The sequence below is a fragment of the Apteryx mantelli genome, chromosome 12 (genome assembly GCF_036417845.1).
Source record: "Apteryx mantelli isolate bAptMan1 chromosome 12, bAptMan1.hap1, whole genome shotgun sequence".
NCBI classification, from domain to species: Eukaryota; Metazoa; Chordata; class Aves; order Apterygiformes; family Apterygidae; genus Apteryx; species Apteryx mantelli.
In genome coordinates, this window is record NC_089989.1 from 3,879,419 (window position 1) to 4,095,825 (window position 216,407).

Sequence of the window (216,407 nt, forward strand, 5' to 3'; positions counted from 1 at the left end):
ACTGAAAAAATTATTTCTGAGGAACATTTACATGAGATCATTAGTAATCCAAGGTTCTGTAAACTTCCACATTACTGAAACAGACCTTTTGTCAATTCCTACTTACCTCTGGTTTTGTGTGCAGAGTTGATAACAAAATTTTGGACCACTCATGAGATTTGTCCTCTCACATCAATCATGTGATAGTTGGGACAGTTGCAAGATTTATGGGCTTACTCACTTTTTAGCCTTGTGTGACCTTTGAATCTAAATCTGCCTGTTGGCTTTACCAGCAAGGTATTTTGTCACCATCAATTTGTTAGATGCTCAGATACTACAATAACAAAAACCAATAACAATTTTATCAGAAACAACTTAGAAAACACTAAAGAGCAGAGGTTTACAAGATCCTGCAAAGCATCATCCCTCACAGTTGCAGCAGGTGCTACTAGCAAAGACAGGAGCAATGACCCGCAGCACTATGCCCCGTCAAAGTGAATGCCTGTTTTTAGTAGTGCGTAAGCTGAGTTTGGCGAATCCCAGCTGTAAGCGACACTTCACCAGATACGGTGGAGAAGTGTGGTTAGTTGTGCAAGCACAAGATACGCAGCTTTTATCAACCTGGTGTGCCAGTCAGTTTGCACAAAGACAACAGTTGTAGCTCAGTCACAGGCTTAACTATTCCGAGCTTTTCCATTTTCATTTGAACTTAGTTTTCAAAAGCAGTTAATATAAACTAATTGTGGGAAAGACTGAAATGAAGATCTCAGTGAAATTTTTTTAAACTAGAATTTTGCGAGTTACAGTATATTGTATTTTCTGAAAGTATACAACAACCATTTAATGTCTGAATAAAGACTGCAGCAGAAACTATTTTTTCATAAATTGAGAATTTTTTGGTAAATGTGAACTCTTGTGAAGAGTTACTGTTTGGTTATGACACTGACAAGCCCTGCCTTTGGGAAATAATCCCATTTTAGAACTCTGATATTTGTTTAAACTGTTGCTGCTTTGCTGGTGAGGTCTGATAGGATTTTAGGATTAAAAATATGCCAACTTGTGCGCTGTTCCAATGCCTTTTGCATTTTGTCCTCAGTAAATATATTTTTAGACAAAAAATTAGCCAGAGTACAGAACCATGGCTCTGTGTTTTCACATTTCCTATAAAGATTGCCCTTATCATTCTGGCTAAACAAAAAATCTGTCAAATGAGATGTTAAGGACAACAAGAAGGGCTTCTTCAAATACATCAGTAGCAAGAGGAAGACTAGGGAAAATGTGGGCCCTTTGCTGAATGGGGTGGGTGCCCTGGTGACGAAGGATGTGGAGAAGGCAGAGTTACTGAATGCCATAGTGCTGCCATGCAGAGGGACCTGGACAGGCTGGAGAGGTGGGCAGAGAGGAGCCTCATGAAGTTCAACAAAAGGAAGTGCAGGGTCCTGCACCTGGGGAGGAATAACCCCATGCACCAGTACAGGTTGGGGGTTGAGCTGCTGGAAAGCAGCTCTGCTGAGAAGGACCTGGGAGTGCTGGTGGACACCAAGTTAAGCATGAGGCAGCAATGTGCCCTTGTGGCCAAGAAGGCCAATGGTATCCTGGGGTGCATCAGGAAGAGTGTTGCCAGCAGGTCGAGGGAGGTGATCCTCCCCCTCTCCTCAGCCCTGGTGAGGCCACATCTGGAGTACTTGCGTCCAGTTCTGGGCTCCCCAGTACAAGAGAAACATGGAGTCATTGGAGTGAGTTCAGTGGAGGGCTCCAAAGATGATTAGGGGACTGGAGCATCTCTCTTATGAGGAAAAGCTGAGAGACCTCGGCCTGTTTAGCCTGGAGAAGAGAAGACTGAGAGGAGATCTTATCAACGTGTACAAGTATCTGAAGGGAGGGTGTCGAGAGGATGGGACCAGGCTCTTTTCAGTGGTGTTGAGTGACAGGACGTGAGGCAATGGGCACAAATTGAAACACAGACGCTTCCATCTGAACATGAGGAAAAACTTCTTCACTGTGAGGGTGACAGAGCCCTGGAACAGGTTGCCCAGAGAGGTTGTGGAGTCTCCTTCTCTGGAGATATTCAAAACGCGCCTGGACGCGATCCTGTGCAAGGTGCTCTAGGTGACCCTGCTTGAGCAGGGGGGGGTTGGACTAGATGATCTCCAGAGGTCCCTTCCAACCTCAACCATTCTGTGATTCTGTGATTCCCTTTTTCCGCTGGTGTTGTCAGTTTAGTAACGCTTAAGTGTTCATACTTTTGCATGGGCATGTGCAGACAGTCCAAGCTGTGTATCCCTTAACAGCGACCACACTGCATTTTTGTATTCCCCTTCATCTGCTGCTGTGCGAGTACTTTGCAAATGTTGGCAAATACTAGGTGTGTTTTAGGATTTAAGAACATCTGTCAAGTCAGAGCAAAGGTCCATCTAGCCCAGTACCAGCTCTCTAACAGTGACCAATAATAGATATTCAGAGAAGTTTATAAGAACCAGGCAAACATGTTTTGATATTTTCCCTAAATACACTCTCAGCTACTAAGAGTTTGCGACTTAGGAGCCTTTTGAGCCAAAGGTGTTATTTTGATATGTAAAAGGCTTTAATGAATTTTCTTTCATTTACGTGTCCCGCTGCTTTCTGAGCTCATCTGAACTTTTAGCTGATAACAAAACAAAGGCACGCAAAGTTCAAGTTCTTTTCTCATTTCACAGAAAACTAGTCGGATAAATTTACAGAGCAGCTGTAAATATGAAGCCAGCATGAAATATTTTCTCTGCGTATCTGATCAGATCTCAAGCATTTCTTCACTACAGGTTTTCCCTCAGGTAAACAAGAATGTTTAATGCACTGCAGTTGTGTTGTAACAGACCTCTCCAGCTGTGGCAGGTAGTCAGCGTTCTCCTTGACCAGAGATGTAAAATGTGGCTTTGTTTTCATCAAAAGTGCTCGGAGTTAAAACACCGAAATACTAAAAATTGTTTTTCCAAGCTCCTGGCTGCTGAAATTGCCAGGAGTAACACATTTGCAAATAGGAGAGGAAGCACAGAAAATGTGAACCAGCTTTTGGTAAAAATCCATGAGTCTTAAGCTGTAGATAACAACAGGTACTTGGATCCACTAACTCTTAATTACCAGACACTGCAAGGTTGCTTTAGTTAAAATTAACCCAATGATTTATTTAAAAGCCATTTTGATGCTTCAGCATAACTAAAACTGTACATCTGTTAGACATTTGGCTTCTAGTCTTGTGTTGCTCAAAATTTTCTGGATGTTTGGAGTAAAAAATGGGGGAAAGCACATCAGAATTTGGGATGTGGATATTTAAAATAAAAAAACAAAGCAGCTTTATTACTTCCACTTTTCAACACTTCTCTTTAAATCTCTAGGATCAGAATTAGTTTCCTCTTAAGAACTGTAATATATTTTGCTGGGCAGCTTCTGCTATTTTGGATTGCAGACTAGTACTTTAAAGCATGTAAATGTTCTTTATACATTCATTAAAATACACATCTAGATGATGACAGTATAGGCGGTTTGGACCAATTAAGTGAGCATCTAAAAGATTTGCATAATAGTCAACAAAATTTAACTGAACAGATGGGTGATGCAGTGAATGAGTGTGCACAGACCTGCTGTTGTGCTAAGTTCCATAAACTTCAGTGTAAAGTTTATGTTGGAAAAAACAATGCCAAGATGCATTCCTTATTTCCACACTGTGCCACTGATCCCAAGGAATCTAGGGATTTGCTCACAAAACCTGAAAGATCAGGTCTTTATTTGGATCATCTTAATACCCAAAGTCCATCTCTCACACACTGAGGATGAGTCAAAAAAGGAGATTTTCCATTAATCTAAAGCTCGGCCGCAAAATGAAATCACCTGTTAACAAAGTAAGAATGTAGATAAAACATTGTTATAAAAGATAAAAACAAAATATATGAAAATATATTCTGAAGTAATCTTACATCTGCTTGTTTCTTTGTTCCTAGAACAACTTGCTTAACATCAGCAATGTATTTTTTTAATTATATCATTAATTCCAAAAACAAGAGAACTTTCTGAATTACTTTATTCTTGCTAAGCAACAATATTTGTTATTCATTTTAAACCACTGTCCATGTGTTTTTTACCAGCTGCAGTAGGCTCTTCCTGTCCTTAGTAACTTAAAATCATGTGCTATTACTGGATAGGGGAAAGCGCTTTACATATTTACTAAAAATTACAATACTTCAACTGTGCTAAATTTCATATTAAGAAGTCACTGTGAGATCCTATAGACGCGTGTTCTAAAGTTTTTCAACTATTCATGCAAATAACCCCAAATCAATTTAGATATCAATGTGTTTATCACAAAATCTTTCAAAGGACATTATTTTTACCCACAAGGTGCAATGAGTCTATAACCAGTAAGTGGAATGGTGCAAGCACTGCCTCTCTCTCATGAAATATTTTCACATGTGTATATTAATGGGACACAAAAGATGCAATCCTTTATAATTTCTCAGTACACAAAATCTTCACAGCCACTTCCTGCTCAGCAGAGCTCACAATCTAAGTGCAGTATGCCACAACAGAAAAAATGAATAGAAGAAAATGAAAGTTACCTCCCACAACAACAGTTCAAGCCAGTTATGTGCTTCCTATAATCATAGGCACGAGTCTCTTTTTATTTGAAAATAATCCTTGTGTTAAATTCTTCAATAAACTAAAAAAACCTCTTCCACCATCCTCCCTCCCCTTAGCCTGCAATCCCTTAACATCCTCCTTTTGCAGAACTTATCTTAGATCCCTTTCCAGCGTCTCTTGAGGAAACAGCTCCCCGTCAGCGGTAGCATTTCTTTAAGTCCTGCCCTCAGAGAAGGCTGTGTGGGCTACACATCAAAGCTGGCATCAGCGCACGTTGGAAGGGCTCCGGTCAAGTAGTGCATTCAAGACGTGGAGCAAGACCTAGCATGCTACTCTTGCTCTTTTAACAGGTAATACCTGTCCAGCTCTGCTTTTATTCAGAAGTATCAGAGCTAGAGTCCTCCCGCCAGAAGGCACTCAGTCGTACAGAAGGCTCAACCCTACAGCAGACCTACAACAGGAGATCTCACACACACACACACACACACACTAAAACAAATTATTGTTAGCAAGTTATATAATTATGTCTCAAGGCTATCTGAACATGGCTGTAAATCACATCTCCTGGATTTGTCCAGAGATATTTTAAAAACAGGACTGTGATTTCCACATTAGCATGTAAGGCAGAGGTTTGGAAGTGTTATTTTACATACAGGTACCTCAAGCCTGTTGTGAGCACATCACTGGTTTTTAGCTTTATTTCATGGACGGTTACAAAACCAGAGAGGTTTTGAGTTACCTTTTTATTCCCCTCCTTCCTTAACACTTTTCTGTTTAAATACTGAGAACTCTCCTACTAGCATACCTATCTCAGCTGATTTGTCTGCAGAGGCATTACAGCTCTGCTTGCATTTCTTTTGCCTCCTACAATACGCTTCAACAGGGAATTCAACTTGATTTTTTGCACTAGTAATTTAGGGCTTGTTTTGCCATGAAAGACACCAATAACTGGAAAGAAATCAAGTGACAACAGTGACAGAGAATTGAAAGGGGAAGTTTATTAGGTGAAAGAGGAAGAGCTAGCAATACTTTGTTTTCAAACACCGTATTAGTTTCATATGGACTAACGATGTAGGGAAAGATGCTTTTTACTGATTCATACCCTTCCCACACATTAAGAGAAGGTATGGGTAATATACATATCCCAATATCCAAATATCTTCTATGAAACAGGAAAGACTAGACAATTTCTAGGAGGAATAAATACAGCAAAAAAAAAAAACATTAAAAATTCAGGCCTTCTTTGTACATCATAGAGGAACAAAATAGAGCAACTTTGATAAAGGTTTGCAAGTCACTTGTGTTTCTTTTTAAAGATTTAGGCATGGGTAGCTAACACATCACATCATTAACTATTCTGCCCTCCCCCTACCTGAAAAGAGATTATTAAACTGAAATTATAAATTGTTAAAAAGCTCCCTCCCATCCAGAGTTAGGAAGCTGTCCCAAACTTTGGATGTCTTATATTGGTAATGACTAGGCAACAGCAGGAATAGATGCTCAAAATAAATGTAGCTTATATCTGCAATCAAGTTTTAACCAGTGCTAAAATTACCCTAAGGTATATTAAGTGGGCAAGAAAAACATTTCCAAATCCATTACGATCTTGAATGTAATGTGTCTGATTTTGTTGAACAAGTCTATTCACTGATAATTAAAGAGCATCTTTTCAGAAGGTAGTAGGTACAAGCAGATTGATCATGCCACTTACTAAAAATCTAGACACAGTAATAAGTAAACAGGACTCCTTATATGCCTGAACTTATTTAAAAGATTTGTCTTGTCATGACAGTAGTTACAATGATTTTGAATCAACTAAAGCCACTTCTTTTCAGGTTCTGAATTTGGTTCTGAATTAAACAGGGTTCAGCTTGTACAATCTTATAAATCAGATTAGATTCATATATCTTTTTTAACAAAATAATTTTTAATCCTTTAAAAACACCTATAAAAAAGGTATATGATAATCCAATTTTCAAAACTCCCCGTCTTAAATATATTTGTATTTTCTTTTAGCATATAAAAAGGGAAAGGAAGAGTTGTCATGCAAATATTCTGAACAGTCAGATAATATTCAGTAGAACCAATAAGCACATGAACTTTTCAGTAATCATTCTAACTCTCCTCTTTAGTAGCATGTAAGCCAGGGTGCAACTTCAGTTTCCCAACAGTAAATTGATTTCTTGTTTGAAAACCCCCAAAAGCACCATACAAATACTGATCTATTTCCACTTTAAGTCACATATTAGTGCTATATGATCAGAGGGATGTGAAACACTTGGCAGAGCCTGATGGGTTGTTACTTCTTCGTGACTTGGCAATGGAATGACCTGTTCAACCTCTAGAGCATTTTTGTCAATGAAAATGTAGTCCAGACATCCATGAAACCCACCAACATAGTTTGTATAAGCAGGCTCTCCACAAGCACTTTGCAGTTTGAAAGGATGACTTAAAGTCATATTGCACCTTTCTTCTTCTCCGTTAGAGACCCAGTCTTCATGATCTTCAGCAATACTACCGCTGTTAATAAAACTGTAAGCCCCAGATGACGGTGTACTATTAAAATCTCCACAGAATATGATTGGTATGCTAGGATACAAATCACATGCTATATGCTTGATGTGAGACAAGGCTATAGCGATTTGGATGAGACGGATGTTCCCACCTAAAAAACACAAAAACATATTACTTAGAACACTTTGTAGTAGCACTGGAGGAATTTTCAAAACCACTCATTTAAGCATATCTCATATATAGCTCTGAAATACTAATCTGGCTTTAAATCCTCCCTGCACTATCTTTCAGAATAGTTTTCATAAATAAAGAAATCTTTAAGATGCGTGACTATCAACATTTTACAGAAGCAGACTAAGTTTTAAATTAGATTCATGAATGCAAGAACTGTGAACGTTAAGCATCCATATTTCGGCAACTCTCCTGCAACATTCAGATTAAGATCAAAAGGCTACATGATTTAAGATTAAGGGCACATTTCAATATTATTAAGGCCTCCAGTCAGCCCAAAGCATAAGGTCGATTGACTGCACACCACTCACTTCTTGACAACCATGCTAATAGTGTTCCTGAAAGGTGTGGAACTAAAAGAAAACCAATTTAGAGAAGGAGAGGAGAGCCTCTTCCAAAAGCTTCTGTAGCCCAATTTGGTTTCCCTTTGGGCAGTACTCCCAGTATAGCTCCTTCAGATACAAGGAGATGCAGCAGCCATGAGCACATGCAAGTAAAGTTTCATTTTATGGTCTACACTTTGGGCGGATTGCATGCAACGTGACTGCCTTGCTTTCAGCTATATTCTACTATTCCCAGGCAAACTAGAACGATCTTGCTAAAAGGAAAAAAAAAAAAAAAAAAAAGTGTCTAGTGGCCTGCTTTGACCCATCAAGATAAGTGAAGAAGCAGAAAGTCTTTAGTTCCATAAGAAAAGAATATAGCTGGGAAAGAATAGGGAGAAATCTATTCAAAAGATGAAGCAAGAATGAATGAAGTTCTCGTTTGAACTTCTGATGCAGCAGAAAGAAGGAAGAAACCCTACAGAACCCAGTTATCCTACATACAGAACTGTGACAAAGTTACCTTTTGGATGCCAGTACAGATGAGTATTAGCTACACAAATCTTCCTGGAAGGATCAGTTGCAGACTGAAGAACTGAAACCTGTATAAAAAAATGGAATCTTTCGTAAGTCTTAAATGAGATTATATATTTAAAAAAATGTATTAATAGCTTGTGCTTTTGCGGCAATTCAGTCCAAAGAATCCAACGCTTATAACTAATGAATGGAACAGCTCAGAAGCTGAGTCCATTTCTCCTCCATATGAAGTCAGGATATCAGCCAATATATTACCAATATTACCACTACAGAATTGCACTCACATCCAGATATTTGACAAGTACTCTTCTGCCTCCTATGTCTCTTGTTAAGTAAAATATTTTCCTTCAGTTCATTCCATAATTTTTCATAAGATGCTGCTAATGCTCTGCTATTCTTAACTACTTCTATTTTCTGTCCTCCCACCTCTGCAACATAATTGGAGCTGTATTTCCGTTTCTAGCATGCAAACTGGAGAATCCTATAGTTGTGAAATTAAGCTTAAATGTTGAGCTTGACCTCAGTTACCAAGGAAAGCTTGTTATTCCTACTCAGCCCATGAGTAAGAAACCTTGTAGCAGTGAGTGTCCCTGAAATTCCTGGAACAGGCCTGATCTTGCAAGTGCTTACGCATGCTTGGCTCCGCAAGCAGTCCCGCTGGCCTCAGCAAGTTCACAAACTCGTCCAACCTTATTTCTTTCCCTACTGTCACTTTTATAGAGTGGCATTATTCAAGCAAATTAAATTAAGTTAATCTTGTTTAAAACTGGCAGGTTAAGTTTTATCAAATATGTATTCTGAAAGACAGGAAAGACACATAAGTAGTGAACAGCTAAGAAGTCTGAGGAACTGTGAGATAAGTGAATACCACAGACCAGCACTCAACACCTGACCCAACATCTCAGCAGCTTATTTTATCTTAAAATGATGAAAATCCTTTTTTTGCTGCTTTTTTTTAATCTCCAATTTTTAAATGTCATTCCATAGATTGAGTTGGGTGAAGTCTCACTGTCAACATTTTGTTCTTTCCTGTCCCCAAGTTGCTTTTCTGCCCTATTTGCTTACACCCCCCAACCGAGAAGACGACACCGCTGACTCCTGCCTCCGCTCCGGACCGTTCCTAGTTTTCCTGCCTCCCTCCTGCGGCCTGGCACTCAGCACACCTAGCTCCTTTGCCGGAGGTGGCGGGAGGCGCGCGCGCAGAGCCAGCACCTGCAGCACGGAGGATCTCTGGAGCACCTTCTCCCGCACCAAGGGGAACTCGGCCAGCTTCTCCCGCAGCTCCCGCTGCGCCGGGTCGGAGAGCAGCGCCTCGCTGAAGGCGACGTCGTGCCGGCTGAGGAGGCCGAGCTTGTCCCGGCGGTAGAAGGTGGCCAGGCCCTCGTGCTGCTTCTCCTTCATCCTGAAGAGCCCCTCGAGGCCGAAGGCGTCCAGCGCCGGGGCGAGGCTCTCGGCGAAGGCGGACCTGTCGACCTCCTGCAGGCAGACGAGGTCGGCGCTGTAGCCGGCCAGCTCCTTCTTGAGCAGGTTCTGGCGGTAGTCGAGCTCCAGGGCGTAGGGCGCGCAGTAGGGGTAGAGCACGGTGCGCGAGAACTCCGTCTGCGCGTACGCGTCCGCCAGGATGTTGTAGGAGACGGCGCGCAGGCGGCCGGCGCCGCACACGCGCCGCGTGTAGAGGTGGCGCGCGTCGAAGGTGCAGGCGCCGGGCCCGGCCTCCACGGGGCCGCTGCTCTCCACCTCGCGCGGCGGCCCGTAGCGCTGCGCGCCGTCGCCGGGCGTGCAGCGCAGCTTCAGCCGCAGCCCCACCAGCGCGTTGCCCGGCGTGAAGACGCGCTCGCCCGCCGCCGCCGCCTCCACCCAGGCGCCGCCGCCGCCGCCCTCCGCCCCGTCGCCGGGCGCCGGGCGCCGCTCGCGGTACCAGCGGAAGAGGCAGTGCTGCGGCGCGGCGAACTCGGCGCTCAGCGTGGGGCACACGGGGAAGCCGGCCAGCAGCGAGCGCGGCAGCCGCAGCTCCGTGAGCGCCGGCGGGTTGCGCTCCACGCGGTACTGCGCCTCGCCGATCTGCAGCACGGCGCCGTCCTGCCAGGCCGCCGCGTTGGGCACCTCCTCGCCCACCGCCTCCCCGTCGCGGGAGAAGAGGCGCACGGCCGGCGCCGCCGCCGCCGGCTCCGCCGCCGCCGCGCCGCCCTCCGCCCGCGCCTTCTTGCTCTTCTTGGCCGCCTTGGCGCGGCCCTTGGCGGCGTTGGTGGCGATGCGCGCCAGCGCCCGGCCCAGCGGCTCCGCCTGGTCGCGCTGCATGTGCTTGGCGCTGCCGTCGGGGAGCACGAAGCGGAGGCTCAGCTTGGGCTCGGACGGCACGCACCTCACCACGGCCCGCTCCATGGCGGCGGGCAGGCTGCCGCTGCCGCCGCCCGAGGAGGAAGAGGAGAAGGAGAAGGAGGAGGCGGCCGCTGCCGGGCCGCGGAGCGCGGGGCCGGCGCGCAGCGTACGCCACATGAACCGGCCGCCCGGCGCCTTCCGGGGGGCGCCGCCGCCGCCGCGCGCTCCCGGAAACGGCGCGCCGGGCCCGCCCCCGCCGTCAGCGCGGCGCAGGCGCAGCGGCGATGCCGGGCGGTGCCGCCCAGTGCGCCGGGGCGCGGCGCGACGTGCCGTAACGTGACGTACCGTGACGCACGGGCGGCCTCCCTCCCTCCCTTCTCCTAAACGCGCGCGAGCGCCGCCTCTGGGGAGTCGCGTCAGCGCCTCTGCCGGGCTAAGCTGATGCCTGCCCGGGTGGTTCTGCCGCCTTGTGCCAGCCCCTTCCTCCGGCTTTAGCTTCTCCCGTCGCTGCGAGTGGGGTTGGCGGGCGAAATGTTGCGTTTTGTGCCCTTTGCGACAGAATTCTCCTCGGGAAGGGCCTTCTCGGCCTGATAAACGGCCGTCCGCAAGGGCACTGCTTTTCCGAGTGTCGTGCAGAGAGGTGAAAACTTCTGGATAAATCTGCATAACCCACTGTTCGTACCGAAGGCTTGGCTTTATTTTCTGTTTGGTCAAGAAGGTTAGATGTTTGGAGTGAGCTAAAACAGAACTGTCACCAAAATGTGGTACCTGTTAGGAAGGTGCCTGGGATTTTCTAAGACGGTCCTAAGCAACAAAATTCTGCCCAGCTTTTGCTGTTGCGATCTCTGTGCTCAGAGGGCTCTACCCACGCAGATCTAAAATTAGGGCATTAAGTCTCTTCATCAAATGTAGGCAGGTGGGTGGTAAGTCTCTAGAATTTCTTAAAATTTCCGTTTGTATTTTTGCAAAGTAAGTGGAGGAGCTTAGCAACAGGGACAGCTATTGAGGATATTATATATATTTTTTTAAGCATCCTTGCTGTGATCCGAAACAAAAAGGTTTTATGTGCTTTGTGCAGACAGAAGACTGGAGGAGAGGGACTTAATGACTTTGATTAGGCTAGATTTAAGCCTGTGTCAGGCTGGGAAATTTCAGGTAAGATTTTTCCAAGTCTCTGCCAATTTTTTTTTACAAGAATTTGTTATTAATCTGCTATTGTGCAAAGCATAATGAACATCCTTTCCATGGAACAAATAGGCCTTGAATCAGCTTCTTATTTTAGACAGGTGAACCTTGTTAACAGTAGGGATCTAGGCAGGCACTACTCACTGTTCTAAGGCCTGTGTGGTTAATTTTTTTCAAGAGATGAGTGCGGTCTGCTCTGAAAGCAAAGGGGACATGGTTAAGAGTCTGGCTGTTAGCGAAATTAATGGTTTTGCACGCAGGTCATCTGGTATCTTGGAGCTGAGATAGGTCGTGATTAATACCCGTAGCTGTGCTAAGGGCGCTCTAGGTCGTTAGTGGTTTGGGTGCTCGTTTACTGTGAAGGTGACTGGCTGCACTGGAACCGCAGCGTACAACTAGGGCTTGAAACGGCGCGAGGGACGGCGGCCGGGCTCCAGGTGGGCAAGCGCCTCGGGAGAGCCACGACCGCGGGTGGGCCCGCTCTCCCACGGGCTTGCTCACCTCGGAGACCCCCGCAGCCCCGGGCCCGGCTGGCTCAGAGGGGCAGGCAGCCGCCGCCGCCATTCCCGCCTTCGACCGTTAACGGCCGCCGCGAGGCCTCGCCCCCGCCGCGGCGCCCGCCCGCCCTCGTCTCCGCGGCAACCGCGGTGTTGTCCCGAGCCGCGGCGGCTCCGGGCCCGCGGCGCCGGCAGAGGTGAGGGCGGCGGGGCCCGGCCCGGCCCGGCCCGGGGCGGCGGGGGGGGGGGCTGGGTGGCCGCAGGCGTTGTGGTTGCCGAGCTGCGTCTTTTTCCTTTCCGCCCCGGCAGGTCCGCGGCGCCCGTCCCGGCTGGGCGGGGGAATTGCCAAGAAAATGGCACGTCGTCTTGGCTCTCTTTAGCTAATCTTTGTTTCTGTCTGTATTCCTCCTCCCCCACCTCCCCCCACCCCCGTTTTTAATTCATTTCTAGGACATAGCACTAATTTAGGACGTAGCTTGGTCCTTCTGTTCCCCTGCAAGAACGTCTTGAAATACAGCTGTGAGTTTGTAGAGGCTGTGCATCATGTTTCCTGGAGGATGCTCCAGTGAATCTTTTGGGATCATAAAATGTAATTAGTCACACTCAGCAGGAAGCAAGACTAAGCTGCTAGAAAGACAGTTTTTTAGTGCACCGGAGCCTAGTCAAACAGCAGTTTTTCTGTTTCTCTCTCTTTAAAGCAGGGATTATCAAACTTTGCTTGCCAAATATCTTTAACTATGGTCACCATTCTTTCTTTCCCCTATTACCTGCTGCGTATCTTCATCGGGCTCCCAAAACAGATTTCCTACTGCAAACACATACCTGTCTCCACTCTCCTATTGCACAGTCCAACTATCCAAAACCATGATCATAAAGCAAAAATCCCATCTATCCCTCTGATACACAGCCTAGCTTGAATCATATGTTTACCCCACTGAGTTACCACCCACCCTTTCACTGGGAACCCTCTGCATCTACAAGCCAGGACTTGGTCACGTCCTTTCAGCCACATTTAAACCTCACTTGCCTCATTAGTCTTAGTTATCTAATTTTATTCTTAGCTCACGTTAATCTTGCTTCTGAAGATGCACATCCTGGCATGCTATGTGTGTTATCTAGGGAGCTCAGAGCTGCTACAGTATGAAAAAGTAAGGTAGCGTCAAGCAGCTGCTTTGTAATTGCAGAGGCACTTGCCCCTGTGGCTCAGATAAGTGCTTCCAAAGAGGCAGCTGAATTGTTGTATCCCACTGTGCCTTAGATAAATAAATAAAACACTATCACTTGGGACTATGGATGGAATACATGTTTATATGCTAGATCGTCAAAGTGCTCAAGAATCCTGCTAGATTCACCACAAGACTTTTAGCATCACAAAATTACTCCTCAGAGGTGTCCAGTTTTACATTGTTTTTTACAAGATGATCATGCTGTTCCTTAGCCTTTCCATGTGTGCAATATAACTTCTGGTGACTATGTTACAGGTAGAAAATAGGCTCAATGCTTTTTTGCTTGAGAAATATGAAAGGAGGAACAGGGATGCTGTTTTGTTTCTTTTCCTTTGAAGCTTTAATCTCTGTCTGCTGCAGAATTTTAGGACCTCATGTTACTTTGAAAATTGGCAGCAGCTTTATCATTTCAGTAATACCCACACAAGTTTGCTTTTGGACGTTTTTTTCTTCACAGTTTCGGAGGCCAACGTTGTCCTAATTTCCTTTCCACATTATTAGCCTAGGCAGACTTAAGGAGAACGAGAAAAAATTTTTTTTATTAAGTTACCAGACAAGAAAGGAGTAGGTAGTCACCCACACCCTCCGAATATGACTTTATATGTGTGTGCATGCTTTTTCCCGGGTGTATTGAATCCACGTTCCTCCACTGATTCCATCACTCTGGGGAGGATGGGCATTTCTTTCTTTCAACAAAGGCTCAGTTCTCTCTTTCCGTGCTCCCATTTGCTTCTTCCCTGTTTGGAGCCTGGATCCTGCACTGAAGCCATAGAAACAGCAATGCTGTTTTGGGCCCTTTGAGGAAATGTTACACCTAGATCAGGGCCAGTCTGGCGCAGTCTACTGGGTGGGTTTAACAGACTGCTTTGCTGGTGTCTTCTGCTCCGTGTATAGGCACTTGAAGACATTTGTAATAGAACTTTATTCTTACACAGTACGCTAATCTTGATTTAATAGAACTGTACCATTCTTTTCTACTGTCTGTTTCAGACTTTGCATGCACCTTCTGTTGAACATGTACGGTATTTTTCTGTTTGCTGAAACCTAAGCTTTTGTAGCTAGATTCTGGAAATCCCTGAGGCTACCTCATTTTACTGCTTATGTAAATTCAGCTTAATACATGCATCTGGTAAACTGCTTTGTGGACAGGATTAGTTGTGTTCTAATACCTTGTTTTTGTTATGGTTTTAGATGCTGCACTCAAATGGAGCAACATCCCCTTCTAACAAAAAGACTTCGAGAACTTTGTTTCTTCCTATTGTTTTACCCTCAACAGTCACATCTGGTTTCTCACCATTGCAGAAAAAACTACTGACATACCGAAGAGTCAAAGAACAGCAAAAGATGCTTAATCAATTACTGTGAGTTTCATGTAATTCAAGAAATAAATGATGTTGAAATTCAAATTAAAGCAATACTGCACTTTTGACCTCTGAGAAATTGTAATGGTATCTGTTTATTTTAAAGGGTTTTGAAGTCACTTGCATAATGCTGAATGTTTTCCATCTAAAATCAGTAATAATAGAAGAGTACTTGATGGAATCTCTGATGGTTTTTTCTTTTACAGCACCAGGAATCTGCTTGAGGTATATTTGTTGGGGTGGGCTATGGGGGAAAAAGTGACTTTCACATTTTGAATGTTGTTTATGATAGGCTGAAAAAAGTCCTTTCTCTTTATGAATACCTTTTTCAAAAAGAATCAAACTTTGGATAACCTGCTTTCTTTTGCATGAGCGATCCCGTCTGAGTAGTCTGAGACTACTCTTAACAGGCTTCTTTGTCTAATCTTAACACACTTCCTCCTAAACTTAGTGATTTGTGTTGCTTGCAAAGAAACACTGCTAGCAAGATGATTGATAAATTCACATAAAATTGTCTTTCAAGAATTTTATTTACAAAGGAGGAAAGGCAATAGTAAAGGATTGCTTTATATAATTATTGTAGATCTAAGAGAAAATTAAGTGTTTGGAGGGGGGAGGGGTTGTTTGTTTTTTTAGTAGATAGGAATTTATTCCTGAAATATGTACATTATTTTCTGGAACTTACTGAAGAATCCCTAGGCATATTGATTATCTTGGCATAAATGTGAGGATTATGCAGGCTAAGATTGCAATGTTTGTAGTACTATCATGAAACTTAGAGCAACTTGCTTTTTCAGTCAGACATAAGATTAAAAACAGGAGGAAATCTAATGGAGTTTAATAGGATTAAAGAGCACAGAGAAAACTTGGCCTCAGGAGGAAGAAATGGAAGTTAAAGACCTAAAAACAGTCTTAACTGAATGCATTTTAGGTATTGTCATTTATATCAGTAAGCGTGCATATATTTTGTTCTGTGTGGGTCTTTAGCAATTTCATGTGCTGTGACTAAATTTAGTGATGGTAAACAATTACTTAGCAAACTCCTTTGCAGTTCATGTTTCACTTCAGTGGCTAAATTAAAGTATTATAGATTGATCTTTGTGGAAAAAATACTTTTATGTGTCCCAAATTCATCGACTTCATTGGAACTAGGCAGTGTTCTAAACCTAGGTTGCAGGATCAAAGCCTAAGAAGTCATCACAAAAAGGGAATTGGATCTGTGCCAAAGAGGAGACTTTTTTTTTTTTCCCCCATAACTTAGCAACCATCCGTTATACAAAGCAGTTAATTTACACAGGCGTTAAAAAGAGGAAGGCACCTCACAGAATCACAGAATGGTTGAGGTTGGAAGGGGCCTCTGGAGATCATCTAGTCCAACCCCCCACTTCCTTTAATAACTTAAAGGCTGTTACAATACAAATTTAACAAACAAAAAGTCTTCTAATATTTAGCTCTTAGAAAGTAAATCCTGAACTTTCAGTGTAATCAGCAGTAGCAGAGTGCAGTTCTTAAAATGCAACTGTTCAACATGCTGGAAAAAGACAACTATGTCATTGTAATAATTTATTGTATTATATGATGACTGCTGACCAGCATTCTGACAAACAGGGAATATTCCTTTGGAACATTGATTCACTTATGCTGCCTTACAAAATGAACTATCTTTTAAATAAGATGATTGTGTGATCAAGTAATTCAGGTACTGTGAATATCTTTCAGAATTCTACCTGTGTACTGATTCTTCAAACTTCTTAAACAGGTTTCAGATACATTTAAATTCATTCTTTTTAGACAAAAATGTATTGTTGAGAAAGACAACTCTGAGCTGGTTAAGGGAGTGTTGTCAGTGTGAAGTTTAGAAGGTATTTTAAAGAATTACAGTAATTTTGGTTATTTTTCTGTCACTAGTTTTTCTGTAATTGCTCATTGTGTTTGTGCAATTACCTTTCCTAGATTTGCAAAAGCCCCCATATTAAAGTAATAGTGAAAAGGCTGTCAAAATGAAAAAGGCAAAACGGATGATTTACACGCTAATGTTATTTCTAACAATAATAGATTAAAACAGTTTGCATTATAAATGTATATAAAGATTTTGTTACATGCATGTATATATAAAATAATTATATAATAGCTACATAAAAAGAAATATAACTTTATTCCAGATTTTTCATGTGGTACCTGCAATGATCTTAATTTAGTTTATATTCTAATTCATGTCCAGGCTATTTATCATCAAGTGTATTTTCATTTTTAAATTAGAAAGCTGATTATTATGTTAAATTTTCTGATTAGTGTATGCATAAGAATTAAAAGTGTACCTTTACTAAAGGTACATGTACAGTGTGAAACCAAATAGTATTTTAAACAGAGTTATGGAAATACTATTATGTAAAGTCTTTTGGTAGTGAGATTGACTAGTCAGTATAACTTTGCTAATGTTCATGTAGAACATTTCTGTACTATATGTGCTGATGAATCAATTATGCCTAGTTCACTTTCATGGATGTAGGAGTTGCAGTCTTAATTTCCCTGATCAGATAAATTAAAGATCCTGTAAGAAAGGTTCACTTTGTTGAAAGTAAATAAGTATATTTTTTACATATGTATCTGTTCTGTAAGCCTGTTGCTCCCTTTCTGGGAGGACTTTCTTTTAAATATGGTAGATCAGAAGGAATTTGCACCTTGACCCACCTGACTGTCATTCCCATGAAGTAATGGCAATTGTGTGCATCTCTGAAGTGGGTAGTCTTACTTCTACTTGGGAGATTTTTAGCTGTGTTATACTAAGATGAGGCTGAAATACTCTTGGCAAAATATGCACAAGCTGTATCCCAGAAGGATGGGATGCAGTGTTTTAATGGGTAAGGCCAGCAGGACATTCCAACATTAACCATTTAAAGTATTCTAATAGTTATTTAGCAGTTTATAACCTGAGGCAGTAAAAAAGAAAAAAAGATGTTTTTCAAATAAATTGCTTTAGGAGTTCTATTCTGTGCTTTTTTTTTTTTTTTAACATAATACATTAGATAGGGTCTGTTGTAGCTGGTTGAAACAAAGTAACAGGTAATGCCAACAGCAGAACTGGATAATTGGGTGAGGTGAATCAAGCCAAATATATATTGTGATTATAACCAAGGTAAATATGGCCCTTTATACAGAAGAAGAGAGAATATGCAAAGAGAGAATATGCAAAGAGAGCGTTGTTTTAATTTAGAGATCAAATAATAAACATGAAAAAAGGTTGCCTCAATTAAAATGATTGCATTATTTTTAATATATTTTAACGTATTTTATTTGTAGTTTTAAGTTTTATTTGTAATTTTAAGCACTTTAAGCACTTCTGGCTATATGTTTTACTTTAGAATTGATCGAGCTTTAAAAGTCTATCAGGTATCCATGGAAGAAAAACATCAAAGAGCTCCTGTACCTCCTATCCCAGAACTACCTTCAACTGTGAGTGTACAATTCTTCAGGTGTTGGGTTGTTTTTTTTTTTTAAATTTAAATATTGCCTATATTGTTCTTTGTTATTGGGGCATTTATGCTTTTACTTCTTAATTACTTAAAGATACTTACCTCAATCATTAATAATTCATAAATAGATTTATATGTGGGAATATTCCCATTGAAATTGATACCTACATATCTACAGAATAAAGTCTTTATTTAGCAATAGTAATTGTTAAATTTAGAAAGCAAAAAAATTTTTTTTTGTAAATTCTTAATACATTGGAGTTTTCTTGTTCCTTTTTATGCAGATGAACAGCGAGCAAAAAAAACGAAGAGTGAGTTTAAATTCTGCTTTTTTAGAGTGGAATACTGAATGATCTCTCTATTCAGAAGAGTTGTGTCTGTTTTATGGAATTAATGGCTGTTAAATAAGAAAAGCTTATTGCAGCTGTCTTGAGGGGGAAAAATGGGTTAGGAAGCAAAGCTGTGAATCTTTTTTCATGGTCCACTAGGAGGAAAGTATTTTCCGTTACAGAAACGTGTAGGTCAGTAATGTAAGATTCAATCTAAACCTTTCTTAAAGGTCATTACTAACAGGCTTCAAAAGGTTTTCAATTGAGCTCATTAATCACACATTAACCTGTACAAAAAGCAATCTTTGGCATTGTTCACCTGATGTGAAGAAGGAATGGGCATGTGCAAATCATGGAATTTATGTGCATAGTTTTTAACATAAGAATTTATCTCTGAGAGTCACTTTCAACCCAAATTTGCATTGAAGTACTTACATTAAATATCCTGAGGGAAATTTGATTACAGTTTCCTAGCCAATGTGAGAAAATTCATCCTGAAGACTGCAGAGATTCAGACTGTTTTTTGTTTTATAAAAAACTCATTGCTCCAGAGTATAAATCCCTATTTCTTTGGCTTTTTGTCCAAAAAGCCATTTGTTCTTACACTCTGCCAGATGAGTGTTTATCCACAGAACAATAATATGAGCTTTGGACTGTTTTGTTGTCAGTCACAAAAATTAGCAGAGAAACAAGGAAAATGCCATACTAAAAAGGACAATACTTTGTACCTGAGCAGTGAGACAGGGAGACCATTTTACCAACCTTAGAGTAGCTTTCAGTATGCTAGTCACTGCATACTTAGAAGATCTGATTATGTCACATACCAATAGTTATAAAAATGATGAATAAGGAGAGACTTCACTGTCAAACTAATGCAAAAATATTTAAGTAGCCAATTATTAGACCTATAACAGCATTGTCTTTTCAGACCAATTATCTCTTTATGAAGAAGTGTGTGCTAAGTAATCCGGTGGTTCCCATTCAGCAGGAGTGGCTAACGTCCATGCTCATGTGGGTGCCGCACTCGCTCATGGAAGGCAAAGAAAGAGAGCTATTAGTTGAAAAGCTTTTGGGGGAGGTAATAAGGGATTTTGAAATGACCATGAGGAGATGTGTGGGTAAGTGCCACAAATTATGTAATTCTAATATTAATATGCTAATGTATACATATGATGAGCTGTTCCATGTGTGCCCCCTAAAAATAATTTTTCTAACTTGTACTTTCAGCAAGACATGACTTTTGTCATAAGCAACTGATTTTTCAAATCAGTGGTTTCAGCCACTCATTTCTCAAAAACATTTAGGGCAAAAACCTCTAGTTTTATTTTGGCTAGTGAAAAGTTATCTTAACCAGCTGAAGGTAAAGTTCAAGCAGACAAAGGCAGTTGGAGACTCATTCATGAGACTTCAAATTCTGCCTCTAAAAACCTTGATGAATAAGGGACAGAATGATTGGAAGTGAGCCACCTGATTCATTATTGGTATTCAGCAAAAGTTCCAATTTCTGATTACTTTGGGGGAAATCTGTTTTGAAGACTTGGATGATATAATTACATTTCCATCATACCATGTTCTTGGTCCTATCTGGAGAAAGACTGAGGAAGTACAGGACCTATTGAATATGGCTTAATATTCTTCTAATGTTCATATATTTATTAATTTCTCTAGTGCGAAGCATTCTTATTAAACCGGATGTGAAAGGGCTTGAAGATGAAGAAGAGGCACCTTTGCCTGTATCACCTCTGTGAGTGGATTAAGCTAGCAAATAGCTCACAGGCAAACACATTCAGTTGCATCTGTGAAATTCTTGTCAAGTTGCATGAGCACAATTATGGCATAATGCCGTAGTGCATTAATGAGAAATTATTTTTTTCTGTAGAGGATATTCTATCCGAATGTCTTGTATCTAAATGCTTCACAAAGTTTTAGCATGGACAATGTTTTTTATTTTTTACTGTCGCACTCACTGAGTAGCATTAATGCCTGCAAATGACACTTCTGGCCCTGAATGTTCAGAGACTAAAAGTCATGTTGCAGCTACCCGTGGAATGAAGTGGGGGGCCGTTTACTGGAAGACAGCAGCATTATGCAGTAGTATAACATTCTGAAACTGCACCCACTGTCAAGGTTTCATCTGGCTTTCATGCTATGGGATGAAGCCTTAAGACAGAAAGCAAAAATTTTTACGCTCTACTAAAATAGAAGAGGAATTCCGGCAGTCAGAACATAATTATCTGCTTTGCACAATTTGTTGAAGCTTCAGAATTTCTGTCGTCTAACTACTGATGATAGATACTTTTTGTTAGCAGCTGATGAAGTTAAAAGTTTACACTGATAGACCTTCAGGAAGAGCAGGTGATTTGAAAAGATCCTGGAGTGTAAAAGCATGGGTGGTTGGACAGATTTTCATTATAGCTTCCTCTGCATTATACTGGGGATATGTATATGACACTTATTTAAGTGTTCGTGTCAGAGAATAACCTTTTTAATAGAGCATTTTATATTTAAAAACATTTTATTTAAATACTTTTTGAGCTTTTCAATTGTTTGTATTCATTCATTTATTTTTCAGAGGCCTGGACTTTTCTAGACCATGGCATAACAGTTTTATCCAAGCAAAAGCGCAAATCCTTTCCAACTTGCACATTCTTCACCCTACACTAAAAACTTTACTGGATATTGGTTATACAGCATTCTCTAACTTACTTATAGTGGATTTATCAAGTTTCAGGTAAAGTCTGTTGTGAATTATTAACAAGTATATATATATTTCTGAAGCTGGTAAAGAAAGGAGTTTGTGCAATTCTATTATTTAGTGTAGTTATAAATTTGTTCAATATGTCATTCAGTGTTTTTTGAGTGGATAACTTTGTATTACAGCACACTTATTTTAACTTTTTTTTCTCCCTGTTATGTATTAATAATTTATTTGCCCTTAAATTGCTGGTGTTATCAGCCCTTTTGGTTTATGCTCTGAATTTAATTCTATTAAGATCTCCTCATTATTTAGTTAATCTCAATGCCACAATCCCCATAGAAGTCTGGTTGGACTGGGGTTTGAAAGATTGTTTCTCTCTTTTTTCTTTTTTTTTTAAACTTCTGGTAGTATTTCTATCCATAGGGAATCCTATGGTAATTCTAAAGATCTAATTTCTTACTGTTTTTCGTCAATTAATGAATTTTATTTTCAGTCTTGAAATTTTATTTTCTGTGTCTTTTTGCTCATCATTTTTGCTAGTGACTGTTCTTTACTTTCTGGGGTTTTGGTGTTTTCCCCCCCCCCCCCTTTTAAGACTGCAGAAGTGATGCTTTTCTGCTAAGGAAGAATGAGTTTGTGAGAATGCGTATAGCATTAGTATTACTTTACCTCATTTTTGTTTTAATTTGGTTTATACAGTTGTCTGTAATATTCTTTTCTAGATCGAAAGGTCCAATTGACTGTGAATCTTTAAAAACTGATGTATCTTTAAGCTGTTCAAAATCAGAAGAGAAATTATTGAATACATGGTATCCAAGAGTTATCAATCTCTTTACTCGGAAGGAGGCATTTGATGGTGTTAAGTTGGATAAGGTTGACTCTTTCTATAACAGTGTGGCTACACTTATGTCTAATCAGGTAAAAATCTTCCCTGCCTATGGAAAATTTATTGTGAAATTAAGGTGATTTTCATGAGTCAACACCTTATATTATCTGGAGCCTCTTTAATTGATCATTGTGAGCTGTCCATTGCCTATAATACAATAAACTATTTAACACGTTAAATATTTTTAACTTCCCTTATTTAAAATACCTACATTGTCTTGTCTGCTTTTTTTTCTTGCAATTTTTAGACAAAGAATCTACCATTCTGCCAACTAGACATTCAAATAGCTTAAAGAAGGAAATATTTTGGTGTATTCAGGACCTTTCTTATCACTGTTCTTAGCACTACAATTGCATGTCATATATTAGTAAGCAAAATGAACAAAAACTGCCTCTCCCCTGAAAGCAAACATACCTATGCAAACAGACCTACCAATGTCCAGCCCTACCAATGTGTATGCAAGTGGCTATAGTTCAGCAAAACTAGCAAACACAAGTTTTTTCTGTGAAAAATTATGCTTTGTGAGTTAATCTTGTTTTTTTTTCTATTTATTCTTATCAAGATGACAGTCATTTGAAGTGTTTATCACTTAATTTTTTGTTTTAAGAATTTCCTGTGGTTTTATTTCATAATAAAATTTAAACATGCAAATGAAGTTACTGATTTCAGATTGAGACAATTTTTTTCAAACTTCTCAGTTTACTGAAAATGAAAAATCCTTTTCTGTAACTACCGATGAACCAATATAATCACTTGTTTACATTGTTCTATTTATGAATATAATAATCACTGGGAATATATATTCCCAGCAATTCAAGAAGACATTTTTGGGATCAAGGCTTTACAGACTTTATAGAAAAATACTGGAATAATATTCAAAACAAATCATTGTCATATGCAAAAAAAATCATTTATACTTATAGCATGTATTAGTAATAGGTTTACTTTTATAGCAAGAATAGGTGCATGGACTTGACAGAATTTTTTGTTTATTTGTTTCTTAGTTTGTGTTCTTTAAGGGTTGGATCTAAAACCCACTGAAATCATTAAGAAGTTTTGCACTAATTCAGTTATTCATGAATCAGGCCAATAGCGCTAAAATGAATGGAAATCCTGGTTTACTGAATGAAGGGAAAGAGAAAGAGGGAGTTTTGTGCTTTCAGCTAATAGGTGATATATGTTATTGTCTAGCTGAAAGAATTATTGAGAAGAACTGTTGAAGCTTTTGTGAAACTTTTTGATCCTGAAGACAGAAGTTGTCTGCCTTTATTTAAGATGGAATTGACTCTTGATGATGAAAAAATGGAATTTTATCCAAGCTTCCAAGACCTAGAAGAAGCAATTCTGTTTATAGTGACTCAGATAGGACAAACTCTTCAGGTGTGCTTTTATCTTTATTTAAATATGTAAGTGCTAAGTTACTCAGTGTGTGAAGATACTAATGTTTTAGGACCCTGATTACAATGGTAATGGGAAGCAGAATGCTACTTGAAGTATTTATTTTCCCTGAGGATTCACAGCTCACAACATGATTCTTGATGGCTACCAGAATCTCAAGTTCTGAAACTCATTTTGTTATTCCTTGTTCATGAGCAGTTTGCACATCAACTACCGATTGCTTTAATCTGCTGTTTTAATCTGCAAAGCTATATTTGTTTTCGCAAACAATTGTCTACTTGTTCATTACTACAAATAGAAGCTAGGCTGAAAATTTATCCAGGAAAGAAAACTAATTAGAAGATAACCTTTTTGTCTTCTTGTTTGCTATCTTTAGAAAGCCTAAAAGTGCATTAAATGTATAAGTAGCCACATAGTCTACTTTATTTATATATTTATTTATTTTTAACAATGGAAATCAAGAAGTGTGAATTTGCTATGTATACTCTTTGTGGATTAACATTTTGCATACAGATATCTCTAATTTGCACCTTTAATTACAAGTACGATAATTTACAATAAATTTGTATTAGTAATTAAAGTCCCCAAAGGAAAAAACAAGGAAAGTAAGAGCTGATATTCCTCTTCTTTTTAAGAAGAAGAAAAACCCTGAATCCCTAACAACTAATTATACAAAATGTAAAGATTTATGTCTTAGGAACCAGCCTGACTCCATGGAAGACAGCCTTTCTGTGGGCTTTAGGTGTATCCCTGTGAATCGGACTCTTGGCCTTTAATGATATAGGATGGTGCTGTACTTTCAGGGAAGCCTTTTGGGTTTAATTGTGTCTGCACATAGATTAGAAGTCAGTTTTATGTAAGCCAAGGTAATTTAATTAAATTTTGTCTGTCTTACATGTTTCTTATTAAGCTATTTGAATCAGTAAGAGTTATTCTAGGTGTATATGAAGCATCTGGCATTAGGCTTGATTAAGGTCTCATACTTTTCTGATATAGTCTCTTTTGGAGCCTGGCTGCAGCTTACTTTTAGAATAGATATATCCCTCTATTGCTTTTTTGTTGTTGTTTAAATAAAATATTCATGACTTGCACTTCTGTTAGAATATCCAAACAGTACATTCTTGGCTAACGGGAGGCACTACAACCCTGGACACTGAGCTTGCTAATCATGTCATAGCATGGGCCACATCTACGCTGAAAAAGTCCATCAGGGACAACTTAGAAGGTCCAAAAGAATATTTTGAAAACTATGGTAAGTGGTAAAAGAGTGTATTTTAAATCCCAACTCTGTTACTTTTTGAAATAAGTAGCTTACTGTTACATGTATGCATTATACTATCAATGTGATTATTGAATCGTAGTTGAAAGATATGGCTGGCTTGTAGATGGAACTGCATGTGCACGGATAGAAAGATTTGAAGCAGAAGAACACAATTTTGATGAATACACTGCTGTAAGTTTTAATTCTACATTTTATGTATTATATTTAATGTACACAGAGTATAATAAAAATGGAGCAGATTTCCCTGAGCACCAGGGAAACAGGTGCTCAGCCTTAAGCTAAAAAATTATATCAACTACCTGCAAATCTACACCATAAACATGTTTTCCCTGTAAGTGTATGTGGTAAATAGAACAAGTGATTACTTATTTTCCTGATGTGTAATACTTATTCGCTGAGCAAAGTATTTAAATAATAGCTCTGGAGTGTAAATTCTTTAATGTTCTTTTAAAGTTCATAGATGAATTCTTCACCCTCTCTAAGGAAATCATGAGTTTACCACAGCTGGCTAGTTTCCCTATGATCCATTTGGACTGTGATGATTTAAAGCAAGGTTTGGCTGATAAAGCAAAAAACTTTGCAAAAATTCTGATGGAGAGAGTAGTTGCAAATCACAGGGAGGAAAATGAAAAGTAAGTAGACTTTTCTGCTTTTGAATGCTGTACATGTTAAATGCATAGCAGAAATATGTAGAAGAAATGTAAATATACCGTACTTCTGTTTAGCAAAGTCTCCTGGCTAAATGAAGATATCATGCAAGTTGTACTAGCTGATATATTTTTCTCTGTATTCCAGACTCCAAAACTAGCAGAGGAACAGTGTTATTACTGGACTTGGATACTGGGGGAGCTAAATGATCAAGGGGCTTCATTACCGTTCTGGCATTTTAAGCATGAAATGCAGTACTCCTGCACTGTCAAAGGAATGACCAACTTGATTCTCTTATTGTATGATAGCTACCTCCTAAGTTTTCATAGATAATGACAGATAATAACACTAATAAATTCTAAAGGATAATTTGCAGGTATAGAGTATATTAGTGAAATGATATTAAATTGTTAGGTTAAAATTTACAAGTTATAGTCCAGTTTTATAGTGATTCCATATAATCAAAATGGCAAAATGTTTACTAGGGATGTGTTTATGTGTATGCTAATGATGGCTCTGAGACTGTGCTTAAGTTTTTGTACTTATTAACAATAGTTGAAACATTTTTTGCAAAAGAATACCACAAAATCCAAACCAGTCAATTATTGTAGGATATGCATAATGAACATTATTTTACTAGACTTTCTTGTTCAGATTCCTATTTAATTTCATAAAGTCATGGAGCTGTGTAATGGTGATACTTAAAAATAAAATTTGGACTTGAATTCCATGAAAGCTGAACTGGAAGACAGTCAAAACAAAATCTTAACATTTTGGTATCTTTTATGTAAAAATAAATTCATAGGATATGCAGGGATTTTGAAGCAATTAAAGAACGTGCATTAAAAGTTCCTGAGACCACAGAGGAAATGTTGGAAACAATGGCTTACATCAAGAAGGCCAAAACCAAAGGTATTCAGGAACTGTTGTTAAGGATCAAGGTAATTGACTATTCCTTTCATTCATAATTTTTTACCAAACATGCTGGCCTGTGCAAATACAGAATTCATTTGGGAGTGCAGACACCATTTGTCTGTTCATGTTGCATTTATGAATAAACTGCCCTCATTGCTACTTCAGACAGAAGTGGAAAATCCTGCTTGTTCTTTGCATAGGCCTTTCCTTGAGAGACAAGCTAGGCTTCTTATTCTGCGCTCCCATGTGTTCTGCATGTTGGCAAGAAGACATGCAGAACGTGGCACGTCGTGTGGCTTTTAATAGTATAAGAGATTATAAGATGCTCAGGCTAGTGATTTTTACATTCAGATTTACTTTAGTGACTGAAAAAAACCCTGAAACAAAACAAAAAAACTGTATTTGAAAATGCAACACTCAAATATGAAGTGGATTTTATGTGTAAAAACAGTCATTGACTATCGTGACCACTTTCAGTGCACAAAGATTTTGTTAATATTTTAAGCTTTTACTGTTGCAGCCAACCTTTTGTGATTAAAATTTCCTCTGTAAGTGTCAAGAATCAATTTATTATTTGAGTGGGATATAGATGAATGTTGTTAAATTAGCGCTAGTACTTTGTGCGTGCTTGGGGATCAAAATTGGAAAATTGTTTAAGATATGTCAGCCAAAAATATTACTGGATAAGAAACTCTGCTCTATGTTAAGATGATATGTATCAGATTTTCTTTTTTGATAATATGGCTGAAAATATAACATATTTATGTTGTAGAGTGATATTAAAGTAATAGTCAAGTTTCTTATGTAGATTTACAGGCCGTAGAAAGCAACTTTAGAGAAAGAAGCTTACAAATGGGACAGAGATTTGACTAATTTTTTAAATGTGTTTTTATATTCATCTTCAGATGACTAAAGATTATTATACTATATATATGTAAAGAGTATATTAATTACACAATAATATATCTAAATAATGAATTAATTACAGACTAATTGTACTAAAAAAGTTTCAGAGAAAAGACACACTAGTAATCTGAGTAGAAGTCTTCAGTGTGTCCCATGGTCTTTCAAAGCGAAGAAGTCAATCCTTGATAACTTACTCATGTAAATATAAATATTATTTACCCTTTCAGAGGTCAGTAAGAATTTTTCTGAATGCGTCATTGAAGCCCAAATACTGAAAAATGGAAGGAAGTAGGTCTGAATTTTAAGAAAGTCCATGAAATAATGACTTCTCGTTTATCTTTGTAGATAGTTTTGTCCTTCCCTACATCTTAAACAAATGTATGATATCTAAACTTTTGTGAAATGTCTTTTATAGGAGTGCTATCAGCGAATTAATTACTTTTTAGATGTTTTTCTGTTTGCTCCTGAAGATCTTGCACTGAATGCAACAGTTATTCTGTGGCCAAAGAAGATTAATGCTATTTTTGATGAACATGATGATGTAAGGATGTTTTCTTTGTCTGTGGTATATTCTGACTTGTTAGAATTTTGACTTTGCTTGAGCTATTTATTTTTGCAGCAGTGAAATGTACCTAACCATGTAACATGCAACCATATTAATTTAGAAGTGCTTAAATAATGTATTTCCAGGTTTTTGTGTCAACGGAGGGCTAGTACATTTGTGGAGGGATTTAAAAATACAGAAAATAGTCACTGTAACAGAAAAACCTTCAGGAAGTCTTAATATCTTAATTTGTTTGTGGTCAGTACTAGGTAATTCATAAAAAGGTGCATATTCCCTGTAGCGCAGTTAGCTAGTACTGAAAATATATCTGCCATTTCCTTACAGGAGTTAGTCCTCTGAACAGAAAGTCGTTTAGTTAAAATGGTGTTTTGTTCTATCAATAAATGAACAGTGGGAATTGAATTTCTTAGACAGTAATCATTAATAGAAAGCATGCAACATTTTAATTTTCTCTGTGTGACTGTATATTAGTTCCTTTTCTGCCACTTGTCCATATTCAGCTTGCTTGCATTCTTTCTCTCTGGCTATGATATAGTGAATCAGAAGTTTTGGTCTTCCCTTGGTTCTTTATAGTAGTTCAGTGTAGAATTTGTTCTTGGATTTAATATTGACTTTTTAAAATGTTTAAGAATTATCTTTTTTTTTTAAATAAAAATGTCAATATCTTTTAAATATCAGAATTTAGGATTTCTCTTCCACTAAGTCTTGCTCATATATCAAGAAATATGTCCAAGGGTACTGAATAAGTTTCTGACTTAAAATATACCCAACTAGAGACTATTATGTCTAATAACACTCAAAATGTTTTACATTCTGTAATCCTAAAAAATAAATGTTTGTAATTTATTTTCTGCTTGTACACAGTGAGTTCATGATGCCTGTTTAAATTATTTTTAAAGAAGAGGTCACTGTAGAGTGTATCTGACTTAATGATAATCCCTCAGAAGTATTTCTCTCTGTAGCTGACAATATCTAGCAACCTGCATAGCGCTAGAGTTGGAGGATAGGAATATTTTTACATCTAGTCTCTGAGTCTGCATCTTTCCTTTCTATGCTGTCAGATATGAGTTCATTCTTATCTTAATGCTGTATTAAAGGCCTGGTTCCTCCTTTGGAGAAGTTCTGATTGTCTGCTTCACTATTTTTGCACAGCAGTAGGTGTCCCTCTTTGCCTAGACCAATTTCTTGGTTAATAGCCTTGAACGTAGCCCTTCTTTGAGCAGCCCGTATGCTTTAGAGTGGGGTTATGTTCTACAGTTTCTGCCTTTGTAACTCTAGAAACATAGGGAATAGTGCTGGCCTTCAGCTGTTGTAGAGGTCTCCTCTTTTGGCAATATAATATTAAATGCAAAGATGAGAATTCTTTTTTTAATACATCCAGTCTCTGTCATGTCAGTGTTTACACCTCATGCTGTACTGGTTGGAGCTTTCCCATCTTTTGTCTGGTTGCTGAAGGAGGTCTATAGGCAATCCTAACTGCTACAACTAGTGAGTAAAGGATTCCGTGTTCACACGCAGAGGCTGCACACACTTAAATAGGACATGTTGGTAACTCCTCCACAAAGAACTTCAGTTACTGTAAGGATAGTAACTTCTTACTGTAAGGATAGTAACTTCTGTTGTTTATTTTCTGTTTGTTCTCAGGATATTTAATTTAAATAATATTAGGTATGTTAACCATTGAAAGGACTTACAAACATTCTTTTTGGTTGTTTTTACCCTAAAAACAAATTAATTGTTTTGTAGCTGATTGAACAGTCTAGGCTTAAAGGAGAATTTGAACTGACGCAAACAAATGAGAAACTGGTTACGGAAATAGCCAAGCTGGCGCGTTCGGTGGCAGAATTAGAAGAATGCTCAGAACTGGATCGCATGCCACAGGTCTGATTAACATATGTAAAATTGGTACAAATGTTTTATATTTTTAATACACATGTTCATGGAAAGAATTTAAAATTAAAAATAATCAGTTCTGTTAGCAAATGTGAACTAAAATGTTTATCTCTATTATCCTATTGCCGCAGTGATAAAACTCATAAAATGCCCTCCTTTTTTTTTGAACTAGATTGGCAATAATATTTTGGCTGGATGGAAAACTTAGCATAATGTTGCCTAAATTACCTGATAATTTGCTGAGTTCCAGTAGGGATTAAATATTTAAAATACATAAAGTGATACATAAAGTGATTTTTTTTTTTTTTAAACTCTGGTTTACATAAAGCATATTAGGTGAAGTTTTGGCTCACATGAAATTAATGGAAATCTTGTCAGTAACTTCAGTGGGATCAAAATTTCATCATCTGATTTTGGTAATTTGAGGAATTGAAGGAAAAAATAGCAAGTTAGAAAGAGTGATTGTTGGAGATTTGATTTTATATGAACCTCAAAAGTTCCTTTTTTTTTACTAATGAAGAGCTGACCAATGGCTCTAAAACTCTGCAACTTTCTAAATGTCCTTTATAAGCACTAAAACATGCCCTGCATTTAAGTGTCAGTATATCACAATTTTACTCAGTAATTTTGTTTTTTAAAAACAGAACTTTTTCAGAGCATAAAACCGAAATCTTAAGCTTGGAAATCCCAGCTGGCGTAACTATATATAACATATATAAAACTGGCTATGTCTGCCTCTTGGAACAGTGAAGTTTTAAGGCTTAAATATTCTGAAAATGGTTTTGTGCTATTAAATTCAATAAGCATAAAAACAGTTATTTTTCATAGCATTAATGTCATTTCACAGTTTGTTTGCTTCCCAATAAATTACTGCTTTTTTAACAGAAAGCAAGATGCATCCAATTTTTTAACTCACATTATCTAGAATTTAAAAAATCCAAGCGCTTATTATATTTTGATATTTTGATAGCTGTTTAGAACTTAACTTAGATATCTCTCAAGACATAAAATTATTTGATTTCAGTATGTGACTGACGTGAGAGCGTTACAGAAATGCATACAAGAGGCTGATGAAACAATCACTTTTATTAATAAAGAAGAGACTCTCTTCAAATGGAAACTGACTGAGTTCCCACTCCTCAGCCGTGTAAAAGTTGAGATTGAACCATATCAGAAGCTTTTTGGTCTTATACTGAAATGGCAGCGAACAGAAAAAAGGTAATTCAGTATTACATACTCTTGAAGCTAAATGAAGGTGAAATGAAGGTGAAGAAGATAAAACACTCATGCTGGTTTTGTTCATGTCAGATATAGAATGTGGTTTGTTACTTCTAAAGGTTTATTAGTTATTAGCGATGCAAGCATAATAATAATATAATTTATATATTAGGCTGAGTTTTTTTGGTTTTTTGGTTTTTTTTTAGTTCAGCTAGAAAAATTGTCAGTATATATATAATGTAAAGGAGTATAGCCACATGCTTGGTGTCATTCATATAGTCACATAACTGTATCATTCATATTGGTAAAGCCCATAAATAAGACAAGAATCGTATGACGAAGAAAAGTTTGGTTAGGTATGAGCCATTTTGTATGCAAGGAGGGGAAGAAGTTTAATTACCAAGACTATAATCTATATATAATGAAAAACATATTTAATCTAACGGCTGTCCAAAATATAACGTAGATGTGCTCAAATTATTATGTTGCTCTCTAGTGGCTAGATTTTACCACAAAAATTATAATATGTCCGAGTCTAAACTAAGTGAGATTGTTTACCAATGCATGTACTGTTTGGAAGTTGTGAAATCTGGTATGACTTGGCACTGTGGATTTTCTTGAAAATCTGAAAGGCTATTATGTTTTTGACGACATATGTTGACCTCTATCCAGAGCTTAACTTAAATGTTTCTGAATACATGCTGTTTGATTTCAGTATGTGCAGGACTTGAGAGCATTACACAGAAATACGCAAGAGCCTGGTGAAACCACCTTTAGTTACATAATAGAATTTTGCATAGAATGACAGTACTTGGAAAAAAGAGCTTTGCTGTAATTTAAATAATTATTAAATTAATCTAAATCTTGTTTATGTTGCAAATAAGGTGTCAAATACTTGTGGACTGTATTTGTTCATCTGTTTTCTAACTTTGCTTTTTTCTCAGATGGATGGATGGAGACTTTTTGGAACTAAATGCAGAAAGCATGGAGGCCGAGATTGATGACTTTTTTCGAGAGGTATGCAGAATGTCAAAACTCTTTCAGCAAGAGCAGAAGAAAGTTCAGCAAGAACGGAAAAAGACATCACAACTCAGAAATGCAGTAGAAGAGAAGACAGAAGAAGAAAAAAAGGCAAATCCAATTCTTACAATGTGTTCTTCAGTTTTGGAGCAGATTAAAGACTTTAAGGTAAAAAGTGGTGAGGGTGGGGGATGTTAATAATATTTGGTGCTAAGGGACAAATGCTGAATTCAGTATTCAATCTGGGTAGGTGCTCCAGTGTCAGAGACACCTATTTTTTGTTAGCTTGGGGGACTGATATTTCATACTTCTGAATGATTGAATTTTGTAGGAAGTTGAATGATGTAGAGCCAGATTGGGTCTGGTCTAAATGGATGTCCCAGGCAGCAGAATGGCAGAAGCTTTCCACCTCCTTCTTGTCCAGTAGGACCTCAGAGGGACGACCAGAGGTGCAGATAGCAGAAAACAACTGCTCAATTCAGTAATAATTATGGCCATACAATTCTTTCAAATGTCTGTTAAGCTTGCCTTGGTGAGACCCTAAATGCGAATAGTAAACTACTGTACCAAGATTTCCTCTCTTGATACTATGTTTTCAAGGACATCTGAATTCTGCCGCAGGAAACTAAAGAGAAGCACTCGCCCTGTAAATATCTAACTGAAGCACTCTGAAGTGCTTGGGAACTCTCCTCTGAGAGTTCTTGCTTCTTCCTGTTATTGACTACAGAGAGCTCTGAATTGCTATTTCCAGATTGAACTGTACCATTGATTTTAATAGAATAAGATTACACTCCAGGTTTCTTTGCAGTTTTAGGGATGTGAATAGTTAAAGAGTGAACATATACATGGGGATAATACTTCTTGGATTTAGAGAATTGCTTAAGGATGTAGTTGGGAAATTTGAAGCGGAACTATATGTTAAATGGAAGTCTAATTTAACATAGCATAGTGGAAAATTTGTTCCTTTTCACAGAACCACAGAAGAGTTGGGGTTAGAAGGGAACTCTGGAGACATCTGGTCCCTCAGGCAGGGTCAGCTAGAACAGGTTGCCCAGAACCGTGTCCAATTGAGTTTTGAATATCTTCAAGGACGGAGACTTCACAATCTCTCTGGGCAACCTGTTCCAGTTTTCAGCCATCCTCACAGTGAAGAAGTGCTTTCTTATGTTCAGGCGGAATTTCCTGTATTTCAGTTTGTGCCCATTGCCTCCCGTCCTGTCGCTGGGCACAACTGAGAAAAGTCTTGCTCCATCTTCTTTACACCGTCCCATCAGATATTTATAAACATTAATAAGATCCTGCCAAGCCTTTTTCCTGCGCTAAGCAGTCCCAGCTCTTGCAGCCTCTCCTCATATGAGAGATGCTTCAGTCCCTTCATCATCTTTGTGGCCCTTTGCTGGACTCACTCCAGCAGGTCCGTGTCTGTCATGTCCTGTGGAACCCAGCACTGGATAGAGCACACCAAATGTGGCCTCACCAGTGCTGAGTAGAGGGGAAGGATCACCTCCCTTAAACTGCTGGCAGTGCTACTCCTAATACTTCTGGATATCATTTGCCGCCTTTGCCGTGAGGGTGCATTGCTGGCTCGTGTTCAGCTTGTTGTCCACCAGGACCTCCAGATCCTTCTCTGCAGAGCTACTTTCCAGCTGGTCAGCCCCCAGCCTGTACTGGTGCGTGGGGTTATTGCTCCCTAGGTGAAGGACTCTGCACTTCCCTTTGAACTTCAGGAGGTTCCTGTTTGCCCATTTCTCCAGCCTGTCAAGGTCCTTCTGAAAGGCAGTGTAACCATCTGGTGTATCAGCCACTCCTCCCAGTTTTGTATCATCAGCAAACTCACTGAGGGCGCATTTGATCCCATCATCCAAATCACTAGTGAAGAGGTTAAACAGTATTGGCCCCAGTATTGACCCCTGGGGAACATCACTGGTGACTGGCCTCCAGCTGCACTTTATGCTGTGGATCACAACCCTCGAAGCCTGGCAGTTTAGCCAGTTTCAGTCCACCTCAGTGACCGCTTGCTCACTTTCCTGCCAAGACACTACTTCATAGTTTTGTATTTCTTCTTCAGCAATTTACTGCAATTATTTAGAAATTAAATACATAACTGAATGGATCCATTTACGCTTTTCAGAAAGATTTTTGTCATCAGTTACTACAGGAGAATTTTAAACGCGTATCAAAGATGACTAAAATGAATGATGCACATCACAGTTTTTATCACATACAAAACTTTTGTACTGATGTAATTAAACCTTATAATTATTTTCGCTCAATTAGGAGAATATTCCTACTGTGACTGTCTTTTGTAACCCTGGCATACGAGCTCGTCACTGGCAGCAGATGTCAGATATAGTAGGATATGATTTAACACCAGACTCTGGAACTACCCTGAGAAAAGTTTTAAAGCAGAATCTAGCCCCTTATTTGGAACAGTTTGAAGTCATAAGTGTAGGTGCAAGTAAGGTAAGCATGGAGATTTGATAGTTAAAATATATGTCTGGTCTTTTGGTGATGGCTTTTATGACTAACTAGATTTTTTTTTTTTTTTGTCTCTGCCCTTATGCAATAAGAGGTCTGATGAGACTTTGGCCCATTAGATGATGACAATGATTGTGTAAACATTTATATCTCATGTGACATCATTATTATTTCCTGAATGTATTGTTTTCTGTGCACTAGAAAATTCAATGTTAAGAAAAATAAATTAATTTATACTTTTAGATAAAAATAGGTTATGCAGATGGATAGGCTTATATATTAAATTAATTAAGTGGACAAAATTAATGCAGTGGCTAAAATAAATTGTTTTGGTTTTCCACTGTAGGAATTTTCATTAGAAAAAGCAATGCATGCTATGATGGAAACCTGGACTTCAATTTCCTTTAATACAAGTGTGTTTCGCGACACTGGTGTTCATATTCTGTCTGCAGTGGATGACATTCAAGCTATTCTTGATGATCAGATTGTGAAAACTCAGACAATGAGGGCATCACCTTTCATTAAACCGTTTGAGAAAGAAATCAGGGTATGATGAGGAAAAACATATACTTTTTTACCATTTTTATTTGTAGGGTAGCTATAATTCAAGAGTGAGCTAATTGTATTGCAGCAGTATTGTTTCACTTCTCATTAGTGAAATGCTTTAATTGATTTTCAGCATGATAATTCAGGCATAGTAAGTTCTTGTTACATTATTTCTAAGTGTTGCAAATCCCTCTGCATTTCATGTTTTTGGTTCCTCTTTCTTTCGCCATTCAGATTCAAAAGCAACCAAGAGAACATGATTATTTTTCTGTATATTTTGAAAATCGTTATTTCAGTTTATTATCTTCAGCTTCTCTGTTTGATCATTTGAAATTATGTTTTCATTATCATTAATAACATATAGTGATTTAGCCCCTGAGCTTTGGAATCAAATTCTGAGCTACAGCATTTGCTTCTGGGCAAGGAAATTTCTTGAGGGCTGAGAGGAAAAAAAAAAAATTACTTTACCCAGGCTTCAGAACAATGATGGGATCACTTTATATCTGCTTTTCTCTTTTCAGGACTGGAGTAGTCTTTATACTCTTAGCACCCTGACTGCTGCCAAGAGAGTAGCTGGTGAATTTGCTTTACAGTAACCATCCCCTTGTTCATTTATGTAGGAATCCCTCAAATACAAGAGGGCTCAGGGAACATACTTAGTATTTACCCTTTTCAAGCAGCCTGTCCAGCCTTCTCTAGAGGCATCTGCTACCATCCACTTCAGAGACAGGATTCTGGGATGGCTGGATCTCTCCTCAGATCTAGTGTGGCTTTTCTGGTATTCCTGTCCCCCTGTTGTAATTCAGCTGCAAGCCAAGAGCTCCTCACTGTGGGAGATGGGACAGAATTTGTTACTGGTAGCCTACTGAGTGTTACTTAACCATTATGTTAGTAAAAGATCATAGCGCTAGAGTGATCTGAAAATAGATTAATGGTGCTAACTGCATTTTGGAAAATCAATCTCCAGGTAAGTTAAACCTTTTGAACTCCTTTGGTCATGTGTAAATGTGGAAGAATCGAGATATTCTTAAATATTTTTCTTTTATTTTGCTGACTACTGTAAAAACTTATTTTATTTTCTCCTTGGACACTGGAGCACCATGCTGTCCATAGTGTCTGCTTTTCTTGTATTTATTCTCTTTAACATCATTTGTGTGGAAATACTTAGGTAACTTTCTTTAAATATTTGTTAAGGAATGGGAAGGTCGCCTAATTCAAATTCAGGAGATTATTGATGAATGGCTGAAAGTTCAAGCTCAGTGGCTTTATTTGGAACCCGTTTTTTCTTCTGAGGATATTATGCAACAGATGCCAGAAGAGGGGCGTCTCTTTCAGACTGTAGATAGATACTGGAGGGATATTATGAAGTATTGTGCCAAAGACCCAAAGGTGAGGAAAATGCTAAAAAGAAATAATAGTTTCTCTCCATTTCATGAATGCTTTTGTGTTCAGAATATATATAGTGCGCTACCACATCAGTTGTTTAGGGTTTCTAAGAACAAAGCCATGTTGTACATTAACTATTTGAGTGACTTTTACTGCAGAAACAAACAATTCATAACTTATATTTTGCATATATTTGTTATTACAGGTTCTTGTTGCTACTTCTTTGACAGGGTTATTGGAGAAGCTTCAGAACTGTAATGAGCTTCTCGACAAAATCATGAAAGGGCTAAATGCTTATCTTGAGAAAAAGCGTCTCTTCTTTCCCCGGTATGATGTGTTTTGGCTATTTCAAAAACAAAGATTCTGAATGCTTATTTTGTTGCGCAGTAAAGTCAGCCTTTAAACTAGCCTGATGATTCAGTTGTCTTTTTTCTCTTTTCTCTCTCTCTCTCTCTTTTTCTTTTTTTTTTTTCATGAATCTTTTTCTAGCTTCTTTTTCTTATCTAATGATGAAATGCTGGAGATCCTGTCAGAGACTAAAGACCCTCTCAGAGTTCAGCCTCACTTGAAGAAGTGTTTTGAAGGCATTGCTAAGCTGCATTTCCTTCCCAGTCTGGATATTAAGGGAATGTATAGTTCTGAAGGCGAGCATGTAGAACTGATTTCAAGTATTTCTACGTCTGAAGCTCGAGGTGCAGTGGAGAAGTGGTTAATTCAAGTAGAAGATATTATGCTGAAGAGTGTACATGATGTTATTTCTAAATCAAGAATGGTATGGGTTTTGTAGTATGTGTTTTGTAATAGTTTAAATGCTATGGCATAAAGAGAAATAGTTCATTCTTTATTTTAAGGTTTGGTTTCCTAAAATTCTCCTTGAACACAAGAGTTTATGCAGATGAAGTTATGGGTTTGGGATCAAGTTAATGGCTTGTATTTACAGACCAGTGAGATAAATAAGAGTTTAGTTTGAATAAGAATTGAGTGTTTTCCTGTAACAATGTATATAAATTTTAAAAAGCCTGGCAGCAATACTGCATTTCTAGGATATATCATTTGAATTAAATGAATTATTCAGTCTTTTTTATTTACTTAAAAGTTAGAGATAAATAAAAAACTTGTAATATGTTTCCTTCCTCCTAAAAGAAAACTGTAAGCCAGAAAAGGTTTCTTTGTGTAAAGGTAGGAAGTTGTGAATATTTCCATAACATGGAAAGATAATGACTTGAATTTTTTAAATTATTTATCAAATAACAAACAAATCTAGAGGGGGAGTGGCTGGAAGACATTTAAAAATGCATTTGGATTTTGCATTGTTAACAAAAATATTAATAGAATCGCATTATATACTTCTGTATTACATTATGGTATGTATGCACTGGCACTGTCTTTATACGCTGTATTTAACTCTTCCAGGCATATCCAGAGACTGAGAGAAAAAGTTGGGTTCTGGAGTGGCCTGGGCAAGTAGTATTGTGTGTGTCGCAAATGTTCTGGACGAGTGAGGTACACGAAGCTCTCTGCAGTGGACAAGAGGTACTATATAATGCATTACCTATTTTTTATTTTATTAATTTCTCATTTCAGGTAATGTATTTTCTTTAACCAAATAATTTATCCTTTCCACAATCAAAATAAGATTCAATAAAATATCATCATATGAGTTTGATGTACATGAATTTTGGTATAGTGATTTACACCTTTGATTCCATTACTTGAATATTCTTATTTAGAACAAGCATAGATTAAAAAAATTGCTGTAGCTTTGCAACATAAATATATAACTGCGAATGAGAGATGAGATGATGTGAAAAATGACAAAGAATGGTTTAATAAACAATCTCTGAGACGTTTAGTTGCCCTGTTAAGAAGTCTGGAACCCTTAAAACTATCATATAGTCAGTTTTATAATTACCTTTTTTTCCCAGGGTTTAAAGGATTATTATGATACACTTCAGCTTCAACTTAATGATATCGTAGAGCTGGTAAGAGGAAAACTGTCAAAGCAAACAAGGACTACCCTGGGTGCCTTGGTTACTATTGATGTTCATGCTAGAGATGTCGTCATGGAAATGATTGAAAGTGGTATGTATCTTTTAAAAAGTTTTTTTCATGTGCTTCTTAATACCTTAATCCTGAGTTAATTAAAAATTCCTTACACCATCTGAGTTTGCTGCCTAAAACACAACAATATTTGGATGTGAGCATCAAATGTATGAGAACATTGATAATTTCAAAGTTGTTGTAAATGTGAACCTAATAGAAAACCCAGTTATATAAAATTTCTATCATTGCTGCTAATTCTGTATTTATCAGGTGTACAGAGTGAAACAGACTTTCAGTGGCTTGCACAACTGCGATATTATTGGGAATTTGAGAACATTCGTGTCCGCATCATTAACTGCAACGTAAAATATGCCTATGAATACCTTGGAAACTCACCACGCCTTGTCATTACTCCTCTTACAGACAGGTGTTATCGCACCTTGGTATGATCTTTTACAATGAGTGCTACTAAATACGGTTTTTACTGTAGTATGTTATTTCTTGCACTCTTCATTATAGCCATACTTTTAGGGCTTGCAGTTGCTGTGATACTCATGGTATTTCTGTTAAAATGCACAGTTTTCAAAGATTCTAATTTCTGTATAAATATATAAGGTGAAGCAGACTTATAAAAAACCTGGACAGCTCACCAGCATGACTGAAAGGTTAGTGGATTGTTCTGTTGTGGATGTGTGGTGTTTGTTTGCTTGTTTTGTTTTAAATAAAACAAAACAAAACAAAGGAAAAAAACTCCCAGCAAGTTTGTCCCTGTCTAGATTACGAGAGTGCAAATTCCTTCTCTGATATTCTGTAGTTGCTAAATGAGATGAAGAAGGATCCACTTGTGATCATATTATTCCTAGAACTAGGACAAAAGTTTGACAACTTTTTTTGTCTCTCTTGGTTAAAGGGGTTTATTATTGTACTGTTCTATCCTCAACTAATTTAACAACTGAAAGTTATGGAACATATCAGAAATTATATATTGTGAAGGGCCACCTCTCAAACAAAAGCACTGAACTAAAAACAGAGGAACAGAAAGCTGTAGTTGAAGACTGAGGACAGACTGTTGGGTGATATTGCCTCTGGAGAAGTGTCCTCTCAGATATGGCTTTGCTGACCATCATTTGCTGCAACTTACTTGGTGGGAATACAGTTTCAAGTTTTCCTTGGCACCACCCTCTTCCTGTTGTTGTAACATGCTAATTTTCATGCTGTGGGTATTGAATCATCAGCTTTGTAGGGTTTAAGAAAGAACTCTTCTGAAAAGACCTGACTGATATGGATATGCATGTGGAGATTGTTTTTGCCCTGCTCATAGCTTCAATTTTTGTGATACGGTCCTAGCTGATGCTTGGCACCTATTTGTCACAACGAAGTTTAGAGCCTGCAACTTATTTTTTCTGTCAGATTTTTCTCCTACTTCATAGGAGAGACTATAGAATAAATGGTCAATGGAATGTGAATGGAACAAAGGAAGACTGTGGGAAAGACAAAGAAAAGAGGAAATAGTATATTAAAGGAAAAACAGAGGTAGAAAAGAGAAGCAACCAAGCAATTGGGTCACTTTTACTTTGAAAGCTCTATGTAGGCAAGAACTGAAAGATTGGATCCAGTAAAGTTTAAGTAACTAACCATGGTCATGATGATAATGAATGAAACTAAACTCTTTTAGGGAAAGCTGAATTCTCTTGTCTCTATTTCTAGGTAAATTTAAGATTTTTTTGAATTAGTATAATTTGACTTTTTTGTTTCATACAGTAATTTTATCTATCTAATGCAATTTAACATTATTTTTCATTAAGGGCAATTTCATATGAATTAAGTTGTTATAATTTCCGTAAACTATTTCTATTCCTTAGATTGGAGCTTTTTATCTAAATCTCGGTGGAGCCCCAGAGGGTCCAGCAGGGACAGGTAAAACAGAGACCACCAAAGATTTGGCTAAAGCTCTTGCTGTGCAGTGTGTTGTCTTCAACTGCTCGGATGGCCTTGATTACCTGGCAATGGGGAAGGTAAATAGAAATATATGTTGAGCTTTGTGCTTTATTTTTCAGGATGAAAACTGTTGGTTCCCTGCTTTGCAGAGATGCTTAAATAAATGAGCATCACCTGTGATCTGCTACCATTGAATTTCAATCCAATGACACAATATGGAGTGTCTTCCACATATGTTTAACGTTGTATGCTTCAGGAAATCCTATTAAGTTGCTAACTAATATATGCAAAGTAACAAGAGTTTGCAGGATCAGGATCTTCTGTTTTAGCTTCCTTTGGAATCAAGAAAGGAATTTGATATATATATTTTTTCCCCCCTCCTTGAGTACATCGCTGACCTTTGCTCTAAATGTGCTTAGATGTTATGTAAGTTGTATCTTTCATATCATTAAACTTCAAAGTATGATACTCTTAATTTCTTTTGAATCCTCTTTAAGATTCTGTTAGAAATATGACCACTGATTTACTTTCTTTATTTGTAGTTTTTCAAGGGTTTGGCTTCGTCAGGTGCATGGGCTTGTTTTGATGAATTTAATCGCATTGAGCTGGAAGTATTGTCTGTTGTGGCACAACAGATCCTTTGCATCCAGAGAGCCATACAGATGAAGCTAGAAGCGTTTATTTTTGAAGGAACTGAACTGAAACTCAACCCCAACTGTTTTGTAGCTATTACTATGAATCCAGGTTACGCAGGACGTTCTGAACTTCCAGATAATCTGAAGGTAAAGTAATATAATATTAGTATTAATAAATAATTAATAATTAATAATAAAGTAAATGTCTGTTTGAGTGAATTCTTCAGGGAACTGAAGGACACATGTATTGCTGATGTTAACTCGGACTGTGCCGCCTAGAATGTAAACATGTACTGCTTATGTGATTTACACATACTAAGCCTTTCTTTTTTTCTAAATACCTTGTTCTTTTTGAAGGAATTTAAACCATTTTTTAATTTCTTGTATGTATTACTCTCTTTCATCATTATTTTTCCTGGTCAAAGACTGCAATACTCTAATGTAAGCTGGCAAGTGTCACATTGTGGGTAGATTATAAGATTTGGATGCTAAGTTCTTTTAAGATGGAGAGGTACATTGGAACAAATGATTTAAGAAAGTATTTTTACATTGCTTTTAATGTCATCTTATTTAAAAGAAGTGTTAGTGAAATACATCTAATACATGTAACGAGTTTGCTTAGATTATCCCATTAAAAAAAAATCTTTGAGATGATTGTTTTGACATGGTTAGCTATTTCTCTGGAGAGGCCTGGTGTCAGCAAAGTGAACTGGAGCCTTCTAGGAGTGTTACAGTGCATCTGTCCATTGTAAGACTCAACTTTGGACAGAGGTGGGCCAGAGCCGCTGGGCCGGAGCAGGTCGCCTCAGTGGGAGCTATAATATGAACGCTAACTTAAAGCAGAGTTAGTGCACAGTGAAGGGTGTACCAGCTGCAGGTTACTTCAGGAAAGGAAGTGCGTTCTCTCACCTGCCGTGTATGCCACCATTCTTTGTTCTTTCTGCTGTGTTGGATGTATCTGGCTCTTGAATGGTATAAATAAGGGGCAAACTGTGCTCTCGAGACAATGGTGAGGGATAAGAGCTGGCCGAGAGAGTGTCAAAGAAGGGTGTGTCCTGGACTTTTCTGCATTGGATTTTCATGATGGCAGCTTTTGTTAGCTTCCTAGTGAGTCATAAGCTATATCTGCAAACATTGGTAATTCTTTTATTTCATTGGCTCCCAGTGTTCTGCAGACCACTGCTTTCCAGTGCGCCTGTTGTAGGTGATCCACAGCTTATCTACCTGGTCATATTAAGCAGTACTTTATTTACAAAGCTGTTAGTGTTTTCAGTTAAAAATGTTGTGATGGGACGAATACTGATCCAAAGAGTTCTGAATGACTTTCTATTTTTCATTTAATCATCTAAAAATATTTCTTTGGATATGCATTTCAGGTTCTTTTCCGAACGGTAGCCATGATGGTTCCTAACTATGCTCTGATAGCAGAAATTTCTCTCTATTCATATGGATTTTTGAATGCTAAGCCATTATCAGTGAAGATAGTAATGACCTACAGGCTTTGTTCAGAACAGCTTTCTTCACAGTTTCACTATGATTATGGTATGCGAGCCGTTAAAGCTGTGTTGGTGGCTGCTGGGAATCTAAAATTGAAATTTCCAAAGGAAGATGAAGATATCCTGGTGAGTTCCTGAGGGAATCATTCTTAAGGAATTTCACTGATGCATGCAATTCCAAGTTCTGAAGGCAGTTCTGCCACATCTTCATTGTCACATTACTGATCTATTTTTCTTAGCTTCCTTATTTGTGAAAGGAAGGTAATGAATTACATGCTACTCTTTCCGGTGCTATGTTAATAATGACACAGTTTGTCTTAATTGCCTATCAAAGGCATCATATCTTAAATTAGTCTGTATTACATATTAGATTGTTTTAATTGCGGAACAGTTTAGTCTTGTTTTTGATAAGAGCCATAAAATGTATATTTGTATTCTTTAGCTTCTTAGATCTATTAAGGATGTGAATGAGCCCAAATTTTTGTCATGCGATATCTCTCTCTTCATGGGTATAACTAGTGATTTGTTTCCTGGAGTCAAGCTTCCTGATGCGGACTACAATGTAAGTACACTTGTAATTCTTCCTTAGTCATAGTTGTTGTTTTTTGCTTTTTGTTTTTTAAACTGAGTGTAATTAATACAGTGACTTGTGTATAATTGCAAAATGAGGAAAAATGCAGGATGTTTGCAATGGAAAATTCTTGGGTTTGTTGCGAGTGTGAGCCCCCTCCTGCACAGCTGAGTTCTGTTACATCCAGAAGGGCTACGTAAGGCATCCTAGAGATCAGAAATTCACCTGCATGTATGTCCTAAGTGTTGGACGTGGTTAAATGAGATTAACCTTTGTGCTTATGTTTTCTTTTGTTTATAACAACAATTAAAGCAGCGCCTCCTCCTGCTCCTCTGTAGTAGGATGACTGAGGAAAAGGTGGGCTTGTTGGAAAAGACAAAACAGGCTAACTTTTTAAAAATTTCCAGTAAATCCTAGAGTCCTGTCAAAAGCAGGTTGTTGTTCCAAAGCACACTGTTGTTTTTCTGACACAAATAAGCCTTCCCCTCAAGATAAAAATTACAGTTAATTCCTGTTCTAGCATATGAAGCAGAAGATTTATTTTTTTTAATGGATGTTTGATCTATTCTGATTAACAGTATTTCAGTCATTCGTTAACTTGAAACCCTTACTGATCATTGTAAAGAAACTGGTCTAACATAGTCCAAGACAGTAATTTGAATAATATGATATAATGACTATTTAATGTTAATTTATAAACCAATAAAATGTAATTAAAAGTACTCAGTCTAGATTTACAGTTTATAAATATCTATTCTCATGGTTACAAATTAAAAGCCTGTAACAAATTATAAGATTATGATTTATTTTGATTTTAGGATTTTCTGGAATGTGCCAGTGAATGTTGTGTTCGACATAATGTCCAACCTGTGAAATTTTTTATAGAGAAAATGATACAGACATATGAAATGATGATTGTTAGACATGGGTAAGATTCCAATTACTGTTTCACAAGTAGTATTTGTTATCATTTTGGCTTATACCATAGACAGTGGTTATTTATATAAAGTATAAAAGTATAAAATCCTAAGAGTGGCAAGAGAAGTGCTAGGAAAGCATTTCTGTTTGTATTGGAACAGTTACTAAGACTGCATTTAAATGTACAAAGATTCTTGTGAATGTATGTCTGATGAAATTTAATACTCCGCTTGGATTTCAGAAGCAGCCTAATAACAATTTTATGTTTGGTTCTCAGTATGGTGAAGACTTTGTCTATATTAAAATATTAGTTACCAGATTTCTGCCATTTTATTCTTAGTTTTCACTTCTGAGCCACAGCTGCCTGGAGAGAATATGTACAATACTGTATTAGATTTATGATTGTTAATATTCAGCTCATCAATTAGTCCTTCCAATGTGACATTGTTATAATTGCATCCCATTGCCGGGTGACTAATAAAATTATTTTGTATTGTGACCTAGGAAAATTGGATTTTTTTGCATAGGACACATTCCTAGTGTTTGTCTTCCTCCAGAACTTCATAACCTCTACCTAGATTGAAAAGAAAACTAGAAAGTAAAGTTTATGTTTGATTCTGCAAATAAATGAACTGGTGTGGTGGTAGATTTTATTTTATTTTGGTTTTTGTTTTCTTAAGAGGACAGCTCACTTACTGTGACTCTGCAATCAGATTTGCATGTGCAAATCAACTGTTTTTGCCTAATGATATTTTGTATATATAAACCACATTAGTCTCTGATTTGTGCAAATTAGGTTGATGATATAAGTTTGCAAGTTGCATGTACAGTTTTGAAGGCGCCTCTAAAATGTAATTCCTCCAAAATGTAAATACATATATTTTTTCCTAGATATAAGGGCCAGATGTACCAGAATATTTAAGCATAAGAATGATGTCATTGACCTGTGGACTGTAAAAGTCAAAATTTAAAGACAAATCTATAAATAATAGCTTTTTCTTTTTTCCATCTAACAGCTTTATGCTTGTAGGGGAATCTTTTTCTGGGAAGACCAAAATTCTCCATGTGTTGGCAGATACACTGTCTCTTATGAAAGAACGTGGTTATGGTGAAGAAGAAAAAGTAATTTTTAGAACTGTGAATCCAAAATCAGTCACCATGGGTCAACTTTTTGGGCAATTTGATATGGTATCTCATGAGGTAATGTTTATTTTTAAAAACAGTGTATAATAATTGGTCATCTTCATCTGTTTCTTCCTCTTGCCCATGGTGGCTTTCAGGGAGTTTGTATGAGTGCATTTTCTGTAAGTATGTTCTAACTTCAGGTTAACTTATGGTGTCAACCCACAGAGGTTTTCGATGGCAGGAAAGGCAGTTTACAATTATTTTACTTCTGGCTTCTAAGTCCCACTTACGTACAATAATTCTTCATCCCTTCCCTGAACTCCATACAGTGTTTTCAGGGCTGTGCTGTAAATTAAATTACTGAAATTATCTGGGCTTAAGAATGAATGAGCAAGTGTACCAATATGTGTTCAGGGACCAGGAGCTAATAGTCCTGGCTGGTTTCTTGGAAATGTTATTTGTGGGGTTTTTTTCCACCTACTTTGCAGCAGTTCTACTGTTCTATTTTGGTTTTTCCATTATCCAGTATATGTCAGACCTCCATTATTCTGGATACTGAACAGCTGAATTCATAGTTTTGCTATTTTAAATACAGATGAGAGCACAATTATAAGTATCGTTTTAACTAATACTTGGTTTGCTGGGTTTAAATTAGCTTATAAAAAAAAGTGTGGCTCCAAGTATGTATGTAGGTTTAAATGTGTAAAATAAGCAATACCATGCTAGGGAATCATACCAAACTAACTGAATTGATTTCTCTGTCTATCTTTTGCTGTCTTTTCTTTATCACATTTTATTCAAAGTAATGCAAAACAATCTAGAAAAACCTGAGGACTCCTGGGTCCCCAAACGTAAAACTTAGTTGGGAGAAGAAAGAGAAGGAAGTGAGGGTGAAACAGTGAAACTCTGGGTTGATTCTGGGAAGAAACAGGTATAAGACAGAGAAGAAGCACTTTTACGTTTCTGTGAAATGAATTGCCTGTATGATGTTTGCTACAGCCTTTTTTTAAAGGGAAAACACCTTTGTCTGTTTTAAAGTTTGAGATGTTGCATGACCTTCTGTGAAACTGCAAAGCTGTGTTCTGCTCTCCCCAGTAAGAGAAGACTGATTAAACAGAAATGAAGGATTTACTCTTTTTTGTCTTGTTCATTAATTAAAACAGTCTACAGCGATACTTATCAATGGGATTACTTGCAGTTTAAATTGAAATACATATACTGTGTTTTTACTTTTCATTCCTACGTTCTCCCCCTCTAGTGGACAGATGGTATAGTTGCTAATACTTTCAGAGAATTTGCTTTATCTGAGACTCCTGAACGCAAATGGGTTATCTTTGATGGCCCCATTGACACTCTGTGGATAGAAAGCATGAACACAGTTCTGGATGACAACAAAAAGGTATCAGTTGGTAGACGTAAATGCCTAAGTAAAATGCTGTGATATCTTGAAAATATTATTCTACATATAAAAAGCACAAATGCAAACAGTCATTTGAAAAGAACAAGTGCAGGGTGGCTTTGGAAACAGATTGTGGTTTTGTGAGGTATTTATGTTAGAGTTGTTTGGGGTTTTTTTGTTTTATTTTGTTTTTTACTTTACTGGAGTCATAATTGGAAATCAACTCATTGGTGTAAGATATTTAATCTATAGTATTCCCTTAATGTCATATTGTAAGTTTGTAAAAAAAATAATAATAATAATAATAATAAAAATAAAATAAAAATAAAATAAAATAAAAAATGACATAATTCTATTCAATGTAAAGCCCACAGTTTTAAAAACTTGTCCCTAAGTGTAAGTGCCTAAGTTTTTTGCATTCCCAACTTAAGACAGAAGGAAACATTTTTGAAAATGGGTCTTAGAAATCTCAAAGTGAATGAAAAAATTAGAGACAATATCTTCAGTTTAAATTGTGGATGATAATGTGTCAAAATACTGAGACTGGACTATTATTTTAATAAGCAGGAAGGGTAGGTCTCCAACCGGAATGCTACATTATTAGCAAAAATAGCAGCAGATATTCCTTCTGCTTTGCACAGATAAGGACTTGCTGTCTTTTCTTTATCACATTATATTCAAGATGGGTAGATACCTGTAATGACCCTATTGATAGATTAATGTTGAGTGTTACAGTTTAAGCGAAGAATTTAGGTAAAGTTAAAAAAAAAAAAAAAAAAAAAGTTGCTCCAAATGATTAGCATCTTATGTGGTTGGCCTTGCCTTTGGTTATAGTTGGCTTTGCTGATTTTCATATAGAACTATCAAGTGACAGGGAGGTTAACTTACAAATAAAATTTTTTTTCCTATCACTTACAGTCTTGTTTGTGATTTCTTTTAACTTAAAGCTTTGTTTGATGAGTGGGGAAATCATCCAGATGTCCCTTCAGATGAGTCTTATTTTTGAAACAATGGATCTTTCCCAGGCTTCAGTAAGTTCTTTAATCAAAATATTTAATCAAAATATAATACAAAATTGAATATATTAAATGTATGATAAGAGTGAATTTGCAATTCTTTCTTAGCCTGCTACAGTCAGTCGTTGTGGTATGATTTATTTGGAACCGTCACAGCTGGGCTGGACACCACTTGTTACCTCTTGGTTGAGTAAACTGCCTGAACCTCTTAACTTAAAGGAATATCAAGATCTTCTGCAGGAACTATTTAACTGGTTAATACCACCAGCATTAAGACTCCTTCAGAAACAGTGCAAGGTATTTTAGCTATTTTTTCTGCATTAGCTATGTAGGTATTTCTGTTCTGTTACGCCTGAGTAGGGAGAGACTGTTCTCTTACAGCAACAACAGCTACAATGCATGTGCAACAGCCTCCTGTTGTTTTGAGAGGGCAAATATTGTGTCCAGTTTGGAGAGTTAGACCAAGAATGTTAGGTAGGACTTAAAATTCAATCATAATTTTCACCTTATTCTCATCAAATTAAGTAAGATTCAAATGGAAAATCTTCTCAAGAGATTTTTTTTGTTGTTGTTGCTGTGCTTATTTTTTTCCTTTAAAGATATCCTGTTAATAGGGAAGTATTTTTTCAATGTCCAGGAAAATGCATTTGCAGTGCCTTGCATACTTTATATGATGTAGTGTTTAAAATTTTGCTCATTTATTGTTGCAGCTGATTTTTTTTTTTAAGATGTATAATTACAATTGTCACGTTTTAACCATAAACTTGGTTAACGAACTCTACATTATGAGGTTGTTTCAAGGGTAGAGGATGGCAAATGATCTTTTGACTAAAAATCAGTGTAAACCTTGCCTTCAAATATTTGTTCAGAATTAGCATACCATCTAATTATTTTAGTACTTTAACTCCGAGAGATAAATGAAGATTTACAGTTAAAATATAATACCCATCCTTTTGTATCTCTTAGGAATTGGTACCTACAAGCAACAGTAATGTCGTAGTATCTCTTACACGGCTTTTTGAAATGTTGATTTGTAAAACTGTGCAAGAAGATCCCACCAACAAGAACATCCGCACATGGATTATGGTTGTTTTTTTGTTTGTTTGTTTTTTAACCTATAGCAACATGAATATCTGTTTTTGTATATGCATGTCTTCAAAACTAATTGGACTAATCCAAAACAACTTCAATAAGAGACTTGAGAAACAGTTTTGTGCCTTCTCTCCTCCTCCTCCTCCTCCATATTTTGGAGGTGCTCAGATGTGACAAATCAGTCTTATACTTAACTATATTTGTTACCTGTTTTACTGTCTTTCTAATTAACTTGGATAACTAGTGCTTTTGTTAGATATGCATTTTAATTAAACAAGTATTGAAGGAAGTGTCTGGTTTCCGTTAAGGGAAATAAGTGTTCATGTAATACCAATTGACTTGTTTGAGCAAAATTTTCTTAGTATAGGAAGACTGTTTTTTATGAGCGGTATTAGATGAACATTTTCTTTGACCTTGTAGGGCTGTTCTTATGAAAAAACTAAAGAATGCTGAATGTAAAAGTCTCTATTTAAAATTAAATTTAAAAAATTCCTAGATCTTGGTTTGCAGTTAGAAAATCCCTGAGACCACATGAATCGGCATTTCTCAGGCTTTGCCATGTGATATAATGTTGTGGTCAGTGGCCTTTATTTTTTGCTATATATATCCTTGAACAAGGTTTTTATTTGCTCTATCTTTAACCAGATTTATAAGTTTTGTTAGGCCAGCCTTCCTGAAGGGCAGCTTGCAACATCTATCTGTTCAGCAGTATTTTTCAGAATTATATTTGTTAATCAAACTGTACAAGGTTCATATTATATGACAGCTTTAGACAGTTGCTCGTCTTCTTGCTCTTGCAGGGTTGCTTTGCTTTTTCTGCAGTCTGGTCCATTGGTGGAACTTGTGATGGTGACAGCAGAATCCTTTTTGATACTTTCTTGAGGGAAACTTTGTCAGGGAAATCTGAAATAAATCCAGTACCAAAGAGTGTGGGAAAATGGGAGTGTCCTTTTGATGAGAAAGGCTTGGTCTATGACTACATGTATGAGGTATGGATTGCTTGCTTCTAAAAGGAAGCAAATGAAAGGAGAATGGGGCTAGAAGGGTATTTTAACTTGGCAAAGACTATTAGATGTCATTGAATGTTGGCGTAGGATTAAATCCCACAATGCAGTTTTCATTTATTAGTTTGTTTGTTTTTTTTAAATTAATGTTCTGACCAAATTTTTTTTAGAAAATATCAAGCTGCACACTTTAGCAACATTTATAATGTTGCCACATTACTGTTCTTCTGTAGCTAAACCTGTGCTGAGAGAATCAAATCTGATTTCATACAGAGGGAAAGATGTCTGCTTTCTAGAAGAAAAACAGGATATTGAGGCCATAGGCAGCTTGTTATAATGTTATTTATATGTTATTGTTTTGTTTATGGTATCCATTAAAAATGTTGGATTATACTTAACTTTTAAAGTTAGGTATATGTTTTTCTCTCTCTCTTTTTTTTTTTTTTTGGCCTGAAAAAAATCCTTAAGCGCTAAAGAAAAGGAGCTTATGCTTAGATGTGCACTTTAACACATCATTACTGCAATGAAGCAAATTGAATATATGAGCTTATGAAACATTTGATATTCATTAATTCATTCATATTAATTAATTTCATCTTTCAGAAGTGAAGTACTAAAGAAAACCTTTCAAATGTGTAGTGGTAATGCCATTCCTTCCACAGTACTGTACTTTACATCTGTGTTTCTTCCTAGATGAAAGGCAAAGGACGTTGGGTTCATTGGAAGGAATTTATTAAAAATATTAAATATAGTAATAACAAAAATGTGAAGATTCAAGATATCATAGTTCCAACAATGGATACAGTGAGATATACTTATTTGATGGAACTATTCATTACCCATGGAAAGTAAGTTATTTTAATTGAATGCACGTTTCTGAACCATTGATCATATGTAGACTTCTCTTACTCTTTCCATTGACTTTGTTTTTTTTTAATCAAGCCTTCAGTTTATTTGACCTGTTAAAAATAGACATTTACTACAAAGAGTGCAATTCATTGCCTTAAAGCATGTTCTGTCTTTTATGAAGTCCTATTATAATTCTGCTGACCTGTTAGCAGAGATTTAACTCCTTTGTCCAACACAGGTAAGCCAGTAGAATGAGGAAATAAGAAAACTCTTTTCTACTCCTTCCCTTCATCTTGTTGCTGGGAACAAACTAAAATTATTATTTTAGTTATTTTCTTTTTTTTAATGTATTTAATGTTTGCAAAGGTAATGACAAGTAGAACAAGTTTGCAAAGCATTTAATTTAATTTATAGTTGCAGTCAGTTTATAGTTTTTAGTTTTCTGCAATATGTAAGTTTTACTTACTTACTTATTTATTTTTGCTTGAAGACCACTGCTTTTTGTGGGACCAACGGGTACTGGGAAATCTGTATATATTAAAGACAAGTTAATGAACAACTTGGAAAAGGAGCGCTACTTTCCCTTCTTCATTAATTTTTCAGCACGAACTAGTGCCAGTCAGACTCAGGTTAGTAGAAATAGCCAGTTTGTGTTTGATAAAGACAACATATTAATATTTAATCCATGTTATGAATGTTCCTGTCTACATTATAGAACATTATTATGGCAAGGCTGGACAAGAGACGCAAAGGAGTATTTGGCCCTCCGATGGGAAAAAAGTGCATTATTTTTGTAGATGATATGAATATGCCTGCTTTGGAGAAGTATGGTGCTCAGCCTCCTATAGAACTTTTAAGACAGTTTTTTGACCATGGAATTTGGTAATTATTCAAAACACAACTGAAACTTATAGTAAATAAGTTGCTGCATTGCTGTTATGATTATTTATTCACTAGAATTTTATTTTTAAAACTTTATTTTTAAGAAAGTGTTTTGTAAATGTTATGATAGCTTTGTTTTATATAAAAATATTTAAAGTTGAAGCCACTTTTATGTTGTTCTTCAAGTGACTTTTCAATTTAGGAAATGGATCTGCAGATTTGTTTTGTTTAGCAAGCCTTGTTGCTGATCTTGAGCAATATTTTATATAGAAATAAAATCTTTTACCCAGGGAATTTTTTTCTGTCTGTAGTTTTAATTGTTTTTCTAGTGAAATTTATTCTTTTTCTTTCTTCTTTTCCTCCTCCTCTCAGAGTAAATTGGCAGACCTGTTTATCAGAGTGCTGTTCTATATAACTTTTCATTTTACTCATTGAATTGTTTTTACTGCCATCCAAGATTCTGTTAGTCATCAGAATTTTATTTTTTTGTTAACATTTTAAGATAGCTTTTTTGAATAGCAGTTTATTTAATGAAATCAGATCTGGCAATAGGCATCAAAAGAAATTACCTAAAGGTCTTTCCTGCTTTTGAGATGTTTTGGCCCTTGCAGCCTGAATTATTCTGTGATTTCAAGCACTTCAAATATGTGTTGCTCTTGAGTAGAGGTAATATATATTGCCACATTTTAGTTTTAAACATTTGTCTCAGAATTCTATGTTAGGTTTTGTATAATCCAGTTTAAACAAAAAATCTTTTCTTCAGGCCAGCATGAGGTGCTGAGATTACCTGGGGCATGGTTATAAGACTAGGGCTTTAGATCTTTTTTTATATATTTGTTTACACATACATTTATATATACATACATTTAATTATATATAAATGTACGTATGATATTTATCACTTATGTACGTATTTATCATTTATGTACGTATCTAATCTATAACAGGTGTTATATCTGTAACTATCTAAATGTCACATTGTAATTTATTTTGAAGGTATGATTTAAAGGACACGTCCAAAATTACACTAGTTGATGTACAGTTGCTAGCTGCTATGGGACCTCCAGGTGGTGGGAGGAATCCTGTTACGCCTCGGTTTTTGCGACACTTCAACATTTGCACAATTAATTCTTTTAGCGATGAAACAATGGTCCGCATCTTCTCTACTATGGTCGCTTTCTACCTGCAGACTAGTGAATTTGCTCCTGAATTCTTCACAATTGGAAATCAAATCGTCACTGCCACTTTAGAGGTAAGAGGCAAATACCTTAATGGAAGTTTACTTTAAGTTACTTAGTAAAATTCCACTGGCTCAATAGTAGTTTAATTGGTGAAGTAGGGGTTTTAGATATTTTGTTCCGTTATTACTTTTAACATGCAGTTTCATCTGTTCTGATAAAATTATCTTAGTTTTATGCTTACAGTAATCATATTCTGGGAAAATTGTCTTTGAGTATATGTTAATGTGGACACTGTGGTACCTATGCGCATATGTCAACTAGATGAGACTGGAATTTCTTTAGGGTCTGACATACCCAAAAGAAAAGCTGTCTAATACAAAAGCAGAAGGAAGATACCAGTTACAACCCTCCCAAAGTTTCTTCTTAGAGAGACTAATGATGAAGTCATCCCCCTCTCCACTTTCCTCCTTCCCCTCCCAGTGATGATGCTAATTATGGACACATCACAGCAGATTAAGAAAGCCATCATGAACATGTAGCTGTATAGAATCTGAGCCCAATATGACAAAAGGCTTCACAGAAACATTGTGAAACAGTCATCCGATCCAATTCTGTGGAATTTCTGTATGTTTCGTGAAATTCCATGTTGCAGATTTTGGCAAGTATCACATTTGCAATACCTGCCCTTCCCCCGCCCTCCTCCAAAATAAAGGAGTAGGAATTCATAGCATCTTTGCCAGGAAGCATCAAGTTACAGACATAATATCAAAGAATACCTTTGATGGTTGCTACCTAGCAGAAATCAGTAACAATGCGGACAAAACTGTTGCTAACTGTAAGTAGTCGTCATTGACGAATGAAGAATTCTGACAGAAAATCCAATCAGCTCCAAAGGCAAAATCAAATGGCTGAAGTTTCATAGGCGTTGTGACTTTGGGGTTATTAGCAGGTGACTTTCTTCTACTGCAGAACTGAGGCCTCTCTCAGACTTTTCTACTAGTTCTGCTCATTCCCAAGGACATATTCAAGACTGAATCCATCTCACTTCAAGGACTTGCAGATCTGATATTTCAGAACTATTGTCAGGTAATGCATGCAACACATGAAGCATGAGCCTGACTGATTACTGCCACTAGAAATTGTTTTTTGTAGGTTTGTTTCCTCCTTCAACAAAAAAGGAAGTAATCTGCAAGGAAGTTTTGCTTCTTCAAGCAGATAATAGTAGCAGCCCAATAGAGCCTGATTCTGCTAGCTGTTTGAAACACATCAGACTGTATATGCTCTTTAAAACTTTCAATTTCGTCAGGATACATCCTAGAGAAATATTAGTGTTGTCTTTTAATACAGCCATGCAGCTGCTTCTCATCTGACAGCATCAAGGTTTCTTTATACTACTAGACTCTAATACATTTGCCTGTTAGATAGAAAATCTTTTCCCATATCTTATCTCGTCCTGGTAAGCAACACCTTCCAACTGCTAGGATTAAGGTACACTAGAAGAACACTGAACTTTGGAAATGGGCTTTGGATATGAGGCAATAGGCCAGCAAAATAGACTTGTTCTAAGTACCACGGGTATAGTCAACCCTGGAAAGTGTGATTTATTATATGATTTTTAGCAGGTTAATATTTGATAATTGTCTTCATGCATGACTATACTGAGACAGACAGAAAAGTTTCCTTTGAAATTGTTCACTTCAGCATGTTACATACTTCCAAGAAAGACACTATTTCTGTCACATAGCATGGGCTAATGACAGCTGATGCGTTCCAGACCAGAGTAAAACATAGTCAAAAGATGCTTTTCTTGATCTGATTAATCCTTTGGCATCTTTATGGGCTTTCTTCTTATTTTTGAACCATTTATAGGTATGCTAAAAAACAGATTCAAACAGTGTCAAATCCAGGAAAATACCATTACATATAATTCAGTTTTTCACTTGAAATAGGATATCATGTAATTAAAGGAAGTCAAGAGACCTGAGTGGTATTCCTGGTCCTGCTACAGATTTTCTTAAATGTTTTATAATTTTCCCATTTGTGAGTTTAGGTCAGTAATATGTGTATGTTCCAGAACTCCATGAGATATATCAGATATATTCAAAGGACTTTGAGATCTTTAGACATTATTAGGATTTTTTTAGTGTGAAATGTTTTTCTTGGAAAAATACAGTTTTGGAAGACATTTTAAAAAGTGTGTGATGATAATGCAGTCAATGTTACTGTTTTGTTGATTTGTTCCTTTTTTTCTTGTCATTGTTTTAAGGTATATAAGAAAGCCATCAGAAATCTTTTGCCCACACCAGCCAAATCTCATTACACATTCAATCTGCGTGACTTTTCACGTGTTATCCAGGGCTGCTTGCTCATTAAGAGCAAATCAGTTGAAAGCAAGCATGTAATGATTCGTCTGTTTGTACATGAGGTATTTCGGGTCTTCTATGACCGTCTAGTGGCTGATGATGACAGAGCCTGGTTGTTCAAATTAATGAAAGATATTGTGAAAGAACATTTCAAAGAAGCATTTGATTTGGTTTTTGCACATCTGAGACAAGGAAATACACCTGTGAGTATGTCATTTACCACTTGCAAAATAATTGTTTTCATTATGTATATAAATGATAATTTAGGACTAGAAGGTGCTCAACAGTAAGTGAAAATATGGATCAATTATACTTGAAAATTTGAGCTGAATTTGGCAAAATGCTTTCTTTGGGAAAAAAACAGTAAAAATGTTTGGAAGGGTTTGAGTGCCGTATGTAGACTTCCTTTTCAAACCAACGTTTAATTTAAAATGGGGGTAAAGTTATTTTTCCATGAACAATTACATGTGTCTGAAAAGAAAACAAGTTTTTTTTGTTTTGTATTGAATAAATAATTTAGTGCAACATACTTTAGGTTTGGCCAAAAAAAAAAAGAAAATTTTCATATCAGGAAATTTCTTGTCCAAGCGTTGTCTTCCGTGAAGCTCCTGAATGGTTACATGTGGAAGTAAAGCATACAATTACTTAGTAGGTAAACGAAGCAATTTTTCAAAAAAAATCTTCATCACTAGTTTGCCCTTCTTGGAGATGTAGCAACACTTACTGAATCTTTGGGCAGTGAGAGATAAGATAATAGAGAAAAAAAAAAGAGTAATTTACAAATCGCTACCACAAAAGTAGCCTGGATGTGCCCATAGTATAGTACCTGCAAGAAGAAATATGCTTATGAATACTCTGAAATGATCTTCCAGAGACCTGATTTACTCCATAAAGAGACATTCCCTCTTTAGGTTTAGCCTGTGACTGAGTTACTGTGCAGTAAACTGCTTTCTGTAGTTGTGATGATATTTTAGTATCTTAAGTGTTATATAAATCATGCTATAATGTATTGTGACTTCCTCTTCTTTTTTCTTCTTCTGTCAGTTCATTGATACACAGAAGAAATAACTTTGTGGTCTTAGTTGACTGTTTCATAGTATATAGAAAATTGCTAAACATCCATCTGTATAAATATGGTATAATCTGACAGTCATGACTGAAATCGTTAATCACTATTTGAGCCAATTGTGTTCCATGCAGAAATTTAAAAGAAATGTATTGCTTAATATGGGAAATACAGAATTTTGAGGTGGGTGTTGTTTGTGAAGTAAAATATTTCAGAGTGCTCATTCTAGTGTCTTGAATATTTGTCTAAATTCGACTTTGTTTTCTGAAATTCCAGTTGAGGAATGTATTAATTAAACTTGACTTCATAATTTATTAAATATTTACCATAGGTAGCAGAAGAAAACATGAGAAGTCTGGTGTTTGGTGACTACCTGATTCCAGAACTCGAGGGAGATGAGAGACTTTATAGAGAAATTCCAAGCATTCAGCTGTTTGATGTTGTGGAGCAGTATTTGGATGAATATAATCAAACCCACAAAACAAGAATGAATCTTGTAGTTTTCAGGTACATTCGCTCTGTATTATTAAGAACTGTAAGCTGTAACTGGTAATCAGTATATCTAGTTTTGCAGGGTGGGGTTTTGTATGTCTCTTCCCCTTTGCATGTCCACACCAGTGTTACTCTTTGATTTGTTTTTTCTCTTATGCTTCTGTTGCTTTTTTCAGCTAGCAGTTACTGTGAAGTTTTTCTCCTAAGGGAACCTTTGAATGCCTTTTTGGTTGTCGTAAAATCATTGCACTGCGTCTGGCTGGTGCTCTGCTTCTGCTAGGCCACTGTTACCAGTGAAGATTGGTATCAATTTTTCCTGCAGCTGTTTCACCAAAGAAAAGATTGTGAGGCCTTGAGGTGTAGCGTGAGAGATGTGGCACAATCGCAGCCTGTCTGCACTGCCATGCGTCACAGCTTGCTGCTGCAGCTCATCCTGTGGAATTCGAGACTCTGCAGGCTGTTACTGTTTCCTTAACTTTTGATTAGGCATGACTACAACTGAGAAAGATTAGGATGTCACAACACCCTCCTTCTCCCTCCTACTGGAGATTACTGTCTCTTCATATCTGCCGGTATAATTACACATCTTTGTGAAGATGATCATAGTTAGTCTACACACATCTAATAGCAGGTTATTTTAATCTATGTCTTTTTGACAAACTAGGCTTGTGAATATCTGCATGTACAGCTATGCTGAGAGTATGAAGAGGTGGCAGCCTCTGATCAAGGACCACTGCCTGAGAGTGGAAGCAATATCCCACTTACCTGACTGAGAGCAGCCAGGAGAGCATATCTGACTGTAGTCTTAGAGACCAATCCCATGAATTACATCCTGGCTTGAAGTCTTTATTTTTCTAACCAATACAAATAAATCTTCTTTGAAATGTCTTAGCTTTTTTTTTGAAGCCACTTTTAACTGCTGCACTGCTTATCTTCTTAACTACCCCATGCCCTGTGCCTAACCATGCTGTTTCCTGTAGACTTTGCTGCATATTTCAAGATAAGTATACTTGTGTTTTTACAGTAGATGGGGTTCTCAGTGATGTGCAGATACTGCTTGCTGAAGACATTATTCTCATCTCTGTTCTGCATAGAAATTTATGAAATGCTGTTGGGGTGGGGTGTGATTTGTGGATGTAACCCCTCTCTGCCCCCACCCCAGTCATTCCTTTCTAAGATATTTAAACTGTTTTCAGTTCTGACTTTCTGGAAGTATAATACTGCTATGCCTTACAGCCTTACAAGTAGTTTACGCATTACTTTCTTATCTGTTCTTTTGCTTTATTCATATAGTACCCCTCTTCTCTTCTCCCCATTCCTTTCAGTAATTCTTAGTCATTTGAAATTTAGTTAAATACTGATATTTGTATAATAGAAGAGTTATGAAAGAATTATTTTATTTTGTGGTGGCGTACATACCACCCCCTGCACACACACAGCCCTTTGAGAAATTTGTTTTGGAAATACTATTTCTATACTTGTTTCACAGACTTACAGGTGCACAAATGTATGTATATTTTTGTCATCCTGGTAATCAACATATTTCAAATTTAGGTATGTGTTGGAACATTTGTCTCGTATAAGCCGTATTCTGAAGCAGTCAGGGGGTAATGCTTTATTGGTTGGAATGGGAGGAAGCGGACGTCAGTCTTTGACTCGTCTAGCAGCATTCATGGCAAAAATGTGTGTTTTTCAACCAGAGATTTCTAAAAGCTATGGTATGAATGAGTGGAGAGAAGACCTGAAAGTGAGTATTAATAACCTGTTTGCATTTTGACTTAAGTCTGAGAAAGGATGTTTTGGAGTGTAAAATATTTTAAACTGTTTTGCATTTTTAGACTCTTCTGAAGAATGCAGGTGTAAAAGGCTTGAAAACCGTATTTATAATCATGGACACACAAATTAAAGAAGAAGGTTTTCTGGAAGATGTTGACAGTGTACTCAACACTGGAGAAGTACCCAATCTTTTTGCAGCAGATGAAAAACAAGAAATTATAGAGGTATCTTTTTAAATTCTCTTAAACGTCATCTCCCTTTTCAGCTATTTTGTCAGGTCAGGGTAAAGTATGCCTTAATTAAAAGTGTTTTTTGGATATATGCACCTAATTTTGTGGCTTTTTCCAGACCTTAGATAAATCAGCTAGTTATTAGTAAACTGAAGTAGCTTATTCCTACAACAAGCTTTAAATGAAGCTTTTGGCTTCATTCTGTTCACAAACACATTAAGCTGTGCACATAGGGAACTTTGATTATTTGCAAATATCCTGGGGTCCTAATTATTGTTTTGCAGTATATTGTGCAGAAGAAGAACTTGCCTCAAATAATGTTTTCATTGATCACTTAAGGACAAAGAAATTCTTTTGAGACAACACAGCCTGCCTTTGTCAGTAGACTCCTGCCGCCTGGGGCACTAGGGCGTTGTTGGACAGCCTTCCGTGGTCTGACATTTCTGCTCACTGGAGAAGCTGGGGGAAGCTGCTCCAGGAATTCAGGCTCAGAAGTAAAGTTGCAGTGTACTTGGGCAATGGCGTCTTAGTTTCTAATCAGACTCGGGCATATTTTTTCAAAATGGCAAACACTGTTCGGGAGGGAAGGGCGCTAGTCTTTGTGTATCTCAGGTTGGGAACTTGATGTTAGTTAACAATATTTGAAAAAGTATGTTGTGCTTACCTCATAGCTTTATAGTATGTGTACTAATGAATTACCTAGGTATACTTCTAGTTCTCATTCAGACTGCTTCCTAGTAAATACACAAATGTGTTCTCTGTTGAAATAACTATGTCGCTCATTTAAATGTTGCTGTACTATTTTTTTTTCTTATGGCTAATTTATGGAATGGGTTGATATCTGTATTCCATATACTTTGCAGAGCAGCTAGATTAGAATTCTCATCAGCTTTCAGAACTACTGTTTCGTTCTTTACCAAGCATATAGTAACAATTTTAAGCTAATATGTCTTTTCCAATTTTACAGTTATTTTGAATGTATTTAACTTGTGTATGCTAAAATTTGGTAACTGTCTATATAATATGTCAACTAGGACAAAGTTATTTATTACTCATTTGAATCTGCTTCATCAAAATAATCCCAGTTCTACTCTATTGCTAGTGATCTAGTTTTTGTCATTTATTTTATTTGCTGGATTATGTAAAGTAGACATGCTCCTTGTGGAAGAATGGTCTGAGCTTTAGGGATTAGTGGCCAAGCCTAAGTGTTTAATGTGGACTGTTAATTAACTGAGGATAGTATTTTTATGAAGTAATCTTTCATTTCAAATCCCGAGGTGGTTTCTTTTTCTGAGATAATTTTTTGTAAATGAATGAAAGGAATATGTTTTGATGTTTGAAACTGAAACCTTCCTCTCCAGTTAGGTGAAAGCAACAAATTTTAGTATAATATTAAAGCTAAAATAGCTTTTAGTAAGTTAATAACTTGAAACATAGGTTAGGGGATGGATATGGCACATAAAACAGTTGAGAAGAAGAACATTTACTTTTATCATAGTAGCTTTCCTGTAATGAGAGTAGTAATCTGCCTCATCTGTTCTATATCTCTTAAAGCTCTTCTATGAGTGATTGAAGATTGATTGTAATTAAGCCACATAGTTGTATTTATCGTTAAAAGGCTTTGGTTCTTTATTTCCTGAGGGAGATGATTTTGAATTTTGACTTTCAGAATGTGTCTTAAACATCTGTCAAGAGAACTTCTTCTTTGGATAGACTTTTAATGCCACTTCTGATGTGTTCTCAGTTGTTCAAAGCAGCAGGTGATCATTTCTAGATTGAGTTGTTAGGGTCATACAAAAATATCGTAATACTACCCTAAACTACTATTTACTACTTGTTCTGTTTTTCTAGTTTATTCTACTTGTTTCATTTATCAATAAAAGATTCTACTCCATGGTGATGCTACCGTAAACAGGACTGTTAAAGCACTTCAGAAGTGCTTAATGAGAAACTATATAACAGCTTTTATTTCCAAGGGTGTTCGTGCAATAGCTCAGGCTGGCAATAAACATGAAGAGCTCAGTCCCTTGGCCTTGTTTGCTTATTTTGTGAACCGCTGCAAAGAAAATTTGCATGTTGTGGTAGCATTCAGTCCAATTGGAGATGCTTTCCGCAATCGTCTGAGGCAGTTTCCATCTCTCATCAACTGCTGTACTATTGATTGGTTCCAGGTATGTAAAAATATTTATATTGTTTCCTTAACAAATAAGTTCATGTTTTTTAATGACCTCAATATTTGTGTGTCCTGTTACGTTTTCCTTTCGTCTGCTGTATAGACATACTCCTTGTTTTTCAAAATTTTAAAATAGCATAGCCATTTTTGGTAGTATTTTGGGAACTCATTGGTGTGTACTCACAGTATTTCTACAACTAAACAAACTTCTTAAATATGAAATATCTGAAATATCTAGTAGTCTCAGTTTGTCTAGGGTAATTTGTCACTTTATGACATAATGCGTTTGTCTTAAAGGATTAGTGTATTCGTTTCAATGGGATTGTAAAAGCCCGTTAAGCAGATCATGGATCATGGGAATGATTGGCAAATACAAGTGCTGTAGGAAGACTATAAATAAATCTTCTATAGCAGAATGAAACATGGAAAATTGGTGTAATTAACTGTCCTTAATATAAGCAGTCACCCTCAATTAAGTATAGTTAGCTCTGTAGATTGGGCTGGTGCTGAGTTCAAATCATTTATCTGCCAGTGGAAGACACATTATCCAAGCAGTTCTGTGTCTGTGGCAGTATGCAGCTCTTAACTAGAAGATCAGCAAGGAGTCACTGGAACAGATCCTGTGGGTAGTGATCAGGCTGCCTGATCTAATCCTTACATCACCTCATTATATTTGAGACATAGCTGGGACTAGTGTGTCCCATACTGGTGTTCTGAATAGTAAAGATTTCTTTTTAAAATATGAAGACTCATAGCTATGTTTTATAAATTCCTTCTCTCCCCATTTCTCCTGCAGCCATGGCCTGAAGATGCCCTTGAACTTGTGGCTAATAAGTTCTTGGAAACACTTCAGCTCACAGACAATGAGCGTCAGGAGGTTGTGCCCATCTGTAAATACTTTCATACTTCAGTTCTGTCACTCTCTGTAAGGTCAGTTTGTTTCTTCTAAAAACAACCCATTAATTTATAGAAATATAAAGCAGGAAAATGTTTAAAGAGGTAAAATTAAGGGAAGTGAACTAAAAACAAAGTTTTAGAGATAAGAAACAATAAAACAGGTGATTGAATTTTATTACTACTCATTTCTGTCTTATGATTTTATAACTTAAGATACAAGATCTGCTTGCTTTAAAATATATAGACTGTGGAAACTGTTTACTACTGTTATTTGTCAAACAGTTTATTTTCATACCTTTTCTAATAACAAGAAAGAAAACAAATCTTGAAGGTACTCTTTTTTTTGTAACAGGTTCTTGGAAGGTCTGGGCCGGCATAATTACGTTACTCCTACTTCTTATCTTGAACTTATTGCTGCCTTTCGGCAACTTCTGACTCAGAAACGTGACACTGTAATGAAAGCTAAGCAGGGATATGTGAATGGCCTAGATAAACTAGCTTTTGCTGAATCACAGGTGAGTTAGGACAGAAGTGGAACTCAAAATACAAAATGATGGGCATAAACAGATCTTTTCCTAGAGAGATAAGCCAAAAGCAGTACTTCAAATCTTTAAAGATGTGGAGGCTAGGAAATAGATTCACATTCCTATAATTGCAAACAGCCTGAATTTTCTAGTTCCAAGTCTGGTTGAAATTAAGAAGTGATTTGTATTCTAGACTGAGCCTGTGTGGCCAAAATATGCTTTTTGTTAAAGATTTTCATAAGGAAAAATTTATTCTTATGGTGGAGGTGTGTGTGTCTGTTTCTGTAAATACAAATGTGGTCCATACAGTTACCTGTTTTTTTGGCATATGATTTTTGTCTGTTACACCTAATAATTTGTTTGATTTTAATTTCAAGTAAATTGCCTGTCTGTTTAGCTCAGTCTTAAATTGTAAAACTATAATAAATATGTTTGCACTTCTGTTTCCTACGGTCATTATTGATGTAGCTGTTGGGGTAGAGGCCACAGGCCCCATTGCTAAGCAGCATACAAACAGAGGTTCCCTTTCCAAAGTAGTTAAGAGTTGAGTATAGAGGAATGTGATTCTTTAAATTAGAGATTGTAGAAGTGAGGAAAAAATAAGTCTCTCTGCAATTTTTTGATATGAAAGCAAACATTATTTCCTTCTATTAATAAACTAGTCATTGGATAGAATCTTGATCTTACAGAAATCATTGGAAATTTTACTTGGGAATTCAGAGCCTTACCTGATTCTTTTGCGTGTGTGTGTGTCTATCTATCTATATCTATATATAGGTTGGTGAGATGAAACAGGAATTAGTTCAGCTGCAGCCCAAACTGGAAGAGGCTAAATTGGATAATGCGAACATGATGAAGGTAGAGTTATACAAATACAATATTGCCTTCTTAATGTAAGTACGTGCAGACTACGGAGAATACTTTCATCTTCATGGTAAATAGTTTTGAATGAGGAGTCTTAATGGTACAGTGTAGTACTATGTATTTTACTTCTGCTTCAGAATCTCAGCTGATTGTAGACAGGTTCTAAAGAGTATGTCTCTCTAAAGTTGCTGATATGTGATCTGTCTTTCCAAAAAAAAGAGCCGAGCTGAGGTTTTTGAGCTTCCTTCTTGTTTACTTGCATTTGCAATGTGGTGAAATTTGTGGATATTTATGCATATATCCATTGAATTGGAAGAAAATTGTACTTTTTGTCTGAGTTACTCTGGATAGACAGTCCTTGCCTAAGCTCCGTGCTGAAGGATGTTAGAGGAACATTCATGCTAATAGTGGTTAGATTGGGTTTCTGAGAACATTCACAAGCATTGTGGAGACCCTGAATAGTTTTTCAGCATACAAGCTAAACATGAGGAGTTTGCACAGTCAGTCTTTGCATGCACTGGGATTATACATTTGGATTTTAAAAGGATCCTAAGAAAGAGTAACTTTGTAGAAATTCAGTGGGACTTGGGGAATCAATCTTTTAGGTTTATTTCAGAATTACAATTTGAGAAAATACACTTATTTAGTATGTTACTATTCCATCACAAAAAAGCAAGGTTTTATTGATGTTTTTGTGCACTGGTTATGATTTTTAAGTGATAACTGTTCTACAGATACAGTGATAACTGTTCTACCTACTCTTACAAACCAAAATTCCAGCTCTACCACTATCACAGAATAAGCTCTAAGGAGGCTAGATGTCACTTCTGTAGAGCTGCAGAGGGAGTCCTTGAATGAAGGGTTGACTTGTCAATCAAAAGAAAATGAATTGTCTTAGTCAGTTTTACAGGCTGGGGGAAAGGGGGCTACAAAACTGACTATAATCTAGGATATTTTTGAGTTGCAACCTGAATACATGAATAGTTTCCTGTCTCTTGAACTTTAAACATCCTTTAAATAGCTTTTATTGACAGTAGTCAGATTTCATGCAGTGCACTCACTCTTAAGGCTTCATTATGATGATATATTGCACAAGAAACAGGTGATTTTCTTAACATAATTTGAAAAGATATGAAAATACTGAAATACTGAAAAATATAAAGAGAAAATGGAAGTATTTCATAGCTGTTACATTTGATGATTTCAGTTGATTTAATCATTCACCACTCAATAGGAAGCTCACCAGTGTATTTTTCTTTAGATTATAGAAATAGAATCTGCAGAAGTAGAACAAAAAAGAAAAACTGTAAAAGTAGATGAAGAGATTGCTACAGAAAAAGCTGAAGAAGCTCAGACACTGAAAAATGAATGTGAGAGTGACCTAGCAGAGGCAATCCCAGCCCTGGAGGCTGCACTTGCTGCTCTTGACACTTTGAAGGCGAGCTAATCTAAACTTCTATCGTTCTAAAGAATTATTTAGTGTGATGACATTCATCCGTTTATTTGGCAGAGTGCATTAAGATGAAAAGATTTGAAAAGTGCTAACTCTTCTGTTTTTTGAAAAAGGAGATATAATATCTGTGCAGTCATGTTTCAGTAGGTCTTCTCTTAATGTACTCAGAATACAAGGGTTTTTTTGTGCATTTAAAAATTTTGTTTGTTTATTTGCAGGAAAGCCCAGTGCGGGGGGAGGGGGAAGGGATAGGATAACCGATACCCAAAATAACTAGCAATGGTATCATCTGAATTTCCTCTTTCAGATTAGCTTAGGGTTGACCACTCATGGTTAACATGGTATGTGTTTATGGCTAAGAACTATCTGGATCTTCAGAAGGTTTCCTTCTAATCATGATTTAGACATGATCTGAAAGCAATATTGCTGAGAAAGTCCTACAGGAATTGTTTAGTAGGAGTTACAAAGTATATGAGATGTTTTAGGTAATGCATACAAAAGTGAATCAAAAAAATCTTCTGACCTATACTTTTTTAAATATAATTTTAGTTAATTGTTAATTTACAGTTACTGGCATTTACTTCATTTTTATTTCCCTTGAATGGAATAAATTGATGGATGTTTTTAATTGTGTCACTAATACTGTATTCTTAATATCCCCTCTAAAAGCCTACTATAATTATATTATTTGGTAATACTGTTATAACTTCCTTTTTTTTCTGTTAGTACATTTATCTTACAAGGGTGAGAAAGGTATAACATTTGTCATAAATCTGTACATTTTATTTTTTTAAATTTGACTTTTATTTCAGCCTTCTGATATAACAATTGTCAAATCAATGAAAAATCCTCCATCTGGTGTCAAACTTGTGATGGCTGCTGTCTGTGTCATGAAGGACATAAAACCTGAAAAACTTGCAGATCCTTCAGGCACTGGAGGCAAGGTAAAATGGCAGAGAATGAGTTTCAAATAAGTGTAGTTCATGTTCTGCTCAACATAGAGCAGTTGTTCAATAAACGATACACCTAAGGTCCAGTAAAGCAAACACATATTTACAGCCTGCACCCATTATCTCAATAAAAGCTATGTGCCTCAGACGTATGCCTCAGACATCTTCACTGTCCAACTTACATAATTTGGAGTTCTGGAACATGCAAAGAGAACTCATTAAATGTGTTTAACTTGTATGTGGAGGTAAGTCCTCCCTGAGTCACTGTTTTTTCAGTTTGGAGGAGAATATTTGGTCTGATGGACTCTTCTATCACTACTTTATTGGTGTCTCATGGAGATACCAGATCTTTAATATTAAATGTGCAAGAGTTTATTAGAAGAGATTTGACAATTTGTATTGTTCTTTTGTTGTTTGTTTTAAGGTTTGAAAAGTTATTTCCTATTGTGTTTTGTAGATTTTGGATTACTGGGGTCCTAGCAAGAAACTGCTTGGTGACATGAATTTCTTAAAGGATTTGAAAGAATACGACAAGGGCAACATTCCAGTAAGGTTTTTGTTTAATTTTTCAGTGATTTTTACCATAAAGAAATCTTCTTCCAGAAAACAAAGTTAGAAAATACTGTATCACAGGTCACATTTGCCCCAAACTTGTCAATTCTGTTACGGCCAAGGATCTTCACAAGTTTGTAGACAGCTCTAGCCAGGGTGAATACGGTCGTGACAACTGAATCAAACTTCCTCAGGGTGATCCTCGTACCTAGCATTTCAGAAGGTTTTAGAATCCCCTTTGGGAATTTTCTGAGGCTTCTGTACTGCCTGCCTTGTGTTTGAATGAAATGTCCTTCTGTGCACCAATGTATCTGACTTCGGAACTGATAGGTAGTATCTCTTCAAAACAGAACAGTAACACACAAAAAAAACTGTGTAAGAGTAAAGGTCTGTCTTGCCCAGTATCCTGTGTCCAAAATGGCCATAAGCGGGTGCCTTGGAACGAGTAGGAACATCATAAGCATAAACGATCTTTCTCCAAATATTCTCCCAGCCTCCTCCACTTTAAATGAAGGTTTCCTAAGCTAGAGAGAGTTTCTATGTATTTATTAGCTTTCAGTGCATTTCTCTTCTGTAATTCTGGTCCCCTTAAGCCCGTGTAAACTTTCAGTATCCACAACATCTTTTGACTAAGCATTTCAGAAGTCTACTGAGTTGTGTAAGGATCTATCGCCCTTTGTTTGGTCTGAACCTGGGTCCTCTTGGACTCATTTCATGTACTCGTTTCTTTTTTCTTTCTTTTCTTTTTTTTTTGAACATTTAATCCCTGTCCAGCCCTTTTGCACTGTCTTTTTTTGTGCTAACTTTTCTAAATCAGTTACTTTGGCATTATAAACTTTATTCAATTTTTAAATGACTAGCCACATTGGTGCTCTTATTAATGGTTGTTTATTTTTATAATGGTGGTATTTTGATTGAATGAGTGCTGACAAAATGGATAATGTTTTGTTAAGTATGCTAGATGATGTACTTTACACCCAGAGGTGTAGTACTTAACATAGCTTGAAAACATGTCTTCCTCCAAAAGATTTTACTAAGTACATGATTCTTGCAGTTTGCCAAATGCAATGGAAATTTAATATACTTTGCCTTTTATAAAACTGGTCCCGAAAAGTAGACACAAGCAGTGTAATTCATTCAGATCTTGTCTTACTTTAGTAAAATACATATTTTATAATGATATCAAACAGTTCTGTCTTGAGGGGAAAGTAGAAAAGTAGCATGTTTTGCAACAAGGGACAGTGTAAATTAAGGCTTCCAAATGACTGTGATGCTCTTAGAACTTAGGTAGATGCCACTTGTAAGGCATATACCAAATGCCTGATTAAAGGATAAAAATAAATAGGATTGGAAAAACAGGAAGGACCACAAACAATGATAGGAAAAGCAAAAGAAACATATGAGAAGTGGATTTTGCCACAGTTACTACTGAGTAGTTCTTTACTATTTCAGTGGGTCAGTGTGTAGAGAAAGGGCAATCAGCGTAAATAAAAGTGTCAGCAGCAAGCCTTTGCTATATAAAAGCTTTGAACTATAATGATTTTGTTATCCAGGCAGCTGTCATGCAGAAGATTCGGGCTGAATACCTGACTAATCCTGAGTTTGACCCGCCGAAGGTGGCTAAAGCATCCTCAGCAGCGGAGGGCTTATGTAAATGGATTATGGCAATGGAGGTGTATGACAGGGTTTCAAAGGTGTGTTTTTGATCCTAGTCCCTCAGTGCTATAAAAGCTTTTCTTTGCTTTTTCTGTTCACCCTGAGCACTGTGTTAAATAATAAATATGTAAAAATGTGCTTTAAGCATTTGTGTATTGGTTGTAATTGAATAGGTGGTTGCACCAAAGAAAGCCCGTTTAAGAGAGGCACAGCAGTCCTTAGAGGAGACACTGGCCCTCTTGAATCAGAAGAGAGATGAACTTGCAGCAGTGGAACATCATTTGGCTGCTTTGGAACAAACTTTTATTGAGAAAACTGAAGAAAAGGCTCGTTTAGAATTCCAAGTTGATCTGTGCGCTAAAAAGCTAGAACGAGCAGAGAAGTTGATTGGAGGTCTTGGTGGAGAGAAATCAAGGTCAGATAAAAAGCTCAAATTTCTTATATTGCATCCGATGTAGAGCTAGAGCTTAAACTTCAGTTTTCTGAGCCTTTAATGCTGTATTTCTGTCTGAGGGCTGTAACACCGAGGACTGTGATAATGTGGACCTCCGAAAGATTCCAGATTATCTGATTATCTATAGCGTAAAAATATGGGCAGAAGCATTGAGAAAATTTTAGAGAATATCTTCCAAATGAGAACAGTATACATAAACATGGTGTTCTTTTTCTCCCCATGAACAACAAAAATGGTCGATATATGCTGTTAATACTGTAAATGTGGAGGTTTTAGCACTGTTTTATTCTGTATTTTCTGCTTGTGATAGATGGAATAATGCTGCAAATAATCTTCAAAACACTTACGATAATTTGACAGGAGATGTTCTGATATCAGCTGGGGTGATAGCATATCTGGGAGCTTTTACTGCTGGCTTTCGACAAGAATGTACCAAAGACTGGAGTAAGCTGTGCAAGGTTAGAAGGTTATCTTAGATTTAAATAGTGGAGTTTGGGTTTGGGGTTTTTTTGTTTTTTTGTTTTTTTTTCCCCACAGTGATCTGCAAAAGGCCTCATAACGTGGGCCAAAATCTAAACTGCCTCAGTGTTTATTAGTATTAGCCTAGTAAAGCTCATTAAGATCAGTGAAATAAATTCTGCTGATATAATATTCTGTAAATCTGAATTTCATTGAATCAGTGAATTTACTCCAGACTTAAAGTAGCATATCAGAAATGAGAGCATGGCATTGACTTTGTGAAGCTTGATTATTACTTAAGTAAAATCACAAAATTTTCTCTATTTTGCCTTTAAATGAAAGAATTAACTTCATAGACAAAAATGTAGTTACGCATAATGTGGAAAATTCTGTAGTAATGTGCACTGACACATTTGGATTACTAGTACTCAGTTGATTAAATAGTTGATTATGCTGTTGGCAAAGGGACGGTTCCATTGTAGTTATCCTGCTACCATAATTCACAAATCAGTGATCTGTGAATCACATCACTGAGTACAATTGTCACGTGAATCAGTGACAAATCAGCATTGGAATTCTGCATTGAGTTAATGAAAGGTACAGTGATTATACAGTTTCCAACTGTTTGAGGTTTTTTTTAAGATTATGCATTGTGTGAATTATGTAATAAAAAGGAAAACACATTTAGAACATACAAAAAGATAGAGACAGCTCCCATAAAATTTGGAGCGTATGGGGAAGTATTCATTGCGGAAAGATATTTAAATATGCAAACTAACATTTCATTTTTCAGAGTTTTTTTTCTTATACTTGGTCCTAACCCAAACAATTAAAAGGAAATATATGTTATCACATTGGATTGAAGTGGAATTTAATAAAAGATATAAAGAAACATGGAATAAAGGTTAATGTTCTTTTTCTCCTTTTTTACAGGAGAAGAATATTCCTTGTTCTGAGAATTTCTCTTTGAGTAACACTCTTGGTGACCCAGTAAAGATAAGAGCTTGGAATATTGCTGGTTTGCCAACTGACATATTCTCTGTAGACAATGGGGTTATTGTTGACAATTCGAGGCGTTGGTAGGTACCACAGTTGAATTTTCTAATCTGAAGGAGATTTCACTTAAAAACAAAAACAAACTCCACAAACCAAATATGTAGAAACAATGTAACTGAAAGCAGAAACAGTAGTCGCCGTCTGTTTCCAATCCTGTGAAATTTAAGCGGGCAGTGACACTTGATAGATTTAGGTATGTAGTTGCTGAAAGCTTTCCTTTCAGGAGATGCAAAGCCCTTGGATAATTACTTTTAATTTTTTTTAATTTTTTTTTTTTTAATATTGCACCTAGATGTCATATTACTGGCTAATAAAGCACTTAGAAGAAGTAGTTTTAGAACTGTACAGAAATCATTATGCTTCATATGTTTCGTGATAAGATTCAGGTTATATAAACTTCAGGTTCCAGATGCTACAGACCACTTCAGGTTATTTCATACTATTATAAGGCTATCGGATGACATTCTTATGTTTTAGAGATATTTACTGTACTGTATATGAAATTCACATCTGTTGTTCTAAGATTGTTCTAAGACCTTTAAGACCTTTAACAATTTCTTTTAATTCCAACTGAAGTTGATGATGTTGTCTGTTATATGACGTGAACGCTTGAGATAGCTGTCTGCCAATAATCTGCACTCGGTAGGACTATCAGATTATAAAATTTTCTAGTAATACTCACATTCTCTTAAGAGTTACTTTTAACTATTAGATTCAGATTACATTGAGATTACAGTACATAATTCCATTTTTAGCAAGTTCTCTGAAGGATGCAGTTAGAGGTGAACTTAGCAAGTTTGATGTCCTTCATGCCTGACTTATTAAAACATATATTTATGGACCAAATCAGCAACTGCAAATGGGGACAAAATCTGTTGAATAGAATTACAATAATGTCACCTCACTACCCCTGCCCATAGTTCTAGCTTTATACCAGCTAACATCCTAACCTCTCAGACTTAAATTCCAACTACTTTTTTTAGTGCAAAAATATATATTAAAAAAGTACTCTATCAGAATTTCTAAAAAAAAAAAAAAAAAAAAAAAAAAGATTCTAAATACTGGGAATTCCAGTGAAGGTGCAGATACAAGATGTTAAGCAGAAATCTGCATTCTGATGTACTTCATGAAAAAAAGTTACAAGCTTTTTTTTTTTCCCCCAACTCCTAAAACTATTTTGATACTAGTTTTCAAATTATGATGAAACGCTTGGGCATCCGTTTGTTGCTTGTATCTTAAAATAATGGAATCAAAGCTATGTCACTTTTTGGCTTGACAGCCTGACCTGGAAGTATTTTTAAATAGTTCAAATTTTTGAAAAACTCCTGCAAGCACTGAAAAAACAGTCTTGTGTGTTCTAGGCCATTAATGATTGATCCTCAAGGTCAAGCAAATAAATGGATCAAGAATTTTGAGAAAGAAAACCACCTGAATGTTATCAAGGTCACTGATACAGATTATATGAGAACCCTGGAGAACTGCATACAGTTTGGAACTCCACTTCTGCTAGAAAATGTTGGAGAAGAACTAGACCCATCACTTGAACCTCTGCTACTTAAACAGACTTTTAAACAAGGTACATGGAAATTACTTTTGAACCCAGAAAGCAGATTACATTAGTATTCATCTAATAGTCTATGGTATTGTCCAATATTTTTCTTCCTACTTTCTAATTTACTGCTGCCCATGATTAGAGGAAGGTAATTTCACAACAGCCTTAAGTTTTATTTTATTTTTTAATAAAGCTCACTAATTTCATATGATAGAGGTTTTAGTGAAAACCTTTGCCATGTCACTGTAGGAGACTAAACAATAACACTTGATTCTGCAAGGTGAAATTCTTAATTAAATTGAATATATTTTGCTTGTACATTTTAAAGTATTTTAGCATAGTACTAATATTTACTGTGCTGAATTTTGCACAAATCAAGAAAAGCTGCCAAGGCATTTTGCTTAAGGCACAACTTTTTGTGCTTCTCTGAAACTTGCTAAATAGCTATGAATTTGATTTTCAACTTTTCTTTCTTTTTCTTCTGGGAAAAGACAGAAAAAAGTGTAAAGATACACAAATATATTTTCATTCTTTCTTAAATAGTTTACCTTTTCTGGTTATCATGTTCATACTAAATAAAAGGATTGAGAAAAGCTTAAATTTTTGTTTTGTTTTGTTTCAGAGAGGAAATTCAAGGAAAAAAATCCCCCCCCTTTTTTTAATTAATGCAGTTATTCATGGGAAGGAGCAGTCTATAAGAATATGATACTTGAGAATAATTCCACAGCTCTCTGTTACCTTCTCCAGTATCATATATGCACACAGAAAGCATGATAGAAATTGGATTGACTCAGTTATTCTCATTTCCTAAGAGAAAAATGTGGCCTCACTGAAGTCTGTAAGAATTTTACAGTGTATCAGTTTTTTGATTTTTTTTTTTTTAACTTTTTCAGGAAATTTGACAAGAGTTATTGACAAGAATTTTGCTTCTAATTAATTAGAAAAATAAAATGTTTTTGTAAGCAATTGAAGTAGACAAAGTTTTTCTTAATATTTCTCCACTTTAGGAGGCATGGATTGTATCAGGCTTGGTGAGACCATTATTGAGTATTCCAGTGATTTCAGATTTTTTATTACCACAAAACTGAGAAATCCACATTATATGCCAGAACTGGCTACAAAAGTTTCTTTACTCAATTTTATGATAACACCAGAGGGACTCGAAGACCAGTTGCTGGGTATCGTTGTAGCAAAGGAGAGGTAAGTCTCTGTTCATGGCAAATAGCCTTTTAAAATATTTTCTAGTATCATTGCGAGTAAATGTGAGATGGATTTATTGTAAAGCAAAGTGAATGGTACTTGTTCTAAGTGTTGCTCAGTGACAGCATTAAAAATGTTGGTTTTCTAGTTGTCATATCTAAAGAACTTGCTGGTACTTCAGTAAAAGTTAAACAGGTTGTGTCATGTTTAAAAGTGTGCACAGGTTACATTAAAATAGCTGATATTCTGTCGTTGTGTTTTTCCTGGCAATTTTCTCCTGTAACTTTCTCTGAATGTTAGAAAACTATCCTAATATTATTCAAAGTTTAAATAATTATTGTAATATTTTGATTTGACTGAGTTGCCAGACATGCATGCAGAATTATGAGAATTTAGTTTTAATTTCCTATGAAGAAAAAATCAAGTAACTCTGAAAAGATCATAGGTCCTATCTGAACCTTCATAGAGGTGCAGGGACGTAGTTCTTGTGGTGTATGCAATTGTGCTAAATTCTGTTTGCTAGAAAGCGTTTCTAGCAATAAACTTACTTGGCATATCACATCATGTTTTTTTTTTTTCTCCACACACCAAAGATGAAATAAAAGAAAACGAAGATGCACTGACATTTGCGATACACTAGCATCTTAAAGTTTAGGTCATCATTTCCAAATACTGAACTGAAGTTGTGCAAAGAAATCTATACTCAGGGATATATGGATATGCTGAATAGTACCAACGCATTTAAAATGAATAGAGTATTCACGAATATTACTTGTAGGAAGAGGGAATCATCTTCATAGGATTCCTTTATAGTCAGTGGATTATGAAGGTAGACTGTTTCTCTTATATGTGTGGGGTTGTTTTTCTTTATTAGGCCAGAATTAGAAGAGGAAAGAAATTCTCTCATCCTTCAATCTGCAGCCAATAAAAAGCATCTAAAAGAAATTGAGAAGAGAATTTTAGAAACCTTACAGTCATCTGAAGGGAATATTCTGGAAGACGAGACTGCTATCATGGTCTTAGATTCTGCTAAAATAATGGCTAATGAGATCACAAAAAAACAGCAGGTAAGGAGCACTAGACTTTCTCCTTAACGATATGTAGAAATTAAATGGTAAAATTTGTGGCTAGCTGAAGGACAAAGCACAAAGAGGAAATCTTGTGCTTGTGAAATGTGAAAAGAAATACAATTCAGACCTTTCTGGAAACTCTACTGATGGTTTATTTAGTCTTCAGTTAACATACATTTTAAAGAATGTGTGTCTATCTATAAGGACTGAGTAAAAAGTAATAAATTCTGTAGTTAAGATAACATTAAGGATATATTAAGATGAAGAGTTTAATTTTTAAAACCACCAAAAATATTCAGGGAAATGGCAGTAATCTGCCTGACTAATATAGGCATGCAAGCCCAAACTCTTTTGTTATGCTTAATGTACAAAATACCATCTAAAGTCAATGGGAGCTAAATATCATTGATGAGAGAATAAAGATTTTTTTTTAATTACTGTAGACTTAAATCAAATATTAGTGATTTTTTTTTAATCTGGTATTGTCCTTTCTGCTACTTGTTAATGTCTATCAAATGTAATCTCAGACTGTGTTTAATGGTAGGTTTGAAAAGCCTTTTTATATTCAAAATAGCCTGTTTTGTATAAAGCTAATTCGTAATAGAAAAACTAGAGCATAAATACATAAGCATTTTGAAATTACATGTATTTCTAAATATTGCAATGATTAAGATAGATGATGCTAAATGATGCATCAAAACTGCTCTTCCTCCTTTTTCTTTTGTTTTGACTGTTGCATCCTCCAGTGTAAATAAATAGATTAGACGGTACTTCATTAAGGTCAGGTGCTCCTTTTATTAATGTAGGCATCACCTACTGTGATTGTGCTGTATAAAAGTATTTTAATAATGTTATCAAATAGTAATAATTTTGTACAAAGAAAATATTGAAAACTTTTCTTTAAAATAAACTATCCCCAAACTATTGTTGATGTTTAGATTGCAGAGAAAACGGAACTTAAAATAGCTGAATCTCGCGAAGGCTATCGACCTATTGCAAAGCATTCATCAGTGCTGTTCTTCAGTATTGCAGACCTGGCCAACATTGATCCCATGTACCAGTACTCCCTCAGCTGGTTTGTTAACCTCTTCATCAACTCTATTCATGACAGGTAAATGCAGTATTTCTGATGTAAAATAAGGCGTTTTTCATTCTCTTTTTCTGAACAATTTCCTCAGTTTTTTTGGTTTGGAGTTTGTTTTTTGTTTTTTTTTTTTTTAACTGTTTACTTCTCAGCTCTCTTTAAATGCAAACTTTTAAAGGAAAATTAACTCCTTAATAAAAGAAATACTCTCTTCACTTTGGGTGAATAATGAACTGTAAACATGCACTAGAGGTTGCTTGGTTGCGTTTTTTTATGTATTTAAGAATGTTAATTTTAGAAAGCTTAAAATCTGGTTCTGAACTAGGCTCTGTTATGAACCCTAGGAGTGCTGCCACCTAACAATTGCGATTAATTTTGGTTTGTCATTTTGCTTGGGACTTTCAAAAGAGCTTTAAAGCATTGAGTATAATTGAAGTTTTGGGGAAATGGGTATCTAAATCCTAATATTATTCCTTCAGAAACTTAAAAAGGTTTAGATTTCTTAACTTATTTGCCTATGTCACTCAATATAAAGACTCCATTTATCACTTGTTTTTTCTTTTTAGTAACAAATCCAAAATTTTGGAGAAGCGCCTTCGATACCTAAATGACCACTTTACATACAATTTGTATTGCAATGTATGTCGATCACTGTTTGAAAAGGACAAGCTGCTCTTTTCCTTTTTACTATGCTGTAATCTTCTAATGTAAGCTCATTTTTCTGAAGACACTTAATAATGGAAACTGGTGATTTTCTTATCTCGGAAAAAATTATTGATGAAAGAACACGTTCGTGTGTTGGTTTGCCTTTGGAGTAAGGTTGTGAATGTTTTTTTGTTGTTAGTACTGATAATATTTACAAGTGAAAGAATATGTGGGTGCATGTGTTGCTACTACAGCCTTTGGGCATGTTATAAAGAGAATGTTTGTATGCTTCTTTAAATCAATGGCTTTGTCACTGATGCAAGGAGAAAGGGAAAAGTTCTTTTGCATCTTCATGACTCTCTTTAAAGGGACTGGATAATGCTACACAGTGGCCTTATGTTAAGGACAGCTGCTATTATTTAAGAAAAAGGTTCTCTCTCTCTCTCTCTCTCTCTCTCTCTCTCTTTTTTTTTTTTAAAGACATCTAAGACAATGCTGTGCCATCCCAGCAGCTTCTGGGCCTTTGTCTTTGTTTTTCTTTTCTTCCCCCTCCCCTTTGTTTCTCTTTTGTCCTTTTGCATATGTCATGAGATATCAGTTGCTGTCTTCTCTCTTCTACTGGTTTTTTTTTAGTTTCCTCTTCCTGATTTTTGTTTTTTGGGGATTTTTTTTGTAATTTTTTGTGTGTACTTGTGAGAGGAAAAATGAGTTCAAAACTTCAGGATCACAACCATAATGTGCATGTTTTTAGTACTTAGTTACGACGTGTATACATCTGTATACTGACCATCCTTCTTGAGCCAATTTGTAAGGCTACTATTTCTAAGGCCCGGAACCCACCTTTTCTATGAAGCCTTTAAGAATCATGAATAATATCACTTTAAATCAGATGTATAAAATTTACCTTTTAAAATCCTTTAGTCTTAATCAATCATCTTTTACTATGCAGTTTCTTAATTGCATAGAGTACTGAGATCTGATCTCAACTGTTACTGCAGTAGAAATATTATTAAACGGCAGTGAAGTATAATTCATTTAAAACAACTCTTTATGTAAAAATATATCTCAATAACTGGATATTATCCATCTTTTTTTTTAATTTAGGGCTAAGAATGAAATAGAACGTCTAGAGTTTATGTTCTTACTAACTGGGGGTGTGGGTCTCAAGAATAAATACAAGAACCCAGATCCATCTTGGCTACCAGATAAGAGCTGGGACGAATTATGTCGTGCAAGTGAAATCCCAGCTTTTAAAGGACTGAGGTATAGTAAAATGTTGTTATGAAATAGCCATAAATGTTTTTGACTAAAGTATATGTAATATACTGGAAGAAATATTTCCAATGCATTTTCAAAATTATGCCAGAATACCACCACAGTATTGGTATTTCCAATACATAAAATTGTGTCTCATCTTTAGAAACCAGTTCTTGTTTTCATCATATTCTAGGCTTGCTCCACTTAAATAAGTCAAAAATTAAGTTGACTAATTATTATTTAATTAAACTATTTTCCTAAATTAATCCAGGCATTGAATACCATATATTTATTTTTATTTATTTTTTTTTTATTTTTTCCTGGAATGGGCTGCATTCTTTTCTTTGAGAATACCTCCATGGTGGAGAAACAGTGTATTGAAGGGGAGTAATGGAGGCCAAGGAAGATGGTATATGTAGCAAAATTCCATCGCAGTTCTGGAAGAGGAATTTTTCTGGTGAAATCTAATCTCTGGAAATCAGGAGAATTTTGCCTTGGGTTTCAATAAGATTTAACCCTAAATTCTGGAGACAGTGTGGCAATACATGTCTTCCACATGAATGGCTGACGGAGCCCGAAAGTACTTGAAGGATTTGGGTCTGATTGTGGAAACATGTGATAGCAGAACAAACACTGCTCTGATAGAAGAAGTTTTTCTTTGGCTGTTTTGAGGTTTCTCATCTGTTATAGTTTTGGTAGTGATGTAGATGATGATCTAGAGTTACTAGTCCAAGAGATGTCATATCTCAGAGGAACATATACTGCAAATGTTGCATGAAGGATATTAATACAAGATTTTTCCTTGGCTGAATTTCCTCTTAATTCTTCAATTGGCAAATGGAGTTTTTCCAAAATATGAGAAGCAGAAAATTCACACCCCGCCCTAGATCTCTGAAACCTCCAAGGTCCAAGCAGAGCTGGCTGCTGGAGTAGGCAGAGCTTATTGTCAAATCAGAACCATTCAGATGAAGCCGTATATGTCTGCACTAGCATAGTGGGAAAAGATTCTCAGTCTTCAGCACAGAGAAGCTTCTGTAAAAATTAATGCAACTGTAGGATTATTTGCTAATGTAGATGTGAAATGGATTATACTGGTTGCATTGTGTAGGACATTACAACTTAACTGACCTTTTTGGAAAACATGAAAAACTGGAATCCAGGCATTTACAGTAATTGCAAGTGCTTTTTCCTCTAGGAGTCACGTCTCTGAAAATGCAGGCGAGTGGCAAAAAATTTATGACAGCAAAGAGCCACAAAGCTTTCCATTACCAAAACAATTCAGTAGTACATTAAATGAATTACAAAAGATGATAATCCTTCGATGCTTAAGACCAGACAAGGTAAAATGATACATTACTATGTGTTTGTAGACCGTTCCATATCTTGTAGCATACTTTGATATAGCTGTTAAAATAACTAATCTTCAGAACATTTTATTTAGAAAATAAATGATATTCTTATTTTCCACTTGAGCAGTTCAAGCATCAGAGGCATCAGCTGAGATCCTTTGTCTGATGTGATTTAATGCGTCTTTCAGAATATACTCATCTTTCTAGTTTTCTTCCAGTGCTCATTCATGTTATTCTGTTCTTTGGTGCACCCCACATGCTCATGGTTAGGATATATTAGCCAGAGTATCCAGTATCCAGTACCGTGTGCTTTCCTACTAAGGGTTACAAGGCAAAGAGAGATCAACTGTGTTCACTTGAACAGCCAAAGAGAACTTTTAAAACATTCTGCCTTTGGTGCATTCAACAAATCATATCGTATGTTATGGACAGCCAGTGCTAGGATTAAAAGTACATGTTATAGTTGCTCATTAATAAATACTAATATAATTGCTTTTTAGTTAATTCCAAGGGGAAATACAGACCCTACACATTAGCTAAAGACTGCATTAAAGTCTTACAGTTCAGTAATTATCCTTCCCGGCTATGTCATTTAGTGTTGTTCATATGAGGTATTTAATTTGATATGTATATATTTTTAAGACTAAAGTCATGGTGGAAACCTTTGCTTCTGAGGCATTCAGCAAGACTAGTCTCAAATCTGTGTAGAGAGGTGTCTCTAGACATTTTGCTCAGGAATTTAAGTGATTTTGAGTACAGTATATGTTAAAGATGCTATAAAATATGCAGCTATGTTTAATTTTATGTTACTGGTTTGTATTTACTTTTTTTTACCAGATTGTTCCAGCTATAACAACATTTGTAACCAATAACCTGGGGAAGAAATTTGTAGAGCCACCACCATTTGATCTAACAAAAAGTTACTTAGATTCAAATTCTACAATCCCACTAATATTTGTGCTATCTCCAGGAGCAGACCCCATGTCCAGTAAGTATAAACAGAAAGAAGAAAAGGCCCAGCATAGCTTTTCGGATTAGGGACCTGAATTTCCCCTTGCATACGCGATGGGGATGATTTTGCACTTGTGCAAGTAGAATTTGAATGCAGCCATTTCAGACTGATAAAATTCTGTGTTGCAGAATAAAATGGTAACTTTTTAAAACTGACTAAGTTTTACACTGTACATCAAAGCTATACCATCTTGTATGTAGGTTTTAGTAAAATAGTAATAAAAAAAATTCTTTTTTTTTTTCCTGAGCTACGACTTGATTTTAACAAAGAAATGCTAAAATATTATGCCTTCTGTTCAAGGCCTCCTGAAATTTGCAAATGACAAAAAGATGGTTGGAAATAAGTTTCAGTCCATCTCGCTAGGACAAGGACAAGGACCCATAGCTACAAAAATGATTCAAGAAGGGATGGAAGAAGGAACCTGGGTTTGTTTACAAAATTGTCATTTAGCTGTCTCCTGGATGCCAATGCTAGAGAAAATATGTGAAGAGTTTAGCAGTGAAAACTGCCATCCGTTCTTCAGACTTTGGCTTACTAGTTACCCTTCACCAAAGGTACGTGTATTACTGAACATCTGTATTCCATGAAAAGAAAAAGTCAGTAAAGTTTTAACCCAATTTTCATACCTATGACTGAACTGATAATGCGGAACTTCTCTAAATTGCTTAGAGGCTGCTGAAGAGAGAACTTAATCAAGAAATGACCTTAAAAATAATTGTAAACAACCATACCAAAATTCCTCTTTAATATATTGACATCAGTGAATGGAACTGCATTTTTCCAGGACACACATTCATGAAATTTATGATGCTGTCCATAAGTTTTATTCCACATAAGTTCAAGAAATTAGTTTAGCTATGTATGTTTTATTTAGAAGGTGTTGAACATTAAGAAAATATTTTAAAGTACAAATAAGTTTATATTTTATAGGAAGGTTTTATTTTCTTGATGGTCTTGAGTATTTTTGAAAAGCTGGTGATGTTTAAAATGTGATTTCTTAAAGATAATTGTTAATATAACAAATACAATATAGCAGGATATTGTTATAACAATATCAGTTCTTCCACACTTTCTGAATGCAGTTGTGCTATTTATTATTTCTAGTTTCCAGTAACCATTCTGCAGAATGGAGTAAAGATGACAAATGAACCTCCGACTGGTCTCCGGTTAAACCTACTTCAGTCATTTCTTTCTGATCCTATTTCTGATCCTGCATTCTTCTGTGGGTGCCCTGAAAAGGAGCTGGTAATTTGCTCGTCTTTTGACAGCTCTGTTCATGTTTCTTCACAGATGTACTGATTTCTGTCCAGTGAATATTATAAAGCTTTTACTATAGTCATCAGTTTAGGTTTTGCAGTCATAAAAATGGTTAGTAGAGAATGACTCTGCCAGGTAGTTTCATGTGGTAATAGTTAAAATTATCTCTCAGGCTTTATTAAGTCACATAACACGGGAAAGCCTCATGCTCTTTGCCTAACGTACATAAACCCCCGGCACTCATTGATCGGGCATACCTGTCAAACTCGGAGAACTGGGGGGCAGAACACGGCCTTGATGCTGTTCCAAACAGGAGCACACCTGAAGCCACACCTAAACTTCTGAAAGTTTTCAAGAAATATAAGCCATAAGCATAATCACTGTTGAGATGGTAAACACTGAGAAGATCTTTTCTCGCTCTCAGGGACTGATACTGCAGTGCCCATACCTCTTACTCATAAGCAAGGAACCATTTAGCTAATCATTACCTGTGAAAGAAGTGAAAATCCTGTGGGATTACTCACAGTTTTAGGCATTGTAATCATTCCACATAGCTGTAAGTAGTTGCATCTCAGGCCTTATAATATTAAACAGTACATCAATATTTATATAGTTATCTAGTTATATCTATCTATAATCTTAAAAATAAATATCACATGCGATTTGAATATGGAAGAAGAGAAAAATCTTGTAAAGTAGTACTTGAGAATCCTGCTAAGTGTGCTTCTGTACGTTGCAAATATGTGCATACTTATTCACAAGTAAATAATCACTGCATACCTAATAGCTGTATGTATTTGTACCCCAAAATGGTATGGAATAATAATCAAATGGTTTTGTTCTCTATGTAAATTACAGAATAGCACAAGCATATGGGCCAATTAATGATACTTTCTTGTTTTGCTTTTTCAAAGGTATGGGAGAAACTGCTCTTTGGAGTTTGCTTTTTCCATGCTCTTGTTCAGGAGAGAAGAAAATTTGGACCTCTTGGCTGGAACGTACCCTATGGATTTAATGAATCAGACTTGCGAATCAGTATTAGACAGTTGCAGGTAAAATCTGCTGCTTCTGCCTGCAGCACTGATCTTTTGAACTTTGGTTCCCACTACAGGGAAACAGGCTGGTCAGTCAAAAGATAGCAATACACTTAGGTTATAGCAAATATTCACAGAATTTTAAGCAAGTTTCTATGACTTCAGTCACAAAGCCAAGGAGTGTCAATCATGTTACAAATATTAAAAAAAAAGGAAAAATTAAATAAAAAGTTGTTCTTCGTGAGATCTAGATACATACTTACAGAACTGACTGTAGTAGAGTTAAAATCATTGTATGAAAAAGCTCATTCTTCTACAAGTAGCACCATGTAAGTGACGATCACCTATTAGGGTGGCTCTTTTGCTTAGTAAAAGGAGCTTTGTTTATGTTCATACTGCTAATTAAACAAGCCCAAGACTATTCTCTTGCCCTAAAGCTAAATGGTGTGCGCTACTTGATCTTCAGTCTTCTGCAGGCCCTGTGTGATAGACCAAAGTCAGAAGAGCTAAAACTGTGAATTGCAGAGGTTGAAGTTGAGCTGTTGGAAAAGTTAACAAGCAGTCAATGAAAGGGATCAGAAGATTCTAAGGAAATTTCTATGAAACACATATTTCTTGGTACAAGAAAGAGAAGTGTCCTAGAAAGTTTAGGCTGAAGAAACTATCCAGTTGCAAATAATTCAAGAATGACATGAGTCATTTGTTAATTTTGGTACTCATGAGAGGTCTTCACTACTAACTCCTGTTAATTTTTAACAGTAATTTTGTCTGAAAAAAGATTTCAGAATTGAAATTTCCAACTCTTGAGGTGGGAAAACTCCATAAACTGCAATTGTTACAGCTCCTACCCCTCTACTCTGTAGGTCACACTTACTCTGCAGATCCTTCAAGTCTCTGGAGTTACTCATGTTTTCTATTTCAGCTATTCATAAATGAATATAGCCATGTTCCATTTGAAGCTGTATCTTACCTTACTGGTGAGTGTAACTATGGAGGTCGAGTGACGGATGACTGGGACAGACGTTTACTACTGACGATGCTGGATGACTTTTATAATACAGATATAATTGAAAATCCTCGTTACACTTTTTCTCCCAGTGGCAACTACTATGTTCCACCAAAAGGCACGTATGAGGACTACATTGAATTTATTAAGGTAAAAAAATAGCATCTATTATAATGATGATATACTAAGAAAACAATTCTCAGGCTTCTCTGCATTAAAAATAGTAGTTTTGCAGCACTTTTAATTGGGTGCTTAGCTTCTTGCCTAACATCCTGTATTGGCTTGTCGTGATCCAGCATATGTTTCTGGGAGGGAGAGGGAATTGGTAAGTAGATAGAAGGACCTAGCATAAATAACAGAGAATTCCTCGGAAATGGCTTTCTATGCATGAGTTGACAGCTCTATAGCCAGCAATACTGTCTGCAAATACACTGTAAAGTCCTTATCCATCTTCAGCTGAAGTCAATGGTAATTTTTCACTCAGCTTCTAAAAGCTTTGGATCTGATTCTTAGTGTGCTGCTTTATTTAATGCAGATATATATTGTATTTTGCCCTAGAATCTTCCTTTTAGTCAGCAACCAGAGATATTTGGTTTGCATGAAAATGTGGATATTTCAAAAGATCTTCAGCAAACAAAGATCCTCTTCGAATCTTTGCTTTTAACACAAGGAGGAGGCACGCAGGGAGGTTCTTCTGGAGGTGGTGACAGCACTCTTTATGAAATTGCGGATGATATTCTCAGCAAGGTATTGCAGTATACAAAGGATTCAAATTTATCTTTTCACAAAGTAGAAATTCTTTAATCTGAGTCTTCACTGAAATTTACTTCATATTGGGGGAAAAAATCTACTGGGAGGACTTCAGTGCAGCATGAAAGTAAGAACTCTCTGGCTGTGGCAGGCCACAGATGCATGTAGGTTGAATGAAGTTTTGCTAAATAGGTAGCAATCAGGAGACAGAGAGAGAAAACAGAGCAAACAAAACTTGGAAAAGCAGTTGGTTCACATGAACAGTGTTACAATTAATGAAAAGTGAAATGCATTTATAATTTTATATGGTATGAAAAATTCTAGGTGGATTTTAAAAAAAATAAGGGTCACTTGGATTTGGATTAAAATTCTAAATACTGTATTGATGAGATACTCATTAGAAGTTTTAGAAGGTTTAGTGGTATATATTACTCTGCAGCTTTTTGTATCTGCTTACTTTTAATGTAATATTAATGTATTATGATATATGGAATGATTTCCAAGTATGTTGTCATTTACAGCTTCCAAATGATTTTGACATTGAAGGTTCCCTAATTAAATACCCTGTGAGATACGAAGAAAGTATGAACACTGTGCTGGTGCAAGAAATGGAGAGATTTAACAAGTAAGAGAGTTGGGGTTTTTTATTATTATTATTGAAAGTACCCATAATCATTCCACTTACAGAAGGCCTTTTCCTACCACCCATCCATTGTAAACTGTTCTGGGAAATATTTTATAGTTTATTTCATTCCACTCTGTCTGCAATGATATCTGCAATCCTAGCACCAGTCTTCCCTTTGGAAAGGCAGAATGTAGGATGGATTTCAGGAAAGAAGATCTAATGGTGAAATGAACTGGGAGAGAAAAATAGGTGATAGAAGAAGGGAGTCTAAGCTGCTTTTTGTTTGTTTTCGTTTTTGACTTTCTTCTTTTTCTCTTTCACCTTCTTTTTCCTCAGTTATATTTTATTTTCTTCCATCATATTTCAGACCTGCAGGATAAAGGTGGTAGAAGCTGTAATACATGTACAGTTACAGCTTATGAAATTCTTTTCCTTGATATTTGGAAATATTTCTGCTTATTTCTGTACTGTCTGATAGGCTTCTGCTTTAAATTTTTCCCTTTTTTCCCCTTTCCTGAAACCTCTTTTCTTCCTATGACTTCCTTTCACAATATTTTTCGTGGGATTACAAACCTCTAATCGCTTTTATTTTTCTCTTTGGGTCCCACTCTCTCTCTTTCTTGATTTCCTATTTTTTTCCTATCTTTGCTTGCTCCTCCATTCTTTCTTCCATATTTTTATCAGCCCTCCTCCTTCTCTATTTGTCTCTTCCCCTCCGCCACTTCATTTTCTCCCAAATTTTTAATAATGCCCTCTAACCTTCATTCTCCAAGTCTTCCTTTGTCTCTGATTTCAATGTTCTCCTCTCTTGTAATCTAAAACTTTTTCTTCCATCTAGTATACCGTGCGTACATTTGGAGTTTCTAGTTCACCTTCTTACTAAACAGAATAGAGTATTTCACAAAGTCAACAAAAGAGTACATTAAACTGTTCCTAGTCTTAAAAAAAAGTTACGCAAAAGTAGTTTTTCATGATCAGAAACAAATGGGTGTTATTGCAGTTATCTCCTCAGAACCACTCCCAACACCCCACAATATTGCCTTTCAAAAAAATAATAAAAAATAGGTGTGAACTGCAGTTCTGCATATCTGTTTGAGCACTATATTTAAACATGAAATTTCCCCAAATTTTGGAGCTCTAAATCTGGAATTTGTTTTCCCAAAATGAGGAGTCAAGCCACCTGCAAAATTCAGATACAAAACTCTCCTCCAGTGTGTATTTAGTCTGGTGTTCTGGTTTGCTGTCTTACAAATCATAAGGAGTCAAGCCTCACATATGACTTAATATTTGGAAAGTAGGATGGGGGAAAAAAGGGATATAGAACTTGAATTTCTGGTTGCAAAAGGAGTCAGTAGCAGTTTTTTTGAAATACAGATCAGAACTCCACAGTCTCCCATGCTCTCACCTTGAGCCATCTTAAAGAAGAGCACCTCCGCCCCGATATCATGCTTTCTAAGTACAGCTAGCTTGGCTGGGAAAAAATGTGTACTGGAAGATGACAATACGAGCACAAATCCGTAACTTTATAAATGTGGCTAGTTATGCTGGTTATATAGAAACCATCTATACAAGTTCCATAATCCACTTTTCTTTTTTCCAGTGAGGATGTGGAATCTTACAAATCATGCAAAGCTTGTGAGAATTGCTTGTTTGTTTGTTTGTTTTTAATCTTTTTTTTTTTTAAACTCTAGTTTAATACAAACTATCCGTATCACATTAACTAACCTGAAGAAAGCCATTAAAGGATTGGTTGTTATGGATTCTGAACTGGAGGCTCTCTGTGGCAGTCTGCTTATTGGAAAAGTTCCTGAGAGTTGGGCTAGACGTTCATACCCAAGCCTAAAACCATTAGGCAGTTATATCCTGGATTTTCTAGCACGGCTGAAATTCTTACAGGTAATGTACAAGAGCCAGCGCCACTAGTGCACTGCTCTTTATGTTAAAAGGGTATTTGGAAAAGGAATGATAGATGTTGCTAGATTTTCTGAATACAGTTATGTAGAAAATGACAAGAATATGTGAGTTGTCTCTTTTTTGATTACTGAAAATGTCATTTTCCTCTCTCCAGGATTGGTATGAATTAGGGAAGCCCACGGTTTTTTGGCTGTCAGGATTCTATTTTACTCAAGCTTTTTTAACTGGAGCTATGCAAAACTATGCTAGGAAGTACACAATCCCTATTGACCTTCTGGGATATGAATTTCAGGTATGAATACATTATAAATGTATATGTCATTAATCTGAGCCCTGATATTGCAGTAAGATGGAATAAGTTAATTCTGACTGGAAAGTTCATCTTGCAACTAACTTGCTGCAATCTGAAGACATGCATTTAATTCTTTGGTAGGGTAGGCATGTTAGATAACATCTGTAAAAGAGATATATTGAAAGACTTTTATCACTGGACCTCAGAAAAACAGCTTATATAGTAGTTTGTTTGTTTGCGTCATTAAAGTCTTTTTTTATAACGTACAATAAAGGTAACTAACACACCCACAGAAAGCTGCTATCTTAGCAGTTTTGTATAAAAGTAGTGCTGAAAAGAAATCATTACTACTTTATTCTTGTTTCGGAGTGATCTTCTGAAGATTGGCTATTGGCATAATATTTCAAAAAGCAAATGGTATGAAAGCTTAATAACATGCAGCACTTATTATTTCTTGTAGGTTATTCCTCAGGATACCTCTGATACTGCACCGGAAGACGGTGTTTATGTCCATGGATTGTTTTTAGATGGAGCTCGCTGGGACAGGACCAAGTCAGTACTAAAGTATTTTGCTACAGTTCTTAAAAGGTTTCTTAAGTGCTTACGCAAGATTTGTTTAAACATTTTAGCCTTACTTTCCATACTGTTTCAATAACACCTTCAGAATGTTTTCCTTCATCCCGTGGGCTAAAGATAAGAAAATAACACAGTGAATCTTTTAAGTGTTATTGTACTGGAAAAGTTGGAATGTGCTAACCTGCAGTAAAATGAAACTCACAGAATTGTCTGACAGCATGGGCCACGGGAGGATTCAAGCAGAAACTCCAACGTGTTTTTAAAGTAACCAGTAATTCTGGAATGCTTAATTCTTTGGTGTCCAGTCTGAGTTATCTTAAAGAGACTTGATTTTTAGAGCAGTTTTTTTATAGAACCATTTTTATTCGAAAGGTTAATGTTTTCTTTGAAAACTTAAATTTTCTAAAATCTAAAATTTTATTAAAATTTTTAAAATATGTAATAGATTTTTAGATAAGGTTTTGATTTGCAAGCAGGTCTCTCTGTCCTAGCTCTTAGGTAGCTATGGAGCTCTGGCATCCTCTTGCTATAGCCAGCCAGGCCGTTCTCTAGTGTTTTTTCTGTATGGAGAGCACTCACGCAAATTACCCCTGGGTCACACAGGACAAAGTCAAGATTTGATTTAGAGTGTTTTAGCTGTTTGTTCAACCATTATTCACCATTTTTAAGGTATCTATCATTAATTAATAGCTAAGATATAGGCACCTTAAAGATAAAGGTGAATATCATGGGGGAAAAAAATAGCAATATCAGATTTTCTGAGATTTTTTTTTTTCCAGCAATGTGAACAAAATGAGTGAGCAGAGCAGCTAGAACTAACAAACACGTGGGGCAATAGATAGGTTTTGCAAGGGGTTAATTTCCTTGGTTTACTTGCCCAAAGTGATTTTTGTCTGATGTATGGTTTTGTGCACAACTTTGTCAACTGAGAGTAATGAATTTGCCAAGTTTCAGGAATACAGTTGGATATATAATAACCTTTCCTTCAGCCATTTGCACAAAAATTAAATTCTAGAGTGGGTTTTGTTTTCATTACAATGCAATAAGGTTGTTCTTGTTTATTATGGTAATTTAAGTTAAATTTTTGTCTCTTAGTCATTACCTTATGTGTTTCTTTCATTGCTTGCTTGGAATTCTTCTGACGTTCTCTCTTTTATTTTTTCTCTCTGTCCTTTTTTTCCCTGCATGTCTTCTCACCTCCTTCTCACCTTTTGTGCACCTTCTTCCCTAATAATTAATATAAAAATGGAAAATATATTCTATTTCTGAAATATAAAATGCAGCCAGAAAAGCATTAAATTAATTATATACTTGTTTAAAAATAAACTTCTGAATGTGCTGGAATTATCTGTGAATTTGTATTAAGTTCATCTATTAGTTTTGGCTGGAAGAAAAGGTTTTCCATGTTGTGAAAGGAGGTATAGCAGTTGTCCCCTTCATTCAAGGACAGTGTGGGGGCCATATAGTTTGTTCCCTCCCATATCTGAACTTGCATGTTCTGCCTGTTTGGGGTGGGGGATCCCTTTTCACCACCAGTGACTGGAGGGTGTTCTGGTGCCTGGGGCTTTAAGCTTTTCTGGTTGATGCTGATCTACTTTTTAAAATTAAGTTAACATTGATTGGATCAAGAGTGAAATCTCCTCCCCTTTTTTCCCCAATGTGAATGCTTTACCCAGTGAATGACAGTGTCGTTCTTACTGGCTTTCCTGACCATACAACAATTTTATACAAAGTTGAGCTCTCCCTCCAAATGATCCTACTCTTGTGGTTAACCACTCATATGTTGGAACCGCAAGTTCACATCTGCTGTAGATGGAGGAAGATTTTTTCTAGCCTAGTACTTTTGTGGCTGTAGTCCCTCATTTCCTTTGTTTTTCTTACAAGTACCTCAAGGAAATATTATATTGCTAGATGAAAGTAAGTTCATGCCAAATGAAATACTGCTTCATTTATGAAAAAATGAAGAAGAAAACATTTTTTTACCTTTAAACCTATTCTTTTTTTTTCTTGCCTTGGTTTAACACCAAGCCAAAAATAACTGCTTTGTTACTTTCTCTCACCAGAGGAATGTTAGCTGAACAGTATCCCAAATTGCTCTTTGATGTGATGCCAATCGTCTGGATAAAACCAAGTAAGTAAAATTGCTCTGAAGTGTGCGCTCTTCAGCAAGAAATTTCAGCAATGAATTCCACCGTTAGAGAAGACCAATCCTCCTGCCCCTCGCCAAAGTACCCCAAAGCGCACAGAATTCACATGCACCTGACTTCTGACTTTTACATTAAAAATTATGCTTGTTAGTTTGACTTAGTATTTAATCTGTCTTGATTCAGTACTTCATCTGAGCAGTAGGCCTATTCCTCTCTCTCTGCAGAGATTTATAGTTACACATTTGACAAAAGGACTAGTTAGATGAACATTTTTTAAGTAAGTTTAATTGTTTCCCAGTCTGTTTCTCAAACAAAAGTTAATTTTGGCAGGGGGGCACATGGTGTTTGAATTCCTCACTCTACTTAAGTTGAGAATTTTGAATTGACTTACAGAGACTCAGTGTTTTACCTCACATGATTTAAACAAGATTTGCTTAGGTTATTTTTTGTTGCTGCTAGTTGCCTATGGTACCAGTAAAATATTTTCCATAATTCTTGTTTTCTTTGATCAGGACCAGTAAATCCCTGATTTTTATTTAATCATTTAAGCAGGACTCCCTACTGTGATTGTTGCAACTTGTATGCAACTAACTGATAGGTAGTCCTACAAGGCTTCCACTTTTTCTGCTTGTGCCTTCTGCTGATGCTGGATGAATTTGTTTTCATACATGCATGATTTAAGAGTTTGCAAGTTGTATGTGAACAGTCTAGGCATATGAAATTTTCCTGTGGAGTTGTGTCCTTGCCTTTCGGGTGACTTGGATTCCCATGGAACTGTGAAAAGCTAGTGTATAAACTATAACCCTTATGTTAAAGCAAAACACTTTAATTATATAACTATTCTGATCTGAATATGTCTCTGAATGATTATGAAACTGATAGAATCACAAATTGGCATTGAGTCCTGGAAACAAATTTCCAGGTTTCAAAATAGTTTAATTACTCTATTTAAGTCTGTTAGCTTATTTAAATATAGGTTGTTATGTTTAAAAAAAAAAAAAAAGTAATTTCATTCTCTTACACACCAAACAATTCTTCATTTTTATTTAGCTTTAAGGATGTTACTGTAAATACTTAATATCTGTATGTAGATTAGGTTCCTATCATTTAAAATATCTGCAGTAAATAATACATTGTTTTGTTTTCTTTAAAAGCTGCAAAATCAGCCATGAAGAAGTCTAACGCATATGTCTGCCCACTCTACAAGACAAGCGAGCGTAAAGGAGTCTTATCTACTACTGGACATTCTACTAACTTTGTTATTGCCTTAACTCTTAACACGGATAAACCAGTCCAGCACTGGATCAAGCGAGGTGTTGCATTGCTCTGCCAGCTGGATGACTGACTTTGGACAGTTCAGATACGAACTTCACCAGATGCCTTTCTCTTCATTCCCTTACAGAGGGAGTGTAGCATACTGTGTCAAAGCAGCATCTTGACATGCTCTTTGTATAAGAAGGCGGCATGCAAATATTTTCTGATCCTCAATATTTTGCCTTTCCCCAATTATTTGCCCCAAGATTAGCACCTTTGCAATGTATAAAAGATACAGCTAGGATTTTAGCCTTTTGTAACATTATTAATGTGTAAACATCAATTTTATGTGTTACTTGAATATCACAAAATATATCTTAATGAAAAATGAGACTTGTCTGCTCTCTCTGTGAGGAACATTACAATTAATCAAATTTTGAAGAATTGGAGTCCTGAATCATGTGAGTGGAAAGCTAGTAGGTAGTAAGTTTGGGGATTTTTCATATATAGCCTGTAGTCTGTCAAAGCAACGGTGAACATCTTGAGAAATTGTTCAACCATCTGTAGAAAGTACTTTCAAGTGCCTTGTTTGCTCAGAATATTCGTCTTCTCAGGATTTACTTTGCTATACAGATTTTGTAAGTTTGTTTTTCAAATAGTTTCCATGAAGAAATGGTCAAAATCTCCTTTATGGCAACTTGCCATGAAATGTTGTGTGTTTCCCTGTTGCTCCGCAGAGGCAGTCCGGTTTCAGTTCCTTCACTGATTCTGTGCTTTTTAAGAAAACCGAGAACTTACTCAAACGTTCTCCTTAGATCTCCTCTATCAAAGAACCTTTTCCACCTTCCAGTCGGACCCAGCCATCATTGTTTTGTAAAGACGCGTTCACAAAATAAGGTAGGAGTAAATTAATACAGGCTGCCACAAAATGAGTTAAAGTACATGAAAGTCTCACTCCATCCTACCTTCACCATTATAGTTAGGCATCTGTGTCCTTCATTTCCCTGCTTATTGTGCATTACACCTAGAAGAGTTTTAAGCACAGGGCTTTTTTTCTTTCTGAAACTGTTTTTTGCCCTGTATAAAGTCTATATGTTTATCTGTCATTTGCTTTTCTATTTATATTAATATGAAAATTGTTATTAGACAATGAGTAAGTCATATTGTATTTTTATTTAAATAAGGCTCTTTTCTTTATTGCTTGTTTATATTTGCTTTTATTGTTTTTATTGTTTTCTTTATACACAGCCTTACTCTTTAAGCAAGCTACTAATGATGCCTTCTTTACTTTATTCTCTTATGAAAGCACTAATGAATTTTCTTTCGGTTAACGCAATTGTTACTACTTATAGATCTTAAATTCTCTTTCCAAATGCTTCAACTGGAGTATTTTACCAAGAAACTGAACTTTTAATTCTTTCTTTTGCTGACACCATTTGTCAGGTCAGATTATCAAACTAACTAACTAACCTGTATGAAAGAAACATGGAGAAAGTCCCAGAGTATCTTATGATCGGGTATTTATAGTGAGCTATTAATGGACATAGACTCTGCTGAGATCACTTTCAATCCTGAAAATATCACTTTCAACTTAATAATCACTTCATCAAAGTTTGAGGTCTTCCCTCCTTCAGAAGGTGAGGAAAAACTATACATTTTCTCAATTCATAGAGAAATTAGTAATCTTCTTACCAAAAAAAAAAAAAAAATCCAGATTTAAAATGTTTATATACTGTAGTATAGATTTAATCAGATTCTAACAGTATTTGTTCATGTATTTTGTTAATATATTTTTCTTTTGCTATAAGTGCAATTATGGAGTGAGGCCTTGCTACTGCAGATTAGTTGGATCAGGTAGCAAATTAAATGATGGAAATATTTCATGAATTACTGCTGCTCAGTTTTAAGACGTGTATAGAATTATACCAAACTAAGTGTTGTGGTGACAACTTCTTTTGTTTTTCTGTGCTTATTCATTTTGCTTATTTATTTATTTATTTATTTATTTACCTTTTTTATTCATTTAATTTTATTTTGCCCTGTTTTGGGTGGTGGTTTTGTTTTGTTTTTTTCAGACCAACTCTCTTGAAAGACAGAAATGGAAGTTTTGATGAGGTAAAAATGGACTAGTGGTTTGAGTCTAACAATATCTTTGATTTTAATCTATAATAATATATAGCTGAATATACAAAGGAACAGTGTGATAAGATTGTGCATGTAAAAGTATATTTCTGCAAACATAATTTTTAATGATTAGATAGATTTGATCATTAACAAGAATTGTTTATGAAACTTTTTAAACTTGAGCACTTAAACTTTACAAATAGTATCAATGGGATTTATTTTTATGCTCCAATGTTTTTTATTATAATCTTCAGGGATAAGAAAAATTTTAATTAATTTAACCCTTCCAATTTGACAAACGTTTTTTCACTAATGCCACTCTTAAGGTTTTGGGGTTTTGTTTGCTTGTTTTTAATTAAATCCATTGTGCTTACACCAGCATTTTTGACTTCTGGTGTATTTGGATATATACTGTTGCACTAGTTTGTATATATCCCACACAGCTATTAGAAAAATATAGGCAGGCACACACTGATGAAGAATGCACAATTACAAGTTTATCTGTTCCCAATGGATGTAGAAGATGCATATAAGGTGGTAGATTTAGTCTCTTTTGAAGTGTGCCATTTCATGGTGTTTCAGTTGGAGGACTGAAGCACGTAATGTTAGCACAAATCTACAATACTCTTTTGACTATAAAGTATGGCCCTAACTATATCTTTGCTGAAACAGTTTGATCAAAATCATATATTTAAAAAAACCTTTGTTCTTCAACTGCCCTTCACTACCAGAACCTGTTTGAACAAACTAAAAAAAACACCCCAAAATTTTATTGCACATCTGTTTTCCTATTATGGAAACATCTAGAGCACAATTGAGGAAGAAGTAGCAGTTCTAAATGTTCAGTCTGTGGAATGGAGATAAGAATTAGCATGTGCTATTGGAGTAAAATACCTCCAATTTGAAGAACAGCTGTCTTTGCAGTGTTGGGAGAAGGATAGAGCTTGAGATGGAGAAATTCTGATTCATTTGTTTTAAACTATGCTTTCTTTCTCTTGATACTTAAACAGCAGTCGCTGTTTCTATTACTCCAGATTTAACCAGAAGATTTAACATCTGCTTGCAAATAAAAAGCATTTTCCCAGTAAAGGTGACTCAAGTTGTGCTGATTTGTCATGTATAATTCTACATATGTGTTTGATGATGACTGTGATGAAATCCCTACCCAGCACGCTATTCAGGAAAGCTTATGGGATATGCATAAAAATGAAACAAGTGTGGATGTAGCAGAGAATGAGAGGTAATGGGTTATTACTTCTATATTTGACATTTTCATGACATTATTATGTGCATGTAGGAAGTTCATTTTCCTTTGACTTGTATTGCTCAGTTGTGTATTGTATTGCTACACTAGAAAGTGTAATATGTATTATAGACTGTTGAATATTTAAACTAAGGTATAATTGAATCATGAACTTCTCATTAATTATAGCACTTTATTTTTTTCTGTTTATGCAGTTTCCAGTTTGTTCCAAGCAAAGAACGTGGAAAGATAATCGCAGCTATTCGGACAGTTAAGTACAAATGCACTGCACTAAGCCTATCCCCCTAGGAATCACTAGGTATTGCATTGGTGAGCAGTGCCTGCTTTTTAGATGTCTGGTCACCTGAGTTAAGTGCCTATTTCTTTATATAGTCCTGGGGAGAGTTAGGCAAGTAAAAATGGGACACGCAAAAGCTAGCTTATTAGATAGGAAAATGATAAGAAAGAGGATGGGTTCAAACCTCACTCTTCTCTGTGACTCCAGTGCTTCATTTTCTGGAATTAGGAGCCTCTATCAGTCCTTTCTCATAAAATAAGCAACAGAATGGCAAGGTGCCCAATCAATCAGTGCTGTATTTGGCACTTTGAGTTACCCAGATGAAAATCCTTTCTCTTCCTGAAAAGTGTTCCAGAATTGTTCCTTAGCTGCCAGACTTCAGTGTATTTCTATATGGAATGCTCTTAGTCTGCTCTCCTCTTGATACTTCCACTTTTTGTGGTGTAACTGTCAATTTATATATCCAGTCACAGAGAAAACTAAGGAATGAAAATAACTAGGACAGTTGTTAGGACAGTGGTCTGCCAGTGGGAAACCTTCAGTTCAGTCCTTATATACATCATAGTAAGTAGTCACAGAGGTATTTAGTAAAGCTGGAATCAAGAGCACAGGTCTCCTGGAAAAGCAGATTCTAGCTCGGTGCACTAAGGGGAACGTGCCTAAACTCTAATTAGGCTTTCTGTCTGGCCTAATGAATATATAATTCTTCTATATGAAGGAAAACTTCAGCAGCAGATACTGAGAGCAGTCAGTTCTCTTATTCTATAGTTACAGCTTTCTCCTAGGAAGACAGACTGCCTTCTCCCAGAAATAATGGGTTAAAAAACCAGGAGTAGAATCCAGGCCTTTACTGAAATGGGCTTTCTAGCCAAATGAAATTTTGCTGCTGCTTGTGAGAAAGCCTGAACTCTTCATTTTGAAAAAACTTCAGTTTGAGGGACAAATTGAACAAGTCCTGAACAAGTTCTGCCTGGTAGCTGAGCAATCTCCCAGGCTGCAGCAGGAGCACAGTTCTTTCGCCTCTGGGGGAAGCTGTCTAGTAATTAGACTTGCATAAAAGTTGAGCAGTGGTGGTGCTGCCTTAGTCTCGCTTAGTTCTGTAGCTGTCTCCTTTAGGGGGATGCTATTTGTTGTTGGACAAATGTTTTCCTGGACCCTGTGTCAGGCAATTCAGCCTGCAAGGAGGTCTAAGCATAACAAACGGGGAACCCCTAGTGACAGGGGTAACTCTAGGCACCTTCCTTCTCAGCCTGCTGACAAGTTTGATCTCGCTCTCAAGTGAGTAATTCTCCCCATGCAGCTCGTCTGTCTGATGCGGAGTCCTGCATTCCACGGTGGGAGTGTGTGTTTAATTCTTTCAGTGAATCTAGAGCTGAGCAACTAAGTAAGCAATATTTTTTCCCTTTAATTATAAAAGTTGAACCTAGGGCAGCATTTGCAGAATTTGGCTGTTGACTGTTTCTGAGATACAGAATTGAAGACCTGATCACTTGTGTTGATTAAAGTTCCAGTAGGATTTTTAGTAAAAGCAAAGATAATGAAATACATGTCATATCCCAGTTAAATCAGCATCATTCTACATTTGCCAACCTAATTCTTCTTCTACAGTTTCAATAGGACAGTTGTTTACTTCATATACTAAACTGTCATGCAGTGTTCTCTTGAGAGGGTTGTAGTTTAAATTTTTTAGTCGTGTTAATTATAAATAAATGATTTCAATGTGTAATTCAAAATGCTCTGTGAGTCAATGTAGATCACTGATTGTTCCATTCATAGAACCACCCTTTGATCAAAAATTGCTTTGGCAAGATAAGTTGTTATACTAGTTATACTGATGGGATAAATGGCCCTCAAATATATCAGTTACCCTGAATTTTGTTTTATGATGAGTAGTTGGATAAGCGCGTCTCAACATATCACAGGCCAAGAGGAAGCCTTGAAGAAGTTGGTGAAGCACAGTTCTGCTTTTGAAGAAGCAGACCAGCAAGGCTGGCTTCCTCTGCATGAAGCTGCAGCACAGCTGAATAAGAACATCCTCGAAATAACTTTGAAAGGTAGGGAGTCCTTCTGTTTTTCCACCAAAAAGTTTTACAAAGTCAGGTCTGATGAATAATCCAGCTTCAAATGTGTTCTACTTTTCTGTATTCCAGCCTCCAGTGCCATTACGTGGGAACAGACCACTCTAAAAGGGGAAACGCCTCTTTTGGTAGCAGTAAGAAACTGCTTTATAGATAATGTCCGCTTTCTCCTGCTCAATGGCTGCAATCCCAATGCTAAGAATGAAGAAGGAGATTCTCCTTTAGTTACAGGTAAATACCTTACTTGGAGGAGGAGGGGAAATGAGGTGAGATTCAAAATCAGACATTTTAGGTTTCAGTTTGACATGTTTGACTTGTTCAATACCTAAAGTATTTTGCTATTGGCAGCAGAAACTGTTAGCAAACAAGCAAAAAATCTGAATGTGTCTGTCATCATCTGTTTTTCTTCCCAGAAGATGGTAGGGCTTTAAATGAGCTGATATTCCAAGTTAGGGACTGTTACCACAAAGTTCTTAGCATTATTTATTAAAGTATTGCCCTTCTTGATCTTCTGAAGTATGGGAAACAAAGAGAGAGTTTGGGGAAAGATTTTTTTTTTTTTTTTTTAGCTTTTCCTAAGTCTGTTCCAATGCAAGGAGTGCCAGATGACACCCGTTTTCGATCCCTCAGTTGCAAAGAGGTTCAGATTGGACATGTATCTTTTTCCTCACATAATCAAATAACTTTCACCATGAAGTGCTAGACTATCTTCTTTTACCCAGTTGTGCTTCTTTGTGCTATCACTCTTCAGGGCTGCATGCATAAAACATTCATATTCTCTACTTGCATAGTATTTTTTTTCATTACATCAGTTTCTGCTTCTCTAAAACCCAGAGTGATTGGTTTTGATTTTCAAAAGTTGTAGCAAAACAGCCTGATTTAGCTACATTGCATTTTATTAGCATAAAACAGTATGTTTGCCCCCATTCAGGCACTGCTGGAATTAAACTAAATATAACAAGTGAAGAGTCTAATCAGGCCTCCAGATTCTCAGTTCACTTCTGTTTGAATTTTTTAAATCACTCTGTGTGAATTCTATTTTAAGTTAAACATGCAGAAGAGCTGTAAGCCTTGATTTCTAAAGAACCAGTCTTAATATTTTGCCAAGATAGATGATTTTCAAAATAGTTCTGTGTTCATTTCATTTGCTTCCCCCAAGCTGGTCTGTGATGCTATTGTTCTTACTCAATCCTGTCCAATAGAAGGAAAGCGGATTGTCATCATCTGAGTTTCGCAAGAGCCCTGTAAGTTTCTTGAATGAACCTCTAAATTTCTCAGTGTTGGAAAGCTGGCTTTTTCAAAACAAGGGTCAAAAAATGAGGGGGAAAAAAACAATCAACCCTCTGTAGAACCCCCAACCCATCCTTTTGAGATGACTAGACCTTCCAGTCAGGGTCACCAGCTTTAAAAATGCAGGGAACTCCTAGGTGCTCTTGAAGTACACTATACTAAAATGCACCATCCCCCCAGAAGGGGATGTATGCGATATATATAAAGCAGCCGTGTAGGTTACAGATAATGAAACATCACAAGTTATAGTATGCTCTCAATCTTATTTGAAGCAGCTCTGTCACATGAGGCACAGCTCTATCTAATCTGTCTCAGTAAATGGCACTCGCTGTTCTACCCTGCCCAGCCTGGAAGATTGGAAAGGAGAAGAGGATGTTGCCTATTCATTCCATTTGCTGGAGATCTCTTCAGCCAATGCAAATCACCCTTCTAAAATCCTTACTATCTTAACAGATCACACTTATTAAGATAAGGAGGCACATGACAAAATCATTTTAAGCTTTGTTTCTATTACAGTAAGTGCTTGTGAAGATTATATATAGCTCCCTGAGCAGGCCAGCTACTGATCACTCCAAGCCCCCGTCTATCATCTCCATCTAGTGGCAGGGAGGAACTTTACCAGCTGCAACAGATTACAGAAAAAAAGAAAAGAGGAAAAAATTACCATAAAATTATTCATTTGTATAATTAATATTATGCTAGAAACAAAGAACAGACTTGATGATAAGTTGAAAATTTCAGTGTAGTGTGACATTTCTCAGTGTATAAATAGCACTTCAGGGAACAGCGTGAGCTTTCCTGGACTGCCACATAATAGAAATTAGAGCGCACAGAATAGTGTTGAATAACATTCTGGCTAATACTTCACATATTGTCTTACAGCAATTAAACATGATGCATATGAGATTGCCTCCTTGTTGATAAGTTTTGGTGCAAAAGTGAATTTGCAGTGTGTCCACAAGAGGACTGCTTTACACGAGGCAGCCAGACTAGGCAGAAAGGATCTGGTGAAGCTTCTGCTTCGTTCTGGAGCAGATCCTGATCCTCGCAGTGGATATGGACTCACACCTCTAGCACTGGCTGCACAGACTGGACATACAGAAATTATGGAGCTTTTACTGCAAAAAGGTGAGACTTCTGTAGAGAATGTTTTACAGCTCAGTCGGTTGATTTAGTAATGTGCAGTTTCTAGAAGACCCTTCAGTGTGGTTCTTCATACTAGTAGAAATTGTATAGCTATATGCTTTAGTACCGAAATGTTTAAATCCAAAACGGGGCAAACACAGTGAATCCTCTTTCTAAAAGGGGAAACTCTTTCTAGCTGTAGAGGCCAAAAATTGTTAGCTCACCAGCCTGTAAAACTTTGCATTCCTGAATTGAAAGGAAATGAAAGGCCTATGATATTGAGTGTACAGTCTCTCAGATGTTAATAGCTTTAAAAAATACATTTTTAGAGATTTAATTTTTTTACAGCAAAGAGTAGTAGTCACCAATGTATGCTTTACAAAACTGTAAGCAAATGTGATATGTCACTGAAACTTTGTATTTTTTGTATGATCACTAAATGGCATCTTAATTTATTTGAAGTATTTAACTCCTAAATCACATAGATCGAGGTCTGTTTTTTTCTAAAGAATTCTCTGTATCCAAATTTCATATTATAAGACATATTACCTCTGAAGTAGTTATTTTATTTACATGCATTTTTGTTAATCTTTCCAAAGTTTTGTGAGTGGAACTGATTATTGTAAGACATGCCTTCTGTATACAGCAGAAATAACATTCATTACTAAAGAAAATGCTATCTGCAGCAAGAGGATTGTTGTGATGTAGTTAAGGCATAATAAACACTGCAATAGTATTCAAACAAAATATTAATAGTTTAATGAGTATTTGCTACATACACACACACACACACACACACATATATAGGCACAGTAGTGCTGCAACTGGAATGTAGGAACTGTTTTGATACTAGTTCTCTTCCCTGATGAGAGGACGTAGCTTCCTGTTACAAATACTCAGAGAATTTTTTTGTTGTTTTTTTTAAAAGAAACAACTTTGTTTCTCTTCTAGTACCTAACTTTCACATATTCCTATATGGAATTAATCTCATCCATCTTACATTTCTTTATGTATTTCATATTTAGTTATATTTGTTTGAGCATTGTAAAAAAGAACAGAAGTGCATTGTATGTAAGACAAAAAGAACTGCATGTATGAACAAGAAGTAAACCCCTCGCATGCCTCATTATAGCATTAAGTCTTATTGTGTGATTGTACACAAAGCAGTTTGGACCTTCTCATTCTCAGGATTACATGAACACAAGTAATATCAAGGATCTAACACAAATGGTTATGCCCATACTGGTTTTATTTGGTGAAAAATAGAATTCACAATTCCTTGTCATTGGAGGGGTCAGAGATATTAATTGCTGCTAGATATTTATAGTGATGCCTGTGAAAATGCTTGATGTTTCTCTCCAGGTGCTGATGTTCTTTCACAGGCAATGGATTGTGCTTCTGTATTATTTGAAGCAGCAGGAGGAGGAAATCCAGATTCGCTGAGCCTTTTACTAGAATATGGGGCTGATGCTAATGTACCAAAGCACTCAGGTCATTTGCCGATCCATAGAGCTGCATATAGAGGACACTTTCTGTGAGTTAATATACTTGAAAATCAAGTAATAGTGACAACAAAAATATTCATTTTGCTAACTTTGCCTTATTCAAAGCAGGCAGCAAATCTGTAGTTTTGTAGAAGTAATTCTTTTTAACCATGGAAATGAGAGTTTTGTGTCTGAATGCAAGAGGCCAGTCAAGATGTAATCTGTTCTAGGATGAGCCTACTGATCCCTGTAGTATTTCCCCATTTGTCACAAATAATACTATTGCCCAGACTTGATGTTTAGGTGCTTGGGACATCCTTATTATTTTCTTCAGAATGTGCTCATCTCCGCTCTGTCATAGGAAGGTAGACATACATACTAAATAAAAATATACGTGGGGGTAAGGGTTATCCCCATTTTAAAGATGGGAAAATCACTGGAAGATATTTGTGTTAAAATCACAAAGAATCAGTGAGGAACAACTCTTTCACTACTAGAAAAGTTGCATTGTGCTTAAGAATCCCAGGAACCTGCCCTAATTCCTATAGGTTAAGCAACTGCACTGTGTTCTCATCATTCAAGAAAAGTCTATACTGAGAAGGAATCATTAGTTTTCTAGCTAGAAGTGAGAATGTTGATGAATGACGGCATAATTGGATATATTGTAAATATTTCATGTGTAGTAAGTGTGAAGTCATTGCTGGCTAACTATTTAATTGTTAGAAATTGAAGTTATAGCATGTCATATAGCATATGACATGACATATAGCATGAAGTATAGCATGTCATGGGACTGATTTGGTAGATTAAGACAACTGTATACAATCATGATGAATTCTAAAGCCCAGCAAGAGAGTTCAATGATTGATCTAAGTGAACCACCATACTTAAGATTCTCAAAAATCTTTTTTTCTTCTTCTTCTTCTTCTTCTTCTTCTTCTTCAGAGCCTTAAAAAACTTAGTTCCAGTTACTAATTTTGATGCCATTAAAGAAAGTGGGATAAGTCCAGTTCACTCAGCTGCAGCAGGAGCACATCCTCAGTGCCTTGAGTTTCTCCTCAGATCTGGGTTTGATGCCAACTTTATGCTGGATCAGAGAGTTCGCAAAGGCTACGATGACCACAGGAAATCAGCATTGTACTTTGCTGTTTCAAATGGGGATATCTGTTCAACACAGTTACTGCTGAATGCTGGAGCCCTGCCAAACCAAGATCCCATCAATTGTCTCCAAATAGCCTTGAGAATGGGCAACTACGAGCTAATGAATCTACTGCTCCGGCATGGAGCTAACGTCAATTACTTCTGCAGAGTGAATACAACACATTTTCCATCAGCTCTACAGTACGCGCTGAAAGATGAAGTCATGTTAAGAATGCTGATGAACTATGGGTATGACGTGCAGCGCTGCTTTGATTGCCCTCGGGGAAATAGTTCCCATTCCCAGTATGTGACTGATGGATGGACTTCTACTGTTATCAAAGATACAATGGTAAGTATAACAGAATGCTTCATATGTTGTTTTACTGGCAGTATCCTCCTTAAAACTGAGAAAATACTTGTTAATGTATTCTTTCAGAAAAAGAAGTTTTGAAACTGTGAGGCAGTTTACATATAAATGTAGGACTAGACAAGGCTTTAAAATTAAATAGGTGTCACCATAAGGCCTGATTCATGATAGCAAATCATCATAACTAATATTTTTCAGTGTTGAAAATATAGTGAGCAATATGGAAACAGTACAAACTTGGCTCTCCAGGGCAGTCTTATCCACGCTGTGAAAGCAGGTACTTGCATGCTAGCCCACTGGGTCACCTTGTATCGTGTTCCTAATGCTGAAAGCCCATTGCAAGGACTCCCTGAACCTGGCGTGATAAATGCTGACCAGAAGTTAGCCAACTTGGATTGACCAAACAGGTTCCTAGAGACACCTGTCAGTGTCATTGCTTTGACAATTGTAAAGTCCACTTGAAACTAATAAGCCGTCCGTAACCCGAAGGTAAGGGTGTGTGGCACAGCACGCACGGGGCTGGCGGCTCCCTGCCCAGCGCCCTGGGACACATTCTGAAGAGCTCTCCTCTGGTGCTGTTTAAAATTCCTGACTGGGGGTTCCGAATTACACTGTGGAAGACTAAATGCTTAAAAAGAGGTGCTCAGCTACCTAATACAAAGCTGCTTAAGTTCATTTTTTTCATATAGTACAAAATAACCAGATCTCTATATTCTACTGGTGAGGTTTAACATAAGGTGTGACAACCTAAAGCTCCCCTGACTGACAGAGCACTAATTCTTTCTGGCATTTACAGAAATATTGAATATTATTCTATTAAATGTTTTGTTTCTATCAGTTCTGTGAAGTGATCACTTTGTCATGGCTGAAGCATCTGTCTGGGAAAGTAGTGCGAATAATGTTAGATTATGTTGATCACGTTAATATCTGCTGGAAGCTAGAAGCAGTTCTCAAAGAACAGGAACTCTGGCCAGAAATCAACTCAATTCTAAGTAAGTATCTGATGTTTAGATAACTGAAATGAGAAACTGTTTGGGGCTTTTTTGCTGTCTCACCTTCTTACTTCTAGCAAATCCTCGCTCTTTGAAACATCTTTGTCGTCTGAAGATACGGGAATGCATGGGCCGGTTGCGTCTCCGTTGTCCTGTCTTCATGACCTTCCTTCCACTGCCAAACTGCTTGAAAGACTACATACTATACAAGGAATATGATCTTTATGGACAGGAAAACTTCTTAGGAACCTACAACCTCAACTGCACATAACTATTATTTCTATATTTTGAAGGGAATGTTGAAGTGGGTAAGACTTTTATGCAGCTCCTTTTCTCTTCTGGGATTTTATCTCCTATATGTGTGTGTGTGTGCACGTGCATGTGTGTGTGTATATATATCTCTCTCTATATAAAGGAAGACCAAGTCTCATCATGTGCCCCCTCCACACCGCAGAAAGTGGGGATCTAAGTACTGAAATAGGATTAACAGCTACAGAAAACTCTTGCTTATCACAGCAACTAGTGTGATATACTGACGTTTCAGCAAGAAGGCAACATGTCTAAAAGACGTGTTTGTTCTGCTTTTCCTTCTCAGGTATTAACATGTCTCATCAACTGTGTATTTTCTTGCTCTTTCTAGAACTGGGTTTTCACTTTACAGTGCTATCCAAAGGCATATTTGCAGGTTTTTGGAATTTCTCTTCAACCAGTTTCAGCTTAACCTTTTGGAACACTTACCTAGCAGTAGTCACGTTTTGTTGTCGTACTTGGGAGAAGAAAGAAATGTGCAACTGAAACTGTCACGTTCATTACATGGAATAACTTCTACTGCAGAGGCCAAACACTCCAATCATGCTTAGATTCTCTGAATGACAAGGTGACAAAGCCTCCTAATGGCATCATTGGATACTTTCATCGGATGGGGTGATGTTACATTGTCATTCTGCACTAAAAATTTCCAGGTAGATAACTGCTTACTAATCTGTATACTTACATAGTGCACACAGATGCACAGAATACTTACTCTTCTTAAAAATACTACAGAAGAATCCATATATATATATATTTTAAAAAAGTAGTTCATCAACACACTTGGCATTAATAGTATTTATTCCTTCATTATCAAGTAAGCATAGATTTTCATTTATACATGCATCTGTATCACTGAAGTTACATAATTCAAAAGTCTCTTTTCCCGCAGAAAAAAATCTACAAATCTTATAAAATACAAATTTAACTATTATGGAGCTATAATCCATTGCTTCTTACATGGTGCCTATCATATAATAAAGAAAACTAATGAAGCCTGTGAAATAGTGTCAGTAACCATGTTAATGGTTGTGCTGGTAAAGCTTTTCTATACAACATGAATTCTGACCATTAATGTAACCGTAGCTCTTTACAAAGTGCTGCACATTGTCATGTGACTAGAACATGTGCATTAAAACAGCCAGCTAAGACAGTAAGGATTTTCTTCTCTTAATGTTCAATCTTTGATTGTTGCAAAAATAAGTTACCATCGTTCCCAAGTACAATAACTTCCTCTGAGGATATCTATCTGGCTAATATGATTAAAATTAACACAACTGAGATATACTTTGAAAACAGAGGGATTCAACTGCACCTTAAACTTAGTTCAATGGAAGGCATCCTGTTGCCAATAATGGTACTCTCTGGAAATCAGTATTAGGAAAAAAGCAGATGTTTTTTGCATCAATACAAATCCCATCCAGAAAGTTACTATACTTAAGTTCTTATTATTTAACCTACAAAATGCTGACTGAAGCCCTGGCATAATACATTTACTATTCATGTTTCCAAGCTTAAAACACAACTATCAATGTTGAAGTAAGTATACACTTGAGGTTTTTAAATACAGCTCTTCAAGGAAAAAATGTGTAAGTCTCAAACATTGCAAAAATTACTTATACTTCACTAGAACATGACCAGTCCAGTACATCATCATAAGTAGGTGACCACTCCACTGCATTATAAAAATCACCTGAAAGATTGTACAAAATCCTTGGCTTGCAATATAAACTTCATTACGAATACAAATGCATTCACAATGGCACACTGACTTATTCTCGTCTTATTAAACTGGATATCACTGTGGCAGGAAAAAAAAAATCAATCAACTTAGTGCTTGGTTAGAAAGAAAAGCCTTGGAAACTAATTGACTTGCAAGAAATTCTGTAAAATAGAGCAAAGAAAAGAGTATAAAATATCAGCTGTTGTTAGACTAGACAATGTCTCTCTACTAAATTCACTGAGTGTTAACTAAACAGCAGAGGCAGGTTTGCTTTGTCTGTGTGAATTATTTCTGAAATAACATGAGACCTTAGTAGTAACAACACTTTCTCCATTGGCTTCTCTTCTAAATTCTGTGTGAGTACTTCAAAATTCACCTTAAAAGATATGCACAATCCAAATTTGCTTCTTTATATCAATGTCCATAAAGTATATCTTCATAAATAGCTTCAGCTGTTTCAAGGATTGCTCTGGATTTACATCCATATAATGATGAAATATCACTGCATTGGCGGGGGGATGTGATACAGTCCTGTTAATTTACCATTTAACAGTTAACTAATATTTATCTTGTTGGTACAATTTCAAAGCTAAAAAGATTAAGGAAGTAATAGACCATCAAATCACAATTAGTTTATACCACCCACTTGTAACCAGTTCTGTATGGCTAAGTTGCATACAACTCTCTTAACTTTCTTCCAGTTCAGACTTAAAGAAAAGGCATCCATGGCCATAGAGGAGTACTAGCTATTATCTATAATGCAATAAAATGCATACCCATAAGCACCCTCTATAAATTTTGATATTCACACCATTATGTTCATAGAGAATGAACGTAGCTTGAAACTGATGTGAAAATTTGCCATGGTCTGTAGTGTGTAGATCTACATAGCGTCACAAATGTAATATCCCCTTACCTAAGGGAAAAAAGGTGGCAGTAACTATTAGGATGCAATTAGCAACATGAAAATTTAGCCCTAAACAAGACTGCTGTTTCAGTACCTATGCAAAGCCCTTTTAAAATCAGTGTACCTGAAAGAGGGTTTTCAGGAGTTTTTGAAATAATCAGTATGTTAGATTCAGAAGGATGCAAAATAAAACTTAACTTCAGCTGCAGTGCTTGGTAGATCGGTCTAGAAGTAAAGAGCAGTAGGAAATAGCCAAAAGGAGAAATAAATTACAGGAGAGGACACCAACTAGTAATTTACTTTCTTACAATAATAAAACACTCTGGTGAAATTCTACCACAGTAGCTCCCAGGAGGCCGTGAGGTGTTTATATTGTAAGTTATACTCCCAAAGAAAATACTAAGCTCTCTATAAAATTTTGTTTAAAAAAAAAAAAAAAATCCAATGAAGAATTTCCAAACCTCATGAGAAAAAGGGTACCAAATAGTTTTCATTTGGGGGAGGAGGGCAGGAATAAAACCTCAGCAGATGTTCTTTGCCTCGAGGTAATTATGACCATAAAGCCTCGTGCTCCTCCCCGTCAGGAGGGCCTCAATCGTCCGAGCCCCACTGCCGCCTCACTGCCCCGTTCCACTTTACCTTCCTGATCTCTTTTGACCTGCCCTTTGCTCTTGCAGCCGTCATCACTCTCCTGCATGCTCTTAAACAGTTGTGCTCATTTTGCACCACAGACTCTTCTAAACAAGCCAAAAAGCTTAGTTCATTCATCCATCTCAATCTATCTTCTTTCCCTTAAGGACTACCCTCTGCATTCATTTCCCTGCTTTTTAAGGGCTAGGAGAGTCATCTAACACAAGTGATATGCAATTCACGCCTCTGCTGTCTGTTTTAGAAAACTGCATTTAATGGCACGGAGGGAAGGCCGGCAAAACAAATAAATAAAATAATTCCAATCAGCTATTGTTACATCTGAAAAGTGCCATATCACAGAAAGTTCAGGTGCCAGCTTTCTCTCTCCTGCTTTTCTTTTCCTCTTTATCTTTGCAGATTTATATCTAAAACATTAATAATAGGTTTCAAGAAAAGATGACATCTTTTCAATAAGGCTAATACAATAACACGTAGAGAAAACAGGCTACACAGCAGAAATGCTTTTTGATGGGACTGCTAATCTATTAGCTGTCTCCCACATGGAGCTGTGGATATTGCAGCTTAAACTGGTTAACACATTAATCACTCTTACTCTGACAACTAGGTGACTAAATTTTAGAAAGTGGAGACCAATGACTTCATATTCTTCTTGTGCTGTTTCAAAGTTACTTCACCTTCAGCATGTACTGGAAGAAGACAGACCCAACAACCTTGAGCTAAGCTGTCATATTATCTGATAGCAAACAGAAATATCACTAAGTACAAAAAAAAAAAAAAACAAAGAGAAAGAAACACAAGCTGGACCAACTTGGAGAGAAAATCTGGCTACCATGCAACTATTTGTAAGCCTAGATTCAGGCATGAAGAGGAAAAAGAAAATTTGCATTTGTTGCCTCTCTCTACATTCTTGTTGGCAAGAATAAAACCAGTCTCAAGAACAAGAGATGAGAATGCAAAACTACATATGAAATAAAAACGCCACTTAGATAATGCACAAAGCCTCAGATCTGCGTGGTCCATGTGACAGTGTACTGGCCAACCTTGGCCACAGGCCAATACCATCTGGCCTGACTAGGCAACAACAAAAACAGGTACTTCTGCAATTGTCTGACTGACTTCTCTGAGGATGAAAAATATACTGGAGTAGGAGCTTCTAATGCAGGAGGAGAACATAGAGTTTTTTTGTGGCTGAGTCTCCCCCTTCAACGTCTCTCATAAGGCAGAAGCACTGTGACCGCTTCCGAGGCTGCTCAGTGCCCTCCACGTGCTGCAGTGCCAGTAACATCAGCCAAGAGCGCTGTTCTATCTCCTCCTGCAGCAGCAGCCCCAAAGCAGCAAATTCTGTTATTCCTGCAGCAGGCTGGGCCGGCAGCAGCACCTCCCTTGCTCTCCTGTGACAGGAGCCAGATGCAGTTAACCTCTGCATAGAAATTTGCCTCTCCAGCATAAAGTGGAGGAGGAGGAGGAGGAGGCTGCCTTCTTTAGCTTCAGCAAGGCAACTCCCATGCATGAGGACAGTCTAGGGAACTGTTCCCTCTATCCACCTGCAGGCATCTAGTAGAGATACTGAGATTCCTCACTTACTGTCTTATCAGCACCAAGAAACTCCAGCTGTGAAAGATCGGGCCAGCACTGGTGATGGGACATACTCTGAAAATTGCATCTGTTCCTGAACACCAAAAATGCTGAAATACCCTACAATGAACTGTAAAGCACTCATACATGTTATAACATAACTGGGATTATAAGTATATTCTTCTCTTTCTACATTTCCTATTATTTTTATACCACTATTAGAGACATGTCTTCTGTTCCATTGGATTTTAGTATATATAGTAATTAGTGCAAAAATAAATATTTCTCTCACTTTAAACAATTTTCCTGTTCTGAATCAAAAGGTGAATGCATATTTAGTACTATATAAAATAAATATTACACAGGGTATAGAGAATGGAGATCAGGCTTAAGAGCTGTAAACAGATACTGCTTTGAAAAATGCTTTACAGGATTGACTCTAGAATGTAGGATTAGCATAGTCTCTTTAAGAGCTATTTAATTCTCTTTGCAAAATACATTTCCATGAAAAGACCTCAAGAGCCTCAATTCATTTTCAATAAGAGTAGTGAACTAGTGACAAGGCATTTAAGTATTCAGAAGATCCAAATGATGATACTCAAGATGTTCTTGCAACTGTAGGCATGTTTTATAAAACAAGTGAACTCAAAGGCTTACAGTTTATTACAAGTACTGGGGAAAAGCAAGACCATGGCACTTGTGCTACAAGAATACGTACATTATTCTTACCATTTGATAAGGAATGGTTTATTGCAGAAAGATGCAACTGTATCTCTTCAGCTCTTTTCTAGGTTTGACAAAGTTTTTTTTTCTTCCTGTTTGGAGAAATCTTCCAATATTATATTCACCAAAAAACCAAGGCAGTACCATACAATGCAGTATGAAAAAAAAATAAGATCTTTCCATCTAGAACTACTGCACATCTCACTGATGTTAATAAGGATTTTTCTTTCTAAACCTAAGAACGGTTAACCGCAACAACAGTTAGGTAAAGCTTAGCACTGTCTTATTTGGATAGCCACTTTTGTTTCCAACAAGGTGTTCTGCATACTGCAGCGTAAAGAACAAATTTCAGTGTATTGTTGAAGTCCAATGAGAGGTTAATTTTTGCTTCAAGAGCAATCAATTGCACAGCCAGGTAAGTGGAAAAAAAACCCACCACTTTTTCCATATTGCAAAGAAGCCTTTAGAAGCCATAATTTTGTAGTAAGCATGGCAGCATCACCATGCTTGATCTGGCATACAGAAGAGAAATTATGCTGACATGAAAATGGAAATAAGTTAATTAAGAAAGAAAAATCAAGGTATAATAGGGTCTACATATTGGGATGTCTTTTATATAATACAACAGACCCTCCACCTGCATTTTGCTTCTTGTAGATACTGTGCCATTTGACCAGATATATCCATGATTCCAGTTTTAATCAAGCAGGCAACCTTAGGCTTCAGATTCTCTCTTCTTCTTTCCATCTTCTCCTAAATCACTGTCTTCTGACTGGCTACTGCTAAGGACTACAAATTGTCCTTCTCCACTGCTCTGGTTCGATCTGCTGGAAGCAGCTATCAATCGACTTTGCTCCTCTAAGTCCTAATTTGAGGAGAGGGGTGGTGGTGGGGGGAAATCAAAAAAATAATATTCATTTTAAAGTCTTCTACAGTGGTAACAGGATACCATCATTACAATTTGTAAAATATCTTTTAATACTATCAATAGACTTTTTTTTGTAGAGACATTCAATAGGAGACTAAAACATTTCAGCTTCAGTAGCTGGCACTGTTAGAAAGAAGAGCTAACACATGTTAACACACCTGTACCTACAGTCCATAAATACAGCAAGCCAGAACAAGTGTCTTGGCCTGCAGCTGCTCCCTGCAGCTCCCTCCTCGGTACACAACAGCAGCAAACAAAGCGTCCCACTGCTTGGTGGATAATAACTTGCAGTCGCATATGGGGCACATCACGTGACAGAAGCATTTGTATTTGGGGCCTGTGATGGGTATTGCCTCAAGCAGCGCTCTTAAGTGCTCCGATAAGGAGGTTTTGTGGCTTATCTCCTTGGAAGGGTTTTTTAAAAACTGGTATACAAAGTTATACAAAATCTGTACAGGAGATATTTGTAATAATTAACTTAATTCCACAATGTTCTACGCATTTGTGCTAAAGAATATGATACTGTAGCTTGGAGTACAAAACTACAAAGAACAATCTGAAAGTTGGTAAGTAGAAAAAAAGAATATTAAGAAATAATAATGAAATGTACCTTTTCGATTTGTTTTTGTTTATTGAGCTCTTTTTGTTGTTTCTCTTTTACTCTATCTATTTCTTTCTGCTTTTCCGATGCTTTTCGATCCTAAGGACAAAAACGTGAATAAAATAAGTAACAACAGCCTGAGACTTTTGATATGCTACCAATTTATATGAATTTTCTCAAAACAAAAACAAAAACCCACAGTTTTGATTATTCTCCTTTTAAAGGACTGGTATGCTTGCTAAAAATACCAAGCTGTATTCTATCTGGAATATTGTTCAGCAGCTGACCTTGGCAGATCTTTTTATCTAATGTTTAAATTCTGTACCACAGATCCCTTAGAACACTGCATGATAGTATTACTGCATCTGTAAGTATCTTGCAGAATACATTCTATTACACATATTAAACGCATTCTCTCCCTTCCAGTCACAAGGATCCCCAAAAGATTCTTACCAGTTCTGCATGAAAAGCAATCTGTTTTGCCAGTCCAACGGAGTCACAAATCTAAATAAAAATCACATTTGAAATAATCAGTAAGAATCTAATAAAAATGTCTCTAAAATTAAGCCAAATTCCAAAATCAGAGTTTTCATGATAGCATATTAAAGCCCTTGCAGGTATTTGGACTGTCAGTTTTTTGTTTGTCTGTTTGTTTTTTGAGTACATAAACAAAATGCTCTCCCACAGATATCTAGGACTACTTGAATTGGATCTAACATCCTGAAATCCATGTCAGGTTCAACACTGATACAAATATAACCATCATCAGTACCTTTTCCCCTTCATTATTTGATTCAAATATATAGCAGACTGAAGTCTGGCGGCTGTCAACTCTCCCTCCTGAAGTTCTAAGCACGAATCCAAAGAGGCGCTTATTCTCCTGGTGTGTAGCATACAGGACTACATTGGGCAAAGGAAACTGCCAAAAAGGATCAAATATGGAGATATTAAAACTGGTTCCAAACATTTTTCTGTATGAGGTTTCAATATGCTGTAGATGACTTCAACATCATAAATGCACGATCACACCAGGGAAGAAGTTAAAACACGATCAAACATGCATTTAACAAACACAAACGGTGGGTAACAAGGGTAGGATTAAATTATTCAAAACAAATGAAAACATCTAAAAACATACACCATGTAAGAGAACGGGATCACATTTGCAATAAGATTCAGTCATCTTTCTACGTGTGAACAATTTTTTTTTTAAGAGAAATCATTTGTGCAAATTCCATCAGTGACTAAGCTTTCAAAATTTGGTTCCAGGTAAGGGGACTACTTCTCCAGAACTTTTACTGCAATTAATTAGTTCACCTCTTCTGAACTATATAAGCAGGAAGAGGCGGGGGGGGGAATTGTCATTATCTTGTTCCAGTAAAAGCATTTTGCATTCTCATACCTAAAAGAAGTTGTAGCTAGAAATTTCAAATGTGTTTTTTTAAGACTTAACATGAGATAAAGTTTTTAAATTCTGAAGGCCCCTACTACAGCTGATACAAATTGAGGGAATAAAAGTTTTTTTCCAAACCTTAAACACAGATTTAGAATACTGTGAAGGTATTCAGGTGCTTTACTTCACCTTAAAAGTTCACAGCTTTGGGGCAGTTTTGAATTTAATACAACAAAGATAAGGAAAAAAAAAAGCACTGCTTGTAATCTCAGGGAGTTTTCACATGCTAAAGAATTTCTTTTAAAGATATTAAAATAGTTCAGAGACCTTGACAAACTGAATGTCTCAAAAAAAAAAAAAAAAAACAACCCACCAATAAATTAACTGGCAGACCATAAAGTTTTGTGCTAAAAAACAAAACAAAAAAAACAACCACCAAGCAAACCCTTTTGGACTTCTTAACGCAATCAACTTCAACCTTAATGTTACTATTTCTCTATTAATTATAAAAATATTCACTATCAAATATGTTATTAAAATATGCATTGTTTTCCTAAGTATCAAATCAGGAAAAAAAAAATCTGTTTGAAAAGCCTATTTCATCCACTGAAATCACTCCCCTTAAACCGGATTTGCTAGTATTTTTCTATCTATTTCAAGGTGTTTTCATTAGTCTCAGTTTCAATGGAAAATTGTCTGGAAGTCTCATACTGTCTGTGTTTTCTGCTAATATCTAGTAATTTTATTTAGAAAGTAAAATAATTAAATTGCTGAATATTTATCTTAAAATGTAATGTTACTTACTCGTAGTCTTGTAACTTGCGTCTGTGGATCAATTAACCTAAAAATTTGGTTTTAAAAAACAAACCAGAAAGTAAATTTTACCAAAGTGAAAGAAGATCATTCTGTAAATAAGCATCATTTGAAGTTAAGAAGCACACTTACTTTAAACAGTCACAAGTGACTAACAAATGCGATTCTGTCATCCTGAAAATGTTATGAATGGCCCGAGCTGCTAGAATCTGACGCATTGTTTCATAAACAACATCTGGACTTTCATCATATTTCACCTCCATAGAGCCAAGAAATCTTACAATAAATAACTGATGAAGAATGGAATCTAAGACAAACAAAAGTATCAAATGAGCTAACTCTGTTTTGGGTCTTCCATTCAAAAATAACTTTTCTGAGGCTAAAGATTACAGTCAAGAAAACTTCAAGCTTCAAGTTACTTGAAAAGGGATTGCTCATATTTATGAATTACATGTACAATTAGTAAACAGCAAGCCACATATCTCTTCACTTGGTTTAACAAATACAAAATATGCAACGCAATGAATTATCTTAAAAACAGACTTTTATATAGTAGTCTAATTCAACTTGTCTAACATTTTTAATGCAACTTCCAAAACTAGTGTTAAGCTCAGAGAGAAGCTACAGATGAAAATACAAAATTAATTTGCAAATTCTTTTAAAAATTATTTAACTATATCATTTTGCATTGAAGTAAAATTTCTTTTTTACCTTCTGTTTCAGATTTTGAGCCTCCAGTTTCACCAAAAGGATTTGTGCGTCTATTAAAAAAATGAAAGTATTAAACTAGGAGTCAGATCACAAGAACCACTAATGAATAATCTAGTCTCATGCTGTGTCAAATAAAAACAACATATAATGATTTCAAAGACTTGTAATTGGAGGAATAACACATGATAAAGCATAAAATTGGTGGTAAGACATAAATCGATACATTTGAAGGCTCAAATTACAGGAAAAATGCCAAATAGTGTTGTCTTATTGCTGCCACTGAAAGTTTGGCCCACATGATATTTTTTATACCCGAATTAAACCCTGAGGAGTCACAACCAGGTTAAAGTTTGAAAAGGCACAGTTTTAGGGGATGAAGTCTCACTGAACGGCTTCAGGAAGTGCAGCCAAAAGCTAGTCCTTTGGGTACTCAATGGAAGCAGCACACCTCGTGTCACTCTCTCAAGCTGTTGAATTACTTATTGCAGAGAAGTCACTGGTTTTGTTTCAAATGCAGCTTTCTGAAAACATCATGGGGTTTTACTCCTAGAGGGTCAAGAGAAATGTGGCTATTTCTGGCTCTCAAAGACAGAATTTCTATCAATTACAATGAAAAGTGAAAATACTCTAGGCTTCCAAGTCTACATTTTTCAAAAGTAGTAAAGCAATGCTGAAAAGAATATGGAGAATGAGAAAACAGTTCAAATTTCTAAAGAGATGAAAATCTTTTTCTTTGGCTAACTGGCAGCTAAAAAAGCCCTTGTTGAGGTAACAGATAAACTTCAAATTAGGTTTCGTAAGGGAGAAATATTGAGAGGTTACATCTCCATTAACTGTTCTAAAAGCAAATTTCAGAGCATAAATCAGAGAAAAACTATGTGAATCTCTTGTTCATTTGCATATCTTATTGACTGCCATTTTTATCAGTGAAATCCTAATTAAGAGATGTCTAATTCAAAGGAATAACACTGTTCTAGACTGAACTGTAAAGTCAAATTGCAGTGCTTTATGTTTATACAACACAGATTCAATAGAGAATCTTCCCATTAAATGTTGACCTGTGTAAATATAGCAAAGGGAGTTTCTTACTGTTAGCATCTTTTATTGCTTAGACTTGTCCTTTAGGATTAGACCAAACAATACAAAACCTCAAAAGATCTAACAAAAGGCAAAAAAAAAATAATTATGTCTTCAGTATCAGAAACTAAGGAAAGTCTTTTCAAAAAATAGTTAATAGTTCTAAAATAGCATGTTACCTATCTGCACCAAACACTGCAGTTCTTTATTGACAGTGCATGGTTAATTGAAAATACTGAGTGCAACTCTGTATCATTTCTGCTGTTACTATGGTTTTCTAGAGTGGAATTATAATTGATGACATGAATTTAGCTGAAGCATTAAGCTTTCCACTTCCTAGAATACAGTTCAGGCCTATTTTAATCAATATGTACTTAAGGATCTAGTTAGCCATGATTATCCTGCTGTAGCAAAGAAAAAAAAAAGAGTTGAATATATATAATTTAAACTGTTACCTATCTATGAGATACAACTGAAATTTTTAATATTTTTCTAGGGGGAAGAGGGATACAATACACATTATTGTGACTGAAGTCACTGAAAGTAGTTTTCAGCTTTTCAGCTTATTCAGCAAATATGTTTTCTTAACATCTGAATTCTGTACATATAGTTTCAGAAATGCAATGCACATTTACAGGCTTTTTATTATTATTTTTGAATGGGAAGATTATAAAAAAAACAAGTAGGAGAAAAGGTTTTTTGTATTTTGGGTAGATCTCTTAGACAATTTTAACTTTCTGTATACGAGATTACTCTAGAAGCCTAGATCATTTTCACTCACCTTTCAGGTTAAGAGGAGTGTCATCGTATGCCATCATCACCTGGAGGCAGGGCTACCAAATTTCTCTTGAGTTTCCAAGAGGAAATACCCAAGCTGCTGGGTGAGCAAGCAATAGGAAAGGAAAATACTTTGTGAAACCAAAAGATTAAAAAAAAAAAAAAAGCATCAGCTGTTAAAGCAAGAAAAGCTGCTGCAAAAGTAGAAAGCTACACCTTGAATCTATTGTATGTAAATATTCCACATTTTTACAACTGTATTTAACAAAAAAAATTAAAAAAATAAAAAAAATAGAAAAAAATGTTTTGCTTGACTGGCCCCTGCAAATTTTTTGACAAGAAAGTCAGAGCAAAGGCAATGTATGCATTGGAGTTGCAGCCTAAATGTGTATTATCTTTACACTTTTAAGATTAACAACATTAACTTTAGGATTCTTTTACTTCTCTCTACATTTCCTACCTGCCCGACTGCCCTGATGTTTTTGCTTGACCAGGCTGATCTTCACTAACTGGAGATATTATGTCAAATTGTATAGGAGTGTCTGGGGCAACAAGCGAATCCAAAGAAAGTGCCGATAAAGCTGCTGATTCAGATCCCAATGACCCTGTGCTGCTAGTACGAGTCGCAGGAGGACGAGATTGTCTAAAATAAAATAAAACAAAAACAAAGCAAGGATATCTTATATCAAGATATCTAAATATCAAGTGTGTTGATAATAAATTAAATCACATGAGGACAAATATAATATTTCAAGATTGGGATGTAAAACAAGACAAAAACTAAAAAAAAATTGAACAGGAACAGAATGTAAATACAAATGCAGTCTAGGTTCCTAGTTTAAACAACTAAGTTGTTTACACCTTGCTTTAATAATTGAATCAGATTGTTAAAACATCAACATACAATCACATATTAAATATATTACAATCTGAGGTTTGCTTCCAGGAGTTGGACACATTAAGAAAAATCCCTTTACGAATACATACAACAAACAAACAAACCAGATATGTGACATATCTAACAGAATTGCCTAGACAGCTGGAAACTTGGGTCATTTGTAACAATGGATACTAAACAATACAAAAAAAAAGTGAATTCAAGAACTCCTCTAGCTTATCAAAACTTTATTCCTGACCATAGGAGAAAAAAATAAAATAAATGAAACTTTATCCAGGATTCTCTTTATAGATTTGCTCTTCAAATGACCTGTAGTACAGTGACTTACACAGTTGGCCGCATGCTCTCATGCCTCTGTTGAAAGGAGGGCGATGGAGTAACAGCCTCCAGAGCTGACTGATTTACACGTGCAGCAATTTCCTGCAGTACATAGTTGGGAAAAAATAACTGAAAACATTTCCCTTAAAATAAGTTTTAAAATTTTAGCTTTTACGTATACACAGTTGACAGAAACAATACAAAAGATACTAGCTGTATCAACTCAATGAAGACTTAAATAATAAAGACAGGTTGAATAAAGACACCAAGTTTTCAAAGGTTGCTAAAATATATTTTAAGCTGTAGGTGCAAAGACAGAGGGAAAAAAAAAAGACTACTGGACTGTGAACTTTAAAGCTGCAGTCAGCAATTTATGGGGCACCTAAACTTTGCCAAATATATGTTATTCTAACACTCTTAAGACTCTGATCACAACTGACTTAAACACAAGGAAGGCAGATATTGATAAGCATGTTTATATTTTTTAAAATAAGCACGATTTAATACTCTACTGAAATATATCAAAGTACATGTTTCAAACAGGCAACGACGAACATTGTTAAAATGGAAATGCCTACCTCCAAGTTTTGGCCTGCTGAATTTAGGCACCCAATTGCATTTAAAGTCAATCAGAAATAGATACTCAATACCCTTGGCATCTTGAAAAATTCCATTTCAACCTGTCATTAATATCACTAGTTTTGAAGCATCAATATTAAGGTTGATGGCTTCACTTCATGGGCTGAAGCCAAAAGAAAAAGCCTCTGAGAAAAAGGGGTTTCGGAGAGGTAAGGTACAGGAGACAAAACAAGAAACATCATTTTGGGCGCGTGTGTGAGTAAGGAAATGAGACTGAGTGCAAAGCAGTCGGGAAGGGAGGAGAAGGCGCCGATACCAAGGCTCACTATAAGAAGAGTTGGGAGCAACCCATTTTCAAACAACTATTTTCAGAAGATGTTTCCACTCTTTAAAACAAGCTTTATTCAAGTAACCGACCTTTGCGATCTTACTGTCAAATACAATTGTAAAAAGAATGCAAACATCTTCTTTTGACTCCTAGTTGATACAAAGGGGGTCACACAGATTATATTATTGTTCTTTTATCCTGAATTCAGATCCGCTATAAGTGCACACAGCTGCACTGCTGTAATCGAGTTGCAACTGTTTCTGCCAGGGCTAAACAGGACTGCAGCTTTCCATGCATCAGAACATGTCCTTCAGGCAACTGAGATCTGCACCAAAACCATTTTGTTTCTCAACTTCAGGACAGTTAACTTAAACAGTCAACCAGGTACTTATATTGTCTACAACGTTGAGTTCCTAAACTGAAAACTGGCATGACACTCTTCATTTCACCTTGATTTCCCAGATCATCTAGGCACCGAGCAAGAGCCCTACGTCACACAGCTGAATGCTGGATTCCAGGGTTACTCAACAGGCCGCCCGCTGACGACTTTACCTACGGTTCTCGTCTCTGGTACGTGATCACTGGAAAGCTTCCTTTGTAATACCCTGTTACCATTCAGGCCTTCACAGCTATATCAAAGAGTATGATTTCTCTTTCAACCTATTATATATAGACATATGCTACTGTACAAAACAATAGCAACATCTACAAGAACAGTTTATGGATTCTAGATAAGAGAAGAAAAAATTGGGGCGGCCAGTTCCCCAAATTTAGCAAGTAAAATTATTATATAAGTATATATCAATGAGTTGACTACATAAATATATAAACATGTATATTTACTATGTAAAATCACTTGCCCAAACTCTCCAGATAAAAAATAATAATTTTCTAACTCTTCAATGGGCAAATACTCTTTCTTAAAGTGAAAATATAATGTCTTTCCTACAAAATAACTGTGCTAATTTAATTCATAAGATTGACAGTTGGCTCTATTAGAAATTCAAAGTATCCATCCAGATATTCACATTAATTTGTAATGAAGTGTTATAAAAAACTTGGAAGCTTTCAAAATGTTATACCAAATATAAAAGTCACATTTTTGATGCTTTCTATATAAGTATTTAGATGAAAGAAACAATGTACTGCATCCATTTATAAATTTATGAAGTGCTGTCAACACAAATCATGAAAAGCTTATAATCAGACATGTCGGAAGTACCCAGCTTAATTCTCTGCCATGCAATTAGATCCAGCTGATCTCATTTTAATTTTTGTGCATATATATATCTGAAGATATTACTTATACTATAAATTTTATAAAAGTTACCTCAGGATTTTCACTTAGATATATCTGTTTAGATATGTTGTTTATTGTGCATATCCACTGAAAAAGAAAAAAAAACAAAGCCAGAAAGTGTTAAATCTATTGTAGGTTTTTTAAGAAACTTTTACGTTTATGGAATTTGCCCACTTCTTGCAACTATAAGCGAGAATGTACTCCCTGTGCTATTGAAAACCATTTGCTCCCGCTCCTGGCTTTTCAGTTTTTCTCCACAGCAGAAAATTAACTGGATTATATGCAAACAGCAGTGCTGTTCATTGAGCCAGAGCTTGTCCAAAAAACAGCAGAGCAGCTGCAGGCCAGGAAGTCATGAACCTGAGCTGCTGAAGCTGCCTACAAATTCCCCTCCTCTGGCGGGCCATGGGAGGGCAAAAGCTTCAGAATTAGGATTCTAGATGACTTCAAGGGAGCAAAGACCTGGTAATGGACCTGGGCCAACCAGACAAATAAAACATAAATTCTAATAAATAGAACCTTCTTTGTTAAACCAGGACAAGTCTATAATATAGCTTTTAATTTCATTTATAAAAAGTCTAAAGCAGCATTTTATTTTTACTTCAAGAAAAATCTCTAAGCTGAAAATATTGTATTAATCCCCCAGCTGTTTTTTATTTGCTTTACCCCCATATTTGCTACAACACGCAAGTTTGTTGACCTAGTATCTGCAGGTTGGTATTTCTCAGCTGGCATATTTCTTCTGTGCAACAGAAAATCTTTTGACTCTATGTGAAGCTGCTGTAAGCTTACCTCTTCATAATCTTTTTTACTCTCTGCCTGTAAGATTGAAGACCTGAAATAGAGAGAATGAAAAAGAAAGCCATGTTTATTTGAAATGCCTCACAAATACGTTCAGACAGGAAACTCCATTTGCATGTTAATACATTGCATGACAAATTAATAAAGGTTGAATATTCTGTGTACATGCTGAGTGCAGTCAACATTGAATGAAAAAAATTATTTCAATTGAAAAAGAAAGAACACAATTCTAATTGTGCCCATATAATACTTAAGCAACTACAAAATATAGTCTTAACATTTTTTTCTATATTCTCTACCACATTTATACAGCTACAACAATTGAAGAGTTCTTTCATCTTATTAACCTCAGACTCTGAAAAGCCAAATCATTCCCCTAAGGTACAGAAACACATTTCTGTATCACAAGCTTCAACCTTTCAAAAATAAGCAAAGATATACTACAGTTAACACTGAATGATAGTTTTTGAGCAGAAGCTGAGTAAATGTGTTGTTATCCAGTGCACCTGGTGGTCTTCAGAGAACAACAATTCCTATTTCGTGACACCAGCATTGTTTTTAAAACAGACGGAAAATTATGGAAGAGAGAAGACTCTATAGTAAGTGTGGGGGGTTGTTTTAATCATTTTATCTGTATCTACTGTTATTGTTCAGAATATTTTTAAACTCATGTGCAGAAGACTCATTTCTTGAAGGGAAATAGTAACTTACGCTGATATATATAAATTGAAGATTAAGTTATTAAACAATAATTATTTACAAAATGCACATTGTGGTACAACATATATTTTTTCTATTTAGATGGAAAATTAAAATAGCAATTCAGACTTAGGAGTATGTAGGTTCTTTGCTTAATAAGAGCTTAAGGTAGAATTAAACAGAGTTTGATGACCGCATGTCAGTATTTACACTTATCCTAGGATACAGCTGTTTATATTATATTTCTAGTCATAGATATAGTCCATTGAAAAATACTTTGAAATTAATTATAATTCAAATAAATCAAAGCCATTGTTTTGCATTATAAACACTAAAAAATTGGATATACTTTTCATGTGAGGTTTAGACAGAATGGTAACACCATGCAATATCCTTTGCAATGAAGGCAGAAGTATATTCTAAGCCCCAGAGTTTGGTCTACCAATATAAAAAAAAGCCAATGTTCAAAATATCATACAGGAACTGTATGAATGGCAAAGAAGCTAGGAGCTTCCAAGATAGATTTTCTCTAACAGAAATCCAAAGCATTTCATTAAATTCAAACTTGGCTTATTTAGCATTCCCAGAATATTAGAATTTATGGAACTGATTTCATAAAATTATCAAAACTACTTTTAAAATCACAAAATGAATATGAAATTAATATCATATGTTTAATAATAATAACCTAAGGATTATTCCCTGTACTAATATCTCAGTCTCTCAAAATACTTACAATTGTTTTGAAGATATCCAGAAGAGGTGTTCAAATTTTAAGTAAGGTTTTTCACAAATAAAAATCTAAATTTCTACTTGGTAGCTATGGGTATGACACCATTGTAAACTGATTAGGGTAACTTTATTCTGAAGTACCATTCAGCTACATTAGCAGAAGCTCATAAAAGGATAAAAACAGACATCACAAAGTTAAAAGAAATCCCAGTTTTGCTTCTAAAAGACACCCCCAAAGATCTATCAAGCTATAATCCGACCAAAGTTAGACTATCTTTGTTTTCTTAAATAGTGAATACATTATTACTTACAAATGAAAGTAATAAAAGAATACTCACTTTTTACCATCAAAAGATGTTATCTGAAAACAGTACCGTCTGTCTTCGCAGTCCACAGCCATTACCGAACAATTGTCTATATCCATGACGAGTCCCCCCGCTACATCACCTCTTGCCTGGCTCATCAAATTTCCACCTTGAGTGAAGTAAAACTGTCTCTCCCAACTGGAAGATACCAGCCCTGTCTTACTAAAATGTGAAGAGAGATTCTTATTTAGTAGATTAGGAGTTCAGCTGAGCTGTATAAATTAGAAAAAATATATATATGAAAAAAATTACACGAGCAAACCATCTGGGCACTTAAGAAAGCCTTTTTTTTCCCCTGTGTAATGTTTTAGGTTAGTTTTACAGCTAAATTAGTGTCTTTTCATCTGTTGCTTTTTCATCCTACAGTAAACAGTTTAAATAATATATAGCTGGTCAAAATATAGTTGCTTTTTTATATGATATGAAACTTAATTAAGAATAAAAGGCATGAATTCATCAGTTTTGTTTAGTGTTTTTTAGGGTATTGCTTTACACATTATCAAATTAATTCATAAGGCCTCGTAACTCTGCACTCTTTATATCATTAACAAAGACTGAACTTTGGAGAACTTTACTTGTGTTAAGCACTAAGTTAGTCATGCAAGATTTCTCCATTTTCCAAGCACTTCATACCATTCAACAAAATTCCCGAATTTGTGCTTAGAGCATGTTTCTTTTTTGCTCAAAAATAGAAGAACAACGACCTGGAACCAAAATTCACTAACACTTGAAGTTTAGCGTCTGTTTTTGTTAAGATACTCTCTTCAGTATTAATTACTGCAATGTTTTCTACTTCAGGAATTTATACCTCAAATTCGATCAAGCTGTTATTCTAATTGTTATGGGAAAACAAGTTAAATCTCAATTTTTAAACAATTCTGCTTGCATGTAGGATATACTATATAAATTAAGCAAACTTAGTATTTCCTTAAATTAAGGAAACTAAATATATTTATTATTATAAATTAAGGAAAAACATCGGAGTGTCATAACTTACTTTTAACAACTATAAAATTCAACAACTTGACTCTATATACACAGAATAACAGCTCCCCCCAGTGGACCAGAGACTACCTCATTAAATTATGACAGACATTTTAAAAAGTCTACTAAGGTTAACAGAGAATGTTTTTTGTCTTGTATTTCCTCAAACTCTTATTGTAGTTTATTAGCAACTTGAATCCCAAAGCTTTATCGGATATTTATATAACAAAACACAGTTGAAATCCCGGTAGTCTATAACTCCAATCCAGTGAAATAACACTCATACAAATCTTAAAGTTTGGTTTTGATGTGAAAATTCAGGCAAAATTAGACTAAAATCAGGACACCCCTGCTTTGCACCTGAATGACACTAGGTCAATGTAACCTAAAAATTAATACTAACTAATTCACAATTTAAACCTAATAAGTAGAAGAGGCCAAAAAAAGAAACAGAATAGCTCCAATGTGATTTACTCAATTGTCTCAGTATCTAAAATCAGCGTAACTGATTTCAAAAAAAACCACCATTGCTTAGTATTGCGTTTCCTTTTCAAAATTAAGTATTTTGGAAGTTTTAAATAATAGGTAAGTCTTACTTCCTCGCATTGAGATAGCCAGCTTTCCGTGTTAGATTTCTATGAACAGGAAATTTCGTAGGATCAGGATCAGGCAAATACAGCGGATCACTAGCTACTTCCAAGTCCTCTATAGTTTGCTGCATGGTTTCTACTTCACACTCCATTTCCCTGCGAACACTAAGGTAAGTAATGTGTTATTAACAAAGATAATATATTCACAAGCAGAAAGAGAAAAGTAGTTGCTTTAATAATAGTTCAAAATTTAACAAAAATTACTTACTTTTGTACACTTGTGCCAATATTGGTCAAAAACTCTTCCAACTGCTCATTAAGATTTTCTGAACCCATTTTAAAAAAACTTATCTTAAAAAAAGAGGAGGAGGAAAAGGGAGAATTTAGTCATGAATAAAACTAAATAAACAATTAATAGATGGAACCATAGGAGGTTAAAGCTTCTCAGAGATATTTGTTCTCATCCCTCATTCCCACCAATGCCTCTCAATAAGAGGGGCAGAAGGCATCTTTTTTGTCTGCAAGTGAAGGTTGATGCTGACACTGAAGTGGGATTTAATTGTGTTGAGAGGATGCATAAGGAGACACCCCGGAAGAAATACAGAAATATGTTAATCCAGCTGGAAACTGCTCTGGGAAAGAAAGGAAAGAAAGGAAAGAAAGGAAAGAAAGGAAAGAAAGGAAAGAAAGGAAAGAAAGGAAAGAAAGGAAAGAAAGGAAAGAAAGGAAAGAAAGGAAAGAAAAGGTGGCTCTTTAGTGATCCAGAGGTCTCTGTATACTTCTTCCTTAGCTTAAAGCCTGCCGGTATGCTACCTGCTATATTACAGGTTGGTTTTATTTCTGCTTCTGTTCTTTTTTGGGGTGGGGGAAGAAGCACCCTGTGAGGACTGGTCCAGGGCCAGCCTCCAACTTCTGACCCTGCTAAGGGGAACAGACATATCTAACTTAAAACAATTTATTCCATCTTGGTCCAGAAAAACTGCCACTGCATAAACTGAGTTTAGCCTTATGAAATCTCAGAACAGGAAACCACTGGGGGTAGTCCTGCCCTCTGCATTACTCGAGTCAGCAAAAACCCGCACAGCAGGTTGCAATACCTACCTTGTTACAGAAGACATCTAGAGCCTAGTTGTTACATACAAGCTGCAAAGTTTGAAAGGGAAGCCACAACTCTTCTTGTACATGGAAAGCTTTCAGGCACAATATAGGAGTTGATTCCTACACAGGAGACCGCTGCAGTGCCAGGCTCTGGAAAGTTTGCCCCTTGTTTATCTTTTTTCTTTTTCTTTTCTTTTTTTTTTTTTAAACATATTGACTGAAAATGTAAATGAAGTCTCTACAAAAAACTTTTTCAGACTCGTGTTTTCCATTGCACTCATCCTCAAATAAACCAATCATTTACTAATTTTTGTATTAAACAAAAACCAACCAGAATAATTTTGAGCTTTCCAGTTCTTTCACATCCTTGATTGCAAACAGTAGTGACATGACTTTGATGATTACCTTGTCTCAGAACAGTTGCCAAAGGAAGAGTTTAACTGTCGCCAGTACCTTCTGAGAAGGTACGCTTCAATGCTAACCTGCATGCACTGGAGCCTTAATCAGCTATTCTCATTAGTGATTGAACTAAAAAAAATCTAGTACCTAAAATATAGGCAGTGCATTAAATTTAGGCACCTGGGTTTGGGAGTATAATTAGACCTTTATATCTGGCACCCAGACTTTCCCAAAAGACTCTCCCATGGGAGCGTGGCAGGTCATAATGAGATTCAAAAAAACTCCTATATTGAGCAGGAAATGACTAGGGCTAGCTAATGACAAACGTTCATGGTAACAGGAATGACAGCTTCAGAAATGACAAGGTGGTATTTCTTTTTCTCCCTTTGCTTCTTTGGATTGCAAAAGAAATCTTGCAATAGATTTCAGCAGATCAACTTTCATAAAGCATTTTTACATCTTATTCCAGACTTATAGCTTTCAGAATCTGAAGTTACCTGAGCTTGCATGTATCCTAGCAGAGGCTCTAGCATAGCAATTTTCTTTTTGTATTGAAGAGTATTTAATGCACAGAAATAATGCATCATAGTCTGATGCTGTTTTTTCCTGGAAGTATATACATCTTCTGTAACTTCAGCCTTGATCTAAAGAGACATAGACAGGGGAAGGGGGAGGGGAGAAAGAATGTCTGAGACTTGGTATTCATCACATGCCTTCTGGATGGCTTTACAGCCAGCACGGAAAAACAACACAGTAATGTTTTACCCTCAGTCATCAGCAATTGCATCTTTAGCCCTACAATTCCCCTTCTGGAATTTATGGATGAGGTATACATGAAAAACAAATCCAGAACTCTTTCCTTCTCCACCTTGAAAGAGTGGTTATTTCTTAACCAAAATAACTTGAATATAATATCACATCTTACAACTCATAGCATTTTCAGCGTTACAGGATAAACATATATTGGGGAGATCTGGTTTTGTGTTCTGAATAGAACTGTCTGCACTGCTAGAACATCAGCTATCAAACTTTAAGTGAAATCTGCTGCACAGTATCTTCTATCATAAATATATATTAAATTAAAATTATTTATCTCCTCTAAAGTCTTTACATAAGGTATTTTGTTTTACAAACCTTTTCATTTTCCCTTCTTTTTGACAACCGACTGTATCGAGTAATGGCAGCATCATGGTCTAAGCAAACAAGAAAGAATTTATGATCATTTTGATAAATGAATCACTTATGAAACAGAATAGAAAAACTTTTATATCACTGTATGTTGAACAACAAGCCGACTGCAAAGTTCTTCCATATTAAAACTCTCAGGAGTTGTTCTTGCATCTTCACAATTACTTCACTGACACAAGCACTTCAGCTGAAGAAGAATTCTAACCAGATGTAAATACAGTCAAATTGTTACTAATTTTCCTTAACATTAATATTCTTCAAAGGCAGAATTTTCCTGTAAATAGAGACAACTTTCCTTTATGAAAACCTTTACCTAATCTGTTTGCTTCTAAAACAATGAAGCTATCTATAAAAAGAAAGGCAGAATCTTTAATTAAGGATTTAAAGAATATGTTCTCTACAGGATATAGGAGAGCTAGCTAAAAAAGTAACTACTGACAATACAGGAAGAGAACTATCAAGCTGTAATTTTAGGGAAGTAAAATTCTTACTTTCTAAAGTGAGGACTGGTTTAATAAATAAGCTAACACCTTTCTTTTTGAAATTTTGTTAGCAAAATCCTACATTATTTAATAACTACCTATATACACACATTTAAAGTACTGTAAGAAAGACTAGTACTGTCAATCCACCTTTGAATATACCCTTTGGTATACAAAGCTGGAATTGACAAGTGAGCCAAGGAAAGCTGGGTGCCTAAATATCACTGGAAAAAAAAAACTACAGCCTAATTAGTTACTATTAGTTACTTTGCAAATATCTTGACTAATTTTCTGAGCAAATATTAAACACAATAACTTTAGTAATACTGTCATCTTGTAATATCTATAAGGTTAAGTACTCTACACTTACCATTGCTTGCAATTTGGAAAACTTCTTTTAGGGTTAGTATCTCTACAAAAAAAAAAGATAATATACTTGAATGTTATAATACATTAACTTATTTCATATATTAAGGTTTCTCATGCCATGTTTCATTATTGAACTGTTGTAGTTCACACCTTGTACCTTACTGAATTATCAGCAGAGGCATTACATGGCTGGGAAAGCCTGTTCCTACTCAGCCCTCGGCCTCATTTATGTGGCTGTCAGGCTTACCAAAAATGATACTGACCTGTAGTAAGTGGGTGGGGGGGGGGGGGAACCAACCTCAACAACTTGAAAAAGACCATCAGTCCAAAGACATCATCTATGGATCTACAGTTATGGTCAGAGTTCTGCTGGGGGCAGGGGAGGGAGAGGAAGGGTGGGCATGGGAAAAGGAGAAGTTTCACCGGTCAAAGAAAAGTCCCCAAGCAACAAGAGCATGGGATTAGTCATGTTCTAGATGCGCATTTAGTCTCACCAAGTCAAGAAGCAGGAATCGGTACACTACTTAGCACAACTTCTGATCCCGACTGTGGTTTTGTGTCTTATCACAATATATACAGATAGAGATATGTTCAACTTTAATTATGGTAGCAGAGTGAAGATGAGGAAAGAAGCATGGAAAAGCTTTGCAGAAAGTGTCTATGAAGTACATAAACAAGTATGGTATCATTAGATATTAAATGCCACATCAGTTGCTGGTTAAAATTTCCCTCTGGAAATCATTTAATTTGTGATTATTGCCTCAGGATGCTTCTTAGGCAAATATTGTTAACGGAAAACTTTTGCAGGCTCTGAAAAGTAATTTTAGCCTTGAGATATTGATATTCTCCTGTCCAAAAAGCATAATCTATTTAATCCATAATTTTGCAACAAACTATTGCCAAAGAAGTAATTTCCAAGATTCATAAAATGCTAGAAAATTTATGGAAGTCACAATTTTTATTTCAATTTAGACTCAAAAAGTTCACATGCTAGGTATACCCACTCTAGGATGTTTGCATTACAAATTAAAATTATTTTGTTTTTAATTAATGTAATTTATATTCCAAGCTAATTTGCCACTACACTCTAATAAATTTAACATCTCAAGTATAATCATAATTAGACATATTATCTTATATTTTAGACCAGGCAGAACAAGATACAGTTGTTACAAAAATAAGAAGCTGTAAGCATCTACAGAAGCTATTTATTTTACCAGCAGGGCTGAAGATCTACCTTTCTAAACCCTAATACTATAACAAATATTATAACTGTGGCACTTTGTCTTTGAGTTTAGCCCAGCCATTAATCATGCTACTGTAGTGCACACAAATATTTCCTGAACATGCAAATTATCTGAAAAATATTCTTTGCTAAACTAAAAGCAAGATTTTATTTAATATGGGCAATCTAATGTTAATGGCAACTGCAAAAGGTTCGTCTTGAATAGAATATAAGTTTGTTTACAAAATGTAAGTAATATTTTAGTTGAAATAATGATGGTGTTCTTCAGCAGTAATATTCTCATGAGTAGAAATAATTTATATATTAAAAAATTTGGGAGATGCATACATTTGAGAAAGAGGTGAAAAATAAGCAGTGTATCCTATTAAGTAGTACAAGAACTATTGGGATGAAATGCTGTGTTTTTGTTATTGCTACTGTTGATAAAAACTATATTTCTTTGATCACTATACCTTTTAGATCCCTTTCTTTAAACTGGGTAATAGGAAACATCATTGCATCTGCAAGTTGAGTTGATAGCACTGCATGGCAAGAACTGAGCTGTAAAAGAAAAGACAAAGCAGGAAATTTTAGGAAAACATTGCTGAGATTAAAAAGAATAAAAACAAGATAGGTTGATATTAATTTCAGTCAAAGATGATGTGTACAACTTGAACGGAGTTTTGCACAATTTCAGACATATTTTCAGACTACTTCAAAGGACATTCAGCGCTACTTAGCAGCAAACAAAGATTTGGTTATTTAAAAAGCTTATTTTACTTTACAAATTTTAAGTTATATATATGGATATAAATTACCTTTCTTATTTTCTTATAACTACATAGAGGTGTGTTAACATAGTTATTAAGACTACTTAAAAAGTTAGATCAAGGGGAAAAAAACCCTCAATTTAATGACCAACTGTCACTGTCTTATTAGATTTTTTAAATCAACAGTCACCTCACCTTCTTGAAAACCTGTCTTTCTTTGATTTTCAGAATCGTATTCTCACGACTCAATAATCTGTTCTCCACATACTGTACTCTTTCATACTTTCCTGATCTCATCACTAGCTTTTTTTAGAAGACCTTCAGAGTTCAGTATTTGTCCCTACTACTTCTAACTTTATTCTAAGTTATTGGATCATATCAAAATATGGCCTCATACCTTCTGATGACTATTCAATTTCTCCTGTTTCCCTACAGCCACATCTTGGCCTATCTTTCTCAAATTACAGAAGTAGAATGAATATGTTCATCTTTCCAAAACCATGTGAAAGTAGTGTCTGAACTGAGGAAAGGGATTATGAGAAAAATTCTGATTCAGAACTTAAGAATGCTGTGTTGTTTTACAAAGGAGTCAGTCACTCAGAGTCAGTCGCTGCCTCTAACAAAGACAGCAGGAGGCTCCTACGTCAATTAGATATCTGAAATCAGGCAATACAAATACCCCCATAAAATATAGCTGCTAATTACCATTCTGTAACATTTGTTGGCAGTATCTACAGAAAGTTAAAGTGCATTCTTTCTAAACAATAGATCCTCATTTTGCTGAATTGATTCTTTGTCTTCAGGTTATAGAACTTTAAATATATGTGGCAATCTACAATTAAGTGCTATATAACTGACGAATAAAAGCCATTTCTGTATGTCCTGTCTTACAAGAGACCAGAATGATTAAGAAAGTCAAAGTCCATACATGATAAACAAAAGTTAGAGAGGTAAGTCAAATAAATACAAGTACTTGCCTCATCTATCACTTTTGCAAATTGCTGTAAAGTAGAACTCATAACTTCATCATCTCCCCCTAGTGGAAAACGCTACAAAAAAAATAAAAAGGAGGCATGTTGGTTGCAGTGTTTTCTGCCATCCACAAAGCTGTATTAATCATGTCTATGAAAATATTAGGTAGGAAAATGTTATCCACTTAAGATACACTGCAAGACACCACTTTGTGAAGTACCTTTTTATTGTCTTGTGAACAAGGAATATTTCGGAAAATAATAAATAATAAATATTTCTCCTTTAAAAAGTCTGTTTCCAAATTAACCGTAGCATTCAAGAAAGATTCAGGCTTGACATCTCTGAAGAATTTTTGATCTGGCTTTGCCAATTATTTTAACATTATCAAATATTAAATAAAATCTGATGTTCATCTTAAACTCCTAGCTTTTAGATTATTTCATTATATGAACTTTTTAAACTATCTAAAAAACATAATTTCTATTCTTGATGGAGGCGAAAGTATGACCAAAATGTTCATAAATTTGAACTGGGAGGGGGGAAACAGTGAAAATATTATTTGTGTATTTTTAAGCCAATCTCATGACTGGCGAAAGAAACAATCCAAAGGAAATAAATCATAAAGGAAATAAATCATAAAAATAAAGTGTCCAATGAAAATAAAAAAAGTATCCAATACGATTTAATTTTTTTTAATTCACAAAAACCACTCTGTTTTATTATGAATTTTATGCAATTTCTTCTAGCTTGTTCATTTTTTCCCCTTCCTCTAAATGAATGCAACTAAAACTGTAACTGAAATAAGGACATTTGATGTATATTTTGATATCTGTAACTGCTAACAAATAGAAATATCATGCCCTGGGTACTCCTAAAATATAATTTACTCTAGCTAATATTGAGAAGTTACTATACTCTCATTTAAGTACCTCGCATAGGTTAGAACTACAAGTGCTATTCAAAAATGGCAGAAACTTGTAGCCATGTTTTTATTAGAATATCTTTCATTATAAAACAAAGATTATTTTATATATCACACAAAGATTATTTTATATATCACACAGATGCATTACATATTTCACAACTACCCAAATTGGAATAAGTTGCTTAGTTATGTTACATTGCTGTGACATACAAGAGACAGCAAAATTTACTGGCTCTAATACCAAACTAGTTCTAGTTCATTTTGATTTTGCAAACACTATGTTTTGTTAGAAGAGAGCAGAAACAGTACGAATCAAGGTCACATAAAAACAACAATGATTTACACCATACCTGCTGCTCATATTCTTTCAGAAGCTTTGAAGTCAGATGAGTTGCTGCACTTAATTCATTCTGATTAAAAAGAAAAAAGAAGCTTGTTACTTTTTGATTTAAATCAATATAGAAAACTACATATTTGAAGAGGAAACTGCTACAGATATGGAACTTAAAGTAGGAATATTGATTACAAGGGGCCAGATTTCAGAAAACCTAACCACCTGCCCTTCCATTTCTCTATCATTATTTAAAGTTATGGGTATTCACTGTTTACTCAGCTTGCATTATGCACAATGATTCTGTGTTTTTAATGTTACACAGTGCATATTTACATTTAATTAGTATTAGGCATTTGTTACATGTGAAGGAAAGACAGGTTTAGAATGAACCTCAACACCACCTGTTTACAAATTGCATTGCGCTTGTACACAGGACCTAATTAGCAGATTCATGGTAAAGAACAACCTCATCTTTCATGATGCAGTTGAACAGCAGAAAGTACATAAATAAAAAGCAAAATAGCAAGATAATAAAATAAAACTGCATAGCAGCAAACATACAATAAATACGCTAGCCATGAAAGTAAACGTGACAGTAAAATAAAAATATGTCAGGACTACTGAATCAGTAAAAGAAAAGTCAAACGGTCCAAGTATATACAAATTAAAAACACAGCCATGATCTCAACTGTTCAGGAAAAAAAAAAAGTTTCTGTCTTTGGCTTAAAAGTACGGTTACTTATACATGAGAAGCGGAACATTATTTTTTCCCTACAATTTATTCGTCTCCCACTTACTACACACTAATATGCACACTAAGATCGTGATGGCAAGCATTTTAGAGATGAGAGATATTAAACAACCAGAAGACCAGAGAATCTTTTTACTTGTCATAAGAAATGCTATTGCAAAACAAGTCCAGTGTGACACTCACAACAATCAAGTTTTTACCTCTCCCTAACATAGAGGAAAAACAATAACTTCATTCTTATTTCACTTCCACATAGTTTAAAAAAATAATAATGTTTTTTATAATATTTTCAAAAAAAAACCCAAGAGACATGAAATGCGGCAGGCTCCAAAGCTTCATAATGCATTCAGGACTATCAGTAACACTACCTGTGCATCATATATTCTGTGCATGGCTTGAAATAACTGATTGACGTAATTGGAAATTGCAGCAGCATCTTCTTCAAACACGCCCAGCAAAGAACGGGTCTGTAAAAACGAAACAGCCAAAGCATTAATATGTCAAGTTAGCAAAGTATTTAAATATAACAAAATTTCAAGGTTAAGTAGCATTTGTTTCAGGTTTCGTTACTGAAAAGTTTATAAACCCCCCAAAATTGTTTAAAGGAATAAATACAAGTTGCATATCAAAGAATAAAACAGTATCTTAAAGATATCCTGGCTTAGCCTCACTTGTACTATCAACCTCTCTCCAGGCACATTTTCAGAAAGGACCAAGGAAGATGGACAAGTGTATAAAAAATGGTTGGTGTATAAAAAAAAAAATTGGAGGTGTGGGTGATTACTGGACCCACTACGGTATATTCCCAAGGAAAACGGTAAGAACAACTGGAATTAAACAACATGCCAGGTATACCCATTTATTTTTCAGTCAGATGAAAATGAAAAGGAAAGCTGTGTTTTTTTGATGCAATGTATCCTGCATGAAGACAGTTGCTGGTAGTTGCTGGGCCTGGGCCTATAATCCAGTAACAGTCAACTCTTATCAAAAGACCAAGGAACTGAAAAAACAAAAAAACAACAAAAAAAAACCCAAAACAGAAGAATCTACATCTTGTCATCCTTGAGATATATGTTTCTCCCCTCACTGCCCCATAATGACAAGATCTGTCCTTTTGTTCATAAAAGGATGGTACAAGGGATGGGGTGGAGTAGGGGAAAGGAAATAATCCTGTGACAGTTATGTGATCTGCACAGCCTCAAACTATGAAGAGAGGTAGTTGATGGCTTGGGTTCCCCAGAACACAGTCAAGATGGGTTCAAGCAGAGTAGGAAAGACAAGGAATATTAAGATCTTCACAAGGAATATTAAGATCTTCACAGCAGGCCAGTAGGTTTACTTCCTGGGTTGTTCATCTGTGTAAAATGGGCTTGAAAACTGATTAAGAAAGAAACTTGCTGAAGGAGACTATAGTATCTCTTTACAATTAACTTGGGAGAAATGAAACAGGTCTTGTATAATGACAAAGTGCAGTGGGTGGTTTGCACTTTCTACAAAATTGCAGAATTTCAAGCACGAGAACAGCTGAACTTCCTATGACACTACTAACATGTAAGTGTTCCTAAAAGCTAAGCTTCTGCAGGCAACTTGCAGAAAGGAAGGAGAACTGCCGATGGCAGGGAAAAACCCCTAAGCATAGCAAGGAACAGTGAATTCTATTTTCATATGCTGAAAAGTAAGGACTGCAAGGCTTGTGTGAAGGATTAAATCTTAGATTGCTAAATCACTAAAAAAAAAAACAATGTAAAAGTGATGTTGAATAAGAGAAATCACAATAAAACAGAACAGGTAGGTGTAGATATCCAGGTATTAAAATGATAATGTATGAGGCCATGCAATTATTTTAAAGTTTGTCTTCAAATCATTTTGGGGGGGGAGGGAGAAGAATCTGTTATCCAAGTAAAAATAGCATTTGTTATGTCCGAGTTGTGTTGTAAATATATTGTAAGCAATTCTGGCTTGGAGATCTCCATCTCAGAAAAGTATACTAATGAAATTCACTACTAGGTCATTGAGCTGGTTCTCTGTCCTTTGGAGATAGGGATAGGAGTCAGGAGAGAAAGGGACAAACTGTAGCTCAGCAAATTCAAGCTTTTCTTATTTAAGGCCTTGACTTTTGCTGACTGCTCTTGCAGCAATTTCACTCTGAGATCCAAAACTGTACATCCACAGTTGCAATTATTTATTTATTTTTACACTTTGAGGTCTAAACACCCCACAGTCCAACTGTTTGGCAGAACCTAAGAACAGCACCCAGGCTGAAAACACCTGGGCAGGAAAAAAGATGTGTGCTCACTTTAACTGCACAGTTACTCATAATAACTGCTATATTACCATCTGGTCACTTTATCGACCTCACCAGAAAAACTTTAGTGCCCTTTAAAGAGATCAACACCATTAAGGAAGACGATGATTCATAGGTGTTAATTTCCCTCTTCACTTCCCCAGAGCAGTATGATGTGACACCTCTTTCTAAAAACACAAACAATATTATAGAATCAAACTGCAAGTTATTTTCACACACAGGAAGTCTGCATAGGAAGTCTCTAAATTCTGGTTATGTATCCAATGGTAACATCTACTTTCTAATTACTTTCTTTGAATATGGGAAAGTATTTCAAAAAGCATTTAACTCAAGCATTTGCTAAGAGATCAAGTGAATTTTCTGGAGTAAAACAGAATTAGATTGCAATAAAAACTTCCATTAAAATCATTGCTTGAACAAACCCTTCTTTTGCAGTTTTAGGAAATCTGCATTTTAGCTTGTCATAAACTTTTACACAGAATTTAACAGCTGACTGTATCCTCCTACCTGCACTCCACCATCCTACTGATTTGATCTCTACATTTCCTTTTGATTCTCTAGAGACAAGAGGATTTGGTCTCAGCCAAAACTCGGCTTGATGCATCTCTAACAAACACTTCACTAATAGGATTACAAAACATAATAAAATTGTTTAGCATGAGCTGATGTGATAGACCATCCAGGTAACTGAAGTATACCTCCATTTAATCCTATTTTAAGTACTTAAATAGCAGATTTACTACAGAAGGTCACGCCTTCCATATATCTGTCAATGGCCTGAGAGCAAACTGGAATAACTGGAAGTAGAGTCCAAGGCCTTTAAAAGGCCTTTCTCAGTTTCAAAGGATATGACTGTAAGCCTTATTGAACTAGGAAAAAAACAGAACTAAAATTTACTGCTCCAAAATTCCCAGGTCATGTGGGACTTCTGGTCAAGAGGAATATATAATGCAATGACAGAGCACAAACTAGCATAGTGCAATAGGACTTCATCTTGAGATCTTCAGAACTAGTAAAACAGAACCACAGAATAATTTAGACTGGAAGGGACCACTGGAGGTCATTTAGCCCAAGCCCCTGCTGAGAGCAGGGCTAACTTCAGAATTGATTAATTTGCTCATGGGCTTGTCCAGTCAAGTCTTAAACTCCAAAATGGAGACTCCACCCCTCTCTAGACAACAAGATCCAGTGCTTCACCACTCTTACCATGAATTTCTTTTCTTATATATAGTTATAATTTCACTTGCTACAACTTGCGACTGTTGCCTTGTATCCTGTCCTCTTACAAGAGGAGACAGAGGCTGAATTTAACTCCTCTTATGCTCAAGACAGCAATTAGATCCCTCTTACTTAGTCAGCTCATCTCAAGCTAAACATATCTACCTAGCTCCCTCAGTCTCTCCCAGAATGTGCTTCAGTCCCCAAATCTTCTTCCTGGTCCTCCACTGGATTCAACCTCTCCTTGAATTAGCGAGCAGAAAACTGGATACAGTACTCCAGATGTGGTCTCACAAATGTTGAATAGAGTGGAATAATCACTTTCCTCCACCTCCCGGCTATGCTTTTGCTTAAGCAGTTGCCCTTGCAAGGGCACGCTACTGACTCGTTAAACCACTAGGATTACTCACGTTCATCCACCAAGACCCTGCTCCCCAGGCCCTTTTCTCTAGAGCTGCTCCCTAGACAGTCAATCCACAATCTGTATGGTTGCATGGAATTATTCCATCCCAGTTGCAAGACCTGGGATTTGTCTTTGTTGACCTTCATAAGGCTTCTGTTAGCCCGTTACCCCTTGTCAGCCAGCCTGTATCTCAGTTTGGTGCCATCCGCAAGCCTGACAACTGTGCATCCTATTGCATTGCCCATATCACTGATGAAGACATTTAGCAGCTTTCACCCCAGAATCAACCCCTGTTGAATACCACTCACCAGTGTCTGCCTGTTAGACTTCAAAATACTGACTACTACCCTTTAAGCCCAACAGCCCAGACAGTTTTTCCACCCACCTTGTAGTCCACCCATCCAGTCCTTGGTCCACATCTCTCCATTTTGGCCAGAAGGATGCTATTAGAGACTGTGTCAGAATCCTTGCTTAAGTCAAGGTAAATGACATTCAGTGCTCTCCCCTGTGATGAGATGACTGACTCTGGATGAGAAGGCAATCAGGTTGCTCAGGTACAACTTGCCCTTGAACTTAAACGAGACGCTTACTCAGTGCTCTCTTGCATTGTGTTTGCATGGGCCGGCAATATTACTCTTCACCACTAGGGTATCCAATAGTTTGTTTCCACCAGGACAAAATCCTGAATGGGGATGAGCAAAGAATGTACCTGTAACTTTGCACATGCCACATTTGCTTTTCCTAATAAAAGCTGCATAATATTACACTAAAGTCTTAGTTGGAATATCACTTGCAAGACCCATGAAATAAATCCTTTACCTCTAGTGATGTCTTGGAAAGAGCACTGTGCACCATTTTTAGGTTCACACTAAAATTAAAGTCCAGACAAAAAAAAGAAGAAAAAAAATCATATTCACATAACTGCACTTTTTCCTCACAATTTATCATTTTTAAACACTGAAATGGTAAGTTCTCTTTTCTTAGTCTTCCTTAGGCTAAATAACTGCAGTTTCCTCAAAGAGGAAGGCACAGAACTATGGGACCTTAGACAAAAATGAGACTTTGATGCAGCAGATCTGGACAACGGGAAAACCTCTGATGATGTTAGTGAAAAACCTTGGATCACACTATTTAAGAAACATGTGGAATCCTTATTATTAGAAGTTCTTGCTATGTTGAACAATTGTCTTGAAATGTTTAGAATGTAGCGCATCTCCCCTTGAAGCATGAAAGTCTTTTTCAGCTCTCTTTTTCTGACCTTCTGCTTTTAATGATGTTCAGAGAGTACATACAAGTGAGCTACCAGTGACTAAAAAGTATGTTATTTATCATCCATTTAACTTGGATTAGATGAATGGTTGTCTCACAAATATGGTATCACATAATGCTTACAAGATACCTAAAAAAAATAAAAATAATGAAACAGCATCACAAACAAAATAAGTCACTTTAATGATGGTTCTAGTTTACAAAACAAGTAGAAAAAGGTGTGGAGGATGGGTGGAGGAGAAAAGAGGTGGAGATGAACTCAAATGTTTGCCAGGTGTGTCAATATGTTGCATCACCCTAATAGCTGTGACTCTCCCAATGAAGCAGACAGACATGAAAGAATGCAAAAGAAAAAATTACATAGTACCATAACCTCCAAATGGTATACTCTTGACCTTTAAACCTGAACATCAATACTGGCGACCTGCAATTTGAAAGGAGTATCATGCTGGGTTTCCAGATGATCTTTACTTTTTAAAATAGAACACTGCAGAAGAAAGCACTTTCTATGTTTTATTGTAAAATAATCAGCTATTGATCCTCAGACTTCAAATTGACCCTATATCATATAGATGGAAAGGAAAATAATCTGAAATTGGAAACAAGTTATGACAGACCATTGCTTAGCTTAAAAGTTAGAGGAATTGTTTACTCTTGTTTCTAGCAAAAACTTGAGAAATTTTGTATGTTCTCTGAGACACTTTCATCTCATATGAGCAGGTACACTAGAAACTACCAGAGATAAGCTACACAAAGGAATTATCTAGAGAGGCGCCAGCGAATTGTTAAGCATTCCATATCATCACACATATTGTAATGTAACTGACCTGAGGCAGAGCCTGTACTGTCGTGTCTCTTGGCTCTTCTATTGCATCGTGTTTGCAAATGAATCAAGTCTGAGCAGAAACTCCCTCTAAATACATATATATGTATACACACACACACGTGTAATATATCCACTAAGTTAACTGATACTTGAATCAAGCTGCTTTGCTTAGCAAAAAACATGTAAACTTGGCATTTGGTTTATGTCTACAGCCAGAGTGGTTAGATTTTTATCTTGCATCAAGAGGAAATTAATGGTTTTGCCATGGTAAAAAAACCTTTCTTTCCTTCAGATGCAGAACAAGTTTGATTTGATATTCATTTAAAATAAATCTCTCAAACATGTCTAAAACCACACAGTTCCCATACACAATTCACCACTAAACAAATGTCTAGGTTGATGATCTCCTTCAATATTACAGCAAAACATTATGAATACTCCATCATAATCAGAAAGTCAAGGCAACTCCTGAACATAGCAGAGTTTTCTCTTTCACCAAGCAACATTTGTTGCCATTTGTGGCATTAAATACTATCCACTACCAGAAGCAGAAGAGTAAAATCTGACAGCGATTAAGTAACACAAAACTAAAGTGTCTTTAACTGCACTGATTTCAAAATAACAGAAATGAACTGTTGTAATGAAAAAAGCAACTAAACCTCCACAGTTTTCTAATAGGTGATCAGTCAGAATTCACCTGAAATATTAGGTTGGCTGAAAGATGTAAAATTTTGTACTTAAAATAGGAGACTATATAGGCAAATCTGATGATCTTGCACATCAGCAAGTAAACATTGGGCTGAGTAAGGCATGGCTAATCAGTATTTATCAAAGATAACCTTAAATGAAAGATTCTAGAGAGGCAATAAAAGAATTTACAATCATGTTCCAATACGTAACCTTCTCATGTGCTTCCCTAATGACACCCCAGTCTAAAGTGCTTGAAAAAAACTCTACAGCCTACTTGTCATGTGTAAGATAAATTTAGGATTCATAACATTTCCTATAAATATGAACAGTTCTGATTTCCATACACTGGGAACAGATCTTCAACAGGCAATTCTGTTAAACTAGTATTATTATAGTGCATTCAGAACTTTTGCTCTTTGAGAGTACCTCAGTTTTAGTCTCTGGGTGAGAGACTACACTACAGGTTAGATCTCATCTGAAACTCAGTGTGACATCTGGCATTAGAGTTACATGGTGCACACTCCATTGGAAAGCAATGATACACTTTCAACATGATCTTCTTCTGTTGTCTTTTCTAAGCAGGCCCTCCACTTGACGTGGATTTGTTAAAATGGTTGTCATTGTGGGGGTAAAAATTCCATATTAAGCAAATGAAAGTTTCTGTTCTTACAGCTGAGGAATCAAAAGCACCAATGCACATGCTATTACGATATAGGAAGTCTTGCTCATCTGCATAGACAATGCAGCAAAACGAGCATATTAATTCTAACCGCCGACATATGAGAAACTATATTATAAACTAACTTTTTTGCATGCCTAGGAAGAGTGTGTACAAAGTACTTGCTGTTGCTGCCAGCAACAGAAACCAGCACAACTGAATAAAGCATTTCCTGCTTAATAATAGTCTGAAATGGCAATGTAATATATGGCATCACTGACAAAGGTCAAGCAGTAGAAATGGAAGTAAAGAAAACGGAGCAATTAAAGGTCTCTCAGCACCATGCATTTCCCATCTTCTCACAGCATTTACAAGACTCACGATAATATCATTCAGTAACTGCATTTCATATGCATCTATTAAAGCTTTATGCCTGTTTAGTAAACTACACAGATAACAAAACTCTTCTTGAGAAGTGAAGGATTCAGTAAAGAAGGGTTTTCTCAACACGAGGTCTCCAAAATAAATCATGAATATAAATCTGGCTCTGGGGTAAGGGAGGGAGTCAACACAAGCTGCCACACTGACACCCAACGCAAAAAGCACTTGCATATGCAGCGCAGCATCTCTAGAAAATCGTCATTAAGCTCGCTACTTTGTAAACAGCTAATCAACCCGCAGGTCACCTGAGACGCTGCGGTGATGTAAGCGGCAAGAAGGCGCCGCAGAGAGACCGGGGCGACCCCTCGCCGGGGCGCTGCTGGAGCTGACAGCCCGGGAGCCGCGATCGCGGGCGCAGCCGTGCCGCACCAGCGGCGAGGAGGACGGCAAGGCACCCGGCCCTGCAAGCCGCGTCTCTGCGCCGCTCCCGGGTCGGACTTCTCCCTCCCAACGGCCGCCAACGTCTCCCCGAGCCCCTGAGGGACGGCGGGGGGGGGGGGGGGGCGCGCGGGGCCCGGCTCACCCGCGCGGGGCCCGACCTGGCCTCCGCCCAGCGGGCTGCGCCGCGGCCCCTCTCACCTGGGGGCTGTCCTCCAGCGTCTCCTCGATGGGGAGCTTGTCGATGCCGGGCATGGCGGCCGCCGCGGTGGACTCTGCGCCGCTGCAGCTCCCGCACCCCACAGCGCACCCGCCTCACTGGACCCCTCCCCCCTCCCTCCAGGCACAGCACGGCCGCCCCCGCCTCGCGCCGGATGTCCCGCCCCCCGCTCCCCGCCTGCCCTTTCTATTGGTTCCTCCGCCTCAGCTTGCCCAGCTTCTTACTGGTTGGCGGGTGCGTCAGTTTGCCCGTATGCGTGGGGGGGGGGTGCGGTGGGGTGCGTCGCGCTCGTGCGTGGGCGCGAGGGTTTTTCTCCTCGTCCCGCTCTTTCGCTTCGCGCGGGGGGTGGCGGACGGGCCGTTAACGGTCGCGCTGCGGCTCTTTGCCTCAGTGCCTGCCGCAAGCTGAGCCCCTGTCCGCTGAGGGGAAGGGAGAGCGCTGCGTCGCCTCCCGCCCCCGCCAGTCGAATGGGGGACGGAGGAGAGGGGGCTTCGGCTCCCCTCGCGCCTCGGCAGCTCGCCGTGTCGCCCGGTGCGCCTGGGCTGCCCCGAGGCCGGGCAGGTGAGTCAGGAGCGCTGGCGCAGGGCCGTCTCCGAGCCGAGGTGTCGAGCTGTGCGGGCCTGCAGCCGCGGCCGGATGTGGTTGTCAGGCAAAGCTGCTGGGAAAACGCTTTTTTCTTTTTTCTTTTTTTTCTTTTTTGAGTTTGCAGTTACAGGCGTTGTGTGTTAAGTCAGTACATCCTTCTAGCCCCGCTATAGCCAGCGGAATTTTGTCTTTTTTACTGTTTGATACTGTTTTTCTCCCCCCCCCCCAAAAAAAAAAGATTATTTGGGGGGGGCAGAATAATGCTATTGTAGTCCTGTTGTGGTAGAACTGTCTTTTGTGCTATCCTGAGCGCCAGGAACACCCCTTTTTGAGAAGTCCCCTCTTATCTGTGTCTCATCCTCTTCCACCACCAATCAGGGCTTTTAGCAAGAAAGGATTTATTTCTATCCATAAATACTTAGTATTTTTTGTTATGAAGTCACAGTTTCAGCTGAGGACCTGCTGCTCCTTGAATGAGTCTTGAACAGAAAAAAATACACCTTACAGAGCATGATCTTTCTCCTTCAGAAGAAGAGTGTAATCAGTCCTAATGGGCTCCATGCTTTCTTAGACTGGATGGACTTACTGCTACAGGCTGGTGGCCAATTCTAAATGGCTAAGACTACTGTGAGGGCTTATTTGAATTGAAATTCAAATAATTTAAATTATCATTGTGCACTGTTTAAAAAATAGCATATTCTTAAATTGCCCTTTGTACAGCTCTGAGACTAGGATGTTTTGATCCCCATTATTGTACTTTAAATTATTCTTGTAGATTAAGCAATTTATATTTTAAGGATAGAGCAGTCTGTACAAATTGTTAATTAAGAATACCTAAAGTTTCACTTGCTTAAAAACAGGTGAAAATATGCTACGTGTCAAATAAGATGCTGTATAAATACCTAACAGAAGAAAAAAAACTTACAGTATATTTGAATTTAGGAGCTAGTTCAATCCTATGAAATTACATGATGATATTTCACTTCCACATTTTAATAGAAAATTGGTAACATTTTAGATACATTTATTATTAGGGATAAAAAGAAGAGGCTCTTGCCTCTGTTTCCTTGCTGTTTTTACCTTTTGTGGCTGGGTGAACTTAGTATAAAACCAGATTAGAAAGTATGCTAAATTAGCCAGTGGAGTAAATGATTAACTATTGTACAGTCTTATTATGAAGACCTTCTTTTATGTTTGTATAAGATTACATTTTACTTTTAAAAGCAGATGAAGGAAAAGGCTGACATTAGATTGTAAACAATTAAAACGTTTTGATTTTATTTTTTTTTTAAGAGTGGTGAGGAATTCTTAAAGTTACAACTCAGTTCAGTCAGTTCGTTTACCAGCTCAGCTGGTGACTCATGTGGCCTGAGGCAAGTCACACTACTTCACTGTCACTGCTCTTTCCCTGTCACATGAGGGCGATAATAGAATTATCTTACAAGGTATTTTAAAGATTAAGTCTTATATCTTCTTGTTTGGTCTTCTGTATTAAAATATTACTTGTTGAGCTATGACTGGATTCATAATTGCATGACACAACGCTAGCATTGTCTCATGACTTATATATTTGCCTAATTTTCTGGTTTTGAGATCAGTTAACTTGTGACCGATTTTTACAGCTGTCTCCTGTAAGAAATGCTGTCTGTTTTATACTATATATAAAATACATTTCCTTAGCAGAATTAAAGATGGTAGCAAGTAACTTTAAACAGAGTTGTTCTTGTTGCCTTTGTATTTTTACATCATTAAGTGGCAGAAGAAAAATGCATTTGTTTAGTTGCTGTGAGTTGAGAAGAACAGCTCTTAAATCAGAGAATTAAATATTTCATTTAAAAAAAGCACTAACATGTCTTTAATATGTAGAAATGTACTTTGGTGTCTCCACTGGCATGCAGCATAAAAATGTGTCTTGATTCAGTTGCCACTGGCTTTAGTAGCAAGTGGGGGCCTTTTTCATAGTTCTGTAATATAATGCAGCTTCTTTTAATTAGTAGTCAGGATTTTTAAGTAAATCCATTACATAGAAACACTCTGTAATGCCTTACTAGTCCTGTTCTTATTCTTCGTGTACGTTTTTACAAGTGTTAGAAGGCATCAGAAAGTTTTATTTGGGATGCAAGTTTGACAGCAGTAGAGGAGTTTGGATGATAATAAATTTAAGAATTCCTCTGAACCCACTAATCGGTGTTTTCTAGTGTTAACCACTTCCAGTGATGTACGTATTTTTGTTAGTCTGTGTGATTCTTTTTTTCTTCTTTGTATAAATGATTGTTAGGAAACCTTAAGAATGTGATGAACTGACACTTGGCACTGTGCAATCAGGGAGAAGAGCAGCCAACAGCTCTTTAGAGCACTTCAGATGGGTCCCCTAATGGAGTGAACATTTGCCTCTGCTGGAGGGTGAAAGTGGCTGTATGGATAAGGTAAGCCTTATTTGCATTTACACACACTTTCTCGGACTTTTGCTAGTGCCACCCTTGGACTTACCTTTAATTTATTTGTGTTCATTTAATCCTCCTGGATTAAAATAGCTTTTACCTCAGCCAAGAAATAATTAACTGCTTTTAATTGTTTTTTTGAGAAAATAGGTGTTAACAATTTTGAGGCATTCTTACCTTTAAAAACAAAAACCCACACTAAGTTTTGGAGTTGGCTTTGGCTATAACCTTTGTATTTGCATTCAAAATGTATCGGGAAGGGAGCCCTGTGTGGAATGTCTGTGGTAGTGAGATACTGCTGCAGTTGGGTAAAGGAACTGAGGGAAAGGTGAGATGAAAGGCAATTTTTCTGTGCGATAAGTAATCAAGAAAGATTATATATGCCATTTAGCCCTTTTCTAAAAAGCCAAAGATACTGCACAGGCTATTGCAAAAGGTGACTTGGCCGTGGAGTAGCAATAGGTGACAATGGTAATAGGTAGCGACAGTGAGCAGTGGGGTTTTAGATGGAAGCCACCAAGAACTCTTCATGTGGTCACTTCAGCTGGTATAATGAGAGTCCTTAGAGGCTTCACTTCTCTAAAGGACAAGAGCTCCATCCACTCAACAGATGGACTCTACTGTCCCTCAGCAAAAAACACCAGAAAGGGAGATTAAAGTTAGCTGCCTCATCAGCCATGGCATGCTGTAAAAGGAGAGGATCTGTGTATCCAAGGAGAAGTAATTTTTTCTATTGTTGATTACTCAGGATTTTCAACCTAATGTTTGTTGTATTGCTCTGGTATTTATTTGCTCAAAGGTATTTATTTAAAACTCTTCTGATAATTTCATATGGCTTGCAGGTGAAATCTTGGCTCATTAGAAATGAACAATAAAAGGGGATGTCATTTTTAGTGAAACCTCAAGCTGTATTTACGCTTTTAGTAGAAATTCCCAGGAACTGAGTCTGGTTCTTTATTGCCAGGTATTCTTAGATCTAAAACATTGTAACCTTTCTGTTCCATGAAAATGTATTTTCATTTTTGTTTTTTCTTTTTTTTTACAGAAAGGTTTGACCTTTTTTTTGTATTGATGACAAGTAATTTTTTTAATATAACTAAGCAACTCTTAGTTGCTTCTCTTCATAGAAATATTGCGAACTTTGAATGTTAGACTTTCAGCCAGGCTTCCTGGTAGATATATCTCTACATGTATATAGTTTTGGTATAAAATAGACTTGTTATCTTTAGAATAATTTCTCTTATCTTGTGAAAATTTTATAACCAGTTATGTGGAGCTGCATTAACATTATAAAAGTCTCTTAGAAATATGGTGTTTCAATTTCACTAAATTCATCAGAAATTAAAAAGTATGGTGTGTCCATACGTCTATTTTGTGAACTTCTGAATTGGTACTTCCAGTTCCTATAATCAGTTGCTGCTGTGAACTCAGTTTAAAAACAATGTTGATATGTTTCAGTTACTGCATTGTTGTCTCTGGGTGTGAATCAATTCAGCATTAAGCAAATTAATGTAATATGAATATTTTAATAGTAGCACAGTTTCTTATTCAGTTATTTGAATGTTCATTGTTGAAAAAACTTAGTGGCTGGGCAAGTATAAACACCAGATGGCACTATTTGATTATTTTCCAACCTGTGCCTAACAAATTTATATATCTGGGTTTTGGTATATTCTGTGAAGATTCTTTTTGAGAGCTACCACAATCTCTTTTCCCTGAAAAGTCGTGGGGGGGAAAAAAAACAAAACTGAAAGATGATGAGTGTCTCCAAGTGGGAGCTGAAATCAGAATACCCTACTGAAGGTTTTCTTCATCCTCCACAATCTCAGAAAGTCCAAAAATAAATTATAAATATTTGGTCAACTTAATGGTTAGCTTTGGAGCGATTAAGTGTGTCTCATAAATATTTCTCTAACACTGCATATGCCTCTCCTGATAGTTCTTGGTAGCTCGTTGAAGAGATCACTTATAAAGGTAGTTACCACTCTGGGACTTGGTCCATGTGGTTATCCCAGTCTCAACCATGAGGCTGAGATTAATTTCATTTGTATTCATTCAAATGGAATAAATATTTTTCTGAAAGGCTTTTGTATCAGTGCTTGTGTGTTTTTATTTTTCAGCTTTTTTAAAAAAATAAGTAGTTGTCTGTATTTGGAAACCAGCTGTTTGTATTAAAATCACTAAGAGTTTTTGTATTTTTAAAGTCCACATTAGTTTCTGGATTCAACAGACTGTCTCTCCATCAGTGATCATGCTTATATGAAACCTTTTCAAGACAGAAATCTGTAAGCAGCTCAAAGTTCAGAATAGGTGATGCGTTGTTTTCTTGATATGTTTGGGCTTTGGGGGTTTTTTGGCCTTTTTTTTTTTTAACTGTTAGTCCATGTATAGCTGTACAGGCAGCAAATTGATCTACTAACAGCTGAAGACTTTGCTTGGAATGATCGCTATTACACAATCACATGTATACAAGAGTTTTTACATTCTCTTCAGTAACTTTAATGCCTGTTGTGCAGTCTGCATATGCAAAATAACTGTTTGCAGTCAAGAAGAGGAATCCTTTTGGTGTAACTAAGGTCATAGGTTGCCATGTTGGGAACAGCTGCAGTGAAGCATAAAGGGCTGTAAGGCCATTGCTTGACACTGTCTGTCACAGGAAGAGATCGGTAGGACTCCACTGACCTTTAGTTTACCACGTATTCCATCATGAAACTGATGGAACTTCCTGGGCAGAAGAGGCTTTTCCTGAGGCTACCAAAATATGTGTTAAAGGCTCCTGTGAGTAGTGAAAGTTCCATAAAATTTTGATCTGGGCATTTCTGGATTTTCCAGCTAGGAAAAGTATGTCAACTGCTCTGCAGTTTTCTGGAAACTTGCATTGGGTTTCCTGAAGAAAGGAAGGTTCATGTGTTAAGGGGAATCTGAGAGATTTTGTCAGGTATGCATTTCTTTTTGTCAGATGCAACACTGCCTTACCCTCTGAAACCTATGATCCACAAATTGTTTTTGCCATGGGTGGTGTTTTGTCTGCATAGGGGTTCATAAAATAGCATTAGCATTAGCGTAGTACAGAAGACACACATGAAGCACTGTCAATGCATTCTTGCCATTCTCAGTTTTGACATTCTGCTACAGATCTTTTATTGAACATAAACTGATTTGGGCTTCTAAGGCAGCACTTTAGCAACTTAATCTGGAAGCTCGCACAGTTTGAAAGCTTTCTGCTCAAGCAGAGGACTGGAGTGTTTTCATCAAATAGATACAAAGGCAGTCTTACTCCCAGATGTCTCTGTGATATTTATGCGTGACTGTCAAAGTTGATATCATCAGACTGGGTTTCATTGGCCAATGAGCAACAGTCAGTTTCGTACACTGATCTTTATCACTTTTTTTCATGCTACAGTTTATTGCTTAGGCTGTTAAATGATAGCTGGACCTTAACTTCCAGGCAGTTATTGTGGAGTTATTCTGATGCCACTTCAAGACCCACTGATGTGTGCTGATAAGGTGCCTTTGGTAAGATCCCTTCTTAAATTGTTACTTGTTCTGATAGTTCAGTTTGGCAACAGTCTCATTGCACAACACAAAATCAGTCTGAGTAAGTCAACGTTCTCCGGCTGAGCATCCTTCCACATAAAGTTATATATGAGTGTACTCTCTCTGTAGAATCTTGCTCAGCACTGTCATCTATTCCATACTGTGCTATTTCTCTAGTAGTTTTCCTACTTCTTTCTGTTCCTAAAGATTAGTCTTGTTTTTTTGTGAATGTACAAAAATTCAAAGTGGAGTTGGTGTTTAGTTCCTGAATATTAGTTTTTTAGCCATGTGAATGTGATTCATTACACAGAATAAACCACTTTGAGAAAGTGACAAAATGGGAGAATGTGAAGAAGGCCAGATTTTTCCCTCTAAAAGTATGTCCTACTTAATATGCTGCAGATTCAAAGTTTTATCGAAGAGGTACAAAATTTGCATCCTGAAATTAAAACATTCTGCTTTCATTTTTGCATGTTATCAAATAAAGTTCTGTCTAAAATAAGAAAAGGGGAGAACTCTGTAAAGAGGTTGTCCTAAATCAAAAGCTAGTTTTGAACATGTGCGAATTGCTCTGTGGCCGAGAGGTGAACCTGAATGTAAGAATGTTATAGCTGGTACTTTCTTTGTAATGAACAAAATCAGAATGTTGAGTTCAGACTCTGAACTTCATAATGTACGCTTTACCTCATTTTTCCCCCTTACTCATCTTTTTTTGGTCATTTTGCATGCTATCTCTATAGGATTTAAATAAATTTCTCTTGGTTATAAACCCACTTAGGAGAAATGAGGAGGAACCTCTAGTAGTAAAAGGATCTTGAGGTTTTTAAATCAGTAAATTAGAGTGTACTGTTTTACTTCAAGTTTTGCATGTACATTGTAAAGAATATTAAGGAAATTTCACATATATTTCTTTCAAAAAAGCTGCAACAAAGCTATTTTAATAGGAAAAATGAGTGCATGAATTATTTAAAATAGTTGGTGCAACTGTTCCTGTTAACTAATCCATGCACTTGGAAGGCAATTACACTGAGCTTTGACAACATTGCCAACCCACTGCACAGTGCCTTATGCCAAAAGCTATTGTTTTATTGACCACGTTCACCATTACATATGCATATGAAAAAACAGAGGCATTTTCGTTGGGATTACCCTAATAGCATTAAGAGATTATTTTTTAAATTTCCTTGGAAGGAAATTCACTTAAATGAGATTACTTATTACTTGACTGGTTTCCTATCACGCTGCTATGTTTAGGTAAGCGGAGTCCATTAGAGTATAAAGTTTTTTAAAAAACTGATTTTATACATTAATGATTTCAAATAAAAGAGAAGTACTATATTTGTGCATGGCTTCTGTTGAGAAAGTTAAGTCGATGTTCTGGTTAGGAGAGATAACACTTTTTGTCCCTCTTGGTGGCCCCCCTAGTGTCACCATTAGTTGCTAATTACTTGCAAACAAATAAACAATTAACTCCTCGTGCCTCTTGGTGGGAGAGTTTTCATTGACATGCTAAAACTTTCTAATAAAAGATTTTAATTAATGACGTTGCAAATCCAACCCCCTTGTCAACATAGCTATAAGGAGGACTTGCAGAGAAATGCAAGTACAGTATAGATGGTATGCTGGCTGAAGGTGAAAGCATGGCAAGTACATCGCTGTGTCCTGCTAATACATCGGTGTCTCAGAATCTTCAGAAAGTGTCTGGTTTTGTAGAAAACAAAACCGCACAGTGCTCATTTTCCATTGAAAGTATTTTGGGATTGGAGCAGAAAAAAGATGTCATTCCAGCTGTGAAACCTCACAGACCGTGGATGGATACATGCACCAACCTGGGTAAGTAAACAGTCAGTTTTGTAATATCTTAAGCTTTTACTCCTTTAAAAATGTATATATTGTCATATTTCTACTGAAAACCAGTAAATTTTTTGTTGCTTGCTTTTTCTAGTTTTACGTGAAGACAGTAATCCTCATATGCAAATCCCTGTTTCCTATGAAAACTCATTATTTCATGCTAACAATAATGCAATGCAAGAGGAAAAAGTTTTGAAATGTGAAAAATATTTTTCAGTCACTGAAAGGTTATCTTTCAAACGAGAATTGAGCTGGTACAGGGGTAGAAGACCAAGAACTGCTTTCACTAGAAACCAGGTAGGGATTCTGTTACCTTTTAAATAAAACAATATAATCTAGTAAAATGTTGGTAGAAGCCTGTAACAGCTGGCTAATTCAGTGCTGTATAAATCTGCGTAAAGAAATGTAGTTAGGCACTAGTGTAAATGCACAATCAGAATTGTCCAGACACTGTTCAGAAGTCTCCTATTGAACTAACTAAAGTGTGTTTTGTTTCTTTTTTTTTTTCCTTTTTTTTCCCCCCTCCTACAAAGGTAGTAATAACTATTCAACAAGTGTGTTTTAATCTCCTCAGATTGAAGTTTTGGAAAATGTTTTTAAAATGAACTCCTACCCTGGCATTGACATTAGAGAAGAACTAGCTCGCAAATTAGATTTAGATGAAGACAGGATTCAGGTAATTAAAAAAAAAAAAGTTATTTGAACACTTTTGTAATTCCATCTATATGTACTCTTCAGTGATATAAGTAGATAGATGGACAGTAGCAATAACTTTAAGAATCACAAATTAAAATAATATTAATTTATTCATATGATATGCCTTCAGTGATATCTAAAATGGAAGCCACTGAATTCCTTCCCAAGTCATAAGCCTTCTTCCATAGTATTGATATGGCATTCATCACTGTAATATTTCCATGATCTTTGCTTTTTTTCACCTCCAGTTGTAATGTGCAGAACTTCTTCATTTGCTTCCAGGTTTTAAAATCGTGTTTACATTATGCTTTTCACCATGTCTGAAAACCAAAGTTGAAACCAGTATTGAAATAATTTGTATGAATGTATAAGTATTTGGTGAGATTGACAGTAGAGCATTAAACCACTGAGCATTAAACATAGAATGTTAAATTTTTTTTTTTTTTTTAACCAGTGTTTGAGCCTGTGTCTTTTGTGAAAAGCACTATCTACTCAGGTTTTTCAATTACTGATTTTTCAACTAATCAAATGTGATAAGAAGCATACCATATGTTTCATTAGATTTTGGGCCGGGGCTTGGTACTCACTAAGCTTTTGATGCACGTCTGATTGCAGTTGATGTTAAGCTTTATGCTGCAATTAATTCAGCAGCTCAAGAAGTAACACCTTAAGTTCTACTGACTCATGTGTGAATTCCAGATACTCAGGGTCTTCCAGGGTCTGATTTGGTGTCGCTGAAATTGATGCTAGTTTTATTGTTAATTACAGTGAAGCTGGTCCTCACTTTCCAGAAAAGCTGGGAAATACTCTATTGTTCTGTAGTCTGTGGTGTTACTAAAATTATTACAAGTTATATGCTATCATCTGCAAATTTTAAATTTGTATTGAACTTCCAAACTACTGGCATTTTGTAGAATACTATAGAAGTGTGTAAATATTTTTTTATCCTGCTTACTGTGCTGTATTTCTGAAAAGCATGCTTTTTATTTCAATTTTAGATCTGGTTCCAGAACCGTCGTGCAAAACTGAAAAGATCACACCGAGAATCTCAGTTTCTAATGGTGAAAAATACTTTCACCTCCAGCCTGCTAGACTAGGAAGAAGAATGGTTTGCCATTAAGCTACTACAACAGAACATGAAGAATTACTGAAATTTTCATAATTTGTATTAAGTAATGGTATTAATTCTATGTTTTTTATCCCTAGATTTGAAAGATTTTTGTTTTCATTCAAATAAACTGTAAATATTTGAAGTATTATTATAATCTTTCTGTGGAAAAAGTAAACTTTTCCCATATATTTTAATAAATATTTTCAGAAAAGTTTAGGTATTTTTGCAGTTTGGGGAAAAAAAATAATAGTGCACAATATTTTCAGCTACTATGTATTATTACAGCTTAATTGAAGACAACAAAACTTCATAGTTTTAAAAAATTCAGATTAAAGTCTAAAATATATGATATGCAAGAGATTGTGCATTACATTGGAATTTAAATAGCTTATAAAATAATTGTGCTATCATTTTCTTAAAATTGTTCTTTGTGTAAACTATTTCATCTCAAGCGGAAGTATTTAAGTGACTATTTTCAGTTTCAGCAATTGCTTGGTTAAAAGAGGGTTAAAACTGATCCTTTTTACATCATATTAATTCATTTATACTTAGGATAATATTTGCCTATTTAGTACTGCAATTAGATATCTCCTGTTTCGTCAGTATAAACATTCCAGTTACAGAAATTGCCCTCAGTATCTTTTAATGAGAGAAAATGAGAAATATCTTTTAATGAGAGACAGGATCTAATCAGTTGGGACCAGACCAGATATCCAGATAACTTCCATTAATTTTATGGTGTTTGACTATTTTTATCAAAGTGTGTATGAAAGTCAATATTAGGTAGTCAACCTGAAGTCAATATGCATAAGGACAGCCTCATACAAAAAAACAACCCTTTGTGGCCCTGACATAGGAAAGCAGTGCGAGTATGGGTATACACTGTTCCTTGTTCCTTGCTTGAAGTGCTAATGTCCTTCAGCGAGAACTCAGCTCATGTTACTTACTTGAGATGTGTTCTACATCGACCCAGATATACAGAAACCCAGATAGCAGAAACTGATTTTGTGTCAAGCTGATGGTTCAGCAGAAGCACTAACTTTAACTGAAGTTTCCATCTGTAGCAACCAATAAATCCTAAAATAAAGAACTTAAGCAGAAGACTTTAACTGAGTTTTCCCACTTGATTTACTTGAAAGATAAATTTTATTTTGAACCGAAACTACATTTATAATAGTCAAAATATTGACCTGAATCATTTTATTTGATGCAAAGAAAATGTTTCTTATCATAAAAGACTGAAAAACAAACAATCATAGGGCAAGATTCTGAAAACTAGGGAAAAGAAATGATGTGAGTGCTTATGACACTCGCATGCTTTTTATCTATAATTCAGAGTACTGATCTCAGACTAACTATCCTGCCTTGAAGAAATGCCTAGCCACTGAGCTCTTAGGTATTCTGGTGTTGGTTTCCAGATTTCTGTTGGAAACAGTTTTGCTTTGTATAAAATGCTTAGATGTTTGCTGGAGGAAGAATTTGAGCCCAGTTCTCTAAGGTACGTACCATAGCTACCAGGCTGACTCACTTTCAGTCTCTGACACTCAGTTTCTGTGGAGTCAGTTATGTTAATGGGGACATGAAAGTCATTAATAATATAGGTTAGATGTAAATAGCGAAAAAGGAAAAAGGAATCCCATAAATTCCTCCAGTGTTTTATAGTGCAAATAGTTAAATGTGTTCTTCACTTGCCCTTTCTTGTTCAATGATTTAAAAAAAAAAACTTTTTTGCTCAATGTAGTATAGTCTCTAGAGGTAGGCATTAAAATTTTAAAGGCCTGTCTGTACTACTTCCAGACAGTTCTTAAATCCTACACCTCTTCTAAAATATGCTCTGCTTTTTTTTCAATTGAAAAGTTCTTCAAAAGTAGAGTGTCTGTATTTTACATCTCAATAATAGATGATTTAGTGCGTCTTTGCTGACTGTTTGCAATTTATTTGGAAATGCAGTTTGTTTGGGATTTTACCAGATACATCATCCTGTTGCATCATGAACAAAAGAATTGCTCTTTCTTTCTCAGTGCTTGTATCTGTCGTATCTGCTGTCCTATAGAATAAAATGTAAAACTAATTAAGTTTGGGGAGGAAGGGGGTTGATAGAAGAAAAAAAAATAGCAAAAATTCAATGGGAGAGATGATCAGACTTTAGTCCTTAGTTGATATTTGGGAAGATGAGTTGTAAGTGTAAATAAAAATCACTTTTATTTCCTGCAGAACACTATTAAATAACTGCATTAATTTATGGAACTGCATTAGAGCTAATTGCCTTTTTGTGTCTGTAACTTCATGGATTTACTACCTTCATTATTACAGTAACCATAAAATGTTGAGTTATTTAACTTTGCTTCTAAAACAATCTATTTTGGTGTGAAAATATCAAACTTTTATCCAATATTGAAATGTTAATTATTCATGGATTTCAGAAATAACAATAACACCAAATATTACTAACTGAGTTTCTGTTGCATCTCTGCATTCAAAAATACTTAAAAGACCATTCACAAAAAAAAAAAAAAACTTACATGGAGCCCAAATCCATTAGTTTTGGAGAAATGAGAAGCTGAATTCAGACACCTACCTGCTCTGAGGTAAAGACAGTATTGGGAATGCATGAGTTTTATTTTGTTTTTCTTTTCACCTCAAAACATATATTGCCTGTGGCTTAATCTTTGTGCAGGTAATTTGAAACTATTGTCTGCTCTACTGCTGGAAACAAGGTTTCCAGCAGCAACAGATTAGACTAATCTGTCCAGATTGATGCCTAAGAACCTTGCTCTATTATCTGGCAAATACTTAAATGCACCTAATGTCTCTCATAATGGAACTTGTCTCAAGTGACGGAAGTCTGACAAAGCAATTTAAGAGAAGGACTAGAATAATAGCAGAATAATAATAGCGTGAGCCCTGGTATCCAGCTCTCAATTAGCAAATGTTACCAGAAGGATGGTTCATCTGTAAGGTGCCAGTGGTGTTGCACTTAGCACTGAGGGACAAAGAGTTTAATAACAAAATTGCAGTGTTTGCTTCATCTGGGTCTGGTTTGCTCTTCCCAAACTAAAGGTATCAGCAATTCAATAACAGTGGAGGAGAACCTCTAACATCACATTTATATCTGCTTTGACCAGTATGGATTTAAATTGTGGCCATAACTTTCTCAAATACAGTTACAGTTTCTGTACTTCATAGAACAAAATCTTAATCTTGTAGTGCCTGATGATACGCAGCTGTCTTGGCTAGCTTGGTAATATATGTCACATGCTATGTTGTCTGCTTAGGCACAGGCAGCCCAGATAATGTTAGTGGGTGAGACTGTGTCAGAGGAAGCCACCGCATACACTGAAATCTGGTCCCATTCCAGTTTTGCATACTTTGTCTTGCAGTGTCTCTGCTTATCTACTCTTGTACAGAATTGTGATCAGAAAAAGCCACAGTCGTCTTGGTTCTTATTCTAATTACAGCTGTTGGGTGACTTTGTCAAGTCACAAACTCCTCTTCTTCTCCCAGCCATGTTGCCTTGCGATGACTTCAGCGCTCATTTGACCTTGCAATATATTGATTAAATTTATTAGGATGGTGAAAAACTGTTTCAGCAAAAAAGCTGGCCAGTGGAATAGGTAAGGCTTCCCCCTTTTGATATTGGCAAGCTGTTATGTCAGCATGGATCAACAGCTACGATTTAGGCAAGAGTGTGTTGATATCAGCTTCAGGCATTGACTGTGGTGGCACTTGAACATCCTTGTAGTGCTTTCCTGAATTAAGGTCCAGTGCCTGTGATCCTAATCGGGACACTGGGCCACATAATTATTTGTTTTAAAATGATGTTCTTCTCTTGACTTATATCTCAATATCCTAAAAATTTATTCTAACCATGAACTTCAGCATTGACCAAATTGCTATCTGAAACAGATGAACTGTCTCCATGATCTGAAGGCAAACTCAAACTAGTTTAGACCAAAGAGAATCATTTTGCAAAATCCCGATGTAATGCTATTATTTGGATACATGGATTGGAAGTGGGGGAGGATACATAGTGCTTGTTTTTAGAGCTACAGTCAAATGGTTTTGTGGCTTTTTTCCTTGCTCCTAAACCAGATTTTCCTCAGCCACTGTGATAGGTGGAGAACCCAAATGAATATATTCTATCACTCTTTTCCTTAATCTTATGCAGTTTGGAGCAATAAGGACAAAAGTTTGCTGATTTTCTAAATTAACTTCTAATAAATGGAACTACTTACATTATTATTCATGTTATTAATCACTTGAAAATTTGGGGGATTTGCCATTCTTAAATTGCATATGTAGGTATGTGTTTCAAACTCATTACCTTATTGTGACCTTTTAAAAAAATAATCTGTAACCTTGCATCAATTTAGATATTGTATCTTATTTTTCTCTAATCCTTTTTCTCTCTTCTAACGGTGATTTTTATTTTACCACTCCATGTCATTTTATTGCTTCTAAGGTGATAACTGCCTGTATGCAATTCCTAGATTCTGGGACAGGCTTGTATCTATGTACAACCAATTTATGTTTTATATATTAGATGAAAATGCATATATATCTTTTATTGATAGATTTCACAATCTTTCTTCATATTTAGAATTGTGTTGTATCAATCACAGTAATGCTCCAAAATATGTTGGGATGCAGCTTGTACGAATGATGCTAAAGTAAGGAAATGAAGAAGACAGCAAATCAAATATTCTGCACTAGAACAGGCAGGCTGTACACTAGCTGCATTTTAAGCAATTTGCTTTTTAGATTAAATCAGACTTTAAATTCATAAATCTTGAAATAATCTGTATTTCACATGCAAATAAAAACGCGGTGCCGCTTTTGCCCTCTTGTGGCTAGATTTTAGGATTGCAGTCCGTCTTGGTAAATGGATTTTGTTAGTCTGGGCAAAAGCTGCAGTCACGAGGCAGGCTGCAGGCAGACAGAATGCCAGCAAGTGAAGTGGCCGCCTGTTTTATGTAGTACAGACTTTGTGGCTAACTCGCTACTGTACATGTATCTGAATGCTTGACACTGGGTCTGATTTGATTTCAAAAGTTCTAAACGTGCAGTAATTTACTTTGAACTCAGTGGAAATTGATAGGTGCTCAGTATTTTTAATAATCTGAACATTTATTAGTAGTGAGCTATTAACTTAAGAATTCAGGAATTCAGTTTTTGTCAGCCAACTTTCTTTAATCTTGCCTTTAAATTAATTGAGGCTGCTTTCAGGAATACATGTTTACAAGGCTGCCCAACACAGTCAAATAATAGTAGCAGAATCTTTCTAAATTCAGCAAAGCATTTGACAAAATGACCAGGCATTTTTAAAAAACTACCTCTTGTAGTGTAAAACAAGCATGACTACTGCTACAGTATCTGCTAATGTAATTCTTCTGTGATAACAAGTGCAATGTCGACAATGCAAATGTTTGCCATGTAGAAACACTTATTCCTGCCAGCAATTTCATTTATCACTGTTTTACCACATTAGAAGGATAGAAATTACTTTGTGCTGTTTAAATACTGCACATTTACTAACAATTTTCTTATGTTTCAAAATGTTCAGTCAATTTAAAATATTTCAAAATGTGACAGTATCCACTTCAATTTTTTTCTTGATTAGAATATTTGCAAGTTACTGGCTGGATATTTGGATATAAGGCATATAGTGAAGTGCACTTCCCTCACTTCAAAGGTGGAACGATATCGCATTCTGTGTTACAGGATGTGGCTGTTTGACAGTATAATTGCAAACTGCTCTAATTCTTTTTGGCAGAGTCATAGGGAAGCATTCTAATAAGGCATCGGCATCTCCCTTAAAATGCAGTTGGCTATGGCTAGATATTTTTGTGAACTTAAGCAGGTTACCTGCAAAACCTCCTTTTTTTTGTAGATGTTTTTGTTTAAATGAGGAAACTGGTCCCCTTTTTACTTTGTAAACGTATGGTCCTGGGCTATAAGATTTATCACAAATTACATTTTAGTAGGAGTGGTGTTTTCAGTGATTGTTGCATTATCTAATTACAAGCAAATAATAATCATCTATTCTAACTTAACATTATTTATGTACATTCATTTTATATATAAGTGAAACAGATCTTGTTCATTGTGTTTGATCAGTCTCTTATCTATGTATTTGTTTTACTCTTTCCGGAATAAGAAAGTGACTTGATCCTGATATCTGGCTGCTTCAAATTTGCCAGACTGGTTTTTTTTTTTTTTTCCCCTCCATAATGTAGATATCAAGGACCTTGGACTTTTTTGTCTAGATTTGTTTGCTTGTTTAAAATGAGCTCTTGCAGGTAGGTTTTTCAGCAATAATTGCCACTCCTGACAGGGCCCTTTCTCTTCTTTGAGCACAATCTTGTAAAATTACTGTGGATCCTGTTATAAATCTGCTCTTAAGTGTTTTAGAATTTTTCTCTGAAATATGTAACTATCATATAAACGGAAAGATTTCAATTTCCATATGCCTTCGGCCTTCATAATTTCTTTTGTTTGTGTATTTCCGTTAGTATGAGTAGAATGAGGTGCTATTGACAAAATGCTTTCCAATCATCTTCCATAATGGTAAGATTTTGGCCTTCCTCCAGACATCATCTTATTGTTCTGTAGTGGTATCTGTTACTAGGGTCTCTATGCATTTTAATTACATTTTCTTTAGCCTTAATTACCCATAGCTTTTGGCCTCAAATAACAAATGATGTCATCTTGAAGTGCTTGAGCAAATAGCTCTCTCCGGATTAAATGGGAAAGGGTTTAAGGCAGGTTATACTCAGCGAGGGGTCCCTTAGTGCTAGGATTAATTTCCCAGACATTGCCACAGGATGCTGCAGATTGGTGAATGTCAGGGTAGATTGTTAAATCAGGTGGGGGGGGGGGTTCCCCCCTCTTTCCCTGCAGAAGGTAAATGACAAGTTGTCTGGATGGAAGGTATTGTGCTGTAATAAAAAAGGCTGAGAGCAGAAGTAAAGTTGAGAAACTTCTGTAAAATGTTCCTTTCTTTGTTAACATTTCTAGCACTTGTTCAGACTGCATTGTGGGGGCCTTAATTTGCATTTTTAGTTAGTTGATCGAGATGGAATGCCCATACTGAGGAAAAATAATATTTTAAATAAACAGTATATTAATTGTAATTCAAATATTGCCAAAAGAACAAAAGATACACAACTTTGGAGATAAACTTGGATTAGAAGGTTTCTAGTTCAAAAGAATTATTGTTGAAAAATCACTCTCTTCCATGCAATTTTTAATTTTCTTTGCATCACACATCTACTTTTCTCTAAAAGTGCAGTTTCATGTTACACCTAATCCAGTGTAACACAAGACTGCTGCTGAAAGATGTGGTCCTGCCCCACTCCTTCTCTCTTCACAAGCAGTCATGTGGCCATAGAGTGAGTCAACTCAGCTTGCTTTTGGAGCAGGGAGGAGTGAGTTTGGTGGCTCATCAGTGAGTTCAGCCAGCTCAGAGAACTGAGCTGTCTGTCTGTTCCTTTATTGTATGCATATGTAATAAACAGATGCAAAACTAAACAGAAATACACTAAAGAGTTCATGTTTGTGATTGTTTTCTGACAACAAAAAAGTTGGTGCGTATGCTATGCGAAGAAGTGAAGTCTGGCAAACGGCAACAGTATATGAAGATTTGCATCTATGGATCTCTGATAAATTGTTATTTTGATAGTGAACAGAAGTCATTCTCATATGGTGGCTGTTTAGTTGGTTTACTTCAGTCAGGTCCTTTTCACCATAACATATTCTCACATCTGATGCTAACTTGAGCCTTTGGGAATATAGTACTGAAAAACTTCCTTGGTCATTAAGTGCAGTTTCCTGTAGAAGACATTAAATCCAGAAGGGTCACAAGAACATATACTCCCTACTCTCTGAATTCTACAAGCCTCAAAACACCCTCCAATACCTGAAGATAGACTTGAGATTATTAAGAAAAAAAAATCGAGAATGAAAGTGCACCATAAAAGTGAGCAGGAGAGAAACATTACTGCCTGTAGCCTACAAGGGATTCTGTAAGGTCACAGTGGTCTAACTTACTCAGCATTAAGTACTGGATGCTGTATTTCAGGACTTCTTGTAAAGCATCTGGATGTAGAAGTGGTGGCTGCCAGTGCCAAAGCAAATGCAGCAGCATTCATGCATCTAATTCCGCTTTCAAGTCCCATCTGGACACAGCAGCGGTTAATCTAGAAGTGCCAATAAATGCCTGGACACAGCAGGAGGCGTTTGGCTGCCAGGAAGGCATGCTGTGCTCTTCCTTGCCACTCCCAAGGCACAAGCAGCCAGTTGGATGGAATAATTCTGGATGCTGGATCTGGCCTCTGTGGCCCACGCTATTTTAAGCACCCACTGGTAATGTCTGAATGACTCTAGGAAGTAGATTGTACTTCTGTAGAAAGAAGCAAATTAAAAGCAAAAAACTCCGACCCTCCAGGGGTCTTTTCCTATATTGCTAGGGGGCAAAGTCTCTCCTGACTCCAGGTCTAATTACTGGTTAAGCCCTGAGCATGTGTGCAAGATGTAAAAGCAGGCATCTTTATGACTGGGTGCTTAAGTTTCCTCCTCTATAAAATGGGAATAGTAATATGGACTTTCCTTTCAGAACTCGGAGAGTTTTTCATGAATGTTTGGCACATTTCTCAGGACCTAGTGATTTAAAATTTGCCATAAAAGAGATAAGTATTAATAACAATTTATATATTTGATTCAAATTTCAGTTCCATGGCCTGGGGTCACTGTCTATCAGTTGAAAATCTTTCACTTGAGCATAGCTTGATCTTTTGAAGGTATGACATGTTATAATAAGGAAGATCTCATCAGCGTAGAATTTTTGGGACCCTGCTGGGAATGTTCATGCCCCCACTGTGAGTGTCCACATCAATTTCACATTTCCTTTCAAATTCTGCTTTTAAGGTTTGGTATTGGAAGATCTTCCTCCTTTCTATGCTAGATGTTTGTTCCATAGATGAACTACCCCCATGTGAGTGGGACTTTTTTGTATGAGTGCTTATTTTCAAAAGATCTAGCTTTCTGACTTCCAGGAGTTGCCAGATGAAGTTCTAGAAGACCCGCACGTTAGGGGTTTTCTGTTGGGGGATCATATTTGTGCTTTTATGGAGAGGGAGGTGATATTTTGTTGAGATTTCAGACCGGTAAGAAGTTTCTGAGATTTTGGTGAACTTTTAGCACAATGTGTGCTTGGTTCAAGATAGTTCCTAACAGCACATGATGTCAACTGCAAGACTGTCAGCCCTGAAATATCTGTAACAAAATTGTGATATTGCAGTAGTCACGATCATCTGACCCAACTGGATACTTCTGCAAGATGCATATTTTCTGGCCTGACTAAAACTCAGCTGTTTCCATAATTCCTTCTACAGACAAGATCAGTCTCTCCTGGGAGAGGTATTTCAGTGCTAGAAATATGAAGTATGGATGGAGCATACAACTTCCAAGTATTAGGAGGAATTTTTGCTGAGCACTAAAAAAATTTGATAGGGAATTCTTAACCATATAGCAAAACTTGTTATTACATGAGCTTTCATGTTTTTGTAGGAATTGCTGAGTTCTCACCATCTTGTCCATCTGGGAGCAGCTGCTCGGGGGTGAGGGGGGAGAAAAAGGTTTTTAGCTTTAAGCAAGAAGGCAGAGTGGCAACCAAAACCAGCTGTAGAATGCCTGATACTGATACCCATGACTTCTGGATATTCTCTCTATACTATTTCAAAACAAGAGACTGTTGTAAAAAGGGCAGAAAAGCAGAGTCCCCTCAGATACTTTTGCCCTTATATTAGCTAGCAGCGTTTTAGAGAATCTAGCTAAAACTTTTCACTGCTGTCATTTGATTCTCACCTCCCCTCTGCTCTTTTCCACAAAAGATTTCGGTGGAAACTGTTCTAAATACATACAGAACAATGAAAGACTTCTGTATACAATCAGTACATTCATGTTAGGAAGTTGGTCATGGTGGCAGAATTGGGATAAATTTTTTTCAGATGTGTCCTTTTGCTATGAGCTTGGGTTGAGGTACTAGGAAAGGGGCATTGAGGCCGATTTGGTGTTAGCAGGTCTGAGTAAACAAGACTGATCACTTCTGTGCTGTCGGGGTGTTGCCAGCGTAACCAGTTGTGACTGAGAGTTCTGTGATGGTTCTGCTGCCCAGGGAGTGTAATCATTCATTCTGTATCTTCATTTATGTTAAAATCATTGTAGGGTAGCGCATCAAACCACAGATAATGTTAATTTTCCTTTTTGCACACACCTGAAATTTGCAGCTTCTCCAGCTGCCTAGAACTCAGTTAACAGAGCGCTAGACTTTCCTCACCGGGGTTTGATTTCCCCGTAGCCTAAGGGTAGATCTGTTTGCAGGTCAGTGGAGATATGTTCAACAGGAATCACCGCTTATAATAGATGATTATGGGCAGCAGAGACATTACTGCCCTGTAAATAGGTTATGCATGTGTCTTCCTTTTGTTAGGCATGTTATTGTGTTGCTATATGTGCTTTGCAATGAATTGAAACGTAAAAGGACTAAAGTTATTGTTTTTACGCAGTCTGACTTGATTAGAAAATTCAACCTGTATAGTTTTCAGGACTGGTTGGTCACTTCTGAGTAATGCAAGGAGAAAGTAAAGCAAGAGTGCTCAGCTAGAAGTGTATGGTATACAGTGAAGAAAAATATGCTAAGCTTTAATTCTGGTGTGGGATATACCAGACCTTAGAAAACCTCTCATCTTAAAATCAGTGAAATTTCACCTATAGAATGAATACTTTTAATATTCCCCTTTCCAGAATCCCGGTCTGCAGAGGAAATGAAAACCAACTGTAAGTATCATTTACTCACAAAGCCCTGAAAGGGCTACGGCCTAATCTCCAATTTGTCCTAAAACATGCTTAGTGGCAAGAATGTCATTTCTGTTCATGTCACAGTGAAGGGCTTTGTCCATCCCCAAGTCACAAACCTGTTTTCAAAGGGAACTGTGAGTGCAAGAACTGTGATTCATCAGCTTAACCAAGCAGTTTAAGAGAATATTCTTATTATTATTAGCCAATGTTCACAAAGGATAGAAAATCTTCTGATAGGTGCAAAACCATTATTAGTTTTAAAATTATGAATAGGTCATGTTTCCTTTCAACTGGTCAGCTTAATGGTGTTTTTGTTGAGGTTTTAGCCATACTATTTAAATCTGAACTATAATGTCTTTTATAATCCTATTGAATTTGTCTATTATATTAGGAGTATGTTTTTGTCCCATATTAATCATAGTAACAGCATGTACTAGAAGGGAAATAGAATTTTTTTCAAAAATAATTGGAGTTAAGTGATATGTAAAAAGAAATGACGTCTGACAAGGCCCTGATCTAGCATTGAAGTTAGCCCTAATTTAAGCAGAGGGTTAGACCAGCTGACTCCCTGAGGTCCCTTGCAAGCTAAACTCTTTTATGATTCTGTGATTCAGTGGAACCGTAGGTTTCTATGTTGCTTACGTGTTTATGCAAAGGGTTTGTAGTTGATAAAGTTTATTGATATGTCGGAACAGCTTGTAATTGATAACTATTTGAAATGTGACTTCTTTTCTTTTAAAGAGAAGTGTTTTGATCGAAGCATGTAATCCCAAAATCCGGATTAGAGATTCAAATTGAAAAAGGTGAAATATTACAATTTCCACTGCATTTTCCACAGTTGAAATTATACGATAGCGGATTCCTCCAGTTTGTCCTTCCCAGTATCCTGTTCATTACTCTTTAACTGTTAAAGACCTGCAGCTGCTTTTCTGTCCGGCTCTGATCTTGCAAGCTCCTGGGGCTGCAGCTGCTGCGGTTTCGTGCGTGCCTGCCCCGCTAGCAGAGTCGCGCACGTCCTTGCGCGTCGGCAAAAGGGAAGCCAAAGGCGGGAGGTTCCTGCGACCTGCGTCCACGTCCCCGCGGCGCGAAGCGCGGCGCGTGGGTCGGCAGCGCAGCAGCAGGGCGGCGTGCAGAAGGAGGGGAAGGACGCTCAGGTACCAGCTCCCAGCCTGTGTTTTGCAGAGAAGCAGCACGAGGCCCTCGGGGGCTTTGCACAGCAGAGAGGCCCCGCGCGTGGGGAAGAGGCGCCCAAGCCGGGGGGAGCCGCCGAGCTGCGGCGGCGCGGGGCCGGAGCGGGGCGGAGGAGCCCCCCGCGGCGGCGGCGGGGCGGAGCGGGGCCGGGGCCGGGCACGGGCAGGGCGAGGAGGAGCCGCCGCACCGCCCCGCGCATGCACAGCGCCGCGCAGCCCCTCGCCGCGCCGGGCCGCGCTGCCTGCGCTGCCTGCGCTGCCTGCGCTGTGCGGGTGTCGCGGCGCGCCATGGCGCGGCGGCTGCAGGTCGCCTCCTTGCTGCTGGCGCTGCTCGCCTGCTCGCGCGGCCAGCGGCTGGCGGGGGCGGCCGGAGCAGCCGGCGGCCGGAGGGGCTCGGCGGCCGACGCCTGCGGAGCGAGGGTGAGCGGAGCCCTCGCAGGCGGGCGCGTTCCCTGAGCGGCGCTCGGCAGAGCCGGCGGCGTGAGCGGGCGGGCGGGCGCCGGGGCTCCGCGGCCGCCGGCGTCGGGCGCTGTGGCGGCGGGCGGAGCGGTGCGGAGCGGTGCGGTGCGGGGGTTCCCGGGGATGCTGCTGAGGGGCAGAAGCGCCTTCTGCAGCTGATAAAGCTGCTCCGGGGCTCTGCACGCGGTGGTTAATTTGCGGCCGGCAGGGAGGCATTTCCCGGGAAGGGACGCGCGCCGCTTCCCCGCCTGGGGGGGGAGGCGGTGGCTCCGCAGGTCCCTCGCCCCGAGCGCTGCCCGCCGCGGGCCGGGCGGGGAGCGGCCGCGGGGGCTTCGGGGCCGCTGCGGGCTCCCGGCCTCGGGCCGTCGCCGTGCGGAGGCTGCCGGAGGCTTGCGGGGGGGGGGGAAGGGGGAGGAAGGTGGTAAACGTTTTGTTACTGGTCTTTGCCTTTTGTTCCTGCTTCTGGCGTGCGTTAGCGTCAGACTTTTCTTGGCCGGTTTTTCTGTTTCGGTATTTTTAAGTAACTTGTGTTTTTTGTGTTTTTTTTTTTTTTTTAATCTCTCCTGGTGTCTAGTTGAAATTTAGTGGAAGCGTGGTGATCCCGGAACACCGGAGGGAGCACAACTGACTTTCATTGCTTTTCCTTTTTGTTAGACTGTCACTAAGGGTTTTCCTGGTTTCGGATCAGATCCTTTGAGAACGTTACTGCAACACGCAGTTCACGAGTTTGCAGAGGATAGTGCTGAAAGCATTGGAAAATGTGTAAAAGAAAAGAGGAGCGTGGAAAAAATACTTCGAATTGTGATAAAGTTTAAGACTTAAATCTTTCTGTTGGGTGAAACTCTATAGCGCTTTTAAAAGTTTGAAAGTGCGAAGGATAAAATGTTTTGGCTCAGTACTTCTATTTAATGTTTCACAAGATGCAGGCAGGATACTCCACATGCTCGTAACGACTGCTGTGTGCATTTCTGTCGAGTTTTGCATCAGCTATTAAGTAAGCTATTGCTACCTGTTAAAAGTCCTAATACTTGATTAATATACTTTGTTTTGACATTTATAGAAATATCAGTTTGCACTGTATTTATTTTTGCTTACATAATTAATGTAATTGTGTATTAGTGTTGTATTAATTGTCATAATATAAATCTCAATATACCAGAATCTGCCTAAACCAAGTCTTTTGACTAATAGGTCAGTCAAAAATACTCTTTCAAATTATCATGAAAAACTCTTATCTTTCATCACATACAACTAAGTAACATTTTGATTTCTTAAACAGTTATACTAGTTTCTGTTTTTAATATATTTTCAGCTTCAAGTTCAGATTTTCCTAGCCAATGTTGGGTGTCTAGTCTGCTTGTTTGGTTATAATTTCGTGGTCCGATTCTGTAGTACCGGTGTTGTTTAATGTTACCTGCGCCGTCTGGGTGGGGTGGCATTTGTTAGAATACGGACTGCGGGATGGCACCCGTTGTCCCAGCTTTGGGGGGTTTGTCTTGGTCTGCGTGTAAGTTTTGAGTAGACTTGACGTACTCTTGAGTGACTGATGGCCCCTCTAACACGTTGTCTGCTCTGGCGCAGGGCTGCCTTTGAAGTAGTACCCTGTAGGAAGTAGAGAGACTATTTGCTCTATTAAAATTCCTTGGTATTTCCTCTGTTTAACCACAGGCCACTTCCCCTCTGCCACTCTAAACACTGCAGGGACACTGACTGATTGAAAAGACACAAGCCCTGAAGTAATTGTATCCTATTCAAATAGATATTCTTGTTGCAGCTTACAAGTAGTGCCTAATTAATGTGTGTTAAGGGCATGAATAAATCTTAACATTCTATATGGAGGAAGACAAACAGTAAAAATGTCTACGGTATCTTAAGTGGAACAGTTGAATTGAAGTAATTCTCAACAGCATAAATAATATGGACAAATATCAAATAACTTTTAATACTTAGTTAATTAAACCAGAAATAAAATGTGGGTACCTGACTATGTGTATGTATATTTAGATACACGTGGTGGATATTTTCCTCTGCTAAAACTGGAAATATATGGTATACTTCTCATCTCAGCAGAATCTTTTTTTTTTTTTTTTTTTTATCATTTTTGGGTGTTGTTTGTAGAAATCTGTGTTTAAATCCATGCCATTACATTTATGTAAGAAATGTTCATTTTCCCTTTACTCTACAAAAATAGCTTTAATTTGCCTCAATATTTTGTGCAGTAAAAGCTTGACTTGACACAAGCAAATTACTGGACTATGATTATAAGTATGTAATGAGGAAATATTTGATACTTTGATTCATAGCTCCTCAAATTATTCTTAAGAATAGCTAACATTTTCAAAACTAAAGGCTTTAGATGTGATTTACACAACTTCAGTTGCAAAATGTGTGCCTCCATTTATTATGTTCTTTGGTAAGACTTTGGTATTGGTCTTGCAGGCTCAACGTATGTCTGCAGCAGTAAAGCAGTTAATATTAGGACTAGAAACTTTAAGAACGTTATTGTTACTGATAATTAGTGTGATTTCAATGGATTCAGGATTTTAGAATTTGGATTGACTTTGCTAAGTCTAGGATTTCTTCTGTTGATGTTTAACGGAAGTTTTAATGTTACGCTTAATGTTTAATGTACACTTAACGTTATTTCAGATCAAGGTATAACATTTGTTTAAAGGAGAATAGTATTGCAGAGTAGCACTCCATATGGATGGTCTTACTACACCATATGCGTACCTTTATCCAGAACAGATAAATCAGGAAAGGGCCCCTTTTAATCTAGAATAAGTATGTCCACGTGGGGAACTACTCTGGAAAAGTATTGTCTGCCTTTTTTTTTTTCCTCCTGTAAACAAGCTATTATGTGTACAGGGAATACAGAATGGGCTTTTGAAGTTGATTTGAATATGTTTCAAATTCATTTATGCAGAGTTCAACACATGAACAACTTTACTCTCAAGCAGTTTTGTAGATTCTAATGGGACTACACACATGAGTAATCTCTTTTCATATGTTTAATTCCTCTGAAGATGCTGGCTCTGAACCATGTTCAGTATGAAGCTTAAAATTAATGAGATTGCCTGATGAAAGAGAATAAATAATATGGCATTTTTAGCCAACCTCTTTTTTTCTGCCCTCTGGCTAGCAGAGAGTTGTGCCTTTCTTTGCTCTGCTAGGCAAAGCTCATCAGACGTGCTAGGGGCTCCCTGCTCCCCTGCATTCTCCCCCGAAACTCTCCTCGCGTCATGTTCTACGTTCCTCGTTTAAGAAGCTTTCTGTAGCTTCCTCTGTTTTATAGCAAGGAGCCCCACTCCTTGCTCCACTAGCAGGACCTCTGCTTGCCTTTCTTTTGTCTTAAGGCTCAGGCTGCAGGGTCCCTACGTCTGTCCCCCTAGGCAAAGGGATCCCTGTGCATCCCTCCCAACACATACTCATTCTTCTGTACAACTAGAATCTTCCTAAGCGTAGAGCTGAACCATGCTGGAATGATTTCCCCAACTAAATGTGTGTTTTGGGAACTTTATTTGGGAGGAAGAATGTCTTGTAAAGTGGTAAGAAATAATTTACTGGAGTTTGAATTCCCTTCTTTATTTCTTATTATTTTCCAACAGCTGAAAAATCAGATTTTCTCTTGCAGGCTGTTTAAAAATTTTAAAGGGTATTTGGCAGAAGACAGACTTGAGATGAAGCATACTGCAAGGTGTTAATCGTTGCCATCAGTGGGTTCTTTAATCTATAGACAATTCCAGAGCTGGTTGAAGGCTCTGCAGACCAGATGCCAGCCGTTCTGTATCCTCCGTTTTTCTGTTTTGTTTTTTTTTTTTTTAACAATCGATAGGTTTCTTTCCCCTGGCATATAGAACAATGTGATGACATTTTAGAATTCATTAGATGTGTCATTTAAAACTCAGTGCATTTCTCTGATTAGATATAATGCAACGTGTTGAGTGTAAGGGTTTGCAAGCATGGTCAGTCATGCAGGTAGGCATCTGTATTACTTTAATTTAGTTTAGAATTTGGCTTCTAACTCACTCTGGCTTTTGGGGGAGTTACATTAATCAGCTAAGATAACAGAGAATATGACCCTGTTTTTACTCTAGTGTCAAAAAGTTTTAATAACAGTCTGTCTACTTAAGTTAATCAAAAAAACACACAAAGTAACCTAAGTGTGTTAATGCTGAAATAAGCAGAGGGATATTTCTGCAGGAACTTTGAGGCTAAACAATATATATACTATGTTTTCAGAATGAACATTCAAACAAAATTATGGAAACATAAGCCTGTTTATGCCATTGAAGTTAGCTCTGAGCATTAACAGTAAAAAAGATCTTTCCTTGTATGTTGGTGTGAAATTGGGAAATATGAGACTAATTCGTAAACCGTTGACAGATTTCTGCAGCTGAAGTCTCTCGGGACTGTTACAGACTCTCTAGGACACATCCTTGGTTTAGATGTCAAACTCCACTCCCTGTCTTACTCCCCACAAAACTCTGCTTTTGAGCAAGTGGAAGTGTAGTAACTACTATGTCAGTCTTACTAATTTAAAATCATGAGCCACTTATTTAAGAACAAGTACTTTTAAAACAGATTAATACTTTCTAGTCCACTGCTGAAAAGATGTTAAGCAGTTGTGATTACATGATACTAACTTTTCTTTAGTTAATTATTGGGTGCTGTTAATATAATATGGATGTTAGTTAATTAAAGCTGCAACATTTAAAGGGTGTTTAATAAGGACCATCTGTCTTTCCCAACAGATCAGTCCAAAGATGATGAAACAAAGCTTTGATGTGAACTTGCCTGCTTAATTCTGCTCAAAGGCAGAATTTTGCCAATAAATTTAGCATGTTATTTAGAGGCCTGTAAAATCGCAGGAGTGCGAAGTATTACTGGAAAACTGTTAAGCTAGAATAAAATTTTTAATCTTTAAAAGTAAAAATATTTTTTGTTTTGAAAATATAGTGCTTTGTTTTTACATATATTACTAGCAGTATAATGAAGTGTATTTAAAATTTTTTTCTGAAATTTTAATTTCATGCTGATGTTTTTATACCTTATATTTTACATTTCAACTGAACACTGAGCATCACATCTTGAAAAACACATAAAAGTTGTATCAAATACATGGAGTTTATTTGATATAGCCTCCTCTATATTAATTATGAGAAGTGATTTTTATGGAAGAAGTGCACACTATAGTAACTCAAGAACTACTTTTTATTACCTTGAAGTACATATTAGGTAATTTATCCTATGTTATGATAGCTTGAGACTCTATTTAAGAGTCAGAATTTAAGTACAAACTTGAAAAAAGATTTTATCTCCTTGTGCACATGATATTTTGCAATTGTTGCGTTACCCAGCTATTTGTCTTTCCTAGCCCTCCTCATAGTCACCCGTGCTGGCACTCAAAGTTTCTATGTAGCTTTCCACTGGAGACTTGAATCAGATATATACTTACTTGTGGAGTGAATACTGGCTTATGGTAGTAATGGATAGTCTCCTTCAGTAGTTTTACTGCAATATTTGTTTAACAGAAACACATTATCACTTTGAATATCCAAAATTCTGTCAGCTAAGCCAAGGTATAAAAGTTCATTTTTCAGCTTGTTTGAACGTATATTACTTAATTAGTATACTGTACATTCAAGATCGTGTCTAAAACAACATTTCCTGAATTTATGAAAAGTATTGGGGGCCTCAATGGATTGGGGAAGATACCCAAAACTCTTCGGGGAGATGCCCAAAATTTAGTACCCTGTATCGAATGCATGTATAGATATAAAGAAACTGGTAATTATTGGAAGTGAGTCATAAGCTTGTGCATGTGTAGACAAAAATATGAAGGAACACAGGAAAGTACCGTTAAGAAATGTTTCTTAAGAAACTTCACTGGCCATCCAGATTTCTCTGGGCCTATATAGAGCAGCCATTCTGTCTTACAGACTGATCCTTGTTTGCCTCCAAAACTCAGAAAGCTATAAGTAAACCTATTTCTAAAAAATATCTAAATTCTAAATGCTACATTTTATAAAGTTCGTAAATACTAACTGCAGGTTCTTACCTATTTTTAGCCCATCAGCAGTGTTTTTACAACTGGCTTAAAAACACTTTGAACACAGACGCTATTGGTTGGCCATGGGTATAGATAAAAGTCTTTTTTTTTTTTTTTTTTTTTTGCTTTAAAATGGGCTTGGAGTAACCTACTTTACAGTGAAAATAGATCTGATGAGTGTGCATCTCTTCTTAAATTTTTGCTAGGCCTCCTGGTCATACCAGTTTTCTCTGGGCCTCTGTTTGCCGAGCTTTCTGTCTTACAAATTACTTCTTGCCTGCCTCTGAAGTTCAGAAAGCTCTGTGATATTTGGTGTTAGCCCCTCAGTTCACAGGGCCTCTTCTGTTTAGTCTTGTCAGTCAAATCCCCAAAGAGATGCTGTCCAAACATTTGTTCTGGAATAAGTACTAGAACAAGTCCCATGGACAGATCAACGAGAGGCTGTTCTAAGACCAAATTTTAAAGGTTTATTTAAGAAGGGCCTTTAAGAACGCATGGAGGAAGCCTTACAGAAGCACGTTCCAGACCAAAATAAGGAGCTGTCACCACTCTTGTAGGTGATAAGGAAAACTGTGGATTAGCAAGAGGGTTTCAAGTAAACAATAACCTTCTAAAAGCTAGTGTGAGCGCGTGAGTGTGAGAGCGTGGGTATGTACGTGATGGTACAAGCCGCATTGCTGTTCTAGTCCTGCTGCCTCCTCCCACCGCCGCGTGGATGGATTCCAAGAGCGCGAGGGAAATTAAACGTGCGGCTAGGGATTTGTTCTAAGTTTGAGCTGATTATTAAAAAGAATCAAAGCTTGAATTAGAGGTTTAGCAAGCATCAGTGCCTGTTTCAGGATATATTGTGCTCTTTGGAATTGCTTCTCACTAATAGGTGTTGCAGTGTTATACCGGCACTGCAGCACTGCTCCAGATGTCCTGGATTATTATCCCCGGTGGCTGTACTGAGTGTGAAAATCACTTGGGTGTGGTGGGACACTGCCTCTCGGTACTCTTCGTTCTCGGCACATTGCTCGAGTGGCCAGGGGACAGCAGAAGGAAATCGATTCTGTGGCTAGGAAGTGTCCACATCCTAATTTGGTTTACTGTTCAGTGTTCACCCACGTTTTTCCTCTGCTCTTGGCTGGTGATAAGGATGTTTCGTACGTTGGAATCTGAAAACGCTCTGCAAGACTCTACAACGCAGACACTAAATGGCAGTTTCTGTACTTTATAAGCCCTCTCCACTCTTCTATAGGATCTTACTATCACTTTATAGGATAGTAGGTGATGATCATCTTTACACAGGTGGATGGATTCCCCCCATTAGCTTAGAAAAGTAGTTGCTTACTGCTGCCAGAGATCTCCAGCATATAAAAATTCCTCTATTTTTGCTTCAGCCTGGGTTAAATGATCCAGTAATGACCCCAGAAGTGTTCTTTAACTTATAGTGTCCAGGTTAAAAGAAAGTCCAAACCAAAAAAGGTTAAATATGAAATTCCTTTCATAGCATGTTGTAAATAATAAAGGCCAGAATCATGCCTACGAAAACCTTTTGAGCAAGCTTGTGCAGAGATAAAGTAACCAAGTTTACACCAACTACACCAAGTTTAATTGAAGCATCAACCAGCAAGTGTACATAATGTAGGTTGTGAGAGCAAGGATTCTTTTCTTTTTCATGACAAAAGATTCCTTCCCCTCTGGCAGGAAGCTGCCTCTGCATAGCTACCAAGACATTTGGGGAGCGGGCCCTGACCTCCTAGGGCAGATGGGAGGAAAGAACTGATGCATTATCTGCTGCATGAAAAGCACATTGGTGCTTGCTATAAGAATACTGGAGAAAGAAGGAAGAACAGGATGGAGGGAAGGAAAACGCTACCCAGAAAAAGGGAATAGTCTGAAGTGTACTACATAATAAATAAAAGGAGGTGGCAAAATCTATAGAAAGAGCTGTTTGTGAGGTTATTACAATAAGACTCACTGTCTCAGCTCCTGAACCACCTTCTGTGCCTCCATGCTTGCTTGCCGCTAAAGAAACAACTGGACACTTTAGAGGAAGTGCTTAGAAGCCATCCATTACCTTGAATAGGCAGATTTTATGTCTTCATTTTACTAGGTCTGTGGTGGGTCTCAACAATTTTTTTTAAACACAATTTGTAGAAAGTATGGCTTAGGTATGTATTGAGGTCATGTTGAGTATTTGGGAAAGACAAGGATCAGAAAGTTGCGAGCAAATCTACTGACGTGTCAGAATCTATCAGTAGCACATAAATGGATATCTATACTTAGGGAATACATACTGTAGCAATCTGTTAAATACATGTTATGATCCTTTTTCTTGTTCTCTCTGAAGTTGTAGATGCATGAGCACTCTTTATTTTTCTTGTTCTTGTGAATCCAGTCTTGGGCTGTTGTTCAGCAAGGCAGTAAGTCTAATTTTAGGGTATCTTGGACTGGATCAAAAACACTATGGCCACATGACTCATTCTGCTTCTTCTAATGTATTCAAACAAATATGAGAGGTAGCTTTGTCCTAGGAGATTTCATGCCAGATCAGGTATCATATCTCCTCCTGCAGGCCTGAAAGCATAAACTCTGAAATGTATGTTTTGGTTAATTCAGCAGAATTAGAGTTGTGTGCCCGTGACCGATCCGAATCGAATTTGTACCACTTGGTGATCTGGCGGCGCGCAGATGGCTGGGGAACAACGGCCCCTGTGTTGCCAGGTGCAACCACCTTCTTCTTGGCAGCGCGGCGCTTGCGAGCCGGAGGCCTTCGAGTCCCTACCTGGCAGGAATGCTTGCCTTTTCCTCTACACGTCTTGTACGGAGCACAGCATGTCACGGTAATGCGGAGACCGCTGCAACGTCTCTGAAGGAAGCGCTGTTTAAACGCGTTCGTTTTCCGTCACCGCGGTCGGTGTTGCCGTGGTTTAGCAGTGAAGGTACAAGCCCCTTCGGTGCTGGAACCTGGGACTGGGAGGAACCGGAGGGGCAGATGAGCGTGCCAGGCTCAAAGGGCTCCCGCTAGATGCGCTGGAGGACTCGGAGCACTTCGGCGCGGGGTTTCGGGAGGGAGGGAGGGACTCGCCGCACTCCCACGGCGTGCTGCGGAACGTGCTCCAAGCTGCTATAAACTTCGGGGGTTACATTAACAACTAGGCAACATCAATCCATGTCTAGATGCAGGTATTGGAGGAGATGACCAGCAGTTCTGCTTGGAACTGCATGGTCTGTGTTTAAAGGTTCCTAAATCATTTAACTAATTCCTATCTATTTATATGATTCTCTCCCCCCCCTCCCCCCCCCCCAAAAAAAATTGTAGTTTTTTACACTCACTGTGTTATGGCAATGTCAGATTTTGCTCATGGCTGGTGGGCAGACTTGGTTTTTAATTTCTGACCTTCCCCATGTTCCCCACTCTTACATCAGTGGGAGGAACTAGATATTTCTGATCTTACTTCTGACTACATTCAAATCCAACCAAGCAATCAGTGACTTCCCTGACTTTTTTTGTATGCGGCTGTGGGAAAATTCCTGGTTGGTTGGCTATGAATTAATGAAAATCCTTAGAATGCTTCACTAATGATAGCTCCTGTGGCTTTAAAAATGCTATTCCCTTTTTTAATTTGAGGGAGGTCACGGAGGTTTACAGAAACTAAGAAAAGAAAACGTAACATCTGGTTGAGCTCTGTTGATGACTGCTTTTGTGTAAAGAAAAGTTATGGCGTTTCCTCAGCATCAAACACATTCAAGGTGATCCTTTCTTAGAACTCTTGGCAAGATTACTTTTCACTCAAACTGTGTTTTCTAATTAATTTTGCTTTGTATTCTGAAGTGGAAGATTTTAGTATTAACCAATACATGGGAATCTCAAATTTGTAATATTTTTACTTAAAAATACACCCTACCTTTATAAAATAAATGTCTTGATTTATATATAACATATAAAATTACTTGTTTTATTTATGTATATTTGTAATATTTTACCTTAAGTTTTTAGAATCCCAAGATTAAAATAAACTTTGGGGTAGGATTCTGGGATACATGAAGGTAAGAGAATATTTTTGTTTGTGGGTGATATCCATAGTGAAGTTTAGTCTCATTTATTTGCATATAAAGTTTCAAAGAGTAATGAATTGTAAAAATCCCCCATTTTATAATTCTAATATTGCAAGTTTAAAAAAGAATGAATTTTTTTTTTTTTTATAATGCAGGTTAAACTTAGATGTGAATTTAGTTTAGCTCATAGGAAAGCATGATCTGAGAATATTTAGGTCCAAACAGTAAATCTTCTAAATTGTTAGAACTAGCTATCAGCTGCTCAGTTATACATATGTATTCCAGGTGTGACTGGCCTAGGATCAGATAACATAAACTTTAAAGAGTTTTAGTAGTCACATGTCCACTGTATCTTATATCTTACATTTTTATTTTATACAATGATTTAAACAAACTCTGTGCAGGCCTGTGTTTGTCATTTGCCTGTGGAAACATAACACTGTAATCTCATTTCCTTTTAAGAGTACAAGACTAAGGGTTTTGTAAGTTTTGTTGGTTTAAAGCGTTTTGTTTGCTAGCTAAAATCCTACCTGTTAAAACCAATGGCAAAACTTTGACTTCTATTTTAATGGGATTTTGTCTTCTGTACCTTAAATAAATGGCTTGATGTCTTGTGATTGCTTAGCACTAAGCAGCTGGAGCTGACTCCAGTGCAAAGGTGGGTGCTTAGCACACTTGAAAAGCAAGCCTCTTATTTGGCTGCTTGTTTGCGTATATGGGAATATTACTGCTCACTAAACTAGGATGCAAGTTCAGAGTACTACTCATTTTTGCAGTAACTCCCCACGCGGAGAGTTTTTGGGTGCATCTTCTCAGCACAGGTTAGCACTGGAGACGCCAGATCTAGCTCAGAGCGAACAAATGCAACGCCAGAAGCGGGATCGCCTTGTTACTGCGGCATCGTACTGGTTTTTGTGGCTGACCTAAGGCAGAGCGGTGTGCTAATGTGACAATTTCTGGTACATAGGTTTCTTGTTTGTAGCTGCCTCCGATGTCTTTGTTGGAGTGTGTCCTGAAACATCTACGTGGTGTGTCGTCGTAGCATAGGTAGGGCACTGTAAATCTACACCTTAGTTTATCACACGGTAATAACTTCCTTGTGTAAATAGGCCCTTAGGGATGAGGTTTTTAAATGTGCCACAGTAACTTTGGGTACAGCTGCTCAGACGTTTAAGGTCAGCCGTGAGAATTTCACCCCTTCTTCCTCAGTGTGAGCTGTGCGGGTGCCCTTCCGTATCTCGTCTCCAAGCCCCTGTGAGACCTGTGTGTACTGCTTCGTGTTCCTCGAGCACGTTTCAGTGGGGATCAGTGTTGTCTCTCTGTCTGGGCTTGTCTCTAATTATAGGCAGCAGCAACAAAATGAGAATGGAAGTCGGAACTGGTGATTTGTGCAATTTGTGCTGAGCATAAAGACTCCTCTGTGCGGGTGAACTCTAAATATGCTGTGGGAAGGGGACCTGGCTGAATCACAAGCCTTTTTAGCAAAGTCTTCAAGCTTGCGCTGGGCTTCCCCTTGGAGTCTTAGAGGTTTGGGGTATAAATGAGTGATTTAGACTTCACCCTCCAAGTGTGAGCAGATCCTTAGAAGCTTGGATTGGGATTTCCCAAAAGAATGCAGTGCCCTAACTCCTATTAACTTTCAATGGGATTTGTTCTCTTTTGTGGCTCAGAGTGTAGTTACATTTTGTATTGACTCAGAAGTGAAGCTGGTTAAAGCAATTTTCACTTCCATCTGCATCTTCACACTCTGGTGTTGCTGTTTGCTCTTCCCTCCCCACCCATGCAACTGTTTGTGAGCTGCATTGCAAATCACGTTATTCAAATCATTCGGATTAGAAGTATCCCTACTGCTTTTTCTTTTATTTTCTTTTTCTTTTCACAACTTCCGATCATTTCAATGACAAGTATAAAGCAAGACCCCCAGGCAATTGTGTTAAGTGTATGTTTGGAAGTGGTGAACTACAGCACGAAGGAAGAGCCAAGGGCTGGACCCAGGAGTCAGGAGCTCCCCCTGCTAATTTTGCCGCTGAAGTCAATGCTTCACGTAACTGTTCAAATAGTTTCAAAATTCCAACCTGTGAGGTGTATGGATTTAGATACTTTTAAAAAATATCTGGTCAAAAGAGCTTGAGAAGTTAGTAAACAACATATATGAAACTTTACAAAAATCTGAATTAGATAAGATTTTGAGTTTTGAACCCAGTTTTCATCTGAGCATTTTTTTAAACGGTGAATGTTTCACAAGAGTTGTACTTCAGAGCAAGGAGATAACCTTCAGAAATGACTGCAGCCTCTGTTGAAACGTAGCCAGCTCTGCGGTGGAACCCAGCAGTTACTGAGGAGTGCGCAGTAACGCTGTGCAGCCCTTCCCGGCGGGAAAGGAAGAGCAGTGTGTTCATCTGTAACCAAGGGGGGCACTTTCGGTAGACAGTCAGTAGTTTCGGAATGGGATTTGAACAGGTTCCCACTGAAATTACGGAAAGAACCAATAGGTCTTAGATAGCTATTTCTCACCTGGCCCTGAAAACAGCATCTCCTGTTAGTACAGTATCTACGAACAAATTTGTGGGGATGCAGAGTACAGTTAAGGATTATTCCCCGTTATAAAGAGCTTTGATTTTATTTACTGCATCAGAACTTTATCTGAGGCCGCCCGATACTACTTCACAAGCCATCTATTAACAGCCCCAAGAGAAGAAAGGTCCAAATGTATAGCCTGATGTTTTTATTATAAAGCAGTGTCTAATGTCCTGCTCTTTTCATTTGTATAATACAAAAATATTTTGATAAGCTACTTTTCAAAGAATATCAGAATAGCATAATCCATTCCAAAATAGTTACAGCTTTGTTTTATTGTTTACATTTTTTCAGTTAATATGTCTTCACATTGTTTGTGGCGTTTAGCAATTATTTTGACTTACCTTCTTTTTGACAGAAGTAACAACTACAAAGAAGTTAAAATAAGAATCAAAAAACACAACAAAAAAAACACCTAACCCAACTTGACCATTAACAGGTGAAAGGTTGTTATTCCATGCTGCTTCAGAACAGCAATGGAAGCAAAACTTTTATCTTTTATTCATTAGTTAGGAATAATACAAGTTGGGATAGCTTAGCTTTCTCCATATAGTTGCATTTGTAAGAGTAGTTCACTAATCATGCCATTCACTTTTGGGGTTCTTTTTCAATAAGGACCACAAGCCGTGAAATGTCATGCAGAGGTTTGAAAATGGGACATTCAGCTCACTAAAGAATGAGCTGCAAGCACAGAGCGTTCTTTCTATTACGTTCAGGCAGTAAATGCAGGAATCACAGCCACAAAATAAACGAGAGAATAAAGCTCAATATAATCTAACAGTGTTGATAGATGTGAGTAAGTATTATTCAGTGTAGCCACGTTATATTTGGTATATATGTTTTAGTTACTGCTTGTTATATTCCACTCAGCTGCATAAGTTAACTGTATGCAAACTCTGATAGTTTATTTGCATGTTTTTACATGGAAGGCTGATTTGTAGTTATAGGTATGATTTTTTTTTTTCCCCAAGTATGGTTAGGTTTTGTTGCAACAGAGAAAATAGTTGTTTCTGTATTTATATTTTACCATCACACCCAAGTAGTTTTCCTTTTCTGAGTTATCATTTATATTGGAAATGAAGCTTATAGGTCTTTGCATCTCCTTCTCAATTTACTACCATAACATAATTTTATTTTCATGTAGAGGTGAAGGTTTAAACTGAAAGTTTTATATGCTATATTGTATTGTTCCTGTTCAATGTTTTAGGATTAGCTGTTAATATATTCAGTTTAACTTTGATAAAAGGTCAAGTAAAGTTTGTAAGAAGTACAACTTCAAATTAACTTTTTAATCTGTGTATTTAAATGCTTAAACTCTTAAATCTTTAGTTGCAGTTCTGACTTCTTATGTGCTTTTTAAATAAGATGACTGCTAGAAGGGAAGTTGTGCGTGGCATTAACTTTCTGCTAGAGTTTTTTTTTGTTAGAAATGATTGTTTCCTACAGAAAAAGATCAGTAAGTGTGTGGAGCTCATTTAAAAAAAAGGTTTAAAGAAGTATTGTAAGTGTGTTTGCAAGTATTTTTAAATTCAAAAGACTTTTTTTCATAATTTGATCAAAGTAGCATAACCTGTGGCTCTGTTTTTGTTATACATGCTGATGGTCTGCGGATAACATTACATTTTTTCAGCATGAAACTGAACACTTCAAATCCCTAAAGCAGTCTCAAATTTATGGTTAATAAAAGAATTTATTGTACTGGATGTCATCTGTTATATCACTCTCAGAACAGAAACTGGCAGTGAGTGGACAGGAAATATTTCCATTTCAAATCACTTCAATCTTATGGTATAGGGCAAAAGTGTCTGATTTCAGTAAAATCACTATGCATATCAATGTAATAGAAGCACTTCTAGTTGTAAAAAAATGTTTATCATCTTTTAAAAATATTTCTTCTTGTTTACAGTATTTTATGTAAAAATCAAATTATTAAGTTCTTGTATTTTGTCTGCTTCAGTATTGATCCCCTTAATCTTTTCATGGCAGAAGGAATACTAATAATATATTTTCAGGTAAATAACTATATGTGCAAAGTGAACGGCAGTTTGACAAGTTAGTATATCATGGCCAAACTGCTTCAGAGTTTCAGACCTTTGTATTTGTAATTGATTTTTTTAAAGAGCAAATTAACTCCTGTGTGATGATTAGGTTCTTCCAGCTTAATGGATTTCTTCAAATTGTTTTTCCTTTTCAAATGTATTATAAAGTGGGAGATCCATGGACTGTAACTTCTATTAATGGAAACTTCATGCAGTCAGATTGAAGTTTTTATATACTTTTCATGTGTTAAATAGTATTTATAATAGTAATTAAAACTGTAATTCTCAGCAGGTATTAACATCCTGAAATAACTATTTTTCGTTTTCATACTGTTGCATATTAAGCTATGTGGTTAGGAAGGTTTATAGCCAGTTGATCAGATTAATTGCTTATTTCATTCTTTAAAATGTATGTAACAGAGACAGAAATGTTCAGTCTTTTACAGATTTTTACAGTTTTAGACTGATTAAAACTCATTTATTGAAAGATTTTGAGAAGTAAAATAACAGGAACCCATTTTTACCCATTTTTATTTAGGGGTGTCAGTTTAACTTTTTCAGTGCAAACCAGCTTACCTGGTACTTTTTATGGAAAATCTTCTGAGAAGAGCACATGAGAAGAAAACATCATCATGTAGTGTCCATGTGAACACTCAATGCAAGTGATAATTTTTTGTCTGAGTCCTTTCTTTTTCCGCTGCAAAGATAATCTCGTTATATTTTGATTTATGCTTTGACTATGTCGGGAGAGAAAAAAAGAATTCGTGCTATGTTCCAAAGGAAATAAAAGTCTAGTACGATTGCTTTCCTATAGGAGTCTACATCCTACCACCTTGGTGTGACACAGTGCAGGTACTTGTAAATACAGAAACCTGTTTGTTCTGAAGCTTCTTATTCATTCTTTTACAGAACTCTGATAAGCAGCGAATTGGGCATCTTACATGCCATGGAGGATCTGGGCTGGTGTGATGAAGACTGCGAGATTAGACAAAGGTTAAATAGGGCTCAGATTATACTTGCTGTGTTTGCTTGATTGGTTTCTATCCAATCACAGTAAAAATAATTACAGAGGGGCAATGATTTACTTGAGCAAAAATCAAGAGGAAGAGCTAGTGTCCTCTGTCACTGAAATCACAGCAGAGGGTTATCTTGCCGGACCTCACACTCCCTTGCTGCTAGGTTGTGCTATAGTGTCTTGGACCTCACCTTGTGGAAGGCTTAGGATATCACCACTGCAGAAGTGACCGTTGTTTCTTATTTAATCTCTTACATCACTCTTGTCAAACTTATATCAGTACTTATTACCAATTACCATGATTATTATTAAAATTTAATCTTGCCTTATTATTAACCTTATTACTAATGGGAACAACTCAAGCAAATAATCCACAAATTCTGATGTGGAAAACTGTGTCCATTTTGCTTATAGCCCTGCCTTAGTTTCTCTACGTCAGCTTGCAATTTATTTGCATCAAGTAAATGATTTAGACATATGTTTTTTTCCTGGTTTGCATTTCTGCAAAGCCAAAAGCAAACCTTAATAGGGTTAATATTTGTATTTAACTCAAGTAATTTAGAAAGACTTTATTATTTAATATGTAAACTAAAAAGAAAATTAAATCTATATGTAAAAACAAAACACTTCCCTTTTAAAGAGAGGCAAATTTTAAACTGTAAATTTGTTGTGAAACTTATTAGTTGCTCTGAATATCACCAAAGGACATCAACTGAAATCTGCATCCCATTGCACTGAGTGTATGGTGTGTATGTGTGTATATATATATATAGATATGCACAGATATGCACAGAATATAAACTGAAGTCCTTGCTCTGAATTATTTACTATCTAAAATTATTTCATAGATCATGGAGGAAAGTAAGTTCTGTTATCCCATTTTACAGATGAGGCTAAGGCACAAGGATAGTAAATGACTTCATCAAAATTATAGGCATAGCCTATAGCTAAAGCAAGAAATGAATCCATGTTTCCTTAGTCTCAGGGTGGAATGACAAGACTATTCATTTGAAGTAAGTGCTAAAGGTTTTGGTCCCTCTCTCCATTCCTCCCTTAAGCAGTCAGTACTTCATGTCTAAGGCGCTTCAGAGAATTAGGTGAGAAGGAAAGTGAGATTAAATATGCACCCTTTTAAATCTTAAGGCCTTAGGACTGCCGTTGTACCACCTTGCATGGTTGTGCAACACCAGGAGAACATGCTGGTCTCTGATGGGACCTTGTAATGTAAGTGGCAGCGAGAGTCGGCCACAGCAACTTGCGTAGTGGCATTTGGCTTCTCTTGGGCACTTAGGTGCTACGCTGATAGAAACAGAACATAAAATAGGGGAGACTGCTGTCTTCACTTAGGCTTTTTTTTCCCTTGAACAGCTTCTCTGTTTGATATAGTGTTCTAAATTAATTTTTTATTCCTGATAACTTTAGTAAGATAGGTGAATTTACAGTTTAGGATATCCCCTCTTTGTATTCCTTTCACTTGTAAGGACTTTCAGTGTGGAATGAATCTGGATCTTATTGGTGCTGTTTGTATGGAATCCACAGGAATTGCTTCAGAACAGTACAGAAATGGTACTTTTCTTGAGGCTAAATACTTTTTGTGCCATTCCTGCATCTTGTCAGAGCAGGTGATGGGAGAGTAGACCCAGGTGCCAGGTCTGCACCTGCACATTGGGCATTCAATGTTATTCTTCTCAAGGTGTGATTACATATAATTTATTAATGACTTATGTAAATTGATCATTTAAATGAAAGCTGTTTTGAGAGAAATTACGTGTTATCAAGGTGTACACTTTCTTCACCACTAGAATTTTTTCAACTGAATAATCCAATTTTAACCAATTGGATAAGAATAAAAAGTATTCCAAGGTTCTGGGATAGGGTCAGAGTAATCCTTCATGAAAAAGATTTAGAATGAAAATATTGCAAGACCTTAAATGTAATTGAGTAAATGGTGCCAATGCAGTAATTTAAAGTCCAAGCAGGTTGCAATACAGGTTGTGTGAGATGGTGTTTTAATGCGGATATCACATTTCATGTCGAGTAATGTAATAGTATGAAAATGGCAGTTATGAACTAGCCATTTGCTTTATGGATAGAACATGTAACCTTTGCTTTGGCTTACTTTCAAAAGCACTTAACATTAAATACCTAGGAAAAATGCGTCTCTTAAACGGTTTCACTTGTTCAAGTATATTATAAAGCGTGATATCCATAGGGTGTAACTTTTATTAGTGGAAACTGAATGCAGTCAGACTGGAGATTCAATACTCTTTCAAACATTACATTTCTATGTAAAAAAAATTGTATTTAGATTCTTTTTTTTTTTAGTAGTTTAAAACCTTATGGGACTTGATAGCACATAATGCCTAAAGAGTTTGCCAATACAGATGTATTTAAAACACACACACATTATTTCCTTGATTTTTCCAACAGTAAGATTCAGCAATACTTACGCTTTTCAAATCCAAGTATTTAAGCTAGATGACCACATAGGAATATTTGACTATGTTCTGTCATCTCTTCATCTTTCTGCCCAGTGAAAAGCCCCAGCCATCTTGATGGCAGAAGCTGCTCTGAGTTAAGAGGTGGTGGAATAACAGAATGAGGGACAAAACACATGGATTTGCCAAGAGCGGAAAATCAAAATTCTAGGAGAGCAATGGCAGCCTTGATCATTTTTATTTGTTTCTTCTTAGAAGTGAATTCTGAGGTAAACTTTATTCAAGAGTGGCAGTTTATCTTGAGAATTTGTCTCCTCAGCAGGCTGCGTTTTGTATGGTTTTGTTGCGTTGATCATTATCATCTGGCGCAGCTTTTCCTACTTAAATGGTTGCAAGCGGGAAAGCTCCAGGCTGCTTGCAGAGAGGGGCAAGTGCTGTTAAGCAGTGTTTTTTCCAAGTGTCCTTCAGGTGGGCCAGGAAGTGCACATGCAGCTCCGTGTGTGTTTCTGCCGCGTTCCAAAAGGAGCTTGGGCTGCAGTACGATGGCTGTACTTACAGACGGCTTGGGCTGCAGTACGATGGCTGTACTTACAGACGGCTTGGGCTGCAGTACGATGGCTGTACTTATAGACGGTAACCAGGAGCATGAAAACTCCCTGGCAGCTGAAGTTCTACGGCTGTGAATGTATCTGCCCGTGCCTCAACCTCAACCGTGAGGCTCGGCGGTGTACAGTAAGCCCTGGACCTTCGTATCCTCGCTGCTAGTTGTGTTGGTGTTTAAGCAGTGGGAGGGATTTTCATCTCCTCTGTGGACCAGCACTGGAAAGAGACTCTAAGAAGATAAAGACATTTTCTAAAAGCACAGAGTGCGGTAGTAAGCATCCCAGTTTGTGTGCTTGCCTCAGGGAGCTGGGAGTAACGATGGTTAGCGGTGAAGAAAGCAGAGCCAATACCTTTAACGCAGTCTGAAGGGCAGCGTGGCTGAGACTTGGGGTTTTTTAACTCAGCAGGAAACCAGTTTATGCAGCGTGTCCATCAGCTTTGTAAAATGAGGACAGGGAGGAATACTTGATTGCCTTCTTGGGGAAAGTTTATAGGGAAAGATGATTTATTTTATTAGCCTCGTTGATATACAAGAACTCTTCTAAGCAAACAGTATTTTTAGTCATCGTGTTTGCTGACGTAATGGCCATTGTGTTTTTGTTGTGTTAATCCAGATTAAAAAAACCCTCTCTGCTGTAGTCATTATGACAGTCTGTTCTAAAACTACAGTAATCTGTTTCTCACCTCTGATGAGGGGGTTGTATATTGGAATTCTGTATATTGGCCATATACACCATATACAAAGTAAGTGTGGCACTTCTTGGTATGTTATTCCTCCTTTTATGTCCCCAATCAATATCGAAGTTAATGCCAAAGATACCTTTGCGTTGCTACTGAGCAGATGCCTACCACATTTAAAGTCCTAATTTCTCATTGCTTGAGCCTTTAAGTTATGTGGCCCAAAAAAGGGTAATATGTGAAGGGCAGCTCAGTAGTAACTTTCGGAAGTGACACTTGTGTCACTTGAAATAAAATTATTTTTTATTCCTATCTTATTCTGCAAAAACAAGTTTCAAGTGAGGCATTAAAATACTTTTGGGGGTATGGTGAAGGAATCTTCAAAGCTGGAACATGGAGGATTCGGGTAGACAAATAATTCTTTGTTCCTGAAACTGAACCATACTATTTACTAACCTGTGTTTTTTAAATCAAATGGATGAGTACAGTTCTGCTTCTAAATTCCCAAGAAAAGTTTTTTTTGTCCAAGATAATTGCGTTACTTCAAAGGGGGGATTAAGATGGAGCAATCCCAAATCCTATCTACTTTGAAAAGTTTTATGAATTCTGTGGCACTCTAAGCAATAAAGTGATGTTATCCCTAAATCCTTGCCTCCATATCCCGAAAAATCAAAACTCTGCTCTATTTACGTATCGATTGTACAAAACCAAAGGACACTAGCTTTCTCTACAGTCATGAGCTCCTGTGAGTATGTAATACTCTCCTTGGTTGCGCCTGCATGTTTCATTCCTGTAAGTAAGAATTAAAATGGAATTTATAAGAATGCCTACTTCATATTTACCAACAGCAAAGCTCTTAAAATTTTTCAAGGACTTTCTCTCAAAGAATATAAAAAAAGAATTAGGACTGGGGGAGGACACTGTCTGAACACACGCACAAAACCAAATAGACACGCTATGTCAAATTTTTTACATTCCAGGCTTTATATAATGTTCTGCTTTTAACAATTCCTTGTAAGCAGCTGTTCTTAACATTTTGGAAAATCACAAATGGCAAAGATTCTGTACGCTGAAGTATCTCCAGTCTGCTTGCTATGAGTTTGTTTGCAATAAAAATCTCCAGACCAACAAAGCAGTACATTTCAGATTTGAATTGTTTTGGTAGAACAGTTATGAACAAAGCAGATGATCCATATTTGATGAGAGTTTTATGCAGAATTGTTGTTATTTTTTTTGTTTTGTTTTCTAGTGTTAGATTGAGAAGTAAAGAGCAATAGGAAAAATGAAATAACCATAATTTTGAATACAATTTAATAAAATTTAATAAAAGAAGGGTGAGAAATTGTGTGGTTTGCTGTTCATTGGACTGTTTGTTTTGAGGTGGTGGGATTTTCTTTTCCATTTTTTTTTAAGCTGTCTAAATCACCATTAGAAATTCAGAAATTCCAGCACAGCTTTTGCATCCAGTTAATGATTAAGGGTTCTCCCTAGTATCATTTATTCCATCTTGATATTAATTTGTGGAATATACTAGGAACAGAATTATTTCAGTACTGTGGGTCTTGTATTTTTATGAACATCAAATTTCAAGGATACCAGTATTTGAAGTTGATCTGTATGTATATATTTTGAGATCATAAAACTGTTTTCTGACAGCTGGCGAACTGGTATATATTGAATGATTATCTACTGATTTAGGAGGAGCAGCAAACCTTAATGTGCATAAATTCTTGCAAAAACCATTCTTCCACTTGCTCCATAGCCCCGAAGTATTCTTCTCTTTGCTTTCCTTCTTTCCCTGATGGTCTCTCCTCTGGAAGTTACCTCCTTTCTTAATGTGTTGCAAGCAAAATGGATGAAATGGTGCCTATGCTTTATTTATTTATTTTCTTTTTCTTTGTTTATCTCCAGTGTTCTCTCATGCTTCTCAGTCACCTCTTGAAACCTTTTATTGATTGTGTTCTAACTTTCTCTTAAAATCTTGGGGAGACTAAGACCATGCCTCTTGTGCTCTGTGTGATTGCACATAAATAGGTGGTCAGTGAAGTCGGTGGAGATGCTTTGCTTCCTAGATACCTTCATTTAGAAGCGCTTGAGCAAAAGCTAAGATTCCATGCTTATGCAATTGTTCCTCTCGGTGCGAGAGATACTGTCGGCTTATTTAGGTTCTGAATAGCTTCCCTTGATAAGAAGAAATATATTCTTCTTTAACTTGGGTGGAATAATTAACTAGCTTGTTCATTTTATAGTATACCATGTTGGATGTTAAGCAGTAAGCACGCATAGCAAGCGTGATTAATTTCTCCTCGCTCATTATTCCAGGAGTGAGTTATTCTATTTATTTGTTATTTATAGTGCAAGGCAGTGTTTCTCAAATTGATTTGTCCTGGGCCCATCTAAAAACAGCTCTACCATTTGCACCCCATTCCTTCCTAGTCACGAGCACCATTCATGCACCGTCCTGGCACTGCTTGTTCTCCCCTGCCCAAACACCTCGTCTTTTCTCCTGGTTCCCTGCCGGGGGTCACGTCCCACGGTTAGGGGAACGCTGGTTTAGCTACAGAATTTTGGCTCCTGTCCAAGTATCCTTAGACTAACACATTTAAATAACGTTAATGGGGAGCGTGCATTGTTTGCAAATATTTATTCTGTTTTTTCCTTTTTCAGTAAGGCTTTTAATTTGCCACTATACTTTCTTCACACAAGATAGGAAAAATTAAGTGTGGCAAGGCAGGCTATGGAAAACTCTGAAAGCAAGCTTGCAAATTACATGAAAGAAATAAGAGCTAGTACCCTTTTTCTGCCATGCTTGGCTGCATTGAATTCCTAGGCTTGACTCAGAGACTTAAGATTTTCACAGTAGGAGACAAACTGTATAGATTAAACTTGCTTCTATTGTTGTTAAATTGTGGCTTTAAGACCTGTGTGTTCCTTAAAGTAAACCAGTGGACATACATTCAGGGAACAGCTGTGCAGAGCCATATCGTGTACTCAGGAGTCTTGGTGTACATACTGTGTTTGTAGCCTGCAATGATTTCTTACCTCTCTTACTGGATTGCCTAATAAAGTGTAAGCTAACCTTTCACATTGCATTTCTTTTAAATAGAAACTAAAATAGCCAGAAATGAAACATAACATAAAGGCATTTTCTACTGTATTTTGTGGGGCTTTTTCTTTCTTTCTTATAGGTCTGAATATACATTGTAATGAGTAATCTTCACTCAGCATGTTTCACCCCAATATCCTAAAGGACCACCATGAAGTTAGCTGGCATACAAGTATACATGCATGCTTTTAGGGACCACCTTGTCTTCTGATAGGATTTAAGTCAGCAGCTGTTTTATGCAATATCCTTTCATGATAGGAGGAACATGAGAAAACCATATCTAGCTCAAATGGCAGAAGAATTTGTTCAGACTAAATGTAATTACCTATGTAGTAAGTCAACCATAAAACCATGGATAATGTAATGATTATGTGAAAAATTAGATATTTAATGATTTCAAAAGGTCAGAACAATTGTATTTATACCTTGCTCAAAGGGAGTAGGAGACCCAGTCCCTGAAGTCTGGTTAGAGAAATAAATATTATTACATGTTCTTTTTAAGAGAACGTCTCATTTCACAGATTCTTATTGCAGGAACCTTTATTAAGTTATACGTGGATTATAGCTCAGGGTAACTGAGCTTTGGCTTTGTATTTTCTACTCTTTAGAAGGTTTTGACTGTCAGTTAAGTTAGCTAGTACATTCTTAAAAAAGGCTAGTGTGACTGCTTCATAACGTTTATTCCAAGTGACAAGGCTTAAGCTAAGGGGAAAAGCTGTGTTCTAGGAGACGGAGAAGGAATAGGCAAAAGTTTTTGTCCGGCAGCCTCAAAGGGAGGCGTGCTGTGACCACCTCAGGTCAGCAGGCACCTGCTCCCCGGGAGGCCGAGCTGCCCCGCGGAGCTCACGGCGTTGCGCAGGGGCACGTGAAGCAAAGGTTCGTCCCGTTCGGAGCAAGGGCCGAACTGATCTGCTGGAGATCCCAATACTCTGGCTCAAAGGGACGGTTGTGTAAAAGTGGTTTGCTAACACCTGGAGACTGACCATTGACTTTTCACAAGTCACCTGGAAGAGCAAGAGGGATCTTTGGACGTGACGGACTGTTCTTGAGGGGAATGTGTTAGGGAAGAACCAGCTAGCTGTCCTGGATATCGAGTGGATGAACAGCGGTGTGATCTCCTGCTGAACAGAGCAAGAGACTTCAAGTATTAAGAGTGTGGTGCAGTTTGTAGAGATGGTGTAATCCAAATATTATTGATAATTTTTAAAGTTTGATATTGAGTTTTGATATCAGACTCCTAATTTTTTGTTAAATTCATTCCCATGTATGTTTATCTTGGACCTCTTGCCATTGGTTATTACTAAATATTTCTATGTGGTGAATATCATTCCAGAGGGGTTTCTGGTTGATCTTTCAAGGAAAATTAAATGTTTGGTGGTAATTCTTATTTTGTTTTTCTTAGAAAATGGATTGAAAGCAAGGGGATGTAAAAAGGTTAGGGATAGCAATGGATTAGGGAGCGTTAAATTAAATTTAAATTCAAATATTAAATTCAAATATGAATAAATTAAAGGTGTATCGACTCTGCTTGTGCCTGGTCAGAATAGCATTTGCAAATTGCCCAGCGTGGAAGCCAAGCGTTCTCGGAGGTGCTGGGTTTTTAGGGTGGATCTAGGAAACCGCATCCTGGGATCCCTCAGGACAAGTTTTGATGATTTGAGGCACCGCAGGAAAAGAATTAAAAACAGTAATGGAAAGACTATTTACTAAATCTAGACCTGATTGGAGGTGGTAATTATGCCACTGACTGCCGAGGAATTGCGCGTGCTCAAACCAAGGTGAAAACCCTGAAGCACGAAGTGTCTCTTCTCAAGGGCGCTGGTGTAAACGGCGTTTAGCAGAGGCCAGTCAGCCTGTGCGGTGGCTTCCCGCTCAACAGCAGCTTTTCAGAGTTAGCAAAAATTGCCTTGAAAGGGTGGCAGGTTCTGCAGGAGGGACGAGGGAAGGTTTCCATAGCAACGCAACCACCCTGTTTTATGCATTTGCGTGTTGTAAGAGTGGTATTCCAGATGGGATATAGCATTCGGCGATCCTTTTTCTGAGCCATACTGTTGATATTTAATGCTGGTATCATCAAGGGTGCATCTTTCTGTGTGGTCTTAAGTGTCTCATTAATTTGTTTTGATCTTGACAGTTCCTTTTGACTTAAGAATAACTGGCACTGTATTATTTAGTCTTTTTTCATGTCCAGCTTCTGCTTTGGTTCCACATAAGTTCACCTGTGTCTCTACATCTTTGTAGTAGTTACAGAGAGATGGTTTTCTAATCTGCTGCTCGAACGCTTATTGCTCCCTATCTGTGCATGCTTCTGGTGTTGTCCTTTTTACGGGTTTCTCTTAAATTTTTCTACTGCTCCAGCAATCTATCACACTGTTTATTTTTGCTCTTGGTACTAATTAATTTCATTATATCAATCTCTAGAAGATTTTCACTGTTTGCTTTTCTGTGATGCCACTGCTGAAATGGTTAACGGACCTGTTGGAGACTAAATTTTTTCTGAAGGTTGAACGTTACACATTGATTTAGCTAATTTATGTAATTTTGTAGCCTATAATTGTTACTTTGTGTTTCCTACCTCTTTAATGTATTCTTTGTATCATCATTCTTCTTAAAGTGTGAGCTGTGGGAAGGAGGTGTGGAGCTTAGACTATGTGGTTTTGCAGCACCAGTAAATTAAATAGTCTCTGAATTTAGAGTCTCTGAACTGCATTCACTGCTACGAAGGCTGGGCTTGATTTCTGAAGTTTCCTTATGCTTGAGAACAAGCCTCCCCCCAACATGGAGTTCCCAATGAAGAAAAAAAATGCTTTATCTTTCATAACCTAGGCCAGTTTCAACTTTCAAATGCTCCAAGGATACAGTTAGTTGACTCCTCTGCAGCTGAATTTATGCACAGTGGCTCTAAAGATGAGGCAGTGAAACAATAAATAGCTAACAACAAAGAACCAACCCAAATCTGGTATTTTTTTATGCAAACAACATAGTAATTTACAAGAAGGAATACAAAAGATGGCAACTTATTAAGGAAGTTAAAATGAAAATTTCATGTTTCAAATATGAAATAGGCACCGAGAAGCCTATTGCTCCTTGAACTCGCTTTTATTAACAAAACTTCTCCAGTCAGAGATGTTTTTTTTTAAAATGTTATCCCCATAATTAGTGCGTGCAGTGCAGGAACATACATATATTGGCAAATGCCAACAGACTTTATAGTTGGAATTGTCAGTCACTCCAAGGGGATCGCACTAACAGTACAAACCCATCCGCCCAGGGTTCCGGTTTCGTTCTGCCGTCAGTACGCTGCACCCAGGCCGTATCGCATGCGTTAGCAGGGATTATGGGTTCTGCTGGGAGCAGTCCAAAAGGCAGGTGTGCAGGTAGTACGGATGATTCATTTTTTCATTGATGACTTTGGAAATAGAAAATATTTTAACTTGGTTGAAGGCATCAAGGAAGCTTTAAATGAAAAGAGCAGATGTCACATATAAAGCCTTTAGTTTACTGAGCAATGAGCATGATAAACGCTGATTATTCATCTTGATGTTAGAGTTCAGAAACAATTGTCCCTTCAATTTGCCTCATGGGAGCGTGAAATTAGGACCATGTGTGTGTTGATTAATAACACGTGAGAGATGAATCGTGATTACTGTTTTGGTCTGGTGCACGGGGCTATGCTTGAGGGGCAGGGATTTCCTACCGCCATTACCAGATCTCTGTAATTAGTGCTCGCATGTATCTCTGTTTCCTCGTACCGCTGTTAAAGCGGCAGCCTGACGGGGCCTGTTCACGTTCATAAATGGTCTTTATTAAATGACAGAGTCCCCACTCAAAAGTGAGGTACTGGAACACTGTGGTCTATTTTAATACTATTTGTAAAAACAGTCATTCAGAGGGCAATTCTGCATTCACCAGTGTCATCTCCGATTCTGACAGAAGTGTATATAATGTTACTTTTAGCCTGACTGGGAATGTGAAGAGCTGCACACTTGGGTTTAAAAGGAACAGGGAAAAGTTCAACAATAAAAATTAAGCAGAATTTATGTTTCTTTCTGTTGTATTAACTCACTTATAGCCTGTCCTGATGGCAAGCATTAGTTAAACTTGACTTTTCTTGGAAGCAAGATTAGGTCCTGAGGTTAAAATTCCTTTTAAGCTTTATTCTGAAAATGGAATCCGAACTTCCTTCCTTCCTTCCTGGCCTAATAAGGGCTGGGAACAATTGTCCTAAATGCGTAAGTTGTTACCATTTGTATAGGATAGGTCCTGCAAAAAACATTAAAAAAAAAAAAAAAGTTGATTTAGTGTAATAGTGTCTCTGCCTCTCATTGATAATCCACCTTTTCAATTTGAAAGGTGGGTGTTTGTTGGGTATTTAAATAAAATGAAATGCCTGCATGTGCCTTGATCCTCTCGGTGAGCTGCAGTCAATTATTCTGCAGGAGGGGATGCGTATTAGTCTTTTTTGTAATTATGCTGATTTAAGATCTCTCAGGATCATAATCTTAAGTATCCAAGCTGTTGATGTGGGTTGAGGAACATACCCAACAACTGATCTCTGTGGTTTGAGATATGCGATCTCTGGTGGGAAAGCCCTTTTGGCTTGCTTGCCCAGTGTAAGATGCATGATTTGAACCTTTAGCATCTGCAGAGTTCTGCACTTTGGGCTCATATAATGTGAGACCTTAATATTGTTATGGAGAGAGAGAGAAAAAAAAGCTACTTTTTAACAAATGCCATTGTTTGCAATTTAACTTTTGTGCATCTTTCAACTTTGATTATCTGTTTAAAGATCAGTGGGCTATAGTTCTTAAAAAAAAAAAAAAAAAAAAAAAGAAAAAAAGTTTGGGCTATTTTCTTGTCTAAATAGTCTCTGTGCATAGAAGTATGTGGACCAAAGGGTTTTACAGACAAAGGTCCAGGCAATGGAGACTTGCTTTCTAGCAAAGTTCAGAATAAATTAAAAGCTGCATGTAAACTCAGCAAATGTTAGTGGTTAATTAACTAAGAATGTAGAACCCTGGGGCCATAACATTAGTATTTATAGCTTTAAAGTAGGATGCTCTAAACAAATTGTCTTAGCTATAAGCTAATTAAATAGCACAACTACTTTATGGCTTAAATACAAGGGAATGTTTCCTGGCAAAGTATATTATTAAGCTCACAGGAGTAAGTACTTGGAGGATTAGTATTGAAGTTTAACATGATCGAATCAGCTGATTAATTTATACTTTTTAACTTATATGATAAATATTTTGTTCAACTTTTTAAGGTGACCCTACTTCTCTCCCAAATTGCTATAGCCTTTTCGTACATTTTATACGCTTGGGAGCAAATTCTTTCAACCAGTAAGTCTCATGTGCTTCTTAGTTTCAGCAGAGTTCGCCCTGTGGTTATATTTGCTTTTTGCATCTATATTATTAATTAATGACTGCAGTATATTGATTTATACTTCTGCTTGTATATTTTGTGTAGTCAGCAAAATCCCAGTAGAAATACAGTCAAAGAAATTAAAAAGGAACAATGAAAAGTGTCGCTGTGTGTATATCTGTATATATATATGTGTATACACACACACACACACTCTGCACATATATATATACACACATATATACACACAGCATATGTATGTATACACACACACATACACACATATAAATAAATATATTTTAAATCCAGAGTATAAAAGATCCAAAAGTCTTAATCCTACTTGAAAGAATGAAAATACTTGTGTTAATTTTCAGTGGTGTCGGGTGAAATTTGTTTTCTCACTTTCCCAAAACTTAATTTCTAGGTTATAAAAGGAAGACAAGTAACCATTGACTTAATGGCTTATCTGCCTTTGCTCTCCATTTATGAATATAAAAAGACAGTAGGCTTATTTTGTGAACATTTTTTGTGTATTTTTTATCAAACAAGTAATATGACTTTATTTTGCTGCAGTAGTAAGTTAACTGAGGTTTTAGATAGCTTAAGAGAAACAGAAAATGAGCCAGAACAGATATTAACAGATAAGTTAAGAGTATGAAAAACATTGCAGCCTTCCTGTTTCAGGAAGCCTTTTAGTAAAACAGCTTGTTTAAAGCTAAACTAAATCATATCTAAATGAATGAAAAGCCACCGAAGAAGGAAGTGAGTCAGTGCCTTGCTTTCATCCCTTATGTAAAATTTTACACCTCCTAAAGGTAACTTAACTCATACCTTGTTTTTCTTTGTAAGCACCCGTGTCTGACTACTACATTTTGGTGAGACATAGTGCACGTTCATGCATGTTCTTGACAACCTCTAATTACTGCTGTGGTCCTTTTGTACTCCTAACTTCTGTTCTTTACTGTGTAGTAGTAAAAAAATCCCACAAAACGTTTCATGTAAATGACTAGTATTTTTAAAAGATAATGGTAAATATGATGTTATTTGCCATTCCAGGGATGATGTTACTGCCATGAGAATCAGTGATTTCATCTAGTAAGATACAAGAGTAGATATGATGTGTTGTAGTTTAAGAGCGAGTTTAATGCTTTCTGAAAAGTAACTGAAGTCCAAAGTTCTTCTATGCAGGTATTGAAGGGACACCAGACTCAGCAGCCTCCAGATGTGTTTGGATTCCTCCCTGGGGGAGCAATAGCATAGTTCTCTTGCCTGTCCTTAATTTCTGTGACATTCAGCAAGGATAGCAGTGTTTGTTTGGGTAATATTTGATAATAAAAAGGGGTATCTGATGTAGCTTAATGGCTCTCTACAGTATGCGCTTCCACTGGAAAAGTCTCTGGATATAATGTATCTGTATTGTTCCAGCTGGAAGTGCAGTGTTTCACCTGCTCGCCTTTAACTCTTTGTTGATTTTAGCCACTAATCAACAGAAAGTTTGGAATTGAAATTCTGTCTCTGTGTCATTTGTCTAGTTAAGTTCTTTTCAGCAAGAATTTCTTTAAAATGTGTTTATAGTATATGTCAAAATGATTGGGGTTTTTGCTTGTGTGTGTATCACATTCAGAAAGTCAACAGCAGGTGAGTGCGTGCAGGTGTGGGCTTCCTGGTCCGTCATGGGCCGTGTTCAGAGTGCGTGACTGACGGTGTGTCCAGACGGAAGAAGAAAAATAGCAAATCCCATTAACTTCCAGAAAACCATTTACAAAATAAAAATCTACATAGATTCAAAAAAGCCTGTTTTATTCAAGTTATTTTCCTGGTATTTCTCTGCAGGGCCTGTCACCAGTCACCAAGAGCAACGGACTACTCAATATCACCTTTAAATATGACAGTAAGTCGAACATTTGCTACCACGTTCACTAAAATAAGGAATCTGTCACAATGGTCAGTATACAGCAACATGTCTTAAAAAATGGCTCTAGAATAGCATAAAAGGTTTAGTATTGAAATAATTTTAAAATTTATTGTTTCCACTGACTCTGGTAGAGCTCTTCCTTCCCGTATTTCACTCATTAGAATCATGTCTCATCATTTGTAGAGTTTCACTTTCAGATTGATTTTTGTCAACTGCCTGATATTTGGCTGGAGAATTACAGAGAAAGATTTTATTTTGTAGAAGAATGTAGTCATTGACAGGTTCACTACACACACATTCAGAGGAAAACATTGTTTCAAGTTTTATACATCCTTTCCCTGAAATCTAATTTTGGAGCAAAATGGAGTAAGGGGTGTTTCTTAAAGTAGGGAATTTATGTAGTTTGCATACAGGGAATAAATTAAAAATATGCCTCTCTGTAAGGATTAATGTTGACTGTTTGAGGATTTGTGGTCTTTCTTCAGTTAGTGGAAGTATTCAGAGGTATTTGAGTATTTAGAGGTATTTCTGCTGGAAACTTCCCTGCAGGAAGTCACTACCCTTTTTGCTTTATCATTGGCTTCAGTGCAAAATGACCAGGTCAGCAGAAAACTGCAATCTGTATTTTCTGTGAAGACGGGGGTTTTTTGTACTGTAGCCGATGTGGCTACAGCGTCGTATGTGATCTGCTGCAACGTGGCTAAGAGGAAGGTAATTTCCAGCATGATAACAGTAATAAGCAGATTGCGGCAATAATTTCTTAAACTTCTTCAAACATTTGCTAAATGGTTGTATCCTGTTGGGTTTTTTTTTTTATTATTTTAAAGGTTTTTGTCATCTGTGTTGTCTATTCGGTCCAGTACGACTATGACTACATTGGGAATTTACCCTTATTGGGACAGTCAGGGGCCAGCATCAATGTGAGCTCAGTGCGCAGTCAAGAGACAGCCCTAACTCACAGAAGTCACGTTTGTAGTAATGCCAGTGCACGTCCCCGTTATTTGTTTGCCGAGCCAAAGAAATTACCTCAGATGCTGAGCGTGGGTAGAACTTCACCGTGGAGGGCACGTAGCCGGAAACCCGACAGCAGCGCTTTTGTTTCATTCTGATCAGCCTTGTGTTCCTCTATTTTGATGTTAACTTCTGAATTTGGAATCATTCGTTGTGAATACCAATTTTTTATCTAACCTGATATGAAAACTTGAAGAAAATGGTCAAAATGTAAGTAATATCAGATTATACAAGGGTTAAGTGGTCACTACAGGAGAGTTACAATTCGTTAGCTGCATAAAAAAACAGGAAATAGTATCAGTAAAGTTTAGTTGACGTAACAGAGCCTGTTTAAATCCAAGTATCTGTCTTGTTTTTCCATTAATTCTGGCACCAGGAACTGGGATTAACCAGCAACAAGTGTTAATTCAGAACTCTGCTGGCACCGCACGCTTCCTGGACAAAAGAGTTATTTAAGTTCTGCAGTACTAGGGAAAGAGGTCCCTGATATCAGGGCTAAAGAGTTTGTATATTATGGAAACACATACTGATAGTGAAGAAGCCAGCACAAAAGAGAATGCAGCTTGCTGGCTCCGAATTAAAGGCTTTTGTTTTGTCACAGAGCAACTCTTGCAAACTGTTTTATGCTGTTAAATTTTATGGTTAGGTTATTTATTCAAGTGAGAAGCAAATATTTGTACGTTTTAGTGTTTCATTTGTAGTCAACTAAAAGAAGCCATTTCCTGAAAAGTGTGTAAATTTTCCCTGCTGTTTTCTTCCAAAATCTGTTCTTCCTTAAAACTGTAAATCAATGACTCACAGTCAAACCTCAGACATTTGTACTATATTGCATTTTGGCAAATTGTCATTTGACCATAAAATTTTAGTAACCAGTATCCAGAATCTTGGATTTGCTGTTAATTAGATCCAGACCTAGCAAAAAGCTGTTACTTCAAACTTTCCATTGAAAGAGATACTCTGTCCTCCGAAGAGGAAGTTCATGCTGTCATCCAGTTCACTTGGAGCAACAGGATTCTACAGGCAGGAGAGCCAGTACCGAGGGCCCGGCTTGCACAAAAGGCAACGTATGGTACAGACTGTTCTGTTCTGAACTGCCTGACGGTTGCATAAAAGGCCCCTTACCATTGTTGTTCATAGTAAAAAGTGGTTTTCTTTTTAGTTAATAGTTTTTCTTTCCTTGCTTTTAAGATCACACCTCTGAATTAAATTTTAGTTTCCTGTACTGCCTTATACTAACAATTGATTTTCATGTTTCATTTTACAAACTCTGTATAGGCAAATCTATCAGATTTATTAGATTTTTTTAATTAATCATCAGTCAAATGCGATAATGTATAGTCTGTTGGTCAACTGTTTCTAGATTTTGTTGGCTTCGCTAGTTCAGAAGCTGAATGTTTATTCATGCATACCCATCTACATGTGTACTATGCTCCAGTATTATTTAATTCCCTTGCCACTACTTCTCTTCTTGCCACAAAACGTCAGCCTAAAAGTAATAAAACTTGGGGTTATTTGTTTCCGTGTTTTGAATGCTTAATGTCATAGGCAAGTTCAACAACAAGGTCAAGGATGTTTTTCTTGTATTTTATTTTTTTTTTAATTAATTCTGACATTTCTCCACAGAGCTGTGACTTTAGGGAATACACTGAATTTCGTGAGGCCTAATGTAGGATAACAAGACAAAAGCAGTTCTGATTGGATTCACTGGAGGGAGAACGATCTGTGGGGATTTGGTTACAGAATGAATAACAGAGATGAGATGGATTTAAGGAGAATGTTCTCTGTGGCCAGGCTCGAGCAGTATCTTTATATCTGTGGTTAAAAAGCACTTCTTGGGCATCAGTTCTAAAGGCTCCACAGAGTTCGTTGTGCACGATGTGCCTGATCACTGACCAGCAGTCTCTTGCTCTAAGCACCGTACATGCACAAAATAAATGGTAGTCCTCATTCTTTGGAGTAATTGGTGAGAAAAGTTGTTGCTGGGAGTTCCAATACGTGTGTTATTTATACTGTGGTACAAGCTACAGTGGTATTACAATTTGGTGATCTGCTTTGGAGTTAGTGAACTAGGTTTTGCAACTGATCAGATCGATTGTGCTCAGTGATTTGTAGAAGTTTTGAACTGTTTTTCGTTGTCCTGGGACAAAAGCTTCAGTTAGATTTACTGTGCAGTACTTGTTTTTATAGAATAAATAACGTATGTACTTTTTACTTTGCTCAGTCTTGAAGAGGTATTAGGAAATTAACTTAATTCTTACTTTATTCACATGGAAAGATGTGGGATATATTGGAAACTAGTTGCTTGAACAGATCTTCCGGATTAGGTCCTGCCGGCAGATTGTGGATTATTTGCTCTTGCATGGCACAAGAACATCAGCTAACATGTTTTGCTTCAAATGTTTATTTCTTCATATTTTTAGATTGCACTCTGTATCTGAATTCGGTGGGAAAACACGTGATTGGAGATGTGCAGAATATAACAATCAGTCAGTATTCATGCTACGACCAGGTTGCAGTGACAATACTTTGGACAGCAAATACCGTTGGTAAGTAGTAGGAGGAAATGGACTAATTCATCATCGCCAACTTTATGCTAACCAGTATTAATTAAAATAATTAAGTTATGCTAGGAAAGCATTGAAGCAAAACTGCTTAAAAGGAATTCTGAACAGCTTTGCAAAGCTACTCCTTTTAATAGGTCATTTGATACAACCTGAAAGCTGAGGTGCTCTCCGGAGCACATACTACTTCCCACTATTTTAGTTGGTTGAATTTTCCCCTCTCTTCAGTACAGTGCCTTTGCCCTGTTTCGTTTTCTGCCCCAAGGCAATGGTGCATTTTAGTGGCATTGAGTGAGTTTAATTGCTGAAATACCCATAAAGATTCTTTAGGATGCAGATTGTCTTACAAGTGGAAAACACTACTTAATCATAGCTATACTGAATCTTAGACCTGGGTCTTTCTGTGCCAGGCCCGGTCACTAAGAATATTTTTCAATCCCTTATAGAAGGGACACTGGGAGTACCTTGTTGCCCACTGGAGGGACTCTCTCTGTACCTACCCCAGGCTCATGATTTCTTTCTTGCGTGCTAGTTAAGGTCCTGAACAAAGTAATTTAATATAAGCTTATTTTCTCTAGTAACTGATGTTTAGCAAATGAAAGGCCTGGAGTTTCCTTCTTGAGTGTTTTAATGCTTCATTAAAGAATTTCAAATGCAAAAGTGCTTTTCAATATCAATTAAATCATTATAATTTGTGTTGAGCTCAAATTGAGTTGAGTGCCATTTTCAAAATTAAAACAGAAAACTGTTTGCTTCATGTTCTTTTCCCAATACAGCAAAGTCTTAACTTGGAATTTTATGGCTCGTACTCCCTCAAAAAGTTTTAAAATGAAGTTTTTCTTCCAGTTTAATAAATGAGTTAAAAGTTCTCATTGTTGTGGTAGGAATGGATCCTAAATGATGAGATTTGACTAATAATGAAAATATTTGTTTATTGAATTTGATTGACATTTTAGGATATATCTGCATTTATTAAATCAAGCATTTTAGAAAGACAAGAAAAATTGTCAGAGTTTCTTTGTGACCTCCCAATATTAAATCATGTTTTCATAATTTTGTTTGATAACAGAAAATAATGATAAATTACGGGATTTTAAGAGAGTATGTGGAAATTACATTTAATGCTTTCAACTGCACAGTGTTGCTGAATTTGATAATCTACAGCTGCAGACTGCATGAATCAGATCTCTGTGGGAAACAAAGCTTGGTGTTCCCTCTTGTAATGATCAGAGGTTAATCCTTCGGAAAGAGTCAGGACAGAGCTGCTGTCAAGGCACCTGGGGTAACACAGAGACTGCACACATTCTCTTTCATGGTCTTCATGTTAGCACAAATAGAGTTTCTGTTCCATGGAATATTAAGAACACATTGGGCAACTTGTGGTCTCTCTCTAATACAAGATTATAAAACATAAAAAAAAACCCACCAACAACAAATCCTTAGTGAAACAAAAGAGGATCATGAAAGATTTAACACTTTTAATTTGACAAGCATACTATAAAGTTAATTATTTCATTTTGATTTATGTAGTATTTAGCTTACAAAGGCTGTGGCTTTGTCCTTGCTGAATATGTGTTCTGGCATATGTAATGGTGTTGAAAAGTTGTAATTAGATGGAGTAGTGGTAGTTAGTGTTGAGGAACTGGGCAGCGACTTTGATACCTGAGCCACAAAACTATCGCAGCCTAACGCCCCGACGTTGTCCTGTGGCATTCGCATCGCTGGGACACAGGGCAAGGAGGTGATGAAGTCACGCCGTGATGAGAACATTGAGAAGAAATGTTGAGGAACGGTGCTGAGTATCTGTTGCGTTAGAGTAACTTGAACGAAATGGGTGTAGTTCTGGCTTCACGTACAAGTAACTGGAAGTATTCACTCACTGGAATAAATTCCATTCCATTTAAGTCAGTTTTTCTGTTATCCTGTACTAGATCTTGTTCTATGCTAGAACTAAAGAAGTCCCAACAACTACTGTCACTTTAAACCAGTAGTCTCATAAATGATATAAATATGTTATAAAAGCGTATTTCTATGATACGCTAGCAAAATGTCGTATTATCTTGCTAATAATGGGAATGGGAGGTTACTGTAATGTGTTACTAAAGGTGCTGATGGAGGTAATGATTATTTCTGTTGCAGTGATACTTTGGAAGGCCCAGCTGGGGTGTGGGCCCCTCTGCTCTAAGTGTTGCACAAATATGTAGTAATTACAGCCTTTGCCAAAGACTGAATTCTAAGTAGACACGATAGAAAATGTGGGAAGAACTGACATACAACCCACAGGTATTAAAACACATTTCACAGGAATGGTAGGGATTATTTTTAAAGACAAATGAAGTATATTCAAATTACATAAAATATCATAGTATGCATTTTGAAATATTAGTCTTCTATTTAATGCCCTGCTGTTTGCAGGGATTGAATACCTAAAAGGATTTCGAGTAATACTTGAAGAGTTAAAATCAGAGGGAAGACAATGTCAGCAGATGGTTTTAAAAGATCCAAAGCAACTCAGCCCCGGTTTTAAGAAAACAGTAAGTGCTTTGTTTCAAGAAATGTTTCATTGTTGCTTGATTGTGCAAGTAGTCTTGAAATTGCTTATATGCTTTGCTTAAAAATGTCTGAATATAGGATATATAAAATATACCACGTACGTGTATTATATGTATATAGTATTATATTATCTCTCTATAGAATATATATATGTAAATATTCTTAAATAGATATATATTTAATGTGCTATTTACTGGAGAGCAGATTGCTTCCTAATAGTATCATTCTTTAAACTAATTACAATTGTTAATATGGGGTTAAATCTGTCCCCCTTCTGTAGAACCTTTCTGGAAGCTGGAACCGGTCATGAAATCATTTTGGGTGACGGTGCAGCACAGGTGTACGTCTGCGATAGTCCATATCCCACATCTGTGTGATGCTTCCTTGTGTCAACATGTAGTAGAGGGATAGGTCAAGGATTCTTAATGTATTAATTTCTGTTCATGCCTGCAAGACCGATGGGCTTGTTTTGAAAGAATACACTCTCTGTCACAATAATCGATTAAAAAATATGTTACAATCTTATCTTTTTGTAGGGAATGGAATCTCAGCCTTTTATAAATCTGAAATTTGAAACAGATTACTTTGTAAAGATTGTTCCTTTTCCTTCCATTAAAAATGAAAGTAATTACCACCCATTTTTCTTCCGAACGCGACGTAAGTACTGCATACAATATGGTATGACTTTAAATGAAATAAGAGTTTTGGTTAAGATAGTTATGGGCATCATCTTTAAAGTAAGATTCATACCCAGTCTGGGTGTTAAGCGGACTGAATTTGGATGCCAAATGTTAATCTGTGGTGTATGATAATCCATGTCATCCAACAACCAGAAGAAAAGTCTCAGGTCAGGCCTGAGACCGGCTCAGGTCTGCCTACAGCAGGACTGCTCCCATGTTTCTTGGAAAGTTCAGCCCATAGAGATGGTTCACCCTCTTCCTTCCCCTTGCTGAACATTGTGAATAAGCTCAGGTTGTTTTTGTTTTTGAGATCACAGTTTCAAAAATGGATATCTAGAGATAGATGAGTACACATAGAAATAGATAGCAACATATCAAATTGAATTTCTCAAAATTACTGAGCAATTAGCAACTACAATGAGAGAGAGGAAGAAAGGAAGGGAAGGGAAAGGAAAAGGAGCTTGAAGAACATCCTGAATATAGGTGCTTAAATAGTATGATGAAAATCTAACCGTAGGCATACCTTTAGGTGAAAAGTTGGCATTTGTTCTGCTTGCATTTTTTTGCTCTATAAAATTTTCTTAAAATATTTTCAAGCCTGTCTGTTGATGCTGACAAAAGTAACGTTTGTCCTAGTAATAACGTACTTACTTTGAGTAAATGTATTTGTTAAGACCAATTTTGACTTCTTTCTCCCTTGCTGAGCTGTGCCTGGTGCAGTCCATTTTATGTCACTAAGGCATTTACTGTCACTAAGGCAAACAAATGACCTTGTATTTCTCATATAAAGATGAGAAGGGACTTGAACTATAACAAAGAAGCTGAGTTTGCTAAATATGTTTACTTCACCCATTTTAGTGGCTGGAGAAGAAATGGGAGCGTTATCTTCAAAATGATGAAGTAGCTTCCTTTCTTGCCCCCTTTCTTTTCCTGTTTGTGTAGCATTGCATTTGAGTACTGTATCATTGATAATTTTTGTGTATATTTGTAGCATGTGAATTGTTGCTACAGCCAGAAAACCTTGTCTGCAAACCTTGTAAGTAAAATGTCATACTTTCCATATATTTATCTTACAAAAAAGTTATTCTTCTTGAAAGAGTCGTTTGTCAATTCATGAATATCTCCTCTGACAGACTGGAAGCCAAGGAATCTGAATGTTACCCAGCAAGGCTTTAACATGCAAGTGTCCTTTGATCATGCACCGCACAACTTTGGGTTTAGATATTACTTTCTTCACTACAAACTTAAGCATGAAGGACCATTTAAGCAGAAGACCTGCAAACAGGTACATCACTGAGTTTTGCCGCTCTTAAAAGCACAAAACCCATTAACATAAATGTTCTAAGGTTTTACAGAAACTTTAAAAAGTTAATATAATTTAGAATTCTGTCAGTTTTAAAACTTTAAGCTACTTGGTTATTATTTATGTAAGAAATATTTGTATTGTGATAGGACTTACCAGCCAAAGCCAGGCTTGAGGTGTCCATTAGTGCTGGATACTACAAGCAAATGGGAGGACACTGTTCTCCCTCTTGAAGACCCTACTGCTAATTAGTACTTTAAACTGTAGTTTTATTATGTTTGCAATAAATATTCTTTCTTATTTTGTGCTTGCATCTTTGCACTGAATTTCACCACTTTACCCAACTAAGATGATATCACAAGACAGCTCATTTTTAGTATGTCCATGGAGTTAGGCTGTCTGTGCTGAGTGTGGAAGTTACTAAGTGGTTTCTCTGGTCTTAATCTATTTCTTATCACAGACAACGGGAGCTGGGGAAGAATTCAGAAGTGTCAGACTTTGGGATCCATTCCTCATTGTCCTATAACCTTATAAAAACACATCAGTTGTAAAAATGTGTGCAGAACTAAAATACTGGAAATTGCATTGATCTCCCACTGATGTCACTCACAAAACAAATATGGAATGAGAGGAATTGCCCTTCTCTATGTTTAAAGTTTGTTAACCAAGGCTGCATTCAGATCTGAGACCATTAATTAAAATCTACTTGTGCTACTGTGTCTATCAGTCTGAAGTATAAAACTAAATCTGTACGTGAATTCAGAAAAACCTTACAGTGATTCTTCACGGCAGTGTGCTTAGGTCTTATTATGGGAGCTGCAATTTGCTGTATTGTTTCCCATAACTTTGCTGTTATTTCCCATGAATTGGTGGCTAGTTTGTTCTCAGTGGTCAACCCTTGATCCTAAGTCTCTGAAGGCTAGGGAGCTTCAGGGCATAGTGCAGAGTTTATGTATTAGACCAAAGCTTTAAGTCTTTTGAATAATCAGTCGTATTTGAGTTGTGCAGGCAGAGGATTGTAGTCCTGGGATATTTGAATAGAGAAACTTAGTTTTGCTGGTGTAAGGTGTCCTGGTACAGGAGGGCAGTGTACATTTCTAACGCAGTAACAAAGTGAATGTGTTTGCTATTGGGTTTTGAAAGTATGTGAGTTGCTTTCAAAACGTTCTCTTCCTTTTGTATAGGAGCAAAACACAGACACTACAAGTTGCATTCTTCAGAATGTATCTCCAGGGGATTATATAATTGAGGTAATATTTACAAATAATAATTTATACAACAGCTAATTAAGTATGTTAATGAGAGATTAATTGAAATCAACATTCTTCTAAGCCAAAATATTTGATAAAATTGGACTTTAGGCATCACTAATGAAGTAAATTGGGCAAATAAATAGATTGTTCTTTCCCTTTCCATAGCTTTGTTTCCCTGAGCATATAGCACCTTCATCTGGGCCTTCAAATGAAATTGTGGGCCTGGATTATTCTTGGACTTTGATTCTTAACTGGAATTAAAAGCTGTTTGTTTCTTTTGATGTTGATGATGTGTGAATGCTGAAAGTTAAATATCACGATATAAGAAGGCAATTAAAAATAAATTATGTACCAACAAGGAAAAATGCCTTCATTAGTTACTAGTTTTGAGTGCTCTTTAATTATAACTTTTTGAACAATAATTTTCTTCACATTTGGTACTGAATGCTGTTACAGTTGTTTACATATGCAGAAAATTATTTTTTCACAAATTAAATAAAATTTCCACAAAATAAAATTCAACTTTTACTTTTCAAAGCTGTTGGATGACACTAATACAACAAGGAAAACCATGCATTATGCACTCAAACCAGGTATGATTTTTTTTTTAACAGTATACATTATTTATTTAGATTCAATTTTAATTATGTTGGAAATAAATGTTGGTTTGACACATGCCTGTTTGCCACAGTCAAGACTATTGAGGCTTAGCTATACTTTTAAATGCAGTTCTGTGATCTTTTGATTTAATGAAGAAAGAGTACTCATGCACACTCATGCATGCACGTCTACATATTTATACATTTATATTTAGTGCAGTTTAGATCAATATACAGTTGGAAATCTTTGTGAGAAAGTCACTTTTATTGTATATGTGGATATGTCATAGTCTGTATCTTAATTGCATGCAAGTGATGCATGCAGTTGCGTGGAAATAATGTAATGAAGCTATGAGAGCAGCCTAAGCCTAACCTGACTGCAAACCTCGGCATGGAAATGAAATTTAGCAGTCAGGAAAACCTGTCAGGTGAATGCTCAGCGTCTCTCTATAGCAGACCAGTTACTGAGAACCTAAATAAGGATTTCAAAAGGTAATGTAGAAACGTAGCCAGAGTTGAAGGCAGTGTACAAGATGGGTTGATTTCTAATACATGTTGATACTCTGTGCAGAAGACAGTGCTTTCTAAGTGGCTAGTCCAATACCCTAGAACAGAAATCCAACAGGACCAAATGATTATTGGATATCTCGTCAGAACGATATACTTCACGTAAAGTTCTTCTCATGGGGGGGGAAGTATGAGTGGGAATACAGCACTTGTTCCTTATGCTAGTCGCTCTAATGCTGTAGTGATGAGGGCAAACAACATAAAACCTGTTTAAAGTGAAGCAGAGCATGATGATGATTGCTTCTACTGTATATTTGAGAATTAACAGATAATAGTTTGCTGCAGCAGTTTTCCATTCCCAGTGTGAAGATACGATTAAATAATGCTAACCTAGATTATTTACATATGGCTATTTCTGCTTTATTTTTCAAAGTACATTCTCCATGGGCTGGACCGATAAGGGCTATTGCTATTACGGTCCCCTTAGTCGTCATTTCAGCATTTGCAACGCTTTTCACAGTGATGTGCCGCAAGAAACAGCAAGGTAGAGTGTTTATTCAATATAGAGTTCCACTTAAAGGAGCATTTTTGCGCCCAGTCATGTCCTAACTAATAGATTTGCTCCAGAAATACCTTTATCTGAAGAGCTTTCTTCTTCACCTTTCTTCCCTTCTCACAGCTTTTTCATGTGTTGAAACTTGTAGCAAACCCTTAATCCTGTGCTTGATGGTAATTTCTTGGCATAGACAGTATTATATCACAAATCAAGACTTCACTGCACAAAGGAGAGAATAGAAGAGTTGTTGGGGAATATTTTTGGTTTGGGGTTTCTTTTGAAAAATGCCGATCTGTGAAAGTACTGCATGACCACACAGAATACAAACAGTTCTCTAAGTTGATATATTTTCAACATTCCCTCATTTCATGCAGAAATGTTTAGTTCATATTTATTTTAAACCAGAAAGAAAGTAAAACCATATATGGGATACCAATATAGTTCTCGGCACTGTCTGGAATGTTACCTCTATCTATTATTCCAGACTTGCTCACTTTCCTGGAAGTTGCCTTTAAACTTCATCCTAAGCCTTCTCCCTAAATTTATTCTTCCTAAGACTTGCTTGCAGATGTTTCTCTAAATTAGATTCCATCTTTCTCTGCAGATTTCTCCCTCCTCTGTGTCCAGGAGCTGGCAAGCCACACTTGTTACATTGAGATGTTAAAAATCAATTGGCATTTTTTTTGTAACATCTTGGGAATTGTGCAGTTTCATGAATATGGAAAAAGAGATTACATTCCCCAAACCTCACATGTCTGTATTCTCCATCTGAATTTTGGAAATGAGGTATACTGCAAGTGCTGTATGCCATCTGGGTTAAATCCTTTTACCTTCTGCTCTTCTGTGGCTATCCCCTAGCTCACAGCTAGCACAGTTCCAAAAAAAAAACCAAAAAAAACCCAGACAACCACTGAGGATTTGTCTACAGAGAGAATTGTTCCAGAATAGTTATTCATGATGAATCGTTCTAAAATAAATCCCTAGATGGATGCTTGTATTTTGAGATACTCATGCTTTATTCCAAATTAGTTTAATCAACTATAGAACTAGATTGAATTATTTTGGCATAAGGCACTTATGTTCTGGCATAAAAGCATCCATACAAAGGAAGAAGCACAAATAGCTATTTTGATTTAAATTAATCCTATCTCAATTCAAGTTAATGTCAAATTAATGTTGAAAAATGTACATGTATACCAGAGAATTACTACATAATATTCTGAAGGTATGTGTGTTTCTGCAAGTTAGTATTCTTACTTTGCTTGTGTCACTGCTTTAAAAAAGAGACTCTTTGTTACGCAGGAAACTTGATAACAATACATCTTTAAGGCTGACAGTTTTTGAACAGAAAGATGATGATCGTTAAAGCTGGATAGAGGTGGAACAACCTCATTCTATTTATAAAACAAACCATTCCTGAGAGTGTTCTGAGTAGTACGGTAATAACTGCACATCTCACTTTCCAAGTATGCTCCACATATGTTGCAGCTCAGAAGCTGGGAAATAGAGGGTGGCGCAACTTACACTTTTCAGGATGGGGAATAAAAGGAATATCTTTTGAATAAAATCTTTACTGTATGTTTAAGTAATGAGCCAAAAAAAGGTTAAAAAATTTGATCTTTTATGGTGTGAACTCTCTTTCTTCCAATTTAGAAAATATATATTCCCATCTAGATGAGGAGAGCTCAGAATCTTCAGCGTATGCCGCAGTGCTCCATGTGGAAAGACTTCGTCCCCGGCCAAAAGTGTTCATCTGCTATTCCAGTAAAGATTGCCAGAAACACATTAATGTCATCCAATGCTTTGCCTATTTTCTTCAGGACTTTTGTGGCTGTGAGGTAAACTCAACATTTCTTCTCTAAACGAGTTGCCTTAATTAAAACAGTATCCCCAAAAACTCATAATAATGTGTGTTTGAAAATGGAATATGTCAGTCTCACCTTTCCACAGCGAATAATTTTCATTATCCTCCTACATATTGCCTACATAAATTTTCTTCACTTAGGGAAAGGAACAAACCACAGCCTGCATGAGACAGAACTGTGGAAAACGTATACTGCATTGATTCCAGGACTCTCATTTGGTCAAATTCGGCTTGTTTTGTATTAACTGCTTGTTCTGCTTAGTAGGTCTGGTGTCTTTATAGTCTGCGGTCACAAAGAGATATTATAGTCTACCTCATCTATTTCAGTATTCCTAAAATACCTTTTGTACTGTAACTTCAAAGTGGTGATACCAGACATGAACACTTGAATCTATCAAAAATACTGTTTGCACAGGAAAATCTACCTAATTAGGATTAATTGTTGCCATTCTGTATTGTTATTGCTGAATGTTTTACTTCCCTCTCTGTTCCTTTGCTGCTGTAAAATCAGCATCTTTTTACTTGTTTTTGATTCAAAGCTATGAGAGAGACATCAAAATTCCTACTTGAAAGACTAGGCTCAGAATCTCACTGCTTTCTTAAATACAATCAAAATGTGGGAGGTCATTCACTTTTCACTTGTAAAAAGGCAAGACAGTTATTAGCTTATTTTTGTTGCATTTTAATTCTGCCACTGTGATTCTCTATGCATGAATCAAAAATGTTTTCTCAATTATACAACAAGCCTGACCCCTACTGGCTACACACATTAGACAAAATAATGGATGCATCGCTTATTTGGGGGTACTCACAAATTTATTTATATGCTTAAAATGGTTCAGGTAAGGTATTTTATAAGTAATTTCCTTGAATACCCTTTTTTGTTATGTACTTTAGCACTCCCACACCAGACCTCTTTGGAATAGTGTTAAGGTGAGCTGTTACCACTATACATATGTACCATGGAACATATGGTATGAGGCATCATTTATGTTTATGATTATATAAATAAATTATTAACAACATCTACATAAGGGAATAATGTGTGCTATTGTTAAAGCTAGTAGGGTTTAATATAAAAAGCGAAGCTCAGTGTATAACAGAAAAGGTATATTTGGCATATAGGATCAGACTATAGTCTTGTAAAGACAAAAGCAATAGCATTTAATAGACACTTAAAATAATAACTTGACCATACTAAAACTCCTTTTTCGTGGACAGGAGTTCAGACAGCATTTTGAAAAACAGAAACAAATATCTTAGTCACAGAAGCAAAATTGCCTGTATTATACCTTTATTGGCGCAGCTCATGAGCGGCTGTAAAATGACCTTTTCCTCCCCATGCACGTTTATTTCCTTCCTGTACCTGACTCTGCCACAGCAGTTTTCATGAATTCTGTGTTCTAGGCACTAAGCTGTTCTGTGTCTTCTGACATGACAAAGTTTTCCGCTCTGTTATGAGATAGATAACAGAGAAGAAAATTAGTATTTTGTTCTCTAGAAGAGTGCTAGGTTTTGGAAGTGGTTTTGGTTTTGCTGCGTGTCCATTCTGAAAGTGCTTTGCTTCCGTTCTGCTTGTTTATTCTACTACTCGTTCTTTCTCGCAGGAGGTAAAGCACGGTGCCCTTTATCTTGGTGGGCACAAGCATTTCAGACCACGCAGAGTATTCAAAAAATTTGACAAAGTAAAAAACCCAACTCTTATGATAAAATTTTAGAGCCTTCTTATCACAGATGAGCTACTCTTTTGCATCCTACCTGAAAGGACTTGTTGTTATAAGCACTAATCATCTTTGCATCTAGACACGAAAATTCTTGGCACCAGAGTTCATTAATGTGCAAAAAATGATAAAAACGTGTATTTTCATTACATTCAGCATGTTAAGGACCAAAGCATACAATAGTTAAATTGTATGAGGCAGGCACAGTATATTATTTATTGCAGTTTGATGATATTTAATTTGATCAGATACTATTTACCCATCAGGTATTAAGCTAATTTACTTGGTCCACCTGCATTTTCTATGCTCTTTTTATTCCCCTAAGAAATATTGCCATATACCAAAACCATAGCATTTTTTAAAGTGCCCACACAGTTTACATTCAATTATTTGGCCTTGCACTATTATTTGTTGATTCAATGAGTTTATAAATAACACAGGTAGAATTAGGTAGGTTTCTCTTTAAATAATAAATAAGCAGCAAAATAGGTTCATATAGTAGCTAACATTCTTGTAAACAATCTGGAAGGTTTTCTGTTTTATCTTAGTAGTCATGGACTTCTTACCCCAGTGAAATATTCAGCCCACAGGCAAAATTTAGATTGAATGTGAGGCCTTCCTTATTTCGATGAGTAGTTATTGACATAGTTAATAGCACTGGTTCTAGTTTTTCCACTTCAGTGCTACATTAACTATTACTTATTTCTGTTTTAAAACAGTTTACATTTGCATCAGGGACAAGTTATAGCTAGACTCAGTGCTAACTCTGAATTGTCCTATAAGTAAAAGCTGGCTCACTGAGATTATATCTAACCATATAATCTAAATATCAACCAATATGTTCTTTTCTTTTCCAGGTGGCTCTAGATTTATGGGAAGATCTAAAAATTTGTAAGGAAGAGCAGAAAGAGTGGCTTATTAAAAAAATAAATGAGTCCCAATTTATCATCATTGTGTGTTCCAAGGGAATGAAATATTTTGTTGAAAAAAAGAACTGGAAACACAGAGGGGTGACCAAAGATGCAGGCAGAGGAGAACTCTTCCTGTTTGCTGTGTCAGCTGTTGCGGAGAAGCTTCGTCAGGCAAAGCAGAATTCAAATGACCTCTGCAAGTTCATTGCAGTCTACTTTGATTACTCCTGTGAAGGAGACATCCCTGGTATTCTGGATCTAAGTACGAAATACAAACTCATGGATGATCTCCCTCAGCTTTATTCACATTTACACTCCAGAGATCTTAGCCTACAGGATTCAGAGCGGTTTCCTGTGAACATTAGTAAAAGGAATTATTTCAGGAGCAAATCTGGACGGTCCCTTTATGTTGCTATTTGCAATATGCATCAGTTCATTGATCAGGAACCAGATTGGTTTGAGAAACAGTTTATTCCTTTTCCTCCATCTCCTTTACATTACTCAGAGCCTGTCATGGAAAAATTTGACTCAGGCTTGGTTTTAAATGACTTAGTGAGTAAACAGATGACGGATGGTGATTTTTACCTGAAAACAGATGGAAATATTATTTCAGCTGTAAATTCAGACTCTCACTGTATAATTCAGCACTTAAACCTTGGAGAAGATATAGAAACTCAGGACATTCAAGGTGGCAACTCTGTTCTTCAGCCGTTGTTACATGTTGTTAAAGCTTCCAATCTTACAGATATGCCTCGAGATTCTGGAATCTATGATTCGTCTGTTCCTTCATCTGAATTATCTTTACCTTTAATGGAAGGACTGTTGACAGACCAAATTGAAACATCTTCCATTACAGAAAGTGTTTCTTCATCGTCAGGTTTAGGTGAGATGCATCAGCCTCTTTTAAAATTGTATTTAATTGTTGTGGGCATATTTCTACCATCTCAGAATACTTAAGATACTATGTAAGGAGCCATATAAAAAGATGCAGAGGATGGTAGGCATTACGTACAGAAGGTCAAAAAAGATAGGTTTTCAGTAACTTTAGACAAATTCATCTTCCCTTTAACTGATTATGGGGAGGGGATCCTTGGCTAAATAAGATTTCTTAAAATTCTATTAATAAGTCACATTTCATTAGTTGACCTAAATACTGGAGAGACTGCCTCTTTCTTCCAACGACTTCTTGGCAGCTGGGATACTCGGGTGACAGCTGTGTGATCGGATTGGGAGAGTAATATGGTGAAGCATTCTTACTGAAAGGCCGGAAGTCTAAAACTGGCATCCTATTTTGGTGCAACACGTAGTAGAGCCTTAAGGATATAGTCTGCACCGTGGTTAACTCTGGGTTCAGAATCACGTTAGGCTTCTCATTGGATATGGGGATGGGAGGAATGAACAAAAGGGGTTCAGTGGAGGAATGTAAATGCTCTGAAGACACTCTCCAAAATAGATACCCAGATTAGATGCCTGCAGTCAGATGGTGTAAGTATTCCCTTAGATAAACAGCTGATCTGACTTTACTCATTGCAACACAGTGAGCTGGCATCACAACTAGGGCAAGAAGGAATGTTCCGGCAATTGTATTTATAGTTATCAAAATGCCGTTTGCTGAGATCTCCCCTAAGCAGCTACAACAGGTGAATATTGCACTTTGGAGATGTGTTGTTATGCTTTCTTGAATTAATACTAACAGAGCGAGCTGTCTTTCTAGTCTTTTTCTCTTTCCTAAATGGATCTTTTTTTGATTATTCGAGTAATTAATAAGTAATTTTTGATGCCAGAATGATCTTAGGGAGGGAATAGATAGAAATTGATAGATATAGCATCTACTCTCTATGAGAAAATAAATAAAATCTGTTTGTTTGTTTGTTTTCCATGTGGAAAAAGTGTAGTTTTAGTGATTTAATTCCATAAGCAACAAACACCCTGTTATTGTTTCAAAATTCATATTATATTAATTTCCTCCCTCATCTTCTAACTCAGCCTTTTCTTGTAGCTGTGGGAAAATATACAGACTATATCTGTAAGGTTCGAGTATGTGTTGGACAAAAGCAGGATGTCAGTTTTAGATCTGTGGCCTCCCTGTAAGACTGCTTTACCAGTATCCCCTCCCGCTTCGGCCACAGAACTGGCAGCTGAGTATCCCAGCTGCCAAGGAGGCCCTGGAAGAAAGAGGCAGTTTCTCAAGCAATTTATTCTCAAGTCACGTACCTACTTGTTAACATATTTCAGCTATAGAAATTAAAAAATATTACACTAGCTGGTAGAGGTGAACCTTAACATTGATGCTCCAACGGTCAGAGAAACCAAAAGCAACTGCTGCCGTTTTCCCAGTTTCCCAGTTCCATTTTTTCCAGCACCACCCTGACCTTTTTGGACTGTCTTGTTCGAACCTGCGCTCACCCAAATCACAGTCCTAATTAGGTACTGGGTACAAAAGAGACAGTATCTAGAACTGCGCATCATCTGCCTGTTAAATTGCAACCCATTAAATCTTTTTACTGTCGCAGTTATACAAAATAGTGATACCCCTAACATTTATATCCCTAATAACGAAATGAATAAATAAAATTTGGTAGCTTATATTCTTGTTCTAAGAAATGGATGTGTCCAAATTATTGCTTTGAATTCACAGTGTAAAATACCATTTATGTTCTGGCTACCCATTTTTCATCTATTACCTGGTCATAACAGACAGGAATAGTTCTGTCGTTTAGCAATGAGTATACACATCTCGGGGTAGGTCTTTCCTTTTCTCTTTGCAGGACAGTTTGCTTTCCTATTTTGAATTAAACTAATAAATCATATAATTTGTAACATTATCTTTCAGTGCAGTTCATATACAGACTACTGCTCCACAAAGAGAAGATTTTCAAAGAGATCATCAAATTAGGCACAATCCACTCAAGTTCAAATCAGTATAACACTGAGGAAGTCCCAACACTCAGATCGGTCCATTTACTAGCAGGGTTTTCTGCAAGTAGTCCTGTTTGAGGAGAAAACTCCTATTAATTCTTTAGATAAGGAGTTCAGCTTTAGGAATAAGGCACTGTGGCACAGAGGCTTTTCACGAGTTTTCCTTTGCATTGTTTCTAGAATGTTGAACAAATTAAAAATTAATTTTCAAAGTAATCAACCTGGTTTCTTTTTTTTCTTTTGTAGGGGAAGAAGAACCTCCTGTAATCACTGCCACAAAATTCTTAGTGCCTGGAATATATAAAGCAGAACTTCATTGCCATATCCATGCTGATGAACTGCAGGCAATTGCACCTTTGTAATACGTTACAACATTGTTATGCATTGCCACTTTATCAACAGCCTCTGTTTGTGCTTTAACTGCCGCACCATCCCAGCACTAAACCTACTTGAAGGAACAAATATTCCCTGAAGATGATTTGCTATTCCGAAGGGATTTTTATGGCCAGTAAACTTGAACCTGTCAGTCTTTATTATATCAAGTCTTTCGTGACATGAAAAATGCAGCATGGAAAAATAGTTGAAAATATACTTCAAAATCATTCCTACTTCTAACTTAAATTTGGTGATCATGTTACGCTGTTTACAGATGCTACAATCAAAAATCGCTTTTTTTCTAGAAATAATCTTGCAATTGGACAGAATATTGCTTGGACCATTAAGTCTTAGTAAATTTTGTTGTTCAGGCTCTGGTTTTAAGTGCTGACATACTTGATGGCAGGATTAGTTTAGTGAATGAGCAGCAAGGTGTTTTTCAGAATCAACATAAAATGCCAAAGGTGAGATCACATGATTCTCCATCAGGAGAATTCTAGGTCTTTTAGAAATATTTGAGCTCCTTCCCTCACACTCTCCTCTCTCTTTCCTAAATGTTAACATGTCTCAGACTTTAATTTCAGATAAGAGCATTTTTTCCTCTTCAGCACGATTCTCTTTTCTCCATAATCTGGCTATGGTGACTCATAAAAAATAACATATTGAGTCTGAAAATATCAAATTTTCAATAGAAAAAAAATCATATATGTGCTGACTGAGTGATACCATGGAAACTAAGTTTCCTATTTTCTTCCTGGAAGGGTTGATATGAAGAATACTTCAAAGAGATGGGAGAAGGAACACCAAATTTCATACACGTTCAGGACATCATTCTGCCTTTGTTCAGCTTGAGAGGAGTGTGCTGTGGGGGGAATTTCTGTTATCCTTCAAGGACATGCTGCTACAAATTCATCTGGGGTGAAACACGCTAAGACAAGCAGTTAACCTACATAAGTACTCCAGTTCATGTTGATCAACCACTAAACAGAAGCCTATGAGTTACTTTGAAGTTCCAGTACTTACCGTTACTTAGTGATTAAGATAGTATAATATTACTAGTGTTATATTAACAAAAAGTGCTAAAAATACAATTGGTCTTGTTTATCTAAAGAGAGGGAGCGGGAAAGTGCATTCTTCTGCAGTGACGGTGTAGGTATATCCTCATCCAAAGCATCACCGCTGTTTCCAAAGAGTAACTTCATCAGTAAAACTCAGCTGTATAACTGCAATTCTAGGCACTGTTTTAACATATATGGTAATAGCAAATAATAAAAGACACCTTATCGGTGTGCCTTTGCTAAGTTTGTTCATGGAGTCAGATTCTGTCCCTTGTTTCATCTGTCCGCAGGTTCCCCTAACAGGAGGTTACTTTAGAAGTATATCAGAACTCAAGCGCCTCAACTATGCTCTCCATTTTGGTGGACTAGAATTAAGACGTTATTAATTGTTGCATTGTATTATCCATTTTAATAGTATGAGCTAGAACTATTAAACCAGTGATGATTTTCTTCCTGCAGTAATTTTAGCTCTCCACTGCTGTCAAATCATTTTTTTGGCAGGGAGGAAAAAAAAAAAAAACAAAAAGCAGGCCGCCCCTCAGTTCTGTGTGCATGTATGTGAATTGTTATTTTGGGCTTCTGACTTGTTCCTCATTGAGTCATTTTAAAAGCCGTTGGTTTTTTTGGTCAGTTTATATTTAATCATATGAATGTCCAAACAAGAGATTCTCTCTTGAAATTGCTGTTGTCACGGATGCATTAAGAAAGGTCTGCACAACTTTCAAGCATAAAAACGTAATATTAATTTGAGTGTAGCCATTGATGGCAGAACTCCAGCATACTTTGCAATTGTAATACAGAATTATGCTATGATGAGGTAGATGCACGTGTCAGATTTGGAAGGCCACGTTCATTAGCGTGATGTTCTTTACTGTCCCTGTTTCCTGAATTTGAAAGAACAGTAACTGGAAAACTATAAACTCACAATATCTAAGTAAGTTTAGGTAATTCTTACTACACAGTAAATTATCTGTGCCTTCAATAATGCTTTTGTTATACTGTGCCTTGAGCTATACTGGAAGCTTCATGTTTTTCTGTTCTTTAAAGTTGAAAAATACCAGGGTCAAACAAGGCAGAATAATTTACAGGTAAACGCTCCTCTACTAAATCCAGCTGTGTAGGATCTTGATTCAGTGCAATTTTTGCAGTTTTACTAGAGAAAGAGTTTGGATCAATGAAACAAGCAGAAAGTTTACACAAGTTGAGTGCGAGGGAGCTGCTGTCCACAGAAATGCCAAAGCTGCAACACGGAAGGACAAGGAGGTAGTTTCTTAGCAATTAGATGGTGACGGTAATGCTGCTTTCCTCAGTGGAAAGTCCCAGCTCACGTACTCTTATTTTATGCTCAGCTAAAAATCAGGAAGAGCTCCTGGTTCTGTTAAATTCAGTAGTAAAATTTATATTATTTAATAGGATTAGTATTTCCTTTTGAGCTCTAAGGAAGCTCAGTTTCAAAGATGGGCAAAGAATCACTTGCTACTAATGATTTTATTTTTATTTTTTTAAAAATTTGCAGTACAATCCTGCAAATTGTTGTGTAATTATGAAAAGTCTATGCAGATGCCAACCAAATACATTGTAGAGGAAAAAAGAAAATGAAGAATTCCTTCTTAGTATAAGGTGGAAACAGCATATTATACATCTTTGGAAAAAAAGCATATAATTAATTGAAAATTTAGAGTAGGATAAGCCCAGACTTTTTAAAAATGCACAGAACTGAGAAAAGTAATGCTTATCTGATTTAGTAATAATTTTTTTATAAAGCCACAATGCTTTATAAAATTAGAAATATATTATGTGTATTGAGAGTAAGGAAGGGCATAGTACTGAATTTGCAAGAATTCTGTTTTTTCTCACCCACAAGAATACCAGCAGAAGTCCTTGTAAAAATATTTTTTAAAAGAAATATTTTAATACACATTTTAGAGGTTAGCTTACTACTATTTTCAAGCATTAGTAAACTCTAAACAGAATGTAAATGGTAAAAGGATCCCTTTAATTACTACTAGATTCAAGTGTGTGGACATGTGATTGTTTGGATGTTTCAAAAATGTTTTCTGGGAGGGTGGAAAAAACATCAGAAAGCTAAAGGTGCAAGACATATATATTCAACATTTTGAATGATAGATATAGCTGTTACCATAATTTGTACCTGTACTGTTGAAAATAGAATGCAGCTGATATTTGCAGAAATAAAATTTTTATACTACAATTTAGAAATATCAGAATAAAACATTTTTGTTTGGTTTCTTTCACTGAGCTTTTCTTAGTAGTATTAGAAGACTAAGCTTGAGAGTTCATTTGCATTCTTATTTTATCCAGAACAGCGCAGTTATGCATACCGCACAAATAACCGGGCTCTAACCGCTATTCATACCTGACATCTAGAAGTGACATTGCTATACTGATGGATTAATATAATCAAGCAACTGAAAGAAACTGTAATTGTCTAAAAATTCTGTGCTGGACAGACTGGGTCTGATTGGTTTTTTGAAAATAAGACTACCCTAATATGACTTTATATGATTATTTTCCCTCTGTCCTCCTTGAACATCTGCTAGCAGCACATGGTCCTGCGTGTCAGGTGAAACCTTCCCGTACTGGCTACCTGGACTGCGTGGCTTCGTCAGAGAAGAAGTGGCGATAGTTACACGAGGTTTCTATGTCCTTTTTTTCCCATTCAAATTGATTTCAAAGCACTGTTCCAGTCAATGAATCCTGCAAACTGTATTGCCAGGGATAAGCCTTGAAAGCACTCATACTCCCAATGTTACTAAAGCAAATGCAGTTTTTTGGAATGGCCTCGTAGTTTGACACCATCAAGCTTAGACGACAATAGAAAAAAACTGTAAAGTCTGTAAAAATCACTGTTACTATTTAAGATTTGAACTGCTTGCTAACAGTGAGATAGTTTGCATGCACATTAGCTATGCTGAGTCAGTTTATATTTTGAATATACAGGGATGGTGTTTTAAATCTTTGTATCTGCTGTTTTCTCTGAGCTTCTATTCCACAGTTCCTAGTTCTGCTCCTACCACCAGGTAAATCCAAGACGTTCTGAAGGGTCACTAACTGCATTTTTAGACCATTTCAACAATTTCAGTTCGTCTCTATCCACAGCAGCATAAAAAAGTTAATGTAGACTTGGTTAAAGCTGAAATGGTTATTAAACTTCTGAAGAAGTGAGGCTATTTGGTTGTTTTACAGCAAGAAAATCATCTTTAGATTTATATGCATACGGACATTTTAGAACTGGTTCTACTTTTCACATACGGGCTATGTCACTAGGTCATCTGCTTATTACAGGAGAAATGGGGAACTGTTGCAGTTTACAGATATTTAAAATGAGAAGTGAAAGAATGCTATTCCAGTTAGAAATTATTCCAATGTTAGAAACTATTTCAAGTAGAAATACACACATCTTTTTACACATATTTTATAAATACACACACACATTTTACAAATACACTTTTTTAAAAAAATTATTTTAATACTTATATCACAGGTATTTCAACTTACCTATGTATGCCAGCCTAATATTTTAGCCAAGTTGTACAACTGGTGTGATATGTCGTTACTTGGAGGAATGAAGGAAGAAGCCAAGAAATGCTTTAAAACTGATAGCATACTTGGATTTTTAAAAAGACATTCAGGATCCATTTTCATGGAATAAAACACTGCTTCTTAAGGGTCATCTGTTAGGTGGTCAGCATAGTGCATGTGCACATAAATAGTAATTCAAAGGAGAATTTAAAGTTATTTATCTGTTTGAACTGGACTTCTTCAAGGTGTATTATCTAAACGTATATTCTGTAATCCTAATCTCTGTATTTTCTGCCTTGGAGCCTGGACACTGGGGACTTAGTGGCTGAAAAAAAATAGAAAGAAGGTGTTGCTCTAATTTTTATACCTTCAGAATAAAACATGAGAACTCTCAGGATGCCTTCCTAATGTATGGGAACTGTTGGCCAAAATTCTTCCACCTCGAGGATGTGGAAAGATATGCATCGTTGTGGGGATGTGCATATGGATAATACATTTTGAAAAACTTCAGGAAGTAACCTCTCATTTTTCTCTTTATCTTGCATTTAAATATTGTGGTGACTTGATACTGAAATCTTTCTCTCTCCTTCACACACACACACACACACACACACACACTCTCACACACTCTTTATTTGACCTGTAGTCATAAAACGTGCGCTGCACACAATGTGTGCATGCAAACTATAAAAGGTCAGACCTGAATCCTTTCTAAAAGGTCAGCAGTTAAAGGCTGTGCTGTGATCAGCTGAAGGAATAGTCCCTTAATCTGCTATAAATTATTTTATTTTACTTGATATCACTCTACATTGCTGTTTCCCAGACTCATTAAAAAAATGGAACAGTGGTCAGTATGTATCCTTTATAATGAGATACAATTAAATAATTTGTTCTGTTAGAATTGATTGAATAATGCATGATTTACCTGTAGTGTGCCTTTTTATGGGCAGTTGTGCCATTGATAGTGATTTCATATTTGTTACGGTCCATGGAAAAAACAGAAATTAGGTCATATTGTCCTGTTCAAAAGAGGCAGGTAGAAAGGTAATGTTCTTTCCTCAGTTTCAGAGAAACTGAAGTGCTTGTCTGTACCTACCTCAGTGAAAAAAGCTCAGTTCTTGATTTGGGTGTTTTACTCCAATGCAGATACTTTGGGAAGGCTGGGAATTTGAAAATGTTACTGTGAAAAGAGGAAAACTAATGAAATATTTAAAAAAAAACCTTCTGGTTTATATCTCATTATAAACATCAGTACAAGAAGAAATTAATAGATGGAGAATTGTTCATTTTCTTGATCAATTAATAAAAAGACTTCATTTTTAATGCATATGGAGCTGTAACATTCAGGACTGATTTACAGCAGCAATCAAACCACCTTTTTTTCCGGACTCTGCTGCTAGGTTTGCAGGCCTTGCCAACAGATGGAAGATTGAATTGGCCTGAGTGTATGCAATGTAGTCCTGTTGGGCTGCTGATTTCGCTGGAATCCTAACTATTTAGTGACTGCTGGTGTGCAAAAAGATTGGGAGAGAGTCAGTCTTGTTGTTTATACAAATTAGGTACATTTATTGCATAATAGTTTATAAAATTAGTGTTTTTTCTGCATAGGGGAAGTATACACCTGTGCATAACTCTAAATGCTGTAACACATGTACATTCCCTCTGCAATTTCTGTATTAACCCTTTTACTGTAAATCAACGTTGAATTGGTCACGTAACTTGCTCTTAATTTCTGTAACAGCTAGCCAAGTTTCTGATGGAATTGTACTCAACCAAAAACATTTCACTATTGATACCATAACATAATTTTCTAGGGAGTATAACATTTCCCAGACTCATGAAAAACAGAACTATAAAAGTGGAACACAAGATTATGCAAAGGGCATGGCAGACTGATACAGTGTTTTCTCCATCAGAGTTAAGCAACTTTGGAGGCTACACTCTACCTTTTATCAGAATATTGACTGTTACCAACAACTGCAAAGCAAAAGCTCTTTTTTGTCTTGGAGAGTACCCTAAAAATATA

General features: G+C 36.8%; 6 protein-coding genes across 9 annotated transcripts; 4 read left to right on the forward strand and 2 right to left on the reverse strand.

Annotated features, from left to right (window-relative positions):
- Positions 1–4,016: 4,016 nt before the first annotated feature.
- On the reverse strand, positions 4,017–10,730 carry PDE12 (phosphodiesterase 12). The gene is made up of 3 exons (XM_013958514.2): positions 9,408–10,730; positions 8,182–8,260; positions 4,017–7,255 (listed from the first exon to the last, which is right to left on the reverse strand). The coding sequence occupies exons 1-3, from the start codon at positions 10,689–10,691 to the stop codon at positions 6,813–6,815; spliced, it is 1,806 nt and encodes a 601-aa protein (XP_013813968.2). The 5' UTR covers positions 10,692–10,730; the 3' UTR covers positions 4,017–6,812.
- A 3,883-nt stretch (positions 10,731–14,613) lies between these two features.
- DNAH12 (dynein axonemal heavy chain 12) lies at positions 14,614–89,947 on the forward strand. Its single transcript, XM_067303745.1, has 73 exons — positions 14,614–14,783; positions 18,146–18,236; positions 18,541–18,567; positions 19,514–19,703; positions 20,254–20,329; positions 21,158–21,316; positions 22,006–22,201; positions 23,361–23,549; positions 24,669–24,819; positions 24,929–25,020; positions 25,303–25,481; positions 26,303–26,438; positions 27,734–27,859; positions 29,630–29,764; positions 30,801–30,994; positions 31,939–32,182; positions 34,292–34,477; positions 34,839–35,039; positions 36,233–36,427; positions 36,630–36,751; positions 36,914–37,196; positions 37,838–37,957; positions 38,350–38,506; positions 38,738–38,910; positions 40,330–40,482; positions 40,948–41,187; positions 42,417–42,662; positions 42,979–43,098; positions 43,926–44,035; positions 45,042–45,225; positions 46,409–46,549; positions 47,497–47,580; positions 47,674–47,862; positions 48,532–48,651; positions 49,458–49,646; positions 50,355–50,509; positions 51,001–51,139; positions 51,226–51,392; positions 52,389–52,644; positions 54,840–55,143; positions 56,338–56,509; positions 58,049–58,241; positions 58,333–58,494; positions 60,477–60,671; positions 61,470–61,603; positions 61,923–62,085; positions 62,872–62,952; positions 64,220–64,396; positions 65,224–65,355; positions 65,819–65,908; positions 67,467–67,607; positions 67,743–67,984; positions 68,334–68,481; positions 69,416–69,561; positions 70,900–71,114; positions 72,098–72,290; positions 73,165–73,357; positions 74,299–74,471; positions 75,011–75,151; positions 76,194–76,352; positions 77,542–77,686; positions 78,533–78,683; positions 79,008–79,261; positions 79,812–79,952; positions 80,879–81,016; positions 81,921–82,154; positions 82,563–82,751; positions 83,276–83,379; positions 85,071–85,275; positions 85,448–85,585; positions 86,046–86,137; positions 88,225–88,292; positions 89,463–89,947. Exons 1-73 carry the CDS (start codon positions 14,614–14,616, stop codon positions 89,651–89,653), a joined length of 11,889 nt encoding a protein of 3,962 aa, XP_067159846.1. The 3' UTR covers positions 89,654–89,947.
- Positions 89,948–92,801: 2,854 nt separating this feature from the next.
- ASB14 (ankyrin repeat and SOCS box containing 14) lies at positions 92,802–101,974 on the forward strand. The gene is made up of 10 exons (XM_013955566.2): positions 92,802–92,926; positions 93,145–93,199; position 94,896; positions 95,150–95,281; positions 95,378–95,536; positions 97,478–97,723; positions 99,083–99,254; positions 100,150–100,693; positions 101,550–101,703; positions 101,781–101,974. Exons 1-10 carry the CDS (start codon positions 92,802–92,804, stop codon positions 101,972–101,974), a joined length of 1,782 nt encoding a protein of 593 aa, XP_013811020.1.
- An 821-nt stretch (positions 101,975–102,795) lies between these two features.
- Positions 102,796–138,485, reverse strand: APPL1 (adaptor protein, phosphotyrosine interacting with PH domain and leucine zipper 1). 4 transcript variants are annotated; one of them, XM_067303749.1, is made up of 22 exons: positions 138,388–138,485; positions 130,367–130,465; positions 129,264–129,323; positions 127,994–128,065; positions 126,720–126,807; positions 125,023–125,064; positions 124,117–124,175; positions 123,480–123,626; positions 121,754–121,836; positions 121,492–121,650; positions 119,885–120,073; positions 118,107–118,149; positions 117,345–117,401; positions 115,118–115,209; positions 114,352–114,534; positions 112,038–112,087; positions 111,459–111,633; positions 111,318–111,354; positions 109,893–110,039; positions 109,574–109,624; positions 109,130–109,219; positions 102,796–107,683 (listed from the first exon to the last, which is right to left on the reverse strand). In XM_067303749.1, exons 1-22 carry the CDS (start codon positions 138,439–138,441, stop codon positions 107,645–107,647), a joined length of 2,016 nt encoding a protein of 671 aa, XP_067159850.1. In that variant the 5' UTR covers positions 138,442–138,485; the 3' UTR covers positions 102,796–107,644. The 4 variants fall into 4 exon arrangements, with proteins under 4 accessions (XP_067159850.1, XP_067159847.1, XP_067159848.1 ...); XM_067303746.1 differs by having other exon boundaries at positions 102,796–108,456; XM_067303747.1 differs by lacking the exon at positions 138,388–138,485 and adding an exon at positions 134,310–134,452 and having other exon boundaries at positions 102,796–108,456.
- Positions 138,486–138,716: 231 nt separating this feature from the next.
- On the forward strand, positions 138,717–213,091 carry IL17RD (interleukin 17 receptor D). The gene is made up of 14 exons (XM_013955581.2): positions 138,717–138,967; positions 141,317–141,417; positions 190,886–190,943; positions 194,399–194,524; positions 196,955–197,073; positions 197,629–197,749; positions 198,764–198,808; positions 198,906–199,057; positions 200,260–200,325; positions 200,867–200,921; positions 201,868–201,978; positions 203,644–203,828; positions 206,433–207,369; positions 209,652–213,091. Exons 2-14 carry the CDS (start codon positions 141,409–141,411, stop codon positions 209,765–209,767), a joined length of 2,100 nt encoding a protein of 699 aa, XP_013811035.2. The 5' UTR covers positions 138,717–138,967; positions 141,317–141,408; the 3' UTR covers positions 209,768–213,091.
- On the forward strand, positions 144,964–148,787 carry HESX1 (HESX homeobox 1). The gene is made up of 4 exons (XM_013955584.2): positions 144,964–146,802; positions 146,915–147,117; positions 147,395–147,496; positions 148,515–148,787. The coding sequence occupies exons 1-4, from the start codon at positions 146,589–146,591 to the stop codon at positions 148,611–148,613; spliced, it is 618 nt and encodes a 205-aa protein (XP_013811038.1). The 5' UTR covers positions 144,964–146,588; the 3' UTR covers positions 148,614–148,787.
- Positions 213,092–216,407: the final 3,316 nt, after the last annotated feature.

Coding starts and splice junctions, on each gene's coding strand:
- PDE12 (XM_013958514.2), bottom strand. CDS start 10,691: ATGTGGCGTACGCTGCGCGCCGGCCCCGCGCTCCGCGGCCCGGCAGCG. Junction 8,261..9,407: donor AGAGATCCTCCGTGCTGCAG/GTGCTGGCTCTG, acceptor TTTTTTATACAG/GTTTCAGTTCTTCAGTCTGC. Junction 7,256..8,181: donor TCTGTACTGGCATCCAAAAG/GTAACTTTGTCA, acceptor TGTGTTTTTTAG/GTGGGAACATCCGTCTCATC.
- DNAH12 (XM_067303745.1), top strand. CDS start 14,614: ATGCTGCACTCAAATGGAGCAACATCCCCTTCTAACAAAAAGACTTCG. Junction 18,237..18,540: donor TCCCAGAACTACCTTCAACT/GTGAGTGTACAA, acceptor CTTTTTATGCAG/ATGAACAGCGAGCAAAAAAA. Junction 26,439..27,733: donor AACTGTTGTTAAGGATCAAG/GTAATTGACTAT, acceptor TGTCTTTTATAG/GAGTGCTATCAGCGAATTAA.
- ASB14 (XM_013955566.2), top strand. CDS start 92,802: ATGTATAATTCTACATATGTGTTTGATGATGACTGTGATGAAATCCCT. Junction 99,255..100,149: donor GCATATAGAGGACACTTTCT/GTGAGTTAATAT, acceptor CTTCTTCTTCAG/AGCCTTAAAAAACTTAGTTC. Junction 100,694..101,549: donor CTGTTATCAAAGATACAATG/GTAAGTATAACA, acceptor TGTTTCTATCAG/TTCTGTGAAGTGATCACTTT.
- APPL1 (XM_067303746.1), bottom strand. CDS start 138,441: ATGCCCGGCATCGACAAGCTCCCCATCGAGGAGACGCTGGAGGACAGC. Junction 117,402..118,106: donor GTAAAAAAGATTATGAAGAG/GTAAGCTTACAG, acceptor TTTCTTTTTCAG/TGGATATGCACAATAAACAA. Junction 109,220..109,573: donor TTGCTTTTCATGCAGAACTG/GTAAGAATCTTT, acceptor TTTTGTCCTTAG/GATCGAAAAGCATCGGAAAA.
- IL17RD (XM_013955581.2), top strand. Junction 197,750..198,763: donor ATTTTTCTTCCGAACGCGAC/GTAAGTACTGCA, acceptor GTATATTTGTAG/CATGTGAATTGTTGCTACAG. Junction 199,058..200,259: donor AGCAGAAGACCTGCAAACAG/GTACATCACTGA, acceptor CCTTTTGTATAG/GAGCAAAACACAGACACTAC.
- HESX1 (XM_013955584.2), top strand. CDS start 146,589: ATGCTGGCTGAAGGTGAAAGCATGGCAAGTACATCGCTGTGTCCTGCT. Junction 146,803..146,914: donor GGATACATGCACCAACCTGG/GTAAGTAAACAG, acceptor TGCTTTTTCTAG/TTTTACGTGAAGACAGTAAT. Junction 147,118..147,394: donor CTGCTTTCACTAGAAACCAG/GTAGGGATTCTG, acceptor TAATCTCCTCAG/ATTGAAGTTTTGGAAAATGT.